At 39.1% G+C, this 288,358-nt stretch overlaps 1 protein-coding gene across 22 annotated transcripts; it reads right to left on the reverse strand.

The window, feature by feature from the left end:
- Positions 1-64,523: 64,523 nt before the first annotated feature.
- ARPP21 (cAMP regulated phosphoprotein 21) lies at positions 64,524-218,555 on the reverse strand. 22 transcript variants are annotated; one of them, XM_047741205.1, is made up of 21 exons: positions 218,306-218,555; positions 176,691-176,864; positions 174,764-174,930; positions 173,694-173,735; positions 172,836-172,922; positions 168,694-168,838; positions 167,130-167,208; positions 166,420-166,479; positions 165,552-165,692; positions 150,541-150,649; positions 148,547-148,648; positions 142,334-142,371; positions 140,447-140,506; positions 136,176-136,408; positions 128,907-129,137; positions 121,101-121,282; positions 120,112-120,216; positions 118,921-119,181; positions 114,462-114,588; positions 66,519-66,667; positions 64,524-65,337 (listed from the first exon to the last, which is right to left on the reverse strand). In XM_047741205.1, the coding sequence occupies exons 3-21, from the start codon at positions 174,890-174,892 to the stop codon at positions 65,080-65,082; spliced, it is 2,538 nt and encodes an 845-aa protein (XP_047597161.1). In that variant the 5' UTR covers positions 174,893-174,930; positions 176,691-176,864; positions 218,306-218,555; the 3' UTR covers positions 64,524-65,079. The 22 variants fall into 22 exon arrangements, with proteins under 22 accessions (XP_047597161.1, XP_047597221.1, XP_047597257.1 ...); XM_047741265.1 differs by lacking the exon at positions 218,306-218,555 and adding an exon at positions 217,020-217,887 and having other exon boundaries at positions 140,447-140,503; XM_047741301.1 differs by lacking the exon at positions 218,306-218,555 and adding an exon at positions 217,020-217,887 and having other exon boundaries at positions 120,112-120,150.
- Between the last annotated feature and the right edge of the window lie 69,803 nt (positions 218,556-288,358).

Raw genomic sequence — 288,358 nt, forward strand, 5'->3', positions numbered from 1 at the left:
ATTGTCTAAAGAGAAACAAGAAATCTGCTTTCTCACCTTCAAAAATAGAACTCAAACATTAAGTCAGTAATACCATAAAAGTGTTGAAAGAATCTAAAGTTGCTTCAAGAGGACAAAATAAAGATGTGTCAGAGAAAACAAATGGGTTTTTAGTCCAGAGAATGTCATTGACAGGATTTCAGAATAAAGGAAAATAATTCTAAACTTATCCTGTGATGTATCAATAATGGCGAGCAAAGAAAAACATGGGTTAAATGTTAGCAATCATTGACAATATCAAAAACTGTTTTTAGTGTCTGAATTAAAGGGTCACAAAAATACATTAAAGGGTCACAAAAATACATATTCTTAATGTCTAATTAATAGGTAACCAAAAATAACACAAAATAAAAAATGGAAGGCAGTGTTTGCAGCTAAAACTGCCTAAGGTTCTTGTATCATTTAAGAGGAAAATAAGTATACTGATTTGATTTTTTTTTAGTTATGTATGTTAAAATTTTCAAACTAACTATTAAGGAAATGTAACATGAATTTAAAATTTTCAAACCAATGAAAAGAAAAGGTGGAAAAAGAACTAAAACCTCAACAAATTAAAGGGAGAGAAACATATAAAAAATTGAAGGGAGGGAGGAGTCAAGATGGCGGAGAAGTAGCAGGCTGAGACTACTTCGGGTAGCGGGAGATCAGCTAAATAGCTTATCTAAAGATTGCAAACACCTACAAATCCAACGGGAGATTGAAGAGAAGAAGAACAGCAATTCCAGAAACAGAAAATCAACCACTTTCTGCAAGGTAGGACTGGCGGAGAAGTGAATCCAAAGCGACGGGAAGATAGACCGCGGGGGGAGGGGCCGGCTCCCGGCTCCCGGCAGAGCAACGGAGCAAAATCAGGACTTTTAAAAGTCTGTTCCGCTGAGGGACATCGCTCCAGAGGCTTAACTGGGGTGAAGCCCAGGCGGGGTCAGCGCGGCCTCAGGTCCCGCAGGGTCGCAGAAGGATCGGGGGTGTCTCAGTGTCGCAGAGCTTACCGGTATTAGAACGGGGAAGCCGGCTGCAGAGACAGAGCCGAGGAGTGACTCTCAGCTCGGGGTTGCCTTGAGCCGGTCGCGGGCTCGGTCGGCTCAGAGCGCGGCCGGAGTCCAGGGTGACGGGAGTCATTTGGCGCTGTTCTCTGAGGGCGCACTGAGGAGTGGGGCCCCGGGCTCTCAGCTCCTCCGGGCCGGAGACCGGGAGGCCGCCATCTTCATTCCCGTCCTCCGGACTCTACGGAAAGCGCTCAGGGAACAAAAGCTCCCGAAAGCGAACCCGAGCGGATGACTCAGCGCGGCCCCGGGTAAGGGCGGTGCAACTCCGCCTGGGGCAAAGACGCTTGAGAATCACTACAACGGGCCCCTCCCCCAGAAGATCTATGGGAAACCCAGCCAAGACCAAGTTCACCTACCAAGGAGAACGGCGGAATTCCAGAGGAGAAGAAAGCAAAGCACGGAACTCATGGCTTTCTCCCCATGATTTTTTAGCCTTGCAGTTAATTTAATTTTTTTTCTTTTTCAATTTTTTTTTCTTTTTCTCTTCTTCTGCTAAATTTTTTTAACTTTTACCGTTTTCTTTTTTTAACGTTTTTTAAATAGTTTATCTAATATATATATATATTTTTTTCCTCTTTTTATATTTTTTCTTTATTGGCTTTCTTTTTTTTAATAGTTTTTTTTTTCTTTCTTTCTTTCTCAACCCCTTTTTATCCCCTTTCTCCCCCCTCACAATTCAAGATCTCTTCTGATTTGGTTAAAGCATATTTTCCTGGGGTTGTTGCCACCCTTTTAGATTTTACTTGCTCCTTCATAAACTCTTATCTGGACAAAATGACAAGGCGGAAAAATTCACAACAAAAAAAAGAACAAGAGGCAATACCAAAGGCTAGGGACCTAATCAATACAGACATTGGTAATATGTCAGATATAGAGTTCAGAATGATGATTCTCAAGGTTCTAGCCGGGCTTGAAAAAGGCATGGAAGATATTAAAGCAACCCTCTCGGGAGATATAAAAGCCCTTTCTGGAGAAATAAAAGAACTAAAATCTAACCAAGTTGAAATCAAAAAAGCTATTAATGAGGTGCAATCAAAAATGGAGGCTCTCACTGCTAGGATAAATGAGGCAGAAGAAAGAATTAGCGATATAGAAGACCAAATGACCGAGAATAAAGAAGCTGAGCAGAAGAGGGACAAACAGCTACTGGACCACGAGGGGAGAATTCGAGAGATAAGTGACACCATAAGACGAAACAACATTAGAATAATTGGGATTCCAGAAGAAGAGGAAACAGAGAGGGGAGCAGAAGGTATATTGGAGAGAATTATTGGAGAGAATTTCCCCAATATGGCAAAGGGAACAAGCATCAAAATCCAGGAGGTTCAGAGAACCCCCCTCAAAATCAATAAGAATAGGTCCAAACCCCGTCACCTAATAGTAAAATTTACAAGTCTTAGTGACAAAGAAAAGATCCTGAAAGCAGCCCGGGAAAAGAAGTCTGTAACGTACAATGGTAAAAATATTAGATTGGCAGCAGACTTATCCACAGAGACCTGGCAGGCCAGAAAGAGCTGGCATGATATATTCAGAGTACTAAATGAGAAAAACATGCAGCCAAGAATACTATATCCAGCTAGGTTATCATTGAAAATAGACGGAGAGATTAAAAGCTTCCAGGACAAACAAAAACTGAAAGAATTTGCAAATACCAAACCAGCTCTACAGGAAATATTGAAAGGGGTCCTCTAAGCAAAGAGAGACCCTCAAAGTAGTAGATCAGAAAGAAACAGAGACAATATACAATAACAGTCACCTTACAGGCAATACAATGGCACTAAATTCATAGCTCTCAATACTTACCCTGAATCTTAATGGGCTAAATGCCCCAATCAAAAGACACAGGGTATCAGAATGGATAAAAAAACAAAACCCATCTATATGTTGCCTACAAGAAACTCATCTTAAACCCGAAGACACCTCCAGGTTTAAAGTGAGGGGGTGGAAAAGAATTTACCATGCTAATGGACATCAGAAGAAAGCAGGAGTGGCAATCCTTATATCAGATCAATTAGATTTTAAGCCAAAGACTATAATAAGAGATGAGGAGGGACACTATATCATACTCAAAGGAACTGTCCAACAAGAAGATCTAACAATTTTAAATATCTATGCCCCTAACGTGGGAGCAGCCAACTATATAAACCAATTAATAACAAAATCAAAGAAACACATCGACAAGAATACAATAATAGTAGGGGATTTTAACACTCCCCTCACTGAAATGGACAGATCATCCAAGCAAAAGATCAACAAGGAAATCAAGGCCTTAAATGACACACTGGAGCAGATGGACATCACAGATATATTCAGAACATTTCATCCCAAAGCAACAGAATACACATTCTTCTCTAGTGCACATGGAACATTCTCCAGAATAGATCACATTCTTGGTCCTAAATCAAGTCTCAACCGGTATCAAAAGATTGGGATCATTCCCTGCATATTTTCAGACCACAATGCTCTAAAGCTAGAACTCAATAACAAGAGGAAATTTGGAAAGAACCCAAATACATGGAGACTAAACAGCATCCTTCTAAAGAATGAATGGGTCAACCAGGAAATCAAAGAAGAATTGAAAAAATTCATGGAAACAAATGATAATGAAAACACAACAGTTCAGAATCTGTGGGACACAACAAAGGCAGTCCTGAGAGGAAAATATATAGCGGTACAAGCCTCTCTCAAGAAACAAGAAAGGTCTCAGGTACACAACCTAACCCTACACCTAAAGGAGCTGGAGAAAGAGCAAGAAAGAAACCCTAAATCCAGCAGGAGAAGAGAAATCATAAAGATCAGAGCAGAAATCAATGAAATAGAAACCAAAAAAACAATAGAACAAATCAACGAAACTAGGAGCTGGTTCTTTGAAAGAATTAATAAGATTGATAAACCCCTGGCCAGACTTATCAAAAAGAAAAGAGAGAGGACCCAAATAAATAAAATCATGAATGAAAGAGGAGAGATCACAACGAACACCAAAGAAATACAGACAATTATAAGAACATACTATGAGAAACTCTACACCAACAAATTTGACAATCTGGAAGAAATGGATGCATTCCTAGAGACATATAAACTACCACAACTGAACCAGGAAGAAATAGAAAGCCTGAACAGACCCATAACCAGTAAGGAGATTGAAACAGTCATCAAAAATCTCCAAACAAACAAAAGCCCAGGGCCAGACGGCTTCCCGGGGGAATTCTACCAAACATTTAAAGAAGAACTAATTCCTATTCTCCTGAAACTGTTCCAAAAAATAGCAATAGAAGGAAAACTTCCAAAGTCATTTTATGAGGCCAGCATCACCTTGATCCCAAAACCAGACAAGGATCCCAACAAAAAAGAGAACTACAGACCAATATCCTTGATGAACACAGATGCAAAAATTCTCGCCAAAATACTAGCCAATAGGATCCAACAGTACATTAAAAGGATTATTCACCACGACCAAGTGGGATTTATTCCAGGGCTGCAAGGCTGGTTCAACATCCGCAAATCAATCCATGTGATACAACACATTAATAAAAGAAAGAACAAGAACCATATGATACTCTCCATAGATGCTGAAAAAGCATTTGACAAAGTACAGCATCCCTTCCTGATCAAAACTCTTCAAAGTGTAGGGATAGACGGCACATACCTCAATATTATCAAAGCCATCTATGAAAAACCCACCGCGAATATCATTCTCAATGGAGAAAAACTGAAAGCTTTTCCGCTAAGGTCAGGAACACGGCAGGGATGTCCGTTATCACCACTGCTATTCAACATAGTACTAGAAGTCCTAGCCTCAGCAATCAGACAACAAAAGGAAATTAAAGGCATCCAAATCGGCAAAGAAGAAGTCAAACTATCACTCTTCGCAGATGATATGATACTCTATGTGGAAAACCCAAAAGACTCCACTCCAAAACTGCTAGAACTTGTACAGGAATTCAGTAAAGTGTCAGGATATAAAATCAATGCACAGAAATCAGTTGCACTTCTCTACACCAACAACAAGACAGAAGAAAGAGAAATTAAGGAGTCCATCCCATTTACAATTGCACCCAAAACTATAAGATACCTAGGAATAAACCTAACCAAAGAGACTAAGAATCTATACTCAGAAAACTATAAAGTACTCATGAAAGAAATTGAGGAAGACACAAAGAAATGGAAAAATGTTCCATGCTCCTGGATTGGAAGAATAAATATTGTGCAAATGTCTATGCTACCTAAAGCAATCTACACATTTAATGCAATTCCTATCAAAGTACCATCCATTTTTTTCAAAGAAATGGAACAAATAATCCTAAAATTTATATGGAACCAGAAAAGACCTCGAATAGCCAAAGGAATATTGAAAAAGAAAGCCAAAGTTGGTGGCATCACAATTCCGGACCTCAAGCTCTATTACAAAGCTGTCATCATCAAGACAGCATGGTACTGGCACAAAAACAGACACATAGATCAATGGAACAGAATAGAGAGCCCAGAAATAGACCCTCGACTCTATGGTCAACTCATCTTCAACAAAGCAGGAAAGAATGTCCAATGGAAGAAAGACAGCCTCTTCAATAAATGGTGTTGGGAAAATTGGACAGCCACATTCAGAAAAATGAAATTGGATCATTTCCTTACACCACACACGAAAATAGACTCAAAATGGATGAAGGATCTCAATGTGAGAAAGGAATCCATTAAAATCCTCGAGGAGAACACAGGCAGCAACCTCTTCGACCTCAGCCGCAGCAACATCTTCCTAGGAACATCACCAAAGGCAAGGGAAGCAAGGGCAAAAATGAACTTTTGGGATTTTATCAAGATCAAAAGCTTTTGCACAGAAAGGAAACAGTGAACAAAACCAAAAGACAACTGACAGAATGGGAGAAGATATTTGCAAATGACATATCAGATAAAGGGCTAGTTTCCAAAATCTATAAAGAACTTAGCAAACTCAACACCCAAAGAACAAATAATCCAATCAAGAAATGGGCAGAGGACATGAACAGACATTTCTGCAAAGAAGACATCCAGATGGCCAACAGACACATGAAAAAGTGCTCCATATCACTCGGCATCAGGGAAATACAAATCAAAACCACCATGAGATATCACCTCACACCAGTCAGAATGGCTAAAATGAACAAGTCAGGAAATGACAGATGCTGGCGAGGATGCGGAGAAAGGGGAACCCTCCTACACTGTTGGTGGGAATGCAAGCTGGTGCAACCACTCTGGAAAACAGCATGGAGGTTCCTCAAAATGTTGAAAATAGAACTACCCTATGACCCTGCAATTGCACTGCTGGGCATTTACCCTAAAGATACAAACATAGTGATCCGAAGGGGCACGTGCACCCGAATGTTTATAGCAGCAATGTCTACAATAGCCAAACTATGGAAAGAACCTAGATGTCCATCTACAGACGAATGGATAAAGAAGATGTGGTATATATACACAATGGAATACTATGCAGCCATCAAAAGAAATGAAATCTTGCCATTTGCGACGACGTGGATGGAACTAGAGGGTATCATGCTTAGCGAAATAAGTCAATCGGAGAAAGACAACTATCATATGATCTCCCTGATATGAGGGAGAGGAGATGCAACATGGGGGGTTGAGGGGGTAGGAGAAGAGTAAATGAAACAAGATGGGATTGGGAGGGAGACAAACCATAAGTGACTCTTAATCTCACAAAACAAACTGAGGGTTGATGGGGGGAGGGGGTTGGGAGAGGGGGTGGGGTTATGGATATCGGGGAGGGTATGTGCTATGGTGAGTGTTGTGAAGTGTGTAAACCTGGCGATTCGCAGACCTGTTCCCCTGGGGATAAAAATATATGTTTATAAAGCTGTAAAAAAAAAAAAAAAAGAAAGAAAGTAAGGATGAATCCCCAAGTTTTGTAGCAACATGGACGGGACTGGAAGAGATTATGCTGAGTGAAATAAGTCAAGCAGAGAGAGTCAATTATCATATGGTTTCACTTATTTGTGGAGCATAACAAATAGCATGGAGGACAAGGGGAGATGGAGAGGAGAAGGGAGTTGAGGGAAATTGGAAGGGGAGGTGAACCATGAGAGACTATGGACTCTGAAAAACGATCTGAGAATTTTGAAGGGGTGGGGGGTGGGAGGTTGGGGGCACCAGGTGGTGGGTATTGTAGAGGGCACGGATTGCATGGAGCACTGGGTGTGGTGCAAAAATAATGAATACTGTTATGCTGAAAAAAATTAAAAAAAAAAATTAAAAAAATAAATGAACCAGAAAAAGTCAAAAAAAAAAAATTGAAGGGAATAGGAAAATTATAGAAGGAAATGTAAATATTGTAACATTAATTAAAAATCATTAAAATATGGAGCACTGGGTGTGGTACATAAACAATGAATTTTGGAACACTGAAAAAAATTTTAAAAATTATTAAAATATCCAATCAAAAGCATAGATTCTCAGAGTAGGTACCAAAACAGATGTTTGATATGGTAGACACATGCATGACATAAGGACAAAGAAAGAACTATACTAAAAGGGAAAAAGAGGTATAGAGGTGGTAATGGGCTATCCATCAATGAAAGGATGATTGAAAAAGCTTGGAAGAACTCTGACTTCTCGCATGATGGAGTGAGAAGCCTGAAAAGTCACTTCCCCAGAATGCACCTAAAATCTGGAGAAAGTGGTCCAAAACAACCATTATAGTACTCTGATATTTAACCAAAAGTATACAGCAAACTAATGTTTATTAAAAACTACTGAAGTTGGATACAAATAATATGAGTCTGTGTTACTCTTTTATAGAGTTGCCTTCAAGGCTCAATCAGGATGGTTTTTCAGCCAGGGCAGTGCAGGCTATGTAACAATAAACGTCATTGTCACTACCAAATGGGGTACATTTGAATCAAAGCACTGTCTATAGAAGTGACAATCCAAGCAGCAAGTGGACAGGAGGGCCAGATACTGGTCTTTTGGGAGCAAACAACTAAGCTGACCAAATTTTGAGCACTAAGGTATGAGGCCACAGGGACAATGATTAGAAAGCCAGGCTTAAACATGAAGACAGGAAATTTTTAAAAATGAGCAAATACATTAGGAGCCACACATTGTGAGGTAGACAGACATCACAAATTCTATCCAGGCAAGTTACTATACAATCAAAACAACAAACACCCTCAGGCAGGGGAAGAACCCAGAACTGTTATAATATGTTATCTCAAATGCCTAATATTTAAGAAAATATTGTAAGATATTCAAAGATATAAATCTGACTCATGCTTAGGAAAAAAACAAGAGTTGATAGGAAATATATCTGAGTGTTCTCAGATGTTGGCCTTTACAAATAACGAAGATAAAAATATATTAATGAGGCAAAATAAACCACTTTTAAAATAAAGTGTAATCACACTAAATCAGCAAATAGAAAATCTCAAAAAGAGATAAGTTCTAGAAACCCAAATTAGAAGGTTGGAATATAATTACTGAGATGAAAAATGTACTAGAGGAGCTCACCAGTAGATTGGAAATGTCAAGAGAATGAGTGAATTTTAAGATAGACTTAACAGAAATCACCTAATCTGACAAATTCATAGGAAAAGGATTGAAGTCTGGACAGATCCCTAAAGGCAGGTGGGACAAAATCTAGCATGCCAACATATGGGAAATGGAAGTCCTACCTAGGAAGATAGGAGGGAGGAAAACAGACAAATAAATCTTTAAAAACAAATAAAAAGTTTTCAAATTTATGATAAATATTTGTCCATAAGGCTAAGAACCTCAATGAACCCCAAGCAGAATAAAATTTAAAAAATATTTATATCTAGACAGATTAAACTGTTGAAAACCAAAGATGAGATCATTTTGAAGGCAGCAAGAGATAAATGACTTACCAGATAGAAAAACAGATGATTAATGGCTGACTTTTAATCAGAGACAATGGAGTTCATAAGATCATGTAAAAAGTTATTCAAAATTTTGAAAGAAAACACTGTACTTCAATAACGAAGACAAAATAAAGACAAATTTAAAAAATGGAAATAATTGTTGCTAGAAGAACTGTACTCCACCCTACCCTCCAAAAAAGAAGAAATCATCCTTTAGTCCCTTCACTATAACCCTAGATGGTGACTTGTATCTATAGCAAGTAATGAAGAAAGCTGGAAAAAATGAATATATGTGAATAATTATAATGCTACATATTTTCTTACAATTTTTCTATTTAAAAGATGTAAGCTGGTAAAAAGCAATAATTATAATATTGCATTGTTGTTGTATAACTTAATGGATTTAAAACACATGGCAGTGAAGGGACAAAATGTGGGCAAGAAAAGATGCCTTGGGTAAAATTCCTAATATTTACCTGGATTGTTACTATTAATTGTCAAATGAAGGCAATTGTAATAAATTAAAATGTACATTTTTACCTAGAACAACAATTAGGAAAATAATAAGATAAAACTCAACATAAGAATAAGTGTGGTGCATGCTAAAAAAATTCATGAAAAAAGGATTTTAAGAGAGGAGCACGAAAGACATGAGACCAATAGAAAACAAACAGCAAGATGGCAAGATGGTAAATCCAACCACCTTAACAAATACGTTCAAGGTCAATGTTGTAAACATCCTCTGCAAAAGGGATTGTTATAGAGGATGAAAAAGTAAGTTGCAACTGTATGCTGTCCAAAAGAGACACACCTTAGATTTATAAAACATGAGTAGGTTGTAAGAAAAGGGATGGAAGAAGATACATCATGAAAAGTACTAACTATTGTAGAGCTGGAGTGGCTATGCTATCATCTTTCCAACAAACATAAACAGCAGAAATGCATGCGTTATCTTCATGCATATACCAAATGTTCACAGGAACGTCATTTGTAATAGAAAAAAAAAAGGAACTAATGAAAACAGAAAGGGAAGGAAGACAGACATCTATCAACAAAGAATGGGTGACCGATTATAGAATGGTCAATCAGATACTATATAATCTTAAAGTAAATTAACCACAGCTACTTGCTACAGCACTAATAATCCTATAAACATAATCTCAGTTAAAAAAAAGGTAATGGGGCGCCTGGGTGGCTCAGTGGGTTAAGCTGCTGCCTTCGGCTCAGGTCATGATCTCAGAGTCCTGGGATCGAGCCCCACATCAGGCTCTCTGCTCAGCAGGGAGCCTGCTTCCTCCTTTCTCTCTGCCTGCCTCTCTGCCTGCTTGTGCTCTCTCTGTCACATAAATAAATAAATTCTTTAAAAAAAAAAAAAAAAAAAAGGAAATGGACATAAAAGATTATATATCTGATGATTCCATTTATGAAATTTCAGGAAACACAAAATTAAGTTACTGTTTAATCTTGATAGTGTTAATCCTTCGATATGAGTGGAGAAGAATGATGAAAATATGGAAGACTGGAAATACTCTATTTCTTGATCTGGATGGTGCTTGGTGTGTGTGTGTTGTATGTGTGTTTTATGATTATGATTACCTACTCAATTATATAATATATGGTGTATACTTTTATGTATATAGACTATACTATAAAAATACATAGTAACAACATTTTTGATTTTTTTTAAAACCTAGGAGGCTGTATGGTTTGCTCTTTTTTTACTTCCATAAGTATTATAAGTACACTTGTTCAAACATGTATACAATTATACATTATACATGTAATTATATATCTCACAATTGTAAATCTTTACAAAACAGAGTCCACAGGGACTGTAGGGATGCTGATTCCTACTGTGGGGATTTCAAATCTTATTCTTTGTAGAGATGTTACCTCTCCCCTCATTTCAGGTGTTCTTACCTAAATTATCTTCCTGTGTGAAGGAGTTCAACAGAAAGTGTGTACCAAATTCATAATGAATATACAATTGACCTCTCTGTTCCCCAGCCCAATCCCAATACAAATTAGTGCGGAGTATCATGTCTTCCTACAAAATCTTATAAGCAAGTTGTAGGTGTTGTGTCAAGGCTCTTTGTGGTTCAGAATACAGAAAACCAATTTTAATTTAACTTAAGCAAAAAAAGGTGGGGGGTTGCTGTGCAAGTGTGATATGTAAAAAAAAAAAAAAGAATGGTCAAATATTTTTGCTGTGTTAAGGGCAGGAGTGCAGATGGGGCTCAGGAACAACTGTTAGTGGGTTACTATATTAGGCCCATCTGGGTCAGGTGGATTAATAGAGTTTGTCTAAGTGGAGTGTCATGTTCCTACTGGAGTCATGAAGGAATGTGGTAGGAGTGAGGATTTCCCTAAAGAATGTGGAAATGGGAGGGGTCTGAAAATTGTGGATGTCCACAAGAAGCAGCCTTATTGAGCTATAACTGATAAATAAAATTATGATATATTTAAAGTGTAAAATGTGATAATCCAATATATGTATAATTATAAAATGATTACCATCCATCTCAGATAGTTACTTTTTTGTGTGTGTGAACATTTAAGATCTCTCTTAGCAAATTTCAAGTAAACAATAAAATTAACTGTAATCAGTTACCATGATTACACAATTAACTATAGTTGCCATGCTGTATATTACATTCTCAGAACATAACTCATAGTTGAAAGTTGGGACTATGTTTGGCCCAACAGGTCCCTATTTCTCCCATCCCTCCTCTGGCCCCTGACAACCATTATTGTACCCTTTTTTACTATGAGTTTGAATTTTTTTTTGATTCCACATCTAAGTGAAATCATATGGTAATTTTTTTTTCTCTGTTTGGCTTATTTCAATGAGCATAGTGTTCACGCATGTGGTCACAAATTGTAGGAATTCCTTTTCATGATGCATAATATTTCAATACATATTTCACATTTTCTTTACTCATTTATCTCTCAGTAGATGCATCATTGTTTCTATATCTTTGTTATTCTGAATAATGCTATGATGAACAAAGGAGTGAAGATAACCTCTTTGAGATACTGATTTCACTTCCTTTGGAGATATATCCAGAAGTGCTGGATCATATAGTACTTTTAACTTTTAATTTTGTGATGATACTCCATTCCGCTTTCCAAAATCGCTGCACCAATTTATATTCCCACCAGCAGTGCTTAAGAATTCCATTTGTCCACATGTATGCCAGCATTTGTTATCTTTGGTCTTTTTGACAATAGCCATTCTAACAGGGATTATAGTTTTGATTTATATTTCCCTGATGATTAGTGATGTAGAGCATTTTTTACATACTGTTAGCTGGCTGTATGTTGTCTTTAAAAAGTATCTATTCAGGTCCTTTGCCCATTTTTAAGTTTTTTTTTTTAAATTGAATTGTACAAGTTCTTTGTATTTTTTATATTAAACCTTTATCTGATACATGGTTTGCAAATACTTCCTCCCATTTTATAAGCTGGTTTCCATTTTGTTGATTGTTTCCTTTCTGTGCAGAAACTTTTTAGTCTGATGTAGTTTCACTTGCACATTTTTGCTTTTTTTGCCTACACTTTTGGTGCCAGATCCAAAAAAATCATTGCCAAAACTAATATCAAGATTTTCTTCCCTATGTTTTCTTCTAGGAACTTCATGATTTCTGGTATTACATTTAACTTCTTTAATTGGTACCAAGTTGATTTTTCTCTTTGATGTGAGATAAGGGTCCTGTTCATTCCTTTTGTATGTGGATATCTAATTTTCCCAGCACCGTTTATTGAGAAGACTATTACATCCCCATTGTGTATTCTTGGTACCTTTGCTGGAAATTAGATGACCAAATATGTATGTACTATTGATCTGTTCTATTGATCTATATGTCTGTTATTATGCCAGTACCACACTGTTTTGATTACTATAGCGTTACAATATAGTTTGAAATCAGGAAGTGTAATACCTCCAGATGTGCTCTTCTTGCTCAAGATTACTTTAGCTAGTTAGGGTCTTTTTGAATTTTAGGATTGTTTTTTCTATTTCTGTGAAAAAATGTCATTGGAATTTTGATGGGAATGCATTTGTATCTGTAGATAACTTTATTTATTTATTTTTTAAAGATTTTATTTATTTATTTGACAGAGAGAGATCACAAGTAGATGGAGAGGCAGGCAGAGAGAGAGAGAGGGAAGCAGGCTCCCTGCGGAGCAGAGAGCCCGATGCGGGCCTCGATCCCAGGACCCTGAGATCATGACCTGAGCCGAAGGCAGCGGCTTAACCCACTGAGTCACCCAGGTGCCCTGTAGATAACTTTAAATAGTATAAACATTTTAACAATATCCCTGTAATTCATGGGTACAGTCTATCCATTTATTGGTGTCTTTTTCAATTTCTTTTATCAATCTTTTAATAGTTTACAGTGATTAAATTTGTTCTTAAGTATTATTTTTAATGTTACTATAATTGGGATTATTTTCTTAAATCATTTTTTTAAAGATTTTATTTATTTATTTGACAGAGAGAGATCACAAGTAGAGGGAGAGGCAGGCAGAAACAGAGAGAGAGAGAGAGAGGGAAGCAGGCTCCCTGCTGAGCAGAGAGCCCAATACGGGACTTGATCCCAGGACCCTGAGATCATGACCTGAGCCGAAGGCAGCGGCTTAACCCACTGAACCACCCAGGCGCCCCTTAAATCATTTTTTGATTAGAAAAGTACACAAGGACCATTGGAATCATGGAAGGGCATAAGGAAAATATGATCTATATTTTTCAAGCATGCTTAGTGGAGGAGTGGAAACTTAAACCAAGCTTAAAATGAAGACCAGAATTAAATCAGAGTTGGGAGATAGTTGTGTTTGGCTAGGAAGGGAGCACATTTCTTTTGGTAAGAGTTCCCTAAGTAAAGAGAATAGAATAAAAACATTTGCATGACTGTGGCAAGAGCTTCATTTTGAGAAGGAATGTAAGGCGAGGTCAAATGTCCAAATTAAAATATTATTATACCAATTCAAAGCATTCATTTCTTCATAGTGATTCTTAGAGGGAAGGAAGAAGTACATATCAGAAGGAACTTCCCACCAACTGGAGACTTCTGGAAACTTGTTTATGCTTCACAACCTGTAGAAGCATCAGCAGATCTGAGATTCTTCCTTCTACATCCAGAGTCACTGGAGGGAATTCAATGAATTTGTCTTCTAGTGAAAAGCTATGTAAGTTGTGATTGGAAGAGTGGAAAATGGTTGTACCCAGGGCACTGAGCCTCCTGGACCCAGCTTGTTGGGTTAGAAGGGTTTCTTGTAGATGCTTTTACACTAGTTAAACAAAGAAACTAATGCAAAAACTTGACAAATATCTCCCCGTGGAAAAGACTTCAGTTGAATATCAATATTTTTCTTGCCAAGTTAACATTACAAGAGAAGAGCTTCAGCTTGGAATCCAAGGAGACAACTTTTCGTTTTATGTTTACATTTTTTAAAGTTTTAAAATTTAAGTTTAAAGAATTGAGTTAAACATATGCCTCAGTTCAGAAAAAAATACTATAATCAGTGATCTGTGCAGAGCTCTTATCCTTTAAAAAAAATTTTTCCTATATTCTATCACTCCTGGTATCCTCCCCTCACAGGTGACCCATTGCAATATATCCTTACATAAACATGCATTTTTGTTTAATAGGTTGCATTTTGCCATAAGTTTTAACTTACAAAAACTCTATTCTATAGACTGCATTCTGTTATTTTTTTACTCAATGTGCATTTAATTTCTATCTGTATATAGAATACAAATTTATCCACTGCATTTTAATTGATTTTTTATCTTAATGAGGGACTCCTAGTTTGCTTCCATTTCTAAGGAGGGCACTTGTGATGAATACTTGTTGTGATGTTGTATATAAGTGGTGAGTCACTAAATTCTACTCCTGAAACTAATATTACACTACATGTTAATTAACTAGAATTTACATAATAATGTGAAGCATTAATTAATTAATCAAAATAACAATGGGAAGGACAAATGTTTACTTTTTTACATACCTTCATTCTTATATACTTGGGTCACAAAGGGTGACAAATATGCTGGACTGATTTTTGTTTTAAAGATTTTATTTATTCATTTGAGAGAGAGAGATAGAACATGAGTAGGGAGGGGAGGGACAAAGAAAGAGGAAGGGAAAAGCAGAATCCCTGCTGAGCAGGGAGCTCAATATGGGGCTAGTTCCCAGGACCCTGAGATCATGACCTAAGCTGATGGAAGACACTTAATGATCTGAACCACCCAAGCACCTTGGACTGATTTTTGATAAAGGTGAAAAAGAAATTTAATGGAGGAAATATAATCTTTTCAACAAATGATGCTAGCACAATAGGAAAAAAGAAAAGCACCTTGACCTACACCTCATACCTTATACAAAAATTTACTAAAAATGGATCACAGAGTGAATGTAAAATGCAATTTTACACTAACATTAAATCTTTTAGAAAAATGCACAGGAAAAAGCTTCAGATGAGTTCTTATACTGGAAGTGAAAGTCAAGTTTGGTAAGAGGAGAATCTGATTCATTATACCATATCAACTGTTAAAATGTTTCTCTGAGAAAGACTCCATGAGGAGAACAGAAAAACAAACATTAGATTGGGAAAAAAAAAAAATACTAGGGATATATCCCTAACAGAGGACTAATATCTAGAATATATAAAGAGCCCTAAAAATTTGACAGCAAAAGTAACAAGTATTTCAATTAGAAATGGGTAAAAGACATGAACAGATATCTCACTGAAGAGCCTGTCTTTTCCCTAATGAGAAATAAGCACCTGAAATGATGCTAAATATTATTAGCCTTTAGACGAAGGCAAATAGAAACTATAAGGAGGTATTACTGCCTGCTTATCAAAATTAGAAAATTAAGGACCAAAATGTTGGTCCATTTATGGAGAAACTGGATCACTCAGACATTGCTGGTAGGAATGTATAATGGTACAATTGCTCTGGAAATGATATGGCAATTTCTTACTAAAATTAATGAAACATGCTTCTTAAAGCCAAACATGTGCTTGCCACAAACTCAGCAATTACACTATTGGGTGTTTATCCCAGAGAAATAAAAATTTATACTTACACAAAGACATGCACAAGTGTTCATAGTAACTTTATTTGTAATAGTCTTAAGCAGTAAACAACATAGTATCCTTCAACAGCTGGTTAGAAAAATACAACAAACAAAAAAGGAACAGACTACTGATGCATAAAACGACTTGGATGGATCTCAATGTCACTATGTTACACAAAAAAGTCAAAATATTACTGTTATGGACTGAATTATTTCCTCAAAATTCATGTATTAAAGTCTCAACTCTCTACTTTGGAATTTAGCTGTATTTGGAAATAAGGTCTTTAAAGATACGATTAATTTAAATGAGGCTATGAATGTGAGGCTCTCATTCAACATGACTGGTGTCCTTACAAGAATTGGAAGGGAGAACAAGAGTGTGTGGGCATAGAGGGATGACAAGATGAGGACACAGTGAGAAATTGGTATCTATAAGCCAATGAGAGAGGCCTCAGGAAGAACCAAACCTCCCCACACTGTGGTCTTGAATTTCCAGCCTCCAGAAGTGTGATCAAATACATTTCTGTTGTTTTAGTCACTCAGTCTACAGTGTTGTTATGGCAGCACTAGCATACTCATATAATTATGTGCTGTATGATTCCACTCAAAATTTATTTCAAAGACATAACATTTTTGAAATGACAAAATTGTAGAACTGAGAACATATTAGTGGTTTCCAGAGATGAAGGAGGGGTGAGGGAGTGAGGTGGTTTTGCCCACAAAAGGCTAACCTGAGGGATACTTGTGATGGAACTTTCCTGTGTCTTGATTACAGTGGTGGTCATATGTGTCCACACATGTGATAAAATTGCAGTGAGCTAAATACACACAGGCACAAGGAGTGCATGTAAACCTGACAAAATATCAATAAGATGAGTGGATTCTACTAATTTCACTTCTCCTGGGTGTGATATTTATTGTACTCTAATGTGCAAGATGTTACTGAGGGGAGACCTGTAAACAGAATCTATTATTTCTTACACTATACATGAATATACAACTATTTCAATATAGAATGTTTAAAACATTATAGAAATATACTAAAGCTCTGCATGGTGTTATCTTTCCCTAGAGAAAGGTTTTGTGTCTGGCAGTTGCCTAGGATCACAGCAATCCATGATTACCTTAGTCTAAATGTAGGAATTGATCTCAGTTGAGGTGGAGATGCAACCCACATGAAAACTCTTCTATTTCTAGTTCACCCTTCCTAGGATATAGCCCTTTGCTCTGGTAATCAGGGGTTGGCAAGCAGCCCCATGGCCTGGTTTTGTGATGAGGTTTTACCGAGACACAGGCACACTCATTTAAGAATTGTCTACAGCCAGTCTAATGCTACACAACAAAGCTGAGTGCTTACGACACAAATTGGTCTGGCCTGCAAAGGCAAAAATCTTTGTTCACCATCCCTTTGCTGAATAAGTTTGCCTCCTCCTATTCTAACAATCTTTCTCTGTCTCTTCTGAATTCAACAGAGGACTAAGGAGGAAAAGCAGCTTCAAATGACAGTCTTACCTCTCTGTTTCTATTTTTTCCCCTAGATTTCTTTTCCTGGTAATTCTTCACAACCTTGTTATCAATCCAATGTCTTCAAGCAGGCTCTATTTGCAGTGATTCTAATTGTTCCCTGCAGGAGGGTGGTCTACTTTGCCTAGTCTGCCATCACCAGAAGCCAAAGTCACGAATGCCCCCAGCTACAGTTTTCAGAACACCTGATCAAAGTGAAACTTCTCTATTAACCACACAAGTATGACTTTTCAAGATCAGAACATTTAGGTCATATCCATCTGAAGCATCCAATTTGTGAGCTTCACCATTTACTCAGGGTTTCAGTCATCTTCACGATGAGTCCCTAGTGAATCCATAAGACTGCCTGGCCATGTGAATAATTTGAGAATCATTAAACTAGAAATAGTTATTGGAATATCCATTATCTACAGGCACCACTTTAGAGTAACTAGAAAGAGTAAGGTCAGGGACCTTCAGCTTTGGAGGCTATTTAAGGGGGTAAAATTTAAAAGACTATGAAAGAAGCAGCTTTGATAAGCTTCAAAGAGGCACTTGAAAGAAATGGAAGCATGCTGAATAGTGGGTGAACAGAGGTGTTATGGTCACGAAGGGCAGTGATGAGAAATTCAGGAATATGTAACTCCAGCAGAGAGACATGAGTAAAAGGAGCAAAGGTATCCGATTGGATGCATAGAATTTGTTTGCTATATATATTTTTCCTCCCATTGACTGGTGGCCAAACACAGACCCTTTGTAAAGCACCTTCAGATGTTTTGCACTGTTTTGGTACAGGTTTCATCTCAGAATGTGTTGCCATGAGAACATGAATTCAGACTGACTTTTTTTGGTTTGTTTTTACAATGAGATGAAAGTATTTTCCATTCAGAACATGGGATAAAACCCTCAAAATCCCCCCACTGTGAAGTTCCAACCCCCGATTCATTTTTAGTTTGAAAACAGTAGCAAAGATTTTGTAGGTACACAGAGAACAGGCATAACAGTGTGACATTGCTGTTTATAATTAGGAATGTGATGGCATCTACAGTAAAAAGCATCACTCTGCCCACTGATATTCATGCAGACTTACCCATTGTAAGTTGTGCCCCCAAAACCTTATAAACCTCCAAAAAACAAATTATTTAGAAATAATTCTAATCATATTCTAAAATCATTATATTTGAAAATGTATTTTTATTTTTACCTAGAATGTTACTTTCAAAAAGCTAATCTCAGGTAGTCTGCAGTACTGATTATACTTTATTCAGGAACTGCAGACAGTGGTCCACTGTGGGTCATCCAAACCAGCGGTGGTTGCCACTTGCCCACTTGGCACCTCTGTGAGAGTTTGAAATAACACTCTTTCCCCTTAGGGAGACACAGCCACATTGATGTATGGCTTGGATGAGTGGACAGGCGATGTTTGTAGATTTGAAAAAGGAACTGTGGTTGGTAAGGGGAGATTGGACTAGATTTCATCTGTTCCTCACCCTCTTGGCCAGATGTCCTTGTGAAGTGAATTAAGTCTCTGATGTCCCTGAAGGTAATCTTATATAAATTTTAAGAGTCGTGCATGTCATTGACCTGGCATCTGGCTAGAGCAAAGTCATTTATCTTTGCTGGTACCAAATTTCATTTTGAAGTCCAATTATGGGCTAAATGATTACATTTCAGAATTTTGTAATTTCCACTATGTATGTGGAATTTTAAACATGTGTATGAATATACTAGTGTTTGAGTGTCTACTATTAATACAACTACCACTGTCACTACTAATGATAATAGCTAATATGTATTTATTGTAATAATTGCTCAGGCCAGAATGGAAAGCACATAATGCATTGATACTCTAGGCAAAATATAATAAAAGAAACTTGTCTTCCGTAGTTGAAATACTCTGAACAAAAGGCCTTACCAAAATATATGTTTTCAGTAATTATTGCTGCCTGAGTGAATGAGTGAGCAGGACAAGTATTTCTGCCACATGGCCATCATAATACTCACTGTCTTTGGCCAAATTACAAAAGTCAGAATTGCTTTGATTTGGCCAAACAAAAATCAGAATTGCTTTGATTGATTCCGGGTTTGAATTCACAATGTATTCACTAGATGGCTTCAGAATTGTTGATCAGTCTTGCTAAGCTCTAGTTTCTTTCCCTATAAAATTAGAAATAAACCACACTTCACAAGGTAGTTCAAGGATTAAATAAAAGTAGGTATGTAAAATGCTTCACATATTATCTGGTACCCAATACTCTTTGATATATGGTAGCTTTTATTTACAGCTTTAAAAAAAAAACAAATCATCCCTCTTTATTCGTGGTATAATCATGCATCCACTGGTGAAGGCCAGAAATCTAGAATTCATTATCATGTTTCTCTCCTTATCAAACCCAAATCAAGCCCTCAAAAATGTTACATAGACCAACACAATCATCTTCCTGACTTCTACCCTAACCATACTACCCTTTTGTTTGTGTCTTCAAGCTACCTCCTCCCCCAATCCATTTCCTATAAAACAAATTGCAGACTTTTTAAACTAGCATTCAAGTCCATTTCAACTTAGTCTTGCCTATTTTTTAAACTAATTTTTTGCCTTTTGCTCTCCCCTGTACCAACCTTAAGCCTAAAGACTGTCCAGCTTAAAAGTCTATAGACATCATTATGAAAACAATGGCTGTACTAAATGAACCTTTTTGAGACTACTTCTGTCTGCATCTCTCATCTCCAAGAGGCGTTGAGATGATACCCTGTACAGCTCTATTTGATGGAAATTCACTTCCATTTGGTTTTGATTTTCCATTATGCTTTCCCCACATGTAGAACTTCTCCCAACTGTTCACTCAAACTAAGAGACTGATCCAATCTGCACCTAAAGTCACAGGTTTCAAATTTATTTTATTTCTCCCTTAAGGAGGATTTTGAACTCTCTCTCCCTTTCTCTCCATCTCCCTCTCCCCTTCTCAATCACATTATCTCTTTTAGTGTTTTTGCTTGATATCATCTCACTTTATTAATGCTGAGATTATCAGTGCACTTTGAATGCAGTGGAGGGATGACATTAAAATATGGATGTCTTCTTGTCCATCATGGACCTAGGCAGAATTCATCAAAACAAAAAACAAACAAACAAACAAAAAACCCTGACAGGAACTGACAAAGTAGTTGTTACCAGCAATGTGTAATTCTCATGTGCTGTCACTTGCTCCCTGGAGCCCAGGCTCTTCCTAAGTGCAGCTGATGCTAGAGAGCAGTGAATTAGAACAGCATAAAGCCCACCCGATACTATTACAGGATGTTACCCTGGTCTGTACACTCTGTATAGAATCTGGATGCTAAGGAGCCAGAAGATATGTGAACTGGCAATCCAGAAGATTGCCCATCTTTAGGCAACACTGTGCTTATGAGAGCAAGGTTCCTGTCCTCTCTACATATGGGCTAAATCTGAGCATTGCTAAATCTTGCACCATTTACAGTGAATGAGAGAGCTATCCAAGACTGCAATGGGCTTTTCCAGTCTTTCCAGACATTCCACAGCTATATCTGTGTCTTTGCACTTTTAGCAAAGAGTTTTTCAAGAGAGTAGATAGTTTTACCTTTCAGATGATGTGAATTTGATATGTTTAAAAAGCCAGGTCTGGGATCTCTCAGTCTACCATTCTGGCATCCTAGAGATATAAAAACAAAACAATAACAACAAAAAAAACCCATTAGGATTCTGAGGTGCTTTATTTAAATCTGTGCATGTCTTCCTCAATGTGTTAATTCTAATATTTTTCTGCCTTCTAGACAAGATGGTTTCTGTTGGGTACAATGCCAAGTTGGAGATGAAGGCTGGGGGTACGTCACTTCTAGGATCTCAGCAAGAACATATTTCAGGGTAATGTTCATCAGCCTGCAATTCCTTTATAGGAGAAATCTCTGGAAGAACAATAGTGGCACACATTGCTGTGGATTATGCTAATTAATGAATATGTTTCTTTTCTCACATCCTTATTTGAACTCTCTCACCTCATCCACACAGCCCACAAATTGAGAAAACTGCTTGTTCTCATTGATCAAAATATAACTATCCATTTACAGCTTCTCTCATCCACCTGGAATTTCTGTATAGGATTTTGTCAGGTGGTGAACAAATATGCTTGCATTATTTTTTCTGAGCAAAACCCAGAGATCCAGAGTCAGTGGAATCAAGAAGGACTCCATTGAAAATGGTGGATTGGTCATTTGTATTTATCTCCTCTCCATACCAAGATCCAACTAAAATGACAGTGAAAGATTACATCCACTATGCAAGAAAAGATGGAGACTCAAAGTTTGGTTCAGATGTTGACACTGATGATGTCACACATGCACACACATACACACACACATACGCCAAGAGGAGATGAAAAGATTTTTTTTTTTACTCACATAATGATACATCTGAGGAGATCAAGGTAGCTCCCAAGTGATTTGAAAATGGCTTGAGAGGCAGGAAAAGGAGACAGCCTTTGAGTTTTTATTATGGTGTAGGGGTGGGGCTGAGTCAAGGTTTCTGCACATGATTTGAACTTCACCCCAGTGGCAAAGAAAAGAGCACCCAGGCTTTCTCACCAAATTGCCCAGATTAGGGCAGAAGGGAAAGAGGGAAGATTGAGACTTACAAGCTTTCAGGAAAAACTTAAAAATTGAGTCTTTATTACATAAATGAATTTAAAAGGTATAGCATGTACATCTAAAAATAACCTGAATGGGAACATCAGTGGGTGAAAAATTTCAATAAGATATTGAAAAATGAAAGTGATGTAGGGTTTGGCTAGAAAGATAAAGACACAGGCTAAAAGTATGTACAGAAGTGGGCAAGGATGTAGAGAAAGCCAGTTTACCTTAAAAACTCCCAGTGTGCTATATTTCTAAGTCTTCTGATGCCAGGGATGGCAGATAAGGTTCAAGGATGGAAATAGACATTGGTTGAATCTTTAAATGCTGATGTTTCTTAGGTAAACTGCTCTTCTCAGTAGACCTTTTATGTCTGAACCACCTGAGGGCATTCTCATGACTTCAGGTATCAACTGCATGTTGACAACTCACAGTTTATAGCTTCAATTCTGACTTCCAGCATAGACATCCTCCAGCCTGCTGAAGACCTTTACCTGTATGATCTACAGGCAATGCCCAGAATAAAATTCAGCATCCTCTTTTTTTTTTTTTTTTCTTGAGCTGGTTCCAGCTTTGTATTCCATATTTCCATGAGTGACTGTGCTATCCATCTAGTCACTCAAGTCAGAAAATGACTCCTCCCATCTCCCACACACATTCTGACAGTGCCTAGTCCTGCTGCTTCCATGGAGCTCTCCCTCTGTCTTACTGTCAATGCTTTGCTTCAGGCTCTCATCATGTATTACCTCAACTATTGCTGCTATCCAAATTCCCATTTCTGAACTCATCAAATTTGATCTTCCTAAATTTAAATTCTGATCACTTCTAGGCTTGAAATCTTAAATAACTCCCCATGTATTCTAGATATTTTAGTATAGCACTCAAGTTTATTTATATTTGCTATTTATTTCTCCCTTTCAATCCTCCTGATCCACTCAGGCCATTAGAACATAGACAATGCAAAGGTAGTATTTTATTCATATATCTGAATCCTCAGCACCTAATATTTGATGGTTTAACATGAAAGTTATTAAGAAACTATGTGGTATGAATAAATGCATTCCACAAGTATTAGTGCTGTCTTAAAACCTTGACTTGATTCTCTCTGAGTTCGTTGTTCCTCCCAAACAATGCAATTCTTTCAACCCTGGTTTTTTGAGAAAGACCATGAAGGTAGGAGAATTCAACAGTGCTCAGAGGAGAGATCCAACAGGTATTGATTTAAATGTTAAAAACTCATAATTTATAGCTTTTGTAAATTTAGTAGATCGGTGTCTAAAGTTGGTTTTAAGTAGCATTCTCTAATTCCAAGCTTCCTATATGCCTAAATTTTACTGAAAATACTGGAATATTTTTTTCTCATGAATAGGATTGCTTTACTGAAGCATAATTCAGATGTGAACTTAGGTCTCCCCACGATTAAGCTGCAACAAGACCCAATCCTAGGATCTGAGAGTGTCCAAAGCCTCTTGAAGATTGCTGGTCATGCCATCTCTTATCTTAACCCCTCTATGTCTGGGCTCTTAAGTCCTAAATATGTACATACAAAAACCTATACATACACACTCTGCCATATAAGTCAAGATACCAAAACCTTTATACAACACACACGCAACTTTAAAACTTGGGCCTTTCACCAATATCCTCAAGAAATCCAATTATATCCTCTTATTTTCTCAATGATTCCTTCTCTCCTCTTTCCCTCTTACTTCTTACATCCCCTCATTCTTGTTTCCTTAAAATTCTTCTCTTCTTATGATGCTGAGTGAAATAAGTCAAGCAGAGAGAGTCAATTATCATACGGTTTCACTTATTTGTGGAGCATAACAAATAGCATGGAGGACAAGGGGAGATGGAGAGGAGAAGGGAGTTGAGGGAAATTGGAAGGGGAGGTGAACCATGAGAGACTATGGACTCTGAAAAACGATCTGAGAATTTTGAAGGGGTGGGGGGTGGGAGGTTGGGGGCACCAGGTGGTGGGTATGGTAGAGGGCACGGATTGCATGGAGCACTGGGTGTGGTGCAAAAATAATGAATACTGTTATGCTGAAAAAATAAAAATAAATTAAAAAAAATAAAAAAAAATAAAATAAAAATTCTTCTCTTCTTATTTAACTGAGGAATTATCTTCCCCTCTGACCACAAAACACTTACATAAGCATATTGTTGAAGTACTCAGGAGAAAAAAAAACAAAAAACAAACAAACAAAAACCCTGACCATGTGACTGAAACACCCCCTTCCTTTGGAAAACAGTCATTAAAAGTAACATTTTATTTCTTAATGTATTGGGAACAGTATATGCTTTTAAAAAGGAAATTTTATTTCTCATACAAACTTCTTTGGGATATTTTTAGAAAAAGTCCTTAATTAAAAATTGCCTTGGGATGCCTGAGTGGCTCAGTGGGTTAAGCCTCTGCCTTCAGCTCGGGTCATGGTCTCAGGGTTCTGGGATCGAGCCCCACATCAGTCTCTCTGCTCAGCATGGAGCCTGCTTCCCCCTGCCTTTCTGCTGGCTTGTAATCTCTCTCTTTGTCAATAAATAAATAAATAAAATATTTTTAAAATTACCTTATCAAAAATATATAAACTGTGTTGGTTCTGAGTATATGGTCTTCCAGCAGAAAAACTTCCTTTATGATATTCTCCTATCCCAATCTCATGATTGTATGAATCTGGATTCATACATCATTCTGCATACTAGGTCTCTCCACCCAGATGACCTACAGACTCCTCAAAATCAACAGGTCAGTAACCAGACCCATTATCTTGGCCATAACTCCACTCCTGTGTTTCATATTTCAACCATCAAGGTGGGACACTTGAACCCTCTTCTCCTCCTTTTAAGCAATAAGTATTTATCAAATTTGTACTTTTGTCACACAAGATGCCAGGTTCTAGCAACAGAGCTGTGAATATGACTGAGTTGTACCATTTCTCTGCCATACTGAATTTACCTCCCAGATTTCCCACATTCATTCCTACCTCTCCATTTAGTTTAGGTCCTTGCCAATCCTCATCTGGACTTCTGAAATTTTCTCTAATCTTACCTCTCTTCCTCCACCCACCTTTTCTCACAGCGTTTTTCCACTTGCAGAGCTTATCATGTTGCTTTGCTGCCTGAAAACACAGAGTCGATAATATTTCGTGCTACTGATTTTATGCAATAACTTTTTATGGTGACCATTGATAACAGGATACATTATCATCATTTTCTAATTTATAAGAATTGAATCACTCTGTTGTATTCCTGAAACTAATATAATATTGTATGCCAATTATATTTGCTTCTATTCTATTATATTTTATTATAATATATTCTACTATATTCTATAATTGAATCCTATATTCAATTATAGAAAAAGGAAAAAAACTGCACATGAATCCTGTGGTTACCAAAAATAGCAGATTCTGTGGGGAAGGAGAAAGATGGTGGAGGAGTAGGGGACCTATATATAGGTCCCAGGAGTTCAGCTAGATAGTTATCAAACCATTCTGAACATCTAAAACTCAATAGGAGATAGAAGGGAAGAAGAGCAGCATTTCTAGGAACAGAAAAGCAAACACTTTCTGGAAGGTAGGATGTGCGGAGAAGTGAATCTGAGGCAATATATGGGAAAATAAACCATGGGGGGAGGTCCTGGTTCCTGGCAAGTAGTAGAGCAGCAGAGCACAAAATTCAAACTTTTAGAAGTCTGTTCCACTGAGGGACATTGCTCCAGAGGCTAAGCAGGGAGTGGAGCTCTTGCAGGGACAGTGTGGTCTCAGGATGCTCGGGGTCACAGAAAGACCAGGGGTGTCTGAGTGTGGTAGAGCTACCAGGTATCAGAGCAGGGAAACCAGCTACAGAGATGGACCCAAGGAGTGGGCTTTTAGCTCGGGGTCACCTTAAACCATGATCCGAGATAGTCAGGCCACTACTCTTCAAGCAGGGATTCCACAAGTGGCAGATCTGGGGAGAAGCCCCTCCTTCCTCCTCTGAGAGGAGCAGTGCTGGAGCACACTGCCAGAATCTGCTGGGTTTGGAAACTCCAAACGGGGCCATGCACCAGACATAGAAACCCTGGTCACAGGCTGAGTGAGCACGGAGTGCAGCCAGAGACCAGGGAGGTGGGAGTGATTGGCTGCTTTTCTCTGAGGGCTCACTGAGGAGTGGGGCCCTGAGCTCTCAGTTCCTCCAGGTCTGAGATTTGTAGGCCTCCATTTTCATTCTCATCCTCTAAATTTGTACAGAAAGTGTTCAGGGAACAAAAGCTCCTGAGAGCAAAACCTAGGAGATTACTTAGCCCGGCACCTGGCAAGGGCAGCACAATTCTACCTCCAGCAAAGACATTTGAGAATCATAGCAACAGGCCCCTCCCCCAGAAGATTAGCAAGAACATGCCACCAAGACCAAGTTTATCAGTCAATGAGAATTGCAGAACTCCAGAGCTAGAGGAATATAGCACATAGAATTCATGGCTTTTTCCCCAGGATTATTTAGTGTTTCAAAGTTAAATTTTTTTAATTTTTATTTGTCTCTTTCTATTTTCTTAAAAATTTTTTCTCTTTCCTGTTTTAACCCTTTTTAACTATTTTATCTTATCAATACCTTTTTTAAAATATTTTTAAATTTTCATCGTTATAGTCATATTCTATTTCTTCTTTGTATTTAACCTTATTTTTTGTATATATATAGGTTTTTCTTTCTTTAAAATTTTGGGATACAGTTTCTTCTAACAGATCAAAATATATCCTAACTCACCTCAAAAAACAAAAAAACAAACAAAAAACCCAAGAGTCAGTATTGATGGCTAGGGACCTAATCAATACGGACATTAGTAAGATGTCAGATCTAGAGTTCAGAACTGTGATTATCAAGGTGCTAGCTGGGCTCAAAAAAAGCATGGAGGATACTAGAGAATCGCTTTCTGGAGAAATAAAATCCTTTTCTGGAGAAATAAAAGGACTAAAATCTAACCAAGTTGAAATTTTTTTAAAAAGTATTAATGGGGTGCAATAAAAAATGGAGGTTCTTACTGCTGGGATAAATGAGGGAGAAGAGAGAATTAGTGATATAGAGGACCAAATGATGGAAAATAAAGAAGCTGAGAAAAAGAGATAAACAACTACTGGGTCACATGGAATGTTCTCCAGAATAGAGCACATTATGGGTCACAAATCAGGTCCCAACTTGTACCAAAAGATTGAGATCATTCCCTGCATATTTTCAGACCACAATGCTTTGAAACTAGAACTCAACCACAAGAGGAAAGTTGGAAAGAACTCAAATACATGGAGGCTAATGGACATCCTACTAAAGAATGAATGGGTTAACCAGGAAATTAAAGAATTCAAAAATTCATGGAAACAAATGAAAATGAAAACATAACTGCTCAAAATCTCTAGGACACAGAAAAGGCAGTCCTGAGAGGAAAGAATATAGCAATACAAGCCTTTCTCAAGAAACAAGAAAGGTCTTGAGTCCACAACCTAATCCTACACTTAAAGGAGCTGGAGAAAGAACAGCAAAGAAAGCCTAAACCTAGCAGGTGAAGAAAAATAATAAAGATCAGAGCAGAAATCAATGAAATAGAAACCAAAAGAACAGTAGCTCATTCTTTGAAAGAATTAGTAAGATTGATAAACCCCTGGCCAGACTTATCAAAAAGAAAGAGAAAGGACCCAAATTAATAAAACCCTGAATGAAAGAGGAGAGACCACAACCAACACCAAGGAAATACAAACAATTATAAGAACATATTATAAGCAAGTATACACCATCAAATTTGACAATCTGTAAGAAATGTATGCATTTCTAGAGACATATAAACTACCAAAACTGAACCAGGAAGAAATTGAAAATGTGAACAGACCCATAACCATAAGGAGATTGAAGCGTCATCAAAAATCTCCCAAGAAACAAAAGCCCAGAGCCAAATGGCTTCCCAGGGGAATTTTACCAAACATTTAAAGAATTAATACCCATTCTCCTGAAACTGTTCTGAAAAATAGAAATGGAAGGAAAACTTCCAAACATATTTTATGAGCCCAGAATCACCTTGATCCCAAAATCAGACAAAGGCCCCATCCAAAAGGAGAATTTTACAGACCAATATCCTTGATGAACACAGATGCAAAAATTCTCATCAAAATATTAGCCAATAGGATCCAACAGTACATTAAAAGGATTATTCACCATAACAAAGTGGGATTTATTCCTGGGCTGCAAGGTTGGTTCAACATCTGCAAATCAATCAATATGTTATAGTACATTAATAAAAGAAAGAACAAGAACCATATAATACTATCAATAAATGCTGAAAAGCATTTGACAACATACATCATGCTTTCTTGATCAAAACTCTTCACAGTATAGGGATAGAGGGCACATTCCTCAATATCACCAAAGCCATCTATGAAAAATGCACAGCGAATATCATTCTCAATGGGGAAAAACTGAGAGCTTTTCTGCTAAAGTCAGGAACATGGCAGGGATGTCCATTATTACCACTGCTATTTAACATAGTACTAGAAGTCCTAGCTTCAGCAGTCAGACAGAAAAAAGAAATAAAAGACATCCAAATCAGCAAAGAAGAAGTCAAACTCTCACTCTTTGCAGATGATATGATACTGATGATAGATGTGGAAAACCCAAAGACTCCACTCCAAAACTGCTAAAACTCATACAGGAATTCAGTAAAGTATCAGGATATAAAATCAATGCACAGAAATCAGTTGCATTTTTATATACCAACAGCAAGACAGAAGAAAGAGAAATTAAGGAGTTGATCCCATTTACAATTGCACCCAAAACCATAAGATACCTAGGAATAAACCTATCCAAAGAGGCAAAGAATCTGTACGCAGAAAACTAGAAAGTACTCATGAAAGAAATTGAGGAAGACACAAAGAAATGGAAAAATGTTCCATGCTCATGGATTGGAAGGAAAAATAATGTGAAAAATGTCTATGCTACCTAAAGCAATCTACACATTTAATGCAATCCCTATCAAAATACCATCAATTTTTTTCAAAAGTAGGGAGAGTATGTGCTATGGTGAGTGCTGTGTATTGTGTAAGACTGATGACTCACAGACCTGTATTGAAGCAAATAATACATCATATGTTAATAAAATAAAAAATAATTAATAAATTACAAAAAAACATAGCAGATTCCTCTTAGCTGATAAGACCTTTCACGATCTGGTTCCTGCTCTCCCCACTAGTTTTATTTAAATTCCAAAAATCTACACATGATTCATGATGTGCATTGACAATGTTTGTGTCTTATGTAGAATAGCATTCTGCTTATTTTCCATTGATAAAGATCTTACTCGTCATTAAATTTCTCATGTTATTTCACTTAAGAAATGTTCCCTTCCTACTTGTCTCCAGCTTATTTCATTGCTCTTTGGATTGGCCACTGTTTTATTAGTGACCAAATAACCCAACGTTGAAATTGATGATTCATTTCCCAGTATATTGGAAGGTCCTCTACTGAAAGACAGCATCTAATTGATAGCTTTATAGATCTGCCTGAATGCAAAATAAATGCTGTAACTCTCAAAAATTTTATCCCCAAATCTCAGGTGTGAAAATGTCATATTCCTTCCTCTTCTTAAATCATATACAGCAGTTCTAAAGTCCCTATATGACTTGGCTGGTGGCAAATTCAATCTCAGTCATGAGTTGTGGCAGCTCTTTCTCTATTCAGAAATATACTCATGTACTCTTTGCACTCCAGAATGTCTGACAAAGGAATTTCATTCCATGCTTGACATCACTGGCAAGCTCAAAATTCTAGTCTTTACGGATTCATTCAGGAAGGAAGTTCAGCTTTTTTAAACTAATGTCAGCCATAGGAGATTTTGACTCCAGATTCCAGGGGCTTAGTCATTTCTTTCATATGACTCCCGTTCTCAACCTTTTGGTTCTCTCACCCTCTAAATAGCCCTATCCCTTGAAGGAGCTCTGCAGCAGAGCTGGTTGGATGTTTCCCTTCACAGAAAAAGCATTAAATTATTTCTTTTCCCAATCTTTAAGAGAAGTCATCAAGATTATTTGTTTGCTGCATTTGACCTTCCTTTTGCTCCCCACCTGAAGATTTCATTTCTTTCCCCAACCAAACAAAAGCCTTCAAATGTTTTTATTTTGGGGTCTGAAACTGACTTCTTCCATTCCTAAAATATTGTTTTAAGGAGTGAAAATCTCTTCTACAAAGTTTGGAGGAATTTGATGGGGGTTGAGTCTTCTTATTATGCTCAACCTACTATAATAATGAAAATAAAACATAAACACCTTAATTGATTATCCTTTTGTTTATGGAATAAGTGGTGAGCTCTAGTTATGATCCATAAAATGAAATCTCATTTGAATTAACAAAACATTTAGTAATGTTATCTTTACATTGTTCACAGATTTGTATTATCTGAGAAAAGTCAAGTGTCTTTCAAGTCTTTGTATCAAGTGCCCTAAGGCTGACCTGCTTAGCTCAATGACCATTAGGGGGCAGCCAAGAACCTAATCCTTTTGTTACATCACAATCAGGGAACATTTTCAAATAGATGTCTTTCTTGGGCCTTACACTAGGCAGATATACCTTCAAAAAAAGAGAAAAATCTATGTACTATCATAATGTGAAATACTCTTTCATATCATCAGTCTCGTATCTTGTCCTTCCTACATCTCTCTCACTGGTGTGGCCGCACAGACCCTTCACAACCACACACCACAGCTACCACTAGGGCTGTTTTGTTTTGTTTTTTCCAAAATTACATCCTCTCCATGTTTTCCCCCTTTCATTAAATAGCTGAATTTTTAAAAAGAGAGAGAGATAGGAATTTGACAGCATTTGGAAAAGAGCAAAAGGTGACATTAATTCATGAAACACAACTGTACTGAACAAAGATCAAATGGGCAACTGTTTATGTAATGTATTCAGATAAGCCTAATTCTAGCTTCCATGCAATGCTCACATTTAAACAAACAAAACAGCAGTGTGGTTGGATTACATTTCCTGTGTTTTATCCTGTACCCCATAAAGGCAAAGGAAAATATTGTTTTCAAGGATATTTTCCTGTCATGTTGGTACAATCGCAACCAGTTTTATTGCACAGTTAAATTATATATGTGTGTGTATGTTTATGTGTATATGTATCTATTCATCCTAATCCTTTCACTTGCATATTATTTATTTTCCTCTTCTATCCTTGAATCTGTTCCTCTCTTTCTCCATGGACACCAATACACACACATGCATGCACACAGATGTAAATGAATATACGTACATATGTGACAACGTGATTAGAGTGAGGTCGACATAGAATTCTTTGCTTTCCAAATTCTGCTAAACTAATGTCCAACTAGAATACTGTTACCCCGATTTTCTGAAGAGAGAAATGAAGCTCAAAAAGAGTTACCCATAATGACCTAAGAGGTCATAATGACTCAAAATGACTTATGAGATCGCAACACCCACTGCATTCCATTATATGCCATGGAGGGGAAAACTGCAAATAATAAGAATTCTTGACTGTCAAAATAGTGGATAAGATATCAAACTATAATAAATGTCAGACAAATTAGGGCAAAATGTTACCTTCTCTTTATCAAGAGGATGGTGAAATTCATCATTAGTTGACCTTATAAAAAGTATTGAATCTGGAACACCACAGTTTTTGCTTTCTTTCATTGTTTTTTCTAGCCTGTAACTCATTATCTGTCTTTTGTTCACCCTCAGAAGCAATGATCCTTTCCTCTTTGATCTTTCTTGACAAATCAGTTTGGGACTTCTAAAACAGAGAAGAGGAGGATCTGTATGAGAAAGTTAAAACTCTATTTGATTTTTATCACCAAGACTACAACATTTAAAACTATTCATCCTGGTTTTTTCAAGCTCTTAAGCAGACTTAAGTATCTTCTTTGGACTAACTTATTTTAGTTACAATCAAACACCAGTATTAGAAGAAGAAGGAGGAGAAAAATGGAGAAGGAGAAGAGGGAGGAGGAGGAAGGAGGAAGAGGATCAAAAGGAAGCCATCTACTCTTGAAGTATTTTTTTTTTTAATAGTATAATCCAGAGTCCTCGCTTCATTAGGACAGTGCTGCATTATTATTATTTTTTTTGAAGATTTTATTTATTTGACAGAGAGAGACACAGAAAGAGAGGGAACACAAGCAGGGGGGATGGAAGAGGGAGAAGCAGGCTTCTCGGTGAGCAGGGAGCCTGACTCTGGGTTCCATCCCAAGACCCCGGGATCATGACCTGAGCCAAAGGCAGATGCTTAATGACTGAGCTACCAAGGTGCCCCTAAGAATTTGTTTTTAATAAGATGCCCAGGCTGATTTTCCTACTAGAATACACCATGCTGGGACTTGTTATTCTTATTAGCAAAATAGAATGGAGTAGGAAGGTACAGTAATACTACAAGAATGTGAACAGAATGGCAATCCCACTGCTTTTGTCTGTGAAATCTCACATGAAAAATGGGTGAGAAGGGGATGAAGAGCCCTCAATGTTTGTAACTTAGGAAACTGCTACTGTTTGGGTTCTAAAACCATCCTTTGAGACAGACAAATTTACTACAGTTAAGAAATAAAATGGAAAGATAAGCACTAAAAAGCTCATTGATCTGAGTCTCAGTTTTTAAGATTGTAAATTTGTTCTATTCAGGTTTACTCAGAATATTGAATGTTTGCTAATTTACCAAAAGAGTAAAACAAAGAAGTCTGATTTAATTTCATCATCTATGCATAAGAGAACAGTCCTTAAATTTGAAAGAAAAAAATAAAGTGTGTGTGTTTTCATCACTTACTAAACTCTAATTGATTTTAAAAGTTTCAAGTTCTAGTATTCTTCATTATAATCTCTACTTCCAAAACTTTGTTTTAGACTACAGAGAAGAAAGACAATGTTCGAAAGCAAGTCCTAGAAAATCCTACATATCAGGAGATCAAACCAGGGAGAATATACTCCTTCATTGCTTCTTAAAATGGAAAAAAAAAAAAAAAGGAAAAATGAAATTTTTTCTCAAAATGGAAAAAAAAAAGTCTAATATTGGGACAACATTTTCACTCAACCAGCAGAACTGGGGACATGAAAACACATTCTGAAATAGCCACTTACTGTATAAAACTAACCTTTCCAGTCAGGTTACTGTTTTAGAGATTTAAAGTTAACAGTCCTGAGGAGAAAGGAAGCAGCAAGCAAGGAAGGATTGACAAGGGTCAGTGGGCGGTCAGTCAGAGACCTCACTGTGGTCCTTTGTCAGGTATAAAGTTCTTTATGAAGAAGATGTTTGTATTTTGGCTTTACAGAAAACCATTGAAGGCTTCTTTCTTTCCACTTGGGAAATGGGATTTTCCTAATTTTCGTATGTTGCCATGGCTGAAAGATGAGCCCCTGGCTCCAAATCCTATAAGGGATAATAATGTTCACTCCAGAATAGCCTTTGTTATCTTGCTTTTCTGGTTCAGCTTAAATCTGATGTGAAATTCATGAGGAGTCAGTCTCTGCCTGATTCCACAGAAGGTATCCCCAAACTCTCACCACATTTGTGAATGTTTCACTAGCCAATGAGCTTGAAAGTTCCCCACAAATGAGTCCGTCTCAGTGTGCAAAGTGGAGAGAACTGTTCTCCCCAGAATTCAACTTCTCTTTTGTCTGCTCTTGGCTTCTGATTCTAATCTCAAAGAATGTTTGAGAATTCCAGAGTGAAGATATAGATTCTTCAGTTAAACATGCTAATGTACACAAATGGTTGACCTTACTTCCTCTTCAACTCCACTACAACGGAAGTAAAAGAAGGAAAGTATGCATTATGAGAATCAATGAGGAGACAACTACCCATTTAAAAGGTTACCACCATTAATTTTGGGAAACAGAAAGTACATGGATAAGTGACTTATCCTGACTCCATATACCTGACAGAGCTGAAAGTGTGTAATGGGGGAGTCTTCAGGAAGCAAATCGATTCATGTCACAGGACTCCAGAAAGAAAGGTGGTGGGATCTGAGGTGGGTGCTTTGGGTGGAGGGGCAGAAAGAAGAATGGACAGTTTGTTCAAGGAACAGTTAGACCCATTACATCATTCTCCAAATCCTTACTCCCAGGAACAGCCCTCCATAACCCCAGGACATATTAGGTTTACTTTCTGGGAAGCTGGAATTATGGATTGTGTGGTCATTAGACATAGTAAATGACTGAAGTTCCCATCTGAAAATAGGTGAATGATGAGGACTTCTGGTCTCTTTCACTGTTTAGGCTACCAGGCTTACTTACCTCAGACAGGAGATTAGGTTAGAGTAGTCCCTTGAGAATGATAGTAGGGGTATCTTAATAAAAACCCAATTTTACTCCTAATCACTTTATATTCAAAACCATGCAACTATTGGGCTTCCTCCTGTACTGTCAGTTCCAGGCAGATTTTTACTAACTCACTTGCAAACTTGGACAGCCAAGAATCAGAGGAAAGCTTAAGACAGAAAGCATATTCGTGACTTAATGGCAGGTACATAGAAAATGAAGCAAAAACAACAAAAGAGCTGTAAAGTTTACCTCTTTGAAAAGAAACAGTGCAGAATATAATCAGATATAAAAATATTTAGATGGTTATAGTAATAGGAACACTAAATATTGATTAAATGAAAATTTGTGATACTATAATAGCAGGGAGAAAGAAGACAGACTGCCTTTATAATCCCTATAAGGTAAGCAGCATCTTCTATGGTATATATACACCATATATATATATACCATATGTATATACCATATGGTGTGTGTGTGTGTGTGTATATATATATATACACCATATATATATAGATATAGATGATATGTATAGGAATCATATAGGAACCAATTGTGCTTGACACAGTTCTCTGTTTTCAATGTCAAGCTAATTTTAAATCTAAATAGAACTTGTTCATGTGTATTTCTGATAGGGATTTCCACTGTCTTCATTATTCTACATTTATATGAAAATAACAATTTTCTCCTAATTATAAATATAATTTATTTAGTAGTTACTATGTACCATTCCCTATAGCATATGTCTTTGAAGAACCAGTGACAAAGCTATTATTGCTATCTTATTTTGTAGATAGTAAGCCTGGGTCTCAGAAAGTGTGTATAACTTCCTTTAATGGGTATTGAGATAACATTTGCTAGAAATATGGAAGTAATTTCCAGAAGAAATAGCAAAACAAGTTTTAAATAGCTGGCTTTAAGAGCAGGAATTAGGAATGGAGAAGTTTGGGAATGTATAAGTAATCATTTGCTGTACAAGAAACCACCCTATAACTTAAAGACTTAAAAAAAAAAACCCACTTGATTTTTTTTTTTTTTAATTTTCTCTTAGGTTTTTAGTTTGGGCAGGGCTTGATGGGAACAGCTCTGCTCTTTATAACATCAGCTGTGTGGCTTAAATGAGGTTGAATAATCTATTGTTGTGGCAAATTTTAGAAAATATTGGAAGGTAGAAATACTGGAAAGTATGAAAATTTTTAGAAAGCCCACTTATGTGTGTGCTTTTTTTTTTTTTTTTTTTTTTTGCATTTAGGAGCAATATTTGCTTTTCATCCAAATTTTCATCTGATTCAGAGTGGGACGGCATGGCCAGAATCGTCCACCACATTCCAGGGCTAAGATCAGCCTAGACGATCCCAGCCTTGAATTCCTGTGATGTTAGAATTCACAACTATAAAAGGTTTGCAACTGTTGTAGATAAATAAAGAACACATGTGAAATTGAACATCAGAGCCAAATGCAGCAGTGTTACATGTTCATCTTTAATGTTACATCCAAACAGGTGCTGGCCGAGCTGAGACTATGAACATCACTCAGCAGGACTCAGAGCTGAGCCTCCAGGATCCCTGACACCAGCATGACTATAGACAAGAGTCTGCAGCTGTCAGAATATCGGTGCTTAGAGCTGCATTCCATGGCTTTTCCCTGACAGGTCTCTTCAAGATGCCTTGGGATTTTGTTACCATCTGGCAGTGCTCCATACCCCTTATCTTCTCAGTGTTTTATGATGCTTAACTGGTTCAACTACAGAAAAATAGCATAAAGTAGACAGGAGCGAGGAGCAATGACTTCCTTTCAGCTAGAGATCAAGAAGTACTGAAGCATTGAAGAAGTTAGGTGACTCATACAAGATCATAATGTCATAGATTCGGATGCCAGATCATATGCTCATTCATTTCATATTATCGAACAATTGTATGAGCTGGGAACCAACTTAAATACTGAGTTTATGTGAGCAAACAGGACAAAACATTGCTCCCTTATAGAGCAATCAGACTTATACACTTACAGTGGAGGACAGAGGCATGTAAGCCAGGTAGTGAGGATACATGGGGGCTTGCAAGATGGGATTCAGAAAGCAACATCTGCCTTTAGTTCTAAAGCATGAGTGTGAATTTGCCCAAATGGTGACCGTGTACATTAGTGTAGGATGGGAAGGAGAGGAAGAAAAGCAGGATCTAGTGTCTAAAATGTTCAGAAAGCTTGTGCAAGAAAGCACAGGGTCGTGACATAGCACTTGCTCATGTCTGTACATTCTTTGGACCACAAAGTGGGCTGTATAACTGGGCATTATGTCAATTATAATTTGCATTATCTGAGCTACATGGGCTAGATGAGAGTCTTAAAGCATTTAAGCAATGAGAGCACCAAATAAATAGGACAATTGATTAAACGTGGATATGTCACCTTTGAAATACATGATACACTTTTGGCTGAAAACAAAAACAAAAACAAAACAAACAAAAAAACAAACAAAAAACCTTATCCTGAATAAGATAAGAAGAGCATTCTTATTCTATAAGAATAAGAATTGGGAAAACTCAATGCTAAGAGGTACAGAACTAGAGTATTTAGTGATGGACCTCTGGACTTTGGGCTTCTGCCCTTTTGGCAAAACTGTGAAGGTAAGTCCTTTAAAAAGCTTCAAGTTAAATTTGGTAATAACCAAGTATTCCTCACCCAATGGCTCCTTTCTATAAGTATGCAACTTAACTCTGGTCTGGAAATAATCGAACCTGCAAACCCAATCTATTCCTTGTTATTAGCAGGTAAACTGCATTTTCACTGCTAAATTCCTTGCCTTCTTCCTCCACTCATTTCTGTCTAATCCATCATAATCTAGCCCACTGCCCTCCTCTCTATGTCTGTCCCCAGCCCCTCAGCCCCCAACACTCATACACCAATACATACATTGTATCAATGCTCCATTGTCATGTTATAAGAAGTCCACAACTTGGTAAAATAAAACAAAAACTATAATTTACCACAATTCTGTAGGTCAGGAATTGGGGCAAGGCTCAGTTAGGTAGTTATTCTGTTCTTTGCAATGCTGACTGGGATCGCTTGAGAGACTGCAATCAGCTAGATTGTTCAGCTAGAACTGGAACATCGAGATGAACTGTCCTCATTTATGGCCTCCCCTCAGACGTTCTGTAATCATTCAGTAGTTTAGCTTGCAGTGTGGAGCCTGGGCTCCTAATAAGAAGCAACCAGAAAATGTCGTCCCCTTAAGGCCTGGGTTTGAAAGGCCCAGAATGCCAACCTCTTCTGTATTCTATCGATCAAAGAAAGGCAACACTGTAGTCTCTCCCCGTTTGCCATTAGGAATATTGTTCGCTTTATAAGGCTGACAGGAACTGTGGCAACTCTCTGGAGACAATCTACTGAACACATATACACATACACTCTGCTAAAACTACTCTCAAGGACCACAAATGGCACACTTCCAAGTAAATTACAAACCTCTTTTCCTACTGTGTACCCGAGGTTAATTTTTTTATAGCACATTAGTTTTCTCAGGATGCCATAATAAAGCACCACAAACTGGGTGACTTAAAGCAACATACATTTATTCTCTCACAGGCCTCAAAGCTAGAAGTCCAAAGTCGTGGTGTTGGTAGCCTTGGCTCCTTCTGAGGGTTCTGAGGGAGAATGTGTTCCATGCCTCTCTCCTAGCTTCTGGTAGTTGCTACAATCCTTGACATTGCTTGATCGGTGGGTGCATCACCCAAACTCTGTTTCTGTTTTCACATGGCATTTTCCCTATGTCTCTGTTCAAATCTCTCTCTTCTTAGAAATAGACCAGTCATATTGGATTAGTGCTCCCCCTGGGCCCTCCATGACCTCATCTTAACTTGATTACATTTGCAAAGACCCTATTTCCAAATAAGGTCATATTTTGAGATACCGGGAGTTAGGACTCCAACAGATCTTTTTGGGGACACGATCCAACCCATCACACCCATCCCCAAGAGAAGTGGGCCTGGGTTGTTAACATCATTGGCAACTGAAACTGTTTAACAGTGGCTGCTACCACCATGTGCAACATTCTGAGTTTTTCTTTTTAAACTTACTCTTGAGAATCTTGATCATGGTGTCTCAATGTGGGTTTCACAGCTCCTAGCTTAGTGCTGAGCATTGCAAACATCTCTGAATTTTACTCGATAGTTGGTAATGCATGATCCTGTTGTCTATATAATATCTTGATGGGTGTAAGGGAAGAGGGAGCATTAATATTTACGTTAAAAAGTTACTGAGTAAGCACTTTGCAGACATTTGTTCTATAATCTTAACAACCTTATTAGGCAAGAATTATCTTATTGTTACATTTGGGGAAATGGAGTTTCATGGTGATTACACAATTTGCATAAACTCACATTCTCCTATACTTAGACATTTTGCTTTCCTGGTTTTTCAGGAAGACAATGAGGATCATGACTTCCCGCATCTGTAATTCATTTCTATGACCTCAATATCCAGAAGTGAAGTTGTGTCAAATTTCTTAGTTAATACTGCCAAATTCTTTTTCAAGGGGACATGTAAAGTCATTTTAGTATTGATCTAATTACTTTCACAATAATAACAGTTATTTTATAAAATGCACACACACACATCATATAGCATACCTGAGTTATTACTATGAATCTCTTGAACAAAACCTGAGAATCAGAGAAGTTTAACATATTTTTCCAGCTAATGGTGTTGATCAGTGACCATTAGTATTTGAGGAATCCTGTTTTTGTTCGAGCAAATCTGACATTTGAATAGCCTGGCATTTAGAAATTCAAACCATTAATCTGCCAATAGAACAGATAAGGAAGAGTCTGCATTTTAAAATGTGTGCAGCTTACAATAATGTAGCTATTTCCTGATGGTCTCCTTGAAAACATTTCCCTCTAATACAATGTATTGAAATAAGCGTAAAGCCAGCCTCTTAGTTTGGATGAACAGCTATATTCAGAGCAGACATTATATCTCAAAAGGCTCAATAAAATAAATGATAACTGAATACAATTCAATCCCAATGACCTTAGCAAAACTTCCTCTTATTTCTCATTGTGAAAAAAATTCTATTAGTTTTAAATTTTTTATTTGTATGTAAAATTGGGTATGTTTGTTAAAAGTAGAAAGGAGAGAAATGACAGGTTCATATTTTGAGGTTTTTAGGTCCCAGCCCTAATGTAGTGGTGGTGGACAGACTGTACTGGGAGGTCAGGGAAAACCATAGTCCAGAAGAACAGCGTAGAATCAGGATAATGTTCTTGGCTCACTGCTGGAACTAGCTCTCTAAAATTAACTGAGATCATTTTGCAATGGTCCCTAGCTCAATGCACAGCATAGGGTGCCCTCCATGAAAGGTGGGAAAATGAGGTGGCTGGAAAGAGGACGGACTTTGGTCTGATTCTCTTACTAACTTGGATTGGAGCTACTTCAACAAAGGTTGTAGTGGGTAAGGTTAAGTTACAGCTCCTCAAACATGGCAAGGAATGACAAAATGGAACATATTCTTTTGAGCAGGAGTGGCATTCAAGTGGAAAATGCAGGACAGCTCAGTGAAAGTTCTACGTGTTACCTTATGGTAGACATGGCATTTCAAGATTTCAAGAAGTGACACATCTTTCCACCTGGTTCACAGGTACTTTTTTTCACACCAGAGTGAACCTTCCTCTCACTTCCAATGCCCCAGGCCCACTGAAAGGAAATACTTTCCCTGGGACATTTTCCCCGGCCTGGCTTACGTGACTCCTTCATCCTGGTATCTCAGCCAGATGTCTTGTCCTGATCTTCTATGTCTCCCAGTGCTGACCCAAATCGTATTTCATTATTTGTAGTTAGAACTGCAATCAATGCCTGGAATTCCAAAAGTCATCAACATAACCAGTAGTGGAATGCTAGTATGTGAGGCAGTAAACATAAATATTGCCTTTATTTTGACTCTTTTGGACATTCTCATCGCCCCGGCCCCTCACCCATCCCTTTTGTACCCACTTCATCCCTCTGAAGCTGTTTATTATTCACACCTGAGAGCTCTTTCCTGGCTAGCAGAGAACATTCAGTGTCTGCAGTGTTAATGCTGGTGGAGGTAGCCCCCTCTGCCAACAATGGATAAGAACGATGTGGGAAAGTACTCTGGATCTGGGTGGGATCGTGCTGAGGCCTGTTCTGCACAGTCTCTCAGAATCCCCCAGTAGGGCCGAGGTCCAGTGTCCATAGTAGCCCCTGCTTAATAACACATCCACTATCACATTCCTTCTCTTTTTGCCTCATTTCCCCACTCTCTTAACTGTGTCTCCTAGGATCATGTCCAGCTTAAATGTTTGCCCTTGAATCTTTGTCTCAGGGTCTGATTTTGAAGAGAACTCAAGCCAGGACAGAAGCTCCCCAGCAAAGTTGGACAGCTGATCTGCATTCTCTCACAGGACCCACTGATTTCTCTTCTAGCCAGACTCCATTCTGCTGCTGTCTTTGGTTCTTGCTTCTGTTACCTCTCTTGAGGCCATTTTCCCTAAGCATGCAATGGCTGCCCAACTGATATTTATTGAATGAATATTAATATCATTTCTAGAAATAATTATAGTAGTAGATGTCATTGACTGAGATGTTCTCTTGTGCCAGATAATGTGCTCAGTACTTTATTCCTATTGATTCATTAATCATTCCATAAGCTTTGAATAACATCCTATTATTATTTATTATCCTTGTTTTGGAGGATGAGAATACTGGTTTGGTTGAGGTAAGTGATGGCACAAAATGGGCCTGGCCTCAGTCACGCTCTCAACCGCCATACCCTTCAGTCCAGCACAACTCAGTAACTAGCAATTATTGTTTAAGAGGAAGAGATACAGCAGGCTTAAGTGTCTCAACTGATTTTTCCCTTCCCATTGGCTGGGGGTATTTGGAATTTTTTTTATAGTTGACAGAATATAGAATAGTTTGGGAGCTTTTCCTCATATATTGACATCTGACTATCCTGTCCTCTGAGAGTTGCCCAAGAGATAATGAAGAAGGCCCATCTCTCAGTGCCTCCCCTGTTTGGAAGGCCACCAGCCTGTGTGGTAACCCTATATGGCAGTGACTCAAGAAAACACCTCTCCCTAAGAACCCAAAAATAGTAGCCTGGATACTTGGGGTCTAGTTCTGACAGCACTACCAAGCAGCTGTTTGATATTGAATAAATCATGTGATCTCTCAGGGGTTTTCATTTTTGTCAATTGAGGGAGTTGAAGGAGTTGGTCCTTCACAATTTGGTAAATCTACAAACCCACAACCATTCCTCCTCATGAGTCAAGAAGAGAATCATTACTTTCACACCTATTTCTTAGGCTATTAAAGACACATTTGTGATTTTTTTTTTCTTCTCTCCAGGCTTTGCTATCCCCTTGACATGGTTTCACATAATTGTCAATCTGTAATGTCCTAGAATATTACTGTTCAAAATACGGTGTTCCAACTATTGCAAATGGTCTGTGGTTCCTTGACCGCTGTGTTTGCTTTTATATGTCTTTGTTACAGTACTTTTTAACAATGTGACCTTGTTATGTGTAGGAGATTTTTTTTTTTTTTTGTCCTAACTACCCTTGAACTTGAGGATTGGATATAATGCATCACCCTTCATTTAGTGCTTATACATACTTTGTGTTTAGTGGAAATCAATGTATATTCATTGAATTCCATTTAGTAGCCAATATGTCCTTTCTTTACCATATTACAAGTCTTCACTCTCTGCTATTCATTGTAGAAAATGTTTGGCTGTGGTAACTTCTAAAACAAGCCCCACCCTCACCACCACCTCACCTTACCTGCAAAAAAATTATTAATATATTCTAGTCTCAGACTTAAAGTCTTCTCCTTAAGGTTCTGAGTGGTGATATGACTGGTAGGGGGATTAAGATGAAAACTTTAGTAGAGCTGGCACTGAATTCAGGCTCTGATACTTATAAGTTGTTTGCCCTGAGACTCACTGAGCCTGAACTCCCTCATTGCCAGCATGGGAATTGCTATTGCAGAGGATGACTTGAATGGGCTAAATTAGATACTGTATGTTGAGTGCTTAGAGCCAAGCTTGGTACACAGTAAGTGCCAAACGTGACATATATATTATTATTATTTCTACTGCTACTACCACTACTGCTGCTGCTACTACTATAAACTACTCGGTCCCATTCTATTTTTTTTTTTTAAGATTTTATTTATTTATTTGACACAGAGAGAGAGAGACAGCAAGAGAGGGAACACAAGCAGGGGGAGTGGGAGAGGAAGAAACAGTCTTCCCGGTGAGCAGGGAGCTTGACATGGGACTTGAGCCCAGGACCCTGGGACCATGACCTGAACCAAAGGCAGAGGGTTAACGACTGAGCCACCCAGGTGCCCCCTGAGTCCCATTCCAAATAGAGAATCTTGACCTACACTTGCTGCCTCAGGGGCTGAAAGTACATTAGAGGATGATCTGACCCAGAAATGAAGTCTAAATGCCCATAGAAACAAGAATGACAATGCACATTTCAGATTAGCTCAAGGAACAAAGAAGGAATCATATTTTTACAAAGGTAAAGTTAATCCCTGCTCCCAAAGACCCCTAATATTATCTTTTTCACTTGAAGAAATGCAATTAGCTTGCCAAGGAAGATTTTATTATCACTGTTTATTTTGGTTTAGATGAAGAAATTGAGGAGGGAGGTGAAGGGAAGTGAGAAAGAGAGAGAGAGAACTAGGGAACTGTCCTGAAACTTGTGGCACGCAGGATACAGGTTTACAAAAGCAACAACAGCTACATCACCAGCACTTTGTACCAAATACAGCAGGATTGTTGTAGGCATTTGATAATCTCTCTCTCTCTCTCTCTCACACACACACACACACACGCAGACACACACAGTATATCTCATTTGACACAAGGGAAGAAAAAGAACTCTCTAGAGCTTCAGAGACATGGATAGCTTCATCGAAGAGCTCAGGGATAGAATGGAAATTTCAATTTTGGGTGAGTTACTTGTTTGTTCAACCTCACAAAGTCCATTTTTCTCCCTGACTGATCCCATTTTCAGATAGAATCATCACATGTCCAAATGCAATTGCCTAAATTGAATACATGTGACTCACAGCCATGTTTACATAGTATTCTTCCAACCTAGAGGGCAAGCTAGTGATTTTGTCATCATCACAGGGACTCAGTCACCCTCTGTCAAACATCCAGAACTCATTTGTTCTCATTAAGAAATAAAATTACTGGCCCGCTTGTGTCACTGACACATTTGACTAGGGAAAATGTGCAAAAACTGCAGAGATTGGGAAAGGTAGGGCTCACAGACCTTCAAAAATAACGGTTGCTGAGTCTTACCAACCTGAACTCTCCCTTTTCTCTCTTTATCTTGCAGTTATTCTGCACTCCAATGGCAGAGTAATTTCCCCAAAGCCAAAAGTCATTTCTAGAATTTTGACTTTCAGGAAGTGATTTGTAGAGAAGATAGCACTGGAACTGGTACCTAAAGGATTGGCAGGATTTCTATGGGGGAGGGGCATGGTGGAGATAATCCAGGAGAAGAGAAACACTGTGAACAAGCAGAAAAGGCAGAAGGAGTTTGGGGAATAGGAGATAATTCTACCTTGTTAAAATACAAATTCTCTCTAATCTCTCTAGCATTGCTTACCTTTGGAGGTCCTTGAATTAGATCAGATTTGAGATGATAGATAGATACATAGACAGACAGACAACAGGACTCAGTTTAAAGAGGGGGAAGCAGAGAGGGAGGACAGAAGGAAGGAGGAAGTGAGAGAGAAACAGAAGGTAGAGGAGAGATAATTAAAGAATAGTAATAAATTTAACAGGAGACTGTACACAAGTCCAAGATCATGAAGAACATCCCAGATTACATGGACACTTAGTGCTTACATTTTAATCTATCTTCTACATGTGAGACAGGTATATATGGTTATTAGAAATTTTGTTTCATCTTAGAAAGTACAGATCTCTGAATTATTTCTTTTCAGGTTTTCTAGCCAGCCTTTATAACTGCTACAAAGGTACAAAAGAATGGCCAAATTTTTGAACACGGTGCAAGGAATTATCTGTTGAATGTGAATTTCAACCCAAGGTGCCTCCCTGGGTTCTGTCAAACAACTGTGCCTGTTCTTCCCTAAAACTCTGTCTATAATTGCCCATCAGCACCTACATGTTCTAATCCCTTCGTAGGGATTCCTAGTTCCAATTTCATTCCACTGCATCTCTTAGAGCTTTCCCCCAGCTTGCTAGGCAGCAACCACACTGGAGCTGCTAAAACAACACAAATGGAACCTTACTCACAGCCCTTCCCCACTCCTCAGTCTCTTCCCTGAAGATCAGTGTTCTTGAATTTGACAACACTTGCTCTTTCCCTTCATTCAGTTATCTCAAATGACAGTCCCCGAGGAGCTCTTCCTTAATCACACTGGCAAAATTAGCCCCCCAGTCACTACCTTACGCATACCACTACCACTTACATCCACAACGTTAAATGATCTTCTTTGTTCTCCAGTCTACATGTCTATTATCTATTTTGTAGGTAATGATCATGAATTGTCAAGCTTAGTGGAACAGCAAAAGATCTTGAATAAACATCAAAATACTGAAGAAGAACAGAGGTGGAAGTCAGCACTGATATCAAGATTTACTATAAAACTACAGTGATCAGGATGTCATGGGATTATTGATAGAACTCTGTTCTATCTACATAGGTCTCTGGAACATAGTAGATGCACACAAATACAGTCAACTGTAGATGCTCTGCTCTTGAGGAGGTGCAACACAGCTCCTCACTTCTGAAGGGTTGGCTAAGTGTCTCCACTTCCTTCAAAGACTGTGGAAACAGGGGAAAAATTAAGCAACTTTACTGTGGAGAAACCTGACAAACATGACCTCAGCCAGAGGACCAAAGTCAACATCAGTAGCGATAAGCCACGTTGATACTATGCACACTTGATGTGGTATGATGAATATGGCATTTTACCTTGTGGTCACCTCCCAAAACCCATAACCCCAATCTAATTATGGGGAAAGTATCAGACAAATCTCATTTGAGGGACATTCTACAAACTACCTGAGCATCAATCTTCAAAACTGTTAAGGTCATCAGAAGCAAGAAATGTCTGAGAGACTGGCACAGCCAAGAGGAGCCTCAGGAGACAAAACTACTAAATTTAGTTTGGTTTCCTTAATGGGATCCTGGAACAGAAAATGGTAGTTGAAAAGTAAGGAAATCTGAATAAAATATGGGCTTTAGTTATTAACAATAAAAAATAAGATAATGTAAATATATATCATTATAATACCATAATAATAATACATCAATATACTTTGTTAATTATGCAAAATGTACCATATTAATGTAACACACTAACAACAGGGAAACTGAGTGTAGTATACACAAGTACTTTCTGTATCATTTTTGCAATAATTTTGTAAACCTAAAACTGTTTCAAAATTAAATTTTACTGAAGAAATAATGAACTCTTCAATGTCTTCCTTTTGAGAATCAGTGTGAACATAAGAATACTAAGAGCTTTAAAAATCCTCCAAAAATAAACACACAAAACAACCATAAAGTGACAGTGGAAAGCATTAGCGCCCCCTGAGGAATCAAACCTTTTTCTCTCTCTACTGCAGGTCCTCACTCCATGATGTGTTTCAGAACCACACATTCTAGCACACTCAGATGCTCATTTTCCCTAAAAATTTTCATATATGCCTACTCTCCACTGCCTCCATCTTTATAGGATGCTTCTTGTACATGAAATGGCCTTCCCCATTCATGGTAAGCAAACAGAGTGTTTTAAGACCCAAGAAGAAGGTTACATCATCTTCTGTCCATTTGTCCCTAATCCATCCAGTCTTCCCAACTAGGAATAAAGCTCTTGGATTCACAATAACCTTAAGCATTTTCCATAGTAGTTTTCACATGGCGTGACTTTTTATCTTTTTTTTTCCCCCCACTGTGGCTCATCTATCTCTGCAAAGTATCATCTTGATTGCCAGACCCAAGACTAACTCATCTCTGTATTCACACAGACCCTTGCATAAAGCAGAATGTTGCTCACATGGTGGGTATTTGATAGATTACTTGCTCAATTTATAAAGGAAAAATCACAGTTCAGTTCTATTAGATTAAACAGACATTCTCAATTGAGTCTTAATTTCTAACCATACAGGATAGATGGACCCTGTGAGATTAATTTTACATGAGCAAGGCGATTGATGTCAAAGGAGAAAAAAATCAACATGGGCTTCACTTCTGATTTTGACACATGTATTTTCTGGGGCCTCTGGGCATCAAAGTCTCCCCTGCAAGCTTTGATGCATCACTTCATCACTAATGAAGATCTTCCTCAAACTCCTCTTGTTCACAAATCCAGCTTCCCTTGAAAGATCTGAGCAAATGTCAATTGCTTCCTGTTCCAGTTCATCACTCAAGATGCCTGACAGCATCCGATTTTAATGAATGCCACCAGAGCACCCAGTCCCCGTAACACCACCCTCTCCCTTTCTTGGCTCACGGCCACAATAGCACTGCTTTGATGATGTGGATACAACAGAGTCTGTCGAACAGATGTAATCACAAGCTACCCTCCATTTAACAGTCAATCAATTTAGCTGACATGATGTCCTTTTGGCTAGGTGTTTATGTACTTATAACTGTTCTTGACTGCCTGTAAAATTCCTGATCAGATTGAGCTGTTTTTCTAAACATGTGCAATGGTAATGTTCTTGTTAAACCATCCAAGATTTTAAAAATGCTTCGTTATCTATCTAAATCAAATTAAATTTATTCTGAGCTTGTACTCCTCCGGGTGACTAGAAATTCAAGCTCAGTCATGTTCGAGGACTCCCTTTTTTCTGGGGCTGCAAACATTTTCTGAGTCTTCTGTAGCTGCAAACATTTTCTGAGTCTTCTGTAGCATTCAGATGAAAAAGGGGGAATGGGACAGATGGGCTTAGGGAGAAGTTCATTGTGATTGTCTCTTAAACGCTCCTTACCTGAACTCAGGAGTTAATCTCAAAGAAGAGTGGCTCACTTTGCTTCTTGTTAAATGGGCATCTTTTGAAGCAATTCTCACCATTACTCAGAAATAGCTATTTAAGATGTGAGATTCACTGGGAAGAAAAAGAAAAATCAGAGACTTTCATTCAAATTCATTAAGAATTTCAAGATGGTGGGGCACCAGTTGTTAAGCATCTGTCTTCAGCTCTGGTCATGATCCCATGGTCCTGGGATCGAGCCCCACATCGGGTTCCCTGCTTGGCAGGAAGCTTGCTTTCCTTCTCCCACTCACTGTTTGTGTTCCTGCTCTTGCTGTCTGTCTCAAATAAATAAATAAAAATAAAAATAAAAGAAGAAGAATTTCAAGATGGTGAGAGCAGAGCTTTAAACCAAAAGCAAGTCTTTCTAAGCACCGGCCTTTGGAACTACAAAGATCCTATGTCCATGAAGCCTGGTCTGCTACTCTGTTCTTTATGTCATGGGTCACCCAGAGTCACCTTATCAGAGTTCTGGTGAGGCTGGCTCTCTAAGGAAAAAGGTGCTTGTTAATTACAGGAGCTACAAAACCTTATACTCACTCTTCCCTTCATTCTGGACAGACCCTGCACCCCACTCTTTAAAGAGCAATCTGTTCTCCTTCTGGACCGAGCAGCTCTTTGTCCTCTTGGACTTTAGGTCATGAAAACCAAGCCCCTTAGACCCTGCCCTAAAGGGTCATGAAAACCAAGCCCCTTAGACCCCTCCTAAGTGGAGGGGCACTTCCCTGCACTTCCCTGCCATATGGCTGTTCAAAGTGAGGCCCAGCAGCATCCCTTGGGAGCTTGTTTTGCAATGCAGAATCTCAGATCACAAGCAGGTCTCCTGCATGCCAATCAACATTTTTACAGAATCCACAACTCTAGGACTCAGTGTGTTGCTAATTCTTCTTGGGTTTGAGGGCAAGGAGGGGAAACTCAAGTACTTCTCATGTTTCACTCTTCTACACTAAGAAAAATGTACAAACCAATTATCCTTCCCAATAATTGGTAGCTAATAAATTAACTAACAACCGAATTGAGCTCCCGGCATAGAGAAGGGAGTTACAAACTCAAATGCATCTGAAGGCCAGGAAGGTAACCGCAATGGGGAAGCTGTTCTGGGTGAGGTGGTGGTGGGGATGGATGCTGGAGCTGGGGCAGAGTGGGTGGGAGTGGGAATATTCTCTTACAGAGTTGTTGTAGCGGAGCAGCATGGGTCCGCTGCCTGCATCTTCTGATCTTGACTCAAGAAAAAGTTGGAATTTAGACTTTATTTGAAATCTTCAGCAACTAGTGAAAACACTTTAACTGACCAAATAAAGCACATTTTAAGACATGTTTAGTTGGCAGGGTGATCACTCCTATAATGCTTTGAATAAGCATTTGGGAGGTAGCATATGATACAAGAGTGAATGACATCTCTACCACTCCTTGTAACCTTAACCAGATTATGTGACATCCTTTTTCTTTGATTTTTCTCATTCACAAAACCTAACTCAAACTGTGGTCGTCAATTACGAGAAGTGGTATGTGACCGTAAGAGCTCTGGGTTTCCAGGATAAGCATCAGTAGATTGTTTCAAAATTGTCTGCAGACTTCCCCATCTGTAACCACACTCCATATGATGTGACTTTGCATCTCATCCACCAAGAAGTGGAGACTATTTCTCCTGTCCTCGAGTCTAGTCCGGCCTTGTATTTTGCTTTGGCTCATAGAATGTGGTGGAAGCGCCACGTGTCAGTTCTGGGCCTTACTTCTTCCTCTTTGCAAGCCCCTTACTACCTTGAGCAGAAGCAGGCTGACCTCCTGGAGGATGAGAGACTGCATGGAACCCGTGCAGTCCATCCTAGATAGGGCTCTCCGGCATCCAGTCCCAGGAAAACCAGCCGCTGACCATGCAGATCCATGAGCTCGGCCAAAATCACCCATAATATTGTGTAATTTTCTTTGTATTAATCTTGTTTAGGTTTTGCTGAGGTTCTTAAATCTGTGTGTCGATCATTTTCAGCATGTTAGGGACCATCTTGGTAATTCACTCTCCTTACTGCATCTCCCTGTCCTCTTCTCCTTAGGACTACATCCTAAGTTTGTTAGACCATCTGTGTCCTACACATTTCCTGTGCCATTCTGCCCTTTCCATCATTCCTGTGCCTTTTCGTTTTAATTTTAATACATTCTATCTGTCTTTGAGTGCACAAATTCTGGCTTCTGCCTAATGCTCCATTCCTCCCACCTGGTAGTTCTCAGTTAAGCATTATACTTTTTTTCCAGAATGCTCATTTGATTCTCTTTTTGTAAATCCCTAATCTCAAATGAAATTCATTTTAAAAAATCTATTTTCTCTAACTTATTTCTGGTAGCCATTTTAAACTTCCCCAGTTACTCTTACATCTTATTTACCTTTGGATTTGCTTCTATTATCTGATTATTTTCTTTTTATTTTCCTTACAATGTCTTTTGATTTTTTTATTTAAGTTAGGCATTGTGAATAAAAAATGTTGAGACTGATGATGAAGTGATGTTACTTCTTTTCTCACAGAGGGAAAATAATGAAGTGAATTCATTTTAGAATGAATAAATACTAAGATAGAAACTAGAACATCTGGGTTGTAGTTCTGACACTCACTATGAGCTATCAAAATTCACCCTGAGGGGCCTCTGTTAGCATTAAATGCTCTCTGCAGTCTTGTTATGTGCAAGAGTTTACAATTCAATGATTTCCTACTGCTACAGTGATGTAGAAAATCTCGTGAAAAGGAGAAGAATAAACAGTGTTTAAGTTTAATGATACCTTTCTGAGATGAGGAAACTCAAGCCCAAAACATTAGTTAACTTGCCTGTAGTTGTAGAAATTGCTTAGGACTTCTGAATCAGCTTCGCTCGTGGATATGTGGGTGTATCAAGAAAAGTAATCAGGACCTTGAAGAAGCATATTTATTTTAAGACTATTTTAAATATGGTTAATTCAATTTTCAGTTCGTCTTTCGTGTCGGTATTCAATGAGTGACTAGTAAATGCTATTTATTTATTTTATAATAGAAATAGAGATGATGTTATTGGAATTTAACTGAGCACAAAAGTACCAACAATATCCAAATTCCCAAAAAGTTCTGGGATATCGAATTCTACTTATTCTAGCATAGACGCCACACAACTTGAGGTCACATGTGTGAGCAAGAATGCATGTGCTCACGCACGCTCACACACACACGCATTCTTTTCTTCCATTACCATAGTGTTAGTTCTGTTTCTTTGCAGAGAATGACACCATATCCAAATGGGCAGCCAGTATCCAGATGACCGTGCGAAGCAGCACTTCTCCTGACACAGGCAAAAGACAAAACGCTGGTAGTACTCATAGGTGAGCTATCAAACCTCCAGAATGTATTCTCTTACACACCATAGGGTTTATAAGAAGCAATGCAGGTTATTTCTCAGTAGTGAACACTCACCAAACTCAGCGATAAAATAAAACGCATGACAACAATAAAACCCCTTCACCTGTGTGTCTTGAAATAATTTTTATTTTTAAAAATGTCAAACTTTCAGGAAAGTATAGAGAATGGATTTTGCAAACAATCAGATGTTTAACCATCTATTTTTTTGTGAAATTACTGCTTTTATGTTTATTTCATGTTTTATATTTCAGATCTGGTTGAAACTTCTTAGCTAAGTATACCCTTTCCATTCTTCCCTCTCTTTTCCCCAGAATTAACAACTAGCCTGAATTTAATATTATTCAATGCAGTTTTATTGTATATTTTAAATTATACTTTATCCATAATCATAAACATACATAGATTTATTGTGAATATTTTTACATTTATTTAAGTATTGTGTTTTAAATATTTCTCTATTTATATGATTATCAGAAATTTCTATTTAGGGGATTTTTCCATGCTGATAGATGCAACTTCAGTCATTCATTATTGCTGCTGCATTGTATTTCATTGCATGAGTATATTAATTTATATGTTCTCATAATTATAGGCATTTAGGTTGATTTTAATTTTTCTCTTTTAGAAACACTGTTATTAATCATTCTTGTAAGCATGTTCTTATCTCCCTGTTCAAAGGATACTCTGGTGCATTTCCCTACAAGTGGAATTGTTGGATGCTGGATCTGCTTATTTTCAGTGTTACTAGATAATGTTACTTTCTTTTCCAAAGTGATTGTCCAATTTATACCCTGTACCCCTTTTTGTGGCTAAGAGTTCCCATTGCTTCACAGAAAAAAAAAGAGAGAGAGAGAGAGAGGAAGAGAGAGAGAGAGAGAGCTTCCATTGCTTCACATTCTCACCTAATAATTTTTTGTTGTCAAATTCATTAATGTTTGCTAATGTGATTGAGAGTGGGATGGTATACTAAATTTTTCATTTCCCTGATTACTAGTGATATTGAACCTTTAAGATTTAAATATGTTTACTCTTCTGTGAATTGATTGCTCTATTTTTTTATTGAGTTTTATCTTTTTTATTGGTCTATAAGTGTTTGTTATATATTTTGAATATATTTAATATCTTCTAACTAATAGCTTTTCTCTTCACCTTGCCATGATGACATTTCTTCAGAAAAGTTTTAATTTTTATAGTAAACAAAATTTAGTAATATTTTTTCTTTATGTGATTTTTGTGTCTTCTATAAAAAAATCAATACATAACTTGAGGGAATGAAGATATTCTTTTATGGTTTCTCTTCATGTATTATGTATGCTTTTGCATTTCATATTTAGTATTTTTTTTCTTTTTTTGACTCTTTTGAGATATAAATGACAAATAAAATTGTAAGGTGCATAAGTACACACTATAATGATTTGATATAGGTACACATTGTGAAAGGATTTCCTTTTGAGTCAACACATCCATCACCTCACTTATTTAGGATTTTTGTCCACTTCTATATTATTTCTGTGGATTTTGTGTGATACAGCATCTAACTTCATTTTTTCATAAAGATTACAAATTACTGGATAAAGATTCCCATTATTGGTTAAAGTACCATTTTCCCACAGTTTACATTTCATAATTCTCATGTTTGGATGTGTCTGTTTCTGGATTCTTTATCTTATTGTTATGGATATATTATATCCATATAATTTATGGATATGCAACTTTAACTTACCTTTATAAAATGTCTTGACATTTGATAAAGCAATGCCATCATCTTGTGTCTCAATATTCATACAATGTTCTTAGCTATTGTCTATGCCATAGGAAGTTTATGATACAATTTCTAAGTTCCTTAAAAATATGTAGAGACTTTGTTTGGAATTGATTTCAATTCACAGTGTAACATGTGGAAAACTGATTTATTATTTTACAGAGCTTCCATAACACGATACCAAAGAATGGGTGGCTTAAACAACAGAAATTTATTTCTTGCAGTTCTGGAAGCTTAAAGTCCAAGATCAACATGTTGGTAGGTTTTGTGTCTTCTTATGTGATCACAGATACATATAGACATCAGTTGGGTTTCATTTGATATTTTATTCCAAATTTTTGCATCTATTTTCCATGAATGAGTTTGGCCTATAATTTGACTCTCTTATTCTTCCCTTGTTTGATTTTGATTCAAGGCTAGCAGACTCATACATTTTTTTTTTTTTTAGGGATGGCCTTAAAAAAAAAAAAGCCCTCTGAAGAATACGTATGAGATTGTTTAGTGCAAGCCAATGTAAACATTTCTGAGACCGGTGTTCGGGGATTGGAATATCTTTAAGTATACATTATTTTTTATCTGTTATCATGGATTATTCAGCTTTTGCATTTATTTTTCATTTTTGCTAATTAATATTTTACAAATATTTTATCTGTTTGTCTAATTTACTGGCATACAGTTGTTCAGAGCAGTCACACTATTTTTTTTTTATACCGTGTTTATGGTGATGCCCCATTTTCCCTTTCTAATATTATTTTTTTTTTCTTTTTTCATTATCAAGCTCATTAGAATAATGACAGTATTATTGATCTTTCACTCACTTTTGTTTATTCTAAGTAACAGGGAGGACCTCATCCAACAAAGGTTTGCATTTCTTTTTCATATCATAGACTTCTTGCTACTAAGTGGCCTCCTGACTAGGAACACATTTCCCAAGCTCTCCTTTCCATGAAGTGCATCCACGTGATTGGCCTTCACCAATGAGAACAGAGGGCTGTGTGTCACTTCTCACCCTTCCTATGCACGGGCTGACGGCAGAGGACTTTAAAACTATAAAGAAGGTTAAATCCTCAAGATGGAATGACTCTGGGTCCCTGTCCATGGCAGCCATGGGAATAGTTCTCTCAAACCTCTGACGGCAGAGAGATTGAGTAAGGGGCCCCAGCCACTGTGCTCTGAAAACCATCTCTGTGTTCACAGTAGTATCAGTTACCACAGAACTGCCCAAAGACAGCAACGGAGCTCAACAGAAATGCTAAGGTAGACTCATTCCTGAGGCAGGTAGGTCTCCTCTGACACAGTTGCTTTGACTTGAAGACTCCCCATTGATCTTGATGAAATTTTCTTGAACTTCACTACATTCTAAGACTTATCCTACCCAGACGTTTTCTCCTTTTCTCCCTCCTCCATAGGGGTCAGACTTGTATCAGGGTCAGATGACTCCACTGGCCTCCTCCAGCTCCCTCCCCACTTTCCCTTCCTCCTTAATCTCTAAAAAGTCTAATCCCATCTTGGCATCTGCTTTTCAGAGGACCCAAACTAACACAAGTGGTGATGAGTGTGGTATAAATAATGAGCAGGAAGATGGAGCTCAGGACTGGGAAAGAAGATACCACACATGGTTCCCTGGCAATGGTGGGGTGGAGGAAAGCACGCCTGTGGAGAAAAATTACCTTGTAGATAAAATGATACAAGCATGTAAGAGGTATGAGGGGAACAATGCCCAAAAAGGGTAGCAGAGTGGTGGTTAAAGTTATTGCTAAGTGGTGTTGATACTCCGTAGAAGGCTAATGAAGAACCAAAGACCATCAACAAATAGTTGCAGTCTTAAGGGCTAGAGCCAGAGTTGCTCTTTGGGAGCTTACAAACTGCTTCTACTTCTGCAGTGGAAGACAGGACAGAACTGAGCTACAAACAACAAACATAAAATCTAATAGAATTTCAGAGCTATAGAGACTTCAAATGCTCAGCTGGGAAGATCTGAATGCTAAATCAGGCCCATAGTTGAAGAAACTTGGGACCCTGAAACACAGAATGGGGGCCCATTTTTTTAAAGACTATTTATTTATTTGACAGAAAGAAAGCACAAGTAGGCATAGTGGCAGGCAGAGGGAGAAGGAGAAGCAGGCCCCCCACTGAGCAGAGGACCCCCCCGACCCCACAAAAGCAGGGCCGGATCCCAGGAACCCTGGGATGATGACTGAGCTGAAGTCGGATGCTTAACCAACTGAGCCACCCAGGCACTCCTGGAATGGGGACATCTTGATTGATGTCCCGGGGGATGTTGGTTCTGCAGATCCCTCTGAAACTTCTGAGTTCCCAGAAGTGGCACCTCCCCGGGGTTGTATGGAAGACAGCGTGGAAGCCCTGTTCCCCCTCAGCAGATAGCCTTTCTTTCTCTCCTGGCTTCCAGGCTGGTAACTAGTGTTAATTCTTTGTGTAAATTGACCGGACAATTGTGGGCCTAGTAAGGGAGGAAAGAGGTGAATAAAGGAAGAAACAGCAGTAATTAGAGAACATGTACCAGCAGGACCCAGAAGAATATTTTAAAGGTTAAATTCTGAGGGTGCTTGATCATAGGAGCTAAAATACAAGACTTTCTCAAGACATGGGTTTAATATTCTGTTAAGGACCCTGGGGGATAGCTCGCAGCATCCTGAAGAAAGTGATGCCAGTCCTGAGAGAGGTAGAAAAGTCTAAGATTTACTGACAGATGATGTAGAGAGAAATGACTAGGGTGGAGGAGGTGGGCTTGCTGGGTGGCTAATGTTTTGAAAAGTCAGAAGATCTGCTAGAAATTTATTTTAGGAGAGCTGGAGAACACATGACTCATCAAGATCATCATAAATGTGCTGGTAAGAACACCACCAGCACCACTAAGATTAGCAGTGGCCTGCTTGGAAGGCCAGGCTGATGGTAGGAGATGTGGTCACAGAGCTAGGCACACTAATGTCATAGGAATTATGACATCCCCAAATTACAGTATTAGGAGGTTATCATAAGCTAAGGGTCAGTTACTACGATGGCAGATAAGTTTGGGGAGGCATTTTGGTATGAAATAGACAGACAGACAATATCCACAACCAAAAAGGCAAGAGAGGAGAAGCAGAAAGCTGAAGGTGGTTGTTCCAATAAAACTTATTTCAGTAATATCATTTTTAAAAGATAAATTATAAAGGGAGACTAGGCTTTTGCAACCTCCACCCCCACCAAATTCTATCCTTGCTTTCCATCCATGGCCACCCAAGTCTCCTTTTTAACACTCAGAGAATTACCCTAAATACTCTCATACTTCTGAGTAATTTAGATAGAATTATGTCTTAAGATCATGACCTAGACTTTTTATGTAGGTTTTATGTGTCCCTTAGAAAGGTCAGGGATTTCAGTCTTCTAGTTCAAATCTTACTGATCAACAGAGCCACTGTCAGATCTTTCCAAAAAGATGAGATCCTGAAATCCTATTCTTCACCACCCATCCCACTTATTGGCCATGAGTCTCTAAAACTTCACAAGCAGTCAGACTACCCAAGGACTATGGCACCATAATAGACGTTGCAGTGATGAGCCTATGGACAGTGCTTCCAGAAGTGCCTGAGGCTTGGGTAAACTTCTTATCTGAAGTCTTCCCTTGTCCTTCAAGTTGTCAAGTGAAGCAGAAGTCATATGTCTCTGTTTTGGAGACTGGTAAAAAATAAAGATTCAGTGATTGAATAATTTACCTAAGGAGAGAAGATGGACCCCACAGTCAGGAAGAGGGAGTTTCAATGCAGTTATATTAAAATTAATGAAGATAGCATGGAGAGAGGGAACTCTACTGGGTCTTACTAAAGGATCAGGAAGCTAAAAGAAAAGTGTCCACAAGAAGAAATGTTTGAGAAAATGAAGACTTGTCCAATGTCACCTATGCAATAAACATAAGGACTTTAAATCTGATTTTCTTTATCCAAAGCCTGATTGTGCTCTATGAAACACAACCAACCATTGCAGGCCAATGATGGACCACACCAGACAACATAGACTGACGTTTGGCTATAGTTTGAGACCTGTAGGCTTTGGGTATGTTATGGGTTACACTGTGTCCCCCAAAAAGATACATTCAAGTCTTAATTCCCAGAACCTGTGAATGTGACCTTATTTGGAAATAGAGTCTCCTATGGATGTAATCTAATTAAGATGAGGTCACTGAGTGGGCCTTAACCCACTTTGATGGGTGTCCTTAGGAAGGAGAAAAGTCAGAGACACTGAGACAGAGAGACAAATGACAGATAGCCATGTGAAGTCAGAGGCAGAGATTGGGGCCATGCTGCCACATGCCAAGGGACACCTGGAGATATCAGAACCTGAAAGAAGTGAGGAAGCATTCTTCCTAAAAAGCTTTGGAAGGAACATGATCTTACCAGCACCTTGGTTTTGAACTTCTATCTTCTAAAACAGTGCAGGAATATATTTTTTATTATTTGAAGCTACCCATTTTGTGGTATTTTTTTATGGTGATCATAAGAAACTGATACAGGGTTTGAGAACAAGGAAATTAATATAAAAAGAAAAGAAATGTGCATATTCTCAAAGCCTGGAGGCATTCGGGGTCCTCTGCCTTTATGACTTGATCATTCCATATGAAGATGAGCCCACACTCAGGCAGCCACAGTGCATGTCCGTCCCTCCTGGTAGTGTGGTGTTTGCACACAGACGTAGTAAATAAGACTGGATACAAGCACTATTTTGGGATTGTCCCAAGATAGGACCCAATATAAACAAGGACCAGGCATGGTCTCAGTGTAGGGTACACTGATGGTGACCAAATAAGGGTGTGATATACCCCTTTTCCTGAATGAGTGGGGGAAGCAAGATCAGAAAATGAGACTCCAGTGACAGATTCTTCCAGGAGGGCATCTCAGAAAGCATAAGAGAAAATTTTAAATATCCACAAAAATGTGTAGTTTTCCAGAAAGTACCTTAGTAGTGAGAATTTCCAGGAATTTTCCAGGTGAATGTGGCAGAATCTTACTCATTTAGAATTATATACAAAGGTACGCTAAAAACTTGGCTTAATCTCTATACATGAACACCATTCAGGCAATATGGCATTTTGCATTTTACAAATGTAGAGTATGAAGCTATGAGAGAGGCTAAGGGGTTGCACAAATTCCAGTAAGTGCATGTGTGTTGCAGTGGCGGGGGTGGGGGGAAGGTAGGCATTGCTGGATTCAAACTCAAGATGTCTGACATCAAGTAAAAGATGCTTTTTATATCTAACACCACAGGTATGGCAATAATTTGGTGTAAAGGAGAAATCGGGTCATGTGTCCTCATGCCCAGTAACACCAACTGATGAACAGTTACCAATTTGAATAAATCAATTAGTTGGTTGAAGATTTGCATAAGATTTGATACATACGTAGACAGACAGATGGATGATAGATATATCATGGATGTAGATATGTGTGGAGGGGTGTGGGTGTGTGTCAAAAAATATCCTAGGACACTGTTGGACACAGATTAGATTTTGAACAACTTGAAGCTGCCATATTTCCCATGCTTCTTGTACTAGTATTCCATAGAGCTCTACATTTTTACATAAAGAAAAACAGAATACAGACATCATCTTCTGGTACAGTGCGGATCCCTCCCTGATGGAAAGGAAGGTAACCGAGCCTGGTAATCTCCAGTGAGGATGACATACAAGCAAAGTGAAGCAATAAATCATCAAATGATCTGCCAGCAGACTCAGCTGCAACTGTGTTTATCTACTCTCTTTTAAACAAGTCTTTTAATGGCATCTCACTGTTTCTCCCTTAGGAAATTATTTCATTGTATAATTGCCCTGGCTTCGAGTGAAATTTTCTTAATGTCCAATTTAAATTGCTGCTTTTTTTTCCGTCTCAAGCCATTGCTCTCTATTACATTACTATTAAGCGTCATAAGTAACTCCTCTGTCTTTTGAAAAGGATGAAATTGGCTTGTACATTTCATTTAGAAATGTGACCTCATTCTTGTACATCAAAATTTGAAACACCTGAAAAAGACAGGTGAGCATCCTGTTCCTTGGAAAAACATGGGATTTTCCTGCTTCTGAGTTTTTCCACCAGCTTAGAAACAATTCATGGGTTTGATACAATGACCCAGACGGTACTATACAGGTGGTATTTCTTGCAGCATCCCTGTAATGGAAAGGTAAACACTCGTTTCTTCAAAGAAATGTGAACCTCATATTAGCTGAAGCATTTTACACAAAGGGAAAGAACATATTTGCACGGAGGTGCCTACTGACGTACTCGCTCAAGAACCCAGGAGAATCAGCTGAGACTCCATGTGCCAAAGAGCTAGAACCACAAGAAAGTGGGGAGTCTTATGGTAGCACTCTGGCAAGCTAAATATCGATAGTTTCAAATCTACTAGAATGGCAAAAACTTTTAGGGTACAGAGGGAACAATGTGGCCCTTATTTGTGCTCAGAACCATCTATTTTCTTGGGCCGATTCTTATGGGGGTGCTGGACGTTTAGCTAAGAAACATGATTCAAAAATTCATAAAAAATAACTCCCCTATTTTGAATTTGCATTCTAGGACTTATATCTCCAGGTTTCACCCTCTCCCTCCCCACCCCTGCACGAACCCCCATCCCCTGTGTCCCTCTGACACTGAAAGAATGAGGCCTAGAGCATTCAGAAAATGACTCCCTTCCAAACAGGATTCTCTCCCGATGCTCCGGTCGTCTGCGCCGGTCGTCTGGCCTGCGCGTCATTTGCACGCTCAGCGAGCGTCAGGACGGCCTGCTGAGTTTGTTTCTTGATTGTCCATCAAATCCAGTTTCAGGGTTCACCCCTATTCAGATCTATGTCTCCTCCTGTTTGCTCAATATCAGACCTCTCCTGACTCCTCCTATGCCAACACTGGGAGCAAAATGGAATAAAGCAGTAAAACAAAACCAATCAAATCATGAACACAAACATTAGTGTTCCCTGAGCTTTCGCAGTCAGGGAGTTGGTTAATATTGTCTTAGAGGATGCAGCCTCATGCCCAGTAGAGGAATCAGTCCTTTGAGGAATCAATCGGGAAATGATTTTCCTCCACACAAGAGTATCAGACGCCTGCCACCCCCACTGTGTCCGCAAAGCCGCAGCAGCGAACACAGCTCAGGGTGAGAGCTCTTGCCCCTAGTGGCATCTAATAGTGGCAAATCTTTCTGTAGAGAAGACTGGAGACGGCAAAACCCCACAGAAAGTGGATGGTAAAGATTTGAGCTTGAAACGAGCACGAAAGCTGAGAACCACAGGAAAATAATCTCAAAGACCTAACGAGAACAACTTCCGTAGAAAAGACGGTTTGGGGTAAAACAATATGGAAAGAAGACGATGTCTGGTCTTGTGTAGAAGTGTCACGCATAAGGGTACAGAAAACTTTTTTTTTTTTCTCCCGAGCTCTAATGGAAAAGGATTCTCAGCATTTATTGAAAGAAGGGGGTATCAGATTTCACTGTGTATCCCATACCCATACTGAATACTTAGTAGCCCTCCGCATGCTAGTTCCAAACTCAACTCAGACTTCATTTCTTTCACCCGGACAGGGTATAAGGACTGTGCCATATGATACAACTTAGGGCACTTGCACGTACAAGTTTCTGTCCAAGAGGGAAGAACAAGACCTCCATCGCTATAAAGCTTGGCTGTGCCGGCAACACAGTTGCTAAGGGCTGAGAGCCAGGACCCATTTCTGACTTCTCCCAACTAGGCTTCTGGTCCCTGTAGCTCACCGACAAACCTTAACTATAATTGCATTCATCTCCACTTTCTGAATGAAGAGCCTTTTCAAGTCTAACCCATCCTATTTTCCAGACCCTTGCTTCTTTGGGAACCATGGCTGGATCATTATGACCTTTGATTGAAAACACTTCAGAAGTCCCTGGGGGCCAGTTAACACTGCCTGGCTATGGAGGTCCTGCCAACCAGGTCCATGGGGAAACTCAAAGTACTCCATCTCTCCTCTTCCTCTGTTTAGCTACCTCCCACTTCAACCAACCTGAATAGGAATGTCCCTGGGTTCCTGGGTATCTTTCTTTTGCTTTTAGATGTTTCTCTAGGCTGGGATTGTGACACCCACATCATGTCTGCATGCCCAAATTCCATCCAACCAGCATAGCCCAGGTCAAAAGCCTCATAAAACCACAGCTCCTTCTCTAAAATCCTGTTTTTATGTGTATTTTTCATGTGAGGCCTATGACTAATTTCCTATATTTTTAGTCATTTGTACCCTGGTATAATTTATTCTGAAAACTCAAAACTTCATAATTGCAGGGGCTCCAGAGACTGGCATGACCTATGGAAATTAGTGAGTACACAATAAAAGGTGGTTGAATAAAAAAATGCATAAATCATTCTTCTCTTTTATACTCATAGAGAGGTATGCAGGATCATTAGAGATAACTTCAAACAAAAAACTACTATAATAATTTTAGGTGTAAAATCTTTCAACATTAAGAATTAAAAAAAAAAAAAAGCCCAGAATAAGAATTAAAAAAAAAAAAAAAAGTCCAGGCTCATATACTCATGGAGGAAAGTGTGTGCACTAGGGTAGTTACCAAAAGATGTCACAGTTGGAAGGAGTGTTGTGATATTACACGTTGACATACAATGTAGTTCCTATACAGATAAAAGAACAGTATTTGTATTCTTTTCTTAGGAGTCTCTGATGTAATGTTATATTTATTTTTTTAAAGATTTTATTTATTTATTTGACAGAGAGAGAGAGAGATCACAAGTAGGCAGAGAAGCAGGCAGAGAGGAGGGGGAAGCAGGCTCCCTGCTGAGCAGAGAGCCAGATGCAGGGCTTGATCCCAGGACCCTGAGGTCATGACCTGAACTGAAGGCAGAGGCTTAACCCACTGAGCCATCCAGGTGCCCCTAATGCAATGGTTTAAAATATAAGTTCCTCATAATATTAGTCTTTTGATATAGTCTGTGAAGGTACTATGCTTGACTAAGTTTGAGAAGCTGCAAAATCTGCCACCCACTTGGAAACTCATAGTCTAAAGTAATATTGTAAAGCTTTCCAGAAATCAGAATCTTTAAAAAGATTGCTTAACCTTCATTAACCTTGTTTCCCAACCATTATTATCCTTGGAATAGTCTTTCTCAGATTACAGCTATCCGTAGCCCAAGGGAAGGGTCGACCATGGAAAATATTTTAGAAACTACTGTTCTAAGGTATTAGTTGGGAACAAAACCTGAGCTATTTGTTTTAACTCTGCCCTTAGGGTGAGATATTTATAATGCTTTCTTTCTGGTCTGTAAGTGATCAAGTCACCTGTGATGACAAGTGCCAGGCTAGCAGTGAGGGGTGGGCCCGTAGTGAACGGTGCAGACTGTGTGCACAGAATACAGGTAGCAGATGATGGAGGTTGAAGACATCCCACCACACACTAGCTTCTGGCTAAACTGGAAGCAGAGTCGAAAAGTGCATTTGTTAGACCTCAAAGCCATTTCTGTTGCAATGTTCTTCCTTCCCCGATTGTTTTTGCTTTGTACTTTGAATCTCTCTTATAAAACAACTCTGGCTCATGCGTACCCTACTTATTTTTGTTATAATGATTTATAGCTTTATTTTAAATCCTCCAACCATACTTATAATTAATTGCATAATTCCATTTCCGTAATGTTATATAACATGCTCTCCTATCCCACTTGACATCCTGTGAAACTATATTAAAACAATAAAATAATTATGACTGAAATTCATTGGCATTCTGGTTAGAACATTTAGTTCCAACTATTGCAGAATAACTAAGTGTATGATAAAACTTAACAAGAATAAATCTAAGTGCTTTAAATTTATTTGTACTCATTTGGAATGGTGCCACATAATTAGGATATAATCAAGTATGCAATAAAAGTTTGCCAAATAAATGAATGCATAAGTCACTCGTGTTCTCATTTACATTCACAGAGAGGATCATAAGGGATGACTGTATCTATATATTTATATAGTTACATATATATGTATCCATGTCTCTCTATATAAGCTTATGAACTGAATAATATGTAATTGCAAAATGTGATTGTGAAAAAATTATTAGCCAACATGAAAAAAACGAATGTTCTGATGATAAATTAAATCCTGGAAATGCATCACTGATAAAGCCATCTCTCTATGCAGCCATCTCAAATATTCTAATGTAAAAGCATAACATAAGATTTGGGATAACATAATGTTAGGAATCAATACTTATTGGAAGGTGGACAAGGCTCGGCCTGAAACAGTATCTAAAGGGCTTTATGAAGGAAAAGTCAAATATCTCAGTGGGAAAGAGTGTGGCATATTTGTAGGAAAGGGACCAAAGATAGGGAAGGCCTGTCTTTTCCACAAGGATGATGTATGTTTCAGATAAAGAGGGCTCAGTCATGCTAAGAATCATTAGAGAAAAGATAAAAAAATTCTCAGAATTCTGTGAAGAGAAGATAAACATTCAGACTCATATTAGGATCTTTGCGTTTGGGATCAACCAATGTGAGAGAGCTAAATGGAGGCTGTGTTTCAAAAGAATATCTCTGTTGGTCAGCTCCCTCCTTCCATTAGGGGAAGGTCTTAATTAGGCAAACAGATTGCTCCTTCTCAGAGCAGCTATTGTTTTAATAGCTCCTCAACCTATTGGTTTAAAGGCTCAACAACAACAACAAAACCAAATCCTCTTTTTATAATCTTTTTTTTTTTTTTTTCCCCATGGGTAGGGCTTATTTACGATGAAGAATTCAGGAGACTGAGATTTGGGTCAATAGGACAGATGTCACAAGGAATGAAGTTAATGAGAGTATGTGTAGAATTTCTCTTTTAAAGGAAAAAGAAAATGAGAGTATAAAATTAAGAAATGGTAATCCTAGGTAGAGTTTTTAACTAGAAGTTTCATGCTATCTCCAACTAAGCAACATGAAAATGGAATGATCTAATGTGGGGAAATGTGATAATATGAAGAAAAGTGGGAAATATCCAGATATACTCTCCAAACCCCTCTCATTGGTAATAATGCTTTTTAGACAGAAAGTAGAAAAGAGAAAACTACTAGTCATTGCACAGTGATAGCAAATTGGAAGCTGTGGGGTTCTATTCTCCCCATTAAATACCTCCCAGAGGGGCCAACGCTGACATTTGGAGTTATGTTATTATTTTTCAAAGGTTGTCATAAACCAATCTTACCTTCAGAATCTACAGGGGATTAGATAAACATTTTAGGATTAGATAGGATTGGCTTCTTCTAAATGGTTTTTTTTTTAGTGTTTTTTTAAAAATGTTTTAAAAAGAAGTTCCATTTTTTCCTAAATGTTCTGAATCTTTGTGACTAAATTATTGTTATGTTTTACCTTCCTTTCAGTTGCCAGGATAAACATTAGCACCTTTGAGTTACTGACCCCAAACTAGTGGCACTTTACATTGTATGACCCAATATATTCAATAGAATTAGACCACACCTCTTCCAATTACCCTCTAAATGAAGAAATCTTGTTTTTCAGGTAGATGGTGGAAGTTCAAAGAAGACAGAACAGGGTTTGGTCTAGGGCTGCTATTACAAGTCACTCAAGTTTTCTGATTTGGGGAAGTATAGCTACACATATTCAGTACCCCCAGAGCTAAAATCAAGATACACATTTCAGAAATGTGAAGTCAATGAATGTTGGAAATGGAAGTCATCTTATTCCAGGGCCCCTGTAGTATTAGGACAAGAAACTATAGTTGGCTAAGTGTTTGCCTACCACCTCTCCCAACGTGATGCCAGATTTACAAATATCTGGAACACCTTTATTGTGCATTACTCATAAAATAGTGTTTGAAGGGGATAACAGTGACACAGAAGCAAACAAACACATACTGGAAGAGAGAGTGAACCAAACTGGTGGTAAAAACATGACCTTCCTCCATAAGGTCAAATAGTTTTATTTTGATTAAACACTACAATACAGTATATATCCATTAAAAAAGAAAACTCTATAATGTATATAAATTATTCCTTCCATTCATCAATTCTTTTCTTTTCCATTACAGCTTTGGTACAATGTGATTTCAGTATATAATTTTTAAATACTTTTAGCATCACAAACTCAACACAAAGTACAAAACTAATAATCCAAATTAGGGATATTATAATCTACACAGTGGTATTCAGTGGTAGGAGAAAATCTTACCTTGATGAATTCATGTCACTAGCTAAGCTATAAAGGCATACCTAGCAGACATGACAGAAATATGCACCATTAACCAGCTAATGTGTGTATTAGTCTTTGTTTTTTTTGTTTGTTTGTCTGTTTGTTTTTGTTTTTTTACAGAATACCAGCAGCAATTATTTGAGTGTTGAGTGAATACTTAAGTCCTCAGCCAGTCTCCCACCTTGCTCCTCTTCCCTTAAAGGCCATGAGGAGGATCACAAGAAATGTACCACAGCCAGAGCACTCAGAATTTGACCTGCCACCCGGTGTTGCTCATAGTTGCACAGTTTGTCCTGCAGCTAGCCGACATCACGGGGACAGTGCTGGAGGGGCAGTGTGGACCAATCAGCCTAAGGTTGTTCTGAGGGGTCGGCGGTGTGACATTACAGTAAACAGGCATTCCAGTGGCTGGGAGTGACCCTTGACCTGCCTGGTTAGGTAGCATGATTGGCTGTTGGTATGACTGCTGGGGCAGTCCTTGAGAACCCTGGGTCATTGGCACCTGCAGAAGACACAAGAGAGAGCCCTTCATGAAGAGGTTTTGTGTGCCTGTCCTGTGAGCTACTGTGTGGTCAGGAAAAATACTCAAGCATTTGGGTCAGACCTAACTGGTCACCTATCCCAGTGTTCCCTTGTATCAGCTATTTTACCTTGGGCAAGTCACTCAACCTCTGATTGCCTAGACCATCCGTGTAATGACACCTATGCCAAGAGCCACTGAAAAGACTGTAAGCCTGATGTACAGTGCTGGGACACATGTGGTGATGGTTCACAAGGTGTTAGTCCTGAGCTTCCTTCCTTCCTTTCCCCTTACACGTTGGGGACTGCAGTCTGGACTGTTGGCTCAGAATTTCTGTTTGGAAAGCGATACTCCCATTCTGGTTCCATGCACACTAAGCAGCGGGAGCCATACAGCAAAGGGAGCTTTTGTCCCAGGCACCTGGCTCAGTCTCAACCTGCAGCTTTAAAGAACATCTAACATGGACCTGGAGGTAGAAATTGAGGCAATGGGTGCAAAGACCATCAGAGGAGGAGGGCAAAGGATCAGGATTTTATTTTGTGCTATTTTGTTTGTTTCTTTGTTTGAGGGCCAGAAGTAGCTGGTACAGCTAAATTTAATGGTCAAAGCTTTTCACTAACACTTCACTTCCACTTCCAGTGTATCTCAGAATGTAAATCACAAAGGATGCATGGCATTTTTTAAGTACCCAGTATGGGTTGAGTCTAGAAAATCAGGTTGGTATAGGACCTATCCATGCCCTTTGAACAAATCTGAGATGCCATTTAAACATCTCTTTTAACTTAAAATTGTGGTAAAATGAAGTTATGCAGGCTGCGTACAAAAAAGAGTGGAAATTTGTCATGAGGGCTTCTTCCTGATGAACAAAATTCCATTGGAAGAGCCAAAGGTCTTCATGAATAAAACGTGACAGGCTACAGATTCTTCTTCCATAAAGAAGTTTATATAGAGCCACATTTAGCAGACATTCAAAAGCCACAGTAGTTAGAGAGGCATACCTGTCCCATTTTCTACTTATAATCTTAATTCAAAGTCAACCATCAACAGGGGCTGGGCATAGCACCCACCACCCTGCTAACCACCCAACACGGGACATACTCACAGCCTCCACTTTGGCCAGTGCTACTTTCTAAACCACAATTTTCCAAGCTGCTGATGTGCACCTGATAAGAAGACATTGCTGGGTAGGAGACCATCACACTTTGCACCGGAGCTCCTGGCTGGTTGCTCATCACGCTCTGACTCTGGGGCGGCTGCTGCACTCCTATGAGGCCTTGGAACCCCTGTTGACCAGACAAGACTGGCTGGTAACCTGCAAAGAAAAAAACACCTTTTGAACTGGTTGCACCAGGAAGAGCACAGGTGATATTTCATGGGGTAAGAGCACTTGTTCCCTAGTCAACCTTCAGACATCTCGCTCTCCCTATCGGCAATGTGTTATCCAAATGATTATTTCCTAAGAATGCGTTTTTTTTGCTCTAAGAGTGGACAAAATTAGGAAGTCACAAAATTGCTGGTATTTGCATCTTTATGCAGAATGGCCCAATGAGCACGTTGTGACAATGGTAGATTGTTTTATGGCACAAACACCATAACCTCTATTCGTATTTTATAGCTATCAATTATGTTTCTCACGATTTATTGTGTGCTTTGTTTCAATGATATTTGGAGTATTCACAAATTATCAAGTTTTTTTCTAATTAAATTGACTCATTCTTTTACTATCTCACCTTTCTGCACAAACTCATTTTACCCGCAGATCATCAAACTCCCTAATAACTTTTTATTTTCCATGTTTTAGTGAATAAAATGATTCACTACCCTGACTAATTCAATGTCCATGGTCTTGGACAAAATGCAGCAATAAGAGAAAAATATGGCATGCTTCTATTCTGCTCCAACACCAGCTCCCAGGAGAACATTCTGGTAAAACACTCTAATAAGTGATCATGTACATACAATAAATAATACAGAATATAGCACTCAAAAAATTTTATCCATCATATCCTTCTGAGTAGGTCAGTTGCTCTGGTTTCTTTTCTTTCTTTCTTTCTTTCTTTCTTTCTTTCTTTCTTTTTTTTTTTTTTTGAAGTGGATCATGATTTATCTGTTGTAATTATTTTAATCCCCGCCCCAAGTGGTTTCAAATGCATTCTTAAAGGAAGTGAACTATTGTTATAAATTCTGGGAAGAAAGTTATGATTTAGGTGAAAATGATGTGGTGGTAGGAAAATGAAACAGATTCACTTTATGATATAAAATAAAGTCGTTCCAGAGCTCATATTATTAACAGTACTGACTACTTCAAAGAAAGTAGAACTGCTGTGTTAATACAATTCTCTGAGAGAAAATTTTAAAATCCTAGATTTTAAAAAAAGATTTTATTTATTTATTTGAGTGAGAGAGAGTGCGTGATCCCAGGACCCTGGGATTATGACCGACCTGAGCCAAAGGCAGACACTAAACTGACTAAGTCATCCAGGTGCCCCTTTTCTTTAACACAAACACTAACCTATGTTTTACAACCAGATTTTAAAAATTGAAACCCAGTGTAAAAAATTCCTAATCAATATGTGTGGTTTTTTTTTTTAAGATTTTTATTTATTTGAGAGAGAGAAAATGTGAGCAAGAGAGAGAGGACAGGGAAGAGAGAATCTGAAGCAGACTATGCTGAGCAAAGAGCCCAACACAGGGCTCGATCTCACCACTGTGAGATCATGACCGGATTGGGAGCCAAGAGTCAGACGCTTAACGGACTAAGCCACTCAGGCACCCCCCAATTCTTAATAAATTACTTGTATTTTGAGTGCATGTAAGAGTTTTAACTTTAGATTGAAGACAGGTAAAATTATAGTCTTTGCAGAGGAAAATATCTTACTCTCCTTTGGCATACATAAAACCACCTTTACTCATCTGAAGAATGTCGTGGAGACAATGGCTTGCAAAGAGTCACTGAGTTAGGAGATCATCTCCGTTGACCAAACTAGATAGAAATAAGGTGCAATCCTTTGGAACACCTAAGAGAGGAGGCTGGGGAAAAGCCAAACTGGGAGTCCTAACCTGTGCCTGCCACTGGGTGGGACAAATGTGGAATTTAGAAAATCACCCTTTGATCTTCTTTACATATCTCATTATTTTGTGTTCACAGTAGTCACCCTACTTCAGTTCCATAGTGGTTTTAACTTATTGAGAGAATATAATCAAGAGTAATGACCACCTCCCCTCCATCTACTTTGTGCCCATGGTACACAATCAAAGCCCTCCCTGGACGTGCTCTGTAGGCCCATGTATGACTAAGAGTATTAGCTCAGGGGGCTGCATACCTAGAAGGTTTACAGTTACATAATCAGGAAAACCCACCAGACAGGAACAAGAAATTGGGACAAAGGCCATGTCATGGTCCACACTATCTTCCAGAATGCTTCATATACAGAGGCACTTGGCAGAAAATTATTTTAACATTGCAGATATACCTCATTTTATTGAGCTTTGCTTTAACAGGCTTTGCAGATACTGAATTTTTTTACAAATTGAAAGTTTGCAGCAACCCTGCTTCAAACGAGTCTATCAGCACCATTTTTCAATGGCATTTTCTCACTTCAGGTCTCTGTGTCACATTTTGTAATTCTCACAGCATTTCGAATGTTTTCATTATTTGTTATGGTGATCTGTGAACAGTGTAAGTTGCAGAAAGCTCAGATGTTGGCTAGTATATTTTAGCGCACGCTCTCTCTCTCTCTCTATATATATATATAATTTATCTTAAGTAGACTCCATGCCCGGCATGGAGCCCAATATGGTCCTCAGTCTCATGACCCTGATATTGAGATGTGAGGTGAGGTCAAGAGTCAGATGCTCAACTGACTGAGCAACTCAGGCACCCCATCAATAAGTATTTTTTAATTAAAGTACACAATTGCATTTTCAGACATGATTTAGACATAATTCTATGCTATACTTAATAGACTACAGTATAGTGTAAACATAACTTTTATATGTACTGAAAAGCCAAAAAATTCATTTGACTCGCTTTATTGTGATAGTCACTTTATTGCAGTGGTCTGGAAATGAACCCGCAGCATCTCCGAGGTTATGCTTGTCACTGCAAACAATCGTTTTCTATTATTTCCATTATCTAGAGATTCCACTCTAATTCATGTGTTTATTGGCCCTGAAAAATTTCTGTTGCTATTATGCTTTTATTATGACATGATTCCTAGCCCTGTCAAATTTATGCTGGCAAGAATTATTACACACGCAAAAAAATAACTTGGTACGAATGTAGAAATTTCATCAGCAACAGACTTTCCTACCATCTAATTCCACAGCAAAGAATCGGCAATGTGTGAACACACTTTGTAGTCCATGTAATGGTAAATACAATAGAGCCTTATTTCTGGCTGAAGATTCAAAGCACAGGTTCAAAAATGAGGAATGTCTTTTAAAATTCTGACTTATATCTGGTCATAGAGTGAAAGCCCCATTGGTCTCAAGGGACCTTTTGCAGGACACACATAACTAAGATGGGAACAAAAAGAGGGAAGTCATGGGCGGGGGTGGGGGGGTGGTGGCATAGAGAGGGGCAGAGTTCTTGCTTCTGGAGATTCTATATGTATTTGCTTACTGAATCCTTCCATCCTCTCACAGAGTCATAGTCAAAATGTTCAAAACTAAACTGAGGTGGCCTATGAGAGATTCATTTATTACACCGGCTCTAAACAAAAACTGGGGGGGGGGGGTGTGGGGGATAGGTCTTCTGATAATGGAGCTGTTTAGACATACAGAAATGGGCTGTTTTGATAGGACAAGGAAGCACAAGTCAAATAATATTCAAGGGGAGGAAAACGCCTAAGGAGGCTGTGTGGCCTCATCCCACTACAGGCTCAGACCTGAAGGTGTGAGGCAACTTTGCGGAGAGCGCTAATGTAAGCAAGACATTGCAGTGGCTCCCTCCCAGGGCCCCTCCTCTGCCCCAGGACTGGTGAATGTAAATACTGGCTAACAGCCCAGCAAAGAGCTACCAGCTGTCTGCATTGGGGTTCCCGAGGCAAATGCACTTAGAGCACATAAAGATTTCTGTGGGAAGTGAATAATGCTCTACAATCTCAAAAGGAAAACTTAGGTGAAAAGAACGCCCAATTTATATTCATGAATTTCATTCATTTCTCAATTCGCTCCCCAGGCAAGAAATTTACACCTGGAAGGGTTTAATTGGAGGTGCCCATTTCTTTAAACTAAGGTGGGTAGCAGGATGGTCTTTAAGACAGGAGGCTTTTTGGAATATGCATCTGAGCCCTGGTCCCAAAATAGACAAATGGAAAAGTGATAGCGGTGACCTGAGAATGAACTAGCAGCGTCTGCCCAGGACACAGCACACCCGAAGGCAGAAATGGCAGAGCCGGTGGCAACCTGCTTATCTCGTCTATTCAAATGAGAAATGTGTTCCAGTTAGTCAATTCTAAGCTGCGAAATGATCGGTTTTTCATATTTATTGAGGATTAGCAAGACAGAATGCATCTTACAAAACAGAAACAGCAACACTGTCTGCCCTGTAGGCTTGCTACGGAAATCATAAAGACATTAGCTATTTTTATTTCTTTTTCAGTAAGGATTAATTCAATTTTCAAGTCACATGCATCGTTTGTTTTCTGAAGGTAAAAGGGTTAGGAATGGACAAATGTCTCCTTGCAAATAAAAGAACGCACTCTCCTAAAATTGAGGGGTTATAAGATTTAAAATGTCTGAAAAATAAAATGAAATAAAATGTCTGGATCTTATCAATCTGAAAATTCAATAGTATTTCTACTAAAATACAATAGTTATCGAATACTCTTTGTAGTTTGAGGTTTATTCATTAATATTCTGTCAAGGAAAGGGTTCTCTTGATATACCACAATTATGAAAAATCAAAATGTAAATTGATTAGGGAATATAAATTGACATGATTGTGAATGACCTTATTTCAGCCAGTGTTTGAATACTTTGTTACAGATCCAACCTTTCGAAATGAATGAAATGACAAAGTAACAAACTATATTTTCAAGTTTTTGTTGCCTCAGCTATTGGTTACAGAGGTAAAGATGGAGAAATGACTAGTTAAGAGAGCAAATATCTCTAGAACAAATTAATGAGAAGCTAGCCAGTTCTCACTGCCTCCCTCAGCCCAGCCAAGTGGTGTAATTTACATGTTGTGTTTATTAAGCAAAATATCCTTAATGTGCTGGGATGTCTTTACAAATATTAAAATTAATTTTATTTATTAATACAAAAATTGCTTATCTTGGCTGAACCAAGATACAAATATTTCTCTAAGTTCCTAGGGAACACACTAGCTGTCCATGAATCCAAATTCTGCTCTTTGCACATAGTTTTGACATGGAGTTACAGTAGCTCAGCTGTGGCATGGCTGGTGAAGAATATGAAGAAAAATGCTTAATTCAGAACTGGCCTCTCCCACTGCTGAACTCTTAGCTTGTGTGTTGGGCCATTTCCCAGTATCTTCCCAGTTTGGTTCCTCAGTTTCCTATCAATTCCTTTACACTTTCATTTTCTTTGAAGACCTTCCATTATAAACTAGCTAACTAGCTCTTTCTGTTGATCACTTAGCCTATTCCAAACAGTGAATTAAAAACTTTGATCTTTTATCACAACAGTCCTGGAAAAGAGTCACTATTATTAAATTACTTTTACAAAAGAGAAAGCTGACACAGAGAGGTGTAGGGTTTTGTCAAGATCACACCGCTCCTGGGAGGGAAAGCTTGAATTTTAGTTGTGGCTTTCTGACATCAGCAACCCTGCCTATTGCTATGTAGAAGGCATTCTTGTAATTCTTACACCCTAACAATTCCTTTAGTGTGGCAGATACTCACTCAATGGTCGTTGATTGCATTCATTGTTTCTCAATAATTGAAACAATTAAGAGGACAAGACTTTTGATCCACAGTTTGCTGAAGAAGATCTTGTTGGTATAAAAGAAAGAAAATCAAAGTCTTCCCTGTCAAAACAAATCATACCACTCAATAACAGCTTTAAAGTCTTGTTACTCAGATTAGGGGATACTAGACAGGCAGATGGCTTGGAATAGGGTTGGGGTGAGTCAAATAGACTCTAGTCCCATCATTTACTTTACTTTCTAATAAACTGACACTCTAGCTTTAAATTACTAAGACCATTTCCAATAATGGCTTTCTTCACAATCTTTGAAGACCTGTATACTTACTCTGGACTATTCCCTCAAAAATGATTTTAAGATATAAGGTAAAAGAAACTTGTGCCTACATTAAGTATAAGGTTAATCATTGGACTGTTTTAGGCAGCTGGTTGCCTCTAGGAAAGTCACTTGGCCTTTGAAAACAAAACTAGTATTCTGTTTTGAGAGACAGAAATACGTAAGAGAAAGGAAATACAGAGACTCTGCAAAATGACCTAGGATGTCAGATGAAGGCTTGGAGAAACCAAGATCTCCCAGGCCACCTGGAGATGGCTATACTTCTTGGAATTTAAAGATGGCAGTCACGCTTTCTAGTTCTGGGAAGCTATGACTTTCCTCCCAAGTGTTACTTGTAACTAGGTCATTGCCTCTAAGGGAATTCTTTTCAGCTTCGTCTACCTATATAGTACCTCAGTGTTCAAGCTGGCTTTGGGAAGAGAGTTTGGACATGCAGCATGGTACTGCTGTGGTTTCCTGAAAGAAGAACATTGTCTTCTGCTTTAACGAGATGGATTCAGGGTAATAGATACCTCTTGTCTACCACCCCACCCTCATGTGACAGGGAAGATCACCTTAACATCTTACCTTCAGGTCTCCTAGAACCAGAGGGTCCTCAGATACTAAGGAAGAAACCTGATTCTGGCCTGTGCAGATGCTGGCCTGTTCTAATCCAACACCCAAGTGACAAATTCCAGGGGAGACAGTGTCACTAAGTGGGCTCAACTTCGACAAACAATGTGCTCACCTTTTGAAGCACTTGCCTCTATGCCACACACTCTCCATTTGTGTGACCTAAGCCCTAAGTAAGACCTTTTTTTTTTTTTTTAAGATTTTGTTTATCTATTTGCAAGAGAGAGAGAGAAAGTATGAGTGAGAGTGAGGGTGGGGAGAGCAGAGGGAGAAGCAGGCTCTCTGCTGAGCAGGGATCCTGATACAGGGCACAATCCCAGGACCCTGGGATTATGACCCAAGCCAGAGGGAGGCGCCTAATGACTAAGCCACCCAGGTGCCCCATAAGTAAGACTTGTAAAACAGGAGAGCAGTATAGACTAGATTGGAAGACTTTTTTTTTTATCCTTAAACATGTAGAAAAATTAAGATACAGGATAAAAACACCTAGTCTAGAAATCATCATCAGATACTCTTCTGTTCTTGTATATAAAGTGAAATAGCACAAAACGGTCCTAAGTCTTCAAAAAAAGGAGTGTAAGGAACTGCTTTTTTTTTTTTTCCCATTAAAGCCCATGACGACTTCTTTGATCTTTGTGTAAATGTATGCCTCCACCTTATTTGCTGGCTGTTTCTGCAACTATCCTCTTCCTTTCCTTGTCATTTATTATTCTGGGGTGTTAATTTCATAGGCACATGATGCAGAATGACCTGCAGGGAATCTGCACAGGAGCAGAGCTAACATAGAACGTGTCCTGGCAAAGACCAGTCCATCCTAATGAATTTGAGGAAGGCTGTGACAGGCTCTAAGTGGAACTATGCTTCCCGAAGCAGTAGATTTTCTTCACACTTGTTCTTTTGCTCATTAGCTTTCACACTGCACAGAGTGTAATTCTTAAAAGCCTCTTTCCCGTCCCCTGAGAACATCCACGCATGGGTCATTTTCTAATAGCAGTACACATCAGATGGACCAGCCTATTACTGGCAGCTCGGGGGCCTCATCACTGCAATGATACCATCCTGATCCACGTTATCGCAACTACAAAGCTGGTTTTCTCTCTCTCTGTTTCTTTTCTTTCTTCCTTTTCTTTTCTTTCTTTTTTTTTTTTTTTAAATCAGGACAAACATGAGAGACATTGTTGAATGACTAGAGGAATGAATCATGCATGGACTTTGAATGAACGCCTCCGAGAGAAGCTGCCCTGAATCCCATTTTAAATGGAAGAGTCTGTCATATTCCTGAAGTGATTCTCTGAACTTTCTCAGCCCAGAGTGCTTGCTGACAGCCAGAGAGCTTCAACAACCCGGAGGGAGAAAAGCTGCATAAAAGACCCACAAACGTTCTACTTTCCTAGCAACGATGCTGCATAGCTCAGAAGATAAAGTAGCGTTCCTGGATCCCCACACCTTTGCCAGAATTAACGGTGGCCGTAAGACAGCCAGGCTGGGTGACAGCCAACTGCTGCTGAGGCTACGTGAGGACCTCTTTCCCTAGAGTAGGCAGAGGCAAAGTCAAGGTTAGAAAGGTCTCTAATCGCTGTCTGCATAATATGATCACCCCTGGTGGGTATCTTCACTGATGAAATGCTGTTGACTGGCTGGCTCAAACAGGATAATTGTGAGGTCAAATGCCATGAGGTTAACATCACTGTGATCAAATGACCATCACTGTCATTGGGCTACAGGGTATAACTTGGCCCTGGCTGAGAATTGTGAAACTAAATGCTAGGAACATAGATTCCATCTGTAGAAACCTACCCATCACTACAACTAGAACAACTAGTTCAAGGCAACCAATGGTGAATCAAAAGTGTTCCCTTTATATGTGATTTTTCCTAAGTCGCCAAAAATAATTGTCTTCTTTTTTCAATCCCAGACTGCAGGATTCTTATCTGAACCTTATTCTAGTGGTACATTTGACCATAATATTGTTTTAAGTAGCAGTCTTCTGGGAGTTAAGAGCTCTGATCTAGGGCAGAGACAATGAAGACCTGAACTAAAGCAGAAGAGGTAGGAATTGAGCAAAGGGACAGATACTGAGAGATACTTGGGTTGTGAATTGTCAGAGAGTGGTGTCGAGGAGTTTTAGTGGTCTCACATGCTTGATGGACATGAACATGGATTTACTGACTCTACCACCATCATGAATACCAGTCATCCACTGGAAAACTGACTCTCTGAGAAACAAAAGCCCCAATTTGTAGTTCTTCCTGATTTCCCAGGTGTAAATATTCTCTCTCGTGGCCCATTTTAAGCTACAAACACCTCAACAATTAGCTGGGAAGGTTCCTGATTTTTAAACAATTTTTCTTATGGGCCAAAATGAGACAACTCAACAAAGTGGTACACCACTGACCTAAATTCAATGTCAAGCAATGAAATTTTCAGTTCAGTTCAGTTTCATCTTTTTTATCCTTCCTTCTAAAATCTTATTTACTATTTGCTCTTTGACATTTGGCATAAGAATGATTATAAGAGCCATTCACAAAGCTTGGGTAAATGGTGGAGACCAGCCATGGACAGAAACTTGCTGTACACTAGAATGTCTCTAGGATGGAAGCAGGTCTCAGATTCTAGCATTACTGACAGGGAGATTTACTTGTAGTGTAAGTGATGAAATGGTGAGCATGTGATAGATGGCTTCCAGAAGAACATTTTGAACCTAATATGAGAAGATGAGTAGGTGTTTGCTAATGGGGTGGGGTGAAGTGGGAAAAATCAGGATAAAGGAGGTAAAACATATGGAAGCAACATGTGAAAAGCCCAATGATGTGGGGAATATGATCAAGGATTTTAAGTACGTAGAGGTTAGAAATGGGGAGTCAGTACAAGGGGAGAGAAGGGGGCTGTGTTCAAATCCTAGGGTCTTAAGTATTATTTTTAAAACTAGAACTTAACCTTGAAAGATTTAGGGTGTCATGTAAGTTGAATGATGAAATGATGGATGGCCATTTCATGATGATTCTTCAAGAGTCACTTGGGGGTTACATACGTGGAGATAGGGAATCTCCTCCTGGGAGGCCATGGCAATCATCTATGGCAGAGACAATGAAGACATGCATTGGATTGGTAAGAGCAGAGAGAATGGACACCTCAGAGAAATACTTAGCATGTAAACCATCAAACACAGGCATCTAGTTGCTGCAGGGGGGAGTGACAGAAAGGAAAAACCCAACTATCAATCTCAAGTCCTGGTTTGGTTAGGGGAGTTGACTGTAATGCCTTAATAGTCAATAAAAGAGGGACAAGTAAATGGAGATGAGCAGGGAACACATGAGCGAAAGGGGTCTAGAGCTCAGGCGATCAGCCTGTCTTAGGAGTGCATATTCAAGAAATCATCAGGACATAGTTGCTCTTAAAGACAGTATATTTATGAGTGAGTGCAGGCTGGGAAGACAAACAAGATGGAGCCTTAAGGAAGAATATCATTCAAATACTGATCTGAGAATCCAACACCTGAACAGAAGAGTGAGGAATGATGTGGAAATTAGAAGAACCAGAAGGGAATGGTGTCAGCAAAAAAAGAGAGGAGTATTTCAAGAAAGAGAAATATGCCAATGATTGCAGCTGTAGAATTTCTGAGAAAGAGAAGAAATAAGACCTTCAGTTTAAAAATATGTTGGTGTTCTTGACAAAAGCTAAGGCAGTGATGGGCAAAGCAGCTGAATAGGAAGGAAAAGGAAGAAAGGAGAGTCCTCTGAGAAGTCTGACAGTGAGACCAAGTTGTGGGCAGAAAACAGCAAAAAGCTAGAAGGGGACATAGGGTTAAAAGGATTTTGTGGGTTTGTGTTTGCTGTTTTAACATGGGATGAATGTAAGGATTTTTAATCTTTTGGAAAATGAAGTAAAGAGAAAAAGATTAAAAATCTGAGAGTGAATAAGAAAAATCTATGAAGTTGTAATGATTCATAGCACATTAAACATCAAGGGAGGTACACAACCAAGAAGGCTGAGACCTGAGTGACAGAGAGTCTGCATTTTCTTTCCCACCCATCTGATAATTCTCAGTGTCACCTCCACTATTATATACCTCCTTTGACCCAGCTGTAAAATATCCTGGGTTTTTCTCTCTGCCAAATTGGTTAAAAACACAAGACAGCTTGGAGAGCTTATAAGGAGACATGACTAAACGCTGAACATAATTTTGAGAAGGCAACAGAAGATACCCTACATAACTTCTAACAAGAACTGAAGGAAAGAGGTCCTTCTTCATTTTATGAATCTTATTAGTGTTTGATTCACGTGGGATTGCAGGAAGGAAATCTTGATTAGAGGTGAATGAGAAGCCCATGGTCCCACAAACTCTCCATTCAAAATCCGTCAACAGGATCCATTGATGTGATGACATGCCCTATATTATATGCCCTATATTATCTATTGAAGTAGAAAATCAAGCAAAATTTCCATCAACACAAAGCTGAAACATACTATATGTATGTTTATCAGTAGGATGTTTTCTGTTACACGTTGGACACATTCTTTGAGCATATGTGCAAAAGTGCCAAGGGCTAATGTTTTCAAGGTCTAGTTTCTTTTCTGATTTTTCCATAAAGTCTGAATAGATACAATCAGTCAGGTTTGAACTTCAGGATGCCTAAAAAGTTAAAAGTTCAATTTATTTACATTTAATTACAACCCAAGAGTGATTGACTGATGCTTGATCATGCAATGCACAGTTAAAATAACACAAAAGAAAACCCACCACAGAGTTTGATATAAATGTATGCAATCTACTTATACCTGACGTTTTCCAAGAACAATCTGGAGATAAACATTTGTACTGGTTTCTTTATAAATAGAGTTTGAAGAACATGACTTCTGATTCCCTAATACTCCATCTCTTTGTCATTTTTCAACAGATGACCCCAAAATAAAGTCTCTGGTATCAATGATGTCACAACTCTGAGCAACAATAAAGAGACACTTTCTGCTCATCTCTGTAATCAGTGTGGTAATCCTGTGACAGCAATAAGAAATATCTTTAATCTCACCATGTAGGGAACTGTTATTTAAAAGTGTTGTTTTATCTGTATTGAGACAGTAATCAGAAGTCTTCAGCCTTGTCCACACCAATACAAATGGGCTTATCTTTTCAGCTGACTGGAATTGGAGGCTACGGTCAACACTTAAATCCGATTTCACAATAATTAAAGTGAAAATGAAATCGTAGGACAAATGGTCTGTCCTGAAGCCTCTTTCAATCATCCCTCTAGGGCAGGCTGTCTCCCCCATGACAGAGCAGTTTCATTTTTTAGTGGCCTGCTCCAGGGTAAAAAGAGAAATGATTCAGATCATTCACTTGTGAATTTTTTCCTTCAATCCAAGACATTCAAGGGTGATATTCACATCTCACATGGTTAAATGCTTTACAAGCACCCAAATGGAGCATGAGCATTTTAAAATAGCCCCAACCTTTCTTGCCTGAAGTTCCCTTCTAGGCCTCAGAGGAACTCCCCTCCTGGAACAGCCAGCTCTCCAAACCTGAGGCAGAGGGAATCCTCCAGGCCAAACGCACCACTGCTCTCTTCAGTGCGATGAGATGATGTAAACACACCAGGCTATGCTAGAGATTCCTCTGTGAAGGTGCTATACAAGGCCCATCCTTACCCAGCAAGGCTGGTATGGTGGCATCTCAGAGCTTTGGGTTCTCACTGTTTCATTCAATCCTGCCTCATCATCCTGTCTCCATTTCTGATTGTCTGCTTCCCCACCCAGCTGGAACTCTCCCCTGGGTTCACAGTTCTCATTGTGTTGGTTTGTCTCCGAATAACACGGGGCGTCAGTTAAAACATAAATCACTGGTCTCCCATTCAGTGGGTTTGGGTTGGGACTTGAGAATTTGCATTGCTGACAAGTTCTCTGGTGATGCTAATACTGCTGGTCTGGGGACCACACTTTGAGAACCACTGCTGGGTCTGGGCTCTCAAAAAATATCTTAGCCTTGAATTCCCATTGTTTAACCCACTCATTATTTTCCCCCGTATAGAGTGAATGATGGGATCTGGCAAATCACACTCTGTGGGAAGCCATCTCCCCTCTTTGATATCATTCCCTTGTATCTATAAAAATGGGACAATCCTCCTCTCATCGGGTGTTAGGATGGATTCAGAGCCCTCTTGGACGACAGACCACAGTATCTGGGCACCTGGCAATGACCAGCGCGTGTGACTCCCTTCCCCTGCTCTTTGCATTTTCCATCTTGTATGGACTTGAATTGTATCACATACTCATTTAGATCTTGCTTCCCAGGGAGACTACAATCCTCAGGAAGAGAAAGTCTGTATTGTGCATTTCTTCCTAGCCCAGTATTCTACATTCGGCGCTCAAAGAGGATTTATTGACAGTGCTGATGAAGAAACTGCCCTTACACTCACCCTACAAGAATCCTGCAATGTGACATAATGGAAAATCAGCCAACAAACCAAAATTTGAAAGAAAAGAATGAAGAAGTGATGTACTCAGAAGAGAGAACCCAAAGCCCTGGCCAAGCACAAGGGTTGGCAGGAGGCAAAGGACTTGTCAACTCCACAGCAGAATTTCTTTAAGAAGCCGATAAGATGTCAACTACTTGCTCTTATCCCCTTTGCCTCTGGAAAAAAAAAAAAAAAAGAAGTTACTTCCACCGGGAAATCAAGAGGGCACATTCCTGTTTTCTAAATTCATCTCTTGCTGTTGAAATGGAGGCAGAGATAGGTCCAGAAAAGGAAACGGGGAGAAAATCTGGGAAGGAGCTAACAAAGGGAGTAGATGAGAGAAGGAAAAGTACATCTGAAATGAATTATGTTTGTCACTCTCAAATCTATCTGTTAGCATTCGGCAAGGCATCTGAGAAACCAGACGGGATGTCTGAAGCCTCCTGTTTCTTTGGATGTAACTATGAGTTTGCTAAGCAATGGTCATGTGCCTTGTGGCTGTGCCTCAAATTTTCTTTGTCCTAAGAGAAAAGCAAACAAGAATCCTAGAGCTCACTAACTTTCCTTGATATAGTTCAAGCTAATTTTCCTTGTTTTTCCAATACTCTTGTTGGCCCCCACTAAGCCTGTGGGCATTCAATTTGACTGTGGGCCATGGGTCTGGGATTACCTGGTCCAACTAGCTCCGAGGGATGAGGCTGAGGTTAACAGGTGAAGAAAGCACTTGCACAAGATCACAGACAGAATTTCTTATAAACTGGGGACAAAATCTCATTTTTCTGTTAGTTACTGCATGAGCATACACGCTATCATGCTTCCTCCAAGCAGGACAGACTGGACTGCTCAGAATGTTTTTGTTTCCTAAATGTTCATGCTAAGGATATGTGTTGTGTCATATTGGAAATAATCCATATGTGTTTCATAATTGAACAAGAATGCCATTTCCTTTCTTCATGTGAAAACTCTACTGCTGTCATCATCTTATTATTAAGAGCTTGGAGAAAGCATCTCATGTGCCTGACCTAAAGCTCACCTAGTCTGTCTGCAATAGCTACCAACAGACTTTTCAAAGATAACACATAGTATGGCCTTAAGGAGAAAGAAATTAAGAGTTTTGGAGATTCAGGGAACTTACCAGTTGCAAAAACCAGAATCAATCCATCTCTTTTGGAACTGAACCACTCAACTGTATCCCAATGTTTAGATACAGATGTTAGCAGTTATTTTCCGACAGGCAACATTCCCAGGAGGTCATATCATGGATTATTAGTCTACCTTGGCACTAACTCAACCCAGAAAAAGCAAGCATTCTCCTTACCTCATCAAAGATGGTACTAATACTTACAGATGAACCTTTCTGTACTCATTGAGCTAAGCACTTGTAAGTGGGTACAATTATTATTCTCATTTTACAGAGGATGAAATGAAGCTCAAAGAATTGGGTAGATAGGTTAGGGGCACTTAGCCCTGAGGTACTGGACTGAAGCTTTCTCTCCTATCCCCCACCTCAGGGCCTGGCAGCCAACAGAATTCCACTCAAACGATCCATCTGAGGAGATATTAATAAGGAGAACAAGTTAAGGGACCGACACATGAGGGAGGCACCCAAACCCTAAGAACACAAGGGGCACTGTCTTCACTCTTCGGCATGAAGGTCTTAGCGGGGAGGAGCAGGCGTTACCAGAAGCCCTAAGAGCTGGAGGGGCCATCTGGAGAACCAACCACATCCTGCATCCCAGGGCAGGCAGGGAGGAACTGATCTCTCTCTCTAGGTCCTCTCTGCTCTCTTACTGCTAATGCCTTCTATTACCAGAACCCATCTGGAAGGCCCAGGGCAAAGGAATCTGAGAGATGTAGTCTGCCGGGTCGGAGGAAAAGGAAAGAGAACAACTACACGATGGGGGGGAGGCAAACAGAAAATAACCCCATCCCTTTCCTCCAAAGATTACAAGGAGTACATGCCTCTGTCAGGCACCATTTCCCAAGCTACCACACCAACCTGCTCAAATAAAGATTTTAAAGAGAGTGGGTAATGATTTTAGCAGAATACTGTCTTGCTGTTTTATAGATCTTTTTTTTTTCCTTTCAGAAATTATCCTAACACCTGATAATATGTCAGACTATGCACTTAGCATGACTGCTCTGGCAATTAAGTAAATGTTAACTCTCAAAGTTATATGTCATTAGATATTAGGGCAGAATATTTGACTCCTTGCCCTAATGCTTGCCTTTCCATTTTGAGGAAATGGCAATGTTTGTAGGGAATTAATAATAACTTAGGATGTACTATTAAGTAATGTTACTGTTTAAATATCCTGTAGGGCAAAGGAGAAAAAAAAAAAGTTAAATTATGATTCAACCCAGGCAGTACTACTCATTTTGTTGAATCTGACATTTTCCTTCACTGGCAGCAGAGCCAGATGGCTCAGATCAAATGGATAACCATGGGCAGAGAATATTTCAGGGGGAATGAGAAAGGAAAAAGGAGGATCTAGTTTATTTCTACAGTGACCCGAACTGACCCATGCATTCCCTAAGCATATTTGGTTTAGAATGTGCTCTGTTATAAATTGGTCTCAAATTTATCACATGAAGCCATAATTTTTTTTCAAATATTTAAATGAACTATTGTCAAGATGAAATAGTATGAGGGAATACTTACATGAGACTTTACATATGGTTTCTAGTGTTAAATCTAAGGAGTTTCTGTTTCCTAATGGAAAAATCACAGGCTCTGTAATCACAGACAAGGAGCTAACGTCTACTTTTTCCACTCACTGGCTCTCTGACCAGGGGAAGTTATCTAATGTCATTGAGCTGTGTTTTACTTGCCTTTTAACTGGGGGCTGATAATTCCCAACTTCCTAGGGCTTTTGTGAAAGTCAAGTAGCTATCAGATGATGTGACTAACATGTTCTTCAGCACATGGCATTTACTCATGGTAGCTGACATTTGTTTCCACCAAAAGATGCTATGTAAATGAAACTATTCTCACTCCCTCCAGAATTATATCTTAGATGAAAAACAAACCGGGTGTTGATAGTACCAGGATGGTCTCCACCTGCCAAAAACCCAAAACAAAACAGAAATCTGAACCTACTCCTTCTAACTGACAGTGGGGAGGCCTTGGTACCCCAAGGTTCCTTAGGAGCCAAGGCACGATGATTAAGTGCAATTTACATGGAGGTAACCATGGAGAATGCAATGCCTCTGCTCTTTGCCCTTGGATTATGGAACATGTCCTCTCTAGTAGCAAAAAACAGCAGAAGCAGTTCCGAATATGAATGTGGGCTCCATACCCCATAGAGCAGGGGATGGAAAGGGCAAGCTGGCCATACACCAGGGAGCAGATGTCCGGTACGGAATTGTTTGGAAAGGCATTTGGGCCCAGGCTCCAAGCACCGGTAGAACACCCATTTCTCAATTGTAACTTTAGCGTGGCCTGGGTCCTATATCCTTTCAGGCCAGGCTCTAACAGACTCAGCAGAATGTGAGGACTCCATTTGCTCCCACATGAGAAACAAACCCAGTTCTCCTCTGCCTCTTGTTTCCTAATGAAAGCTATGCTTGTCCCTCCCATAGGGTTTGTGTGTTCCTCCTGGTCAGAGTACTCAGAAAACGGAGCGCACTCCTTCATCTAAAGCTGTCTTGGAACAAAAGGGTGCTGAGGGTACCCTGGGCTCTGGCAGGCGCCTTTCAATCTTTTTCTGGTGACTTGAATAAGCCCATTTAATAATGGAGACCCTGTCATCGCATCAAAGGTAAGACACAAAGCAGCAGCCCCCTCCTCCACTTCCCAGGCCAGGGGCTCTTGCTAAAGGCCATCTCCAAACTTGTTAGCCTATTACAATGCTTCCCCACATCAAGAACCCCTGCAATGTTTGCAGAGCAACAAAGAATCTTCCACTTCACAAATTATTTCTAACCCAACCATTTTGTATTATTTTTTTGTGCTAGATGATTAAGCAAGTGATTTTTCTGAGAAAAAAACTGTCTTTTCCATGAATATATTATTGATTCTATTATGGTATTCTTTCAAATGCAATATTTAATAATATTCATGATATATAAGGGACAGTTTTACTTCTTCCCATTGAACAAGTGACATGATGTTTCATTTGTTTTCTATTTAATTATGTAAGGCAAAAACTCATGATTTGTGAACAAATATCTTTTGAAATTTGGGGCCTGGGAACCAATGAATAATGAAATGAGGACTTCAATTAAAGACATGTTCAAGTCCCAAAATGGTCTTGAAGCACGCTTTTTAACTTGACGTTTGGAAATTGTTATACTTTATACATTAAAAATCAACTGTCTGGTTTTGATGATTTTTGTTTTGTTTCTAACTGATAAGACAAAAGGATTCATGCTGCTCACTGAAAGCACTTATCCATAAAAAAACACATGGTAGAAATTCCTTCTAAACAAAAAGCCGAATTGGATATAAATGTCAATCTTTTAAAGTTTTTTTAAACTTTGGAATGTATTTATTTATTTACTTTTAATCACTAGTTTTTTATTTAATATATGTTGTCTAAAGGAGCACAAAATGAAGATTAAAACTGACCTCTCTCACTTCTAACATCTTTTTTTTTTAAATCATGGAGGCAAATTTTGCAGTTATTTCTAGGAGGCCATAAGTATCTATTAATGCCTGTTGCTCTAGTACAATTATTAACAGCCTTCCTTTTCACTCTCAAAGGTGTAAGGGTTCAGATGATAAAGAGTACTGTTACTCTTTATGTGTGTGTACATAGTAACTGCATGATATATATACGTACGGATTTACACACATGCATACCGATAAATACACATATGTACTTTTACATACAGATACATACATGTGTGTTTTGCGTGTGCATGCATATGTATATACAGCTTTGTACACATAAATATACTTCTTTATGAAGATAGTGTTGACTTGATTTAAATGAAGTTAGAGGAAGGTTACTCTGTATGCCGCTCACAAATCCCATTGCAACATTTGTTGTCCTTTCTCGTCCTGTTCTTCACCAATGAGCTATTATGCATATAAGTTAAACAATGTATAACTTAGAATTAAAACTATTTGAAAGAGTTTGGCACATAATTGGGTTCAGAACAGTGCCCAAGGCACCAGTGACTGCTCTCTATTCTCATCTACTAATGGCCTCCCACTCAGAGTACATCTTCAGAGTTATTTTTCTCAGGGGTGGGGAGTAGTTATATTAATTTGATGTATTAATCTTGTTTAAATTTGGCATATTTACTGTTTTTGACAGCAAGGACTCCCAGAAGCCTTTAAGTCCAGCTTTGGAATTGCTGTTTTATTTCCTTGCTAAGCTCTGCTAATCTTTGAAAGGAGAACATGGCGCTATACCAGTAGACACCACTGACTGTTCATTGGTCAAGGACACAGGCATTTAACAATCTCAGAGAAGTATGGATCACACTGAGAACGCAATGGAAGTTTTGAACCCTTTTTCTAGTCAACTGTATCCAGACACGTACCAAAACAAGACAAAACAAAACAAAACTTGCAGAAAACTCCCTGATTTTAGGAACTCCAGAAACCCCATCATAATATCCAGAATTTAAAACTCTTGATTTAGCCAGAGAGATGAGCAATTCCCATTCTTTGCTATTCAAATAGAACACAATTCAAATGGAGTCCACTTCTCACTCCTCCAGCAAGACTCTAAGTATTAAAAAGCAGTGGAAGACAGAGAGGCAGGGCTTGAGGAATACACAGGAATGCATTTGCATTGAAGAAGAGCAATTTAGTGCCACTTAAACAAGTTCAGGAGTCTATGATCCAAGAGAGACTACCAATGAAAGTACCACCCTCCTCTGAGTGGTCTTTGTGAACTGAACAGAGAAGGGAATTTGTCTGATACAGACCTCCTGGAGTATAAAGTGTATCACTTAAATGCCTCTCATTCAGTTACACTTACAGCCATTTTCTTTTAATTGCTTGTCACATGGGCAAGATTTTTAATCTGTTATTAATTGATAAGTACGTTTTAGGGGGACGTTGTCCACCGTACCTCCTCTATACTCACAAAGAACACTTAACTGTGAGGCTCTTGGACCTGGCCATCAGTATGACAACAGCAAAGACAGGACACAGAGCCCGTCTTACCGAAGTGAGTAAAACGGAGTCAGCACAACCTCCCTATACAAACATCAGCCAAGCTGACACCATGGTCCCAGCCTGCTGTCGGGGAGCACAGAGCTACAGATGCCCATATTTACAGAGATGTAGCCAAAGATGCCGGGCTGCACAGTAATTAGTTCCCTTATTAACTTACTGAAAAACACATAGAGCTGTTTCTTTTGAGAATACAATTTTAATTAAGGAAAGTTGTATTTCAGCAGGGGAAGGTCCTAGGAAAGCTTCTAGGATGAAATCTCATGACCGTCAGGTCCTAAGCGGCCTGGCATTATTAACAAGGTCATGATGAAGGACATAGATGAGCGTTCTAAAAATAGATGATTACAACTGTTTTACTTATGTGTGGAAAGTGCTGCTATTTGATACCTAATACCCGTAGCCACACATCTAATGATGTCTCAGTGGACGCACCACCTTTCATCCTAGGATCAGTAAAAACATTTCTCTGGGAGGAAGCAAGGATGGTTACTGTTTTCTTTCTTTCTTTTTTTTTGTTTTTTTTGTAGGCACAGATTGTCAAGTCACAAGAGGCGGTATATTATAGTAAAGACCCAGCTTTGGGAGACAAGTTCCCCTTGCCAAACCTCCATCTCCATCATCTGTAATGAGGAAGGAGATACAATGATGATATCTATCTCACCGGACTGGGTGAGGATTAAGTAGCATAACACCTCTAAGCACACTGCCTGGTATTTCAGGAGTTGCTTTTATTTAGAACCTTAAAAAATGATTTGAAGTTAGAAATTCACTTGCTGCTAAGAGCACACCACCCCCAGGGTGCCCCCAAAGGCATCACACTCTAATAATATGCTTTATCCTCAAGATGATGTACTTTTTATTCACCTTTCAAGACACGGTTTTGAGTCTTATGAATAGTAAGGAACTCAATGCTTAGGCTGAAGCCATGGCTAAGAAACCCAGTTCTTAAAGTACAAAATCCTTTTGATCTCACTTCAATAAAAAATAAAATATCTAGGAGGAACAGCCTGCTGTAGGCAAAAATAATTGCAATCTAATAATGCCAGGCTTGGTTACAGAAGTGGGGTTCTGCAAGAACAGCTGATCCAGGTTCCGGCCCACACCCTCCACTGGGAGGCTGACATCAATACATCAACCTGGGTAAAGCCAGGCAGCTGTTCTCCGGCATCCCAAGCCCTTTAATTCATCTGCAGCTAAGAAATCTGTGATGATCGCCACACAGATGATTGCCCAAAATAAAGTGGAATAAAAAAAGAGGAGGATTACACCCCGCAGGAGTAAATTCACTGGACCAGAAAGAGACCAGGTTGGCTTTGAAAAGTCATAATGGAGATGAGGCGGGAGAGTCTGAGACCATGAGGACTGCCCAGGAGGAAGGGACCTCAGCTCTGAATGTAGAAAACCTGCCCAATCTGAAAGGAGGATGGCCTTACTGATCCCTCAATGACAGCTCAGCAATCCCAACATCGGCTCACAACCTGACTCTGCTGTCTGGCTCTGAACAAGTGGCGTTCTTCCATCAGTCTCTGTGCAGTATGACGGTAAAGCTGGGGTCCTGAGCTCCACTGGGTCTGTTTAAGATCTCTTCCTCCGAGTCTGACATTCTAAAAATTACATAGGATTGTCTCACTGAGGACAATTAAGTAAATGATTTTCTGACGCCAAGTTTGTAAGCTCTGGAAGATGTTTCTCATTTAAATATCCTTTCTTTTGAGCCCCTTCCAAGAAGAGCTGATACTAATACCACTTCAACAGATGCCCCCAAATGCTTCAATCTTAAACCTGTCCGAATCGTCAAAGGTCACATTTCTGACTGGGCACAAAAACCAGCTGCAACCAAAATTAGAACTAAAATGGCTTCAAAGAACAGCTACATTTGCCACTTGAAAAGATAATGTTGAACCTGAACCAAATCTGATATGAAGTTTGTTTAAGGAAAAAGAAAAAAAAAAAAAAAAGATCTTGCCTGATGTGAATTGGATTTTTATGGTGTCTGTTAAGGTCAGTCTAATCTATATCTTCAGGAGAAAACAAACAATGCAACCAAAAAAATCCTCTTGATCTGAAGAAAGGATAGTTCAAAGGCCTCTAAAAATATTTTGTTCACGTATATGACTATGCAATGATTTTAAGTCACTTTTCTTCTTCCTCTTGACTGTAATCCCCTAAGAGACGGCTTTGTATTATTTATCTTTGTCTCATTTTTCCCACTTCATTTTCCCCACACCCTCCAGGTAGTTGCAAAGCCTGCATACACAGCAGGTACTCAATAAATGCATTGTTACTATTGAATAAATGTCCGTTGATTTCTTAAAAAAGGCTTTGTCACCTGATGTTATGTAGCATTTCACCTAAACATCTTGTTTCCAAGGAGGAACCTAGAGGCGAACAAGCAAAATAGGCAAAGTAGAGCAACGGGCACCTGGGCCGAGGGGACTGATCTAGAGTCTAGTGGGGAGGAACTCTAATGGTCAACTCTACTGACTTCCCGTCCTGCAGGTGTGACTCTAACCGCCAACGAGAGACATTTCCAACAACATTAAAAGAAAGAGAATTTTCTTCCAGTGGAGCCTCAGGTTACACACAGAGGAATGCTGTGGCATTGCATGAATGCAATGTAGGCATGCAGGAATGCATGTAACTCACTATACCTGTTTCTCAGGTGAAAAATGAGGAAACTGGATGACCCCTCCTGCGCCAACAATTCATGTCCTTAATGTTTCACCCATATTGACAGGCATTTTTCAGCTCTACTTAAAAACCCTGGGTCTTCATTGACAATTAATTCATTTTATTTGTCACACCAAATAACTATCTCCTGACCCAAATAATAAACAATCATCTCTCATATGTCCTCCCCATTGTTTCATAAATCACATAAGTGACACAAAACATCTGTTAGGGCATACAGAATCGTGGCATGGAGGTAGAGTCAGCAAGCTACTGTTCCCAGTTTCAACACTTTATGTTTAATTCTTTTTTTAAGATTTTATTTATTTGACATAGAGCAAGCAAGGGCAGAGAGAGAAAGCAGGCTCCCTGCAAAGCAGGGAGCCTGATGCAGGGCTTGATCCCAGGACCCTGGAACAATGACCTGAGCAGAAGACCGATGCTCAATGGACTTAGCCACCCAGGTGTCCCACTTTATGTTTAATTCTGCTGCAGGGTATCTGCCAGGCTCAAAAATGATGCCCAGGAAATGTGGCACCCACACAAGTTGGCAGAGTCACTGCCCGCCGGTGAAAACTCATACTCAAATGTGTTCACTTTTCTGAAAGCTGGGTGTAGTCCAGACCACTCTTCAAGACTCTTCAAAAACATGGCAGTGACTCTTTCAGCACAAACAGTAAATGAGTTTGTGATAAAAAAGAATCATATTCTATTTCAGATTATTCGGTCCCCAGATCTGCAAGATAAACAGCTGCAATTCCAAGAGGTAGCCTGAGCTCCCCGAGCCTCAAATGGCTCTTAAGACCAAGGATGATGAGCCATGTTTCCAACCTTACTAACACATACCCTTAAAGAAACTCTCATTGGAAAATCCCAGCTATTCGTTCCTTGGCCAAGCTGGTGAAAAGAAAAGAAATGAACCAGAGGAATAATTTTAGACATCCAAAACACCAAAGTGCCTTCTTTAAGAGAATTTAGAAGCCCAGTTGGGGCTCTGCTGGGAAGAAGGGTATCATATAAAACAGGTTTGGTTTTAATCCCAGAGATGATGAAAAAGCAGCAATATTTCAGATGAGTATTTTGCTCATAACTGCTGTGGTTGAGAAACTTCCTAGCTGCCTTCAGATTTTCACTGATGCAATGGTTTCTTTTAATTGTGACACACACAACAAATCATAGTGAATCACCTGAATTGTGAAATCTCTCTTCTGTGAGCTACATACCCCACACTCCCACAGACTTGAACACTTTTTATTTTTGTCATTACAGATAAGCTTTTGTGAATTTTTAAGCCAAAGGACTAGATGCCTTTCTAAACAAGGCCTTGACTCACACACTATGTTTCCCTATCAAATTGCCTTTTCTGTTTCTTGGTGAGGAATTCATGCTTCGGCTATAGGAATGTATACTTTCCCAGGCAGGTAGCAAAGAAAGTTTGCCCTAATTTACTGTCAAAGGCGCTGGATAACTAGACAAAGATTGTCCTAGGGCAGTCCGCCTGACTACCAAGAATAAAACCATGATCTGACGAATTATTACTCATTGCAGTGAGGAAGGCCAAAGAGCAGAGGGATGACAGGGAGTCTCACCAACAAAGGATAGAAGAAAATAGAGTGATCATAGGGAGTTTAACAGAAGCAAAGCAGGACTGGGTCAAGGAGTCAATATCCTGTCTGGGCTGCAGGACCCAGGGTCCTATCTCCTTGGGAACCACACAGTAGAGGGAGATTCTGGAACATCATACCCAAAACCTCTTTTCTGAAACCCTGCATGTGGGATGTGAATCGAGGCTGTTCTTTGTGTTACAGTGACTGAGGTCTTCCAAGCAAGAGTGAGAATTATTATTCTCAACGGATATAACTTCAAAGAACAAAATTTTTAGGGGACAAGATTTCTCAGCGAATGAGAGGACAGTAGTCATTATTGAGATAAAGGGGTTATTGCGACTACAGCTCATACAACAGGTCCTTGGGAGAGCTGTTTCCCATGAACGTTGCACCTGCTGCTGTCTGTATCTGATGTTCCAGCCTGATGAATGGCTGCACAGATTTCTACTTTCTCAGTCTGAGCTAATTTTCACTTTCTCAAGATAGAGATACATATTCATGGAGAAAGAGATGGAGAAATAGGAGGAGGGAGAGAGAGAGAAAGTGTAATTTCTTCAAGGATTCTCAATCTCCATTTCCCTTTTACCTTCTTTCAAGGCTTCGCACAGGTGGACACCCTGCAGGCAAAATTCCTTCCTTCGAACCCTTTCTCACTTCCGTCATATTTCTTATTCTATAGTAAACTGGGCCTTTAAAATGAACTTAGGATACTGAAAAATATCATGCCAGTATTTAAGGAACACAATGATAATATGACAATAAATAGCAAGCATTTATGATAAAATGATTATAATAATAATATTGTCATATTGTAATAATTTGGAAAAGAATGCAGGTGGCCTTTCAGTGAAAAGACAAGTAAATGAGAATGAGTCATTCTCAGTTAAGCACTTGAAAAAATGTAAAACTCAACAGGCTATAGAGCAAATTCCACATAGAAATGTCAATTAAGTGTTTTTGTTTTATTTGTTGTTTGATTTGTTGGTTGTTGTTTTATTATTATATAGCTCTTTTCTTTAAAAATACACTTATATTAAAATTAATGTTACCATACACTATCAGTTGCTTTTCTTTTTTGAATGGGTCTTTATACTATAGAGGTAGTCCCATAAATAATTGGTTTTCTAAAAAAGGAATCGCTAGTATGTGTTAGGCAATGTCTCATATTTTGGGAAAAAGAGGAGATCTTCCAAAAATAAATGGTAATCTTTTACTTAAACTGTTTAGAGTGGAATTTGCCATCTGGATCCATTTTGGGGAGCAGGAAACCAGCTCTTTTCCATAGTGTCAAAGAGAGAAGGGAATGAGGTGAGGACCTGGGAAAAAGAAATGGGAAGGAAAGGGGCAGAATTCTACCGCTTAAAATTTGAGTGGAGAATCTGAGTGCCCATCTCCATCTCCAGGCTTTCCATCCTTCACCGTCATCGCACACCCATACACACATATACGCACATCAGACACAGGCACAGACACACACACACATTCACACACACCCGACATAGTCACACACACACATACACAGCATATACACAAACATACACATGCACACATTCAGAGGAACGCACGGCATCGAGGAGGGCATGAGCCTGGAACTGGGGTGGATTTACCTGTGCTTGACATTAGAGAGGCACGGAGGTGGCTGGTGGAGCCAGAAACCAGAAAAGGAGGGATAATGAGGAGAGGCAAATCCTGGGGTCTGTTCTGATTCCCCTGGCCTGATGGGAGAGATGTGGTGCTTGATGTGGACATTGATGTCCAAGTACTGTCTCATGGGCAGGATGGGACCACCACCCAGAGGGTGTGGAACACTGGGCTGAAGTCATCAGGCATGAAGGAGGGGTTTCGGAAGTTCTCCACGCAGCAAGTGGGTACTTTGAAATAAAGATGAAGAACATGGCAACGTGTGAGAGAAGGTGGAAAAATCTGAAATTCCATGGCAGGACATGGAAGTCCCCTCTTGATAATAAAGACAGAAAGAATGAAGGCATATTCAAATGTTGCAGTGCACATGGGAAAACACTTGGCTTTGAAACAAATAAATTAGTTTCTAATTATAAAACCTGGCTCCTTCATAGACACTGTTTTCTCTACTTGGAATCAACTATTGAGGCGATTGCAGACAAAAGTATTTTCCTATCACGTAAGAAGTGATGGCAAATTAGTTTGTAAATATTTAGCAGCTTCTCAGTCAAGCCAATAAAAGAAGAACACACTTTATTGTCCATCATGCTGAATAGAGTCCTGAAATACTATTAAAATTAGATTACGTTTTCCTCATTGGGAACTGCAGACATAATATCATTATATGATACATTTTCCCTCTCAGGAGTCTGAAGGGTTCCAGTCAGGTTTGAATTTGGGTTTGGTCATAGTGAAATAAAGGGAAAATTGGAAGTCAATCCCAGAGATCACTATGGGCAAAAATGCAATTCTGCGGCCTGATTAATTGGAATGGCTGTCTTTAGAATTGTCAGTAGAGATAGATACTTGCTATCGGGTTTCTTCACCTCTAGGGTAGCAGACCTAACAGGAACCATTTGTGCTGAGTCCTATTTCTTTGCGGACTGGTTTCACGGAGACACTGGAGCAGTAAAGAGCTAAATGAAGTTTAACCCCAACTGCCAGCATTTAATGCCCACATTATTACAGTAATCATAAAGGAATAAAGTGCTACTAAATAATAAGCCGGATAAAAATGGCTGCAGTTCTCTGTGAGCTTACATGATTTCCTTGGAATATTTCCTTGCATCTTAAAAAATATATTATGAGCTTCCTAATTTCATCTTAGGAAATGGGTTATGATGCATTACAATTTACACAAATAAAAGTCTTGGAGAGCATTGCGTCTATGAAGCATGGAGATAACTTATTGTTCTGGCAAATGATAAAACTGCTTACAGTGGCAGCTGTGATTTATTGAAGCAATTCAAATACACTTGGAAAGTATATTAGCTTTGCTTCTACCCACAAAGGGCGCGTTTGAGCAGGGTAGGACACACCAATGATAAATTACAGACCAGATCCAAGTGAAGGCAATTGGCACATCAAATACCTAAAGGCTCCAAATTATAGCAAGAATGTGTTTTCCATGATAATCCCTCATAGGCAGTGGCATCTATGGTGGGCAAAGAAACAAATTAGCACCCGATTGTTTTATTTTGCAACAGTGTTTTTATTATTTGTTTAATAACAAAGCTTCTCTTGTTTTCATCAATAAAGAGTTTGGCATCTCCATACTGTGTTCAATACCACCTCAAGCATGGGTGCCATCAACGCTGTAACTGGTGGAGATTTACAAATAGGTTCCAGAACAAAGCCTGGCTGAGCCCTGTGCCTATATTTTGCCAAAGAATCCAAAATGCCTAGTTTCCTCTTAAAGGAATAAAATATGACTCTAACTATGGGACAAGAATGCAAAACCCAGAAAGTTTAATTTCTAACAGAAGATCACTGAACTGAACATTTTACTGCAGTAGCTATTGGATATCCCCCTTAAGCAGAAGAAAAAAAGACACCTTAGAAGAGAAAGTCTTCAGCATCAGTGCTCATGTCCTCTGCAGGCTATGTGAGGTGACCAAAGCGACATCAATAGGCAGTCACTGCTATCTACGCATCAAGAACTTACTAAGGGCCAACAATCAAAACAATCCACTCTCATCACGGCATTGGTGGCTGATGAGTTAGTCCTAGGATTACTTTCATTTTACAGGTCAGAACTCCAAAGTCAAACACCTATACTTGGCAGGGATCTAAAGCCAGGTAATCTAACTTTGTAGTTCTTTCTAACCATTCCATTATACAGGACAAATTATTTACATGTAATAATTAATGAAGCCTATCTATTTAAAAAGACCAATTCTTATCTTTTCCATCTTACTCAGTTTTGATCTCAGTAGGAGGAAACTACTTATGTTCAATTAATTTAATAAGCATTCAAAATATTCTCCTCATTACACTTTCATGTCACTTCTTTGTTTCTTGGGATGGCTGAGCTTTGTTCCTTGGCAAGAAAGCATGCAAAATTGTATCCCAGCTATGCCTGGTTGACTAGAAGGATTGCTGACTGATGTTCTGTACACTGATGCTTCACTTATGTAATAAGCTAAAAGACTCAGGGCGAAAGAGATGACCCAGTTAACTACATGTCAGTATCTCTGTACTAAACCCCATGCTTTTCATTCTTACCTAAGAAGCTTAGCTATCACTCAGAATCAATCTCAGACATGTTTCTAACAAGTTTTGTTATCACACTCTCAATCCTAATCAGAACAGAAGAAAAAAAATGGGGGTCAAGGCAATTCTGCTTAGAATTTGCCATTTTGATAGAAGTAAATCAGGAAAAACAAGTATGGGCTTGGGATATTTAGCGTAAGAACAAACAAGGTTATGTTCAGTGTATACACTCTGTTTAGTAAGGTGGAAAAGTGCACGTCTACATTTAAGTCAATTCCTTAAAAGGATAATTTTTTAAATTCACCTAAGCAGAGTTTTCCCTATCCTTTAGCAACAGTACATACATGAAAAAAAAATGTATTTCTCATAATTTTAATTCTGACGTTGTGACTTTGTATTTAATCAACAGAACAGAAGATTTACTTCAGGTCTTTAATAATGAAGAGGTTTTGAAAATAATGTGTGTTAAACTCCTTCCCGTAACCCAAATAGTTAAAAATCCTGCACACTCTGTATATCTGTGTGTCTGTGTGTGAATAATGAGTATTTCTATCTTTCATATATAAGCAGCAGAACTATAATTTTTGGGTAAATGTGGCAGACTTATATTTGCCTCTCCTCAACGATTTAGAAAAGCAAAAGGCATATATAAGCAAACAGAAAACCAAAACTCCTATGAAACATTATTCAGGGTTCCCTCTTTTGCCTAGTAATTCTCTATTCTCGTCGACCTCTTTTGTTACCAAAGAGAACTGTACTTGAGTTGGTCACCTGGAGTTAGGGATGTCGGTGTGACAATGAGGTCAATTCCTGTCTTCCACCCATTATGTCCTAAGCTGCTATCCCCATAGCCCTAATGAAGGAAAGCACATAACAATCCAGATTTAGTCTTGAAGATCAGGGTCATACACCAGCCCTTGGAGAGAAAAAGCTAAAAAGAGTTCACAGAAGAAAAAACAAACCCTGGAATCTGTTGCCACACCACTTTATGTTGGTCAAGTGTTCTTTCTAGTGCAAGCTGTCAGGTTTGAAAATTAAAGGCAGAGTATTAAAACTAAATATTTCTAAAAATGCTATTACATATCATTCAAAAGTACGCATATGATACAGTGTAATTTTTCTTGACAAGTATCTTTCTAAGAGCCTTCACAAGAACTAAAACCATTATTTCCATCAACCTTCCTTTTTTTTTTTTTTTTTTACCTTACCAACAAAAGTTAAAACTGTCACCATACTCTCCTATGGGACAAGAAGAGACACTAACACTTAATTGCCAAAAACAAGTAAAAATCTTTTTGAACTTTTGTCAGCCTTAGTAACTCAACCCCATCTGAAAATCATATTTGGAATACAAAATAGTCACTAGTAAAATTTTGCTATTGATAAACAATTTCTGAATATCTCTACAAATATTAAAAAGTGATGGAAAATTTAGAGATGATACCACTTAACACTTGATCTTTATACTGGAACCATGGGATAACATACCTAGGGCTCTAATTTGTCATTAAAGTCGGTTGTGACTTCAGACTCAAGATTAAAGCACTATATTCACTTTCTATAAAATTTACTAGATTGTACAGTGATCCCTAAAAGATTTTGGTTGCCAAAAAGAGAACCGCTGGGGTGCCATTTTGGGGACTGTCCAAGATCCATGTGGTTTCATGGGATTAAAGCTCTTTTCCCTACTGGGTGTAACTGCAGGGTGAGGAGCAAGGCGGAACAGGTGCCACCGCCTGACTGCTTGCCCTTCATGAGGCGTGTCAGTGAAAGATGGAGTTACATATAGGCCAAGACTTAAAAAACATTATCAATGCATAAGCCAACGTTCTAGGCTGTCCTCCACAGATGTCAGCCCATGAGGCAGGGTTGACGCTCCTAAGAGTTGTCCTGAGGTTGCATTAGAATCCCACTTTTTCTACCAAGAACAAGGCTGGAAGAGATATATCCAAGCAGGGCAGAAATGAAACAACTGAGGAGACTCTTAATCAGAAACATTGGGAGCTTAGGGGCACCTGGGTGGCTCAGTTGATTAAGCATCTGCCTTCAACTCAGGTCATGATCCCAGGGTCTTGGATCGAGTCCTGCACTGGGTTTCCTGCTCTGCAGGGAGCCTGCTTCTCCCTCTACCTTTCTTGCTCTCTGTTTCACATGAATAAATAAATAAAATCTTAAAAAGAGAGAGAGAGAGAGAAGCATAGGGAATTAATGAACCCAAAGTATGTCATTTAATTTTATTAGAGAACTTTTTTTTTTTAAGATTTTATTTATTTTATTTATTTGACAGAGAGAGAGAGAGAAATCACAAGTAGGCAGAGAGGCAGGCAGAGAGAGGAGGAAGCAGGCTCACTGCTGAGCAGAGAGCCCGATGCGGGGCTCGATCCCAGGACCCTGAGATCATGACCTGAGCCGAAGGCAGAGGCTTAACCCACTGAGCCACCCAGGAGCCCCTAATTTTATTAGAGAACTTTTGATAGGTTTCCTCAACCCTAGTTGTGTAATCAATCACATTCTTTTTTTTTTTTTTTTTTTTTTTTTTTGTTTGACAGATTACAAGTAGGCAGAGAGGCAGGCAGAGAGAGAGAGAGGAGGAAGCAGGCTCCCTGCAGGGAGCCCGATGCGGGGTTCGATCCCAGTACCCCGGGACCATGACCTGAGCCGAAGGCAGAGGCCCCAACCCACTGAGCCACCCAGGTGCCCCAATCAATCACATTCTTAAAAAGACACACAGAATCACTAATCTTGGCCCTAGGTCCAAGGGGCTTTCCTTTACTGGGTCTAATTGTTTGGTCTTATGCTTATGTCCCCTACAGAGGTCCCCTGATTCAATTCTCCTGTGGTTATTTCAAAAGTTTGAAGTATTTCAGAGAACCCAGTCTGCCCGAGCATTAGAATCAGTAACATTTAGTAAAAGGAATCACTGAGGGACAGTGAATAGGAGACCCCTCCCCAGTAGGACTGAACAATTTTGGGAATGACGGGTGCTTTACAGTTGACTTGGCTCCAAAGGCCCCATCTGGTTTTCAACTTCTGGCGGCCAATATGATGCTAAATGAAATCTTAACAAAACCCTAGCATACTCAAGTCTTTGAATTAGGATTCAATCATACGCCTAGAAGCTTCTTTTCCAGCGTTTGGTCTTACTATTTTAGGAAATTGTGGCATCTGCCATTTGTTCATTCAAGAAATCCTGCCTGTGTGCCAGCTACATGAAGTTTATATTGACACAGTTGGTATCAACTTGTCGTCAGTAGTCAAGGATGTTTTCCTTTCCCTGTCTTTTAGCTCCTGTGATTCCAACACACACAAGAAATAAGGAGACATTTTAAGAAAAAATACATGAGGATCTGCAAGTCTCAGGTTGAAGTCAAATATACTAGTGACTTGAACAGTATCACACCTGTTGCCAACATTATTGATTGTATATAGAGAAGCAAATACATAAAAACTGAGAAATAATATCAGTGTTCCCCTTATAGCATCACAAATATCATTTTTAAGTTGTCAATGTAAAGTATAGTCTACTTGTTTACCAACACAAAATAAGAATATTTTCTATGACAGAAGATCTCTGTAATTTTGGTTTAAAAATATATGAAGAAATATCAACTAACTTCTGGGGAAACATTTTTTTTTTAATGTGTAAGAATAATGATATATATTCCATATGTGTGTGAGAGTGTGTTTGTGGTTACTACAAAAGTTTTTGACTTTGGTGTTGAGGGCTCTGTGTTTGGAAAAAGCTCTTTGTTATTTAAATATGTTGTAAAATCACAACAGATTTGAGAGGACTTGTGATGAATAGTGCAAATGTCTTCAGCATGAGATGACACCAGGTCCATGTCTCCAGATACCACTGCATTTCTGCCTGGTCATCTATTAGGGACTCAATAAACACTTGCTGAACAAGTGTCTGGATACAAAATTGATGTTTGCCTTTCACTTGGAAATTCAACCTGTAGAAACAGAACTCACAATATAGCCTGATGAAACCTTTTGCTCATGGCATTAAAATCACTGGTAGCTATAGTTACCTTTCCAGTCTCTACCTTCTGGAAATCCATGATATCCTAGCTCTCCATTTCTACCATTTAATAATAAAGAATCACATTGGTTACACTCAGATTATTTTTCCCTCAGAGAAGATTAAAATATTCCTTTTAAAAACAGAGGAGAACACCAACCTTGTGGACAGTCACAATGGGACACCTCCATGGGCATCAAAGCACAGAGGAGGAGAAGGTAGCACAGGAAGGCTATTCTCAACAGAACGTTCCTGTCTCCACCCTATTACTCTATAATGTCATCATGTTACTATATGAAGAAGAAACACTTATGAAGACACACAAAAGGGAACTTTGCCTTATAAGTCGTCATACTTGCTGGCCAGATGCCACTTTTTTCATGTACCTTTCCTCCATCAAAACATTCAGCCACCTTCTACTCAGAATCTTCTTAGAACACATCCCTAAATCCAGAGGAAACAAACATTTGCCTTATCAGACAGTATTCCTGGCAACATACACACCTTGGAAAATGTGGAAGGAAATTTGCACCCAGTTTCAACCTGATAGTATCCCGCCCATGAATTCTTTAGAACATAGGGAAGGAAAAAAAAAAAAATCAGGAGAACTCTCAAAGTAGATTTGTTTGGACTGAGAAATGAAATCACCCTTATCCACCTGAATATTAATGGCATGTTAATTCCTTGAGAATGTATTTTGGAAAAGCTGATCTGTCTGAGCATTAGAATTAGTTACATTAGTATCCCCCCCCCCCCCCAAAAAAAAAGGTTTTACAGAGGCTGGAGAAATATAGCCTACCCATAAAAACTGAGTAATTCCTGAGGAGAGGTGGTGCCCAACCCTCAGCTATTCAGGAAGATCCAGTTATCTGATTTTTTTTTATAAGTTCCTCTCCTCATCCTAATATGGGTGGAACATCTCTTAGAAAACAATGACTTAGGAGCTCTGCAAATGCATTTTTCCCATGGCTGATTTCTATCACATTGCCACCTTTTCTGAAGAAAAGTCTACCATCTACTCTTCCGTGATAGGGTCTATAATTTTGAAATCTTTAAGGTTTCCATTTGGTTTCACAATGCCTCCAAATTCTTCCAGGTACATAATAAAGATCTAATAAATCAATGAAATTCATCTCAAGTCCCTTGAAGGCTAACAGACATGAAACTCCCAGTTGATTTATTTTCTACTTCCTACTTGTTCTTCCATGCCTGTTAGCTCCCCAAATAAAGCCATCTGTGGTGATTTCACAGAGGTTCTGGCTTCCCTGGAGACTCTCACATTCCCCAAACCCAGCAGAGACTTCTGCTGCAAATCTAACAGAAAGAGCCAGATGGCAGTTGTCCTACAAGTGCTGGCTGTCACCACCAGGCAAATGTACAGAATCGCATAGCCAGTCTTCGCGACAATACTGCAGACCCTGAGGGCCACCAGTGTGAGCTGGAACAGGAAGAGAGCTCCTGGGGTGCTGAGAGCTGGCATTACTGATTCACATAATTTATAGTCAGTTACTGTCACCACAAACCAACAACAAAGACAACAACCACAAAGGGAAGAAAAAAAGAATAAGAAAGAAAGCTTTTGGTGTCTTTTTACTCTGTGTTTTACTCTGTGTATTCAGCCTCTTGAATAAACGCCAGCATGCCCTTTTTAGGTTTTTAATCTCCATTTATAAACACACACAGACACAATGTGAGGTTTAATGTATGCCATCTAGCTCCTAAAGGTATAATGTAATTCCTGCAACATTAGAGTGGCTCAAATGAGAAGGAACACAGAAATGCCGTTTCTGTTCTGGTTAATTCCAGCTGATGGTAAAACAATACAACGTGTTCGTGTTACTTACTGACAACACTGTTAAGAACGCTTTGGCAAAGCACATAGGTTTCCCACCTTAATATCTCTCCTCAATTCTTCACTTTGGAAAAAATGGGCAGATTTCTGTAAGGCGAGGAAAGAGGACTCAGAAGAAACCAAAGCTGCCTGACAACTTGACCCTGGACTTCTAGACCCCTTAAGTGTCAGAAAAAAAAGTCAGCTGTTTACACCACAATGCCTCCCCTCTTCCAAACCCTTACACACAAACAAAGCAGATTCTAATTCTCTAAGCTTTGTTAACTTGGTGCTTGAATAAGAGGCTAAACTATAGGCAAACTCTTAAATTCCTAGAGTTCCAAGCAGAAGCGGTGGCTCAATTACCCAGAAAAGTAAGTGAAGCCTACAGTCCCTTAATATCTCTGAATAACTGACCAGCTCAGCAGCAGAATAACTTAGAAATCAACAACTGTACAGTATTCAGAGTCTCTTTCATTGTTCTGAGAAGGAAAAAAATACAAAGAAGAGGGATAAAGTGGAAATGGGAAGAGGTAGAGCTTTGGCTCCTGAGATGGTTTTATCGATAACCTGGCACACAGTGAGAACTCAGAACTAAAAATCACATTAGTTAATCCCCATGCGTACTGAATGATGTCTCTGAAATTAAGCTTCATAGATTACCTATCTATAGATTCACAGGTCTCTCTTTGCCTTACTGTTTTCAATAGCAGGGAGAAAGGCATGTTGGGTTTATGGGAGCTAATTTAGAAGTATACTCAATAAGTATGTCATGAGTATTGCCAAATTAATACATTAATTTTCACAGCAGTCACCAAACATGCCATTATGTCCTGCCAGAGATTTAAAAACACCTTTGATGCAAATTTCAGGGACTGAAAATAAATGTAAAAGTAAGTGCTACCAGTCATTTAAATTCAGTTCATTACGACAATCACATTTTCTCTCTCTCTCTCTCTCTCTCTCTCTCTCTCTCTCTCTCTCACACACACACACACACACACGGATATCTTAAAACCCAGTTTCCCCTTTCACTATTTTTAAATGTCTAAAAAAGACCAGCTAAAGGCAATCATGAGAAAAGGCCCATTTTACAGCTGAACCGTTTTCCTGATGGGGAAACAGAGCCAGGGGCTGGCAGTGGTACCTTGCGGTCAGTGGTTAGCTGATCAAGAGCTGACACTCGGTTGTAGTTTCTGTGCCTGGCAAACAGCAGTGCTGAGGGGCACTAGGGAAGGAGGTAGGAAGCAAAGGTTTCCACTGATTTTTTTTTCTTGCCACAGTCCTGTTGCCAAGGAAACCATCTCCTTTGTGTGGCACATTCCTAGAGCCACTTGAGGTAGACTCCAACTCAAAGAGTATGAGCTCCTTGAATTGGATCAGTTTTAACAATGGAACATTAAAAAGACAAAAGCTCTTGGAAGAAGGTGGAAAAATACCTTGAAACTGCTGTGGAGTCCTCCCTGCTTGGGGAGAGCAGCGGCAAGCCAATAACAACACTTTATTATGAAATATTTGTTGGGTACAGAAGTTAAATAAGATAGATAAATGAGAGATTTGAAAGCTTTAGTCCCCTCCCCACCCCTTCATTCCTTATATACTTTTTCTCTGAAGGAGAAATCAGGAATGCAAGGACTGTTTTGAGGAACATTTCATGTTATAATTGCTATTACTCTAGAAGACTCTGTGGGGTGTTTGGGGCTCACCAGGAACACTTCCCAGTGACTGAGGGAATGCCGTGGACCCCTTGGGCCTGCAAAGTTGGAGGAGAGTGTTTGCCATCACTGCTATTCAAATTATGTCACACACTATTCCAAATTGAATTTTTAAATCTTCCATTTGTTTTCTGCCAGTATATAACAATATTGTATATTAAATATTGATTCACGTATATTGTCCTTATATTCTGCAATACAGTTAAATTCCCTAATGAATTCTAGTAGTTGTCTTGTACACTATTTAGAATTTTTTATGTAAATATGTGTGTCATCTGCACATACAATTTTACTTCTAAAAATGTCCATGTCACAGAGACATGGGAAGAATCAGTTTACGTGCAAGTGTAAAGTGAGTTTTGAATGAATAAGAATGCTATATTTATAAGGAAGTGGCGTGATCGATGATTGCAGTACATCTATGTGTGGATCATGTGTACATACATAAGCTCAATGGCAGAAAAAGAGGAGGCAAAAATTACCTATTATTGTGTTGGCATGGAGTTTTTGTGTCTTTTTTAAAAACATCCTTTACTGCAAGTACTGTGTTGTTTGGACAGTTTGTAAAAGTTACATGTGCAGAAGAAAACAACAAAAATTACCCATTAAAGCAATCTTCTCTTCCTCCTAATTCTTAGCACAATTTTCAGCAAGGCAGGAGCTCTTGTCTCTGATTCACACTTTGGATTGTTCTTTTTGAGTCACCTCCGCAGTAGGAGCTGAGCCTTTCTGACCAGATAGATCTAGTTAGTCTCAATTGGGGAAACCAAGGCATCCATCAAGAGGCACTGAAGAGCGCCTCCTGCTTTCTGATCTCCGTAGTGCAATACCACATAGTCTCCTTCACACCCTCTGCGCACAGGTGAGTAGTTAGAGTGATACTGGCAAGTTGTTATCCTTGGAAAACGGTGCACGCAATGCCGGCTTGGAGCTGGCAGGCAAATTCCACAGCACGCTCTTACAATAGCTTAGAACATGTGCTCCACTCCACTACCTTGCAAAGTGCATTTGGGGCTCTATTCTGGCCCCTCATTCTACCACTAATTTCTTATTCTCAAAACAATTATGACCCACATGGCTCATGAGAAGTGCAATGGTGCTGGACCTAATACAAAAATAAAAATAAAACACAAGAGTAAGAGCATCTGGGAGAACATTAAAAATTCAATTTTAATGAGTCTCTAGGTGCCTTCAAAGAAGCAGGGAGGGAATCAGGAAGAAGAGGTCAGTAGGCAATTAGGGATTGGTAGCAATCCTTAAGGGCATCAAAACCAGCACAGTGGCCAGGGACAGTAGAAGGCAACTGGGAATAGCACCTGGGAGAGACCACAGAGGCAAGCCCGGGGCAGCTTCAGGGATTTGGACAAGAGCTGAAGTGTGAAGGCTGGAGCATAGCTGACATGCTCTTCCAATGTACAGATGTGCAGAAATGCCTGCACCATGGAATCATGCTGTAACAGCTGAATCAATTAGTGACCCTACTTGTAAGCATGTGACCCCTCCCCCACGACCTGGCACTAAGAGGGTATGTGAGACATGGTGTTTCTTCTAGAATGTTACTAGTTCTCCTAGGCTCATAAAATCCTATAGCCTTCCTGGGTTATAGAGATTGCTGCTCTGAACTATGATGTTTATGAACCATTCCCATGGACTCCGAAGGCCCATGGCATTTCAGGGCTGGAGTGGGTAATTAGAGTCTGTTCTTTTGCTGATGATCTAAAGGAGCAAATTTAAATACCGTCGAGAAGCCTGACAATTTTCCTGTGGGCACCACCACATCACTGAATTTGGGAAACAAAAAATAAAAATAACATTCTTCAAGATGCTCTTCACTTTTTTATCACTACGAATTTCCAAGTTTGAAGTCACCAATGCTGAGTGTAACTTTATGCTGGCTCTAAGGACAGCAATGTGGAGAGGAGACGGTTTAGAGCTCTGGGTGCTCTCTTTTCAGAAGGATGCGGGAAACCCAGCATATTCTTCTCAATCATTGGATCATGAATATCTCCAGAGGGATGAGGTGTTCTATCTTGTAATGGAAAAGAGTGTGTGGAATGGAAAGAAATAAGCTTAATAAATTAAAATGAGAAGAAATGAAGACAACTAAAGCATGGTATGAAGATCACCCAGAGTTTAGAGTGAAAAGCATGTTTATTATAAGGAGGAAGAACGAAAGAAGGAAAGAAAGAAAGAAAGGAAGGAAGGAAGGAAGGAAGGAAGGAAGAAAGGAAGGAAGGAAGGAAGGAAGGAAGAAAGAAAGAAAGAAAGAAAGAAGAGAAAAGAAAAGAAAAGAAGGAAGGAAAGAAGGAAGGAAGGAAAGAAGGAAGGAAGGAAAGAAGGAAGAAAACCGAGGGAGAGAGAGAGAGAGAGAGAGAGATCCAGAGAATTAAAGATAGAAAGTAAATAAATGAGAAGACAGATTTGGAAATGGGGGAAGAAATGAATACCATGAAGAACTAAAACAACAAAGTGCTTCCAAAGAAAGGAGGGGCTAAAAAATAAAGCAATTTGTAGGTGAAGGCAAAGCTCACTGCAGAAATTAACAAGAAACTGGCAACAAATTAACAAGAAAGTAAAGGAGGAGAAAATTGAAAGGATAGACCAAGATTGCATGCGCTACAAAATATCCTAACTTCTCTTCCTTTAGTTCAGTGAAACTATCAGGTAAACCTGACCAGTTGAAACTAGTAGTTTGGGTTCTTAACATTTTTCTAGAGTTCAGTCTTCTTAGGAAAGCTGTATAGGAATGTTAGAATTTGGGGGGGAAAAAACACACAATTTGTGTGCTTTTTTTTTTTGCCACCTTTCTTTCCTTGTCATCTCTAAACCAAAAATTTATTTTTTTCTAACAAACTACTGCTTCTTTTGGCTGCATAATACAAAAAAATATAAAAGATAATTTTATGATCTTACTCCCTGTCTTTGTAGAAAAGCAGAAATCCTAAGCACACCAGTAGTGCTTAACTGCATAACAAATGAGTACGTAAACACCAAAAGGTACATAAAATGCAAAGTGCCAAAGCAGTTCTTAGAAACATGCTGAATAAATCCCTTTTACTATAACCTCCTAGGGGACAGAGGGAACCTGGTCATCTATACTGTTTTGGTTACCTATGCCGCTTTCAAACCTAAAAATAGCATGATTCCTATTATTGCTCCTAATAATGTTAACCTTTCTCATAACCTCAGCTTAATACTTCTCATTCCCATTTCTGTAAATGGAATAATTAGAACAATTAATGAAAGAAACACATGAACATTTCCATAGAAACCTTTTCCAGACTCATTTTTTTCAGAACAGCATGTTCCGCAAGGATTTATCCATGTGATTTCCACTGATGTTAACAGAAATCAGACAATTAAGTCCTCATGCAACTCTTTGATAATCGACCCCCTTTGCTTTTAGTAACATAATAATGCAGACACCCAGGGTACGAATGGCTTCCTCAAGTGGTCAAGTGTAACAATTTCTGCATTGCTTCTATGAGTGGTTATTGGTTATACATTTTTAAAAATGTATTTAAAAATATATAGAGAGATTAATAAGGCTTTAAGCATTAAAATATATGTAAATTATACATAGGATAACTAGACAAATAAATATTTTTTAAAACCATTAAGTTTGGAGAAGGCCATTTGAGATTAAAAAGGAAAATCCCACTGTCTAGAAATTAATGTGTCTTATTGGTCACACTGGTATCCCAAATTCTTTCTTTAGCTCTGATGGTCCTTCTTCCCATCTTCACCCATACCCAAGGGGAAGAAAGTCAAGGGGAGGAATACCATAAGAACAAAGAAAGAGAAGTGCTTTTTCAGAGATAAAACTCTCAGTTGCATTGACACTGCTTAATAAGTCAAGCTAAAAATGCAGGATTCACTGTCAACTTTACACAAGTGCTCTGGTTAAATAAATTTATAGATTCCATTAAGGTACATTTTGCCCCATCCCAAATGTGTTTCAGAACAACATTAAAGAGACAATAATCTTTTTTCCTACTAGGAGATGTTATTATGAACAATATTCTATCACAACAAAAATAGTACTACTACAAGAAGCAAAAAGCTAAACATATCACTGTTTATTGAACTTCCATGCAGGCCTATCAGGAAAGGAGCTGTGGTTCTGGTCTATTTTCAAATATACATGTGTCACAGATAATGACATCTTTCTGCCAGAGACGCCTCCGAGTCCATTCCTTTGTTAAACACTCAAAAAGGAGCTAAGTGATTGAAGGAAAGAGCTGCCTTGAACAGAGGGTCCTATGAACAATTTTCAGGGACTGGGTCTTCCCTGCCATCTGAACACTTTTAAAACTAATCAGTTGAAATGAGTGTTGATGGGAACATTATTCCTTTAAATTTATAAAAACTCCTAAATTGCTAAGCATACACAAATCCAAACATACTATCCCCCTGAATGCAGCCCAAAGGGTCTCTGACCTATTCCTTGGGCAAATGTCTGATCTTTGAAAAATGTGTGTATTTGTTTGTTGCTATGGATTGGTTTGTTGGGCTGTCTCTCTATCTGATTTTAAAACATTTAACTACAGTTTGGTTCTTATTCACGTTTGAGATGAACAACTGAGAGGTTTCCATTTAGCCTTCTCAATCTTCACACATTCTCTTCTCTCTCTTTCTCTCTCTCTCAAATTCACACACCACAACACATACACACAGCCACCTAACCCTCCACATTCATGCTAACTTGAAAAGAAGTACACACATTATTCATTCTTTGAACACTTCTGAGTGCCTTCTGTGTTGTGCAATCATGTTATATTTATTTTCTATCTCAAAATTTGGATCTGTAAACATTAATGCACTAATCCTAAATACTAGCGTAAGAGTCATATGCTAACTATGAAGTATAAATTCTTGCCTAAAGTATAAATAATGTCAAATCAAAGAGTGAATGTGGGTAGGTTCTTTCCCTTTGCAACAGCTTACATACAGCCCAGCCATGATTAAAAATTTGCTATCTATGACATTGCTCTCCAGATGGCAGGCCATTAGCGTCGGCATCCCCTGGGAGTGTGCTCGGAATGCAGAATCTCGGGACTCACTCCAAAACTACTGAGGTCAAAATATGCATTTGATCAAGATCCTCTTTGGTATATATGCTCATTAAAGTTTAGGGAGCACTAACCACAGTAACGCTCCCTTAAACACCCTCAACGGGGAGGGGCTGAGAATGGCATTTACAAGCTCTTCTCAGGAATCCAGAGAGGCATGGAAAAATCCAATGGCCTGTTATATAGCTAGTATTTCTGACAGGCTGAACCCTGCAATTCTATAAGCCTTCAGTGAAGAACTCCCTGCACACCAAAGGTTTTCTGCCTATGTAGAAAGGAGGTTTGAATCAATGCAATCTATATCCTAAAGGTCAGACTGTCCCTAAAGATTCTTGGAAAGGTTGTTATCCTATTATCAGTTAGCAAAATAAAACCAACAAGATCTACATTCCCTGACCTGGTTTTCTCCTCCCTCAGTGTACTTCTCTATGCTCTTTGTTTACGTATATTTTTAATTTATTGCAGACGTTCTTTATCTGTATCCGTCATTCTTCTCTCTCATCAACTGGACAATAGGAAGGTTGTTGCAGAGCTTGTTTCCTGATTCTCTAACAGGACAGAGAAAAAATGATACTCTGAGAGGTGTGGAAGCTCCAATTTCCGCCTTAGGAAGGGGGAGGGGTGATAACATGTTTCCGAAGTTTTCTGGATATTATTTTACTCTCGTTTGCATGCTCTCCATATAATGTGCCTGTGGTACTAAGTTCAAATATCCAAAGGCAGAATCTCACAAGTCAGAATTGGTCACACTGAGCAAGCCTGCTGGGTTTCTGAAACGGATGTTTGTCACTGAATCTGTAAAGACTGAGGTACTAGAAGCCCCCTCCCCCCACCCTTTCTGGCTGGAGAAGAAAGAAAGCCACACCAGGCAGGAGGCTGACCTTCCTCGGTTTCCTCATTTAACCAAACTAAGCATTTAAATTCTGTCTCTACTATTCATACCTCAGGATGGCTGTTCAGCAGAGTGTAAGAGAGAATCCAAGTGAGGCTGATGTTAAATAAAAGTGAAAGAGTGAATCAAGTGACTCAAACCATTTTCAAGACCTCTGTCACTGTCTCCAGAAAGGATTCCAACTCTGCTTTGACAGGTGGTTTGGCTCGTCATTTACCCAACCCAGAGTCCTGACAGGACTGGAGCAGAAGTAAAATAAGTAGGCTTAAGGAATCCCCCCAAAGCTGCCTGGGCTTTTGCAATATGATGCATTATTTAAGATTTCTTTTTCATGGTTTCTTTCTGAGCTGTAATTTGAAAAGCAAAACATTTTTATGAAAATTGCTCTATGAAACTGGTTTTTACCCAAAATGAAGCACTCAGCAGATGGTTGGGAGTGGGGAGGGGGACAGGAAAAGGATTTAAAAAGCAGAGGTAAGCGGCATCTCCAGAGTTTTCAGAATCTACACCAAAGGATGTTCTCCAGTTATAAATGCAGTATAAACAAAGCATTGTCCCCCCCACCCCCTTTCCTGCTCTGCTCTGCCACCTTCTATCTTTCTATTGTTCTACTTCAATGACATTTAAGAATTGAGGTTCTCCTGCAGCACTGTTGGGCTGCCTGTTTTAAACAGCAATCTACATTATTCTTCTACCTTAACCTAAAGAGATATCACTGTCATTAAGCAAAGTACTGGAAGCCTGGCAAGTAAGGGATGTAGGCAACAGTGTCTGGGAACAGCTGACCAAAACCTCCTTGGTCATAGGGCCTTACCTTCCAGACTATTTTTAGGAATACTGTCTCCTTTTTCTAGGGAATCAAACATATATTAAGTATTTGAGGGGAAAAAAAAAGAAAAACAACAAATGATAACATGCTTTGAATAACTTCAAAGGCTCCCTCGCATCCTTGGACTTCAGGGAAATTGAGGGTAACCTTGGCCTTAAGATTCAGGTCAGGACTGTAGGAAGTCTTATAATTGGAGTTGTGAATATCACCTCTCAGCCACAGATAGAACTAGTAAGCAGAAGATCAGCAAAAATGTAGAAGATCTGAACAACAAAATAAACTGACAGGATTTTAATTGACATGTCTAGAACATTTCCATCAAATAACAGCAGAGTACCCAACTGTTTTCAAGAGCTTATGGAGCATTCAGCAAGTTAGACCATATCCTGGTTCATAAAACCAACCTCAACAATCTTCTAAGAGTTGAAATCATACAGAGTATGTTCTTTGACTGCAACGGAATCAGTCCAAAATCAATCACAGAAATACAACAGGGAAACCTCCAAACACTTGGGTATTAAACAAAACACCTCTAACTAATCCATAGATCAAGGAGGAAATCTCACAAAAAATTACACACACACACACACACACACACACACACACACACACACGGATGAAAATGGAAATGGAAATAAAACACATAAAATAGGTGGCACCTTGTTAAAGAAAGGCTATGGAGAAAACCTATAGCTCCATGTATGTTCTCATTAGAAAAGAGAAAAAGTCCTACATCAATAATCTCACTTCCTACCTCAAGAAACTACATAGAGTAGAACAAAATAAAGCTAATGTGTGCAGAAGGAAGAAAATAAAAAAGAAAAGAACAGAAATTGATGAAATCAAAACAATAAAACAATAGAGAAAATAAATGAGACAAAGTGGTAGTTCCTTGAAAAGGTCAATAAAACGGATAAACCTAGCAAGACTTACAAAACTGAGAAGGGAGAACTTAAAAATCACCAATAGTAAAGAAAAAAACAGGATATCCCAACATATCCTGCAGCCATTCAAAGGATAATAAAGAAATACCACTGATAACTTTTTATTCACAAGTCCAACAACTTAGAAGAAATGAGCCAATTCCTCAATGACCACAAAGGACCAAAACTCAGCAAAGATGGGACCCATCATCTGAATACTTTTTTAACTATAACAATGTCATAATAAAGGGCTCTAGGAATTATATTCATGTAAAAAGTAAAAAATAATGCTTCTGAAAATCCCTAGGCCAGACAGGGTCACTGGAGGTTTCTATCAAACATTTAATTCAGCACCATTTTTACAGAATTCCTTCCAAAAAACAGAAGAGGAGGGAACACTCTCCAACTGATTTTATGAGGCCATCAGTATTCTGATACCAAAACCAGGATTTATTCATCCCCACATGCCCACTTATGAAAGCATAAAGGACTTTACAAGCCCATTTTTGTGGCTTTTAGAACATGTGCAAGATTGTGGAGAGTGGAGAATAAAGCTACATATATTTCTTTTTTAGTTAAACTGAAAAGGGAATTTGGAGTTGGATATAAGATTCAAGACAAATTCTTTTATTTTTTTTTCTTTCTTTCTCTCTTTTCAATATGTGATCCGCACATAAATGTCTCAGCTGAACTCTTGTCATTTGCTGTTCGTGACAAGCTCTGCAAAGGAATATGAAAGTCTGTGGGGGGTCAGGAGCCCGAGTCCAGAGTCCCCCATTTGTTCTGCTATTAGTCAACGTGCATACTTAGATAATTAACTAGATGCTATCAGCCTCTGTGACATGGGCCTGCGGGCATAGTTTCCACGTGCTCGTTTCTCTAGATCAACCATGACAGTAAAGAAAGGCCACATTAGTAACTAGGTTTATGTGATTATGAGAAACTGATTAAGTGTGCAGGTTTAAAACCAGGCAAGTCTGGGTGCTCCTCCCAGTCTGATCAGCCCTGGCACACTGAGGGACTTATTTCTGAACAGGAGTACTCACAGCTACTATTTCCCATATAAATTTGTGGTAGGGATGAAATAATGCAATGTTTGAGAACACTTAACATAGCAACCAACCCCTTAGAGACCTAACTGATGGTGGCTATAATTACTACTAACAAGTTTGTGGCCTTAAAAATGTCTTTCGAGGCGCCCGGGTGGCTCAGTCTGTTAAGCGTCTGTCTGTGGCTCAGGTCATGCTGTCAAGGCCCTGGATGGAGCCCCATGTTGGACTCCCTGCTCAGCGGGGAGTCTGCTTCTCCCTCTCCTTCTGTCCTGCTCATGCTCACTCTCTCAAATAAATAAATAAAATCTTTAAAAACAAACAAACAGAAAAAAGTTCTTTAAACCAGAATAAAAAACCATAGCAACATAGGTATTAACTAAACACAATATGGTAACTGACTGCTAAGTAAACTGAAAAGATGATGAAAGGAAAGGCTTGCTCATGGCACTCCATTTCAGTATTTGACCCCGGGGAAAAACCCATTCCCATTGCAAGTGAGGTGGGACAACCTCACTTGTAATTCTTCCACGGCTGGAAGGATTTCAACACCACAGTCTTTTTAGCTCGAACCTGGTAACTACCTTTCTGTACAGCTTCAGGTCCTCAACAACTCTCTCATAAAGAAAATTATCTTCCTTCACTACTGGGGTTACCTGATGATGTTAAATTGACAACATATTTTTCCCCATTAGAGACACTTCTGTATTGACGGCTTTTACTTCCCTTGGATATGCAGCTTCAAAATTCAAATACCATGTTCAAATCTACCACTTAAGTCTTCCAACGTTCCTGAACATTAACGACCCTTGTTTATAATCCCCACCAGTGACGCTTCCTTCTAGAGGCTTAGCACCTCTATCACCTGTTGGCAGTGTCGAATACAAAAAATCACCAGGAGGAAGAATTTACATCCCCCTATTGGGCCTCAGGGTAATTCAAGTGGCCTATTTAGCCAATTGCAGACTATCCAATTTCCTTTATAAAAACCCAGTGTGTGTAGTTTTCAGGCCTAGGAAAGATGTCGTGACTTACAGAGGTTTCAATTTGGTCAAGAATGTGGGACAAAGAAGAAATATTTTCATGACCATTAAATAAAGATTAAGAACAATGCCAAGAAGCAAACTAGGATTAAACTTTCATTTGGTTATAACTGAGGCAAATTTGCTCCACACTAATGTCTAGCCCCGTGATGCAGGCCAGGAGAAGGTGGGAGAAGGTCTGGTCCCAGAGAGTCAGGATGTCACTGTGGGATGGGGCCGCCCACCCCTGGTCCTGAGGTCGCTTTACAGATAGAGAGGGCCTATCTTCCAGCTCCTCCAGGAACTGCAGCTCCCCTAAAGAACCACTGTGTCCCTTTGGGAAGTCCCTCTTAGTGTCACTAAACTCAGCAAATGCCCTCCTAGCTGTAGTTACATACTGTCATGGAGCCTTGGCATGAGCTGGATGGCCTGGATTTTGTTAGCCGAGGTGATTCTTAGTGAGGTCAGGGGACACTGTCTTCCCAAACCTTCAGTAAATTCAACACCATGGTGGAAACTGCATTGAGATTTTTCAGCTCATATTGGGTGTGGTGGTCTCAAAAGCTTAAAGGTCTCATGTATATGTCTATGCTGTCACTTCCAGGGGGATATCATTCACACATCATTTCCTTTTTCTCTTCTCCCCAGTCCCCACAGACCACCTCAACTCCACTCATCTCTTTGATACCTGAAGCACTTCTATTTTGGATATAATACTACTTTAAAATGTACCCTTCTAATGATGGTGTCATTACCTTGCCTTGGGGGTGGCATATCCATGGTGATGTGGGAGCATGAGACAAGTCAATGTCTGCAGGCTGCCATGGGATATAGTTGGGGCCAGTTAGGTCTCTGTGAGATGGGGAGAGGTTCTGCATCCCTAAATTCTCCCAAAATGTTTTTAAAAAGATGAAAAATATCACAGCGTTCTTGCTAATATTGAAATGCATCAATGAAGACAGTGGAGAGGGGTTATGGGGGAGACTGGGGCTTGTCCTAAGTCTCCATCTGTTGCCCAGTGAACGTATATATCCAACTGTCTCAGCCCTCACACAGATCTGGAGTTTTCAGGTTTTAGTAGGTTCCAGAATGTTTGTAACCACATGCCTTGCATAGGAACTATATACTCCAACACAGGTCTGAAATAACTCTTTAGGAAACTGTCAAATAATGGCAGTAAACTAAAATTTGGTCAATCAGTATCATTCGATAGCTGCATATTTCCTCTACAGGCATTGGTAACCAAAAGGGAAACTTCACAGTAGCCTCTGGACCAGTAGCTAGGAAATCATAAATTAACTCTCTGACAAACATTAGCAGGAGGAATGCAAGCAGTCCTTTAGTATATATCTAAACTGACAGCATAGCTACCACCACATGATAGAGATAATAACATTTTCCAACAATCAGAGAAAATATTATCAAACTCTTTAGTTAAAATAACTGATCACTTAAAACCCTTCTGTGTTGGGACCGCTGGGGGCTCAGTCAGGTAAGTGCCTGCCTTTGGATCAGGTCATGGTCTCAGGGTCCTGGGATCAGTTCTGCATCAGGCTGTCTGCTCAACAGGGAGTCTGCTTTTCCCTCTTCCCCCTTTTTTTTTTCCTCTTTCTCTCCCTCTCTCCAATAAAGAAATGAAATCTTTAAGAAAATAAAAAAATCAACTTTTCGTGTTTTTATTACTATAAAAATGTAAAATCAGTTCAGAGGTCAATGTGTATTTTCCCCCAAAACTATTACAGTGTTGAAACAAAAGAAGGTTTGGCTGGCAGTTATATATTTCTCTAATTTTTCTGCCACAGACTTTAAATAGGCCATGAGATGAACCAAAGGCCACATACCCATCTGCAGTACAGAGGAATTGAATCATTTCTCCAATCTGACACCCTAGTCTCAGGGTGTCCGTTCTTCGTGTAAACCCTTGGCCAGGACTTTTTGTCCACTAATAAAAATTGCACATCTCCCGTATATACCACATATCACGTACATATCACATATGCATATACATAGAATCAGCGTAGAACTCAGATCGCGGAACAGCCAATCAGGAGGCAGTGGGAGCACCGCTGTCACACACAACCTACTTACGGAAGGTGGGGTCCCCCAGGCGGGCAGTCTTCAGCATGGCAATGAGCCGTTTCCCCTGCAGAGTGGTCAGCAGGAAGGACACAAGCCTCTCCCTAGCACAAGTCACTCAGCCCTGCTGGGTTCCTGCTGCTCTCTGGGCACTGGCATGCCATTAGGAGTGTGACACAGTAGGGAAAGAGACCGGTTCACTGTGAGACCTGCTACTCACTCTCGTACAGTGTATCGGCCCCCCTTCCCACTGCACAGTGGCTGCCAAGCTCTGGGCGGGAGGCGTGTGGCCCTTGAGAAAGCGAGCCATGGAGTCAGAGTTGCACCGGGGACACGGGCTGCAGTGTCCGGGACCTTCTTCTAAAGACAGTACTTTTTAGGATGGTATGGAAACAACCTAATTTGGTCCCTTAGCCTTGGGAACAGGGGGAGGATTTTCTTCAGGTTGAAACAGGGTTGGGGGGGGGGAGGAAAAAAAGGGAAAGGTATGAACTAGGAAGATAAGGATGTGGTTGGCCCTCTGCTTTAAAAGAAATTAAGAAGATCCAAAAATAATTCATGGAGTCTGTATTGAGCATGCGTGTCTGGGGTGCTGGAGTGATGTGGGCTTCATCTTCTTGCACCTGTTACTTTTCCACACAGAGTTAATCCAACGCTCCATTATCTTGTGTGGGTAAGGGAAATGTGGCGATTGAAATAGCCAAGCTTGGATATTCATCCAAAGAGGACAGCAGAGAGATTTACATGCCAAAGTCCCTGGGTTAGAGGAGGACATGGGAAATAGACCACAAGTACCTGCTTGCTGTGCTGCCTGGGACATCTGTTGAGCCCTCTGAGCACTGTACTGAACGGAGGCCAGGGGCCGGTACTGCTGTGTGGTTGAGGTAGGGTACTGACCAGATGGATAGTAATACACGGACATCTGCGGAAGAAAGAGAAAAGCCACAGGGAGTGAGAAATGTATACGAAGCAACCTTTTTTTAAAATCCAAAATATGTATGGTCATCTCATGATGTACTGTGATCGTAGTAGACTGTAAAGTTGGCCAGCAAATGCTTCAACTGGGCCTATGTATGTGTTCATGCTACCTTTTTCATGGAGATGTGAAATCTATTCCCCAAGCCCTTGAATCTGGGCTGGTTCTGTGCCTCGCTTTGACCAATGCCATGGCCAAGCCAGATCCCTAAGACTTGCACATCCGCTCACACAGGAGGAACAGCCAGCTGCTGTCCAGCTGCAGAAAGAGGCCATGTGGAGAAGACAGGCACCCTGGGGGGCAGGCCATGCTGACATTCTAGGCATGGGAGTGAGGCCATCTTGGATTTCCAGCTCCAATCAAGCTGTCTGAGCCATAACCGTCTGAGGCAGAGCTGAACCACCCCAGCTGAGGCCTGCGTTAGTTGCTGACCTAGCCCTGAGCAACACAACGGTTGTTGTCTTAAAACACCGGATTTTGTGTCTTCAAAATGAAACAAGAGTGAATGAAACAGGGGTGCCTCGGAGGCTCAGGTGGTTAAGCATCTGACTTCAGCTCAAGTCATGATCAAGCGTCCTGGGATCAAGAGTCCCACATCCCTCAGCAGGGAACCAGCTTCTCCTTCTGCCTCTCCACCTCGCCCCCTTGTGCTCTCACTCCCTCTCTCGCTCTCTCTCAAAGAAACAAATAAATAAAATCTTTTAAAAAGGGGGGGGGGGGCGCCTGGGTGGCTCAGTGGATTAAAGACTCTGCCTTCGGTTCTGGTCATGATCTCAGGGTCCTGGGATCGAGCCCCACATCGGGCTCTCTGCTCAGCGGGGAGCCTGCTTCCCCCTCTCTATCTCTGCCTGCCTCTCTGCCTACTTGTGATCTCTGTCTGTCAAGTAAATAAATAAAAATCTTTAAAAAAAAAGGGGGGGCATGTAATAGTCATCTATAACAACAAAAAGTTTATGGTAGTTTAAAATATTACATATAACTTGAATTGTTCTTCTAATGGAAACACAAGTGAGATGTGAAAGCTGCTAATCGCTAACCTATAAGAAGCAGGGGTTGGAATTTCAAAATATCGTCAAGTCTATCAAAGCACTTGGCAGAGTGATTAGCACAGTGCCAGTATCCAAAAGAATTTATGTTCCATCTGACAGAAGGAAATATGTTTAAAATAATGTTTATGCCACCTACTGTCACTTTCTAATGACTAGGAATGATTGAAAATACTCTAATTACTTCCAACAAGATTCCAATCAAATGTCTTTTGATTTGAAAAGTCTTCCTTGCCTGCCTCAGTTCATTTATATTAAGGCTGCTCTCTTACTGATCTTGAATAATTTTTCATCTCCAGCCTTCTGACCATTCTTCTATCATCTTCTTGAAAGTGTAAATGGAGGTACACTAGGACCAGCCTACAAGTGCTATTCTCAAATACACAGAATAAAGTTACAAGCCACCTGTATTTGAGAACAGTGATTTTCATGAGTATTTCACTTTCTGATTTGATTATGTCAAATAAGAAACACTTTTTTATTTCAATCTTGCTATTGAAACACTTCTATCATGCTTTTCTGCGTTAGCATAACATAGGAACAAAAGATAACTTAGAGTGTGTTGAGCTACAATTTTGCAATTCCCTGAATTATTATGAATTCTACTTCTGACTGGCAATATATATATCCAAGGATAAGGTACTGAATGAGTCTTGAGAGAACACAGGTCAGTATTTGGCAACTAACTGATTGCACATTTTGTTTATGGTTATTTTTTTCTTCCTGTTTCTCCCTTTCTTTGTAAGGGAGTTTATAACAACAAAAACCCAAAGAATCCTAGTGTAATAATGGGTTTTAGTTACACTCTGGCAAATCATGAAGCTATTAAAGATTACTACCATTATACATTAGATGCTTCCTAAAATTAAGAACAACTATTTTATGGAATTTATTCATGAGCCTTTTATTTATTTCTATGTTCTTTAGGAAGAATAACAGTTTGTTCCTTTTGGAAAATCTGTGACTTGATTCAGTGAAAGCTCAGAAATATGTTACCCAGTCCTTGGTCTCTTCTCTCACATTCAATATGAAACACGAAATACCTTCAGGGATGAGGGACAGAGTTCAAACACTTCAAAATTTCCTGATGAACACTAATGGTTTGGATGAAAGCATAACCTCTTAAAGGAGAGTCTCAATTTTTAGCACTCAGTGGTCCTGTTTTGTTCTTGTTTTTTTCCCCCACTCTAACTTCTTTGACACCCTGCCAGGCTGTGCTAGAGGTTTGATAACCTTCATCCAGTACCTCTCGCAGGCAGAGCACTGGCCATCTCTTAGCAATTCCAGCTTCCAATCATGAAGCAAATGAGACATGGGCACTGGGCTCATCATCATCCTCCCCCAGAGAGGAAGGTGCTGAGTGGGGCTAGGAGGAGTCTTCAAAGGATCCAAATGCAAGGTTGGAAGGGAGAAAAGAGTAAGCATAACTCCCAAAAGGAGAAAATGTATACTTCCAAGTATGTATATTTTAAAACACAGAGAACCAAAATATGAGTGAGTAGGTTAGGAGAGGCAAGAAATAAATGAGAAAAAGAAGAAGCCATATTAAAAAATCTCTTTTCCCACCACTTTCTACAAGTCCATCTTTGCCTCATCCATGTTTCTTACTTCACCTTCTAGGGGGTGTTCAGAAGGCATACATGACATGGCAGACAAAATTGGCTTCACAGTTATTAAATAGGTTGACATTCTGCGTACATTTCATGCATTTCCATATGCCCATGGACTGTACCTCAAGTTCTTTTCCTTGTCCCATAGTTGAGTAATCAAGTTTTAAAATGTTTACTAAATTGAAACTCACAATGACTTTTATATATATGATATATCTTGTACCTAAGAAGTTCATGCATGGCCAGACTGACCATGAACCATGAATATCTGTTTGGTTTGGTTTTGTTTTTCTACTCTCCTTCCCTTCTATTTCTAAGTCTTTTGAAGAAGGGATGAAAGTGTTTCTGTTGCAGACACGCCAGGGGTTCTGAGTTGTCTTTGCTCCTGCAGCGCATTAATACTGAAATTCATTAATCAAGGAAGATTTTTTTTTAATTCCTTTAAAAAAACTTCTTCAATTAAATATTCTGCCAACTCTTTTCCTTGATAGCAGAAACGGGTAAGAATTCTGAGATGCAGTTTAGGACAAAAGAGCTACACTTTAATTAAACTTAAAGTATTTAATTTATTAACAAAATAATTAATATATTAATGAGGCCCTTTCTTCTGGAACTTAAAATTATTTTTTCACATCTCCTTAAATCCTACTGGTGAAGTGAGGCTGCAGAGAAGACAACTGAAGATGAACAATTAATTAATCATTCAAAGCAAAATGAACAACTGAATGAAAATCATTTCATGGTGAAGGGTTTTGCATGGCTTGAAAAGAAAATAATTTATTCAAGATGTTAAGGCAGTGAAACAAATAATACAGAGGTGACACCGTACTTTAAACAGCTCATCCAATGCAATATTTCTTAATTAGGATGGAATTTGCTTGGGATATGTGTGCCTTGAAAATGGACCAGAAAACGCCTCTGTGCATTTTACATCTTGACAGTAATCACTTGCAATATTCTGCAAGGGATACCCAGGAGAGCACCAGAGATGTTTGGTGGTGAACAGTAACAGATAATCAGTCTTTGAGAAGACAGTAAAAATCAGTGATCTGTGGTGTCTTACATGCTCAAGTCAATTAAATATGATTAATGACTACCTGTGAGAGCACGCAGGAGCTCTGCTTCCCCCTGGGGAGAGGAAAGGACAGTGGACGTCCACTTTAGCTTCTTCCTTTATATTCATAGAGGAGCTCCTGCCTGGGGCACCAGATTAGCTCCAGAAAATGCTTAAGGAAAGAATACACTTCCAGAGCAGTAGCAGAGGAGAGCTGAAAGTCCCCCAGGGGCCAGCTCTCTTCTTCCTTCCTACTTTCCCTTTCTAGGGCTTCCAGTGAGGGAGGGAGTGCTCTCCTGTGTGGCTCCCATACCAGGAGCCTGGAAAATGGGACCTCCCCCACTGTATCATGGGAAGCTGGGTCTGCTTCATTACACGTCCTTTCTGAGCCCCCATGGCTTTTCACAATGGCTGAGTAGGACAGATCAGGTTCTGTAGGTGGGGGATATCAGTATGGACCAGAAAGAGCCACCCAGGTTGACCTGGTGATAACTCGGTGGAAATGTTGATGTCAGGATGCCCAACGAATAAGCTATAGGTCACAGATGTGAGGACAAAGCACACTCACCTGAGCAGGTGGAGGCTGTTGAACAAATCCCTGTGGAGAGGGAGGGGGCTGGAGGACTTGCTGGGAGATGGGAGGTCCAGAGCCTGAGAACCCCCCTGTAGGGAGCTGCTGGCCTGTAGAGGCAATGACGTAGCTCGGCTGTTGGGTTGGCTGTGCCATGAGGGACGGCGGGTAGACGGGACCAGGTGGGGGCTCCGGAGTCTCTCCTGAGGACTGCCGGCTCAGATTCATCTGGGTGAACTGTGTCGTCACGTCGTCTCTCTACACAGAAACAAAGAGGAAATTGGCAAGAGCAGCCTAGTCATGGGAGAGACACACAGGGGCAGGCACAGGCCACATGCTCATCACTGTGGGCAAAGGAGGGCATACAGATTGCAAACAATAACAGAAAGGAATTCTCTGTCCAGAACAATAAGAGAACATAACAAGGGAAACAGATTTTAATCCTCAGGAGGATGGGAGCTGGTAAACAACTTGACCAAATCTCCCTCTTTCAATAGAAACAAATAATTATATTTTTCACTAAGGGTTCGAGCTCCTCGGGAGGGTGCTGAGGCAAGGAAGGCTTGGTGCCCTTGGTCCTGAAAGGTCAGTGGGACTTCCCAGAAGTCTCTGCCTTCTGGAGAGAGGCAGAAGGGTTGTATCACCATCACCCATGGCTGTGGCAGTGAGGGAACCATCATGGTGTCATACATATTGGAGAGTATTTTTCACTGGCCTGGCCTGAAATTTAGGGACAATGTTCCTTCTCGTTGTCCAACAGGGCCTAATACATTAAGGGAAGAGGAAGGGAGAGTGGGGGCTTGTGGAGCTTGGGGAACCCCCCCCACCTCAGTAGCACAGAGTGACAACCACCTCAACTGACTTCCAGCTGTTTCCCAAGCCATCACACCAAGTTCATGTGTCTCTCTGTTTCTAACTTCTAACTCCCAGGGCATTCAATCCCTGTTCAGTCAGTAAATTCTTAAAATGGTACCCGATTGCAGAAGCAGCAAACATGGGACAGATGACAGAATGGAAACCATTATTTTGGAGAGGGGTTGCAGTGTTCTGGAATGAGACCCTCACTCAACGCCCCTTTACAGTCAGCCCAGGGCACCCATCCAGCATCACAAAGCTCTGCACGGGAAGGTAATAAAACTGGTGGACATGCTCTCCCAGGGGAAAGGTCGCACACATGAAATACGGTACCATGGGGAACTGCTGCGTTGCAGACACAGGCAGGAGATGCTGGGGAGGAAAAGAGACCGCTGGGTATTGCACGGACTGGGAGGAAGCTTGCAGCCCCTGCACCGACTGGAGGAAAGAAAAAGCTGGTCAAGTAACAGGGAAGCACTGGGAGCAGAAATCCCACAGGAAGTCCAGCTTATCAGAAGCAGACTACCTACACCACCCTACAGGTTGCCTCGGCTCAGTGCACTCCAGAGCCACCAACGGAAAGTCAATGCCAAGCAAAGCACAGCCAGCCAGCCTTGCAGGAGGCATGTTTGCTCAGAGTCAACACTGCCTTCAGAAGTCACTGCAATAATTTTGATGTCATTATTGTTAGTCAAATCCACTGGATCTAAAGATATTGACCAGGGACTGAAGGTAAGGGAAAAAATTACAAACGAGGTTCAGTCTGGCAACCTACTCGGAACACTACAGCTTTCTGTGGCTATTTCCGTGTGTTGCTCTAGGAAGGGAAGATCATTCTACATCTCTTGAAGAAGAGGCAGGCCACCTCGGAAGGAACTGAATTCTGTCCATCCGATTGATAAAGCATTCAGTACTACCCCTTTGTGGACAGGAGCACTCGGTCTGTGTTGGGAATGAGTGATCAAGATGAAAGGAACGCCTCGCTGAGGTTATGGGTTCGGTCTCCAAGACAGGCTCCGTGATGCCTAAGAATAGCATCTAGACCTAAGAGAAAACTTGGCATTCATTTTCCCCAGAGCAGTGTGCTCACCACGCAAGTTGCTGGGTGGGGTCTTCGTGTCTATCTAAACTGAAGGATCCAGATGAAATCTTACCAACCTGCTCTCAAGGGCTCTGGGGCTGCCAGGTCTTATTTATGAGTGGGTAGAAGTGGCCCCAATGAAAAAATGTCACCTTTTGCTTAGGCGCCACTTTCCGTTCTGAGGACTTTGCAGCCCCTGTCTTGGAACACCTCCCCTCCCCGCCTTCCCACCAGCTCCTACCTGAGTGACCAGAGGGCCTGCGATATGAGGCTGCGGTGGCTGCACCTGCTGCTGGGGCTGAGGAGAAGGCTGTTGTGGCGGTGGTTGCTGGGACGGCGCCATCATCGCCCCTCGCAGGGGCTGCTGGCTGGTGGGGGGGTTGTATATTGCAGGGGTTCCGTCGGGATTCACAAAGGGCTGGCCTGCAATGGAATCGCAGCTGGGTTCAAGTGAGCTTCTCAGTCTCTGCTTTAGCAGAAAAAACCACACTGATAGATACGCAATAAGTAACCTGAGGTAAAGGGGCAGGGTGGTGGAGATCTAGGACACCAGAACCTTCGCTGTCATGAAGGCTTTCCCGTTGATGACCTATCCGGCTAAGCTAGCTAACGGTGTGAGCCCAGAGCAGTTTAAGAAGCAACAAATAAACCCACTGCCTTCAGAGAGATTTGCTAAAGCCAAGCGCATCTGTGTACAGTGATGACCAGTGGAGAAGCCTGTGGAGAAGCAATCTTCGCGAAGCCGCGTGTTTGCTGCTCGCACCTCACTGTTATCAGCAAGCTAGCATACACTGGGAGATAGGGCTGCTTCCCCTTTACAGAATTCCGGCTACACTGGGTTACACGTTATTTACCAATACATTTGCTTTGCTTCCACCAGCCTTGTCATCAGCTCAGAATGGTGATCAGTTCAACCGATAGATACACAACAGAACCGATCACATCCACACCCTCGCTTCTCTAGACAGACACGGCAAGGAGCACGCAGGGGTTCTGGTTTTAAAGATGATGCATAATAAAAGCTTCACAGCATCATCTCCTGATGGTGAAGCAAATATACAGTGTTTTGCCTTTTGAAATAATGGCACGGCTCACTACTATTATTACTATTATTTGAGGAGTATTTTATGGTTTGCAAAATGGTATCATTGGATCCCCAGCATGACTCTGGCAGGAAGGACGGTATCATCTTCCTGTGTTGTAGGGGAAACAATGAAGGCCCACCAGAAAGGTTACAGGAAAAAAGGAGCAGAAGGAGGCCCAGAGGGAAGAGAGGGAAAGAGGAGGGAAAAGTAGGGAGAACCAATCAAGGTCCGGTGTGGCAAGCAGGGGGACAGGCGCCTTACACACACTTTCTCTGCTCTTCCAATGACCCCACAAACAAGTAATCTCATTCCACTTTAGAGACAAAAGGATTAGGGCCCTCATGGACCAATCAACTCACTCAGAAAGGCCAAAGCAGCATGCGAGAGTCAGGGAATGGCCCTGGTCAGAATGAGTCCCTTCATTTCCCATCACACCAAGTAACTTCAGTGCAGTACCCAAATTTACATAATGTGTGCATGCTAAATGAGGGGATGATGACAAAAATCCAATCATAATCACAAATCATTAACACGTGAGAAGTCAGGAGGGGTGGGGGCCATGATTTAAGGTGGAATCACACCCAGGCCTGGCAGGTAAAGCACACAAAAAATCAGAATGTTCTGATTCGCATTCAGGGGATGTCAGAGGCGGCTTGCTAAATTCCTCTCAAGCACATAGTTGAAAGCCTCCCCTTACATAGTTTGGGTATTTGGGGGTCGCAAGAACACTGTTATCCAGCATAGGCAGCATGGGATGGCTGAGGAATGCAGCCCTTTTCATTAATAATATATATGAAAAATAACAGAAGACCATCAGTGATGTGAGGAAAATTAGCAACAAAACAGAACAAGTCAGAGAGTGAAAAAAAAAAAAAAACTGACCCAAGTGAAACAGCATTCTAGTGGGAAAGAAATATGTGCTATCCAACAAGAACAGACTGCTATAAAACGGGGGATAATTAGCTAATATACACCGAGTGAAAGAAACCAGTCCCCAAAGGGGGCTATTAGGGAAATGTGCAACTGCATTTCTAATACGTTCAAGGTCAGGCAGAACTTAATGGTAATGGAAGTCAGAGGAGTGGGACCACTCAGAGGGGCAAGAGGGAGAGTCCCGGGAGACTAGTCATGCCCTGTGTCTCCTTCCAGGTAGTTTTTGCACAGGTGTTCACACATTCAAATACCTGCCAAGGCTATAGGCCGAGCACGTGGGTTTTACAAAATAGGGTGAGAAAATATTTTAGAGTCAGTTTGGAAGGCAAACAGTGGGGTTGTGGCTCCCAGGACTTGATTTCAGCCCCATCAGGAACTGAAATGGGAGCTTAGTGTGCCTATATACACAAATACACTTGTATGTGTGCAACGTGAAACCCTTAAATGCTTCATATTCATGAACTAAGGAAGTTCTGACAACAGTTTCATAACCAATCACAATGGGCCATGATGGAAAAAGTAAATGTGCCAGAATTATAGTCACAGAACAATGACTAAATTTAGAGGTATTTAAAAAAAAAATGTTAATGTTCTTCATAGGCACTTGTTTTCCTATCACTGTCATTTAATTTTAGCTACATTTGTTTTAAATACTTTTTTATTTTTTCCCAAAAATAACTTTCTTCTGGATTTAAAATCTGCAACCTATTTTTTTTTTCTCCCCAAAGCCTCAATTTGGGAAAGAATGAAAAGAAATGGATCAATTTCCAAAACTCTATCAGCCCATTTAATGTTCTAATTCTTAGCCCCGCTCCCCCCACTTTTTTTTTGTATTACAAAAAGAGGAAAATTTTAGATACCTAGCATTTAAAAAAATCTTCACAGCAACTTCATAAGAAATCATTTCAAAATCAGTCTCATTCTGTGTTCACACACACACACACACACACACACACACACAGATGGAAAAAATAAAATGATCTTTACTATATTTTCTATGACTTCCAATTTACCCCAGTGAGAAGTAAGGTAGCATGAAAAACGAACCATAAATAAGGTAAAAAACATAACCACAAATTATTCAGATGTCCTTTTTGATAAATTTGAGATCCTCTGTGTGAAATATTACTAATGTGCTATGAACAAGGCAAAAGAAACGTTTCCGAATAATCGCATATGAAAAGTACTCAGAAGTCCCTTGAGTAGAAAGAGATGGCAGGTTCTTCTGGAAGAGAAGAGAGAGAAGAGAAGACTGCTTTTAAGCTCACAAATGAGAAGCGGAAAGACGCGAGAGAATGAAACAAGTAAGATGGCCGCCAGGGAAGGGAAGAGACACCATTTCCTAAGAGAGTTAGGACAGGCAACTGTTGGTTTTCAAGTCAGGCAACAATGGCCTCTCTGGATGCTGCCATTTCTGCCAATCCAGATGCAATTACAACTGGATACAGGCAATTAGTTTGAATGACAGCTGCTGAAGACCGAAGGGGAAAGAAAGACTGTTGGCCCCTAGGACCATCCAGCTTAGAACAGGTTTTTGTGTCCAGAACTGTGAGAGCCTGCCCAGCAGGCGCTGCATGTGTGTTGGCACCTGTAAAGGGTGCAGACAAGCAGGGCTGCCACGAACTGGCCAAGTGCTCATTCCCCTCACTACATGGCTTTAGGTGGAATACTTCCCCACTCTCCACATCAGCATGAATAATGTGCACTCGATATTATTTTCTAAAGGCTTTATTTGTTTGAGAGAGAGAGAGAGCAAGCAGGAGGAGCAGAGGGAGGGGGGAGTCTTAAGTAGACTCCCCGCTGAGGGCAGAGCTCAATGTGTGGTTTGATCTTAGGACCCTGAGATCACAACCTGAGCAGAAACCAAGAGTTGGATGCTTAAGGTACTGTACCACCCAGGCATCTCATGCAGTGGATATTTCTGCACTATTATATAATTACTGAGCCCTGCAAGAGGACTAAGACTTGGTTATCCATTCTGAGGATGCAAAACAAAAACAAACCCGAAAAACCTGAGTCTGATCCCTCCCCACAAAGAGCTTATGAATACGCCTGTAATGAGGAAATGAACCCAAGGGTAATTCAAATTAAAAGCAAAGTAATCAAATGCTCTTGGTCTCTAACACCAAAACATTTCTGCCATGAATTTGGCAGAAGGGAATTTATTTAAAGAGATAGAGCAAGAAGAAAAAGAGGTTTTCCTTTCCTTGTGCTCAGAAGATGATCAGTGAAATCATAAGGGTGCTGCTGATTATGGGCAGACAAAGGTTAATTCAGATCTCACAAAGACACGTTGACAGATACGTCACACACAAAAACTTTATGGCACATTTAAGAAGGAGGTGGAAGCGGTTTGGATAAATAGGTGCTGGCAAGCCCATGAGAAATACCAAGTGCAGTGTTAGGAGAACCCATCAGCAACATTTGAAAGAGATGAGCCCTAAAAAAGCTGCTCAGACCAAAGTCCCAGCCGATGGCATGCCTTTACATCACACACTCGTGAATTTGCACCAGATGAAGGCAAAGCAAAATGGCAAAACAACAGATAGGGGGATTAATGAGTACTTGGGGGATGTTCATGCCTATTGGCATCTCTGGATAGCTCTGAATTGAAAGAAAATAGCCAAACAAAGATGAGCTTTCTGCTAAAAATTTCCAAAAGGAGACCAAGTCCAAGACAGCAGGAAGAAGATCAAACTCAAGTGTCAAACCCAGGCTTGCCTTGTGAGGATGAGTACATTATACGGGGATAACGTTGAGCCCTCTGCAGTGGCTCACTCCTCCAGATGCCTGAAAAGCAAAGAAAGGATAGGCCAGAGGTCCTGAGTTAGAAACAGACTGGCTGAGAGCTGAGTCTAAGGCTAGACAAAGTAAAAGGTTGTGATTGCATTTGGGGAACTGGGGGAATATATGTGGATGGGTTGGTTTCAGGACACCAAACATTCGGTACTTAGGGAGAGCCAAGTCAATTGTGCTGACAAAGGAAGTTTCATTTTGTTTCATTTGGTAGATAGACATGACTGGCAGGCACCTTGGTGTTCTCAACTTATTGCTTGTCTTCTGCCTGCTTAAGACAGATACTTTATGAAAAAACAGAAAAAAACCCAAAATCAGACCTATAAATACAGAGAACAAACTGGTGATTGCCAGAGGGAAGGGGGATGAAGAGATGGGCAAAATGGGAGAAGAAGAATGGGAGGCACAGGCTTCCAGCTACAGAATGAATAAGTCATGGGAATAAAAGACACAGCAAAGGGAATATAGTCAATGACACTGTACTAGCGCTGTATGGTGACAGATGGCAGCTACACTGTGGTGAGCAGAGCGTAACACACAGAGAAGTTGAATCACTACGTTGCACACCTAAAACTAATGTAACATTGTGTATCAACTATACTCAAATTAAAAAAAAAATTAAAAGGCAGGTATTTTATCATAGTTTCAGACCTGGACCACATTCTCAAATATGTTAGATTAAAAAACAAAAACAAAAACAAAAACAAAAAACCCTGTTCTATTATGCGCATCAACATATAATGAGTAGTAGATACCATTTCAGTACTCTGTAATTACTGAGCACAGTGTCTAAGACTACTTTGTTATCCACTCGAGTGAAATTAGCCAAGGATGGCTCCTTCCCACAATGAACTCATAAATGAGCTGGTAACAGGGAAATGAATCCAAGGGCTATTCACACAAGAAGGAGAGTAGTCATATGCTGTTGGCTCCTAACACCGAAGAATTTCTGCCACATATTTAGGGAAGGGGAGATGTGGATTTCAGGAGTTCATAACCATGACAGAGAAAGATGAGTTCCAGTCCAAAGGTGGCAAATTTCTGGTTTCAGTAGCAGAGTCATAAGAGATTAGATAGATAGATGGATGGATAGATAGACAGACAGACATGCACACATGCACCCCATAGATAGACACATACACATATATGTATACATGATACATGATGGGATCTGTACACACATACACCCACATGCGTATTTTCATTTTACAAAAATAAACATATTCTAGGAAAGAAGAAACATCATTCACCTTCCATCCCACCACTCAACCACGGTATAAAATATATCAATATATTTTCCTTTTGGTCTTGGGATATTTTAATGGCAGGCATTTGTCAGATCACAGAAGTGTGTACAGAGAAGCTGCCCAACAGTGTTATTAGACCCATTCCCTCAGTTAGGATCCTTTTTCAAAGGAGATATTTTGATAACAGCTCTAAATGACTGGATCCAATGAATAAGAATTGGGACTTGGCACCAGAAAGCACTTTTTTTCTTTTTCTACAAGTGAGATTACACATGATAATATACACATAACACATGCACAACCATTATATCATTACAAATAATATTTCTTCATTATACCCTAAAAAATACTCTGTTGAGCTTTTTTGAAACACAGCAATTTTGCTTAAAACAAATGACTCAAAACTAATGCCTGTGTGTGCTCTTGTCTGCAAGCTCTCCGTCTCAATTAAAAATGAAGGGATTTAAGCCAACAGCATCAGACCATACTTCGATCAGTGCCCAGAGTAATGACTATAATCCTGGTTTTCTTTTAATTTCCTTTTAGTGCTTACAATGATCCAAATAAAATAAAAGCAATCTGATATTCTCCTTAGAAGTATCTATTCTGAAAGCTTTCAAATGGTTTTCAATAAAATGATTATGCCTTCTTTTCCCTCAAGCTTATGGCATTTTCAAAATGTCTCAATCAAACACCATGCCTTGAGATTGTGCCATATGTTTTCATGAAAATGTGGCAATTATTCAAGTAACTATTTTACTATCATTCTCATGTTTCTCTGAATTTCCTAATTACTAGTAGTGCTATATACGTGAAAAGATTGAGTCAGATTGCTTTTATGAGATTCTCATTCACTTTTCCTTTCTAAGTTTAGCTAATCACGGAAATACTCTGGAATCATCGAAACCAAACTCAGACATATTCAGAGACAATTCAATTTTTTTTTTTCCAATTACTTATAAAGGCTTCCAAAGAGGCGACTAGTCAATGTCAAGCTTTCTAACCCAGGGTTTCCCAGCCATGGCACTACTGATATTTTAGGCTAGATAATTCTCTGTTGGAAGGGGCTGTCCCACACATTGTTAAATGTTTAGCTGCATCTCTGACCTCTAACTTCTTAAATGCCAGTAGCAGCCCCTTTCTCCCTCAGTCATAATAATCAAAATGTTGGTAGATATTGAGAAATGGCCTTGAAGGCTTGGGCATAATTGCCCCTGGTGGAAAAGTTTCCCCCAAGAGGCACATGCTTGTTAGTCTATTTGCCCAATGCTCTTCGGAATCGGTGTGGAAATTCACTGACCACTAGAGAAGTTAAAAAATAAAGAACCATTGATCATGGGGGGAAAAAAATGATCATCATGAAGTTACCAATTTTCCAAACCTCACCAAAACCAGTCTAGTTGTAGGGTCACTAACATACATAAGAATTAGCTCCCTGTGTCCTATTTTTCACTGCTATTCCTTATTCCCCAGGGGTAGAACTGGGTGAAGTTCTAACACAAGAGCACAACTTCTAGAGGTAAGACTCTGCTATGTGTCCCAACTGATATCTCAAGTTCATGAAGTATTTTGGATGCAAAAACACTTTTGACATAATAAGAAGCTATCCTGATATTTAGTCTGTGAAACGCAATATTCTGCCAAATACAACACAGTATTTCCCAGATCATCATTTTATGGTTACTGATCTTAGCTCCCAGGTATACCTGAGACACACTATGGTCAACACAAAAAGGATAGAGGGAAAAGTGGACATTTCTGGGAAGAATCCGTATTTACAACCACATATCAATATTGATATCAATATACAGAAAAGATTACAACTATAGATCTGTTCTTCCTAAACTAAGACCCTACCCAATGGTTCATGCACATAGCTCTTCTGCTCAGGAATTTTAAGAAAACTTTCTGACGAGTTTATAAGCGCAAACACAAAAACATTACTCTGATCTTGAGTCCTTGCCATAGCAGCGGTAAGGAACTAACCTGTGTGCGGATTGAGAAGGATGCTTCCGGGCGGGATGCCTGTCGCAGCTTCGAGGGGAAGGAGGATGTAGCTGGTGCTGGGGGCTGGCTGGCCCCCTGCTCCACTCTCAGGATAGGGCACACAGCTGGGAGAGCCAGCGGCCACGCCCGCAGCCAGGGGCGCACTCTGCAGGGGTGCGTGGGTGCGGGGCAGAGACCCCGAGGAGCCTGTGCTGCTGTTAGACTCGGAGCCTGACACAGAGAAAAGGATCAGAAAATCATCCAACACAGACAGCTCCGGATCTAAATGCTTAGTTTACATAATCCATCCTTAAAGCATGCAGTGAGTGCCTCAGGACTAGAGCAACATTTGGGGCTCACATTTTATTGAGATATCTGCTACATGTTTTTCAGATGTGTCGATTTCCTAGGAAAAGAGAAGTTAAGAATGAGCACTTTCTTTCATCCTCTCACAAGTCCCTAGGGTAGCACATCCGTAAAGGGTTCCCTAAAGCTGTGGACTCCATGCCCGGAGACGCCCATCACCCTGAGTCATTAAAGCCAGAGGGCTGTCTTACTGGAGTTAGGAGAAAATGCCAGGTGGATATTAAAATGATGGCAGTTTAAGAAGGAGTCCTAGAATGTGCTGATCATGCCCTTGGGTCTAAGGAACATCCATAAAGCTGCATTTTGAAGGGGGATGGCCAGAAATAATCTTTCCCCCCTAGATGTGAATAGAAGAACTGGATCACTCCTACGGAGAGTCCTTAAGGTGAGTATGTCACTTAGTGACAGAAATCTTACTAATATGCCCAAGGGGCAGGCCAAGAAGGGCTTGGCCTTCATGAGAACACCGGATCATCCTTTAGATGGCACAGAAGGGTAAAATCATGGAGAGATTTGTGGACTCTGTGTTTTGCAAATGTGTAGGTAACTGGATTCCAAGGTGGACTCTATCCCAAACATCTCCCTTCCTCTCCACTGCGATATCCCACATCCATTAGGCACAACCTGCCCTTCACCACAGCCAGAGCCAAGGAGCTCTAGTTCCCTTGACCAGCACTGAATATTAACCAGAACACTGGAGACAAAATGCACCAAGCCCCATTTCTATATCAGTGAATTCTAACTAGCAGATGATTTGAATGACATCATAGGTTGTGAGAGCATAGTACAGGGAATTTAAAAAATTACTTATTAGCCCACAACTATCAATTTATGTCCTTAAAGATGAATTCCTCTGGGTGGTTAAAGAGAAACCTTATATAAGGAAGAGTTAACATTGTTTCAAGATTTTAAAATGTGCCCTTGAGTTAAACTGGAAACCTCTAAAAATAAGTGGTAGGCATACAGCATGTAATTGGGGAGAAGAAGGGCCATCAGAGAGAGTTTGGAGGAGGACATTGTTTTCAAAAGGGAAGGCAGTGATATTTATTGAGCACTTAGTATGTGTGAGCACCTGGGCACACTGGAATAATAAGTACTATTACTGGCTGTGTAGATAGGGAAGCTGAAGGATAGAGAAGTTCAATGCCTAAAGTCGACTCATAAAGCTAATGATAGAGCAGAGTGTGATCTAGGCACACTGATCTAGCTTTACTTGTGACTCAACACTACCTCCTAAAAGCAAGCGTATGCATATGTCAGGGACTACCACCAGTCATTTGGGAATCTTCTCTTCTTCCCCCCATGACTTGATTATTAATAATAATAAAGTTATAGGTTAATTCAGGATGCACCATCTAACTGGTTTCGAATGCTGATGGATTCTGAGTAATGTATGGGGAAAAATAAAGACCCTAAAAGATCTGAAAATGCCAAGACTAGTTTTGAGAGGGCATCACTGGCATGGTACCTGGGACATCACAGCCCCAGAGCAATCCATGGGGTGTGTTTGTGAACTTACCCCATGGGATCTCATGCTACAGTCCAAGTTTGACACTACTGCAGAGGGAACAACAGCAAGGGTAATAAGCAGTAACAAAACCTCCTGCCCCCAGACACTGAAGCTCATACAAAATAGGTTCAGCCCACCTCCAGGCAGAAGGGTAAGACAGCGGGAAAGGGTTGGGGTGAAGGAGACATGTCCTAAGGAACCTGAGGTGTAGCTGGGGCTGGCAAGAGGAGGGGGGTCAGGAGAGGGGATGGGTGCACACAGCTTCTGTGCTACAAGAAAATCCAGAGTGCTCTTCCTTTTTGGCTTTCAGAAGATGGCTATTAGTTACTGATGTGCAATATCGTGTTCTTCTAGAAACAGGAGAAAAGCAGCACCTTCAACAGGAACAATGAGAGGGAGGGGCAAAGACAACATAAAGGATTAGAACTGTTCAAAAATTTAAAAAAAAATGAAATTGATATTTGAGAACTTTACTGCTTTGGGTGCTGAGAGTTAAAGTGTGTCCAGTCTCCTTTTCTCAGGGACTTGAATGCTAACAATGGCAAATATTTAAACAGTATGTCTACATGACAAGCGCTGTGCTAATCACTATGTGAATTACCTAGTCTCATTTTCACAGCAACCTCATTTTGAAAATTAGAACTGATCCTCAGAGATGTTAAGTAAATTTCCCGAGCATAATTCATGTGTGGCAGAGTCTGCGTTCAGGACCACGTGGACCATGCCTCACTCCCAGTCACTTGAGTGACATATACATAGAGCCTGGGCCCCAAGCAGGACAGTGCCTAGGTTCTAAGAGATACAGCACAGGAAGTCAATGCTGCCCACAATGAGATGCTCAGAAATGGAAGCTGGACCCTAAGGGGCAGTCGGCGGAAGGTGTAGGGACAAGACATCAAGGTGACTGATGGGGGACTTTGGTGAACACTCGAGAGAGAGACAGGAAAAAGGAAGAGAGAAAAATGGAGGGGGGGGGGATGTTGTATAAAACATCATATGACAAAGTAAAATGGAAAACTGACAGCAGAAAGGAAGGGTGTGGGAAGACGCCACTGACTAGCTGTGTTTACTTCATGAAGTGATTACTTCATCATCTTCCTCTTCTTCTTCTTCTTCTTTAGATTTCTTTATTTATTTGAGAGAGAGAGAGAGATTGTGGAGAGGAGAAGCAGAGGGAGAGAGAAACTCAAGCAGACTGCATTGAGCCCAGAGCCCAACGTGGGGCTCAATCTCATGACCCTGAGATCACAATCTGAACCCAAACCAAGAACTAGTTGCTTAATCGGCTGCACCACACAGACACCCCTGAAATGACTACTTTTTTAGACCTTAGTATCCTCTTTTGTAAAATATAAGTCACCAGAATGGTGAGTAGCTATGAGGATGGTGGCCTTAAACTTCCTCTCAACTTGAACAACCTTTAGACTGGTTTCTTCCAGAGGATCATTCCTCTACCTCCTTTTCCTTAGAGCATTTCTGCCCCTTTATGGTGTCAACCTTTTCATTAGCCTAGTAACTCTTTTACAGCCCAGGTATGTCTTTGTTGAGGACTCAGGAGTATCTCTTTGAAATGTAATAATCAAGAGAACTAGTGCCCTTGTCTGCCAGTTTCTGTGGGAGGGGAGAAAGAAGATTGACTGTGATAAGCACCAATCAGCAAAGACGACTTAGTTGGATTCACCAACCACTTGTCTACTTTTCCCCAGTGCTTTTCCAGTAGTTCACGGAGGCCCTTTAAACTCCCCTGCAGTTCCTTAGCTCAGGGTTGAGTTCAGTCTTTCTCCCCTATTATAATAGTCTTGACCCTTATTGCAATAGTTATGAATAGAATCTTCCTTGTCTGTTTATCTTGTCTGATGCAATTCTTCTTTTATAAGGACCATGAACCATAAGTATTTTTCCCTGAATTAATAATTCAACAAAATATTTCCAGATCCAGGGGTCAGAAAATTCAGTAGAATGACCTAAAGCTTCTGAAATTACAAGGAGAGAGAGAACATCCAGGCTGCATTAGTGCTGTAATGAAAATAAACACCAAGAAGAGGAAGTGGTAGAGAGATGAGGTGGCTTGCATTGGCTCCAAAAACACTCTGGATGGAAGGTAGACAAGAAGGTGACAACAACAAGAACGTGCTTGGATCCTGAAAACAAAATACCACACCAGGTAAATTACTAAAACAAAACATAAGTATATCTTATTTCTCCAGAGCAGTTGTTCTCAAAGCATGGTTTGAAAACAAGCAACCCACGCTGCTTCCTATGCCGCTGCTGTCGAGAACCCCTGCTCTGGAGATCAAGAGAGAGGATGGCAGTAAAGCAATGTCCTTTGAGCAGGGTGGAAAGAAATAGATGTCATACTCATTTCCCAACCTCATAGCTACCACCAAGAAGCAGCAGAGGTTACGGTACAAGCACTGTTCCTGTCCTTCCACGAGGAGAATGTCAATACAAAATGATGTCATCTACCTCTAGAGCTGTGTGTTGGACATCTGGTAGGTGACCATCCCTAAGCTCGGTGTCAGGGATACGTCAAGAGAAAGACAGCCCAGGCCTTCAGAGCAAGTTTGAAGAGGCTCAGACTTCAGAAATAAGCTTCTTCCAAAATGTAGGAAAGCATGTTCCCACCTGGAGAAAGTCTCATCATTATCTATTTAAAGCTCAAACCTATGTAATTAGAGGAGGAGAAGAGTAACTTAAATGTCACAACTCCAGGCTTGGTTTCTGAAAGGTCAAAAAAAAAAAAAAAAAAAAAAGTTTGCAATTCCACTGCGAATAATGAGGTAAAAAATTGAAAACTTGTGCTGTTCTGAAGATCCATGACAGCAAAACTGACAGCTTTGCTTCATAAAACCATCTTGGGAAATTGTAAGCTTGTTTTGACATTCTATCTTGATCGCCTTTAATTTTTTTTTTCCTTTCCGTTCCTGCACCTTGACAAGCTTTCAAAAGGAGACACTTAGATTAAAAGGGGAAAAAATGTCTGAAGCACTTACAATTTCTAATCATTCTTCAAAGAACATGGCATTTTAGCATTCTTGAAGTGTTTTAAATGTTTCCAAAGAGCTTTTCTTCGGAAGTGATTGGGGGGTTGGTGTATGGAGGATGACGATTAATTTAAAAATCTTAAGTGCTCTTTTGGTGTGCTGGAATTTTTAAGTACACCATTTAAGGTCCTTGGTTTCTGCATTTTAAGGAGATTTAAAACTATTTAACCTTTCTTAGTTTACAAGAGCTCAAGTGCACCACAGTGGGTTTTCTTGACTTCAGTTGCTGCAATAGTGGGATAGAAGAGCAATTAATTAGAGTAAGACATCAAGAATTCACCAATTGGTGATACAACAGAAGGCAGAAGGCAGTGTGAGCCCACCTGAATCTTTCCAAGGAGCAGGAAGTGTGTATATATGTAGCAGTGGTTGTGACTAAATGCTATTAATTTTCTGCCTGTGTAGGAAAACACGAGATAATTTCTTAGGAGCATTTTCAACAACATAATTACGTTAAACCATTAGCATAATGAGTCTAGATTTCACAAAGAGTGCCCCCTTGCGTGAGTGTGAAGCTTGGATAGGAAAGTATTCACACTAAGGACAACCCATGTCTATTCTCTGGTTGGTGTTGGCCATACGCCATCCCTCTCCCTCCCTGCCCTGTATCCCCAGGTCTGTGAATGCACCCCCATTGTGTCTGACACCCAGGGCGTGTCACTGAATCGCAGCTCTCAACACCCACACTAACTCCAAACTTCTGAGGCAAAATCAAAATCAAACTGAAACATTACAAACTATCACCCCAAAATGAAGCTCATGGAGAACTACTGAATGGTCATCTGCCACCTTCTGGGGATTCTAAGGGATATTTTGATTGAGAACATCTGAAAATAATTTAAAAACAAGGGTGAGGGAGCTGGAGACAGAGGAGCTAGGGATGCAAGACCATGATGGAGAATTTTTGGACTCATATGAACCCACGGTATTGATGCCTCCATCAGTCTAAAGTTGTTTCCACGTCATGGTTCTCATTAGCTCTCACCTCCCAAAGACTATCCATGCAAACCTGAACTACTTATCTCAAAAGATCACTATTCATTTAGAAGAAAACACAAGATTAAAAAAAGAGATGCCTGCACCTGGCTACTTGGAACTCTACATCTTCCTGAGGCTCACTTTCCTTATCTGCAAAGCAGGGATGGCAGCATTAAATGGCAGTAATAAAAAGAAACATGAACTTGTGTTTATTGAGGGCTTTTAACTGCCAGGTATTATTCTAATTGCTTTGTGTGTATTAACTCTTTAATTCTTCAAATAACCTTGCAATATTCCCATTTCTCAGAGGAGGAAACCAAGACTGGCAAACAGGTTAGATAACTTGCCCACAATCATATTAACAGCACCCCAAAGTAGCAGCCCAAACTATTAACATTATAATTACCTTAGAGTGTGGTTTTAAGAAACTGATCAAAGTCATAAATCAAAAAACAATAGCTAGGTTTGTTAACTAGTTACCATGTGCAGGTGCCTTGGTAACCATTTTTATACAAATAATTGAACCTTAACATACAATAGTTATGTTAGTTAGAGGGTGTGGGGGTAGCATCATATTCTATTATAACCTATGTTTCATGGTGTGAAAGCTGAAATGACATGGGGTCACTTATGTCAAGAGGTTTTCAAATGGAGTCAGGAGACCATTAAGGAGATGGGTATTTGACACATCCTCACCTGCAGAACCATGAACTTTTGAACTGGGCCAAACTGCAAATATGGCAAGGACTGAGCTCAAACACCTGCAACCTGCTACAGTTAAGAGAAGCCTTAGTGATAGCCTTTGAAACCAGTTATAGTCAATCAAGATCAGCATTGTGCCACCAACACCAATCAAAAATCCTTCGTAAACGATGTATACAAGCATACCCTTTTTGCTTTAAAGACCCATGACTTTTTTTTTTTTTTAATGTTCAATTAGCCACTGCATAGTATATCATTCGTTTTTGGTATAGTGTTCAACGCTTCATTAGTTATGTATAAAACCCAGTGCTCATCACAACACGTGTCCTCCTTCATACCTGACTTTTGTTCCCAAGTGGGACACTATTTGGGTTGCTATCCATATCTGTGTATCCCGAATCACAATGCTTTGATCCCGAATAAATTCTCTTGCTCAATTATTGACTCCTGACAATTTTAGGTTGACAACAGGTAAGGAAAGTGAAGATTCGAGAGGTTGGTAATTTGAATAGACAGGGTTGATATTTTCATTGCACCTTCTGACTTCCCAGGTATCCCAGCAATTAATATCATCATCATTAATTTACTGGAAGCCAGAGGGAATAATGACTGTATGGGTTGGGTGGAACCTAGGAAACACAACAGGACATAAACCCATTCAGTACTAACTACCTGCTTTGGACAGCTTCCCGGTACTCCTGGTACTGGATGTGCTGTCACCCCGGGTCAGCACCGTGATGCCCCCAAAACTGGCCGTCTTGGTCATGGTGGGCTTGAGATTGCGGTTGGAGCTATCTGAGTCTGTGCTGCTCCAGGCCCTCTGGTGGTCCGACCACTTGAGCTCATTCTCTGAGCTGCTCTGTCGACTCCCGGATGTTCTCCCCGAGCCATCCCTGTTGCCCCTGGAGCACAGCCATAGGAAAGATGCACAGGGACAGTGTTACATTCCACAAGTGGTGTGGACACAGAATGGGACCTTTCTCAGAAGAGCCGTCTACACAAGACCCTTCTTGCAACCCTTTCCGTTAAGCCTGTTGCCTCACAAACAGTGTCACAGATAGCTCGTTGATGGGCAGACAGATAACATACCACACATAATGCGCATGTTTACAAACAGAAAAACCAAACCTAGAAATGTCACACTACCCCTCTGCCAGTGAAGGAGAAACAAGTAGAAAAAACATGGCATAAAATATAGTTGTTAACTTCTCTTGTGGAGGAGAAAAGAGAATAGATTCTCCCAGCCCAAGTCAACAGTGAATCAAGGTTTGGGAACCATTATGATCTTGAATGATTCTGAAGTGACTCCCACTGAAGACAGGTTTTGTCTGTCCCTTTAGCATTAAATAACGGACCATGGGAAAATGCACAAAGAGGCAGCGAAACCATTTATTATTTTCTAACTTGATGAGATGTCTATCTGAATCCATTAAGGTTTTGACAGCACAGAAATCACAGAAATTACTCTGTTGACCTAGGGTGAGAGTTTTGCCTGGTGAGTTTAACCTTCATGGGCAGAGGAAAGCATCTTTTAGTGCTTTTCACATAGAAAAACTTGTGATAATAACAATACCAGTGTAAACACTACACTGACATGAAACTTTCCAAGGGGATCAATGGAAATAACAAAACTCCATAGGTGAAAGAACCTGTTGGTTCTAAATACAAATTGAAAAAGTGAATGTATGGGAAGAGATCCAATAGGCAGACGTGATTTCTGAATACTCCAGAATATCTCTAAGTAGGACACAAAATCACATGTGTTTTATAAAGAAAGTTGATGAAATTTGCATTTTCATTGGTTTCCAATCTGCTTAAAGAGGAACTTAGTGAATATTTTCAAAGCTTTTCCTGCAAGTTGGAAATAAGACATGATTAAAATACTCTAAGATTCTCATGGATTATCAGTAAGTAAAGGGGATGTAAATAGTTGGCAATAGATACAACCTCTAATTTCATTATCACAAAGCAACATGACATGTTCAAGTGTTGATCCTAATCTCACAGATGTGGTCAGTGGCTTTGTTAATAGATATTCTTCTAAAGACAATGATAGGACCGCAAAGATGTGAGGAGTGTGTGCATCTGATTGAAACTCACCAACCGAATTGTGCAGAAGGCACACAAAATTTTTTGTGTTTGTTTCCATTTTACCTAATAAATTTCTCTTTTGTTCTATGAGAACTTGAGAAGCTAAACAGATTCAAGAGATAATAAAAATGAAATGGCTCCTCTGTGAAGGAACTTTGTAAAAATGAAGGGGGGACAGAAAACTCACAAAACAAAAGGCACTCAGCGCCCTGCTGTCTTGCATCAATGTTTTTTTATTTGTTTGTTTATTTGTTTTTTGTTTTTTACATTCTCTCTGTTAGCACCTCAGGGATGGCTAGAATTAGAAGGAGGATCTAAAAAAAGATCAGACTGTGAGTAGAAAGTATCACACACTCACCGATGGTCAGGTAGCTTGAGTTCTTAAAACCCTTTGAAATTCAAGAAAGCCAGAGGAGATGGGGTGGATGGGAAAAAACCAGCTTCTTTGAGGGTGCTCCTGCTCCATTCCTGATTGTTTTCAAGTTTCAAATTCAACTTTATTCACATTTAATTCTGATTAATTTGACCTGTCTTTGCCAAAGCCTGGCAATATCATTATTTAGCAACTGTGAATGCACCAGGGGGATGTGACAAAATCTCACTTGGAACTAATCTGGAATACTGCATATAGGAAAAAATTTAGGGTAGTCCTTAACCTCGATATACAAGATGCCTCAGAAGGAAGCTCTCCATATGCGGGTGATGATCATGAGCTCTGCTTGGGTTTCCCTCTCCCTAGCACCTCCATGAAAGGAAAGGCCAGTGTGGCTGAGCCCATCTGCAAAGGAGTGTCCGCCACTTTTCCTGGGTGCAAACTAGTGTCTTGGAGTTTGCAGGCTTCACTCTGGCATTGGGTAACTCCTCTAGACTTGTGCCACACCCTTGGCCAATAAGGTAATCTAAGGTTTCCTTAACTTCTTCTACCTCTACTTTCTACCATTTCAAATCAACATCCCAAAGTCAAGAGCTGTCAAAATCCGCAAAAGAGGGAACTTAAGTCGCTGCTTTAGTCTTAGCATTAATGAGATTCATAATAATGCATCTAATACTGATTTATGGATCTCTATTTATACACTGAAACAATATTTCATAACTCTAGCTAGTGATTAGTTGCCTTAGCACTGGCAAAGTGAGGTTCAGAATCGAATTTCGTATCTATTTGGGTGGAGAATCATAGACCTCATAGACAAACATAACCACAAGTGCCTTCCTGTCCATCCTAAGCCCAGTCTTGGTCCCTTCCTCCTGGAATCCAGGAAGACAATGGAAATGAGGTGTCTGGTCATCAAGAGGAGTTGGTCCTTGTGTATATAATGAGAATTTGATTCCAGAATAGTCATAAAGCACATACTTTAGGGTCTGTTTCGGTGCTGATTAATATAACTAACAACATTTATTTTCCTTCATGTCTGCACTTTTTTTTTTTTTTTTGCCAAGTTATATATGATGTATACTTTGAGTTGCTTTAAGTATTGTATGGATGTCCTTTGTGCTAAGTCATCTTCCCGAGTTTCTGTGCCTGATGACTTGGTGGGTGATGGCACTCATATTTGGAGTGACTGATCTGAGCAGATCCTAGCTCTGGCTAGGGACCAGATTTGGGGCTATGTAAAACCAATTGGCCTAAAGGGGAAGAACCCACATTTCATACATTTATTGGCTTAAACAAACCAGATTATGGTGTGAGTACATGAGTACTGGTAAATTCTTCTTGTTCTTTTCTCAATTTTCAAGGGGACAATGCAGAGTTACTTTTTTTAATGTAAAGTGTAATAATAAATGGTCTATCGATACAAGGGGAAAGCATTAGACTATGTAGTTCAACCTAGAAAAGTGAAAGACATTTTTAAAAAAACCTTTTTAGTTCTGCCAAAGTGTAAAGGGAATAATTAATCCAACTGTTCTAATTATGAGGTCTTAAGTTCACATTTACTACAAAAAGATACTTTATGAGCAACAATCCATTTACTTTCCTTGGTCTTTTCTTAATTCTAGGTGGGCAAAATGTTTTGTTTGTTTGTAAATGAGTAAGTTTTCTCTCTCCTACAACAGAGATGAATCCTAATATTCATAAAAGCAATAACATATTAAATATATCCATTACATATTGAATACCTTTATAGTGCTGTGTATCCTTTTTGCCCTATAATGAATATTAGAGGTATATTTAATAGGGTAGTGACATGGTTATGGTCCCTCTGCTTTCAAGGATCTTCCAGCTTAGTATGGAACTTAACATATACAATATTAATATATAATAAACACATATATATCCATTCCCCTTATCTTACACAGATCTTGATTTAAGTAATTCATTATAATTGGAAGCAATTGGCCTATAGGGGCCTGTACCTTCCCTTTGAAATAAAATCTATGCTTGAAAAACATAATTGAAGTATTATGATGGCCAGTAGTGGCTAAAAAAATCAACTACTCAAATACAGTTATCATTGGTGTCTTTTCCAATATCAGTCATGTATATATAATTGCAAACTATTAGAGGAATTTTAACTTGATGTAATTCACCAAAGTTGACTTGGGAATGTTAAATCAGTATGCTGTCAAAGTTAACCTTTGAGGAGAAAACAAAAATAAAAGCAAAAAAAACCTACCCAAAACAGAAAATCAGAGGAGGAACCTGAAAGGATTATGTACCAAGCAGTAATTCCCTGGTCCCATATCTCACATTATCTAACATGGCTTCAGCACCAACTCTGTAACCAGCTTTACAGGTATAACCAAACATATTTATTTCAAGAACAGATATTTTACACTAGTACACTTATATTTAACATTGATTCTGCCACGTAATCTGAAAACACAGTTTTAAAAAAGTAAACCATACCAACCGAAAGAGCTGTCTTTTCTTATAGGTCTCATTGCATATGTTACTGTCTTCCAAGAGCCTACTGGAAATGAAAAACATGGTTTTTATGATATAAAACCTAATGACATTAAATGCTCTATGCTAAATGGATGTGTACTCTTCTGCAACAGTCCCGCTCTTGCAAATCAACCCCGTGTACTATGTTTTATGTCCGTGATGTTGCATTTTGCAATAATAAATGAATGACAGCATTATTTTTCCCCTATCCTAGGATTAAGGCACTGATACTAGATAAAAAGGAAAGGAAGAGGAAATAGAAAGAAGGGAAGAGGAGAAGAAGATAAATCATTTAATAGACAATTAATTAAATATATTAGCTGTGATTTTCTTTCCTTTGGGCAATATTAAAGTTATCTCTTTTGTAGGGAGGGGCAGAATGAAATACTGACATTCCAGAAACAGGTATCCAAGAAATGTATTTATTTTTAATGGGAATCGATTCAGTTAGATTTCTGCTTTTTGGAAATATCAAGACTTGTTCATATATGCAATGCATGTTTATCACCAATTATGGTAAATATGAATATAATTCAATTTGAATCTAAGGGACACTTAAAGTGCATTAGCAGTCTTTTTATGCAAAATCCAAGTAAATGAATAAAATTTGGGCATAAGGCAGGGGAAAATTATTGACTGGATGACTAGGGAATAAGGCTTCCTACTAAACTGAATTATAAACACTCACTTCATCTTTTTAGTTAGAATATGGATCTTTGGAATGCTTCAGCATTATCCCTAGGATGTTAGTGCTCATGGATTCTTAAACTGTAAATAGGGAATATTCACTTAAATCTGTGTGGATTTTTGAGGATGTTTTTGAATGTCTTCTTTAGACACATTTTCTACTTTCATCTATTCTTCTAGAACAGGCTGTTCAGTGAGAGGGTTAGCTACTCAAAGATTTCTAACTGCTAATATTAAAGATAGCTTTTTTTCCCCCCAATCATCTCTAATGCCTGGTTAAAATTTTCTTTAAGTACTGGAATTTAATCAAACAGCCTCCATTTTAATCAGTTTTACAGGGGCACCCATTAAGCTGACACCTGAAATAAGGTTAAGCACCACTTTCTGAAGGGATACCATATTTCCATTCCAACTTGCCCACTCTGATGCACCTTAAATGTGATTAATACAGCTAATGTAGAATTCTTTAATTCCTCTTGAAAAGCTGCAATTAAATCAAGGGAGCATTTGAATATCTATGTCAGTTTAGGACTATTTCTTTAAGGTATATGTTAAATTTGAAAATCTTTGGCTCATACGCTCAAGACTTTGTATAAGTTGCATAACCCATTCATCACACAACAACTACCCCCCTACTAACTCCCAAGTTAGTAAATTTAGATCAGTTTAGATAGATCTCCAAGTTAGACTAATGGGTTGTTTAGAGTGAGAAACTTAAAACAACGTTATTCCAATTATTGTTTGGATAGCTATATAAAATTGTGGGGCATAAGAAGTGGCTAATGATACCCAATATACAAATACAATGAACAGCCTCATCCATAAGCCAATGAAATTGCAAGTTCATTTATGCTTTGTAATGCCTGGTAAAGGTAGCAGGAATTAGACCTCTGGATGGGCCAGAAGTCAAGACTTTTAATAAGGAAAATGTACAAAAATTATGTTTGGAAGTAACAGAGAAGTATTTCCCCAAATTAAATAGTTTTTAGGCATGCTAAATAACACATATGTGTATGCATATAAGTGTGTGCACATAGATATATGTATTTATTTATACATATATTCAAGCACACACTTATATATGGGATATATACCTATGAGTATACAGGACACACATGACAGACTTTGTTCCTCTACAGACATGAAAAAGCAAATTGCATTTTACCTGTTATCCACAAAAAGGCTTTCCTGGGAGCAAACTGACTGAAAAATAAAAAAAAAAGGCATTGTATCAGATGTTCTGGATGTGCTGAGGGATCCCAAATCCTTGCCTGCTTTTAAAACTACTTTTCCCCTCCAAGAGGAAAAGAATTAAGAAAAAAATTCACTATGTTTTGAAAAATGGAAATAAAAAGGGAAAAAAAAATGGTTAGAGTTAGACATGTACGCTATTCTCTTTCTCTTTCAGCACACAAGTACTTTTCCAGCAGGACATCTCCAGGTTACGGCTAGATTTAGCCGGTTCAGCATCAAGGTCAGAAGGAGAGAGACGTGAATGAAACTGTCTGAGAATCAGAGAAGTGTGTGACCATCGGATCCTGAGCTAGCTGTTTCTTCTGGAGCTGCAGAGATACAGTTCCCAATAACAGCCAGAGGACTGGTTCAAATCAAGGCAGAGCATGTGCTCTTAGCATGATCCACCTAAGGACGGGTGAGTCATAGAACCACAACCCTACAGTTATTACCTGGCAATGATAGACTCTCTTTACATAAACAGATTGACTGCAAGACTCTTAAAATTAAAGAGATGCCATCAATCAATTTGCAGAGGGCAGGCACACAGAAGTCAAGTGAGAACAAAATGAAGCTAATCAGAAAAAAAAGTAAAACCTATCTAATGTTTTGTTTTGTTTTTCACACAGAAAAACAATGACTCTTCTTAGCTTCCATTCCCCTAGCTATTAATTCCCCACTATCCTGTGTTTAGAACACATGTAGGGAAGAGAAAATTCCATTACTATTACAAGCTGGGGAAAGGCAAATCAAATTAAGTTTTAACAAGGAGAAAAAGCGATGTCTAAACAAAATATGGTGAGATGGCCCTCTAACATAGTGACTGTGTTTGGGAATTAACAAAAACCATTTTCAAAGTACTGAGTTTCTAACCATAAATATACATGCCATATTATATGTGTAGATTTTGTAAATGATGAATAAATGACCTGCTAAATGGTAAATTGAGACCTAACAGGTCCATTTTAAGAGAAAATAAAACCAAAGTAAATAAGGACCTTTCAAGATTGAATTTTTAAAAGATTAGCTAATGTAACCATTACCCAGAGAGGCAAGCAGGATATTGGTTTCTCCATACATTTTGTCGGAGAAATCATTTCCTTCCACTAAACCAAAGGGTTAGCTTTGGGCATAATGTGTTTTCCTCAGTGATCTGAACGTTTCAGAGGGCATCTCTAGAACCATTTCTATTTTAACCTTTGTGAATTTAATATGCATCCTGAGTATTAAGTGGACAAACATCTTATTTAACAACAGTAAAAACAAAAAGCCAGTTAAGAAACACCCTTTTCAGGAAGTATCTTCTTTTGACATTTGTATTTATCAATAAATACACTTTATGTACCACTGATATTATTCCTGTGAAGACATCTTTATAGTAAGTGAAATATCCCACTATCTTCATTTCCTTTAGTTTGGTTTTACTCTTGATTTGAGTCAAGCCATGGAATTAATTGTCTCAGGTGTATGTTATGAGCTCGATACTTTGTTACTGCTCAGCTCTTGTAGGTGGAAAGAAGTCAATTATGCTTATAATGTTCTGGCTGGGTTGTGGAATTACTGAAACTCTACTACTTGTTTGGAAGAGTTGATCAAAAACGGACCTCTTCAGACTCATTAATCCAACAGTATTTTGGGGAAAGCTAAGCTGCCATAACTCTCTGAATGAAAAATAAGGGACCTGCAAGTCAAAGATAACTTTCCCAAAAACATATCTCAAGAGTATTTTTCAATTTTTGTGCAAAGGTCTTAAAGATTTATCTCATGGTCCTTCCAACACAGTTTCATAAATAAGGCAGATATGGTTATGGGTTATGATTCAGTAGTTGATGAAAATAAACTTTAAAGAAGTTATTAATATAACTTGCAAAATTTAATAGCAGTGAAAGATAAAAGTGTCACAGTAATTAAGTGCAGTATTCAAAGCTGTCAGGTATATGCATTCTCAGATATAAAGGACTTTTTTTTTCTTTCTTTTAAGGAGAAAATGGTTTTGCCTAATGGGTTACAGAATTCTCTCCCACACCCCACCCCCAATCCAGGTGACATCACATGCCCCTCTCAAGGGTTGTCATGGAAGATGGATCCCAGTGCATGCTGGGAGACCACGGATGAACTCCTCCCAGAATCCCTATTTACACATAAATATCTTTCAGAAACGATACTCCAGGCAAAACATATCTTTCTCAAATATATTGCTTGAGCAATGTAACCTTGCCAAAGCCAGCAACATTGCATTGAATTAATCATAAAATAAGCCGAAATTCTTGCTAAAGGAAACAAGTTATAGTTCAAATATTTCTGACTACAAAAATACACTCATTTTTTATTTGAGAACTAAATTGTTGTGTGCCTTGACTTAATGACAACTTCATTCTCAAATAATAAATGTGCCTTATCTCAGGCTACTGTATTGAGATTATTTTTCTAGAAAATCCCCCCAAAATCTGCATATTTTGATTGTGGACCTAAGTAAAAAAACCACACATGCACACGCACACACACACATAAATTAGACACCAAGATATGTGAGTAAAATATCCAAGAGCACCACTAATTTTAAAATAAATTTTGATTTTGCTGATATGTAAGTACTGGGAATTATTTCTCTTTAACTATTGTAACTTCAAGTATAATAATAAAAAAAAACCCTCTACATAAATATGTCACTATTTGAACCTTTTTGAATGACTCCACTCCTTAAATAATAATTGGCAAGGGAAGCTGCTTTTACTTCCTCGGTTTTTAAATTACGAAGACACTAAATTAAAGGCCAGCTAAAAATGACATTAGATGCCTGTAACTTAGTTTCCTTATGCTGGATTCTTTGCATCAGTTTTATAATTGACTTACTATACTTGATTTCTTACTGTATGTACCTTAACAATGTGGGAAGTCCTATTGGTCATTTGGGAATCTGGAATTGTACAGATGAAGAATCCCTAAAGTGTTTTCTCTTTATGTGAGTGGAAAGCAAGGTGTGCTGCTCTATGTACTCAAGGAAGTTCACATTGCTATGTTATGTCCCTGCATTTGCATTAACAGAAGATTCAGTAATATCCTGCTAACACATCATGGCCCCCAATGATTCCTCCCTCTCAGTATCTACAACCAAGGTGTTTTGTAGTACCTCCCCCAGTGTACTCTGTGTGTCCAAACGAACACAGCGGGAGGGAAGGTATGTCAGCTCCAAGATGAGGTTACAAAAGCCTGTAGCTTCCATCTTGGGCTCTCTTCCTTTCTCTTGGGTCACTTGCTCTGGGAAAGCTAGTTACCAGGTGACAAAGATGCTTAGGAGCCTCGAGAGAGACCCACATAGTGGGAACTGAGATCTCCCATAGCCCGCTAGGAACCGAGGCCTGCCAAAACCCATGCAGGTGAGTTTGGAAGCAGACAACCGCTCTACTGAAACTTCAGACAACCGAAGCCCCAGCTGATGGCTTGACCGTAACCTCAGGAAAGACTGTGAGCCAGAACTGGCCAGCTAAGCCACCCTCTGCTTCCTGATCCCCAGAAACTGTGAGGTAACAAGCATTTTGTGTTATCTGTTTTAAGTTGTCAAATCTGGAGATCCGGAATTAATAACAAAACCCAGGGAACACCAGCCTAATGACTGCATTGTTCCTGCAGAGAGGCAGTGCTTTGGACTGGACATCTTTTTTCCCCTCTGAGAAGGTGGCTTTTAGCCTTGTAAAAGCGACAAAAACTTGTAAAACTATGATAAAAAATCAAGATCTTTACCTTAAAAAATGTACCTACACTCATGTACATAATATTTTGTAGATGATGTTGAGGAATTTGTTTAATCTCTGAAGACTTTCAATGAGTGTACTCTGGGTACAGGATGCCAATTAAAAAAACCCAGCCCCGGGAGATCAGGGGGAAAAGTAGGGCCAGAAACAGGCAGGTGTCTCACTTGAATTAATAACCCCAGAAGTCTTGGCCACCAAAGAGCTCATCACAGCAGCTCACACTATTCTACTCCTTCAGGGGGAAGAAGCCACAGCCTTCCGAAGAAGGTTGCCAAATGATGCCATCAATTGGAAAGGCCATGATAATAGCTTGGCATTTAAGCTCTCCCACGCTTCAGTCAGCTTTTTCTTTTCTTTCTTTTTTTTTTTTAAAGTAAGCTCCACACCCAGCATGGAACTGCATTAAGGGCTCAAATTCAGGGCCCTGAGATCAAGACCTGAGTTGAGATCAAGAGCCAAATGCTCAACCAACTGAGCCACCCAGGCACCCCTCGTCTGCTTTCACTGTCTTAAAAAATGTTAATTCAGCAGTTAGCTATGGATGCTTGAAACAGCAACTTGCCTCTAATCTTTATTCTGGGACCCAGGTTCCTTGCTGTTGCTCTCCTTAATAGGGCTGTCAGGAAATGCGATGTGTACAGGGAGTCATGCCGACTCCTCCTTGTCTGGGATGACCTCTCTGTGCACATTAAGGGCACAGGAAGAGCAGCACAGAAAGCCTCCTCCTCACAGGCAAGCATCAAGGATGCTTTTCCTGCCATCTAGTCCTTGAGTGTCTGAAAATGTGGCCCTGCTTTGCAGGGGTGGGGGGTGGGGGGGAGGAAGCATAATGTTTGTCTATTATCTAAGTGATTAGTATTTGCTTTTCAATACAACTCATTTATATATTTTATAACTTGCCAGAATGAAAATCAGAGGGAAATTGTGTGTGTGTATGTGTGTGTGTAAGGCAGGGGGAGGGATAGATGGGAAGAGAGAAAGAAAGAAAAAGCATGACAAATAAACTGACCTTCAGAAAACTCTCTCTCCCATGAAGCTCATCGGACAGTAACATGCGGTCTCCCAGTCCACTCAGGACACCCCTAAACTATCATGGTACAACAGAGCCTCTCTTTACTTCATCCTTTTATCCAGGAAACACAATTAAAGCCTACCAGGTGTCAGACTATGCTTTGCACCACCAATAACTCTGACCATAAGAAAAGCCTAAGTAGCCCACACATCCATAGAATTTTCTAGAACTGCATGTGGACAGTATCCTTCAACAGCTTACTCTCTCAGACTCTGCCAACTCCAGAGCTCTGAGCCAGATCCTTCAATCATTAAAGTTCTATTTCATTGTATCCAAGAAAGGCAATGAGAATCTAGAAGAGATAACAGAAACCTGTATCAACATGAAAGAAACACACTATTGGTGGAATTTTAATTTCCTCTGCAGCTTTATACTGAAGGATCCAGCAGGAGCTGGAGGACCTGGGAAACTGTCTTGGGCCTGAAACCTCCAAGGTCAGAAGGCCTTGTCCATGCTAAGCAGTGGAGTCTAGGTCTCTAGTCTGGCCTGGAAATGGCCTCCAGACCAAATCATGATGGGAGGAAGGAGAGCCCACCTAACCCAGCAAAGCCACAGAAGATCTGCACAAAGGAGCTCCCACCTCTACTTTTGCAAAGGGAAGGCTGCCAAATGATTTCATGGAATGGAGAAGCTGTGCACTGGCTTGCCCTTTTCGCTTTCTTGCATTTAAATTCAGCTGTTTTAAATCACTTTTTCATTCTTATTTAGTTTAATAGCATTTTATTTTGGACACAGTGGGTAAGAGGACAGAAAAATCCCCCACCACATTTTCTTCGCTGGGATTTGAACAAAAGAAATCATTTCATGATTATCTCCTTGTGATAAACTGCTCACAGACCTAATTTGATCTGAAGCTGAGGGGGAAGATGAGTATTATCATTTAACTTTGATATAATAAAATGCTTGTGCTTGCTAAGAATGCAGAAAATTCCATGTTTATGTATGTGATTAACAGAGTCTCTTTCTTCTTTATGTGTCTTTCTTAGAAGCACAACGTTAGTGTTACAAAGACAACACTTGGCTGTCTGCGGACTAATATGGATGTGAAAGCATTTTTTTCAAATCAGGCGACCTTGCTGAGGACTTAGGGTCTGTTTTACCAGGCCCTGATGGATCACACCTCTATTCGCCCTGAGGTCATATCCTAGGAAGGCACACAACCCTTGGCCCCTTTTCCATCACTTCCCTGAACCAGGTCCTCTTCCAGAAACACCTCTGGTGTGCTCAGTTCGATTTGTCCCTGGCTCCAGCTTCCTGAGTCCTGCCAGCTTGCTGTCTGGGGAAGGTCGGCACTAAAGAGGCAATTAAAACAACTACTCACATCGTGTGCAAATATTCTCTCCCTCACTCTCTGATATTCCTCTTCTCTCTCTTCAATTGATTTACTTCGTCTGTCATCTCTAAATGGATGCATTCTGTTTTGCTGAACAGAAAAAAGAAATCAGTACGGTTATCCAAGTTGAGCTGTTGGAAATCTGCAGTTAAGCAACTGTCAGCTGAGAATAATAAATGTTCACTTAAATAAATGGAGCATGAAGAGTCTCATTCCCTCTGGTCCCTAAGGAGGCTGTGCGGGTGTGTGTGGTGTGCAGTGTCTGTGTCTGACACGCAATGGCACGTGTGTGCTGCTCCCTCTACCTTCCCCACTGGATGCCGGCAGTACAGCTGTTTCCAGAACAAAAGCACCTGGATGTGCCTCAGGTGTTCCGCCAGTTCAAAGCTATGATGTGGGTCACAGTGATGGACTCTGTCTCCTTTGCTAACCCGTGTGCTTTGGAGTCCTTAGACAAAGGCAGAATGTTGAGGAAGTGGCTAATTCAAAGTGGCTAAGGGAAGACATGGCTATGAAAACCTGGGCACTAGAGACACAGAACAAGGGAACAGAGAAAATAATGGGCAGAAAGGAAATGGTGGACATGACGTCTCCACGTCCTAATTTGTGTTTCTTCTTTACTCCATGACTGACTTGATCCTGTGCTCTGCATTTTTGCATGGAAAGTAGAAACTAAGTTTGAAAAGCCTGTTGGTTGAGTCGGGTCAATGCCAAGGGACCTAAAGTAACAATCCAAAGAACCCAGCATGAGGACTGTTCTTTAGCCTCGCATCTGCACCGCTGCCTGCATCTCAATGACCCTCCCACCGTCTTCTTGCCGTTCCTCACAAAATTCTCTGCATTAACCACGTTCATCCATCCATTCAACAAACGTCCACTAAGTACACAACACAGGCATGTGGCTCGAAGTCAACGGGAGCTACTTGTCGCTTAATGGTGGTGGCAGTGGGGGTAGGAAGAAACGAGATACAGATGATGAACAGGTTTTAAAGAAAAAAGTACATCAGAGATGCATGTACTGGCTTCCAGTGACTCACTGAGAGTCATTAAAATAATAACTTGAGCAAGATGCCTATTGTCTTACCTTTAAGAATTCTAAAGCAAAGTCTATTTTCAAAAAAATCTATTTTGATTGTCAGAGACACAAAGTGTAATTGTAATGGCATTGTATAACTCCCTGCTGTACTAATTATTGTTGAACCTTTGTTTCTTTTGCCATTCATTAAGTTTTCTTCCTCATCACCCTGGATCCCGCTCCCCGCCCCCAATCTGGAGAAGAGGTTGAGCAGGGTCTCTCTACCCTTGCCCAGGAACCATGAATAAGGCTACTCTAGGACAACGTAAATGTTTTGTCACAAGCATAATACACAAAAAGGAGAAAGTTCCACTACAGTTCATGCAAAACAAGCACACAGTTTACATGGACAGTAGAACATGGGAAGGAGGAGGGGGAAGACTACAACATGAACTCGATTCTTTTCTGTGAAGACTTATTTTAGGAGAGTTGCAAAATCCACCTGTCCTCACCATAACAAGGTTTGTTCTTTACAGCTACACCAGTTGGTCATCGGTCCGTATTGAGAATCCAGCTCAATTTGTGCACAACTGAAGGACAAAGCTGTAGGAGTGGAAGGACTGCCATAGTTACACAGACATCTGGAAATGCGATGACAAAGCTTTTCCCGACAGCTCCGGCCGGTGGCATCCCAACCCGCCCAACACATGCAGCAGGAACTGTGCCAAGCACTACCCATGCAGCCCAACACAGAGCCATGGCTGAAGCAATCAGGACACGTTCTCTTGGCTACCCACTGAATGCCAAAGGGGGAGGCGAGGGGGCAAGGAGGTTGGAAAGAGGACAGTCAGTATCAGAAGCCGGGGGGAGCTGGGGGAAGGAGAAGGGGACAACAGAACGACAAGAACATAAGTCAGCCCACCTTCAAAAACAACAATGTCAGCCACTCTCAAACTTGAGAACCAACCTGATTGTCTTCTTTATCAATACTAGAGTTATCTCGCTTCAAGATAAACCGCTTCTGGGATTCTTCACCTTTTTCATCTTTTAAATGTTCACAAAACCTTTGCTCTGGTCTGCCAGCAAAGTAAAACATATCAATAAAAAAGTTTTCGCTCCTGTTTAAAGTTATTTTCTTAGTGCTGTTTTTTCCCCCACAGTGGCATTCAACTTAAAAACAAAACAAAAACAAAAACAAAAAAAAAGTTACATGTGGTTTTGATGCTAGAATTGCCGGCATTATACAGGTAGGTAATAATATGTCACTTCACAGGTCTTGTTAGCATGAATACCTTTTGTTGTTTGGAATTCAGAGTCTTGTTTGCTGAATGCTTCTCACCATGGGTGAAGTTTAAAAAACATTTTAACGGCCTGAACATAAATAGCATATAGATGTTTTCTTTCATTATTTTGAACTCCATCACTCCTGAATTCAATCAGGTTCACAGCCACATGTCAAACAAATGCACATGTGTAGAACTTGGGCAGACCATATTAATTCACCAATGTCTGCGGACTAGGAGGATGGCTCCTGTCATATTGTGCCTCTCAAGAGCCATTAGAATCCATAGTGAGAGACGGTCATCTATAAATTCCTTCCATCTTTCTCAGTGACAAGTGCTCTGGAATCTGGCTCCAGTAGACTCTGATCCTTGACCACATCTTGTAAATCAGCTCAGTAATTGGGGAAACTGGACACATTTAGTTTAAACAACTTAATGGCTGATTAGCATGGGGAAAATGCTCCAAGCAGTTACACACTATTGATTAGTCAATTGATTTTTTTAGGTCCTCTTAATCATTTTGTATTATTACTGGAAAGAGCTCCATGTTCTTGTTAATTTCCCACACTCGTCACTGCATGCCACAGAACTCAATGAATGGCTTGGGCATGGGTTCATCCCCAGAGGAAGTGCTAAAATGTTTGTCCCAGGTTTAGAAGAAGTTGTAATTAATGACTCTCATTAAAGCGTCTCTGTCATGTCTGATGTATTACTTCTGAAGCCCAGTGGGTTTTCTATCTCTACTGGGTTCATTATGCATTCTGTTATCGGAAAGCTACTCCACAGCGTCTGTTGTTTAATATGGGTGACCAATAATTAAGGGAATCTCATTGTTTCCTTCGAGCTCCCAAATAAGCAAACAGCATGTTGAAAACAAAGGAGTCCTTTAAGTGTATAGCTCAAATCCTGATGCGTCGCATCCTTTTCTCAAATACATGTACACAGATTATACTGATATTGGTGAGCAGACACTAACAGGAAATTGGAATAATACCAGTTACTGCTTCCAGAACTGTGTATAATTTTTGCAAAATGGTATCATTGTCTTACTCAATCCTTAACAACAGAACGCTGATGTAGGAGGAGCAAATATTTCATGCCTCTTTTATAGATCAAGAAACCATCCCTCCATGAACCTTTTGACTCCCAAGTTTATAGATTTTCCCAGCAAGCCACAGGCATCAGACAGCCTATTCACATCCTTGCAGAGACATGATTTGGTCTCTCTGCTTCCAAAGCACACAGCAGGCCAGAGGCCCTCCAGCCTCACAATGAAGAACAAAACCCTGCATGACATCATCCGAAAGATCAATGGAGATGTTTTCCACCAAAATTAAAATGTAAAATATGATACAACAAACAATCCGCAAGTGCAAATATGACATTTGAAAATCAGAACACTACAGGAACAAAGTAAACTCGCACTTTACAGCGAAAAGGCCATTTCCAGTGGAGAAACTAAAGGTGTTTCATGTGTCACATGCTCACGGCATACTTCTTATTCCACTGCATAGTCTTATAACGTTAGTGAGTGCTGGCAGGCCACTATAAAAGATAACAATTCTCCAGGAATTTTTTTAAAACCTCCTGACGTTTTCAACCAATACTTAGATGTTACTTTTTTTTTTTTTAATGTAGTGGGTGAAATGGGGATATCAGCTTAAATACAAATGGTAATTGCATCAATGCTAAGTAAGGCTCTTGGAATGTACTGAAACTCCATAGTCTGGTGAATTCTAGTAGATAAAATGCTTTGCTTGCTGATAAGTCTACAGATCTATTTCTTGTAATTGTTGCTAATTATCTCTAACTGTTCATTTAGACATAAAGTGGTCTGGAAATCTGAACTTTTTGATTCACGAGCAGAAGGTGAATTTGCTTTACACTAACTTCTTTAAGAAGAAAACTGCTTTGAGATTTCAACATACTAAACAGGGTGAGAATGTGAGCTCCATATTGATAGAGATGTTGGTTTTTAAATACTTAATTCTTAGTGCCTAGAATGGTGCCTGGAATTGGGAAGCATTTGGTTGAATAAATAAATTAATCAATGTATGAATGAATGAAATTTTAATAGAGCTGTTTAGGAATCACTGTATTTTAGGGATGGGTCAAAGAGTCACTGAATAAGATATGCAGTCATAAATATTTAAATTATAAAACAACAAGAAAGAGTTTGGTTAATAGAATCAGAAATTCAAATTTAGAACATGAGGAAGGTCTTTAAAAATCAAATTAATGCTTTGGTTCAAGTTGACAAAAAAGATTCATGTTACTTTAAAAAAGTTTTTAAAATTTGAGAGCATTTTGGGAAAAGAGGTAGAAATGAGAATCTCAGGGGTTTTTTTTTTGTTTTTTTTTGTTTTGTTTTTTTAGTTTTGGAACTTCTCAGTTTAAAGTGTTATAGCTACAAGAGCTGTTCAAACATTATTTTTGAAATTTCATTTGCATTTCTTCATTGCGCTGGCTTATTTGTTTTTCATAGCAGGACATATTTAGGAAAAATACATCTATCTCATAAGAAAAGAACAGTCAAAGGAGCTTGTCCTAATCAATAATGTAAATGTGATTCAGAGCAAAAGTATTTTTTGTTCTGATACATATTATGCAAAGTGCATTCTCCATAACAGCTTTTCAAAAATATCTTGTTTAAATTTTTTTTCAGACTTTGGAACCTAAGAGTTGAAAGTAATAGCCCCTTCATGATTTCCCGAAAATATTTTAAATGAATGCAAAAATAACCATTTGAAGTTTGTGTAAAAGGGGAAAACAACAACAACAAAAACTAGTAAGATTTTTCCAGGTTGATTTTATCGAGAATTATCTATTACTCTAGACCTAAAGGGCAATTTGCAGTTTAACTCATGCAAACTAAAGTATACAAATGAAGTATTGCATGTGATTGAACTACAAATTACTGGTAATGCACCATTATATTAGAGCTTTTAAAAAGCCTTTTCACCAGGAATTTAACATCATAGCAATGTTATTTCTTAGCTATAAAATGAATGGAGCTGAAGTAATATATTATGGACCTTTATTTAAAATGGGAATGAATAACTTTCAGTGTATCAAAATGAGGATGTAACTCTAAGACAAACTCCTTCAAGGTGCAAAATGTCATGGTATTTATTCAATTAATGATAACTAGAGTTGACTACATACACATCTCATAGTCATGCATGACATGTCTGATTGCTTTTTCCTGATGGACTTTATTCCATGAGGTAGTATTTCTAGCTTTCTCTCTATCAGCATCAAGAAGCAGAGAAAAGAGATTTAATGTTTCTTCTTGATGAAAGATAGTTTCTTCTTCTGAAGGCACAATTTGTAGTAGGTATTTATTGTAAAACTCATCGTTCGTGTGTGGTGAACAGTACTGGCATTTCCAGTCAGTGTCTTGGTATCTCCAATCAAACCTCTGAAAAATCGGAATTAAGTCCTCATTGTTCCTCATTAGACACAGCTCAAGGAACTGAGAGGCAGTGTGGCTCAGTGAAACCCTGAGTAATGCATTCAAACTCTCTCTCATAGTTAATCTGTTACAATCTTAGGGGTTTTTTGCCCACTTGAAGCTTAAAATAAATGAACACTCCTTATTATTATAAAAATCTTTTTTCATCTAGAAATATTATCACCACCAAGTTCTTGAGACCAAATTTATTAGTTTTCTTCCAAATAGTTAAGCCTAATCCCCCCTCTCCCAATATATACACAGATGAAAATTCAATTCTACTAAATATGGACAGGCTCAAATGGAAGCCTTTGAATTTCATGTTGAATAACTGAAAGACAGTCATCAATATGCATAAGCATCTTAAAGAAAGGTTTCTGTGCACAACAGGATAAAGTATTTTGATGGTGTAAGACATCTATCAAAAATATTTTAATAGTCAAACATATTAGGCTATCCTAAGAAGCACTGTTCCCTTAGCACTTTTAAGTTTTCAATTAAAATATTTATAACTGATGTCTTTTATTTAAAAAAAAAATAAAGTCCTACATTCTTCTTCAAGTATTTTGTAACTTCCCCTACAATTTGGTCATTTTATATCATTTCATTGTCTCTTAAATGAGACCACATCTTACAAACCCCATATATGCAGAGCTGTGTATCCAACTTCCTTTATTAGCATCTTTCAAACTCACATTCTTAATTTTCCAACATTTGACAAATTCATCTTATTCTTCTCTATCTCGATTGTACCATGTACATAACAGAGACAATGCAAGCTAACATGGGACTTGACCTTGACCTTCCTTTAACATAAGGCTATTCATGAGCAACAACAAAATTAAGCATAATACTCAAAGACAACAAAGTTCTATAAGGCATCTCCTCTTATTGGTGCCAGCACCCTGGAAAGCAGGTTATGTGCAGTAAGAGCCTTGAAAGGGTCAGTCTACTTTGACAAAGAGATTCCATTTCCAAGAATGAAGCCAAAGAAAATAGTAACAAAAGGATATATGGTGTCATCTTTCAAGACAGCAAAATAGTGGAAACCCATGGTGGTCTGATTAAGTAGCTTAAAATAGCTCCATATATAATATGCAGCTTTGTAAAATGATATCCAAGGCTACTGACTAACATAGAAAAGTGAGGTCTAAAAGGATATACTATAATCACATTTATGTTGAAAGTATCATGTTTAATAAGAAAAATGACAGTAGTTTTCTCTAGATAGTGAAGTAATGGGCAACTTTAACTTCTAGCTTCTTAGATATTTTGATTATTATAATAAATAGCATCTTATAACAACAGATAATAAATGCTATTGATTTAGAAATATATGAAACCAATTCAACAACCTACAAGGGGCTTGTATATAATCATTGAATTGTGGACAATTAAAATATTCTTATCTTTTGAATTTTTTTTCATGTTCTTTATTATTTTATGATCTAAAGTGGATATTTGGTTGTTTCATTTTGTCAAAAAAATTATGCTTTTTATTGATATGTCCTTGTAGATCAAAATGTATACAGACTTGCATTCTTGCATTTACTAATGATACTCTAATGATAATAACTAAGTGATAGTGTTTAATTTCAAGACTTTTTTGTCCTCTTTAAAGGAAGATTCCAGGGGTACCTGGGTAGCTCAGTGGGTTAGAGCCTCTGCCTTCGGCTCAGGTCATGATCCCAGCGTCCTGGGATCGAGCCCTGTATCGGGCTCTCCGCTTAGCGGGGATCCTGCTTCCTCCTCTCCCTCCTGCCTGCCTCTCTGACTACTTGTGATCTCTGTCTATCTGTCTATCAAATTTTAAAAAAAAAAGGAAGATTCCAAATAATAATGATACAGAAAAAAGATAAGAAGGATGAGGGGAAAAAAAAGGATAAATTATGAAATTTGAAAAAGAGAAAGAAATCCTATGCATTCAGACCTAGAAGGTTATATTCTGTGTTTGTGAATTTGGCTATTTTTGAACAGTACTGAGCATGATATTGCCAACGATACCAAAGAGGTACACACATCAGATGGATCCACAGCCTGACAAAACCAACATGTTTCTACAAGTTTACTTATAAATCGAGAATTTCTACAAATGAAAAAAAAAAAGTTTTTTTTAAAAAGGGTTAGATTTAAAAAAGGGGGGGGCTAGATTATCACTGAACTTTTCTTTCTTTAAATTCTCCATCCTTCCATTTCAATATTACATGAACAGTAAAAGGCAGTAGCATTAATATACGCAATGACCAAAGTTCCATTCCCCCCAAAGCACAATGCATTTGAATAATCCAATAGCTTTATATAAAATGGATGTGAACTAGCATACTAAATTTAACATAGCAGTAGTTTTAATAATTAAACAAAGTTTTAAACAATTCCCATATAAACGCTGGTAAGGGAGCCTTAAAAAGTTTGTCTTTTCAAAACATGCATTGTGGTGTCTTCTCAGCTCTGCACTTTACTAAATGTGTACTTTTTGCAACAAAGGTGTTGTTTGGTTGTTTCGTTGTAAAACTGGAAGGCAATAATAATTCTTACCTTAGAGTGCTTGGGAGGATCAAGGAGATACAAGATAATGCAAGCTGAGCGTCAAGCCCAAAGCCAGTGAAGCACTCCACAGATATTACAAGCCATCATTACCATTGTTCCCATCTTTCTGAGTGTTCACGATCTAACAGTAACCCCAACGAATATTGAACCAACATTTACATTAGTGTTGAGTTGAATTAGGATAAATCCAATCTGCACTATAATATTCAAATAATGGTTTGATTCATGAGTTCCAAATGAAGCAGTAACAATTGTCTGAAAGTAATGTTTTCTTTGGAAACTGCTGAATGTGATTATTGTTTCTTGGCATGAAAAGCTTTTTGCTCACACGTTACAACACTGTGTATAAAAACATTCCGTTTATGCTCATATGCAAATATAGTATCTTTTTTTTTTTTTAAGATTTTATTTATTTATTTGACAGACAGAGATCACAGGTAGGCAGAGAGGCAGGCAGAGAGAGGAAGGGAAGCAGGCTCCCTGCTGAGCAGAGAGCCTGATGTGGGGCTCGATCCCAGGACCCTGGGATCATGACCTGAGCCGAAGGCAGAGGCTTTAACCCGCTGAGCCACCCAGGCGCCCCGCAAATATAGTATCTTACTTGCTGAGAAGGTCCAGAGTGATCCGTGTGCTTTAACTGAGAGAGAATGACTAAATCTTTTTTGTATGTGTACAGAAATGCTGTTTTGTTTTGTTTGTTCATTTTCCTGGTTTAGAGAGCAGGCGGGTGGTGGGAAGCAAGGGCTGTGTTCCCCTGGGAGCGCTGCGTTAGCCAGAAAGCCTGGGAGGTTGAAAGGAGTACAGCTATGGGGTAAAATGCAGCAGGAGCACATGCACTTCTTGAGGTTGCTTCCAGTTTATTGTTTGAAGATTGGTACCAATCATTAAAATCTAGAATTTAAATATGTGATTCAGTGGAAACCAGACACCTTCGACCAGTACACCACAACTTCTCTTTCTACTGTATGACCAACTCTATCTTCCCTAAAGCTGTGATAACATGCCCACAGCCTCTCTAGTCTCAGAAGTCTCAGACCAACAAGACACAAGAACTACATCAAGAAGACCAGTTCTCTAGGACACCTGGGTAGCTCAGTGGGTTAAGCCTCTACCTTTGGCTCAGATCATGGTCTCAGGGTCCTGGGATCAAGCCCTGCATCTGGTCTCTGCTCAGCGGAGAGCCTGCTTCCCCCTCCCTCTCTCTGTCTGCTTCTCTGCCTACTTGCGATCTCTTGTCTGTCAAATAAATACATAAAATCTTAAAAAAAAAAAAAAAAAAAAAAGAAGACCAGCTCTTCATTAGATACAGCCAGACCCACATCTTCAAGTACACCTGAAGAGGGCCAAAGGGGCTGAAGTGACTGACACCCCTAAAGGTGGATTTAGAAGCAAGAAAGGGAGAACTCTGCATCTTGGTCTCACTCTGCTGCTTACAACAAGCAGAGCTACAGGGGAAGCAACCAAGTTCTAGCAACATTGCCTCCTCCCAAACCATTGCACATTTGGGATAATACTATATGTGGTATATGTGTGTACAGTGAACCCTCCTCCAACTGTCCTGACCCGTACGACAGATCATATATTTACACACACGCACACTCAAGTGTGTGAGCACACACATACATACACACAGTCCTGAGAAAAAAATACCTTAGTTCCTTAAGTAAACAATAAACAGAAGATGGACATGTTCTGTAGCCTACAGTTCTTTTGTTCAAAGCACAACGCTGACCATCAAAGATACCCTTTTCACTTGGCACTGTCTGAGAACTGGATTTTGTCTTACTTCTACATATGCTAGGACAGTTTTTAATCTAGTGTGTTCTGGAGTTTTGTTCACACCACAGTTTTAACCTCTACCCTGATATTACCATCGTTTCATTGAGTTCCCTGTTCAACTTTAAAAAAATAATGAAATGCAAATTAGGATTTTGTGAGGAAACCAAGGGATAGTGTTTGGTTTTTTTCTTGCTGTTTCATCCTCGTGAAGTAGTGATTCTGTTCATGTTAGTGCTTGTTTCCCTGACCTTAGGAGAGGAGTCATGGCTGAGGCAGGAGCAGCAAATTATAGTCTTGGATCTTCTGTGGGAGTGGACTGAGTAAGATCAAGACACGAATCCCAGTTTTTGCTCCTGTGAAATGGTCTAGCTTTATCTACTTCAAACATTGTGAGCTACATAGAGTATTAGTTACTTAAAAGAATCATCACTCCATGGGCAAGCTCTTTTAAGAAAAAGTTACATGAAAGATTCTAATGTTCTGGAAAGACCATGCATGTTTGATTTCCAAAATTAGGGGGGAAATCATCCATGCAACACTCCATGGCCATAAATAACTTCAAGTAGGGAAAGGAAAACAGCAAACTTCTTTTCTCTCCTCATGATATATTTTTGAGACTCACCTATCTCATCTACAGGGTGCATCTTTTGAGGTATTTGAGAATAATTATATGAGAAAATACAACATTTGTGAGAAATGATACAGAGTTCGACCAATGTTAACAAATCAGTCTTACTTTGAGCCTGAGTATTGATTAAAGGACTAGGTTGTCTGTTCAGTAAATAAAGCTTCACAGTTTTGCTGAGAACAATGTGATTCTTAGGTTTCTGATCTTTGGCTTCGAGTCAGATGCTTTTCAAGTCTATTCCTACAAAATGTGCAGAGTAAATTTACCATGTTTAGAAATAACAAGATGCCAACCAACCACTCATAGATTTCCAAGAGGCACTTAAATGAACTGATGCCTGATCTTCTTCAGAGGGTCGTTAAGCAAGAAGCAGTATCGGGATGCTGCTGGGTTTACTTACGGTGCCATTCACACGCCCCACCAAAGGAAAAGAAATAGAATCCTTGTGGGAGGGAAAACTTGGGGTTTTAGTTAGATAGTTCGTTAGTTAGTTTTGTTCTCAATACCCTGGATCATCTGCAGGGAGTGAAATGCTCATGAGTCAAAAATGCATGATTCCCATTTTAAACCTTAGGCTCTTCAGCAAACTGAGCAGAACAGGCGTCCATTGTGGCTCTAATCCCCCTCTCCGTGTCTGCTGCTGGGCAGCTGGAAGGTCCCACAGTCCTACCTCTTAGTGCAAAACTTATCCGTCACTCCAGGGATTCCCAACAAAGTCAACTAGGTTCAACTGCCTTCACCAAAGAGAAACTTACCATTCTTGTGATTTACCAAATAGCTAGCTCAGTTAATGATCCTTTCTGGAACAAAGAAACAAGCAAACTATGGTCATCACTACTGAGGTCCACACTGCTCAGGAATCCAAGCACTGTGGTCTCTTAAGGTATAGGCCCAAATATCCACCTTTGGGTCACTATTCTTGTTTCATGGTTTCTGAGGCCTGGGAGCTCTCTCTCCCAGGGGAGATGTCATTTCCTTCTTTGCTCTGCACTCCACCAAGAGTAGGGGATTTGAGGCAATGACAGTGGGCGGATGCCAAAGTCAAAAGAAAAATTATTCAAAAGATGACAACCTTCTAACATGACAATTATCTGGGACTAGTTAAACAGTTACTCTGACACATGCAAAGATATTCAGATACACATGGGACTCTATTTGCCTATGACTGATCTTGGCCCTTTGGAAAACACTAATGCAAAGAGATGGTTTCAAGCCTCTAGATGATACAACCTGAGCATATATCCTTTCTCTAAGACAGAGAAAGGCAGACAAAGGTGGAAAGAAAAATCATCTAATAAAAGAATAATGGGCTGTTTTGGGCTAAACACCTAGGAAAATAAGCAAAAGACAAAGTGGAGATCAGAAAGACAGACAAAGAGAAGGGCAAAGCTTCTTATATAAAAATAGATTCATATATTTGTAATATTTAAATATTTTTTATAAAATCATTGCTCATATTTTTAGCCTCAGTCCTTTAAAAAAAAAAAAAGACAACAGTCTAGAGGGTAAGTACATTTTAAATATCCCTTGCAGTACCAAATAACACAACCCCTTCCCGGATTCCCAAGGGGCTCATTTGGCACTACCAACTAATCGGACAGTTCACAAAGAATTCCAACAGAAGAAAACTTAAAGGTGTTACAGAGTGAAATATATTTCTGGCAACACTGGGGGGAAGGAGGGAAAAACTAAAGGTGATAGAACATAACAGGGTAGGTGTCAGCTCAAAAACTGCCTTTTGTCATTTCAGCAAAAGGCAGTGATTCTAATGAGGGGTGTCCCCAGCTATTCGGACCCAATTTGTGGACCAATAGGTGTGCTGGGAGGCTCCAGCTGACACAGAGTGTTCTTACCCGGGCTAGCTCGGAGAACCAGCAAGGTTGTGGTGCCTGAGGATCAGGTGACTTCCTTGTCAACTCTCTACAGTACCCAGGTTTGCTCAGAGGAAGCCTCCTTCCTGGAATGTCTCCCACAGGAGCAGAGCTGGCATTTCCTACTCCCTCTGGACCACTGTATCCTTTAGCCCCACCCAATGTGCTTGTAGCTCTGGCATGAAACTACGGATTTGGACCCCTGGCTTGCCTGTAGCAGTAATTTCCTAATAACACAATAGGTAGGTTTACATCCTACACTGACATTATTGATAAATGTAGCTTTTTCATTTTTAGGGGAAAAAAGATTGGAGTAGAGTAAAGCAAGGCAGAAATTGAATTGAAATCCTCCCCCTACCAAAGATCACATCTTGGGGTAGTGATAAACACAGAGAATGCAGGAAGATCTATCAAATTGTGGGAAGTATACATTATTTACCAATACCATGAAGTTCATCTTCAAAAATATCTCCCCTTCCCCACTGGGCCCACTCGTTGCTCCTTATCAGACAGCAAAAGACTTCAAAGAGGTGGAATTCCCAACCAATCCAGGGAACCTTGTTGAGGAGCTTGCTCAAGATGTTTTGGGTATTTTTGCTCTTAGAGAGTTAGGTTATTTAAGAAAATTGTTCTTGGCATTTAACAAACTGACTTGGATCCCAGCCATGCTAATCATTGCTTCTCTCTAAACCCAAAATGGAACCTGAGTATGTGCCTCATTCTCTGCTTTTGTAAAATCAGGCTCTAATTACTTAGGTTGTAAATATGTTTTCAGGAGTAAATGAAATAATATACATGAAATAAGAGGTAAAGTATCCAGTGCAATGAATAATAAGTAGGTAACATTCTTGTATCACTTAAGTAATTGAAAAGTCAGTCCTTGAACAAATTTTTTTCCATCATGAAGGACACATATATTTTATCTAAGGATATTAGAGAAGATACTAGAGGAAAGTAAATTATACACACACAAATACCATCCTCACAGGGTATTGTCATGAGTAAATGTTTGAACCTCATGTGAAACTATTCTCTCTCAGGCCAGAACTTAATATTCTCAAGTCACATTGTATAATTACTTGAACTGTTTATAATCTAGAAAAGCAAGGATTCTGGGAAATAAATTCCGGCCATTTTGTTGCTGAGAGACATCCACATCAGAGAATGAATGTCACTGAAGAAGAAAACTTAAAAATTATATTAAAACAGGCTTTCTCTCTGTCAGCCCTTCAGTTCATTTTTGTGAAGGACAGTTCATTTTGTGGAGGACACTCCAGCTGCATTTTTCCGCATTTCTCACAGCTATGGTGCCATTTAAGATATGCACCTTCATGCCTTTGCACTAAAGTAGCATCAAACTCTATCCCCCGCAAAGGTAGTTCCAAAACACAAAAGCTATGAGGAGCCATCTGAGGACTTCCCACCTCCGCCTCCCTCCTTCATATAAATGGAAACATTTCCATGTAATAATATATCTATTATAATATATCTATTACTGTTGTCCCCATGGCCATCACATGCCAACTGCTGAGAGCGCAACTCTTGAAATTTTCGGAGAGCCATTGAGAATGAAGACACCCAAGACCTAAACAACATGTTCTGAACAGAATGTTCCATTTCAAACTTCAAATCCAAAAGGACATGGTCACAAACTTTTAACTTGTAAAATGCTCTTAAACGTACAACTTTCTACTGAACAACCATGCTCCTTTGCTAAGACTGCCAACAGTGATTCATGTTCTGAGAGTGTTAACAGCCACTCCAATGGTCAGAAAGGTGGCTGGGACAGAACAGCAGGGCTTGACAGCTCTGGGTTGAACATTAGTAAGCTCAACTCTTCCGGAAATGCCTCAAAAGTCTATGATCTATAGTCATTTGCCTCTTTGTTTAGGCGTGGCCTCACTCACGGAGCAGGGCAGAGGGTGTGTGCAAGGACAGGCATGAGGAAGAGACTGAGCCAGTCCAGGCCCTCCCATTGTAGCAACTACACTGGAAGTGTTCTCTGCACGTGCCCTCTCTAGCTCTTCCGGAAGGCATAAACAGGAAGCGTCTATTTATTTATTTATTTATTTGAAGATTTTATTTATTTATTTATTTGACAGAGAGATCACAAGCAGGCAGAGAGGCAGGCAGAGAGAGGAGGAAGCAGGCTCCCTGCTGAGCAGAGAGCCCGATGTGGGACTCGATCCCAGGACTCTGAGATCATGACCTGAGCCGAAGGCAGTGGCTTAACCCACTGAGCCACCCAGGCGCCCAGGAAGCGTCTATTTAAAACTGGTTATTTGGAAACGAAAAACAAAAAAACAAAAAAAGCTAGTGTTCTCCTGGAAGTGAAGTCTAATAACAGGATAATATGATACCTGTTAGCCAGAAAATGAAAATTTTAAGGGATAGATTATATCCTTCAGCAGTATTTGGAAACTTGCAAGAATCCCACAAGTTCAAACAAGAGCTGCTCAATAGAACTTTCTGGAACAATGGCAATATTCTATGTATGTTCTGTCTCATATGAGCACTTGAAATGTGGCTCACCTGACCAAGGAACTGAATTTTGAAGCTTAAATCTTATTTAAATTTAATTAATTTAAGCCAAAATGTAAATAGTAATACACGGCTAGTGGCTACTATCCTGGACATTGAAAATTTAGAACCATCACTCAAAGTTTCCCGAGCATCTTTACACGGTGCTTGATTTTCTCAAAAACCGCTCTACCCAGAAACAGGTATCAAACATGTGCGCGAATACTGTGACCATGTGATCGCAAAATTAATGTGAATTAAAAATCAATGCACTATCTCTACCAGTTGAGCCTATATCAAACAACATGGTTGATCTATGCGCTTTTTGATGTCTGTTATGGCCTAAAGAGTAAAAGAGGAGAAAAACAAATGAGAAAAGAAATTGTCCATTGCTGGTCTATTTTGCAATCAGTGTGTCCCTGCACTTACAGTATCTGTAAGTCATAAGAGAAACCAGAATGCAAAATGAAAACCAACAATAGCAACAGGGAGGAATGCTTGATGGAGAGGGGACATAGAAAGGATTAAAAGACAGTGACCTTTCATTCCTGTGACAGTTGAAAATAGGAAGTACATGTGCCAGCAATCAGATAAAGTGGAATGCTGATAAATTTTAAAACGTATTTTTGCCAGCACAGTAGAATGCATCCATGGAACCCAATAATTCCGAAGCTTCGAGGGCCCTTAAATATCATCCACTTCAAACTCTCCTGCAGATAAATAAATAATTGGAAGCCCAGAGAAGCGGAGAGCTCAGTGTCCCTGAGATGATAGCCCAGCTCCATGCCAGATATCTCAGTCTGTGTTCTCTCCACTACAACCTTCGCTGTGGTTTTGGTGAACACAGACTGAGCCTTGAATAGAGAAAGGGCTTCATCTCTAGCCCTACTTGTCCAGCCTCAACTGCAAGCTGGTGAGCAGAAAATAAAGGGTTTGAAACACACTGCTCTGCTAGACACCAATGTTCCATTCACTAGCATAGCAGTCCTAAAACCCATGCAATTTACACAACTGACCAAGACCACTATGGAAAAAGAAATTACAATGCACAAATGTTTTAAAGGAATGCTTTGCATTGGGACAGTTTTTCAGTTTAGCATGTATTTGCTATAAAAGTGGTTTGCACTATGATCAAGGCATATGTGCCTTTAAAAGAGCCAGGTCCAAATTTCCAAAGCAAATGACCTCTCATTTGCTTTTGGTGACTCATCAGGACGTGAAAAGATACTAAGATAGAAGCAAACAATCATTTTAAGGAGCAAAAACAAATAAACATCTTCTTTTTAGAGCTAGAACTTAGATATCTAACTCAAAATTCTCCTTTTACAGGTAAAACAACAACAACAAAACAAAACCGAAAAAGCAGATTTTAACTGACTTGTTTCAAGTCACACAGAGATTAAGTAAAAGAATTGGGACTTAAGGACCAGGATTTCTGTCTCTGGGTGCAGAGCTCTTTGTTATTCTAGAAACCACAGTAAGACAGAGCTCTACAAATCAGAAAAAGAAAAGAAAAGGATAATTATCCTGTATATGTCATTGCTGTTTTCAGATGTCTGTTTTTTTAATTTGAGTTATACTTTGACATAAAATGTCCCATGCTTTTTTCTGTAATCACCTACAGTATTGATGGAGGAAAGAAAATTATGTAGCTAGAAAATTAAGGAGCTATGTAAGAGATCCAGGAATAAACCCACTTTACGGCCCAGATTTTATAAACTTTCCCGGTCTTCAGATAATCTTCTGCAGATAAATGCCACACACAGCTGATAAGTGCAAGAGATAAATAACACTGCACATTTTAAATGTCATGTACTTTGAATTTTATAACATGCTCTCATAAATGAATCCATAAGAGAAAAAGAAAATGCTAAAGAAATACGGTGATGGGCTTACATTCTTGTGTTGCTGGTCTTGTTGATGATAACAGATTTCCCTGTTTGATCCACATTGTGATCCAGCCCAAAGTAAGCCGCCACCCGATGGACAAGCATCCTCTGATAGGATGACATCTGAGGGAACTTTTTATAATGATTACTGGAAAGGAATACAAGAAACAGTGCAATCAGCATTTGCGTTTCTGGCCTGTAGGACCGTCTATAGGTATGTACACAAACCCATTCCTTTGTCATCCAAACCATGAAGCTTATCTCATCTGTGCCATCACAAGTCATGTCCTCATTTCTAGACAATTTTCCACTTATGATGGATTTATCGATTAAGCTACACTAAGTATCTTTGTTTCCCAGTTGCACATTTCTCACAGCAAAGAGAACTTAATGTCTGTTGGAGAATATCCTGTTGTAGTCCATGATACCTTATCAACGGAGCTAGGCTCGGGACAAATGATATGACATAGTATGTGACTGCAGATGTCTATCTAGAGATATGTCATTATACGGTTTACACTGAAAGCAGCATAATTATGACCAGGCATAACTGACTGCAGCCAGCTGGAGCCCATTAAAAAACTATAATAAAAATGAAAAGGGTTGCTTCTTGTCACAGCTACTCTATGCTAATCAGCGGCCCCCTGTTTATAGCCATTTTGTCAGGAATTTAACAAGCAGGAGCACACATGGTCCAAGCAACAATTCCCATCAATATATAGCTTCTAATCCTAATAGCGTCTCCATTTAACAAATTGGCAAACATATTAAATAATGTTTTATCTATCCCTAAATCTTTCCAGAATGAATAATTAAACCCAAATACCAAACTAAGTCACATCGTATAAATTAATCAGCACTGCAGTATAACATACTTGTTGTCACCAATGAAATCAATAATTTCCTGCTCCATTTTCAAGAGTATCATCCTGTCCCTGCAAAATAAATGTTAAAATGAAAAGGGTTGAGGCACTTGCCACCCCCAAAGACCTAAAGAGTTCATTTGCACGCCTGAAAAAGATTGATTAAGTGTATGTGATGAAACATCTTTACCTAACTCTTCTTTAGAGGATGCTGTCCATATGCACGTGGTTTCTTTCTACTGAAGATTACTTCTCATCTCATTTATTAAGTATTTTGTAACGTTGAAATTTCTGCAGTTTTAATGTTAATTAAGATACATAGGTGTCAAGCTCATCAGAAATATCGAATGCATTGTTTATTTTAAATTAATAGGAAACTGGAGCAAAGTCAAGCCCCAGTAAATAGAGAACTGCAGTAGAGAATGATCGGTTTATTTGACATTGACTCTCATTCTCTATCTTTCTCCCCTTAATCAGTATCTCTTTGTGACCAGGAAACCAAGCCCTGCAAACTGTAATTTATTCATCGGGTGACTACCCAGGAACTAAGACTATCTATACACAGTAAACATGCAAACTACTATATATACGTAAGAGATAGTTTAAGATATTAGAAAAGGTGCCTTCAATGTACAACTCTATACTTAGACGTGCTTGGACTCATGACTTTGCAATATTCTACTTGACTCTTCTAAAAATACGAGGTTTATTTAATAATTTACCTGGAATTATTCTTTAAAGTGTTAATCAGAAACTCATGCAAGTCTATGCCAGTAGAATCCGTGTACTCTTGGCTGCAATCTGAAACAGATAGCAGGAGGGGATGGTCAGGAATGCAGGTGGGGAAGTAGGGTGGAAAAGGTTTCCCGCTTGCTGGGTAAATTTTAGGTGAAGCTATTGGCATGAAGGTACACGTTTCAAAAATAGCAAATTGGCAGTGTAACACCAGAATGAAAACCAGATTCGAGATGGAGGAACCCAGTAGATCCTGAATGTGGAAAGATCCAGCTGTCACAGAAGGGGATGTGGGCATGGTCGGGTAGGAGGTGGGTGGGGTGGAATGTCACGTGTCCATGCCCTGCTGTCAATCAGCAAGGCCGGGCCTCCACATGACAGGTCCTACCAACCCACAGAGAGAGCTCTCAAGAGTTTGAGATTCCAGGAAACCCTTTTTCTCTTAAAACAGAGAAGGCAAAAAATGAAAGTTCTGTGACAAGACTGTCTAAATATTCATCAGTACAAAACACAGGAGGGCACTAAACATTTCCGAGTCTTTCACATCTTCTGATGCTGGCTAAAGCTTAATTTCTAAAGCCATCTTAGGAATCTGTACTTCTTTACTCCCGTCACACCTTGGGTTTTAGACATTCAGTAGCAGAGATAATCATTATAAGCAGATAACATGGTTACAGAGCATAATATAAGCAGTCATCATTCCCCAGCTGATCGGATGCCCTGTTCTTTCTCAAATATTTAAAAAAAAATGTCTACTGCAATGCTATTTATTCATAGTATTCCTCCTTTCAACTTAACTTAGTTTTGTTTTAACACTTGTTACCTTTTTTTTTTCTTTTGGTTTTATTTTTGTACAACTGTACAATTGTACAATTGTATGTATGGCCACAAGTGGAAAAGTCTGGACTACGGGCTTCGGGTTTTAGAAGATATAGCTTCTTTTTTTCCCCTTGGAAAAATTTTATTGGAGTAGAAGTGTATATTTTTCAGGTGAGACATGATGTGGTGGTTCTGTGGGTTGTGGAGACCAAATCCGTTTGTGGCAGATACAATGTTAATCACATACTCCATTGACACTGATGTATATACATCTGGGCTTTGAGGACGACATCACTTATCAGCTGTGAATTGCTAATCTACTGTCTGTCTTTTAAGAGAAACATGGAAGTTAAGATATAAAACTGGGTATCATTACTGTTCATCAGCCCAAGTTAATGGGACTAATAAACCTGAATTAAAAGCAGATTTATACTCAGTCGTTTGTACAAATTTATCATTGAAAACTGAAGACCCGAATGAAAATCCAAAGAGACTAGTGATCCTAAAATTAACCTTTCTGGATACACAAATAATGACAGCATGAACAGAAAGGAAATAGAGTTAACATCATTTACACACACACACACACACACACACACACACACACACATACACATATAGAAGTATATGCAGAGTTTGGTGTCAGGTGAATATGTGTGTAAATCTAGGATGTACTGTGTGACTATTTATCTGTCCAAATTCAGTAAGTTAAGGAAACATGTTTACATTCACCTTTTGATAACATTCTGATCTTGGGTTTTTCAGAGGTTTTATCTTTGTTTTTATCCTTTTCTTTTTCTCTTTCTGAGTCATCTTTCCTAGATTTATCATCCTCTTGCAGGCTGGGAAAACTGGAAAGCTGTAAATGAATTGATTCCTGTTGGGGAAAAAATATAATAATTTAGGGCCAGATTTAAGAATCTCTGTCTGGTTTCCATTTTGCATAGAGGTTATTAAGTACAGGAAAATGAAAGCCAGGAGCAGATTTTTTTTTTCTTAAATGGTTAAAAAAAAAAAAAATTAAACCTGTCAGAAAAATAATTGCCCTTTAAGGTGAATTAAACCTCAGAAGTCAATGGGAGGTCATGAGAAACATCTAGTACTAAAACTTGGCTTCATGAATATTAACATTAAGTAAGTTACTTTCCACTAGATCATACCTCTTATTTTCTCTACAGGTTTATTTTTAAACACTTAGGAAACATTTCCTTATCAGTAAGTTTGCGTCACAGCCACTGCCATGTCTCAAAAAAAGAAAAAAAAAAAGCCTTCTGAGTTCTTTTCTATAATTCCTTATAAGGAGAAATCTGCACAAACATAGACAGACAGGTATTACGAATCATAATTACAGATAGAACAGACATAAAGGCCTTAATAGCCAGTTTACAATAAAAAGTCTGTTTTAGAACCACATCAACAATAATTTCTATTATTAAGAGAAACCAAGCTATCTAAATGCAGGAATCCCAGGTATGGATGATTATCACACCTTGTTCACAAACTCCATCAGTAAGTCATCATAATGTATGGTTAGAATCAGCACTGTCTTTCAGAAAGCAAAACTATATTTCCGATCAATTCCATATAAATATTTAATATTATTTTAATTTTTTATCAGGCAATTCTTTCCAAAATGTAAAATTGTCTTGAACTGATGCTTTGGTTCGCTACTGACTATTTACAGTATTGGCACTGGATCCATTTTTGTATTTATTTATGTTGCACTGGAGATAGATTATTTTGTTTTAATTCACATATCAGCCATGTGGTTGACAGTATGTTCACTGTTTTGAAGAAGAATGAACCAAATCGTATTTTTAAAGAAGTTTTATGAAAAAAACCTATGCTATGATTAAAAACTATGACAAATGAACCGACGTTAAGCCATTAAGACTGCTTTCTCTTATGTAAGAGATCATTTGATGGGAAAGCTTTTTTCTACTAGTGACATTAAAATTTATGATGTTAAAAAAAATTCCCAATGACTAATAGTGTTTCTCACTAAAAACTCAACTAAGTCTCCTATACATGTGACTAAAGCAATGCCTGAACATCCCTCCTCAAATATGGCCATCCTAGGATTTTTAGGGTTCTTGGTAAACATGGCTAATCTAACAAGCATCACACAGGTCCCCAGAAACCAAGTTCGTTTTTTAGGAGGGGCTCCGTTGTGAACTCCAGGCTGGAATAAAAAGGCACCAGGGCTGGAAAGACATATGATAGAAAGGACAAGATAAAGCATGTTCTCATGACAAATATTTATCCTTGCCAGATTTCCTGACATCCACGTGTTTATGCTGGGGACGCACTTACGCAAAATATGTAAAACGGTGTAACTTGACTATAGGTTCTTTGGTCATGTGATTTGGGACAGAAATGTCTTTAGTCTGCAAAGGTTCGGGCAGACTCTAAGGTTTTGATTTTTTTCTGCTTTTGCTAAGGAGACCGCTGCAGCATTTCTGGTTCAGAGAATACAGTTGGGGGGGGGGGTGGGTAGGAGAATCAATTCAGCAGTTGATGAGGAGGGGAAACTGAGGGCACCAGCCCATCGGAGTGGTCTCATTGCTTCTTCAAAACCTCTTGCATCACCCAGCCTCTGTCAGTTTGAATCTACAATCAAAGAGGCTTGCAGCAGAAATATAAGAGCAGAGGCTAAAAGACATCTTCCACCAGAAAAAAAAAAAAAAAAGTACAAACTCACGCCGTGTGTGGACATTTACTATTCTCAGAAAAATACCTATCTTTTCTATACATAAATATACATTATGGTGCTGAAAGAACACACAAAAGTGCTATAGAGTTGGTAAAAAACAATCTGTTATTTTTTAATTTTTTTATTGATATGCTCAATAATAAAATACAAGTGTTAATAAATACATTGGTACAGGATAAGTTTATACCCAACAACAATAAAAGAATGATTCAAGTCACAGTAGTACACTGGTAGGTAAATAGTATAACATTAGAAAAGCAAAACTCCTTTAACTGAAGGACAGACTGAACCATCACCTATGGGTCTGAGATCAAGTAATACAGGTAGCAAGAGTTTTTCCCACACAGGAAAATGAAGGCAGTTTTCAAATACTGTGAATATACAAATATTACGGAAGCAATACAATCCATATACTGTATCCTTCTGCCAGGGTTCTCTGGGATTCAGTTCCCACATTTGTAAGTGCCCGTGGTACCTAATGAAGGCATTGCATATATGCTCAAAGGTCTGCTTCTTTATTCTCTAACAAGTCGCATGCCCACTCGCTAATACGTGTGCCTGGGTATTTTCTATCGGCCGCCTGGTCCCACCACCCCTCAGCCAGTCCAAAGAGAGGAGCGCAAGTTCTAATCCTCTCCTACACAGCTAGTCTTGGTCACTGAGCGTGAAAGCAGCAGGAACAAAGCACCAACTGCATCTTATTTCTCTGCACCAATTGTATGGAGAAACTACTTAGGTCCAGGACGGGCACTATGATACAGATGACCTCTTAAAAAATTTCCTCCTGGTACCTTGTCAAATGGGATGAAAAGCAGATTAAGTCTATAAAGGCTGTCCTCCTCTGCCTGGTATTAGGAGTGGGGGACACCTGGGGCATGACTTCTCCCAGAGTCTGTCATTCCGCAGAGTTAACATATATCCTGTATAGTACATTATAAGCCATCAATCAACATTTAATAATACAAGCCATGAGAGTCGCATTAGTCCCCCTTTTCCATCTCCATTAAAAATAGAAGCACAAATAAAATGCTGAAGAAAAGCCACACATTTCTCAGAGCCCAAGGAAAATAAAGCTTGTGTATGAAACATAGTGATGGATAGAGAAAGATAGCCTGTCCATGCCTTACGACATGAGTGGCACGATAAGAAAATGAAGCTAGGGAAAAAAAAATACTCATAGGACAAAATCTATAAGGTATTTATTTTTGGTCCTTTTAAAGAAAGTGCTCTCAATGCTCTCTGCCTCCATGAGGAGAATTTAGAGTATTTCAATTAAAGTAAAAAGAGGAAAGCAAACAAGCCCAAACAAAATAATATCTTGATCAATTTTCTCTCCCCTGGGCTCAGATAAATCATTTTACTTTTGTCTTGACTTCTCTCAGCCTCTGATAAAATAAGGAAAATTTCAGCGGCTAGACTATTTTTATAAAAGTGAATACAATGCCTAAAAGGCAAACAAAAATAAATATGATATGAAGTCCCCAGTTGGTCACGGGAGGATTTTGTCAGAATTTGGATTTTTCAGACCCTAGTAGTCTTGCTGAGAGCAAAAATAAGTGGAAGGATCCACAGCGATATATAATAATATTAAATTCATATAAATTGAATAATATGAAATTCACCATCACCTCAGATTCATTTCTGGACAATTTTTCAGTATTCAGAATCTCGACCAAAGGCCATAAAGATAAGTCTGCAAAGCTCAATGCACCTTATTCACTACTTCCAAAGTTTCGTTAAGAGCCAAGAGTTGTGTTTCTTATAGGCAAGTGCATTTTGGGGAAGTGAGAGCTAAGAATCTCCAATAAGGAAGGAGACGGGGTACTTAGAACTATATTTGGTTCAGTCTTAGCAAGAGAGAGCCTTTGAGGAAATGCAGCACTACTGTGCTCACTTTTTAAGTTTTTTATCTAAATTCTTTTGAATTCCTTTCCATTTGCAGTTTTCAGAGAGTCTGGAAAAAAACAAACGTAATACTCTGTGACAAACTGTTAAGCTAGTTTAGGACGTCTCGTAAGCAGGGGATGAAGCCAAAAAACTACGTCTTTCTTTGCTTATTTTTTTTTCTCCCCCAAAACACTGTATAATGCCGGATTTCTACTCATGCACACAAAGACAGATCCCATTCATGCAGTTAAGGAAAATGACAGGGGGTATATACCTGATCCTGAAGACTTTCACCTCCTGGTCTGGCGGATTCTTCACAGACAGCAAGACTGCGAGTCAGTTTACCTTTTCCTGCTCCTGACTGGGGAGGGGAAAGAAAAGGCAATGCAAGGAAAATAAAGACAACAAACAGAAAACATTCTCTGGCTGTCAACTCCTCTCCACCTGCCCAGGACATTCCCAAACCCGGATCCCTCCTAGAAGAGAACTTCACATTGGCTGTTCAGTGCTGTCTCTCTACACTGGCTCCAAGATTCAGAGCCCTGCGTGGGTGGGGATGCAGGCAGAGGAGAGTGTGAATGCGTGGACTTAAGGGGCACTTTGAGCAAACTCTGCCCATCCCGTCAGAAACGTACAAAGAAGGAATTGCTGCCATTTTCTGAAAATGTAAGGAGAAAAAGATGACACAAATTAATTTCTACCAAAACTGAGTTTGGGAGGGATCTGATTGAAAAGATGTTTAGGATGAGGAAAGGGACCTAAACACCAGCATCTGTTTACTTCAAGGGAGAAATCAACTGGCGAGACTAACACATCTACCCCAGATTTTATTTAAAATGAAAGCAAGACAAGCGGCTACTCATTTTGTAAAGCACCGTCAAATCTGCAGTTCTGAAAACAGGATCAGGTACATAAATTTGCGGCTATGTGAACCCTAACTGCTCTAGCCGAAAAACATACAGAGCGAGAAAGACAAGACGTGTCAACAAGACCCCATTAAAAGGGGACAGGGCCAGTAGAGCCAAGATCCACACGGGACCCTTTGAATTGGTGACAAACCTTTTAACCCCAATGGGAAGTATGCTACTGATATCCATGTTAGCAGATCAATGTGGAATCTCCAGAACCCTACCTTGGATTTTCTTCTTTCTTGATTCTGAGCTGCCAGCCGCCTCTGTATGTTAGAAAGAAAGCAAAACAAACAAACAAACAAACAAACAAACAAACAGTAAACCAACAACCAGGAGGGAGAGGGTGAAAGAGAGAGAGAGGAAGTGTCACTAGAGTCCAGAAATCAATAGAAACAAGAAGGTATTACAACCACTGGGGAAAAGTTCCCCTTCCCTCGCTCCCCCAAACTTTTGACCTTCTAACTCTTAGCTCCTTTTCCTTATAGCAGCTATGGGGGAAGGGGGGAGGCAGGGAAGTTGACCTTGAAGGCTTTCGGCCATTATGTGGTTATCTGCCTTTGTTCACTGGAATATAAAAAGAGTTAACGCTTTTGTAGTTTGGTTCAAAGAAAATCAATACAGGCTATTTGCAAGTACAGTTTGTTTTCCCTCTCCCAAATCTCTTGCTCTCATAAATCATGGTGTATTTAATCATATCACCTTTTTGGTACCATCAATCTCCCCCAATTCCCTCCCTTGCCCTTCTCTGGGGTTTTCTCTGTCTCTGTCTCTCTTTCTCTCTCTCTTTCTGGCTGTGAATTCTAGGGCTTAGGTCTGTTCTAATATGAATTGAACCTTTGCCTGCCCTCAGAGGTCCACAGAGCTCAGGTCTTTGATTTTTCTTTGTCTGTCCTGAGCTGGGTCTTCAGCTTTCCCTGGAATAGCAAATCCATTTTTAAAACTCAGCTAGCCTAAAGCTGCCTCTGGGAGAAAACCTTCACAAGCTCCTTGAGGTGGTCTGGAAATCACTCTGGAGATGCTGTGCACAAATTCAGTCATTAAACATGATCTCTGGTGATTTTGTTCATCTCCAAGGGATTTTAGAGCCTCTTTTGGTCAGGAAAAAAAGTGATTAAGAATTAGAAAAGGAGAGGAGTGGCTTTATGGATTTCCTATTCATTTACTAGTCAAACTCTTAAATGGGGGGAAAAAAGAAAGAAAGAAAACCAACGTTCAAAGTATTCTGCATATGAAAGAGAGGAACAGTGCCCACGGTGCAAGCTAGGGCAGCGGACAAGCTTTCCAAGCTCACCTGCAGTTCCAGCTTCTCCTCTTCATCCAGACTCTCCGATTTCACAATCCCGTTCTCTGGAGTGGCCGATTCTTGCTCCGTCCCGCCCTCCTCCACTACTGCCTGACTCAGGTCTCCTGGCTCAGACATTCTCCCAGACGCAAATTAAAATAACAAGGTGTGATGCCCTGCAAGGTTAAGAAGTCAGAACGTAAAGTCAGTGCACGGTGAAGCACTTCCAATTATTCTCACGGTATTTCATTTCTCCCTTTGTATTCAAATTCAAACGAGCAACTCTGGCATCTCTGCCAATTTTACAGGAAAGGCGAATAAGAAAGCCAGATCAAATCCCGAACGGGAGGCAAACGCATGAGGCAGAATCAGTTGCCTCATCCACACCCCCTCCGCACCCATACACGCACTCTCGCCAATACACCTTGCCATCGAAATGGATCCACAGATCTTAAACGGAGACACAGAACTCCCACGTGTCCACCAGTCCCTAAGCCCCGGCATAAAGGGGAAGAAGAAGAAAAAGAGAGCACTGCTCCAACTCCTGGAGAGATGACCCTCCACTGCTGAGGCAAGAGGGGGGACTGGTGTTCTGCAGTGTGTCTGAGATGATTCAAAAATTACCTGCAAGTTTCAACCCACAGACATGCTCTCCTAAGGCATAAGGAGTACCATGTACTCTACAAGTAGGGGCAAAAATCAATTTAAGAACTAATAATTCAGTATAAATATAAGATCTAAATTTGGCAATAAACCTTTCAGGGCCCACATTTCCAGGCTTCAAACTGACAGCTACATTATTAAAAGCAAGAGTGATCTCCAGAGCTCCTGGCAGTTGCTGGTGTTACACAGACCCTGGGAAGGCAGTCTCTGGCAGGCAGCTCTAATGAAGCTATAGCCACCGAAACCCGCTGCTCCAGACCCACACAGGACACTACGACACAGACGCTGGAAATGGCTTTTCAAAGTTAAAGCCTGTTATTATTTTTTTTTTCTCCCTACCTCCGTATAACCCCTGACACTTCCCCTTCTGATATGCTGTCAAATGAGGTTCATGAATAATTTAGCATTTACTTCCTCCTCAGTTTTTGTTTTTTTTTTAAGATGTGAGGGGGGAAAAGGGGGGGGGAGAAAGGAAAGAAATACAGAAAGAATGAAAGAAGGAAGAAGAAAAAGAAACACAGTGTGACCTAGAAAGTCAGTTCTTCCACAGAAAATTCCCAACCGATGACTGCCCTCTTCCCAGTCATTCAAATGGTAATGATTACTGGACAAGTCAGGGATAAGTTTCTTTGGGAGTGTTTAATTACCATTTACTAATTCAGTAACTTTATTTCCAACTGGATATGGGGAGGCATGAGAAAAATCTAAACCACGGCGATTTCTGTTGCAAATTTGCTAAGATCTACCATGACAGAACAGATGGTATCTAATGGTATCTTTAAAAAACACAGGCTTACTTGGCAAAGGATTATGGGAATGTAAAAGGAAGAGTTTTCTAAAGAATGGTGCATTGAGTCTGTGAGTTACTGGTGAGCACTACTTTTAAGTTTGGGGAGATTTGAGGATATCCATCCAGTGTATTCAGATAGGTTCCTCATATTTCAGTGACCCTGGGAGGGTTATGTGTGTCCTTAACAACGGTTCCGTTTCTCATGGCAAACAGCTTGTTTCTCGATACTGGGCAGGGGGAGGAGATGGACTTCTGTTACCCTAACTCCGTCTTCAAAGCATTTCAATAGAAAAGCAGATTGTGACTAGATTTAAAATGGAATGAACAAATTGAGCTCTAATTTTATAAACTGCAAGCCAATTGAGTCCCTGCTCTAGATCCTGTCTTTTTTGGTTACACTGAATGACCTCTTCTATGCGAACAGGCACATTTATAGGATAACAAAATATAGACGAGATGACAGCTGGACAACAAGGCCTTTACCTTTCGTGCAGAATTCCTGCCGTAGGTCTTGGCGACTTACTAGCGGCTTCTGTCGTTCTACACCAGGAAAATCCACACAAGTGATCAGAGACAACTGGAGTCCCATGTCCCCATTAACAGTTCGGAATGCCCATCTCCATGCGATTCCCTTACACGGTTTGACACATCGTCAACCTGAAAAAAGATGAAAAGTCAATAATAATAATTGAATAGTCATGGTAGGGTGAAGGACCAAATAAATAAGACCAGATTTCTAACACTAATGACCAGCTTCCAGCAAATCACGTTCACAGTTTGATCCAGCCCCACCTGTCTCGGGCTGCCTGCTTCTTCTCTAATGAAGGCTACAGCCCGGCTGTTCAAGTCAGAGCGGCACCCACGCAGGGAGCTAAAATTAACAATTGCATTATGCACCGAAGATTACTCACTTCAATTTTAACCTTTTTTAGTGAAATCTTGCACTTTATATTAAAAAAAAGGAAGAAAAAAAAAAAAAAGAAGAACCAAGCCTGTGTGTTTGCCTCCGTGAGAATCCAGATCACCTATGAGCTAAAAGTCTTGCCTCCTTTTTAACCAAAGACTTTGTTTTAATTATAGGTTAATATAATATACTTTAATGCTGTTTCCGAGACTCCTTTCTTTAGGAAAGTTATCCTAATGAAGCGTATTTAAAAATTTTGATTTAATAGGCATTATCTATGAAAGTGGAAAAAGAAAAAGGGAAAAAGGAAACTTTCACAACGGCATGGCTGAAAGAGCTCTCTCCTCCCCGCTTACAGTTTGGAAAGAATTCCTAATATTCTCCTTGGGCAGTGAACACGGTCTCCCCATTCCTCTCCTTCCCCATCAGGATTGCCTCCACCAGCTGGGCATTCTGCTTGACAGCACAGAAAGACTGTCAGAGGGATTCAACAGATTTGCAAACTTTGAGCCGGTTGAAAACAATCCATGCTATAATGTGCACTTTCGTTTTCTCACAACTCCTACAGGAGCAGCGGCAAAGACAGCTTGAATGCAAACACAGAGACGGATTCCTAATAATATTTGCCAAAACCAAGCGGTGTCTCTCCCTTCTGCTGCAACTCTGGGGCACACCTGCTAAATCCAGCAGCATGCACACCTCTCCCAGCACACACCCATCTTTGCAAACGCTAAATGCATCTCAGTTATTTTGTCTGAAGTTGAAAAACACTCCCTGCCTCACCCTCGCTGCCCCCCTCCCAAGTTTAAATGAGCACAGCCGGCTCCTCGACGGATTTTGCTGTGGCTATATTAACAACATATTGGATTACAACACCATTTGTTGTGCAAGGGAGAAACAACTGTTGAAAATGCGATCACGAAGACAGTCGATAATTTCTAGCCTTATTCATGTGTCATCAGAATGGCCAATTTGGCTTTACAACACGTTTCTTTGGTTGTTAGACATTATATAGCTATCTACGAGAGCCAAGCGAACATGCATTGAGGACAAAAATGGATCGTTAATCAACAGTCATTTTAATTTTCCAATTTTGACCAGTTTCACCATGGCTACTACGACTAATACTCGATATTAACCAGAAGTCAGCATGTCTTAAAATTAGGATCTATTTAAGTAACCAGCCCATCATCTAATACGTCTCAGAATAGGCACCAGTGATGGATGGAATTACCACATGCTTTTTGGGTTCTGTTTTCCTTTTCCCAAAGAAAATGAAGTTATCAAGGATCACCGCAATCTTTTTGTCTTCTGTGCTCTGTTCCTCATACTTGTACAGTGGCATTTAATCCAGCAGGTGAAGAGCAAATGCAGTTTTCGAATCTAAGCCTTCGATGTGTTATTCCAGCCCCAGTAGGTGGATGCAAGATATAATTCTTTCCATGAAGAAAAAGGAAGAACAAACTGATATTCACGTAACCAACCCAAAGCGTGAACAGCCTAGATACATGTGTGTGCGTAATTACCGGGACACGTTTTGAAATAGCACTGAGCTCTAAAGTCAGCGAGGTATTTTATTCTTGCATGCCTGAATCATAAAGTCATCTTCCACCGAGATAAAAGGGAATACGGGCATATGGGAATGAGCAGAGAGGAACATATGGATCACAAATATTTTTGTAACTGATTAAAATTGTTCTCTTTGCTAAGAATGCTGTGCCAGGGAATCAACACTACTCTAGCTTTCTGTCCGCCAAACTACCCGACTCTTGCACTGCTATTTAATCTTTATCTGTTCAATTTTTTTCCCATTTTCATAAAAAAAGCAAAACTATTTTTGACAAATATCTTTTGTCTAGCATTTGATTAATGGAGATGCTGGCCAACTTTCAACTGTTAGAGTGGGAAGGGTGGAAGGAGCAAAAGGAGACCCTATACAAAGGAACAAAATAAAATTCCTATAGTTCTTTCAGTGGTAACAATATTGTAACCATAACTTAAGGGATAGTGTGTAGCAAAGGCAGTCAGTTGCTTGCAAAACAAGCTATAGGAAATTGATCAACAGGGCTGTCAACTGTTTTCCATGAGGAAAATCACTACGACTTCTCATTATATTTAGGTTGTGTCTTCTTGAGCTTACTTCACAGTTGAAAACAGTAGCAATTGTGGGGTGGTGGGATGAGAAAGCCAGGGAAAGGGGAGCAAGGCGCAACCACTGGGCGGGCACTTGGAGAAAGCTCAGGATTAGATTCAAATTCCAGGAGTGATTTAGCTCTCAGGGGATATCTCAAATGGGAAATTAAAGTTGAATTCTATTAGCAAATCGGAAAGGTAGCTTTATTAGTCACTTTCCTCATAACCCTTTTACTAAAAACTAACACAGAATGATAAGATTACTTATCCCAAATCAATACAGGTAACGTATGATGAAATGACCCAATCAACATTTATTTGAACGATTGAAATGTTTCTCCCCTAATGTATTGCTCACTCTTTCTTTCTTTCTTTCTTTCTTTCTTTCTTTCTTTCTTTCTTCCTTTCTAACTAGTCAAAGTTCTGCAAATGTATGCCACTTACAAATTGTAGGAATATTATTGATTTGTCAATGGACTGGGTGGGTTTTTGAAAACTGTGACAACTTAGAAACTAAAGGCACATCCTATTATCAAAACAGTTATTCTGTTAATGCTTAAAAATACTCTGAATATGTAAAATTAAGTTTAAAGAGTAAAAAATAATGTAATTGGAGTATGATCCTTTCAGGAATGAGATCAATTATGAGATGAACAGACTGTACAGACTAGCATCTTCCCAGGGCAACAAAACATCACATTTTCACATAAGTTTAATTTCCCAAAGAAAATTTTCTTCCTCAATACAAGAAAAGTTCAACCAGGTGCTGTACCCTCTAATTAAGCTCTTTGGTCAACCCAATGTACAGGCATTTTGTAAGATTCTTGAGTTACCCTAGCAAATGCCAAAATAACTAGACAACTGTTTTGAAAGAAGAACCTAGGGGGATATTTAAGAAAAGGAATTTTCATACTAGGGGCAGAAACATTTTGCATGAATATTCTTATTTGAGTTTTAGGAGCTAGGTAGCTTATAAACATGTAGCATATCATATGTAGAATATCACTTTTTCTTCTTTAGCAAGTGTAATAAACTAGACACAAACATAATTTAGATCAACATTTAGCAGAATCCCAGTAATGGAAATAACTGATGTCACAGTTTTGTTCATAAAAACAGCCCCACAATAATCACAAGCACCTTTAAAACAAGAGAATTCTGAGCTCAGTGAAAACAGCCAACAGAAAAAAGCCAAGTTTCCATTCCTCATTTTTATAGCAAGTCTTTTAGAACCTCTCTGCTCTGTGAAAGGATGTTCTACCTTGTGACATGATATTCAAGTCAACTAATATAATGTCAACAAAACACTTCTTTTTCTAATTATACAAAATAAAAGTTGAATACCTCTAATGGATCCACATGAGAAATTTTAAAGATGGATTATGTAATTTTATCTTCACCATCCCCTTTGTGATTTTTCATGAAGTGGAAAAGGAAGATGACTTTTGCTTTTTTAATTCTTAGATGTTTTCTCAGTGTATCTCAGAGTTAGGAAACATAAACTTGGGAAAAGTGTCTAATACACTGGATCCCAGAATAAGCTATTTGGATATCCCCATAGCATGAAGTAATTGATGAAAGTAATGACATTAAATGTTGCTGGGTTTGAGAGAAGATCTTACATTTAGGTTCTAAAAAAACAGGTTACATCACTTGGAATTTTTAGCTTAGACAAGAGGACACTTAGAAAGGACATCATAGCTATTTTCAAATGCTTAAATGAATAAAAATTCAGAGAAAGAGAAATTAGCCTTGGTCTTTCTCCAAAATTTAGAACTAAGGAAAAAAAAAAAAAAGAACCTCTCTTTTTAAACATAGAACCACCATATGATCCAGTACAGTACTTCCAACTCCTAGATGTATATCCAAAAGGATTGAAAGCAGGGACTTGAACAGATATTTGTATACCTGTTTTCATGGCAAAACTATACATAACAGCCAAAAGGTTGAAAACAACCCAAGTGTCTATCAACAGGTGAATGGATGAACAGAATGCACTACACACATGGGGGATAGAGGGAGATATTACTCAGCCTAAGAAAGGAACAGAATCCAGATACATGCTACAACATGGGTGGACTATGAAAATATTATGAGACAAATGAAGAACAAATATTGTATGCTTCTACTTATTTGAAGTACCTAGAATAGGGCAGGCCATAAAAACCAAGTAGATGTTTCCAGGGGTTGTAGGTAAGGAAGAAAGAAGTTGTTATTTAATTGGTACAGAGGTTTTTTTGGGAATGATGAAAAAGTTATGGGTATAGATGTGATGATGGTTATGCAACACTGTAAATGTATTTAATGCCACTGAATTGTACATTAAGGAAAGACTAAAGTGAGAAATAGCATATTATGTATATTTTATCACAATAAAAAAGAACCTACAAAAACTTTTTCTCCCTGAATATGATATAAATCACAAGGAAACAAATTAATATACATACCAAAGAGATTAAAGGCAGAAAATGGTAGTACAAGAGGAGGGACTGTCATTCTATTTTACAAATTTCCTCTGATATATCAGTAACATGTACATGTAAAGACAAGTTCTGTGGAAATAACTTTCCCAGGTTTGTACTGGACTCATACAGATACCCCGTAAATGGAACCATCATCATTCTTATCATCATGTTACCAGTCTTGTCTTTGGCAAGATAAGCTTTGATATTCAATTTATTTTATCCAATGTGGACGTATTCAAGAATAGAGAAGTTAGGGTGTGTCATTCAGAGAACTTACCACTACACCTCTACCAGAATCAATGTGTGTGTGGTCAAAGTGCTCTCCCCCACACAAGTAACAGACACTGTTTCTAACTGAAAAAGACAATTCCAGACATATTCTTAGCTCAGTGTAAACACAAGGGCGTCGATAATCTGGATGAGAGAGCTGGAAGGAACAAAGCAGCTAGCTGGTCAGCAAGAGCTTGTCATGTCACTGGCTCATCTGACCAAAATCAATGCCACAGAGAACAGGGCTAATATACCTGCTACCAAAATTGAAAATAAGCCAAGACTCTAAGAAAGTATTGAGGATGATATGGGTTTGATGGTGTGACTCCTAGGACTGGGACTATTCTTGGAAATTTTAAATAGTCTCAACTTTCATGAACCATACCAGCTAATCACCACCTTTATGACCTGTCTCATCTTAGAGTCTAAGAAGAATTTATCCATTACAAGGTAGTATCATCTGCCTCCAGCCAGGTATGATTTTAAAGAAAAAAAATATTCAAGTACCAGAGAGCCACAGCATTCCAAAGACCCTTGGCATGAGCCAATCTAGCTGACATTACATCCAGTAAACTGGATGAAATTCACAAACATATAGTGACAGAGTGGGGTCAAAAACATTGTCATTTTGATTGGGGATCAGAGCTTCTTTTAATACCCTGTGTTCCTCTAATGATGACTCTCTTAGAAATCTAGACCAGGCTCACCTAATCTATGCAATTAATTTCCAGGATAGTACAAGAGGGATCAACACATTGTTTTCCCCTAGACCACTGTCTTCCCTCCTCTCACAGGAACCATAAATACTGCACAGAAATTGCACAAATGTATTGTCTGATGATGTATGTGTTTCTTCTCAAATTTTATTCTTAATGTCACATGGATCTATGTGGTTTTCTAGACATTTTTCTCAGCCTTTCTCTTTTAAAATCCTAAAAGCCCATAAACCATAATTATCAGAATGACCTAAAGTTATCTGCTAGCTATCTGCCCAATTTCCTCCTTCTACTTGTAGAACTCACAGTACCCATCTTTCCAGAAGCCATACAGGAAATCACACGCCTGCAGGATTCCCAGAAAAAGTGTGCCGGGGGTTTGGAGGAAGGCATTATACATTTTTAATGTGGAACAATTAATTAGAATTTATACTGATGCCAGAACACATGTAACCTTTAGAAATGAATGTCTCCCTGATCTTCAGGCAAAAAATTCAGGATCTCAGAGTTGGGGAGTTGCCTTGTAATTCCAAGTATAACTAAAACAATTCTTTTTTTTTTTTTTTTTTTTTTCAAACTTAAATAACACTGATGGGATCTTGTTGATAATGATACCATATAACTTTGCCAAAACCAAAATGTTCCTAAGTAATTAGAACTTCCAGGAATCCCACTGACTTACACACTCACCCTAAACATTTCTTTCAACATCACTGTACTGTGATCAACAATGGACAATATTATTTCAGGGACTGGGGGGTGACCAACAGAAATGTTACTTTTGCTTGGGTGTTATTATACTCACAGGTATTCAAACTTCCAGATCCTAAATTCAGTTCAATACAGTGTTTAAAAATGTCCTCTTTTGGAGGATCTCGATACTAATAACCCATTATCTGTTTTCAGTTATTGTATTGGAGACAACTTGTAATGGAGCAAGGAGTTGTCACAAAACACATATTTTCAACTCTGGCTTAAAAGATTCAAAATGATAAAAATTTATCATGAGGAGAACAGGCATTTCAAAAAAAGGGAGGAGAGAAATATTAATTTTATTCAGCACATCTGACATGAACTCTTATTCATTCCTACAAAAAGTGAAAGAAGCATCTGTCACTTCAAAAACAATGAAACTTAACAAATGTGACGCAGTAATAGGTGGCAGAGTGGGAGCTAAATGTTTGAGTTATTAAAACCTTTCTTGCAGGAGAGAAGAAAGGAAGAGACATGTAGATAAAATGAATAAAAGCAAAGATAAATTGATTAATTGTTACTCTGTTGGGTGTTTGAAATGACCATAAAATTCATGTTTTTCCCAAACGCAAATTAGGAAAAATAAGAGGTTTTCATCACAATGATATCTTTATTTTCCCTTATATCAGTGTGTAGTATCTGGTGCCATAGATTATGGATATTTCACGCCTAATGTTGCCTTTTTCAGAATTATCATTAGCTAACATCATTACCAACCCTAATCAAAAGAATTAACATAGGAGTTTAAATTACCCGCCCATGACCTCAGCTCTGCCTCCCCCGCACCCCACCTCTCCCAGCCCACAACAGAAGAATGAAAATGTTTTCCAAGGGAGAAAAGAAATCAAAGGGTTCTTCCCCAAAATAAAACACCAAAATGTCCTAAGGGTCTTAAGGGTCTCTGACTGCAGGGGGCGTGCTCTATTCCCAAAAGGCAGGGAGAGACGCAGGAGGGAGAGATGTTAGCAGAAACGGATGTATGCTGCCATCCCAAGTACAGCATGGGGAATTTCAGGAGACACAGGCACAAAGGGAATTTCTGCTTATGGGGAGGGTAGCTCTCCGGGCTTTGATTGTGCATTAGCATAGTGACAGCAAGCTCTTTCAACAGGACTCAACCACCACACCACCAAATGCTTTTCTTTTTTTTTTCTTTTTTTTTTTTTAAGATTTTATTTATTTGACAGAGAGAGAGAGAGAGATCACAAGTAGGCAGAGAGGCAGGCAGAGAGAGAGAGGGGAGGAAGCAGGCTCCCTGTTGAGCAGAGAGCCCGATGCGGGGGCTCGATCCCAGGACCTGGGATCATGACCTGAGCTGAAGGCAGAGGCCTTAACCCACTGAGCCACCCAGGCGCCCCCAAATGCTTTTCTTGAGGGTTCACTTCAACATGGATAATTTTGGACTATTTTCCATGGCTTATGATATTTCATCCTCCTATCAACGGCACCATTCATTGCTCGCCTATAGTGGCGAGGACAGCAAGCTGCCTTCTTGTCCTCTTAAGTGTGTCGTCAGTTGGCTATTGACTCCTTCAACCACTGAATCCACAGGGTCTTCAAAATGCAAATGAGTCATTCCTTGAGGAGGCCCTGTATTTGAATCAAGTCCTTAAAAATCCCTCTTCCCCCGCTATTCCCTAAGTCGCACCATGGCAGGGATTTCTGCCGGTGTCAGTCTAGCTCTGTATTAACTTCAGAACTGAGAAGGATGCCTGGCGCTCGGTGAAGCAAAGGAAGTGCCCAACCTCTCTCTGCAGTCTCATCAGTGGTGGCCGGGGGACTGTTCTGGTTTCTGCTTCCTCCACCTGAAAGCCAAGACCTGCAAATGCATGTGGTAAGGGCTAAGGGAAAACCCCCAAAAGCCACTAAAAGGTCAAAAGGCAAAACCATGACATTTCTGAATACATGGGTCTCGAGAAGGCTCTGATAGTGGGCTTTTGCATCTGAGAGAGAGGGGGAGCTTACTTAAGGAGCATGTACTGCATGGAACATTCCATGACCTTCTGGATAGGATACTAGAGAAAGGAAAGACATGGTGCTGGCCCTGAGAGAGCTGCCAATCGAACCAGAGAATTCAACAGACCAGGAGATTTAAGAGCAAAGCAATCTAGCCGCTTAAGCATATGACACAAACAACATAGGGCACTGCTAACCAGAGACTTGAGGTTTTCTCAAGGTCTTCTGTTCTCAAAGGATAATTTTGACTACAGTCTTAAGGAAACTGGTAGATACAAGGAACGGCGCTCTATGAAGCCCCCCCTCACCTGTCACTGCCCCTCTCAGATGGCAGTGGCACTGACGTCAGGTGCAGTGGTGCTCACACCACCAAGAGGAAGGGGTTCTCCCTCCATGGCATGTGCCAGCTCTGCCCCTTCTTGAATGCTAGAGTCTTTTGATTTCTCCTGCTGTGTTTTTCTTTCCTCTATACTGCCGAACATAGTGCTACACAAAATGACATGGTGAAAGCCCTGAAAACCCCACCATGGAAATGAAAAAGCCACCGTGCCGAGATCAACACACCTGCTAGAGAAGAATTTAAGCATCTGATAGGTCAGTCCTGCTATCCTCAGACTTCCCGGAAGAAGATGTCCCTGAACAGCTGCATAAATGAATGCCTTCGATATGTTTTTGGGTACCCACTGCTACTAGTGGGTAGCAGCATGGTGCTGGAATTCTGCCTCCCCACAATGAAATCTCTCAAAAGCCTATTTCAAAGGTAGATGTAGGAGAGTAACAGCAAAACCATCACAGAGCCTGTGTGCATTCAGGATCGCAAGCGCTGAAGAAAAGGCAGTCAAGTGCTTCTCAGGGTGCCTCCTTTCCTGGGAGACAGGCTAGCAGTCAGCAAGCGGAAGGAGCTATTTATCTACACAGAAAGGACTCCCAGAGACTCAGGTAGAACAAACGTACAGGAAACGAAAGCCAATGTGCAAAACAATGTCTCCATGTTTTTATTTTTAAGCTACCAAGAATTTGGCTTGATTTGGGTCCTGCTCTAAATATAAGCATTCGGAAGCAGATGACTAACAGAGCCACTGGAGAGTGAGTCCCCAGACAGATGACCTGTGTATCTCGGACTGTTGGATGGTACTTAACATGCAGCAGACCCCAGTCCGCACCACTTCGCTTAAAGGAGAAGTGGGTATTTTCCTGGGAGGGAAATGTTGTCAGGAAACTTCCAGCCCAGAGTCCATGTTTTTGCAGTGCCCAGGGCTTAGCCAGGAGACATACAGACTGATGTGTGCCTGCTTGTGGTGGGCAGCCCTCCAGCCCCAGAGCCATCTGTGGCAACGCTGATTGGACCCCAGATGCTGCACTTGGAAAGGGATCTAAAGGGAGCCTGTGGTTGGTCATTTGAAGGAGAGAGGCTACAGTTCAAAGTTGGCCTGCCTGAACGTCAATCACATGACTGCTCCCTTCCTCAAAAGGCTGGCCAGACAGGATGACGTTGCAGCCTTCTCCCTGTCCCAATCTCATGTAAAGTTTTTGTTATTTTTTTTAAACAAAATGTTTTCGCTTAAAGGGACGGTTGGTTAAATGTTAAAAGAATTGGTTGCTTTCAAGATGACAGGCCTTTGCTGGTGAAGGCCTTCTCCTTTGATGGACTCTCCCACCTTGGGTGTTCCCTGGAAAACCTTCTGACAGCACCCTTCCACCCAGAGAAACCCACATGGAGGGAAATAGTTTTTTTGTATTTTTAAAGTCTCTATATTCTTAAATGCCTAATACAGTTGGATAATCTTATAAAAATACGAGCTGGTGTAAGCTCTGTGTGTTATTACAGCCTGCCAGAGTTAGCTGTTGAAGAAGAAAGAGAAAAAGCAGGTTCTGAGACAACTCTATGTAAAAGAGCTGGCAGAAATGATTAATGCAAGTCAAGGGACACACGGACAGTGTCAACATGAAGTGTTGAGAGAGATTAGCGTGTGGTTCCAGTGCTGAAGGTTCCTGTGACTCTTGAAGGAAAAGGGTCAAGTTGTTTGTAGGACTTCCCAAGGCTTCCTGATGGTGAAGTTGAAGATTAGGGCTCATTTTATTCATGGATTCTCTATTCTGCCTAGGCTAAGGGCCTGGAGGAGGTTATCCGCGTTATCCATGTGTGTTGTTAAAATGAAATAGTCTTGAGGCTTAACCTGCTTTCTAGGCCCTTCGATGGAAGAAAACTCTGATGCAAGCTGACATTTCTATAAGGCATAAGGCTGTCCCGGCCATGTCAGGGTCTCCGATATGCAAACTTGCGTTTAAAAATCAAATGGATATAGCATTCCTACAACAAAGTAGGGCAGCCTGATCCCTGGAATGAAGCTGGAAATTGGTATTGCACCAAAGAATGAAAACATACATGAATGCAGTTTTTAAAAGTTTGCAAGAATGTACATCCAGGCTACAGATTGGAAATGCCAGGCTGAAATTGTCTGGGAAAGAATTGAATTTGTGATTTGGTGCATCACAGAAATAAAAGATCTGCCAGTCGTATATATGCAACACTCAGCTTTTGAGCTACAGCTTATTTGTGATAACTTCAAGGTTTTAAACATAAATAAAAAAGAAGTCAGTCATTGTATTCATAATACATAGCAAGACACGCTCAGAAGTAGAATCTATTTTTGCTGGATATGGTCTCCTAAATAAAAAGTCCAAGTCCAAGAAAAGGAGAAAAGGTCTCAACATGGGGCAACACTATACAGTGGGGGAAAAATCGTAACTTTTCTTTACTCATAATGGTAAATTAGAAAGAAAGGGGAAGGAGGCAGGGATGGAGAGAAGAGAAGAAGGCAGGCAGGCTGGCCCACACAAAATTAATCTGTGACAGTGGCACATGGGCTGTTTGAAGGAATTCATGATGAAGCCTGCAAAATAAATTAATTTTCACAAATCGATTTAAAACTAAAAAGACAAAAAGAGCCAATCGCCCATTATTACTGACATTTAAACAGAGACAAGATTGTTCATTAGATAAATAATATGTTAGGGAGAGCATTGCCCTGTATTTGCTAACGCACGGTATACAGGAAAATGTTCTCTGCACCTCCAATGATTATGTATTTTCACTGAAAAAAAAAAAAAAAAGAGGAAGATATAAGGAAAGTAAAGAGCATAATAGGATCTTGTTACCTTTCAAAAGTGATCTACACGATGACAAGAAAAGTAATTTGAATGTATAAGTGCCAATGAATTCTAATCATATTAACATGCCTCACAAGGTTTACATACTAAGTAAGGATGAAGGTCTATGTATGTATGTATGTATGTATGTATGTATCTATCTATCTATCTATTTATCCATCTATCTTCTATCTATCTATTGTTTATCTATCGAGAGGGAGGGAGGGAGGGAGACAGAGACAGAAAGCCTGTGTGCTTGTGCATATATAATTTGTACCTAGGTCTTTGAAACAATCCTCTGGGGTCTAAAGTTATTCTTATAACCTGGCAGGTTCCATTGCAATTCTGGAAATACTGGCTCTCTGTTGGAAATTCTGTCTATTCCTATGAGGCTTGTGCAGAGATGCCAGTTTCAGGTCAGGCCATGATTATTCCAATTATCAAAGACCCCAGCCTGAGCAAGGGGACAGTAACTCATGAGCTGAACATGCACGCTATTCCCTCTACTGGTAATCCACTGGGCTCACCAAGATGACAAAGTTAAGGTGACTCTGCAAACCTCAAAAGTACTGCGTATCTGGATACTCCCTGCGGGCTGTAGCATTTATACATGAATTCGGTGAGACATATTTTAAAAGATTTTTGTCCTTAAAAAAGGGCTCTGGTTATCAGTAAAACCTACCTCATCACCTGGCTTTCTCTGGGTACAACCTAGGCTCTGTTGCCAATTATGTGCCCTAGTCTCATTACTAAAAACTGGTTAGAAAATCTAGGAATATTTACTTTTAAAAGGTGTTATGATGCAGCATTTTCACACATTTTATTTTTTCAAAAGTTGTATATACAAATTAGGAGTAAATTTATTCTGTTGTTTTTTTCTTTTCTTCTTAAAGCACTACAGCTGAATTATTTGGGCAGTTCTCTTAGTGAATTTTGGCAGATAACTGCAGGCTTTTCTTGAAATAAATACTGGGGCAAAATTTATTTTCTGACTGACAATAATAAGTTACTGATATTATACTCACCATGGTCTATTTAAAGTGTACCCTCTAACTTTTTTTTTTTAAGATTTTATTTATTTATTCATGAGAGACAAAGGCAGAGGGAGAAGCAGGCTCCCTGCAGAGCAAGGAGCCCTATGAAGGACTTGATCGCACAACCCTGGCATCATGACCTGAACGGAAGGCAGATGCTTAACAGAGTGAGCCACCCAGGTGCCCCCTCTAACCTTCTTAATACAAACTCTCTCTAAACACACACACACACACACACACACACACACACACACACACACACATCTGGGATATATGTATATATAGGATGCAATAAATACAAAATTTCTTAGAAATAACATATATAGCTTTCCCCCAAAAGGTTTGTGGCTCCTATTTTTTTCTATCCTTATTTTAGTAGTTTCCACAAAAATGAATACTTCCTTATTTAGGATGACTCCTCCCCCCAAAATAAATAAAAACAAAGTCAGAGCTGATACAGGGATGTTCTAGTCCGCATTTCTGATACACAATGCTTTAAACCCGGCCTATAAAAATCTGCCTTTTTAAAGTCTGTGTCTGTTCAAGGATGTATATGGTGGCAAAATGCCTGCTCCATTGCTGGCTTCCAGAGTGCGTTACTTCGGAGTACTGGTAGATCGATATCATTCAAAATTTCCTTGCAAGTTAGGCTATTGTGCCCTCTAACTCCCCATTTCAGACTAGATTGTATTTCCCTTTAATCAACTCTAAGAATCTTTCAGTGCTTCTCTCCTCTTCTTTTCTTTTAATGCAGCGCCTCTCCAACATGCATTAAGAAGTAAGCTGAGCTGCCGATGCCGCTGGGCTTTCAGCGAACACTGCAAAAAATACCTGCTTCTTCAGGGAGACTCCGTCTCTTACTTATCTCTCTCTCACCAAAGTTCTTTAAAAACAGTGATTATCCTGAAACACCTGGCATTCAGTAATGGCTTGATGAAGCACTCATTTAAGAAATTAATACATAATTTTAACAAGTCATGAGATTACGGTGCCTTGTCATAATGTAAAACTGTGGCGGTCTCCCTTTCAAATTAGCAGTTATTTCCCCATCATCATTATCATTGCCATAAATCACATTGGTAAATAAAACTACTTTTACTGTGATATAATTTAAGATTTATATAAAAATAAAGGGGCACCTGGATGGCTCAGTCTGTTAAGCATCTGCCTTTGGCTCAGGTCATGATCTCTGGGTCCTGGGATCGAGTCCTGCATCGGGCTCCCTGCTCAGCGGGAAGCCTGTTTCTCCCGCTCCCCCTGCTTATGCTCCCTCTCTCCCTATGTCTCTCTCTGTCAAATAAATAGGGGGCATCTTAAAAAAAAAAGAAGCTTCAAAATATATAAAAATAAATATATATGCTAATATGAACAGTGTCAACTTGAAACAATTCCAATACTCTGTGCCTGACATTATTTTGATTAAAAATTTTAGTATAAATAGGTTAACCCTTCAATGTCTCATTTTGGAGTGGAGAAAACTGAGTCACAGAGACATGAAGTACCCTAGCCAAGATTTTACTCTAGGAAAGGGTGGGACTAGAGCTCAAATCCTGACAAGACAGGTCACAAAGCTTCAACTTTAACCACAATACTTTGAGATGAATGGTGATTCACAGGATAGAGTGTGTACACATGCTTACAGCTTTCTAAGTGTTCTCAAGCGACACTATTTTACTCTTATATTCAAAAAAGTAAACATTGAAATTGAGAAGAAACCAAAAAATAATGAGTGAATTCAAATTGGCTATTTGCAGTGTTAATTGAACCATGAAACGTGTTTGTGGTTACAATGTAATTACCCATTTAGTCAGAAAACATGGAAGTAAAGACAATGCAGAGAATTCTTAATAAAATCAAAAGTACAGAATAATTACATCTAATCCAGTGTGCAATAAAAGGAACTAAGTCTATGAAAACATGTTTTAAATGGATGCCAAAAATAAACCGAAGAAAATGACCCTGCACACAAACCAATGTAACAAAATTTTTCAATCCAATTTAAAAATGCCAAAGGAGGGGGGCCTGGGTGGCTCAGTGGGTTAGGCCTCTGCCTCCGGCTCAGGTCATGATCCCAGGGTCCTGGGATCAAGCCCCGCATCAGGCTCTCTGCTCAGCGGGGAGCCTGCTTCCTCCTCCCTCTCTCTCTCTGCCTACCTCTCTGCCTACTTGTGATCTCTCTGTGTCAAATAAATAAATAAAAATCTTTATTAAAAAAAAAAGCCAAAGGAATCTCAAAACTAGTTATATAAACACTGTGATATAAATTAAGACAAAATATGTTTTGTGCTTGGAATAAATATGAAAATCAATACAACTCAGTTGCATTAAACAACCCAAGTCAGTAAAAATTGCAAGTCAGACTGGCCTCAAATTTCTTAAGAATTCAAGGATGTTTTAAATGGAGCCACTGACTTGAATATTGTGTTCTAAACGGACCTCCCTCTACAAGAAATCAACAAAAAGATGTCAAGAAAATTTAACAGTATGTGGACAGACCCTATAACTTCACTGAAAGAAATGTGATTCCCTTCTCCTTTGTCACTTTGGATTCAGAGAAAGGTAATGGGTGACGTCTATAATCATCTATAGCTTTATCCACATATGCTCCTCTATTAGACCCTTTCACGGAGCAGTCCCCATATAGGTTTGTCACTTTCAAACAACTCCCGCCTGCAGTCACTGGTCTTTGAGGACAAGGAACAAGGCTGGAGCTAATGTCTGAGAATTTGGAGAAAGACCAGTTGAACCCATATACCGTCAGCAATGATCTAGGTATTTTTAACACCACGACAACACACATCACGTTTTCCTTCCAAAACCATAACGAACAGAATGAATTGAACATCTTTTCATTTAATCTAATAGTCTAAGTAAGTTCCTGGGTAGGAACGAGAGGAAGAGAGACAACTAGAACAGAACCCCCCTCTTTAGGAGGACCTGGACACGAGGCTTCGGAATTGTATTAATTGTTTACAAAATTCGGAGGAGTTCATTAAGCAGCTCTTCAAAAACAGGGGTACTTCTAAACAGGAGGATAATGTCATGAACTTATGTGATGTTTACCCAGAAATTTTTTTCTCGTTTCCCAAATGTAAGAAATAACAGATCCTCAAGATTTGATATGATGTTTCAACCTCCAAATGGATGTATTAACATTAGATAAAACAACTCTACAGTAAGCCATTTTAAAGGACTTACAATGATGGCTCTGTAGAAATAGATACATAGATGTGTGTGGGAACTAAGTCCAGGTTTGATTCTGTAGTTTCTTTAGAGTGTCCACGAACAGAACTTTGCTCAAAACTTTCCAGTTACTTTAGCTTCTTTACTTCCCCCCAAAAAACAAGTTCTCATCCTCTGATCTGGGAGATTATCTTCAATCAATATATTAAACAAACAAACAAAGAAAAAGCTCAGGCCAAGGGCAATGATGATACCCCAAATCACATGTCTATCTTTGTAAAGGCCACACAACCGCTAGGAACTCAGTTCTAGTGATGCTCCTAGTTCACTAACCTTCCCAAGCTGCTTCTGTGCATATGTAGAGAGACATAAATATGAACCAAAACATGCTTATATTAAACACATGCATTCTGACTTAGGATGATGGTACCTTCAACTTTATCTTTTAAAATAATTCCTCGAAGTTCTGCAAATCCACTGACCTCAAAAGGGTAAAATTTTTGCTTTCTTCACCAAGCTAAGATTTTTCATATAATGTGAATGTCAGAGATTCGTCCCCTAAATTAGACCACGTGCACACACACACACACACACACACACACACACAGCAGGTGGGTTAAACCACTCAGAATGTGCAAGTGACACTTCTCTCAGGCCCCTCCCCGAATGCCAGATCAGGCCACATTGCAGCCTGGGGTTGGTTCCAGCTCAGAGAACAGAGTAGCAGCTGCTGGGAGCTGGCAGCAGCTCAAGTCTCAGCTGTATTCTTGGCCCCCTGCCTCCTCCAAGCACTTACTAGGGGCGCGTGACCAAGGAAACAGCTGAGCCCCCACCTCCAAGAGGAAATGCAACCGCCACAACCCCCACCACCACCTGCTCTGGGGCCAAACAACCTCCACGTTCCTGCTGGCTCTTGCAGGGGTAAGATGGACTGCTGAATCACTCCCGAGCATACCAGAGCTGAGCTGCTCTGCCCCTGCCCGGGACAGGCGAGCAAAGGCATGGTCTGACAGGCTGAGGCATTAGCCTGACCGCCTGGGGACCTGAACTTGCAAGGGAATCAGATCTGGTCCGGATGTTCAAATCACAGGGTCCTAATCGGACACCGGACATTGCTTTGGACATTCTCTGTAGAATTGCACTCAGATACCCCTTTCTTAAACAGAAATTTTGATTTTGACTTTGAAAATCAAAAATAGTGGGCTGAAAAATTGCGGAGAGCACAGGAGGCTGGCAAGTCATTTCCAAGTTCACCGATTTCCAGGAGTCCTCTCAACACAACAGAATTATGAAAATGAAGTAAATGCATTAAATGTCCTGCTCCTCTCTTGGCCTGTGACTCACGGTGTGGCCCTCTTAGGTGCCCCGAGTGCAGACATGAAGGTCCATGGGGTGGGTATGCCTCTTCCCAGAACAAGGCTCTGACAGCTTCAACTGCACTCACGTCAGCACTATTAAGAGACATCCATGACTTCAAACATTGTGAAATCTCACCCTCCTCTGAGGAAACGCCTGTCCAGATCGGTCTCAGATCGACACAGGAGGTTACGCTTTATGCTATTAAAAATTCTTCTGGAGAAGGACAAAATGTTGACACTCTGTGATGCCCGTGTGGGGGTCTCTCATTTGATTACTTCTGTTTGTTGTATGTTTTAAAATCTTCATAATACAAAGCTTGAACTGTAAGTTTCTTTGGGATTAAATGATCTTTGGGTACAAATACTATGCCCCCAAAGTGGGCTTCAGTCCAGAAGAGAGAGATTCTGATTTCTGGGAGCTATTCTTTCTAGGGAGATCTGGTTCGGATGTTTGGAGATCTATTACAGACTGTGGCTTCTTTGAAAAACTGACCCATGTCTGGTTAAGGTTTTTCTCCCTAGGAGTGACCATTTTTCTTCAACCCTGGTGTATGGTTTGAAACATACTAGCTCTAGGGCATCCTGGTGCTAATTTTTTACCTTTCTGGTCAACCTCAGGGGTGGACACAGATCACTCTTCAAGGAAGGACCTCTTGGGGGATTATTTCAGCTGCAGACTGCTGAGTAGCCAATGCCACACTTTTTTTCTAGAATAATTTATATCCAATAACTGATGGAGGTGGGAGCACATGACCTGGCTATCTCCACCGTCGCAACACAACCTGAAGATCATTCTAGCTGGAGAACATCCCATGGAGTTGGGAGTTGTTCTCAACTTGCCTTCTCCCTCCCTGCCTCTCCATAGCATTGGTCCCAAGAACTCTCCATAGTAAACCTCCCACATACCACACTCCATCTCAGAGTCAGCCTTCCAGAAGCATACCTGGTACACCTCAGGACATCCCTTTGGAAGGTGGAAATCACACTGTGGCCATAATAGAATCCAGCTTCTGACTTCCTGGTTGGCTTAAAACCCTTGTTAGCTTCTCCAACACCAGACACTTCACTGCTGCTAATTCAAATCTTTCAATATTGTATAAAGGTATTAAAACATGTACATACAATTTGCATTTATATGCCAAACCATACTTCTGAGTTAGCAGTTCTTAACATGACCACATATTATATACTTCTGGTCAATTGAAAAAAAATCTGTGACTCCCCCCCAAAGTTATAAATTCTCACTTACACATGAAATGGGATCCTATTTTTTACCTCCAATTCTCAGAGGCCACTACGAACTTACATAATCCTCCAACATCAAATCTAACATATGTCTATGTTGTTGGCACCTCAAAAGTTACTATCCTAAATGTAATTCCAAAACCACCAGCAACTCACATGATGCTGATACATAGTGTACACGAAGGATATCATGTTAACACAGGAGTTAACACCTATACAATGTTAAGCAGTTTATATAAATTATTTCATTTGCTTCCCCACAATCACAAATAATTAGCTATCATTGTTTCCACTCTACGGATGGGATAACCGAGACTCAGTCGGGCCAAGAAATTTGCCCAAGATTATACAAATTAAAAGACACCGACCTACCCTCACTTCAACCTCAAGAGATATTTACTATTATTGTCTATCAAAGGATTCTTTTAGGGAATAGGTAGGACATAATAGGGTTAGAACTGACTGTGCTGATTTTTTAAAAATTTTATAGCCAGCTCTAAGAAATCTGTAAGTGTTCTGGCTTCTCTGTGCTTAAATTCTAATAACAGAGCATCCTGAACAATTATAATAACAGCTAACATTTGCATCGTGTTCCTAGATGTTGGGTGGTATTCTATGAAATTCGCCAGTAAGGACTCACAGAGTCCCTTTATCTCTGTCTGTCTTTATGTTCCATCATTTACCACTTCTTCTGGATAGGCATTGGGGAGGTGAAGTTTTAACAGCATGAATCATTATTCTCATGAGCACAGCTCAATAACTGATTTTCATATGAGGACAATGAATCAATAAGAGAATATTAAGTTGTATTAGGTATTTGATGTTTTACAAGGCTGAGGAAATTTGTATTTAAATTGGTCAAAGTGAAACATGTGGTCTCTTGGAGGACCCAGCTCTCATCGCACAGACAATCCATGTGTGTGTGGTCATGTGTGTAATCAGGCCTGTTTACATAGCGGAGTCAATAAACAATTTTTTACCCAGCTCCAACTAGGGACATGGCAATCTGCTAGGAATCGTGAGAGGTACAACGATTTTTATGGTCCAGCATCTGCCTTGAAGAAATGTATAGTGTGCTGAAAATGACGACTCACTCAACTCAGCTTTTCAAAGACTCATCTTCTCTTTTTCTCCATTAAGTATGTAAACAGTGAATTCCAAAGGAATCCTTATCAAATATTTCACTAATTTTCAAGGGAAAAGGTTAGATTAGACTAATTCATGATTTGAAGAAAACTCCTTTTCTTCCAATAGGATGAAGATAGTGGTGTCCTACAAGTAAGCAGGGAAATATTTACTCAAAGTCCTCAGTGAAGAATTACGAATCCGAGTCTGACAATTACTCATCAAGAAGTGAACTTTAGGACTGTAGTTCCTCATTATCTCAATCTGTTATTACACACACTGAAGAGGTGGGAGTGACCTCCCTCTATCCCTCCCAAGCACGGATCTCTTTTTCCAGACCTTTCTCCAGGAATGGGATGTAGAAATCGGAAAGGAGGGCACAGGCTACAGCCAGTGGCAAGAATGGTTTAAGGGGTAGAGGACTGAGGTGAAGCAGTGATGAGTGTTTGGGGCAAGTGTGCAGGAAAAGGGGCTGGCAGAGTTTGACTGCTCACGTCTGGAAAGATCAAATCAGAATAAGTAGCTGAAGTCAAGAGCAAGCACAATGAGTGGTCCTCTCCTGGTGAGGCCCACCCTTTATAGATGTCATTTTGCTCATTACTCAGTGTGGGGACAGACCAACCCCTTGGGCCCCCCTGGAGAAACTGAAAAGAACAATTCAAATGTAAACATTGAAAAGAATTTTCAGTAATTTAGAAACAAGACCTTATGATTGTTTATGAAACCACTTTTTGCAGGGAACCAGGTCAAAAAGAGAAAAAAGTCAAGGTCGGTAACCCGGGAATCCCTGAGAAGGATGCCAGGAAGGCTTGCTGGGGCTAGAGCATGGATCTGGCCCTTGGCAGGGTGTCTCATGCTCTCCCTGTGCCAGCAGATGGTGCAATGCACACCTGCGACACTTGTCACAAAACAGCTCTCTGCAGTTTTTATTACGAGCATTTACGTGAATATTTGCACATCTGGGGGCCAGTGTACCTCTGTGTCTCCTGATTTAGTTGCTGCTGACCAGTAGAGTGCTTTTGGTAGAAAACAGGAAGCCTCTACACCAGTTGGGGCCACAGCCCAACCCCTCCATCCTTCAAAGTTTTCCTTCTTTAGACAAAATTATTTTTATAACACGTGAGAGATTATGACTCAAAACCTATATATTAACCAAGATGAGATTAAGGAGTCACCTCGTCTTTTATCAAATCTCTGTCTCCTCACTGCCACTGCCCGCAGTCTAGTCTTCCTCTGTGTGCACACTGAGCGCCATTCAGGGCAAACACCTCCATTTCAGCGCTCTTCACACAGGGTCCTAAATTTGTCGGAAGCTCAGGCTATATGTTCGTCAAGGACAGGGACGGTGCCTTGCTTATTTTTGGATCCCTAGGAACCACTAAGGTATCTGGAACATAATAGGAAATTAGCAAATGGTTCTCAAAAGATCAATGTCTTTGATCTGTGAATGCCTTCTGATCATCTGAACCAGGAGAGATGGATTACTTTTGCAATTGTTTAAAATATTAACTGCTGATAGTATATCAATAGTATTATAAAACATTTAAGGCATATGTGTTGGAAAAAACTGGCCTTGTATGCTATGGTTTAGTAAGAACACAACTCAGATTGTAGGCATTTTCTAGAAATATATTGGGCCACCTTATTCAAGAAGTCCACATCTTCTGGGAAAACTGGGCATAGTTTAATAATGACTCACAGTGATGATTTCTGAAATACTTTATCTGATTCATCCATAAGTACTTATTGAGTGACTAGATGATTATTGACTTCAAGGGGTACTAACTGGCATTTATTTACTCAGTAGATCGATATATTAAGATTACACATAGCTGAAGATCAAAAAGACACAATAATGCCACATGCACTCCTTTCTATGAATTCTGGGACAGAAGATAGAATCATAAGTGAATTTAGGGACGTCTTGGTGGCTCCGTCAGTTAAGTGTCTGTCTTTGGCTCAGGTCATGATCCCAGAGTCCTACAGTGGAGTCCCTGCTCAGCGGGGAGGCTGGACTGCTTGCTTCTCCCTCTGCCTGTCACTCCCTGTGCTTGTGCTCTCTCTCGCTCTCGCTCTCTCTCGCTCTCTCCCCAAATAAATAAATAAACAAATAAACAAATAAAAATATTTTAAAAAAACAAAGAATCATAAGTGAGTTGACATGTAGATCAATGTTTTTCAAACTTTAGGTTATGACCTGTGAGGAAATCACGAAGTCAAAATCATTGGTTTAACTTCAATTTTTGAAATGAAATAAACAGAACACAGGAGAGAGTGGAATGAAATGAACTAGACTAGAATGGGTAAGAATTAGAGAACCTTATGGCCCTTGGTAAGGCTAGGATTACCTTTGTAAAATCTTCTCCCACACACACACATGGGTGTGTGTTCTGTACACAGGTACCTATGTCTCTGTACTGGGAGTTCATATAAAAGTATTTTAAAAAATAAGTCTGCCAGAAAAATCGCTGGAAGAGACCACATAATGTTTTCCTAAATGAAGAATAATTTGAAATGTATATGTAACTCGTGTCTTGATTACCAAAGTCAACGAGAGAAAATACTGGCTGTGACAGGGTTCCTGCTGTGAAATCCAAACATTATTTGTGAGATGCAAAGACCTTATCATTTAAATATGAGGATTGATGCCTCTGATAAAGATAGAGCATCTTCGTTAAAACAAACAAATGATTATCTTGGACAACAGCGTAAACAAGTCCCTAATTCATGAAGCTGCTAATTGCTCTTCCCAGCTGCAGAAGACTGGCCTGGACTCCACGTCTCAGCACGTGTAAGTGTGCATAACATTTGCACACTCCCTCTTAAAATTCAGCCTCGCACAAGCCCAGCCACACACCCCAGGGCCTGGGGGCCAACGAGGGCCAGTTCCGAAAACATCTGTTTATAAGACAGCTAGTTAAGCCATCAAGTGTTCATTTCATAGACATAGATTTTCCTCTGTGGTTTTGATGGGATTGAACTCATATTTAAATTACTTTATTTCCTCACAAGACCTACTGAGGTGTCACCAGGCGGAGAGCTTTGGAAGCAGATTTTTGTAGCCAAAGGAAAATGATCCTTTCTATCACTTTTTTTTTTTTTATGTGAAACACAAAATTGGTATCCAAATCATGATAATCACAAATTCCCCTATTTGTTCATTGTTCATATTGGACTCACTTAAACACAGTTGCATTAACTCTTACTATAAACAGTAATAGTTAACATGTTTTTGTATATTATATTATTTGCCAAATGCTGCAAGGATCCCTTTACACATAGTGCTTTTATCCTCGCTGCCACTAATCTCATTCACACACATTTAAGGAAGGGAGGAAGGGAGGGAGACAGGGAAGGACGAAACCTGAAGTTTTAGAAAAGATGAGTTCCTGACTAAGGTCAAATGACACTGATATTATTCAAACGTAAGTCTCAGATACCCATGCCCTGTCCACGCCTCCCTTCACCTTGTTCCATCTGTGTGCTTGGTATGTGCTCACTGAGAAGTGAAAGCAACACCCACATATACAATCATGAGTGATTATTCAAGAAAGTTGCCAAACCATGTAATAAGTATATTCTTTATCATAACAAAGTATCATTTCTGCTATCCTTAGCCAGAAAGATGCAATTATTCTTTATTAGTAAATTTGACTTGGATATCCCACTGGAACACAAGAAAAAGCATACTTAGTACTTGATACTTCTACTAATCTTAAAACTGAGAAGTAAATGAGCTACAAAAGACTTTGATACCATAAAGTGGGGTGCATGACCTCCGGTCCGAGCCAGAATGTTACCCTGTCTGGAGAAGGGCTGGTTCTAAGGTCCATGAAATCACATCTTGACCACCATGCTAGGATTCAGGTATGGAGATTTCTCTGAGGAATGTGCCAGACCCCAAGGTGGTGCAGCCTCTATCTACAGTGACCCTCTGGAACTGAGCTGAATCCAGTCACACAGGATCTCGCAGCATCCTGATGAACCGGGTTCAAACTAGAATCTAAACATCCTGTCCAGTGGGTGTAAGAAGGTCAAGTCCATACAAGAGTATGAATAACCTCAGGGTTGGTGGGTCACATGGAAACTGAAATGTGCCATGGACAAAAATATCAGTCTGCCCTAGAAGGAAAAAAATAGACCCAAGAAAACCCCGCAAGAACCACAGTGCTGTATAGCTGTGAACTGCTTGGACTCTGAAGCTAGATTTCCAGTGGGGAAGCCAGCTTCCTCTACAGACTAAGCCAGTTACTAAGGGTCTCCATGCCTCAGTTTCCTTATCTGAAAATGGAAATAGGAAGAGCCCCTACCTCACAGATAATGGGAAGCATTAAATAAGTGAATTTATGTAAAGCACTCAGAAAAGTACCTCGCACATAGTTAGCATTATAGATGTATAAGCAACTGACTACCTCTTACTGGGACAGGCACACGCATCCATTCAACAGAGATTTATGGATATTACCCGATTAGAGCTCTGGCTGGAATTCAGCTGCCAACACTTCTAGAGACCCAGACCTTCTAGACTCTTCTTTAAAGTCCTCAGTGTCTCTAAAAATTATAGCTACTTCAAAATGATATTGGCTTTCATCCAAGACTCCGAAGGAGCCATCATTGGGCTGTTTAAGCTGTGGGAGGATAGCAATTCCTGAGGCTTCACGCACATATGTAGGAGGTAACTGGATGACGGTTCTAGCATTATCTGTCTTTTCCAGCTAGTATAAATGATAAGAACAAACCTGCCCCTGAAATTCGCATTGAAAGTGACAAAACTTGTAGGAAAAGATTCCAAGGAAAAGAACAAAGGAGGAAATGGCATGACGGTGCTAGAGGTGACCAGATAAAGATTACATGAGGCAGATTTTTCCAAATCCCAAATTTTTCCTAAGATCACTCCCTGCATCAAATGGCCTTAGGAACATATTTATAAAGAATCCTTCTTATAGAGATCATTTTTTTTCCTTTTGCTCAAGATAAAGCATTTTCATTTATTTAAATAAGTTGATACTCTCACCTCATATAATGGTGCAAATCCAGCTATTGGTATAACTGAAAGATAGTATTATTCTGAGTTTTATTTTTTTAATTGTTAAATCATTTTTGTGTGATCATAAAATTATCATATAGTAAACTTGGCTTGTCACAGGTGGGAGCTGTATAGTTCTATGGATTTTGACATGTGTATAAGTTTGTGTAACAACCACCAGAATCAGGCTACCGAAGAGGTCCAGCACCCTCAAAATCTCCTCATGCCCTCCCTTTCCAATCACACCTCCCCTTGGACATACCTCCTGGCATTCACTAATCCATCCTTCTCTGTGGCTATATTTTTGCCATTTTGAGACATTCTATAAATGGGATCATGCAGTCTGCGACATTTTGGGATTGGCTTCTCTCACTCAATGTGATGTCCTTGAGACCCATCCAAATTGTTGTGTGGATTCGTAATCTGCTCCTTTTTCTTTTTCTTTTTTTTTTTTTTTAAGATTTTATTTATTTATTTGACAGAGAGAGATCACAAGTAGGCAGTGAGGCAGGCAGAGAGAGAGGAGGAAGCAGGCTCCCTGTTGAGCAGAGAGCCCGATGCGGGGCTCAATCCCAGGACCCTGAGATCATGACCTGAGCCGAAGGCAGTGGCTTAACCCACTGAGCCACCCAGGCGCCCCAATCTGCTCCTTTTTATCACTGAGTAATATTCCACTATATAGAGGCACCACAGTTTGCCCTTTGGAAGGGCATTTGGGTTGTTTCCAGTTTAAGGCAATTATGAATAAGGCAATTAGAAACTGCTGCCCACACAATCTTTGTGTTCATAACTTTCACCTCTAGTGCTAACTTTTATTGAAAAGATTTTCTTGATGCTCAGAATAGTCAGTTTTGTGGATTAGGGATTATGTCATCTCCATTGATTTTAGAGGCCCATACTGGAGACCCTTAGAATACAACCTCAGGGGAAACTAGCATCTCCCTATAATCATCCAAGCATCTCCCTATAATCATCCAGGCTCCTACCTGTTTATCTAGTGGAATTTGCAATCCTTACTTCTTTTCTTAAGATGCTATGTTTTTAAAATAATAATAATTTTTTTAAAGATTTTATTTATTTATTTGACAGAGAGAGATCACAAGTAGATGGAGAGGCAGGCAGAGAGAGAGAGAGGGAAGCAGGCACCCTGCTGAGCAGAGAGCCCGATGCGGGACTCGATCCCAGGACCTGAGATCATGACCTGAGCCGAAGGCAGTGGCTTAATCCACTGAGCCACCCAGGCGCCCCTTAAAATAATAATAATTTTAAAGTCAAAGTCAACTGAAATTAATTTTTTTAAAATTTGTTTTGAAATTTTAAAGTATTTCTTTAATATTTCAGGTTATGAATCTGAATTTAATATTTCAGATCAATCACGCAAAATCTATATTCCAACAAGAAGTTTTGTGTTTTAGATCAGTAGTTCTCATGTTATGGTCCATAGACTAGCACATTAGCACCATCTGGAAATCTGCTAGAAATGCAAATACTTGGGCCTCACCCCAGGTCCACTGAATCAGAAACTTGCTGCTGGGTCCAATGAACTGTATCTGAATAGAGCCCCAACTAATTCTGATGCATGCATAGGTGAGAGAACCACTACTTCAGGGATGCTCTTCCCATGTGGTACAGAAGGAAGAAGGCCATCATCTGAGACTTCCCCTTGAGAGCACTTACTTGGTACTCATTCACACTCCCTTCCTTCCATAATAGGACTGGCCTAAGGAATAGGATGCCTCATTTGTGTTAAGATGTGGGTCCTAGATCACCAACAGACATTTATAAAACAGATGGTGTAGTTCATTTTGGTCACTGGGGAAGAGTTATGGAATCAAAACCAAAAGTCTAGAGAAATCTCTAACTCTTCATTTGAAAGGATAAATTGATCACACTACCTTCTAGTTCCATCTTGCCATTTTATCGGTGCAGATGGGCAGAGAACAGGAGCAAATGCAAGTTTCCTCTCTTTGTTGACACTGTTCTATAACCCTATCCTTAATGGGATATTGTTCTTTATCAGTTAAAATAAGAATTCAAAAAGAAAATAAAGTAGAAAAGAAGCTTAGGTCATGCCATCACTGATCTCCCAAGAAGAGTACTCTTTATAATATAACTGGAGTAAATATACAAATTATGGCATATGTAACATATAGTCCATAACATATGTTTGTATGTATTTATGTATTTTTAACATATACACACACATATGTACAAAAGAGTATGCATATATATTCATTTTCTATTATTCTGTTCTCTATTCATAAAAAAATTCCCCAAAATAAAATTACGGGTAACCCCCTAGGCCTAGGTCAATATTTATCCAAGTAAACCTAGCTAATGGATATGATAAATTATACAGATTAAGAAATTTGGAGCAATCCTTTCTGTATGTAAAATAACATATATTGCTTATCAAATAAATCCTTATATTACCTATAGATAGTATTTCTAAGATTTTCCATTTCTTCAGGTTAGCTAAATGGGAATATAAATAAGATAATTCTGGTGGTTAGTTTCCTTCAGACCACAAAATACAGTATAAATATTCACTTACTAAAAAGTACACACTGTCCCTAAATTTCTCTGTCCAGTAATTTAACAAAGCCATTGCCCTTGACAATTAATAAATAGGATTCTCATACATACTGCACTTTACTATTATTTCAGTATAAGCTGAAATTTCTGTTAACCTCACCACTTCCTTTATCTGAGAAACTGACTCCCTGAGGGTAGAAGGATAAAAGGGCCACTTTGATCCTGTACATCTGCCAAAAGCAACCGTCACCCTCTGTGCCAAACACACGGGATAAACAGGCAAAGACCAAGTGTGTGGCGCTCCAGGTGTCTGGGGTTGACGTGGTAGAAAACAAATTGAGGACAAACAGTCTATGAGAAAAGCTCACATTGGCTAATTCTAACTCAAGTTTTCCAGAAGATAATTTCAAGGAGAACATATTAGTACAAGTGGATAATTCCATCCTCGATATCAGTAATTGCATAAATATGTGTTGGGAGGTGGACTGACAAAAGGTTTATGCACCTGGTATTGGCTCTTCCTCACGTGACAGAAGGCAGTTTATAAAGAAACAGTGTGGCACTTTTCTCTACCTTGACAGAGGGATAGTGTAGAACACTCACATGCAGAGCAAGGTGAGATGTCTTCACTACAAAGAATAGCAAAATAGTACCAGCAATGTACATTTAAAAGCCCAAACCATGTGAATCCATTAAGGGGGGGGGGAGAGGGAAAAAAAGAAAGATAATTCTTCTTTCAACTCTGTCTATAACTTAATAAGTATCTTCAAAATCATTTTTTCATTTATATACTCAAAAAGTTTTTAATTACTGGGGTGCCTGGGTGGCTCAGTGGGTTAAAGCCTCTGCCTTCGGCTCAGGTCACGAACCCAAAGTCCTGGGATTGAGCCCTGCATCAGGGTCTCTGCTCAGCGGGGAGCCTGCTCCCCCCCCAACCCCCCCACCTCTCTGCCTACTTGCGATCTCTGTCAAATAACTAAATAAAATCTTTAAAAAAAATTTTTAAATTACTATTTTCACTTAGTCACTTATCCCTGGGTATCTATTTTTATGTAAGCGTGGACCACTTGGGCCCTTAAATCAATAGCATTGTATCAGACTATTGGGCAGTGGGTAAAGATACGTGTTTGGATGTGCTGTTGTGTTTTTTGTTTAATTATTTTCCTTAACTACGTGATATGTATTGTTAACATCTTACAAAAGCTAATGCAAAAGAATCCCACCACCCCCCAAAATCATCCTCTCTCTCTCTGTTCTTTTTTTTTTTTTCAGAATCTCTCTGATTCTGTTTTTTTTCCAGTAATCCATGGACAGATAAAATACTTAATGACTCCAACTAAAACTCTCTATTTTTTTTAAAAAATTTGATATAAAATTTCATTACACATGTTCTTGTAGGTTTCCATGTTCTAATGGATAAACAGTCCTTGTAGGAGAAAGCAGGAAGGAGATAACATTTCCATTTTGAGGCAAATATTTTGCATATGATAACTCATGAAGGGAGCATTGCTGCCCACAATATTGTCATAAGAAAATTGAAGATAACTTGGCCAGGCCAGTAAGAGGCAGAAATGAGATTCAAAGTTAGGTCACCTTGACCTCAAGCCTACTGCCTTTTAAGCCTGTACCAAGTCAAAGTGTTTCCCAAGCAGAGGTGAAATCAGAAGCTGAGAATCCATTCTTGTCTCAAATGACAACCACAAGTACAGATTAGAGATGCAGACAGACAGATTTCTAGTCACTCTGTACCAGCTTTACAAGTTAATTTTCATGTCCTTCCAGGCTATGGCCTGGCCACATATCCTTTCATTCCCCCCCGGTTCTCAGTTGCTAATCTCTAGGTTAGCTCTAAATCTCTGGGTTTCCCATGGCTATTACATATGACAGTGTAAACTAGGTTACAAATAAAGAAACAAAATAAGGATGAAACGTACGTCTTTCTTTTTCCTTAGACAAGAATTTCCAAGTATGTTATGACAGAAACTTTGCCACAGCTGTGATCACAACCGAGAGTGGACTGGTGTGGACAGCACATGATCACACAAGTCCCTTTCACACAAGAGGTGGTTTGTAAATATCAGGTAACATTTACACTGTAAAACAATTGAGAGAATAAGTTTTCAAAAAAAAAAAAAACCCACAAGTCGTTTTCGATCAAAAATAGATCCAAAGGTAAAGTCAGAATCAATAGAGGAACATTGATTTTTCTTATCACTGTCCCTGGGCAAATGACACAGGTTGAACTACAGAAATCTTGGATCGCTCTGTTGATAAGAGTTTTTGCCTGGAGAAGTGAGGTAGCTCAGAGAGCAGAAGGAGCAAGCCAAGTTAAATAATTCCCATAGAGAGAATAAATGGGACTAATGACCTAATCAATACAGAAATAAGTACAGATTTCCTCCACAAATGGCCACTCAGTAGCTTCCCTAAAAAGTACAGAAAGATATCACATTCCTTTCATTTAGATCTCCTGAATGCTTACAATGTCCTTCATCCAGAATACACCAAACTTGGCTTTCTATCAGTTCAGTACCTTAGATAAGTTCACCAAGACTTGGGGTAAAATAGATGAGTTCTTTCAAGTTGCAGGTCTGGGTTCTTCTCACTGCTATGAATTCCTTGACGACCAGTGCAACCCATCTGATTCTTGCCTGAGCCCCAGGATCTAATCTATAAATGATAAAACAAGTGATATTCCCTCAGCCTTTCTTAAAACATCAAAATCAATCTATTTTCACAGCTAGGTCGAAACAATGAGGTAATGTTCTCTAGTGATTTTAGAAAAATTGATTTTAGAGCTCTCTTGCTAGATCCGTACCTATTGGTTTTATCTGCGAAGTGTACAAATCACAAGTCTTAGCACAATTGTATGTGAAATCATTTTTAGTTCTTAGATAAAGTCCCAAATTGCTCCTGGAAGGGTGCTAAGAGTAAACTCTCCTGAAGGAGACCTTGTTAACTTTCTTTGTGAATAGCACTGGGGCCATAATCTTATCCTAGGAGAGTCAGTGATGGCAAATAATAAAATACTGCATGGAATTTGGGCACACATTGAAATCTAAATCCTCTGTGCGCCAAATTCCTTTTCCCATACAGCAGGGAGAGAAGGCAGCCCCTCCTATCATTTGGTAAGAGCTGCTCTGCTTTCAGGAGGAAGTGGGGACTGGAGGTCCCCAATTTGCCGGGTTCCCTTCACCCACCCTCCCTCACGCCGGCCTTCTAATCCAGCACTGCCTGGTCCCTCAGCCTTTAGAGGAGTGAATTCTCTCCTCACATCCTGGATCACCTTCACTATGGTTAATCTCTCCACAGGCACCTGTCCAACAAACATGAGTTGTCACTAACTCTGTGTACCAGTGATTTGGAAATTTCTTGTGAACCTGCCTTTGCCTCATCCCTTCCCCCAAGACCATATTATCGGAGTGTTGACCTTAATTCCCTTCCACGCAGATGGAAAGGTGATCTATGTATTCTGTTCAAGTGGACTAAAGTTTTAGAGGCCTGGTATTCCTGTAGAAGCCCAAGTCCCAGCCTGAGATCTGAAGAAGGGCCTCCTTTGTGAGAGCCCAGGCAATCCCGAGCGTCATTACAATGCCACATACAAGGGCACACCCTTGTTCTCTTTTTCAGAAAGATGAATGTCAAGTCCACTAAGCTGAAACTTTTGGGGAAAATACAATTAAAACCCTACTGGGGAATGATTTTAAGTCCTGAATATTAGATGCCTTCAACAATATAAAGATCAATTTTTAATTCAACAAATTTTGATTAAACATCTGCCACGTGCAAGCAAGGACTGCTAAGGACAGTGGAAAAATGTATTAGGAAATATGCTTTTGGGCCAACTTGCTTTTTTGCTTAATGTGAGTTAGATGACTTTAAGTATGAATATCATGCAGATTCTTGCTATAGGTATAGATGCAGATATATGCCAATTGTAGATATATATCACATATCTGATAGACAGGATCTGTAAGATACATCTTATAATAAGATACATATGATGGATATTATATATATATGTAAATAAAATACATAAAATCTGTCTACTCTTTCCTTGTTTTTAGTTTGTTTCCCAGCAAATATCAGAATACCAAAGGATTGTAAATTTATTCTCAGATGCCTTCTGAGAGTTTTCATTATATAACTTTCTGAATGTGTTCTCCTTCAGAAGAATGGCTGATATTCAAATTATAATAGAAAATAAAGCTCATTATTTAACAACCTTATTGTTTTGCACAGCTCACCTTCTCCTGCACTGAACATTCCTCATGGTTCCCATTTCCTGATGAGGGAACCAACTGATTAAATCCCAGTTATGAGGAGAGTTTCTCCCCTCCTCTGGCCACTTTCACAAGAGCGCAGAAATGATTCATTTCAGCAACAGTAAGAAGGAATGCCTCAGGGTCAGAGGTTAGATCAGCCTCTCAGCCCCGAGCAGCTCACTCAGTGCTTAGAAACCAAGCCTTCTGTGGGGGATCAGGGAGCCCACCAGCAAGCCCAAGGCGTCACTTGCTTTTACGTCTCAGATACAGTCCAAATCTACCACTTAAAAGCTTTCATCCATTAACATAGGATTGAAGTTTATTCCTTCACAGATCCCTTCCAAGCCTTTCTCGTTCAATGATTCCATTTTTTAGCCACCTCTTTTAGACGGTAACAATGATACAACTGAACTGCTTCAGAGAAACAATGTCTATATGTTCATTTTGTAGATAAACCTGAACTGGGCCACCCCTTCCCTTAAAGACTGACACAAGGTGCCAGCCTTGTGATACATCAGGATTCTTCTGCAGTGCACACTCCTGGAGTCATGCTGACCTTCGCTTGGCTCTCCATATTTCACAGACACAGAAAAAGAGTAAAACTAGTCTCCAGTGTTAACCACCAAAAATGTTACAGGGTAGGAAAAAAGAGCTATCCTCTAAATTACTCACCACCACCACCACCAGATCTTAAAGTTTGTCTTGTCTATGCTGTCAGGCTAACTCTCTAAAGGTTTTCATATGAAAAGAGGACAGCTTCTTTTTAGTGCATGATACCTATGTGCCTGTACTCAGCTCTTCGGTTCTGCTTCAACCCTTCAAGGCAGGCCCGATCCAGACTTTACAAATGAGAAAATTGAAGCAATGAGGAATTCACTCAATGGCTAAAGCTCCCTAACTAGTCATTTGTTCATACCGGATGGGCATCACTCACAATTTTACCTGCAGAAACTGTGACGTATGGCGAGGTTTAGAGTCATGGCCATTGTCACACTGTTCCTTATGCAGACCCGGAAGCCAGACACTAGGACTGGATGTTCAGGGGCTGAATTGTGTATTTACAGAGGGAAGTGGGGGAGGAGTCAGACGTGGATACGATACCATATTTAGGCCTTGTTTCACAAGACCTTTTACTTCAGTCCAAGTTTTGTACATATCTGTAACCTGCAGACCCCCTTGGAGGCTCGGCGGTAAAGCCTGCCTTCACTGCACACAGCAAGTCACCTGCTGCCTCCCGGAGAAGCTCCGAGCGGACGTCTGCTCTACATACCCTCAGTTACTTTGAACCCCACTTTCCATTGGAAGCTCCACTGAATTCAAAACATCTCTCAGTCTAGAGTTCGTGACATTGTACCTGACAAACAAAAAAACAAAAATACAACAACAAAAAACTCAGACATTATGATCCTTTGTGGAATAAAATAATCTCTCTTGGAGGGATATTGACATCCTTGTTCTAGAATATGTGCAATCGTTTTAATATATAAACTCTAACATTTAACTATGTATATAGATGCCCCTATCTTGTGATGCTGAAAAAAAACAAAAACAAACAAACAAAAAAAACAACAACAACCTAAAAACTGGGTCATCTATTGCTGTGGATGAAGACAATAATTACTATAAAGATGAAGGTGTCCAGTTAGAGTGTCTAACTGCACTTAAGCAGAGAGCAACACGTGTACATGCAACATGATCGCTCGCTCTATTATTTTATCTTTCCAGGACTCTGTGAGTGATTATATGGAAATTTCAGGGTTGGAGAAAGGTTTTAATCTTCACAAAGGAATTAGCTGCCATGACCAAAGTTAAATCATCACCTAAGTTGGAAAAAAAAAAAAAAGGAGAAGAAGAAGAAGAAGAATCTTTAGTACCACTGGCTACCTGTAGTGGGATTTATGAATTCATCTTAGTGCTTATGCCTGTTATTTGGCAGTTTCCTAAAATTCCAATAATACCAACATAGCTAAGCAAGTTTAAAATAAACAAATATGAAACTATGTAATTTAAAAGTGTTACCTGATCATTCCCGTAAGCCAGATAAATGAAAAGGTTCATAGATATGGTGGCAAGTTCATGACAATTAATTAATTTGGCAGAATTCAATAGAAATTTTAACTCAACTGTCTGTTACGTTGGCTTAAAGAGTCATCATCTAACCATAAACCTTAATCTTCTTTCTTTAAAATAAAGAAGAAAAGAAAGTGCCATATTTCTAATTGAAGGTTCTTCTTCTTCTTCTCTTTCTTCTTCTTCTTCTTCTTCTTCTTCTTCTTCTTCTTCTTCTTCTTCTTCTTCTTCTTCTTCTTCTTCTCCTTCTTCTTCTTCTTCTTCTTTTTTAACACACACACTTTCTCTTTTTTAAAAATCGTTTTGTGAAGAACCAGTGAATATTTGAAGCTTGCAAATGCTGCAGAATTCTCTGTCACATACTCACATGGTGTCTACTCATTTTCTGTCCAAAAGCTCTTTGGTGATTAAATTGAGTCAAATGCTAGCAATGCTGGGATTTCCACCAAACTCACATTTTAACAAACAAAATGCTGAGAAAAATAGGTCAATGCAGAGGATAGATATTTTCGTATCAAAAAATATTAGAATTTTATGTGAGGATTTTAGCTTGTGTTTCTAGAAGCATTTTAATCTATACTTTTTTTTTAATAAAAGCTACAAAAGCAATTTAATAGCTCCTTATTTTTCCTATTGAGTTCATGAACAAATAACAACAAAATAATTGTGCATAGCCCTGAATTCCAGGGAGTCTCCATGTCCTTCTTTCATCCTCTTTTGACCCATAGCTTGATTCTTCCAGGCTTCTGCAACAGTGATGAGATCACCTGAAAGCAACTCAAGTTATGGAATGGAGAATGCTAGGCCTTCTTATTTACAGGTCAAGGGATAGTATTTTTGTACTGCTAGGACCTTAAAACTTTTTGAAATTGTTGTCCCATTTTGTTCTCTAAATATGTTGAAACATTTACCTCAATTATTGGTGTTGCTTCTTAATTGCAACTAGATCAAAATATATCAACATGATTTTTTTTTCCCCTGTAAGTATGATTCTAGGGACAACAATGTTCCAAAGTGAATACTGTATCTTGGCGATTAGAAGAAAAGCTGCTCATCTGGTTTCCACTTCCCTAGAGAAGGTCCTCATTCTTATCTCAAGTATTTCCTGCGTGATAGAGAATCAACGTAGGATCATACAAATGTAAGGGAATGCTCATTCATTATTAAGCATTCCTGCTCTAAGTCTAGTTAAGAATGCACGGAGTTCTTCTTTTGGATGTCCCTATCACAAGGACTTATTTCCTAGCTTGTGTGGGTATCAGGAAGAGATTACTGGTTTATCTTGGTAGATAAGCTTTGTGAATATGTCTCAGCCCTGCAGAAAAAAAGATTACACATTACACAACGTGATTCTGGGTGGAAACATCAACCACAATATGCCAGATAAATCTCAAACTTGGCCAAAATATTTGAAATAAAAAGTGACGTAATTGTTTTCTTATTAAAAATCTGAAATTTTCCTCTCAATTAAAATCATATTTCTTTTCAGTTATCTTAAAACCAATGTTATTATTTACAGAAGGGATTTTGTTAGTGAGATCTCAATACTTTGTGTGTTCTCCATGGTGGATTTCTAATTTACGAACTGTTGTGTCATTTTGAAGTAATGTGAAATGTTAGAATGTGATTAAGAGGCCTGTTTTTAAAAGGGATGATTACCAGCAGGTCCCATCTCCCCTCCACCTGGAGAAAATGACATTATTTTCTGGTGCTAGACAGAAGAAGCAATTATAAAGTATGTTACTTTAAAAATGCATCCATTTATTAAGAATATGTGCCGGGGCGCCTGGGTGGCTCAGTGGGTTAAAGCCTCTGCCTTCGGCTCAGGTCATGATCCCAGGGTCCTGGGATCGAGCCCCGCATCGGGCTCTCTGCTCGGCAGGGAGCTTGCTTCCCTTCCTCTCTCTCTGCCTGCCTGTCTACTTGTAACCTCTGTCTGTCAAATAAAAAAAAAAAAAAAAAGAATATGTGCCATGAGTGAGACAATTTGGGGCAAATTTTTCAGTATTTTAGTAAGTCAAATCTGCGATTTTGTCCTAATAGGCATCATCTGATTATAAAATTCAGAAAAATCTTATATAACATTTGGCATGGACCTGTACATTAAGCGGAGGTATAAAAACTGCCAGAAGAAATCTCCTTGGGAAAAGTGTGTGAAGGAATTCAAAATATTGATCTACTGTGGCCATAGATAGTTATTAACACTCGTTCCACCTGGCAACACTCAGCTCTATGCCGACAGCTAATAAAGAAGAACATAACATAATACTAAGGATTCAGTCTGAAAGTAGAGAGTCAATTTGGTGTATTCAAACCAGTCCTTTTGTTTTTTTTCAAAATGCTCTCCATTTTCCTAGTATAATGATTTCAATTCACTTTTTGGTTTACCTGTGCAGCTATTTCTGGGGCTGCAGAAATGTCCCAGTAATATTAGAGAAAGGTATATGCAAAATGTTACATGGGCATAAGAAAAGATCACCAGACCGCAGAGGATTTTGAGACCAAAAGGCAGCAAGATTACTGAACATTAAACACTGCTGAATGAACTTGAAACTCCAGCCCAAGCAGTTTATTTTTTTATCAAGAATATTATACTTATGTATACAATTTAAATACTTTATATCTCAGCTTATATCTGATCCTCAGGGCCATGAAATGGTTGTGATGTAAATACAAGTAATAAATCCTGTGAACATGTAGGGCCACGTTTAATCCAAAATGAGCAAAATTAATTTAGATAAGGCACTTAAATAAGCAATTTATTAGAACTTGACATAAATGTACCTTAAAGGAAACTAACACTCAGAAGCAAAGATAGCCTGAGAAAAACTAATGTAGTCACAGATACATCTTGCTAATATTCTTTACCTTTAATAGTCCTTCAGCACTTACTTATAGCACTGCTTGTAATTATTTATATTTAACTTTAAATGTTAGGATGAAAAACAAAAGAAAGCAAAGTCAGCAGAAACATAGAGCCTCTGGAACCACAGATTCCCTAAAAAATAAAGATCCTTTGTCTAAAGAGAGGAAGCCTGTATTTTATAAGTTCATCACTGACTTAAAATGTGTCCAGAACTTTCCAGGTGACATAATGCATTTCTAAGGAAGCCAATAATTTTTCTGATTAGAAATTCACAAATTTCTAAACACGCTACCACCGTGTGGTACCAGTTAGAATGATGTTAGTACTTACCATTTGAAGAAATGATTTTCACTGTCCACATCATTTTTAAGCCCCACATTCTCTCCTAACCTTGTTGCAAAGCAGATCTGAATTACATTAACTTATATGTAAACGGTTGGCTTGCAATTTCCAACCTTATGGACTTCAAACTGTCTCCCAATCCTAATGAGAATATTCAGTCATATTCACTTCTGTCTATGCTGTACATTGTGTCTTCAGGGGCCGACTCATTCTACACTCTACTCATGTAAGTTATCATTATCTGGTCCATGGACAAAATTTACATTTAATTCAGATGAGAATGCTCACTGACTTGAGAATCTTGAGAAAGCTATCAGCATTGTGGTCAAACAGCATGACCACTAAGGGCAATATTACAGCCAGTGTGTAATTATTATCCCCCTCTAGAAGTATAAAGTAGAAAACACAACAACAACAAATTAGAGTAACTCTTACAATGCATTTCTCTTAGTAGTTTATTTTCGGGGGCTTATTCTTCATAGAAATGGGCAAAACCTAGAAAAACTCTGCACATTGCTTTAATGGCTTTATTTAACAATAATTATATAACTCACTTCCCCACTTAATAAAAATTTCTCACTTTCTCTTATGTTTATTAATTTTTAAACTATTTAGGCATTTGTCTAATTAGCTTTGCTTTGAACAAAGATATAGCCTGATTATAGCATCTTGTTAATATGAAAATGAATAACAGAGACCTTTCTGATTGAACGTTTTCACTGTCTACCTCAAGACAGGTGTTCTGCATTATACAAACATTGCAGGCAGATGGCTTCTTATATTTTACATGCTATAACATTAAGATAATTCCCCACTCATTATATTGTTCCAAAAATTATTAGTGCTGACTCTACTACCTATATTTTAAAAATACTTAAACTTCGATAAGATAAATGTATTGTGCTTATCTCAAAATAAGGAGAGAAAACAACTCAAATTTTCTACCAAGTTCAACCAAAACTTCCTGCTTCACTTAGTTGCCACAATTCTGGAACCAGACTCCAAGTTTATAAAAGAAAAACCCAAATTCACAAGGCAGAGCTTTAGGTTATAATATCTTAGAAGGATGTTAGTCATTTTATGCCCAGAACATTTTACAAGCTCCAGACCGTCCGCTAGAACAGTATTTTAGGAATCTGAAATTATTTCTGCACTTCTCACCATCCAAGAATCTGACAGCTCGTATAAAAAATAGTATGTGTGCAGCAACTCCTTGGTTAGTATCTCCTTTAAGTTTTAAGGCATTCTAATGATTGAGTCTTCTTTCTAAGAATTACTGAAGAGGTTTATGAAAACACATCGCAGACTATTCATGTGTAATTATCTCACGAAAATCAACTGATTTGTTAGTACAATACATTAGGACTAATTAAATTACCACATCCAACAGCCAGTCTGTACCTTTTCATATATCCTTCTCCAGTATCCAAAACCATGCACTGCTCTGTCTTCCATCATGCTTCTTTTATTGCGGAGTGAGGCGCTTGCTCCTTCATTAAATAGCATTAAAAATAGACAGCAGAGAACTCCCCAGTGGAGCATGCTCTAACAGGGCTAATGCCACAGTTCTCAAGGTAACCATACTCAGCTGGGATCTAAGAGGGAAAGTCACTGGGAGATCAGCAATTTGCAAATCTAACCGCTCACACAAACCTGTCTCCGTCTGAGTTGAATACCGTAAAAGAGAAATCAGTGTGTAGTGGAATTAAGTCACTGAGAAGCTCAAAGTCAATTTCTGAAGCTGTAGAAGTTTCTTTAAATATGCCTTACTTCAATCAAGTGTTCTGTTAAGTAGGCGTTCACCTACAGCAATTGATTTATATTATTATTTATCAAATAACATAAATCATGTCAAGAGAAATGGAGCCATATATGCATAACATCTAAATGTCTTTAGAACTGCCTATAATCCAAATTATTTAAAGCAAACAAAGAGTATTGAAGCAAGGACAGTAAGAGGTTCGCCTTCTGCATCTTTTCTGATGAAGTGTATTCCTTCAAGAATATCCTAAACTCATTCTCCAGAAAATTTAAAAATATTCTGTTGGTTGAAACGAGCAAAAGAAGTAAAGGCATGTGATAAGAGAGGAAATACAAGATCAAACACAAATACATACCATACAAATCCATATAAATCTGAAATGAGCGCATATATAATTTTTCACATGTGATCCACGTTAGGAAGGCTGCAGAAGCAATTACCACCAAAACAGTAGATCACTTGGCTATTTGAACAGAACATAGCTAGAGCTCTTGGCTTCCAAATGGCTGTCTTTTGTGAAAATGATATTAACTAAAATCTTATTAAGACATACAAGTCCCATGGTGACACAAATACAGAGGATCAAAGGAGTAGGTGCATTTATTTTAAAGTGTAAGTCAAAGGTTTGCTAACTTTTACCAAAAGAAAAATGATTTCCTGTCATCTCCATTTCTGTTTTCTTAAAACAATCATAGTGATTTTCATCTCCAAAGTAAGTGAGGAGGAGGTGGGAATCATTTGGAATTATTCAGCCTTTGAACGAAATCTTGTACAGATTCATTCAACTTTGGGAAATGTCATTCTTTTTTGGAGAGTCTGAAGTGTCATACCAATAGCCTTTAAAAATCAAAAATCAAAGTGGATATCTGCACTCTAAACACATTCTCAAGAAATGATTTCTACCAGCCTTGCATTGTGCTCACTAGCTTCCCATCCCTTTGAAACTTTCAATGCCCCCTTTGCTTTTCCTTGTAGGCTTGGATTCTGTCCTTATCTTGGATCTTAAGGAGGTGATCAAATACTAAGTCTGAGCAGCTGTCAGCAACCACATCCACTCCGCTCTATTTCTATCCATAAACATTAACTGAGTCCATTTCTCTTCCTAAGAAACTTTCTAAATACATGATCAATTCAACTCAATTTCATCACCATATCGACAACCCCAGACATAAGACATTAAGTTTAGAATTTGCAATGAAACACAGATTTCAAACATGTAAAAAGAAAAGGTAACATCTTTTCCCCCAAAAGCCCTTGGGAGCCAGACCCTGAGTCCTGCAAGAACAACAAACTGATGACAACTTTTTTTGCCTCTTGCATAGTTCTCTTTCAAATGAAATAACAGGGTCGCAAACTTTCTACCATGAAACCTGCATAAATCACTGTAGACTTCTCTGATGAAAAGAACTGCCCTTCTCAGCTCTCTTCCAGCTTTCTTGGTCTGCCTCATCTGGGGGAGGGGAGTCTACCCCTCCTTTGACGAAACATAAAAACACAATACATGTATAACATCAACAGTTTTCTACAAACATGAAGGAGAAATACAGACGAGAAACAAATCTAAAGAAAAACACAGATATACGGCAGAAAGGAGGAGGAAAAAAAAAATCACAAAAGACGTGCAATGTTCACGTCGGAAGACCTTGATTATTACCTTGACCGAACAGTGGGTATCCCCCCAGCGTCTTGGTGCCTTGATTAATTTGGTTTAGTTTTTGGTTTTTATTAATATTGTTTCTCAATGATTAAATTGGCTGGATTTGTTTGGTTTGGCTTGGCTTTTTTGTTTTGTTTTGGTTTTTGGTCGATTTATTTAACTGCTAGTAAAAGGAGCTTTCTGCAGAGTCGGCGGCTGGGATCCACGCGCAGCTGCGGCGACCGTGGTGGCTTTGGCTGGCGACCCCGCTACCCCCGCTGCTTGTCGCTGCTCCGGACGAGCTCAGGGGGCGCCGCCGCCGCCTTCTCTGCTCGGCTGGCTTCGGGAAGTGAATGAGCCCCCGCCTCCTGTCTGCCAGTCTGTCCCTCTGCACGTCTGTCTGCCTGCCTGTCGCTCAGCCGGGCAGCTCAGCGCTGGATTCTCGCTCTCCTGCGCTCTGCTCTCGGAGCTGCCACTCTCGCCGGCTGACAGTCCGTGCGTGTGTCGGTCTGTCCGTCCCTCGGCGTGTCTCGCTCCCACTAGCAATGCAGGGTCCCTGTTCCCGTCTTCTGTGCCCGCATCGCTCTCCAGCTCCCACTCAGTGCCCCGGCCGCTTCCTTCGGACAGCGGAGGGCGTCTGGAGGGGAGGGTGCACGCGAGTGTTGCTCGCTCGCTCTCTCTTCCTCTCTCTCTCTGCCTTTCGCGCCCTCTTCCTCTCTCCCCGTCTCTCCCTGTCTCTCTCTCCTTCTGCTTCTCCTTCTCCTTCTCAGCGTTCTGCTCTCTCCGACTCAAGCTGTCTAACTGCTCCCACCTGTCCGTTGCTCTGTCACTCTGTCGTCCCACCCCGAGCCAGTCAGCCTCCGTCCGTCCCTCTGTCCCGCGCCCCTGCCTCCCCGCCTCCGCCGCCTGCCCCTCCGCCAGTCCCTGCCCTCCCACGCGCCCGGCTCCTCCCCGCAGCCCCGGCCGCATCAGTCCCCGCCCGGGCTGCAGCCTCCAGCCCCCCGGACAGCCACACCCGGAAGCCTGCCGGGGCTGGGCGCCTGCGGGGAGCCAGGGCCTCTGCCACTGGGCGCGGCCGGAGTTGGCAGAGTCGGAGAGCGGGCACCTGCCCGGTGCGCCCCGCGCGCAGTGCCATCCATTCCCCCCGCAGTTCTCTCCGCCAGCCCCGAGGCTGGAGACAAAGCGCCGAAGCCACGCGCGGCAGCGTGAGCGTCATTAATCAGAGGGAAAACTGGCACGCTGTCCCCTGCCCCTCTCCACCGCCCCCCCGCTCCCCGCCCCCATGCCCGAGCCCTCCGGCGTACCTCTCCCGGGTGCACCTCCGACTCCTGCGGACACTTGCCCAAGCCCAGCTCACTCCCTTCCTCCGCTGCTCACTCTCCCGGCCAACTCTGCAGAGAATATCCCACAATAATAACACCTCACTCCACCCAAATGAATCCGTAGCCTCCGAGCTCTCAGAGATTCTCGGCTTCGAGCAAGACCAAAAGTCCGGGCGTGCAGCGCCAAGTGCACTCCCTGCGGGCGACTGCCCAGACCGCTGCCCACCCGAGCGCAGATTTAGAATCACAGCGGTGCGGCAGAAACCCGGGAAGGGTAGGGCGTGGGGCAGGGAACAGAGTTGACATCCGAAGAAATTAAAGCTCTGCATTTCCCGTTTGTTCTGGAGATGTGCTATTTTTATTATCTGTAATTCTTTTTTTTTTTTTTTTTCATTGTCTCGGGGCACACACTACAAAAAGGGAAAAAAAAAAAAAAAAAGGAATCCTGGAGGAGCGGGGATACATTTCCGGAATACCGCCCACCCTTCCTGAGTGAATGTAGAGCCTACTTTTCCAACATTATAGGTCACCAGCCAAGATATATCACTCTGGCTTTCTGCCCCCAGCTGAGAGCAAGGCATTTGATTCTGGGATTCTTTGCTAGGTTGTTATTAATGTGAAGCAAAATTATAGTTGTACACGCCTGCATGGAATTGCCAAAGCCCATTTTGACAGTATCCAGCATTTCAGTTTCTAAAACGTAGACGCTGAATAACTATGGATCTGGTGCAATGAACGCCCCATCCCACAATAAATTGAAGAGGAGAAAATCAACTTTCACCAGCTGCAATTAGTTGCCCCGTGAATAGACAACAAATAAATAACTGGCATAAACCATGCCATGAAAATTTCCATGTCCTTTTAGTTTCATTTATTGGCATCCATTCCTAATGACAGACATTATAAACAGATTTATTAAGGGATATGCCTTCTACTTTTTATAGGAATGTAATTTCAACAGCTGTATCCGTGTTCACATATACTAAGATATTGATCAAAAATATCACACAGATGATATGTGTAGTTCTAGAAAATGCTATAAAAACAGGATAATATTGTACTGGTCCTTCATGAACAGATAATTATTTTCCAAATATTAGATATTCTCTCCCTTAGGGATCAGCTCTTGCTGGAATAAAAACGAATCTGCTGCATAAGGTTTCAGCAAATGAGGCTGGAAGAATTTAAGATACTTATGTTGATCTATTTTCTGAGGATTTCTACTCATCATTGCCCTCCAAAAGCATTTTGACAGGCATTTCCCACCCTCCTCCTGCCAACCATATGAATCCAAGGGAAAGTTAATAAAAAGGTACTCTATTCTCTTTCCTTTCTTTCATCTTAAGTCATGTTCTTAAAAAACCTACTTTTCTTTTGAGAGAAATTGTTGTGCCAAGTTGTTATGTGTCATAAGTTTACACAGTTGAGACTGCATGGGAAGAGGGTCAACGTACTTGATTTTCCTTCTGGCAGAGCTACACTTAAGCATCTCTTGAATGGATGGATGCATAATCTACTAACAAGAAACCTTAACAGCTTGCTTTTAACAGAGTTTTCCTAGAACAAATTAGATCTCATTCTGAGTGTTGACCAAAAAAAAAAAAAAAAAAAAAAAAAAAGAAGGAAAGAAAGAAAGAAAAAGAAAAAAGAAAGAAACTCTATTCTAGACTGAATATAGAAATTGTACAAATTGAGAAGGGTGAGGGGGGACTCAATCAGTACCATTAGCAATGATTATGTAAAAGAACAAGACGGAATATTTCAAGAACTTTAGTGTGTTAAGCATATGACTCTTGATGTCGGCTTGGGTCATGATCTCAGGGTCCTAGGATGGAGTGCCATGTCAGGCTCCCTGCTCAGTGGGGAGTCTGCTTGAGGATTCTCTCCCTCTCCTTCTGCCTCTGCCCCCTCTCATGCTCATGCATGCACTTGTAAGCTCTCTCCCTCTTCAAATAACTAAAATAAATATTTAAAAGAAAGGAAGGGGGACGCCTGGGTGGCTCAGTGGGTTAAGCCTCTGCCTTCGGCTCAGGTCATGATCTCAGGGTCCTGGGATCGAGCCCCGCATCCGGCTCTCTGCTCAGCAGGGAGCCTGCTTCCCCCTCTCTCTCTGCCTGCCTCTCTGCCTACTTGTGATCTCTGTCTGTCAAATAAATAAATAAAATCTTTAAAAAAAATAAAAGAAAGGAAGGAAGGAAGAAAAGAAAGAAGGAAAGGAAGGAAAAGAAAGAAGAAAAGGAAGGAAGGACAGGAAGGAAGAGAAAGAAAGAAAGCCCAAGAAGAAGAATGTTAACTTGCTTCAACTAAAATTTTCTACTGGGGCACCTGGGTGTCTCAGTCAGTTAGGTGCTAGACTCTTGATTTCGGCTCAGGTCATGATCTCAGGATTGGAGGATGGGCCCTACTATGGGTTCTGCAATCATCATGGAGTCTACTTGAGGTTCTTTCTCTCTCTCTCTCTCTCTCTCATTCTCTGCCCCTCCCCCCACTTGCACTCACTCTCTTTCTCTAAAAAATACATAAATAAAACTTTTAAAAAATTTCTACCTGTTCTCATAATATTTTGTCAAAAATTAAGAACTGGAGAAAGTTCAAGTTTATCCAAGGCCAGGCAGATAATCAGCATTTGGCTGTCCAATTTTAAATTTTGTGTCCCACTGTGGGACTGAAACATACTTCTGGGAATTATAGGGCAGGCAGTTAGCAATAGGTGATTCTTCTAGATATTCAGACAGCATATTTCCCTTTGCTCTTTGAAACAGTCGTTCCTTCTAGTCCTTGGCCTGTCACGTATTAGCTACTACTAAACTCACAGAACTGCTGTGTACCTTATTGGGTCTCTGGGTGACAGATTCACAATGCCAGTTGTCAAAGTGTTTATGCACTGAAAGCATCCCAACTTTAAGGATAAGAAGTAGTGGTAGTAAGGACAGAGAAGGTTGTACTGTGACTGCCTTCAATAGATGCTTTTGAATTTATTTTGTATCAGATTGAAATGAAAAAGCATACATGTAACCAGGTAACCCCAGCTTGGGGAGTTGAGCTCACCTACACACTGGCAAACATCTAAGATTGTCGACAAGCTCCTTTAAACACATATTCCCCTAAGACACTAAATTAGTGCCCTTTAATGAAGCTTCCAAATTGGATTTTCAAAAGAAGGCAAATTGCTAAAATAGCCCAGCTACCTTTATAAGCACCTTTTCAGCTGAAGCGAGAAGTGGAATTTCCATGCTATTGAACTTCCATCATTCCTCCACAATTAGGCTGGGAGGAACGCCCCTTTAGGGCATTCTCCCCACCACAGTAAAGGCCCACAAATCCCCTGGAGAGACTTCTCATTTGCCCTGTTTTCAACAAAACCATCTAGGATCTATTAAATACCAGCCTTGGGTTTAAAGCCGTACAAATATGTGTGGTGCAGAAAAGCAGGGGAATAAGAAGGGGAGGGGGAGATTTGCATTTCGACCAGAAAAGTTTAGTTCCCCATTCTTATTTTGTGCAAAGCCAAAATAACTCTAAAACACATTTCAGAACATCAACAAAGAATGTTACATCACGTATGCATCTGAGCATGAAGAAATGTCACGATCAAAAACAAAGAGGAATTGGGAGACTGGAAACCAAATGTTCTGATGGCACAGATCCCTTGACGGGCAGCCATGTTTCCTCCGTAGTCTGCTGTGCGCTGTATAAGAAAATTATCTCCATGAACCCTCGGTGTTTTCCCAGGCAGACCATAAATGAACACTGTCCTGCACACACACACAATGAGGCTTTGCAGTGAAGGCAAAACAAGAAATTTCCTCAAAAATGAATGCGTGTAGTATTTTCAAGTCAATGCGTCTAAATCAGGAGGGACAAGAAGAAGAAAAGGAGGAAACAAGTCAAGAGATGTTTAGAAAACCTGTCACTAAAAAATCTGAGCACCAAAAGACTAGAAAGGCTGTTGCCTAAACCACGTTATTTCTTTTCCACATCTCTTGGGATGGAAATGCCAGCATTAGGACACATCCCTTAGTATTTGGGGGTTTTGTCCCCCTGGCCCCCAGAACACTCTGTGTCTTCCTTCTCTGCACTCTTTGCTCTGAGGCACCCAGGGCTTTGGCGGGGTTGAGGCATATGCAGCAGGCAGCAGGGCTCAGGATGCAGGAGGTCTTTCTGACTGCAAAGCAGGTGTGTGCAGGCAGGATGACTAGCAGGCCCCGGGTACCTGGCCAGTGTTCGCACTCCCCTCCAGGACCCGCTTCAGCATGCAGTGCTCTCAGCCTCCTATGGAACTGACACAAAATGGTTTAGATTTTTAAAAACTGAGCCCAGAAATGAAGCAGAAGCAATGGTAGTATATAGGAGGAGAACAGAGGTAAATGTTAGCCTGCTGAAAGGCGCGGAATGATTACCGAGAGTATAACCTCACATTTGCCAAAACTCCGTGTATCATCCTGCCTCTGTTCTCACATTCCTGTTCCTGAGATACAGCATTTTCTTCCATAATGAACATTGTTCTCCTTTTCACTCAAAGGAAGACAAAGGTTACCAAGTTATTCAGAACTTGGAATAATATAGTTGGCTTCTCGACAGTGAGATAATATTAAAAGGTCTATGAATTAGCCACTAGAATAAAGCAGCTACAACCCATCTCTAATGAAACACAGAATATTTGCATTTTAAAACTGTGCTTTGTAACTTAAAATAGTGTGTGTGTGTGTGTGTGTGTGTAAAAGGTGAAATATATCCACCATGTTCATATTTCAACAGAGTACTAAGATCTTACTGGAAACCAGATTGGAGGCCAATACCTGGCATCTGAAGAAAACATTATGGAGATTTGTAATTCTGCATGAATGTACAGCTTGTTCTCCAAAGCTACTCTTTGAAGAAAATTTCTCTGTCTCTTTTTAAAAATAAATGTACATTTGCAAAATCTATAGAGTCTTTAGTATAAAAAAAAAAGTTGAGGGTCAAAATTTAAAAGGAAGAAAATAAAAATATCTCAGAATACCACCACCCAAACAGCTATCACTTTGGTGCTTAGCCAATCTCTGTGCATATATATCCACAAATATAAAGCAGTGGTTTACATAAATGTTGCATTGCAAAATGATTTACTTTATAATCTGCGCCCTGCTTTTTCTTTACTTTAGAATAAGTCATGAGAGTTCTTTCCATGACATTGACTATCCCAAACATATTAATGAGAGCATAGCAGCCTATTAAATACAAAATATGTGTGCATTATACATAAGTGAAAACTAATGGTGGGCGTGGTTTCCAGATTGGAGTATTATCCCTTTTGGGGAAATCTTGAACATTTGGATTGCTCATCAAAGGTACCTATATTTTGCATTTTGGCATAACACTAGATATAAAGCTGATATATCAGTTTCAAAATATCTTTTGATAATTGATCTTTATTAAAGATATTTCCTTCCTGGTATAAACTTTATAGATTTAAAAATAAATCTAACATTAAAGACATATAAAACAGTTTTCTGTGCATATTTTGAATTAAATTGTATTAAATTAAGGCAAAAATATTTGGTATGGAAAGAGAATTAAATAAAAATTCTGTAAGCTTACTAATTATCTTTTGGGTTCAGACTTTTCTCTTAACACAGATACCACTTTTTTTTTCCCTATAAAAAAGATAAATATTTGAGGAAGTTGTGTGAACCTCTACAGACCAAGAAGCTATAATTTGGTGGACTGCAGATCTGTCTTCTTTTGCTCCAGAAATAAAGCCAATCCTTAGGAACCATGGGCAAACCTCCAAACCATTATTTTGATCCTCTTTCCTTGCTTATCATTTTAATCACTTGGACTCCACGGAGTCAAAAATCACTAATTTGACTAACATTACCATATATTTATCCTTCCACTCTCAGGAGAGGGACACAGACACAGATATAGAAGAATACATTTAAAAACTGGAAGCCTCAGTGGGAGAGAAAATAATCAGATAGAACTCATCAGCCTAACTATTCAAAGTTACTTTCCTGTTACTCCACATCATTATAATCCATGATTTGCCATATCCAGTTCTTTCCTTCCTAGACATGAAGGATACATCACTCTTCAACCTTCTTGTGGTCGGGCAAGGCATGGTGACATGTTCTCACCATGATATGTGAATGGAAGTGATACATACCACCTCTGGGCTGATGCAATGTAAAGTCTCCAAAATTCTCCAGGTCCTCCTTGACCCCCAAACGTCCAGACATTCTAGCTACATGATGATGGAGCCTCCATCTGCCTGGGTCCCTGAGTGACTATGTGGAGTAGACTTCCACACTGATATATAATCAGACATATAAACCAAACAAGAAAAAAATACCATATTTTGAGCCACTGAGTTTTGGGGATTGTTTGTTACTACACCACAACCTAGAGTCCCTGATTTATAAACTCTGTGCTTAACAACCTGTGAGAGAGTAAAATTTATTGTAGGGAACAGAGGCGGGGCTGGGATTCAGGAGAAAAGAATTTTGGTCTTACATCAGCCACGAAATCACCATTAGACTTGAATAAATCATTTCTATCTTAAGGCCTCAGTTACTTTTCATTTCTGAATTTCTAAGATGAGATGATAACACTAAGTGCCGATCTAACCAATATCATACTGTTCTAATCATGGTGTTATATTAAGGCTTGATATCTTCCAGGCAAGACCCTATTCTTCTCTCTCTCTTTTTTTTTTCCAGACTTACTGAGGTATAAGTGACAAAATTGTAAGATATTTAAAGTGTACATCATAGTAATTCGATATATGTATACACTGAAAAAGGATTCCCACCATCTAGTTAATTAACATATCCATTACCTTACATATTTATCCCTTTCTTTGAGAATTCTTATTTTTTTTAAGATTTTATTTATTTTAGAGAGAGAGCAGGGGGAGATTGGGAGAGAGAATGGGAGCAAGCGTGGGGAGGGGCAGAGGGAGAGTGAGTCTGGAGCAGACCACACACTAAGTGGGGAGCCCTATCCCACAACCACGAGACCATGGCCTGAGCCAAAATCAGTCAGATGCTCAAACGACAGATCCACCCAGGCGCCCTGAGAATTCTTCTTTTTGATAATTATGCTGGCTATATATTTTAACTTTACTCTGTGTCTTTCATTTGAATTCTAGAAATAGCCTAGAAAATTTTATAACACATTTTCCCAGTATTTTTTTTGCATTGATTTTATAGATTGGTTAGAGGAAAACTGGCATCTTTGCTTTGTCTTCCCAAGTGTGAATATGATCCATATATTTCATTTTTCAGTTGTTTTTTTAGTATCCCTTGGTATTTATCCATATTATTTTGTTATGGCCCCATTAATTTCTAAAGTTGTTTCATTGTACCATCTCTTACCTAATTGTTGTTAATATTGTCAGAAAGTTTGTAGTACCTCATCCAAAAAACCAGCTTTAAAAAAAATTTACAAGTTTTATATATATTTATACATATATACATATGTATATAAATAAAGATTGATTTATTTGATAGAGCATAAGCAGGCAGAGTGGTGGGCAGAGGGAATGGGAGAGGGAGAAACAGGCTCCTCTCTGAGCAAACAGCTCGATGCACGGCTTGATCATGTGGTCATGTTGGTCATGTGGGGCATAACCCTGGGATTATGACTTGAGCTGAAGGTAGATGCTTAAACAACTGAGCCACCTAGGCATCCAAAGAATATATTTCTTCCATGAGATAAATATCTTATCTCTATTTCATCAAGTCCTTCATATGTACTTTTCTTTTTATTACTTGGGGGTTTGTTCAATTATTATTATTTGATAGCCTCGTAAGGAATAAGCTTAGCTCATTAAATTGTAATATTTCTTATTTCCTATTACACATACATAATAAATATTTTTTATCTGAGTAGATTTTAACTGCATAAGAAAAGGTTTACCATTGTACCTTTTTATCATTTGACTGTGTTTTGTAATTCCCATTATAAGTCATTTTCATCCTGCAGATCATATGAAGGACTTTATTCTCTTTAATTTTAATTTATAAAGGTATTATTTTTTAGGGCAGGTTCACTTTTTATTATTGGGCTTTAATTTTGTTTCATTTTAGTCAATGACTTTGAATTTGTTGAACTCTTAAGATCTTGGATATGAACAATTTTTGTTACTACTATGTTTCTTGAAAACAATGCATGCTCTCTATTTAGTACAGGGTTCTATATAAATCTATTTATTTGGATTTGTAAAATTAAGCTGTTTTGTATTTTAAAAATTATCTATTGTCTGTTTGATTCTGATGGCTTGATTTATCTGTTTCTGAGAGAACTGTGCTAACATATTTGTTTTTTATTTTATTTTATTTATTTATTTTTTTTAAGATTTTATTTATTTATTTGACAGAGAGATCACAAGCAGGCAGAGAGGCAGACAGAGAGAGAGGAGAAAGCAGGCTCCCTGCTGAGCAGAGAGCCCGATGCGGGGCTCTATCCCAGGACTCTGAGACCATGACCTGAGCCGAAGGCAGTGGCTTAACCCACTGAGCCACCCAGGTGCCCCAACATATTTGAATAGTCTTATGGATTTGTTAATTTTTTTTGATCATTTCAATTTTGCTTTATGCATTTTTATTTCATTTTGTTAGATGGATACAAATTTACAAATAATATGTTTTCTTGACAGATCGTTTTTTCAATATCAACTATGCTTTTTATATCTCTTAATTATTTTACATTAGATTCTATTTTGTCTACCATTAATAGACATTAGAAGTTTTAGCTAGAATATGCTAATATATACTTCATTCACTTCAAATTTTCTGTATTCTAAATGTGTATTTTCTATGTTGTAGTCATGTACCATTTAAAAACATAAAATTGGGTCCCTGGGTGGTTCAGTGGGTTAAGCCTCTGCTTTCAGCTTGGATCATGAACTCAGGGTCCTGGGATCGAGTCCTGCATCGGGCTCTCTGCTCAGCAGGGAGCCTGCTTCCTCCCTCTCTCTCTGCCTGCCTCTCTGTCTACTTGTGATCTCTCTGTCAAATAAATAAATTAAATCTTCAAAAAAAAAATAAAAACATAAAACTGATGTCTTCTACAAAATACAATCTCAGGGTTTGTTTTATAGTTTGTTTTCATTTATTTTACTAGGGACTTCATATATATATTCATATATACAGTATAGTCATGTATCTGTTCATATATATGTGTATGTATATACACATACACATATTTAATCTGAAGACTCTTCCTTTATTAGTTCGGGAAAATTTCCCAGATTTATTATTTTTTTTTAATTTTTTTATTTTTTCAGCATAACAATATTCATTATTTTTGCACCACACCCAGTGCTCCATGCAATCCATGGCCTCTACAATACCCACCACCTGGTGCCCCCAACCTCCCCCCCCCCTTCAAAATTCTCAGATCGTTTTTCAGAGTCCATAGTCTCTCATGGTTCACCTCCCCTTCCAATTTCCCTCAACTCCCTTCTCCTCTCCATCTCCCCTTGTCCTCCATGCTATTTGTTATGCTCCACAAATAAGTGAAACCATATGATAATTGACTCTCTCTGCTTGACTTATTTCACTCAGCATAATCTCTTCCAGTCCCGTCCATGTTGCTACAAAACTTGGGGATTCATCCTTTCTTTTTTTTTTTTTTTTTAACAGCTTTATAAACATATATTTTTATCCCCAGGGGTACAGGTCTGTGAATCGCCAGGTTTACACACTTCACAACACTCACCATAGCACATACCCTCCCCAATATCCATAACCCAACCCCCTCTCCCAACCCCCTCCCCCCATCAACCCTCAGTTTGTTTTGTGAGATTAAGAATCACTTATGGTTTGTCTCCCTCCCAATCCCATCTTGTTTCATTTACTCTTCTCCTACCCCCTCAACCCCCCATGTTGCATCTCCTCTCCCTCATATTAGGGAGATCATATGATAGTTGTCTTTCTCCGATTGACTTATTTCGCTAAGCATGATACCCTCTAGTTCCATCCACGTCATCGCAAATGGAAAGATTTCATTTCTTTTGATGGCTGCATAGTATTCCATTGTGTATATATACCACATCTTCTTTATCCATTCGTCTGTAGATGGACATCTAGGTTCTTTCCATAGTTTGGCTATTGTAGACATTGCTGCTATAAACATTCGGGTGCACGTGCCCCTTCGGATCACCACGTTTGTATCTTTAGGGTAAATACCCAGCAGTGCAATTGCAGGGTCATAGGGTAGTTCTATTTTCAACATTTTGAGGAACCTCCATGCTGTTTTCCAGAGTGGTTGCACCAGCTTGCATTCCCACCAACAGTGTAGGAGGGTTCCCCTTTCTCCGCATCCTCGCCAGCATCTGTCATTTCTTGACTAGTTAATTTTAGCCATTCTGACTGGTGTGAGGTGATATCTCATGGTGGTTTTGATTTGTATTTCCCTGATGCCGAGTGATATGGAGCACTTTTTCATGTGTCTGCTGGCCATCTGGATGTCTTCTTTGCAGAAATGTCTGTTCATGTCCTCTGCCCATTTCTTGATTGGATTATTTGTTCTTTGGGTGTTGAGTTTGCTAAGTTCTTTATAGATTTTGGACACTAGCCCTTTATCTGATATGTCATTTGCAAATATCTTCTCCCATTCTGTCAGTTGTCTTTTGGTTTTGTTCACTGTTTCCTTTCTGTGCAAAAGCTTTTGATCTTGATAAAATCCCAAAAGTTCATTTTTGCCCTTGCTTCCCTTGCCTTTGGTGATGTTCCTAGGAAGATGTTGCTGCGGCTGAGGTCGAAGAGGTTGCTGCCTGTGTTCTCCTCGAGGATTTTGATGGATTCCTTTCTCACATTGAGATCCTTCATCCATTTTGAGTCTATTTTCGTGTGTGGTGTAAGGAAATGATCCAATTTCATTTTTCTGCATGTGGCTGTCCAATTTTCCCAACACCATTTATTGAAGAGGCTGTCTTTCTTCCATTGGACATTCTTTCCTGCTTTGTTGAAGATGAGTTGACCATAGAGTTGAGGGTCCATTTCTGGGCTCTCTATTCTGTTCCATTGATCTATGTGTCTGTTTTTGTGCGAGTACCATGCTGTCTTGATGATGACAGCTTTGTAATAGAGCTTGAAGTCCGGAATTGTGATGCCACCAACTTTGGCTTTCTTTTTCAATATTCCTTTGGCTATTCGAGGTCTTTTCTGGTTCCATATAAATTTTAGGATTATTTGTTCCATTTCTTTGAAAAAAATGGATGGTACTTTGATGGGAATTGCATTAAATGTGTAGATTGCTTTAGGTAGCATAGACATTTTCACAATATTTATTCTTCCAATCCAGGAGCATGGAACATTTTTCCATTTCTTTGTGTCTTCCTCAATTTCTTTCATGAGTACTTTATAGTTTTCTGAGTATAGATTCTTAGTCTCTTTGGTTAGGTTTATTCCTAGGTATCTTATAGTTTTGGGTGCAATTGTAAATGGGATGGACTCTTTAATTTCTCTTTCTTCTGTCTTGTTGTTGGTGTAGAGAAATGCAACTGATTTCTGTGCATTGATTTTATATCCTGACACTTTACTGAATTCCTGTACAAGTTCTAGCAGTTTTGGAGTGGAGTCTTTTGGGTTTTCCACATAGAGTATCATATCATCTGCGAAGAGTGATAGTTTGACTTCTTCTTTGCCGATTTGGATGCCTTTAATTTCCTTTTGTTGTCTGATTGCTGAGGCTAGGACTTCTAGTACTATGTTGAATAGCAGTGGTGATAACGGACATCCCTGCCGTGTTCCTGACCTTAGCGGAAAAGCTTTCAGTTTTTCTCCATTGAGAATGATATTTGCGGTGGGTTTTTCATAGATGGCTTTGATAATATTGAGGTATGTGCCGTCTATCCCTACACTTTGAAGAGTTTTGATCAGGAAGGGATGCTGTACTTTGTCAAATGCCTTTTCAGCATCTATGGAGAGTATCATATGGTTCTTGTTCTTTCTTTTATTAATGTGTTGTATCACATTGATTGATTTGCGGATGTTGAACCAAACTTGCAGCCCTGGAATAAATCCCCCTTGGCCGTGGTGAATAATCCTTTTAATGTACTGTTGAATCCTATTGGCTGGTATTTTGGCGAGAATTTTTGCATCTGTGTTCATCAAAGATATTGGTCTGTAGTTCTCTTTTTTGATGGGATCCTTGTCTGGTTTTGGGATCAAGGTGATGCTGGCCTCATAAAATGAGTTTGGAAGTTTTCCTTCTATTTCTATTTTTTGGAACAGTTTCAGGAGAATAGGAATTAGTTCCTCTTTAAATGTTTGGTAGTATTCCCCCAGGAAGCCGTCTGGCCCTGGGCTTTTGTTTGTTTGGAGATTTCTGACGACTGTTTCAATCTCCTTACTGGTTATGGGTCTGTTCAAGCTTTCTATTTCTTCCTGGTTCAGTTGTGGTAGTTTATATGTCTCTAGGAATGCATCCATTTCTTCCAGATTGTCAAATTTGTTGGCGTAGAGTTGCTCATAGTATGTTCTTATAATTGTCTGTATTTCTTTGGTGTTCTTTGTGATCTCTCCTCTTTCATTCATGATTTTATTTATTTGGGTCCTTTCTCTTTTCTTTTTGATAAGTCTGGCCAGGGGTTTATCAATCTTATTAATTCTTTCAAAGAACCAGCTCCTAGTTTCGTTGATTTGTTCTATTGTTTTTTTGGTTTCTATTTCATTGATTTCTGCTCTGATCTTTATGATTTCTCTTCTCCTGCTGGGTTTAGGGTTTCTTTCTTGTTCTTTCTCCAGCTCCTTTAGGTGTAGGGTTAGGTTGTGTACCTGAGACCTTTCTTGTTTCTTGAGAAAGGCTTGTACCGCTATATATTTTCCTCTCAGGACTGCCTTTGTTGTGTCCCACAGATTCTGAACCGTTGTGTTTTCATTATCATTTGTTTCCATGAATTTTTTCAATTCTTCTTTAATTTCCTGGTTGACCCATTCATTCTTTAGAAGGATGCTGTTTAGTCTCCATGTATTTGGGTTCTTTCCAAATTTCCTCTTGTGATTGAGTTCTAGCTTTAGAGCATTGTGGTCTGAAAATATGCAGGGAATGATCCCAATCTTTTGATACCGGTTGAGACATGATTTAGGACCAAGAATGTGATCTATTCTGGAGAATGTTCCATGTGCACTAGAGAAGAATGTGTATTCTGTTGCTTTGGGATGAAATGTTCTGAATATATCTGTGATGTCCATCTGGTCCACTGTGTCATTTAAGGCCTTGATTTCCTTGTTGACCTTTTGCTTGGATGATCTGTCCATTTCAGTGAGGGGAGTGTTAAAATCCCCTACTATTATTGTATTATTGTCGATGTGTTTCTTTGATTTTGTTATTAATTGGTTTATATAGTTGGCTGCTCCCACGGTAGGGGCATAGATATTTAAAATTGTTAGATCTTCTTGTTGGACAGTTCCTTTGAGTATGATATAGTGTCCTTCCTCATCTCTTATTATAGTCTTTGGCTTAAAATCTAATTGATCTGATATAAGGATTGCCACTCCTGCTTTCTTCTGATGTCCATTAGCATGGTAAATTCTTTTCCACCCCCTCACTTTAATCCTGGAGGTGTCTTCGGGTTTAAGATGAGTTTCTTGTAGGCAACATAGAGATGGGTTTTGTTTTTTTATCCATTCTGATACCCTGTGTCTTTTGATTGGGGCATTTAGCCCATTAACATTCAGGGTAAGTATTGATAGATATGAATTTAGTGCCATTGTATTGCCTGTAACGTGACTGTTATTGTATATTGTCTCTGTTTCTTTCTGATCTACTACTTTTAGGGTCTCTCTTTGCTTAGAGGACCCCTTTCAATATTTCCTGTAGATCTGGTTTGCTATTTGCAAATTCTTTCAGTTTTTGTTTGTCCTGGAAGCTTTTAATCTCTCCTTCTATTTTCAATGATAGCCTAGCTGGATATAGTATTCTTGGCTGCATGTTTTTCTCATTTAGTACTCTTAATATATCATGCCAGCTTTTTCTGGCCTGCCAGGTCTCTGTGGATAAGTCTGCTGCCAATCTAATATTTTTACCATTGTATGTTACAGACTTCTTTTCCCGGGCTGCCTTCAGGATCTTTTCTTTGTCACTAAGACTTGTAAATTTTACTATTAGGTGACGGGGTGTGGACCTATTCTTATTGATTTTGAGGGGGGTTCTCTGAACCTCCTGAATTTTGATGCTTGTTCCCTTTGCCATATTGGGGAAATTCTCTCCAATAATTCTCTCCAATATACCTTCTGCTCCCCTCTCTCTTTCCTCTTCTTCTGGAATCCCAATTATTCTAATGTTGTTTCGTCTTATGGTGTCACTTATCTCTCGAATTCTCCCCTCGTGGTCCAGTAGCTGTTTGTCCCTCTTCTGCTCAGCTTCTTTATTCTCTGTCATTTGGTCTTCTATATCGCTAATTCTTTCTTCTGCCTCATTTATCCTAGCAGTGAGAGCCTCCATTTTTGATTGCACCTCATTAATAGCTTTTTTGATTTCAACTTGGTTAGATTTTAGTTGTTTTATTTCTCCAGAAAGGGCTTTTATATCTCCCGAGAGGGTTGCTTTAATATCTTCCATGCCTTTTTCAAGCCCGGCTAGATCCTTGAGAATTGTCATTCTGAACTCTATATCTGACATATTACCAATGTCTGTATTGATTAGGTCCCTAGCCTTTGGTATTGCCTCTTGTTCTTTTTTTTGTTGTGAATTTTTCCGCCTTGTCATTTTGTCCAGATAAGAGTTTATGAAGGAGCAAGTAAAATACTAAAAGGGTGGCAACAACCCCAGGAAAATATGCTTTAGCCAAATCAGAAGAGATCCCGAATTGTGAGGGGGGAGAAAGGGGATAAAAAGGGGTTCAGAAAGAAAGAAAAAAAAAAAAGAAACTATTAAAAAAAAGAAAGCCGATAAAGAAAAAATATAAAAAGAGGAAAAAATATATATATATTAGATAAACTATTTAAAAAACGTTAAAAAAAGAAAACGGTAAAGTTAAAAAAAATTTAGCAGAAGAAGAGAAAAAGAAAAAAAAAATTGAAAAAGAGAAAAAAATTAAATTAACTGCAAGGCTAAAAAATCATGGGGAGAGAGCCATGAGTTCTGTGCTTTGCTTTCTTCTCCTCTGGAATTCCGCCGCTCTCCTTGGTAGGTGAACTTGGTCCTGGCTGGGTTTCCCGTTGATCTTCTGGGGGAGGGGCCTGTTGTAGTGATTCTCAAGTGTCTTTGCCCCAGGCGGAGTTGCACCGCCCTTACCTGGGGCCACGCTGAGTAATCTGCTCGGGTTTGCTGGGTTTGCTTCCGGGAGCTTTTGTTCCCTGAGCGCTTTCCATAGAGTTCCAGAAGACGGGAATGAAGATGGCGGCCTCCCGGTCTCCGGCCCGGAGGAGCCAAGAGCTCGGGGCCCCACTCCTCAGTGCGCCCTCAGAGAACAGCGCCCAATGACTCCCGTCACCCTGGCCTCTGGCCGCGCTCCGAGCTGACCGAGCCTGCGACCGGTTCAAGGCAACCCCGAGCTGAGAGTCACTCCTCGGCTCTGTCTCTGTAGCCGGCTTCCCCGTTCTAATACCGGTAAGCTCTGCGACACTCAGACACCCCCGATCCTTCTGCGACCCTGTGGGAGCTGAGTCCGCACTGACCCCGCCTGGGCTTCACCCCAGTTAAGCCTCTGGAGCGATGTCCCTCAGCAGAACAGACTTTTAAAAGTCCTGATTTTGCTCCGTTGCTCCGCCGCTCGCCGGGAGCCGGCCCCTCCCCCCGCGGTCTATCTTCCTGTCGCTTTGGATTCACTTCTCCACCAGTCCTACCTCTCAGATAGTGGTTGATTTTCTGTTTCTGGAATTGCTGTTCTTCTTCTCTTCAATCTCCCGTTGGATTTGTAGGTGTTTGCAATCTTTAGATAAGCTATTTAGCTGATCTCCCGCTACCCGAAGTAGTCTCAGCCTGCTACTTCTCCGCCATCTTGACTCCTCCTCCTCCCAGATTTATTATTGCCTCTTCTTTATTCTCTCTTTTTCTGAGACTCATATATGATATGAGCTGTAGTTTTCCTCTCTATGAAATTTCATTATCTTATCTTATCCTTATGCACAGATTTCTGAATGATTTCCTCATATCTAACTTTGCTATTTTCTTTTACAGTGTGTTTAGTATTCTTCTTTAACCATCTATTGATTTTTAATATTTTATTCTAAAATTTCTATTTTGTTTATTTCCAATAGTACATTACATGTGCCTAAATTAGGTAGATCTATAGTTTTTCCTTAAGTTTTCATTATCTATTGCAAGTATTAGAGCAATAATTAGAATCATATAGTTAATGTACTAACTGACTTTCCATGATTTTCTGTAACTATCTGACAGTAAGAATATGCTCAAGTAAGAATTTAGCCTCCAAGATAGAGTTTCCCAAACAAACAAAAACTAAAGGAGTTCATGACCACTAAACCAGTTATGCAAGAAGTATTGAAAGGAGCTCTTTGAGTGGAAAGGAGAGACCATAAATGAAAGTAGAGATGTAGGAAACACAAAAACAGTAAAAGTGAATTTTGCTGTAAAAGATCAGTCAAGAAATTTACACACACACACACACACACACACAGGATACAAAATAAAATAGCAAGGGCCTAAAATATGAATACAAAGAATTATCTGTATTAAAGTCTATGTTTGATGGCTTGATGGAAAGTTGAATTTAAGGCTACATTTCAATTTCAAGTATGACTGCTGGCATGTCCTGCTTTTCTAGTTTTTCTTGTGCTAAAATTCTAACTTCATATTTTTCAAGAAAAATTTCACTTTTTTCCCCACATTTTCATGATTGTTGGTATATAGTTGTACATTTTATTCTTCCACACATTAAAAAAATTACCCACTGCTCTAGTCATGCACTTTTTCTTTCCTCATACAACCTTGTCAAAACAAGGTGTGCATGCATGGATGAATGGATATGCTGCCATCAAACCGAGGACACCAGCTGTGGTTCTGTGAACTGCCATCTCTGCAACTGTCACTGAGCTTTGTTACTTTTAAAAAGCTATCACCTTTGGGAATGAAACCCCTTCAAAGCTTCTTACTTTTGCAGTAAAGGTTTTGGATTACATCCTCGATTTAATCCCTCTTCCATCTAAAGTTCCTTTTCCACAATTGTTAATGCACTAATGACACCCCCTTTGTAATTTCCCTATGCAATTTGGTCCGTTTTATGGTTTTTGGCCAGAGAGAAGAAGCTTCAATGTACAGCTAGCATGCCATGGTAAAATTAACTGCACATTTTTTTTTTTTTTTTAGGTTTTTATTAGCAAGGAGAGCAGCTCGTAAGTCACTCTTTCCCAAAAAGATTTATGACCATATAACCTAGATTTACATTAAAAAACACATCACTTTTTTGATAATTTATCCCTGGCAAACATATTTGCTTGGTTGGTCTATGTCAAACAGGTCAAAGATAAACATTTATATAAATATATATTTACACATACACACATATATAACAGCATATATTATAGCACATATATTATATATACAAGCTCCCAGCATGTTTTTTGATAGTTGTATAGCTTTGGATCTAGCTTCAAGATTTTTCCTTTTAGTTGTGCTAGTCTGCTTCTTAAAATATGCATTGGTATGTGTATGTATATTTGGGTATATCACATGACGTATGTATAACATATATAATATACACTATGTATCATATTATATATTACATATACTGTGTGTTTTATATTATATATGTGCATATAAATATTTGTATACATATACACATTTATGTATTCACACAATGAATGTTTTAAATATATAACATTGTAAGACATGGAATATACATTATATAAATATGAAATATTATAAATTATGTATAATTAACACACACATATAGATACACAAAAATATACATTAATATTTTTGACAAGTTTCTCTGATGTTTGTTTGTGTAGCTTATTTTATCTGTTAAGGTAGTGTTCAAGCTTACTCCTTACATAGCCTTAAACCCACCAGAAACCAAATATATTCTCTTTGGCCTAATTAAGAGCAAATTTTATCCAGTAATTTAAAAAAAATCAGGGGTGCCTGGGTGGCTCAGTGCGTTAAGCCTCTACCTTCGGCTCAGGTTATGATCTCAGGGTCCTGGGGTTGAGCCCTGCATTGGGCTCTCTGCTCAGTGGGGAGCCTGCTTCCCCTTCCCCCGACCTCTGCCTACTCTCTCTCTCTCTGTCAAATTAAAAAAAAAAAAAATCTTAAAAAAAATCAGATACTGTGATTTTCAGCTCTAGAGTTTCCATTTTATTCTTTTACAGTTTGTATTTCTTTGCTGAGGTTTCTTATCTATTTATTCATTACATGTATATTTTCCCTTAGCTCATTTAGCTTGGTTATGATCACTGCTTTAATGTTATTTACTAATTCCAAAATCAGGACTATTTGGAAGTCAGCCTTCATTGATTTTTTTTTTTCTCTTGAAAATGAGTAACATTGACTATATATTTGAATACCAAACAATTTTGGATTGTATCATGTATCACATGAATGTTACATCATGGAGATGCTGTGTTGTATTATGGCCCAATAAGGAGTGTAGATATTTTGCTTTAGCAGGTAATTAACTTGGGCTCCAAATGCCCACTCAATTGTTAAGTAAGCAGCTGAAATCTCAGTTTTTTGTTTTTTGTTTTTTTGTTTTCTTTAATTGGACTTCTTATAAGCTGCTTACTTAGTGCAAGAGTAGCTCAGGGATCAGCTAGAGATTTTAGAAGAGTTTACAGACAGAATTTGGAGCTCCTTCTCTGAATTTGTCCTTTCCAGAAATCTCCCTTTAACATTCCAATGGTCCCTCAGATTATAATACCTATGGGTTTTTTTCAAATCATAGTTTTGGTCAGTATACAGTGGTGAGTTTTGGTTCCCTCAGTCTGCAAGCCATAAAAAATGTTTAACTTAACCATACTAGTCCTTTAATTTAAGGATTAGTTCCCTTCCAAAATTTGCTTTCTTTTATTCCCCAGAGTTTATTATTGTCATCTTAGGGACATTTGGTCTGTTAGGAGTTTTTTCAGCCATCCAGAAAGCAGACCTGAATATTCCCCTGAGTTCTATGAGCCTTTTTTTTTTTTTTAATATAGTCATCTGGAAGACAGCAAGAGGAATTAAAATTTATATAGGTCATTCTAGTAAAATAAACTTGAAAGAAAAAAGTTAGTAAGAAAACTAATTAAGTGGTGAGATTCTTCATGGCTTAAGAAAGAAAAAAGGGAAATTGGAAGACAAGGAAAATACAATTCACAAAACTTTGCTTCCAAGCATGGGGAAAAGATATCATACCCAGGTTCTCTTGCTTGTGTCCCATTGTCAAAAGCTATGTCTCATTATCACGTCTAGATGCAAGGGAGCCTACACATTCCCATGGCTCCCTTGTCATCCTCTGTAGTGGAGGAAGACCAGGAAAAGGAAGGTGAAATTACTGTTAAGTAGCCTGAAGTACATTACCAGCCACTGTTTCCACTTTGGTTTCTAAACTTATCCCATGCATCATCTTCCTTATAAAGTTTGAAGGCTGGATCTTCCTCTCTCAAACACAAGCATACTTGTTTCAACCAATCTAGTTTGGATAGAGTTTATGGAATAGAGTTCACCAAGAATAGGAAAGAAGCATCTTATTTCATCAGCTCTCAGTCTTTGATGACAGTAGACACTTAAATCCTCTCCCTATAAACAGGGAAACTATTTCTCAGATGTGTTTTGCACATCTTCCTGCTGGATATATTCACCATTATGGTGTGGATAAAATCTAAGAAGGTCTCTCTGGTTAAGGTAAAATGTTTAAGAAAGTTTCCTTTTGCTCTTCTTTTTTTGTGGTTATTGGTTATTAACTTTAGTGTAACACAGTGGAATATTTCAATAAGTTGTGAAGTGTATCTCAATTTGCTGCTAATAATGCTTAAATACCAAGTTTTGCCAGTTACTTTAAAACTACATTAAATTCAGTGTTATTTCTCTAGCAGTGTCATTCAAACCTCTTGCATTCTAATGGGCTTTCTTAAACAGAAAGTAAAGAGGGAAATCTTAATATTTTAAAATTTTACTTGGGGATGTTTCACCCATATGAGAAATTTCTGACCTGTCACAGGAAAGAAAAAAAAAAATCATTCAGAACGATCTGTCTTGGTTATTAGAGAACACAAGAAGTTCCTATCCTAAATGGAGAAGTTGTTAAGTAAAATGGAGCTCAGAACAAGAGGTTCTGAGTGGATGGAAGATATTGGCACCAATGTCAATGAGGACAAAAATGGATGAACACTAATAATGAACAAGAATACTGCATAAGTAAATATGCTGTCCCATGTGGCACTTAGCTATGCCAGGAAAAAAATAAAGGTCATGACAAGAAAAAAAAAAAAAAAAAAAGTAAGTATGAAACTTGTCCAGAATCTACAGGTCTATTGTGAGAGGGGAAAATAGTGTTATGAGTAGGAAAGATATATACACCTGCCAAGTGGATTTTTGAACCAAGCTAGAGAACATTTAGGTTAAAATAAAGAGAGAGGGCAGCACAGTGGGATCACTGAGGGGAGGACTACTCAGGCAGATGGAGGCTGGGTTTTGGGATGTTGATCATAAAACTGACACAAGGGGAAGATATTGCAGTGATGAGGGACCTCAAACACCTTTTCAATTGCTTGAAATTCTCATTTTCCTAAAAGCAGTGCCACTGATAATTCTTGATGTGCCTTCTCCCAACTTCATCCCTTAGGTAGCAGAAAAAAAACTATTTTAGGCCCAGATCTATGCACTAGAGGGGAATGAATAGACCCGAAGGAAGTTACAGTTATCTTGGGATACAGTGTATGGGGCACGGTCAGAAGTATCACCTGGACTTCAAAGAGAAAGACCTGTAAAAATTCAGAAATATAGAGGGTACAATCTCTGTGGCTCAAGTCTCTTAAAGAAATATTGTTAAAGAAGTATGGGCTCATCCATAGGAAAAAACACTCAGTTATTCCACTGATAAATAAAATTTGGTACAGATTAATGTGGCCACACAGGCAGCTCTCTAATAGGGTCAAATTCTAAAAGACCATGAATTAGAAATGAAACAGAACAGGACCTGAGGCTCATGGACAGTGGCAGCAAGCACAGAGGGTTTTTGTTTGTTTTTGTATTTGTTTTGCTTGTTTTTAGGCAGCATATTGAAAGCCTGTCACTGCTGCTGTGTGGGATATACTGTTTGCAGGGTACTCAGCTTGGTGTGGTCTTGACCCAACATCCTCTGGGGTTAGTCATAAGGTGGTACTAGAATAATATTCATCAGTGATTATTTTGCTCTCATTGTCATTGCTTTGCAGGGTGCTCAGGGTTCATTTCAGATACCCAGTCTCTAGAAATTGATTGCTCTGCAAGTTTGCTCCCTCAAATATATGGCGAAATGTATTCCAGTATTTTCTACGTACCAAGAAAAGGCTGCTCTCCATATTTGAACTGAGGGCTCTGAAACTGTGGCTCTTCTTCCAGGCTCTGCTCTCCTGATGTGGGCAAATAAGAGGATCTTGTTTAGTTTCCTAACTGAAAAACTTGCGTTAGAAAAATGGACACCTTCAAATTTTCTATGTAAGGTCACTTTGCATATCCCTCCTTGTTGGCCTTAGCACCTCCATGATGTTTTGTGTGTGATGATTGTTTAATGTTTCCCATGACATTAGTGCAAAGACATAGTTGTGTTTCCACTGAATCAGGCCCAATATGGCACTGGCAAAATTAAATTATCTTTTTAATGGAGTTCTTTTTCTTTCCTTCCTTAGTATTTGTAAGTTCTTGGGGTTTTGTTGTTGTTGTTGTTTCTTTGTTTACATGGAGGTCAGGAACAATTATCTATCAGTAAATAATGAACTATGATTTTTATCAAAGGACAAACAGTTGATTTGTCGAAAAAATCTTTTTCATTATACTTTAATTTCTAAAAAATTAAAAATTTGATACATGCTAAAGAACCTTGAAATAAGGATGACATTTTAAAGCATGATAACCAAACAGCTCTAAATCCATGAACTGGATATTATCTAGAATGTTATCTAGAATATTTTCAGTATTGTGGAAACCTTTCCATGAGCTCCTCCAAAGTACTATCCCATAGCTTCACTGCTAAATATCATTACTACTTTGGTTTTTGTCTTGTCATGTCTCTTTTTAAAAGGCTTGACACCATATATATATATATTTCAAATCGATATGTTCATAATTCCTTTTTTTGGGATTTTTATGAAGAAAATTTAAAAATAGCCATATATTGTCTATACTTTCTTGAACATGCTCTTTTGAACTCAATACTATTTTTCTAAGTTTGGTTATGTTTTAGATATAGCAGTAGTTCATTTCTTTGCACTCCTATAAAATGTTTCATTGCATGATTAACCATTTTTCTATGACAAACATTTGCACTGTTTATGGTTTTCAAGTACTTTAGGCAATGATGTTTTGAGCATATTGGTGCATATTTCAGTGTACTAATTGTGCAGGAGTTTCTCAAGGATACATACTTCTGAGTTGATTGGTCAGATCACAGAATATGTTCATGTGTAACTTTTGAAGAGTAAAGTCTACTAGGTAGCCCAAAACATAAATATATTTTAATTAATACTACATGTAACTCCATGATTATGAATAAATGCACTTATTTACATATTTGAATTCCAAATCAAGACATTATGCTAAACATTTTAAAAATATTTTATTTAAATACTTTATAGCATTAATGGTTCTATACACTCATGGATTAAAACAAACAAACAAACAAACAAGAAATCTGATTTTGTTCAGGCTGGCCAGGCTCCAGGTGATAAGGCAAACTTAATGAAGTCAATCATAACAATCTTTTTAACCTTTTGTCAGGCATTTCTGGATAAACATAGAGAAGAAATAGTGAAGAGAGAAAAATTATCAAACACATGAAAAGTTTCATTGATTTTGAAGAAACGTACAAAAAATGATTCTAAGAATCAGAGGTAAATAATATGTGCATGATCCTTCAATTACATATTAATTTTGTATCTTGTTCTAGTATTTGTAAGTCTTAGATGTTTAACTTCAGTGAAATATGTGACTAGTCCAGTAAGAATGAACTGATGTCAAAATAATTCAAATTCCTTGTTTATCTTTATTGACAAAATAGATAATCATTAACAACACTACTTAAAATCTTTTCTCCTCAAACCAACTTCTATCATTCCTGAACAGCTACTCATTACTTGGTCCCTCTCAGATCTTCCTCCAAATTTCTTTTCTTCCCCAACCGATTTTTATTTTTGTCTTTATTACTTTATTTTCATCATTCTCTCTATATATTCTTAGGTAAAAAGGCACTTCTAGGGTTTGGTCAGCACTGTCCTAGAATATAAAGGGAGGAAGTCTTTTCATATTTATTGAGACATGTTTTATGACCCAGAATATTGTCTGTCTCAGTCAATCTTCCATGTGTGCTTGGAAAGAATGTGTATTTTGCCATTGTTGGGTGCAATGTTTTATAAATGCCAATAAGGTTGAGTGCCTTGATATTGTTCAAGTTTTCCATATCCTTACTGATATTCCTCCACTTGTTCTATCAATTATTAAGAATGGAGAATTGAAATTTTGTTGTAATTGGGGATTTATTTCTTATATAGTCCATTGGTTTTTAAATTCATGTTGATAAAGCTGTTTTTTAGGCACAGATGTGTTTGGAATTTTTATGTCCTCTTGAATTGATTCCTTTTTATTATGAAGTAACATTATTTTTTCCTTGTCTTCATCTTTTTTTTTTTTTTTTGAGTTTGAATCTATTTGGTACAAACTTAATATAGCCATTCCAGGTTTCTAAATCTAATGGTAGATGGGCATACCTTTTTTTTTCTTTCATTTTTAATCTATTTGTGTCTTTATATTTATTTTTTTTATTTTTATTTTTTTAAATGAGAAAGTCTTTTTTTTTTTTAAGATTTTATTTATTTATTTGACAGAGAGAGATCACAAGTAGACGGAGAGGCAGGCAGAGAGAGAGAGAGAGGGAAGCAGGCTTCCTGCTGAGCAGAGAGCCCGATGTAGGACTCGATCCCAGGACCCTGAGATCATGACCTGAGCCGAAGGCAGTGGCTTAACCCACTGAGCCACCCAGGCACCCTATTTGTGTCTTTATATTTAAAATGCATGTGTTTCTTATAATCCGTGTTATTACTTCTTGCTTTTTCATTCAATCTTAAAACCTCTAGCTATTGAATGGAGTACTTAGACCATTTATATTCAATGTGGCTATTGACATGGCTGTGTTTAAGTCTGTCATCTTCCTAATTTTTTCTGTTTATCTTTTCTTTTTTCTCTGCATTTCTGCTTAATTTCTGTAGTAATCGAATATTTTCTTGATATAAAATTTTATCTTTTATGGATGTATTTCCTAAAACTCTTTTTTAAAAATTTAAGAACTTGCTTTAGTGTGTATAGTACACATGTTTAAATTATCATAGTCTAGCTACAAGTGATATCATATCCCTTTATGTATAGGCTAAGAAATTTATAACATTATACTTTCTTTTTTTGATTTCCACTTTTAATTTTACACTTTTATCAATTATTTAAATATGTAGGTAAGTAGAATCTAGCTTGATAGATAAAATACATAGATGCTCATTGTAGCATTATTTAAGAGTGAAAGTAAGACAATTTCATTTCTAACACTTTAGCAATGTGTAACAGTGTACAGAGCTAATCATGTGATACGATATAAATTGACATGTGAAGATAAACAGACACAAAATGTGAACAGATAAAAGTATATTAAACATTAATGTGCATACATGATTCTTTTTTGCAGTTTTGTAAAAAAAAATTAGAGACACACTCAAACATATGATTAGAGCCACATGAATTTCATGTGTGAAACAAGTGCATAAATCTGTAGGCAGATAAATTATAAAAGACTAAAGTATGATGCAACATCTTAATTAAAAGAAAGACAAGGGGCGCCCTGGTGGCTCAGTGGGTTAAGCCGCTGCCTTAGGCTCGGGTCATGATCTCAGGGTCCTGGGATCGAGCCCCGCATTGGGCTCTCTGCTCAGCAGGGAGCCTGCTTCCTCCTCTCTCTCTGCCTGCCTCTCTGCCTGCTTGTGATCTCTCTCTGTCAAATAAATAAATAAAATCTTTAAAAAAAAAAGAATATTAAAATGAAGAGATCATTCTGGATTATCTGATCGAGTTCTAAATCTAATGAGAGTGTCCTTGTAAGAGAAAGGCACAAGGAGATTACACAGGCAGAGGAGAAGGCAGTGTGAAGAAAGGCACGGATAGGTGTGATGGAGACACAAAGCAGCCACCAAAACATTTAGGAAGTAAGGAACAGATTCTCCCCCTAGTGCCTGTGAAGGGAGCAAGGCCTTGATTTCAGCCCATTGATACTTATTCTAGATCTCTGGCCTCCAGAACGGTGAGAGAATAAATTTCAGTTTTTTATGTCACCACGTTTGTGGTAATTTGTTACAGTCGCCATAGGAAGCTAACACTCTAGAAAATAGGTATAAGTACTGGAAACAAGAAGACAGACAGAAATGAAAATTATTTGCAAATGATCTTGATATAGATATCCTCCCAATGCAATTAATAAAACAGTTCACTAAGACAGTTCATGTACAAATAAAAAGACAAAATTAAATAAGTTCTATGCACAGAAGTGATTAGTCATTAAACAAATATAATAAAAAAAAGAAGTATAAAGATATAATGACAATAGCACTACAAATATATCAATAAAATAATACCTTAAGATCAAACAATACATATTGAAGATTTATATGATTACAATTATTAAAAAATTTTAGGAAAATTAAGAAGATTTTGATTAACAGTATTCTCTAAGTCAGTCTATATGTATGTGAAACTCTAGTTAATATCTCAGCTGGATTCCTTTGACTGAAAAAAAAAGAAGATTCTAATTTTAATCTAGAAGAAAAATGTTTAAGATTTACCACAGCAGGGGCGCCTGGGTGGCTCAGTGGGCTAAAGCCTCTGCCTTCAGCTCAGGTCGCGGTCCCAGGGTCCTGGGATTGAGCCCCACATGGGGCTCTCTGCTCAGAAGGGAGCCTGCTTCCCCCCCTCTCTCTCTGCCTACTTGTGATCTCTATCTGTCAAATAAATAAATAAAATCTTTAAAAAAAAGATTTAGCACAGCAATTTAATAAATGGAATATGTTAATAAAATAAATTTTCGTGACTATAAAATAATACATCCTTTCAATTTTAAATCTTCATATCATCATTGCACTGAGACAAGAAAACAATGGAAAAAACTAAGAAGTCTAGAGATAATACATTTTAATCATCTTCTATTCACTCCATTGGTGATGGAGGAATTTCTATGGGGTTGTGGTGTAGTTGAACACAGGATATTTAGCACCGGACAAATATGTCATTGATAGGTTACATATGCTCACATATTTCTTCAGGAGAGAAAAACACTGCACCATACAGGGCCACATGGGGGTTGCACTAAAAAAAGAGTGAACAGCCAAAAGCTATAGGAGGTAGATGGTATAGTATTCAGTGGGTGCAGTACTCCTTAGTTTATACAGGAAGACATGTTTGGTATGTTTGAATAATTCCACTGCTGTTTCATGAAACACATTATTACTCAGGTATAAGTGGGAACTCTGCCTGTCACCCTTGATAAGGTAGGGTTGATAAGTAGGGTTGTTGGGCATGGGGACTCAGGGAGCACCATGGGGAAGGGATCTTATGGTTTGGTTAGGTCACTTGAGCCTCTCCTGTTTTACCAGATGTCAAGAAAGCATCTAATATGTAATATGGCTGTTTATTTATTTATTTATTTATTTATTTATTTATTTATGCTTTTGCTACATGTCTAATGTTGTTGGGGGAAGGCTTTTTTTTTTTTTTTTTCATTTGGTCAAAAATGGAAGCTCTATAGTCTTGCTGTGCTGCTCTCTCAGCACAGTCACTGTATTTGAGGACAGTTGAAGGATGCCACACCAGTTCTGAAATGGCACAAATATGACACACAGTTCTGCTCACAGTCCTTGTCCAGAACTAGACTCGTGGCCTAAAGGGGGACTACAAAGGAGACTTAGAAGTTGTTGGAACATAGATACTTGGGAAAGAACTATAGCTGAAGTTTAATTTATTCGTGTTCACACCTGGGTATGAAGGTTGTCTATTCTGGGTCCTGTACCTTCAGGAGCCTAGGATTTCATGAGAACACACACACACACTGAAGAATATAATGGACCCCAATGTCATTGGAAATGAAGGGCTTTGTGCTTTAGAGCACGACTCATAACTCTTAACCTCCACTCTCATGACTTAACACAATTTCAGGTTTCAGGTTGGGAGAGGCAGGAGTGGAACTCTACTCCAGGAATTCTGCCCTTGGACTAGAGACAAGAGGCAACTGTGTTCAACTACCATGAAAATGTTTTGCATTGATAAGTATGAAGATGGGTACTGCTTCAGATTGCAGGTGGAATTTGAGCAGTGGAAGCACCTAGGTAAGAAAAAAGACAAATTAATTAACATGTCAAATCTTTTCTCTGGGTGTGAATTTAATGCTGTGTATATATACTAATATATATGTATCTAATATATATATTATAGTTGTAACAGGTTCCCAGTATTGCCAAGTGTCTGCTTTGTTGCTACTTGAGGTTTTCAACTAACCCCTCCTAAGGTACCTACTTATGTATCGTAACACTGTTTATCTATCTGCAACAATTATACCTAATGGCTCTACAACATGTTGCAATATTAAGCAACTTCTGTTATTCTTAATTTTATATATACATCAGGATTGCCAGATAAAATATAGGACAGCCAGTTAAATTTGAATTTTAAATTTAAAAAATGGGGAACTTTTTAAGAATAAGTACATCTTATATAGTATTTGGGACATACTTGTACTAAAAACTATGGCTGTTTATCTGAAATTCAAATTTAATGGAGTGTCTTATATTTTTATTTGATAAAATTGGCAATATGCCTGAAGGACAATATTGATTGTTTACATTGAAAACTAGATGGATATTTAAGGCTAGAATTGTGAATAGTGTTTTGTCTAAAAACATACTGAGTATGATTTACAAAAATTTCAAAATATAAATGCAAATAAATTTCATTACATTTTTGTCCAAATTTGTGATTTTTAAATTTTTAATAGGAAATGATGAATACTTTAGAAGAAAAATAGCATTCCTGAAAACATATACTGTTTTTTGATTATTTACATTTGTTTCATATTCAAATTGTCTATGCTTTGAATATATACCTACTTTATATTTTAATCTTTTATATCTATCACTGTTGTTACTTGAACATAAATTAGGGGACAAATTTTGCATAACAACATAAGAAGGCAAAAAAAAAGCAAATTTTTTTAAAAGATTTTATTTATTTGACAGACAGAGAGATCACAAGTAGTCAGAGAGAGAGGAGGAAGCAGGCTCCCTGCTGAGCAGAGAGCCCAATGCGGGGTTTGATCCCAGGACCCTGGGACCATGACCTGAGCCGAAGGAAGAGGCTTTAACCCACTGAGCCACCCAGGTGCCCCCCAAAAAGCAAATTTTATAGAATAAATATACATTGATTTATATAGTATATATATATATATATATCTTCATATTATTAGTCATTCAAACACTGTTGAGCCATCTGTAGAACACCTAGACATGAACAGTAATTATTAAATTCAGCTGTCTTTGATATTTTTTATTTTCAGTCATATAAGTATATAAAAACCATAACTTTCCATACTAATGGACAACATATATTCCTTTGTTACCTGCTTCCCACATATTAAAAAAAACACTCATTTGTCATGGGAGACAATCACAAATACCAAGTAAACCAACACGTTTTTTTCCAAATCTAGGACCTCTCAGTGATACGTAGTAATTATTATATCAGGTCCAAAGGAGCTCCATTCAATATTCCGGAAATTCATGAATTTAAAGAAGCTACCTGCTGCCCCTTCCTCCATCCCACCCCAATATGCAGAGGTTGGACAAGGAGAAGATAACCACAATAAACATCCCCATTTGGAAGGTATAAAAATGAGAGACACCAGTCACAGGTTTGTAACAATTTTGAAATCCTTCTGGGTAAACATTCTTAGAGACCTTTTACTCTCTGGGTACAGAGAATTCTTTGTCTTGATTCTGCTCTTGGGGAGAAGCAACATTGTCTTTCCTCCTTAAGTCTCCAGGTGATGCCCTCTGGGATGTTCTTCACCTTCTTCTTCCTCCCCCTCCTCTTCCCCTTCCTCCCTCTCCTCCCCCTCCACATCCTACTTCTCCCCTTTCCCTTCCCCCTCCTCTCCCCCTCCCCTTCCCCCTCCCTCCCTCCTCCCGTTCCTCCTCCTCCACCTCCTCCTCCTTCTTCTTCTTCTTCTACACTTCTGGAAGGTCATGCAGCTTTCTTGTTGTGACTCCTGCCAGCAAAAATTTGGGAGTAAGAGGGTCATTTTGAGTCTCAAGCTCTTGATGGTTTCTTTGGTAGTAACTATTTGAAAGCTTAGTAGGCTTCTTATATTTTGACTTCAGTAAATTTCACATGCTAACAACTATACTGTCTATTCTCTTCCTTCTCATCATCCTCTTCCTTGTCATCATCATCTTCTTCTTCTCTTTCTTCTTCTTCTCCTACTCCTTCTCTTTTGACCCCTTCTTCTCCTCTCTCCTGCTTCCAACAGGTTATCTACAATCATAGGTATGACGGTTACACCTTTCGTCTAACCTTTGCCCTGAAGCATGTCAAACTACTGAGAAATTTTAACAATGGGTCTATAGGCTGCACTCTTGTTTTGATTTTTGTTTACATCATTTAAACTGAGTGGACAGCTTTATTGGGTATTTTTCCATTCAAAACCTCTTAACTCGACTCTAAAAGCAGTCTGCTTTTTCAACATCAGAACCTCTGCTTACTTTCATTTCTGCTCACCATCTGATATCTAATTGCCAAGCCATGTCTTCCTCAGCTAGGTTTTGATTATAGTCATTTCTCTCTTCTGGTACAAATTTATTATTAGTATGGCAACACCACTTTATGCTTTAGATTCCTGTATCCAAGAAGTATTAGGTAATGTGATTTAACTCTATCTTCTATCTGATGAAGAAAATTAAAACCCAGAGATTTTATGTCACTTCACAAATTCATATCATTTACGATGTTAAGTGTAAAGGTCAGGATTGGAACCCACATCTCTCCATATGTTGGCTAGTGTTCTTTCAATTTTATTATGGGGCTGCCTTAGAAACTGTGGTTCTCCTTCCTGATTGCGTTAGTCAGGTGTGATACTGTATTTGTTCTCCAGTCAAGGAGTTATTTTTAATAATGGAATATCAAAGTCTTCAAACTTCCATATATATGATGAAGTAGATACCTTCATTGGTACACTGGCTTCTCTTCATGGGAGCCTTTCTCAGCTGCCCCAGGCAGTTACTGCCACCACCATCCAACTTCCCAGAGCACTCCACACAGGGCTTGTTCCCATTAACAAAGCATCACGCTTACTTTTACATTGGACTATAAGCTCCTCGAGGGAAAATCCTCTATCTTCTTACTTTTTATCAGCCCTTGAAATAGTTCTTGGGACATAGTAAGGACATACACATATAGAAAAAGTAGAGGTAGCATTAAACAATCTAAAAATATGTATGAAGCAACAGATGGGAGATAAAATGTTAGAATGGGAATTCTGGGTACCACATTTTAATTCTCTTCTCTCCCATCCTCTTGTGTTTCCAAAGGATTTTTTTTCCCTAAAGGATCTAAAATTACATTGATCCCTACTAAGGATCTGGCTAGTAATTTTTGTTAACTAATAAACCACTTATCATTTTACCTATTATAAAGAATTCAACATTAATTAATCTTCCTAATGTGTGTGTTCCCCTTAAAATATATATATAGGTAGGTAGGCAGGTAGACAGAAGTTTTTTAGAGGAATTTATTCGTATTATGATTTTTTAAAGATTGTATTTATTTATTTGACAGAGAGAGAGAGAGAGAGAGAGAGGGAATACAAGCAGGGGGAGTGGGAGAAAAAGAAGCAGGCTTCCTGCCGAGCAGGGAGCCCAATGCTGGGCTCAGTCCCAGGACCCTGGGATCATAACCTGAGCTGAAGGCAGGTGCTTAACTGACTAAGCCACCCAGGCACCCCTGGTATTATGATTTTTAAGAGGAATTTATGGGATTATGGTAAAGCTAATTTTGATAATAATGATAATGATGATGATGATGATGATAATAATAATAAATTACTGGATATAGAATGAGAAGCAAAAAGAGCAAAACAAAATGATTTGTTAAATCTTTGGTAAAACTTTTCACACTTTAAAAGATGGAATTTTCTATAAATATCCTCATAAGTATATAAAATACTATGAAAAACATTAAAAGGTTGAGATTAAAATATTTTATTAGCCTCATGTTTTAATTTTGAGCAGTATTGCTAAACTCTATGCTACGAAAGAAGAAGAAATAGGCATTTTTGTATTTCTGCCTATATGTACATCTCCCCATTTTTTGTTATTCAGCAAAAGAAAAGAATTGGCTATCCAAAATGAATCATACAAATCAGTGGTCTTACTTAATATTAAGCTTTACTAAAATTTAAATATGCAAGAATTAAAATGTCCAAGCAATGCAAAGAGAAGCCCCAGAGGCCATGGTTCCTCAGCTTCTTTCTTCCTTTATGGGACAAAATGTCTTTGGACCAGAGTAATATTTAAGGCCTCTTATTGAAATTTGCCAGAACTTTACACAATGGAAAATGTTTTAGTTGTAAAATGTTTCCATTTGATATTCCAGTCATATAGCTCATATGATATTCTTCAGGAACCATGTTTCATAAATCCATGTACACTAGCCTTGTCCATCATAAGCAAACTGAAGCAGGAATATTCTGGCAAGAGTATTTCATAGATAAGAACTCTTTCTTCTAACAAATACCATTAGTCTCTTTACCAAGGGGTTTAGTTACCAATATGTTTAAAAGAATATTAGATAGGATTAACAGCTTTTTTCCTTCTCCAACAACATCTTCCCAATAATCATGGGTCAGCTGTTCTAACTTACTGCTTCTCAATACATTTTTTCATTTCGATGGTCGACATATAAATTAGTACATTCTGCCCTAAAAGTATAATTAGTTAATCTTATTCCAATCATCATAGTTTCTTTAATAAGGATTGTTTATTTTAATTCATCTCTTGATTGTCTGAATTTTGTCAAATAATTATTTCAAGAAATTCTCATAGATGCTTTTTACCTTGAGATTTCCCACGTTTAACAGTGTTGGTCAATTGCCTTGAATAATATCTTGACAGATAGAGTATTAATTCAATGCTCCCCTCCAAACCTAGTAGACACTGGTCAACTTCCTTTCTTATCTTGACTGATAATGTTTTAAGCAGGGAGGGCAAATAGGTTTTAACTGAAGGGCAAACTCTAGTCAGTTGGTAGCAACTGACTCCAGCAATATACTCCAAGGTAGCATCTGGACTCTGCAGGAAGAAAGACCTTGATCAATTAGCCAAGTCTGGGCAAGGCCCAGGAGTGAAGAAAGATGGCATAAATACCTTGTGATTGCCAGGCCAGCTGGAAGTATCACCTTTTCCAAGGCTGATGGCATTTTATTAGAACATTTTTTAAAATAAAAATCTATTTGGATACAGAGGAATCCATTTCTAATGATAAAATTCTGAAAATGCAAAGAGAGGTTTTGTAATAGCTTCAAAAAATATATAGAGCTAAAATGGGAGAATTCAAGGGACAAAATGACAAATAAAAAAGAAGAGAAAAATAGCAAAAGTATCAGAGTTAAATGACACAATAAATATGATAAAATAGCTCTCTAGAATAGCTCATACTTTCAAAGAAAAAATACACATTCTTCACAAACATATGAAACATTATAAATACAGATTATGTTCTAGGCAAGAAGGAATGGCCTCTCATTAAAAAAACAAAACAAAACAAAACCAAAAACCACACACACACACACACACACACACACACACCCCTCCAAAACAAAACAAAATAAAAACAAAACAAAACAAAACAGACAACATATTTTCTAACCCTGATGAAATGAAATTAGAAAGCAATAATAGATTCATGGCTAATGCCCTCCAAAAGATGTTGGGAATTTAAATTTCACACTTTTGAATGATAAACTGGTTAAAAATGTGATAACAGAATATAGAAACAACTTAAAATGAATAACTTTTCTTCAAGCCAGTGAGAAGTATCTAAAGCTGTTCTCAGAGGGTATTTCATAGCCCTACATATAATAGATATGGATCGATAGAATAATTGAATAGTGATTATAGAAATATCCAACTGAAAACGAAAAACAAGTACAACCAAAATTTAAAATAATATAAAAGGATAAGATTGACCTAGTGCAATTGTACTATAACCAAAACAAATTTTTTTCAGAATAGTTTATTCTTTGAAAATCAGATAATTCTTTTTTTTTTTTTTTAATTTATTTATTTGAGAGACAGAGAGCATGAGAGGGGAAGTCAGAGGGAGAAGCAGGCTCCCCATGGAGCTGGGAGCCCGATGTGGGACTCGATCCCAGGACTCTGGGATCATGACCTGAGCTGAAGGCAGTTGCTTAACCAACTGAGCCACCCAGGCGCCCCGAAAATCAGATAATTCTTGAAGAAAATAAGAAAGAATATATAAATAAACACTCTTAGGAAGTAAAAAGGTAATAGTGTTACAAATACAAGGTTCCTTTTGTTTAATTTTAAAGTAAGCTACAAACAATAAATAACTTTTAGAAATTTAAAGAAAAGAATATCTTAAAGTATAAGGGAAAAAAAATACAGAAAGTAACTGAAAAATCCCCTCCACCTCAAAAGCAAGTAAATTGTTCACTAATAGAGAAGAAGTCTAGCCCCCAAATCTCTATTACCAAAAGGAAACCCATAGCGTGAGTAGGACATTTAGCATTAGAACTTTTAAAGGCTAACAAATTTTTTATTTATATCCATATATTACTCATTCAATTTAAAGTGGAAAAAAATGTAATTTAAAAATAAGTAAGGAACAAACTCCTAACTATAGAGAACAAACTGATGGTTACCAGAGGGGAGGTGGGTGGGAGATGGTTGGCAAAGGTATTGGGGATTAAGGAATGCACTTGCAGTGATGAACCCTTGTACATCTAATACTAATATTACACTGCAATAGTACAGTAATATTATCTAACTGGAATTAAAAAGTTAAAAAATATGAAAACAATTAAGCAAATAAGCAAAAGGAAGCCATTCTCTAGCTTTTGCCTACTCCTTCTCAGTTTCATTCTCATACTGCCCATGTCGAGGTCTTTTTCATTTAGACTCAGAAGTCAGACTCTGTAAATCAAACACAAACCTATTCTCTATATCTCTTCTCTATGACTCTTTTCTCTTCTTCTCTGTTGCCTTAGAATTATTTTTTTTAAAGATTTTGTTTGTTTGTTTGTTTAGAGAGAGAGTGTACGAAAAGGGGGAGGGACAGAGGGAGAGAGAGAATCCCTAGCTGACTCCCTGCTGAGTGAAAAGTCTCACTTGGAGCTTGATCTCACCACACTGACATCATCGCCTCAGCCAAAATCAAGAGTCAGACGCTTAACCAACTGAGCCAGCCAGGCATCCCTTGTCTGATGCCTTTGATGCCCATTTTAAATAGATTTCTTCTACATCAGAGCACATATGTGGAGGAAGTTCAGCAAGACATTGTTGCTGGCACAGTGTCGTTTGCCTGACGACCACTCTAGGGATGAACTTGGATGAAGAATGACCTCTTCTTGGGGTGGGGTGGAGATGTTACCTGAAATTCTACTCTGAATGACACTGCTCAGTGCTGATGTTAAGATCTTTCTTCAATCCATTCAGCTTTAGATTCAGTAATGGTTTCTGAAACTCCTTATGTGCTCAGAACTGTGCTCTTGGCTGAATAGGCTGATCTTCACAGAAATCTTTCATTTAACCTCCATACTGCCTCCTTTTACAAACCTCAAGCTGTCTCCACTTGGGTTCCCCAGAAAGCAGATTCTAAGCTAGAATTTCCTCTGCAGAATAATTGGGATCTGCTTCTGTGAAGGAGATGGAAAGGACAGGGGGTTGGAGAGAGAAATCCAGGGGCCATGCAGTGCTGCTGACAGCCTCAGCCAAATTTCATGGACACATACCCATGAGGAGCCCTAACTACAACAGCCTCTCCGAGCTGCTCCTGCTGAGTGGAATTGCTACACTCTTACACTCCCACAGCCCTAAGTCATCAAGCATGGACTGTCTCAGGAAGGGCCATGACTTTGTACAAGGTGAATCCTGACAACCGAAGCAATCCCTGAAGAGCTACAAGACTGTCTGCTAATAGTCCTACCAGCGACAGGGGCAGCTATCCCCTTTTGAAGGCAACTCTGTGCACCATGTCTACATGCGCACTCTATAGGCCCTACTGTATACATCCAAGGGACGATAGCAGACATTGCAACCCAAGTTTCTGCTTCCAGGATTGGAAGACTTTCTATTATATCCCAGCTTTCTCTATGGTCTTCTCACTACAGAACATTCATCTGTGGGGGTGAGGGAGGGCTATTCCAAGTGAGTCAGGTGAGAGGCAGTTTGGTGCAAGTGAAATTAGAGAGAAAGGTTTAAATCTCAACTCATCAGTGGTTAGCTGTGTGACTCAGAGCATAGCAATCATAAGAGTGAACATTTTTTGGATCATTATTATATACCGTGACTGTGTTACATGTATTAATCTACGTGATCCTTTGTATTCTTGATTATAGGCAGTGATATCTGAACAGATTTACAATGGGAATTAAATGAGCTAACATATTATCTAAATCTCTCCCTCGAATGGGCTTATCACAGATGTCAGTTTATTCCTCTCTCTTCACCATAATGAATGAATGATCTAGATCCCCCATATATGGATTGCTTTACCAGCCTTGACATACCACAACATTTATAATGATGGTTACTATACCTGCCTTTTATGGAGAGTTTACTATTTTCCAGTCAGTGTGCTAAGCCTTTCACATAGACTCGTTGAGGCTTCATACCTTTCTCTGACAGGGATTTGATCTCCTTGAGTCTGTAAGAAAAGAAACCCTGAAAAGAAACCCCAGAGAAGAACATTCGTCTTCCCAAACCACCACCACCATCGTTCATCATTCCCTCCATTTGAACACACACACACACACACACACACACACACACACTTCATTTTAATTCTCTTTTTTTAACTGCCTTCTTCCTGCTTCTCTTTGCCTCCATCTCTAGACATATTTTAATTTTTTTCTTTTGTTTTATATTCTGAATTATTTCATGCTCAAAAATTACAGTCTCAGAGAGAAAGAAAAGAATCCTCCCCTTTGCAAAGCTCAGCACGAGTGGGAATCCTGCCATTGAACAGTCTGTCCGTGTTCAATTTTAGCATCATATAATTTCCTGCATAATTGTTTAAATGTCCTCATTCTCATCCCTGTCGCTCTCCCCACACTTTGCTATTTTTTAAAGAAAGCATTCGAACTGCATGTCTGATTCAACAGGGAATTTCACAGAGGACAAATGCCAGGCTGCATCATATGCCTCAACTTACCACAGCAGCTAGGAGAACAGTCATGCATCCAGAACAGCAGTCGTCCAGCCGCTGCTGCCTTGGGTGACCTTTCTTCTCTGCCAGCCTCTTCAAGGCCAGGCATGTGAAAATTCCTCATGTGTTTGTGTCATTCGATTCCCAAATATCACATAACCAAAAATATTAAAATAAAACTGCTCATAACATTTTCCTGAATGCCATCTGGGCCCCACTGGAAGCTGACACTATCTGTCAAACTCAAGATAACCACATTTTTCCCTCCTTTGTATGTGTTAATGTTTGTCATAATGGATTTCACTTTAATGCCCCAATTACATTTATGACATTCTTTCAACCGAGTGGCACTAATGACTTTCATTATTATTTATGCTCCTCCTTAATTATAAGACTCTCACCTCTTTCATTACACACACTCCTTCATAACCCCCTCACTTGCATACATGCTCTCTGGTATGAGGCTAATGTGCCTTGGCTTCCAATTTCAGAAAACACAATGATTAATTACTCTTGTTAAATCACCCTACCCTAGGGTGATCAGATTGGCAAAATGAGAAGAAGGGCCAGATTGCTACTCCAGAAGGATTTCCCAGGACACCTGTCAAAAAGAAAAAAAAAAAAAAAGAGGAGGAGACCCCAACCCCCAAATAAATAAATGCATGGCATCCATGCTTGTCTTAGTTCTGGATGAATCACAAGGTTAAAATAAAATAACAAAGCTTTGGTACAAATGTGCTTTGTAGATGATGGTAGTAAGACTCAATGAAATCACTAGGAACTAAGCATTGTCATGCAGTGCCGTGCTCCTCCCATCAATTAAAATACTCTCCAGAACACCTGCTGTGGGAGAGTGCAAACATTGCACCAATTGTTTCAGCTTCTTCATCAAGGAAAGGAATTTCTTTTATGCCCTTTAAATCTAGACTGGTCTTGTGATTTGATTTTGCTGAAAGAATGTGGCAGAAGCAACATTGTATTTGTTGCTAGCCTGGGTCTCAAGAGGTTTTACAGATTCCACTCTGCTTTCTTGGTCCTTCCACTATTTCCATGGGAACAAACCCAGGCACTCCAAATAAAGGCCCATTGTTCCAGATAGCTCCAGTCGACTTGCAAGCTAAATGCAGATGCATAAACAAGATCAGCCAAGAAAAGCCAAATTCATAACACAGCATCCAGCTAAGTCCAGCCTAAACTGCCAATCTGCAGAACTTTGACCTCAGGAAATTATTGCTGTTTCAAATGTTTTGGAGTGGTTCATTACACAATGGAAGCTTACTGGTATACTTGTTAAAGAAGAGGCATCTGGCCATCAGATCTGTGATGAAGGTTGAAGAGTGTTGGGTCCCCCAATAATGGGTCCATGGTCAAAGGAGCGAGACTGATACAAAGCAAAGGTCAAGCAATGCTTTATTTTGCGCTGAGCATCAAGAATCAAACCAACCATCAAACAGACTGGTCGGGGCCGCCCCTTACAGAGAGGGTGACCCCTCCCTGCCTCACAGACTAATTTTTATAGAGCAAAGACCATGTGGTTGAGCCTGGCCACACACAGGTGGCCAATGAGATTGCAACACACAGAGAAAGCTGCACAGTCATGCTAGGTCACACATGGGTGTCCAATTGAACTACAATTCACCCCATAGTAGATATTTGAACTAGCCTATCACCTTGGTCAGAATTGGTGCCCAAAAGGTGGGGCCCCCACTCCTTGGTAGCTAGGGAGACAATATGCATACTCCATTGATTGGATGCCTCCACCTGACCTGACCCACCCTGTATTTGGGCTTTGTTACCTGGGACTGGTTTCCAGGACTTGCTTTTAAGTAAGTTCCCCTGGGGGGGGGCAGGGTCAATGTAAGTTTTTCTGCATAAACAACAAAATGGCTGTTCAACCAGGGTGGGGCCGCTCTGGCTGAATAGGCCCTTACAAAGAGAAGACTACTTGTTTTACAATAAGTACAGAAAAAAAAAAAAATGAACTCAGCTGATCTGAGAAGGATCTGCTGTTCTTATCTACCTCACAAGGAAGGACCTCGCAAAACTAAGACCTAAAGGTGGTACACCATTAGGCTGATGAAATAATTTGCTTGAGCTCTCAGATGAGAAAGCAAGGTTGAAACATAGGACTCTTTGGCTCCAAAGACGATATATGTCTAAGCACCACACTTCCTGGTACACAGATCCAGACCCCCTCACCTTAGGAAGCAGCATTTCCTGTGTTCCTGTGCTTTCCCTTTCCCTACTGCTCCAGCCAAGGCTGGCAAGGAGAGGTAGCTGGGGGCATGGAAGGCCGAGGGGACTGGTGGTGATGGTAGTGGACACAGCCTCCTGATTCTGTCCTCATTCTCATGAGGAGACCTACTTGGCCCCTTCTCATCTCTTTTATAAACTGATGGACTTGAGTTAGGGAGAGTACTTAAACCACAGTTGTTGACGCATGGAGGCCGAGCTGTAAATTTTATCAAATGCTGAATTTCAGGGAATAAAATGCATTTACTCAGAGGTATGAGTTATGGTTAAAGAGTGAATGACTGAGCACTTTTTAGGATAGCCCCCAGAATCACTGTTATTAGTATGCTGGTCATTTGTTCCTTCTTTGTAGAAAATTTTACATCTGAAATCACAGTGTCTTAAGAAATCAAGTCGGGGGGCGCCTGGGTGGCTCAGTGGGTTAAGCCGCTGCCTTTGGCTCAGGTCATGATCTCAGGGTCCTGGGATCGAGCCCCGCATCGGGCTCTCTGCTCGGCAGGGAGCCTGCTTCCTCCTCCTCTCTCTCTACCTGCTTCTCTGCCTGCTTGTGATCTCTCTCTGTCAAATAAATAAATAAAAATCTTTAAAAAAAAAAAAAAGAAATCAAGTCGGTCTCACTGAGACCCTTCCTGAGAAACTAAAAAAGATTGAATCCCTGATTTTTAAACTATTGTGTGTGTGTCTACATTTGATTTAAAGGAAATACAAGTTGAAAAAATAATAGTTTATTCACAATGTTCCCAAGTAATCTATATCCTAGTTTGAAATTAATTTCTTCCTTATCCATTTTGTTTTAATTTATTCTTATGTATTTCAAATTTCATGTATCTATAACTCTGAGGGAAACGTTATCTTGTACACTATTTAATAATTTATTCAAAAATATTTACTCACCTAAAAAAAAAAAACAAAAAAACTACTCACTTTTCTGGTATTTTACTCAAGGCTTAGCCCTGATCCCACCTACAAATAGGCCCCCTTGCCCTTAGCCCTAATCAATCTCTGTAAAAATGTAAACCAACTTCTGAGATCCCTCTGAAGTCTATAAAACTCATTATTTAAAAAAAAAGACATCTATACTTCACTTACATTAGAAGTATGCTACAAACATTAATGTAGAATATATTTGTAAATTGAGGTTTTTCAAGAGATTTAGTAGTTTTAATTTTGGAGGCTAAAGTTTTTTTTTTTTAATTCATTTAAAAAAATTTATTTGTTCATTTGAGAGAGAAAACGAGGTGGGGGAGGGACAGAAGGAGAGACTCCCCAGGTAGTAGGCAGCCTGACTCAGGGCTCAATCCCGGAACTCTGAGATCTGAGCCAAAGGCAAACATTTAAACAACTGAGCCACCCAGTGCCCCTTCAATTTTTAATTTTCATTCCAGTGAGTTAAGATACAGTGTTTATTAATTTCAGGTACACAATATAATCATTCAACACTTTCATATATCACCCTGTGCTCATCAGGACACGTGCACTCCTTAATCCCCATCACCTATTTCGGCCCAACCCTCCCCCGCCCCCACCCCTTCCCCCTGGTAACCACCACTTTGTTCTCTGTAATTAAGAGTCTGTTTCTTGCTTTCTCTCTCTTATTTTCTTCCCTTTGCATATATATTTTGTTTCTTAAATTCCACATATGAGTAAAATCATATGGTATTTGTCTTTCTCTGACTTACTTAGTTTAACATTATACTCTCTAGCTCCAACCATGTTGTTGCAAATGGCAAGATTTCATTCTTTTTTTTATGGCTGGGTACTATTCCATTTTGTATATATACCACTTCTTGACCTATTCTTCTATTGATAAACACTTGAGCTGCTTCCATATTTTGGTTATTATAAATAATACTGCTATAAACAAAGATGCATATATCCCTTTGAATTAATGTGTTTGTATTCTTTAGGTAAATACCAAGCAGTGTGATTGCTGGACCACAAAGTAGTTCTATTTTCAACTTTTTGAGGAACCCTCATACTGTTTTCCAGAGTGGCTGCACCAGTTTGCATTCCTACCAAGAGTGCACAAGGGTCCTCATTTTCTCCACATCCTCACCAACATCTGTTGTATCTGTTATAGTTGATTTCAATCATTCTGACGGGTGTGAGGTGATACCTTATTGTAGTTTGATAATAAGTGATGATGAGCATCTTTTCCTGTGTCTGTTGGCCATCTGTATGTGTTCTTTGGAGAAAAATGTCTATTTATATCTTCTGCCCATTTTTTTAATTGGATTATTCGTTTTTTGGGGTGTTGAGTTTTGTAAGTTCTTTATATATCTTAGATACTCGCACTTTATCACATAGGTCATTTGCAAAGATCTTGTCCCATTCTGTAGATTGCCTTTTAGTTTTGTTGATTGTTTTCTTTGGTGTGCAGAAGCTCTTTATTTTGATATAGCCCCAATAGTTTATTTTTGCTTTTAATTCCCTTGCCTCTGGAGAACATATCTAGAAAAATGTTGCTATGGCTGATGTCCAAGAAGATACTGCTTATGTTCTCTTCTAGGATTTTTTTTTTTTTTAAACAGATGCTAACTTTTCTTTTTTTTTTTTTTTTTAAAGATTTTATTTATTTATTTGACAGAGAGAGATCACAAGTAGACAGAGAGGCAGGCAGAGAGAGAGAGAGAGAGAGAGAGGGAAGCAGGCTCCCTGCTGAGCAGACAGCCCGATGCGGGACTCGATCCCAGGACCCTAAGATCATGACCTGAGCCGAAGGCAGTGGCTTAACCCACTGAGCCACCCAGGCGCCCGTCTCTTCTAGGATTTTTAATGGTTTCAGCTCTCATATTTAGGTTTTTAATCCATCTTGAATTTATATTTGTGTATAGTGTAAGAGAGTGATTCAGTTTCATTCTTTTTCATGTTGCTGTCCAGCTTTCCCAACACTGTTTGTTGAAAAGACTGTCTTTTTCCCATTGAATATTCATTCAAGCTTTGCTGAAGATTGACTATATAATTGTGGGTTTATTTATGGATTTTCTATTCTGTTCCATTGCTCTATAGTTTTTTTTTTTTTGTGCCAGTACCATGCTGTTCTGAACACTACAGCTTTGTAATATAACTTGAAGTCTGGAATTGTGATGCCTCCAGCTGCTTTTCTTTTTCAAGGTGGCTTTGAATTTGGGGTCTTTTGTGCTTCCATATATATTTTAGAATTGTTTGTTCTGGTTCTGTGAACAATATTGTTTGATTCTGATAGATATTGCATTAAATGTGTAGATTGCTTTGGATAGTATGGACATTTTAACACTATTTGTTCTTTTAATCCATGAGATAGAATTTCTTTCCATTGTTTTGTGTCTTTTTAAATTTCTTTCATCAGTGTTTTATAGTTTTCAGAGTACAAATCTTTTACTTCTTTGGTTAGGTTTATTCCTAGGTATCTTATTACTTTGGATGCAATTATAAATGGGATTGACTTCTTAATTTCTCTTTCTCTTGCTTCCTTATTGGTGTATAGAAATGTAACAGTGTCTGTGTATTGATTTCATATCCTGTGATACATTGATTTCATATTCTGTGACTTTACTGAATTCATTTATCAGTTTTAGGAGGTTTTTTTGGTGGAGCTTTTCAGGTTTTCTATATATAGTATTATGTTATCTGCAAATAGTGAATGTTTTACTTCTTCCTTACTGATTTGGATTCCTTTTATTTCTTTTTGTTGTCTTGCAACACAGGGATAAATCCCACTGGATTGTGGTGGATGAGTTTTTAAAAATGTACTATTGAATTCAGTTTGCTAGTATTTTACTGAGAATTTTTGCATCCATGTTCATGAGGGATATTGGCCTATACTTTTCTTTTTTTAGTGGTATCTTTATCTGGTTTTGTTATTGGTAAGGTTGGCTTCACAGAATGAATTTGGAAGTTTTCCTTCCATTTGTATATTTTGAAATAGTTTGAGAAGAATGGGTACGAACTTTTATTTAAATATTCTGTAGAATTTGTTCGTGAAGCTGTCTGGTCCTGGATTTTTGTTTGTTTAGATTTTTGTCTCTCTCTCTCTCTTTTTTTTTTTTTTTTTTTTTGATTTTTGTCTCTCTCTCTCTCTCTTTTTTTTAATGGACTCAGTTTCTTTGCTGATTATCAGACTTAAAATTTTCTATTTCTTCTTGTTTCAGTTTTGGTAGTTTACATGTTTCTAGAAACTTATTCATTTCTTGCAGTTTGTCCAATTTGTTGGCATATAATTTTACAAAATATTCTGCTATGATTGTATTTCTCTGGTGTTGGTTGTTATTTTTTTTCTCTCATTTGTGATTTATTTATTTGAGTCCTTCCTCTTTTATTCTTGATAAGTCTGGCTAGGGGTTTATCAATTTTATTGATGTTTTTGAAGAACCAGCCCTTGGTTTCATTGATGTTCTGGGTTTTTTTGTTCATTTGTTTTGTTTTGTTTTTAATTTCTTCATTATTTATTTATTATTTAAAAAATTTTTAATTTAAACATAAATCCCATTTTTATTTGCTATTATTTCCTTTCTTCTGCTGGTTTTAGGTTTTGTTTATTGTTCTTTTTCTAGCACCTTTAGGTGGAAAGTTAGGTTATTTCAGATTTTTCTTCTTGAGATAGGCCTGGTTGCTATAAACTTCCCTCTTAGAATCACTTTTGCTACATTCCAGAGGTTTTGGACCATTGTATTTTCATTTTCATTTCTTTCCACGTACTTTTTTCTTTTTCTTTTTATTTCCTTGTTGATTTCCATTGTTTAATAGCATGTTATTTTATCTCCACATATTTGTGGTCTTTCCATATTTTTTCCCATGGTTGACTTCTAGTTTCATAGTCTTGTGGTCAGAAAAGATGCATGGAATGATTTCAATCTTCTTGAATTTGTGAGGTTTGTGTGCTATACAGGATATATTCTGAAGAATATTCTGTGTGCACTTGAAAAGAAGGTGTAGTCTGTTGTTTCAGGATGGAATGTTCTGAATATATCTGTCAAGTCCATCTGTTCCAATGTGTCATTCATAGCCATTGTTTTCTTGTTTATTTTCTGTTTAGATGATGTGTCCGTTGTTGTAAGTGGGGTGTTAAGATCCCCTGTTATCACTGTATTATCAATCAGTTCCTCTCTGTTTGCTATTAACTTTTTAATGTACTTTTTTGTTCCTATGATGGGTGCACAAATATTTATAATTGTTATATCTTCTTGTCAGATTGTCCCTTTTATTATTATATAGTGTCCTTCTTTTCCCTTGTTACAGAGAAAAGAAGTTTTGTTTTAAAGTCTTTGTTTTAGTCTGTTTGGTCCAGTATAGGTATTGCACTCTGAGTTTCTTTTGCATGATAAATCTTACTCTGTCCTCTCACTTTCAATCCATAGGTGTCTTTAGGTCTAAAATGGGTCTCTTGTATCCATTCTGTTACCCTATGTCTTTTGATTGGAGCATTTAGTTCATTTACGTTCAAAGTAATTATTGATAGATACATATTTACTGTCATTTTATTACTTGTTTTGCTGTTGTTTCTGAAGGTTTTCTTTGATCCTTCCCTGTCTTTCTCTCATGTTTTGCTGATTTTCATTAATAATATATTTGGATTTCTTCTTTATTCTTTGCATGTTTATTGGTGGTTTTTGATATATGGTTACCATTAGGTTTGTATTTAAGTTCTGCATATGATAATCTATATTAAGTTGATGGTTGTTTAAGTTTGAACCATTGTTTTCTAGCTCTCCTCTCCACATTCTAGGTGTTAGGGTCCGTGATCAAAGAAACGAGACTGATATAAAGTGAAAAGCAAACAAAGCTTTATTTCATGCCAAACATCAAAAATCAAACTGACCGGTCAGGTCTGTCTCTTACAAAAAGACGACGATGATTCCGACAAGGTCACTCCCAAGAAGGCCGCTCCGGATGAGGCTGCTTCGCAGATGAGGCTGCTCCCTGGTTGGAGCTGCTCCCAAAAAGAGGCCACTCCCAAGAAGGCCGCTGCTGGTGAGGTCACTCCCCGGACAGGGCCGCTCCCAAGAAGAGGCCACTCTGGAGGAAGCCGCTCCCAGGACGAGGCTGCTCCCAACGACGAAGAGGCGATGACGACAGCGATGATGACAAGGAGAACAACACCGAAGACACAGACTCTGCTCCCCATGATGCCACTCTGACAAGGCTGCTCCCCAGAGGAGGCCACCGCTCCGGACGAGACCGCTCACCAACGAGGCCACTCCCCAGCCGAGGCCGCTGCTAATGAGGTCGCTCCCTGGACACGGCTGCTCCCCGGACAAGGCTACTCTGGTGAGGCCATTCCCCGGACAGGGCTGTTCCCTGGACAGGGGTTGCTCTGGGGAGGCTGCTCCCCGGACAAGGCTGCTCCAGCGAGGCTGCTCTGGAGGAAGCCTCTTCCCTGACAAAGCTGCTCCTGCAGGGCCGCTCACCGAGGAGGCCTCTTCCCAGACAAAGCCGCTCCCCGGAATGACACAGCTCCGGAGAGGCAGCAGCTCAGGGTTTGAGGCGAGGTTGCTGGCGTCTAGGCCGTTCCCTGCAGCGCCGCTGCCGAGGGTCACCGTGTGTGGGCGGGGCCGCTGGCGTTGGGGCCACTGGTGTCTCGTGACCGCTGGTGTCTGGACTGCTGGCGGCTCAACCGCTGGCAGCTCAGGGCCACTGGCAGCTTGGAGCTGCAGGCGGCGGGACCCCTGGCGGCGCTTATAGCTCTTACAAGAGCTGTTACAGCCCCTATAGCTCTTACAAGAGCTATTACAGCTCTTCTTCTGCTCCCACCGACTCTTCTGCTGCTGCTGCTCCCGCTGACTCTTTTTCTTCTGCTTCTTCTTCTTCCTTCTTCTTCCTCTGACAGCTCTCCTTCTTCTGCCCTCCACAGCCCCACAGACCAACCTTTATGGGGGTGGTTGAGCCCCACCCCTACACAGGTGGCCAATTAATCCCAATTCACCCCAGTGGATACACGCGCACCCCACCGATTGGACGTCTCCACCCGGCCTGCCCCGCCCCTACATCCGGGGTCCACAAGCCAGTTCCTCTGGGAGGGACAGGCCCTTACACTAGGCACTTGTTATTTTATATCCTTTTTTCGTGTGAATTCCTTGACTGATTTTTTACAGCACGATTCACTTTTACTGTTTTTGTGTTTCTTATGTCTCTACTTTTACTTATGGTCTCTCCTCTCCACACAAATAGTTCTTTTTAATACTTTTTGCATGGCTGTTTTAGTGGTCATGAACTCCTTTAGTTTTTGTTTGTCTGGGAAACTCTCTATCTTGGAGGCATATTCTTACTGTCACATAGTTACAGATAGAGAGATAACTGATGGAAAGTATTAATGCAGCTCCTGTAGCCTTCCCCATTGGACCTTGTGGTCATGTGATTATGTACAGGCCACATTAGTTTTCTGCACTTCTTTTATGTAGACATCTACATAATGAGATAGGTGGGAATGACCAATACTCACCCAAACTACAATTGCTGATGAACTCTATATAATTCTTCCATAGCTAAGGTTATCCTGTCCTGACATAAGTTAAACATCCTCACATATTCTTCTGTACTTGAACTTCTGAACTAAAGTTTTATAAGGCACAAGTTCCCTAGAATAATTAAGTCCAATGGCAAATCCTAAGACTATTGCCTGGCCAGCAACATCAGAAATCACCTGGATGGCCTTACAAAATATTTGATCTTGTGTTCTGACCTAGGAAATTTTAATTTATTCATTCCAGAATCTGGCCAAGAATTCAGCGTTCTTAACAAGGTTTTGGGATTCATTGTCTGTCGAATTGTTTCATGTGAGGAGATGAAAGAATGACATGAGTTTTATTCTAAGTGGCAAAAATGTTTTCCTTGTCTTTGTGCTCAACCCTTCATATTTGTTACCTAGAAAACCTGGGAAATTAACCATGGTAAAGTAGACGGTGACATGCATGTGGGGTTGTTATTACAAGTCTTTGTTGTGTGACCTCAAGTAATCACTTAACTTTTCTGGCTATCAATATCCTCCCCTATCAAAAACAAGGTTTTAGATAAGACAGCAATCACTACCTTTGATCAGGTGACAGGGAGTTTCTTTCAGGGTCCCTGCAGCTGTGAGTCTGAGCAGTAGTTGAATAGATCAGGCCATACAAGAGATCCTTAAACTGAGTACTCCTCTTTGATTTGTTTACAAATCAAATTGTTTGATTTGTTAAATGGGATTGTGTCCAGAGAAAGGGCTCCAATGATAAAAGTCTGGACAAGATGTCTCCAAGGGCCATTCTGGTTCTGTTGTTCCATACAAATAGCCATTAAAAGAATTACACCAAAACAGGATCACTTGAGAAATAAGGTTGAAAACAGACCCACAGTTATGGAGCAATTAGTAGCAGCTTTGTCTGAAAGACATACAGCAAAGCATGGTCTCTCATTGATTTCTACAGCTATTAGAAACTAACTCCCTAAGCTAAGGAAACAAGCCTGGTAATCATGATTAGAACTCAATAATTGTGACCCTTCACTTGTCATGCTGTGCCTCTGTTGTTCGACAAGGCAGAGAACTAACCACAGTTGCTACATAATAACCTCTCATAGTACATCTTCTGTGTTCAGAGAAGGTAGCTGGGCTTATTTTGCACACTCCTACTCATTCTTCAAGATCTTGCTCATATGCTACCCCATCAGTGAAACCACTTCTCATCCTGCACATCTCCACTCAGGGAAGAATTAGTCATTCCCAAACCTGAGTTTTCTCAGCATCTAATGTGGATAGTAAATAAAAATAACAATAATGAATATAATTTCTTTTCTTAACTAAGCTTTCTTATCTCAAGAATTGCCTATGTTTTACATAAATAATAATAATCATTTCACTTTAATCAGTCTTTCTCCACCATCAGACTGAGTACTAACTGTCTTTTTGGTTGATGAATGAATGAATGAATGAATGAATGCTTTCTTTATACCTTCTATGTTCTCATTCTCCCAATCCTCTTAAACTCTCTTGGCTCCATATCAAGGCTGCTGGTCCTGATTCCATGACTCAGCTAGACTGTGATCTACTGAAAAGAAAAAGCCCTGAGGTATGGCTGACCATTGGACTAACTCATCAGATCTTTATTTACCCCAAGAGAGACACATTAGCTTCCCTAATCTCCAACAAGTGTTAAGTATAGATGCAGTATTTTGGAATTGAGCTTTCTTGCTTCCTGGAACTACTGTAGGATCCTCTGTTCTCTAAAACCTAAAGCATAAAGCTTCAGTTTCACACTGTCCTTTTCTACATGTTCCAACTATTATGTTCCCAAGGAATTTGAGCCTTCATAGACTGTCAATTCTTTGGACCCTAGCTGTACAGAGCACCTCACAAAGTAAGCCTCCATCATATTCACTAGAAGACATGATTTACCTCTTGAAGATTACAGAACTGTGATTGGGGACAGGGAGACTGGGGAAGTATAGAGAAACGTTCTATTGGGCCCATCATCATTGAGGTTTCTGTGCTTTTGACTTAAGATGATATTACTTGTAAGTAGCAATTTAGTCCCTGTTTTGCTAATTCCTGTGGGACTCTGGACAAGTTCCTTCTAACATCTAAGACTTAGTTTCTTATCTGCGAATTATGTGATACTAGCATTGATCTCTTTGTATTTTTGTTACAATTTAAGTGAGTCAATGGATATAAACATGGTATTCAACATTGTATCAGGGATGACAAAGGAAGCTTTCTAAGTATAGAAAAATTTTAATTAGATATTAAATGTTATCCTTTATTATTACACTGAATTATAAATAGGGACTTTTAATGATAAAACATCTTATCATTTCTGGGGTAGATCCTGATTTTCAAAATTAAGTTGTGATTTGTCTTGGATTTGACATGTAGTGGCGAAGAACCCTAAAGGAAGTATCAGAAAACAATAAAGATGATAAAATGGATTGTTTGTAAAAATGACTGTAATAATTCGGCTTCAGGCATCAGAAATGTTTTGTAATATAATTTTGGTCTTCCTCCCATCTGGTGGTGGAGTTCTTGAATCTGGACTGGGCTTGTGATGTATTTTAAACAGTGGACTGCACCAAATATGAGTTAAGTGTCAGTTTCAAGTCTTTGTCTTAAAGTTTTCAATGCCAATGTTTGCTGTTTCAGAAGCCTGCCTCGTCACAATGAGAAAGTGTCATGGCAATACTGCCTGAGGATGAGCAGAGACACGTGACACAGTTGCCTCTGTATCGCCCTGCCAATAGCAGCAACTCTCAGACACACAGTTCTTCCGCAGAACTCAGGCTAACAACATACTTAAGGGCGAGCCCAGTTGAGACCAAAAGAATCCCACTGCTAAGTCCAGGCTAAACGGCCAACACACAGACTGGTGAGCTGCATAAATGGTTGCTGTTTTAAGCCCCTGGGTTCAAGAGTGCTTTATTATGTAGCAATAGATAACTAATACACAGGGACAGGGTATAGTTAACTAATACACAGGGTATGGGCTTTGAGATATGCCAGTCTGGTATTTAATAAGGGCTTCTATACCACATACATGTAACTAATGGCATGTTGTTTGGCACTGTCATATGTATATTGAGCTAGATTTCCCCCAACTGTAAGATAGTCACACTTTTCCTATGAGTAGGGAAATGCCAACAGGAATCAGATAGATTTGGCTTGAATAGCTACATAACTCAAGCTTTATTCCAACTTAAAAATGCAAACTCAAGCATGCAAATACACCTTCATGCTTGACTTTTCCATAAAGTCCTAGAGACCTGCGTTGCTAGATCCGTAAGGCTGCAAAGTGAGAATTTTTAATTATGATATGTAATAGTTGAACAACAGTTAGAGAGTAAGGAAAATATGATTTAAGTCTTCCTGTTATTCTGTGAATCACAATTCTATCCTATCCCAAACTTGTTCATTGTTCTCAGCTTATTGAATGCTATCAAGTTTAATCAGATAATGTCCACAAAACATAGTTTATTCCCTAGAGAAAGGCTCTCTTTTTAGAAGATGTTTCATACAAGGAGGGTTACATTCATGTTCTTCCATACCCATTATCTCCCTTCTTTCCTTCCCTTTTTCCTCCCTCCTTTCTTTCCTCCTTTTTAAAAAATAATTTATTTATTTATTTGAAATCAGGTAACATGATGCCGCCAGTTTTATTTTTGTTTTTCAACATTTCTTTAGCAATTCGGGTCTCTTCTGATTCCATACAAATTTTAGGATTATTTGCACCAGCTCTTTGAAAAATACTAGTGGAATTTTGATCGGAATGGCATTAAAAGTATAGATTGCTCTAGGCAGTATAGACATTTTAACACTGTTTATTCTTCTGATCCAAGAGCATGGAACGGTCTTCCATCTTTTTGTGTCTTCTTCAATTTCTTTCATGAGTGTTCTGTGGTTCCTCGAGTACAGATCCTTTACCTCTTTGGTTAGGTTTATTCCAGGTATCTTATGGTTCTTGGTGCTATAGTAAATGGAATCGATTCTCTAATTTCCCTTTCTACATTTTCGTTGTTGGTGTATAAGAAAGCCACTGATTTCTGTACATTGACTTTGTATCCCACCACGTTACTGAATTGCTGTATGAGTTCTAGTAGTTTGGGGGTGGAGGCTTTTGGGTTTTCCCTATAAAGAATCATGTCATCTGCGAAGAGAGAGAGTTTGACTTCTTCCTTGCCAATTTGGATACCTTTTATTTCTCTTTGTTGTCTGATTGCTGTTGCTAGGACTTCTAATACTATGTTGAACAAGAGTGGTGAGAGTGGGAAACCTTGTTGTGTTCCTGATCTCAACGGAAAGGCTGCAAGCTTTTTTGCATTGAGGATGATATTTGTTGTGGGTCTTTCATAGATAGATTTTATGAAGTTCAGTAATGTTCCCTCTATCCCTATACTTTGAAATGTTTTAATCAGGAATGGATGCTGGATTTTGTCAAATGCTTTTTCTGCATCAATTGAGAGGACCATGTGGTTCTTCTCTCTTCTCTTATTGATTTGTTCTATCACATTTGATTGATTTGTGAATGTTGAACCATCCTTGTAACCCAGGGATGAATCCCACCTGGTCATGGTGGATAATCTTTTTAATGTGCTGTTGGATCCTGTTTGCTAGGATCTTGTTGAGAATCTTAGCATCCATATTCATCAGTGATATTGGTCTGAAATTCTCCTTTTTGGTGTGGTCTTTGCCTGGTTTGGGGATCAGGGTAATGCTGGCTTCATTTGACAGACAAATCACAAGTAGGCAGAGAGAGAAGGGGAAGCAGGCTCCCTGCTGAGCAGAGAGCCCAATGTGGGGCTCCATCCCAGGACCCTGGGATCATGACCTGAGCTGAAGACAGAGGCTTTAACCCACTGAGCCACCTAGGCAACCCCCCCTTTTTTAAATTGTCTTCTTCAATGTAGATCGTCCAGGGTTGTAATGAACAGCTTTGTTGATCACCCATGCTACTTTGTTTTGAATAAATATCACTTCTGGTGATATTCAATTCTCTTAATTAGTGCATAATCAGAAAAGTAGAACATAAAAGTCATGGACAATATCTTCCCATCAGCAATTCTACTTGTAATCAAAGAAACATTGAGTAAGAGGAAGGTCAAAGAAAACAAAACAAAACAAAACAAAACAAAACAAAACCTCGAAAGATCAAAAGAATTAGAGGAAAATATATATTTAAAAAAAATCAAACCCACTTTCTGAAACAGTGAAAATCCCAAAGGATATCAAACTCATATGATATCAAAGATAATCCCAAATTATAAATGAGAAGAATCTGAGGACTATAGAAAGTTTAATAATGTTAAAATACATTTTATACTTGGTATTGAAAAAAGCTGTAAGGTTTTTTTGAACTTTGCTTTGAAAATCAGTGTAAAAGTAATATAGGCATTAAGTACTAATTTGATTAGTGCTAATGCAGTTATATAAAAATTAAAATTAAAATTTTGCCCCCATTGCCTCCAGACCTAGTTAACTCTCTGGGAATGAATGAAACCATTCAGATGATCAACATCTTAATTCAATATGGGAGCTCTTTCCAGTGCCTTTTGAGTCGGTCTAATGGATCCCTGAGTTGGATCTGTCATATTCCCTCCTCTCTCTTCTTTGTTTTACTTGGTTTTGTTTTATTTTGCCAGAGTTCACTTTTTTCCCATGAAAGTTAATAGAAATGAGATTTGTGAGTTCATTTCTGAGTTAGTATTTATTTTGCCTTTGCACTTTACTTTGTTCAGTACTTGCAACTGGGGTTTATCCTTGAGGAATATTCTCTCTGGGAAGTCAGTCACCATGTTATAGAGCATCTCAATGGAAATAATGAAACATAAGTCACCATTTTAAGTCACTATAATTTAGGTATATTTGCTCCAAGGCCAGTTGTCCACATTTACACCAGGAACCCTCATTTCCTCTAGGAAGATTATTTTATTTCTTCACAGAGGATCACTTTGTTTCATTCTGGAGGTTGAAGGAGCTGTATCAGTGACTCTTTATAAAGGACAGCAAAAAGAAAAGATGTGATTGACACATTTATTCCATAATTAGTTTTCAAATAGACAGTTTTTGTTTCTGTCCCTCATTCCCACTGTCTGAACCTCACTTCTTCAAGTCTGAATTTCTCCATTCAAAGAAGAGAATTTCTCGTCTTCTTCAGCCATTTCCAAAGGGCACTCATGGCTGTTTCTCTCTTGTTAAGTTTGTCCATCAATCCATTTCCGTTTACTTGTTATCATCCAGAAATTTGTCTAAATTTTCAGAGCTGACAAGGACATGGTCTTTCTCTCTTCTCAGTGTTGTTTTCACTCTTTTTTTTTTTTTAAAGATTTTATTTATTTGACAGAGAGAGATCACAAGTAGACAGGGAGGCAGGCAGAGAGAGAGAGGGAAGCAGGCTCCCTGCTGAGCAGAGAGCCCAATGCGGGACTTGAACCCAGGACCCTGAGATCATGACCTGAGCCGAAGGCAGCAGCTTAACCCACTGAGACACCCAGGCACCCTTCACTCTTTCATCTTAAGAAGACATAGTCTTTGACTACAAATATATAATCATTGTTATCATATCCTTAACATTGAAATTGCATAAGTGTATCAAAAAGACTACCTGATTATAGCACATTTTAATGTCCTAACCAGGCAGTTACATCCAGAGTAACAAATACATATCTGTGGTATCTTTTCTTTCTTCTTTTTCTTTTAATATTTAATTTTTTATTTATAAACATATATTTTTATCCTCAGGGGTACAGGTCTGCGAATCGCCAGGGTTACACACTTCACAGCACTCACCATAGCACATACCCTCCCCAATATCCATAACCCCACCCCCCCCTCCCAGCCCCCCTCCCCCCATCAACCCTCAGTTTGTTTTGTGAGATTAAGAGTCACTTATGGTTTCTCTCCCTCCCAATCAGATCTTGTTTCATTTACTCTTCTCCTACCCCCTCAACCCCCCATGTTGCATCTCCTCTCCCTCATATCAGGGAGATCATATGATAGTTGTCTTTCTCCGATTGACTTATTTCGCTAAGCATGATACCCTCTAGTTCCATCCACGTCGTTGCAAATGGCAAGATTTCATTTCTTTTGATGGCTGCATAGTATTCCATTGTGTATATATACCACATCTTCTTTATCCATTCATCTGTTGATGGACATCTAGGTTCTTTCCATAGTTTGGCTATTGTAGACATTGCTGCTATAAACATTCGGGTGCACGTGTCCCTTCGGATCACCACGTTTGTATCTTTAGGGTAAATACCCAGCAGTGCAATTGCTGGGTCATAGGGTAGTTCTATTTTCAACATTTTGAGGAACCTCCATGCTGTTTTCCAGAGTGGTTGCACCAGCTTGCATTCCCACCAACAGTGTAGGAGGGTTCCCCTTTCTCCGCATCCTCGCCAGCATCTGTCATTTCCTGACTTGTTAATTTTGGCCATTCTGACTGGTGTGAGGTGATATCTCATGGTGGTTTTGATTTGTATTTCCCTGATGCCGAGTGATATGGAGCACTTTTTCATGTGTCTGCTGGCCATCTGGATGTCTTCTTTGCAGAAATGTCTGTTCATGTCCTCTGCCCATTTCTTGATTGGATTATTTGTTCTTTGGGTGTTGAGTTTGCTAAGTTCTTTATAGATTTTGGACACTAGCCCTTTATCTGATATGTCATTTGCAATTATCTTCTCCCATTCTGTCAGTTGTCTTTTGGTTTTGTTCACTGTTTCCTTTGCTGTGCAAAAGCTTTTGATCTTGATAAAATCCCAATAGTTCATTTTTGCCCTTGCTTCCCTTGCCTTTGGTGATGTTCCTAGGAAGATGTTGCTGCGGCTGAGGTCGAAGAGGTTGCTGCCTGTGTTCTCCTCGAGGATTTTGATGGATTCCTTTCTCACATTGAGATCCTTCATCCATGTTGAGTCTATTTTTGTATGTGGTGTAAGGAAATGATCCAATTTCATTTTTCTGAATGTGGCTGTCCAATTTTCCCAACACCATTTATTGAAGAGGCTGTCTTTTTTCCATTGGACATTCTTTCCTGCTTTGTTGAAGATGAGTTGACCATAGAGTCAAGGGTCTATTTCTGGGCTCTCTATTCTGTTCCATTGATCTATGTGTCTGTTTTTGTGCGAGTACCATGCTGTCTTGATGATGACAGCTTTGTAATAGAGCTTGAAGTCCGGAATTGTGATGCCACCAACTTTGGCTTTCTTTTTCAATATTCCTTTGGCTATTCGAGGTCTTTTCTGGTTCCATATAAATTTTAGGATTATTTGTTCCATTTCTTTGAAAAAAATGGAGGGTACTTTGATAGGAATTGCATTAAATGTGTAGATTGCTTTAGGTAGCATAGACATTTTCACAAAATTTATTCTTCTAATCCAGGAGCATGGAACATTTTTCCATTTCTTTGTGTCTTCCTCAATTTCTTTCATGAGTACTTTATAGTTTTCTGTGTATAGATTCTTAGTCTCTTTGGTTAGGTTTATTCCTAGGTATCTTATAGTTTTGGGTGCAATTGTAAATGGGATGGACTCTTTAATTTCTCTTTCTTCTGTCTTGTTGTTGGTGTAGAGAAATGCAACTGATTTCTGTGCATTGATTTTATATCCTGACACTTTACTGAATTCCTGTACAAGTTCTAGCAGTTTTGGAGTGGAGTCTTTTGGGTTTTCCACATATAGTATCATATCATCTGTAAAGAGTGATAGTTTGACTTCTTCTTTGCCGATTTGGATGCCTTTAATTTCCTTTTGTTGTCTGATTGCTGAGGCTAGGACTTCTAGTACTATGTTGAATAGCAGTGGTGATAACGGACATCCCTGCCGTGTTCCTGACCTTAGCGGAAAAGCTTTCAGTTTTTTCCATTGAGAATGATATTTGCGGTGGGTTTTTCATAGATGGCTTTGATAATATTGAGGTATGTGCCGTCTTTCCCTACACTTTGAAGAGTTTTGATCAGGAAGGGATGCTGTACTTTGTCAAATGCTTTTTCAGCATCTATGGAGAGTATCATATGATTCTTGTTCTTTCTTTTATTAATGTGTTGTATCACATTGATTGATTTGCGGATGTTGAACCAACCTTGCAGCACTGGAATAAATCCCACTTGGTCGTGGTGAATAATCCTTTTAATGTACTGTTGAATCCTATTGGCTAGTATTTTGGCGAGAATTTTTGCATCTGTGTTCATCAAAGATATTGGTCTGTAGTTCTCTTTTTTGATGGGATCCTTGTCTGGTTTTGGGATCAAGGTGATGCTGGCCTCATAAAATGAGTTTGGAAGTTTTCCTTCTATTGCTATTTTTTGGAACAGTTTCAGGAGAATAGGAATTAGTTCTTCTTTAAATGTTTGGTAGAATTCCCCCAGGAAGCCGTCTGGCCCTGGGCTTTTGTTTGTTTGGAGATTTTTGATGACTGTTTCAATCTCCTTACTGGTTATGGGTCTGTTCAGGCTTTCTATTTCTTCCTGGTTCAGTTGTGGTCGTTTATATGTCTCTAAGAATGCATCCATTTCTTCCAGATTGTCAAATTTGTTGGCATAGAGTTGCTCATAGTATGTTCTTATAATTGTCTGTATTTCTTTGGTGTTCATTGTGATCTCTCCTCTTTCATTCATGATTTTATTTATTTGGGTCCTCTCTCTTTTCTTTTTGATAAGTCTGGCCAGGGGTTTATCAATCTTATTAATTCTTTCAAAGAACCAGCTCCTAGTTTCGTTGATTTGTTCTATTGTTTTTTTGGTTTCTATTTCATTGATTTCTGCTCTGATCTTTATGATTTCTCTTCTCCTGCTGGGTTTAGGGTTTCTTTCTTGTTCTTTCTCCAGCTCCTTTAGGTGTAGGGTTAGGTTGTGTACCTGAGACCTTTCTTGTTACTTGAGAAAGGTTTGTACCGCTATATATTTTCCTCTCAGGACTGCCTTTGTTGTGTCCCACAGATTCTGAACTGTTGTGTTTTCATTATCATTTGTTTCCATGAATTTTTTCAATTCTTCTTTAATTTCCTGGTTGACCCATTCATTCTTTAGAAGGATGCTGTTTAGTCTCCATGTATTTGGGTTCTTTCCAAATTTCCTCTTGTTATTGAGTTCTAGCTTCAGAGCATTGTGGTCTGAAAATATGCAGGGAATGATCCCAATCTTTTGATACCGGTTGAGACTTGATTTAGGACCAAGAATGTGATCTATTCTGGAGAATGTTCCATGTGCACTAGAGAAGAATGTGTATTCTGTTGCTTTGGGATGAAATGTTCTGAATATATCTGTGATGTCCATCTGGTCCACTGTGTCATATAAGGCCTTGATTTCCTTGTTGATCTTTTGCTTGGATGATCTGTCCATTTCAGTGAGGGGAGTGTTAAAATCCCCTACTATTATTGTATTCTTGTCGATGTGTTTCTTTGATTTTGTTATTAATTGGTTTATATAATTGGCTGCTCCCACGTTAGGGGCATAGATATTTAAAATTGTTAGATCTTCTTGTTGGACAGTTCCTTTGAGTATGATATAGTGTCCTTCCTCATCTCTTATTATAGTCTTTGCCTTAAAATCTAATTGATCTGATATAAGGATTGCCACTCCTGCTTTCTTCTGATGTCCATTAGCATGGTAAATTCTTTTCCACCCCTTCACTTTAAACCTGGAGGTGTCTTCGGGTTTAAGATGAGTTTCTTGTAGGCAACATATAGATGGGTTTTGTTTTTTATCCATTATGATACCCTGTGTCTTTTGATTGGGGCATTTAGCCCATTAACATTCAGGGTAAGTATTGAGAGATATGAATTTAGTGCCATTGTATTGCCTGTAAGGTGACTGTTATTGTATATTGTCTCTGTTTCTTTCTGATCTACTACTTTTAGGGTCTCTCTTTGCTTAGAGGACCCCTTTCAATATTTCCTGTAGATCTGGTTTGCTATTTGCAAATTCTTTCAGTTTTTGTTTGTCCTGGAAGCTTTTAATCTCTCCTTCTATTTTCAATGATAGCCTAGCTGGATATAGTATTCTTGGCTGCGTGTTTTTCTCATTTAGTACTCTGAATATATCATGCCAGCTCTTTCTGGTCTGCCAGGTCTCTGTGGATAAGTCTGCTGCCAATCTAATATTTTTACCATTGTACGTTACAGACTTCTTTTCCCGGGCTGCTTCCAGGATCTTCTCTTTGTCACTAAGACTTGTAAATTTTACTATTAGGTGACGGGGTGTGGACCTATTCTTATTGATTTTGAGGGGGGTTCTCTGAACCTCCTGGATTTTGATGCTTGTTCCCTTTGCCATATTGGGGAAATTCTCTCCAATAATTCTCTCCAACATACCTTCTGCTCCCCTCTCTTTTTCCTCTTCTTCTGGAATCCCAATTATTCTAATGTTGTTTAGTCTTATGGTGTCACTTATCTCTCGAATTCTCCCCTCGTGGTACAATAGCTGTTTGTCCCTCTTTTGCTCAGCTTCTTTATTCTCTGTCATTTGGTCTTCTATATCGCTAATTCTTTCTTCTGCCTCATTTATCCTAGCAGTGAGAGCCTCCATTTTTGATTGTACCTCATTAATAGCTTTTTTTATTTCAACTTGGTTAGATTTTAGTTCTTTTATTTCTCCAGAAAGTGCTTTTATATCTCCCGAGAGGGTTGCTTTAATATCTTCCATGCCTTTTTCAAGCCCGGCTAGAACCTTAAGAATCGTCATTCTGAACTCTATATCTGATATATTACCAATGTCTGTATTGATTAGGTCCCTAGCCTTTGGTACTGCTTCTTGTTCTTTTTTTTGTTGTGAATTTTTCTGCCTTGTCATTTTGTCCAGATAAGAGTATATGAAGGAGCAAGTAAAATACTAAAAGTGTGGCAACAACCCCAGGAAAATATGCTTTAGCCAAATCAGAAGAGATCCCAAATCGTGAGGGGGGAGAAAGGGGATAAAAAGGGGTTCAGAAAGAAAAAAGAAAAAAAAAACTATTAAAAAAAGAAAGCCGATAAAGAAAAATATAAAAAGAGGAAAAAAATATATATATATATTAGATAAACTATTTAAAAAACGTTAAAAAAGAAAACGGTAAAAGTTAAAAAAATTTAGCAGAAGAAGAGAAAAAGAAAAAATTGAAAAAGAAAAAAAAATTAAAATAACTGCAAGGCTATAAAATCATGGGGAGAAAGCCATGAATTCCGTGCTTTGCTTTCTTCTCCTCTGGAATTCTGCTGCTCTCCTTGGTATTGAAACTGCACTCCTTGGTAGGTGAACTTGGTCCTGGCTGGGTTTCCCGTTGATCTTCTGGGGGAGGGGCCTGTTGTGGTGATTCTCAAGCGTCTTTGCCCCAGGCAGAGTTGCATCACCCTTACCCGGGGCCGCGCTGAGTAATCCGCTCGGGTTTGCTTTCGGGAGCTTTTGTTCCCTGAGCGCTTTCCATAGAGTTCCGGAAGACGGGAATGAAGATGGCGGCCTCCCGGTCTCCAGCCCGGAGGAGCCGAGAGCCCGGGGCCCCACTCCTCAGTGCACCCTCAGAGAACAGCGCCCAATGACTCCCGTCACCCTGGCCTCTGGCCGCGCTCCGAGCTGACCGAGCCTGTGACCGGTTCAAGGCAACCCCGAGCGGAGAGTCACTCCTCGGCTCTGTCTCTGCAGCCTGCTTCCCCGCTCTAACACCGGTAAGCTCTGCGACACTCAGACACCCCGATCCTTCTATGACCCTGCGGGACCTGAGGCCGCGCTGACCCCGCCTGGGCTTCACCCCAGTTAAGCCTCTGGAGCGATGTCCCTCAGCGGAACAGACTTTTAAAAGTCCTGATTTTGTGCTCCGTTGCTCCACCGCTCGCCGGGAGCCGCCCCCTCCCCCCACGGTCTATCTTCCCGTCACTTTGGATTCACTTCTCCGCCTGTCCTACCTTTCAGATAGTGGTTGATTTTCTGTTTCTAGAATTGCTGTTCTTCTTCTCTTCAATCTCCTGTTGGATTTGTAGGTGTTTGCAATCTTTAGATAAGCTATTTAGCTGATCTCCCGCTACCCGAAGTAGTCTCAGCCTGCTACTTCTCCGCCATCTTCTGTGGTATCTTTTCAAACCTTGAGTTATGATTTATTCTCTTGTCCACTGCATGACTACATGAGTATGCTAAAGAATTTAAAATTCCTACCATGGGTATCTTTTGTCATCTCCTACCATGGTTTTGTAGATATACTTTAAGAGGATTCATGATCCAATGCTATTCGCAGTTATTTTTCTTTTTACACAGTAAATTGAGTTTTGCTTTTTTTTTTTTTTTTTTTCTGGCTTCTAGAAGATTATCCCCCAAGGTCTTTCTCTAGTCACCTGTGTAATTGGGTTAATAATCTTCCATATGACTAAGTTGTTAAGAGTTGGCTGGGTGACAAGTTGTATTTAATTTTAAATTGGAGAAGTAGTTAAGGCTAGGGGTAGGAAAAGTGGTGATAAGAATAATAATGTCCATTCAATCATTGCAGAGCTTAACATCTGAAATATATCACCAGTCTTATCCCCAACCCTCCCCCTCATATATCCAATTCACCAAATCAGACTAGTTTTCACTTACAACAGATAGCAAATGATTTCAGTCCCCCTGCCATTACTCAGGAGATTTTTCCCATCTGAAAGCCACTTCCAATCCTATCTTTGCTGTAAAAATCCTCCTAGGTCAATTTAAATGCTGCCACATTCAGAAAGTCTATGCCATTCCCTGAGCTGAATTTTCTTTCTCTTCTGAATAATCCATCATAACATAATGTCTATCACTTTTTGTAGTTTTCTGTTATTTGCAAATATTTTTAGGTTATCTTCTATGTATTAAAACGTGGGGTGATAATTCTAGTATATAAGGTCTTTGCTGGTCTGTTTCCCTTGCCTTAGTTCTTGCTCATGGTATCTTTTTACTTTGTTTGCTTAGTTTCCTTCACAGTGGGATGCTTGTTATATTTGTAAAACCATTCTTAGGAATATCAAGTCATGGATGAAGGTGTGCTGTTCTATAGAGGATATGTACTTGCTTTCTGCAAGTAGCTGAAGGCACTATTTGTCTTAGACCACCTTAAACCAAATTCAAATCATGAAGTGATTTGAACTACCTAGTCCATATGAATCAGGCTACAGAAATGCCCATGATAATTTGATTCTATCTTATCCCAAGGTTGTAATGCTTTAAGAGGCAAGATATTTGTGCGTTTATGTTTCCCACATTGTGTGAATTCTGATCATTAATTTCTTTTTTGTTAATCAGGGTAAGGTGTCAAAAGTAAAGTTCAAATGTTCAGGATCAATAAATGCCCTCAAAGAAAAGCTAAATTTTTACCTCTGTGTTCCCATTGTCCCTTCAAGTTTTCTGATAGCAATATGTTATTATTTTATTAGTTTTGGGATGTTTTCAAATTTTAGAATATTTTTATTTATCGTTTTATGTTTATCATCATTTGGTCTGAGAAAAACTTCTTGGGAAATCTATCTCTTATTATAGATTTGGGTCTGTCAATTAGTGTACTAGATTGCAAGCTCCTTCAAACCATACACAAATTTTAATCAGTTTTATATCCTTTCCTGACTTCTCTATTTCATAGACACTAGAATAAAGGATTGAAAATTGTATCAATTCTTACTTTTTCTATAATTTGACCATTCCATTCAATTTTCATGTATTATTGACATAAAGTTCTTCAGAATATCCTATTATTATTTGCTTATAAATGTAGGATCTGTAGTGGTGTGCTTTTTTTGTTTGTTTGTTTTGATTTGTTATTGAGTTTTGTCTTTTATTCCTCCCTGATTCTTTCTTTTTTTTTTTAAAGATTTTATTTATTTATTTGAGAGAGACAGTGAGAGAGAGCATGAGCAAGGAGAAGGTCAGAGGGAGAAGCACACTCCCCATGGAGCTGTGAGCCCGATGCGGGACTTGATCCCGGGACTCCGGGACCATGACCTGAGCCGAAGGCAGTCGTCCAACCAACTGAGCCACCCAGGTGTCCCCTCCCTGATTATTTCTGCCAAAGCTTGTAATTTTATTTTTTATGTATTTATTTTTTAAAGATATACTTGTTTATTTGAGAGAAAGAGAGAAAGACCATAAACAGAAGGGGCAGAGGGAGACAGAATCTTAAGCAGATTTGATGCAGAATGCAGAGCCTGACCTGGGGCTCGATCTCAGGACTCTGAAATCACTACCTGAGCCGAAACCAAGAGTCCAGTGCTTAACCAACTGCATCATGTAGGTGCCCCCAAACTTGTCAATTTTAATAGTCTTTTCAAAGAACTGACCTTTGACTTTGTCATTGACCTTTATTGTGTGTTTTTTCTATTTCACTGTATTCTGAACTTATCCTCATTATTTTCTTTCTTTTCTTTCCTGGAATTAAATTTATTCTTTTTCTAAATTCTTAGTATACATGCTAAGAATATTGATTTATGTTTGAGTGTTCCTCTTTCCTAATATATGCATCTTAGGCTTTAAATTCCAATCTAAACATGACCTTCATGACATCTCATTTCCATTAGGAGATCTTCTTCTTTTTTTTTTTTTTTAAAGATTTTATTTATTTATTTGACAGAGATCACAAGCAGGCAGAGAGGCAGGTAGAGAGAGAGGAGGAAGCAGGCTCCCTGCTGAGCAGAGAGCCCGATGCGGGGCTCGATCCCAGTACCCTGAGATCATGACCCGAGCCGAAGGCAGCGGCTTAACCCACTGAGCCACCCAGGCGCCCCCATTAGGATATCTTCTTTTTCCTATGGGTTATTTAGAAGTGTATTTAAAATCCCCAAATATAAGAAATAAGCCATATTTCCATCAATGCTAGAATGGATAGATTGTAGAATATTCAGAGGGTGAAATGCTACTGGTAAGTACATTGAAGGAACTTCTGTTATATAAGGTGACATGCAGTAATAATATCTGTAACATCAGAAAAAAAACAAAAAAAGACTCTTATCTATGAGTATGTATTAATACATAGAAAGATACACATAGTTAAAATGCAGGCACAACTAAAATACTATAGGGTGTTAAATATCAGGATAGTGATCATTAGTATGAGTGGTGGTAGATGTGATTCGCAGGCTGTGATAAGTGGCTTCCCGGGTACTGGTGATATACTAATAATATGGTATTTAACCTTAGCGGTGGTTTACATGGATATGTTCACTTTGAATCATTTCATCATCCTGTATAATTACAATTTGTGCAATTTAATGTTTATAAGTAAAATGCTTGAGTGTTGGGTTTATTCAATAAATAAATTGGAGTGATTACTATCAGCGAGATACTACACTGGACATCAGTGGGTATAAATGGTGAATAAGATCGGGCTTCAGCCTTTACATCATAACTTAAATAGAAAAAAATAAATTATGTTAACTATTTCTATGACACCTATTGAAATTGTTGTCATAAAAAGGACAAATATGGGACTTATACACAAATGGGAGAAGGAAAGAAAACTTCTATCAAGATAATTTAAAGTTTTGTGGACAAATACCAGTAGATTTGGGTGTTCAGGGTTGGGAAGTTGGAAGTAATAATTTTAACAAGAGACATTTACTGAACAATCACAAGGTAACAGGCATTAGCTCACTTCACCTTTACAAGAATCTTGAATAGGTCCTACTATCCTCATCTTGTAGTTAGGGAAGCCAAAGTTCTCAGAAATGGATTACTCGCACACAAGCAGCCTTTAAAAGGAGAGTCAGGAATCAAATCCAGGTATGTCTGGCTGTAGAGCTTGGGTTTGTAGACAGTCCTCTTTGCGGTGCCTTCTGAGGTGACATGTCGACGAGGCAGAAGGGTGAGCACAGAATTGCACAGGAAAGCAGATACAAAGCATAGTTCAAGGAAACAGAACATTTCAGCTTATTATTTTGTACTTATAAGGAAAAAGCAATCCTCTGAGCTCCTCTCTTCTGCCCATTCCATTCCATGCAGTGAAGCTTGATGAAGGACAAGCTATTTCAGAGGCTTGTGGTAAGTAAAAAGGGGAAATGAAACATTCATCTCTATGTTTTTGAGTTTTACTGTCTCAGGCTTAAGGAGCTGACAACTCACCAATTAAAATGGATTCTTGAATTTTTTATGTAAAATGCATCTGGAAATGGAAAAGTGTGAGCAGAACACAGAGAGAAGGCCCAAGCTCTGTGGGCATTATCACCCATTTCTTTTTTCTTAGTTGATGCAGGTGTTAATTGGAAATGACCCACTTATTTCTCAGGAGAAAAAAAAAAAAAGACTGGTTTTCTGGGTCTGACTTTTCTCAAAATCCTTGAACTTGATCCCTTCTTTAGGAGGCTTTCAACGGGCAATCTGTGCTGAATCTCTCTTTGGTAAAGTAAAATTGGTATAGTAAAATTTAAAAAAACAAAGCAGAGTGAATTAAAATAAAGAGGTTTTAAGGAATACACATAGGTTGTCTCTCCTCCACAGGCACCATCACTCCAGGTGTCTTACACTCACTTTGTATCACTTCACTTGCATCCAGTCCAGGCCTCACTGAGCAGTTGAATCTCCCATTTCTGTGTGAAAGGTAGCATTAATAGATCTAAACTTTGAGTCAGAGACATGCCATAGAATCCTTGCTCTCTGTGATCTTTGTAAGTTACGCATGCTACCTAATCTGTTTTCCCATCTGTAGAATGGGATAATAGATCTCCTTTGAGTTTCTGTGTATAAAGTTCTTAGCACAGTGCCACACATAAAGTAAGCTCCCCCAAACGGTTACTACACATTACTTTGGTTACTGCTCTCAATACACATAGTCTGGGCCCCGTTTATCAAAGCTTTTTCCCCTGTCAAGAAGCCACAATTCCCAAGGCCTTTCCACACTGCTTTCTTTTTCCTATATTTATTAGAGCTCAAATATCCAAGCAAAGTTAACTTTCTCTAACATTTGAGGACTGGCCCTTGAGAATTTATAGTGTGCTGAATTTGCTGCTGTAATAAACTCACTCTTGTTAACTAGGGAAAGATAGAGGCCATGTCATGGACCAACCACTCCCATTTTCCCACACAGTCTTCTGAAATCAAGTTTTTTTTTATTATTATTAGCTTACCCAAAGCAATGACTGATGTTTCAAAGTCCCATTTGTAATAACATTAATTCTGTAGTTAAAATATAATTACATGATTCCTAGCTTTCTAGAATATTGTGTAGCTTTTATTTTGGCTACTTAAATATCATACTAGCATAAATCAATTCTGATTTTTCTCAGTGTTTCAGAGAGATACACAATCCAGTGACAACTCCTATATTAAAATGCAGTAGAGAACTCTGAGGCCTTAAAAATTATGAGATTTTAAGCTGAAGATTTCTCTTGATGAAAAAAAAGACATAGAGGTCTTGAAGTCTTTCAGCTCTTTTATAAATATCTTAAAGTTTAATACCTCATTAAAAACATAATAATAAGCCTTATGATCAGGTCACTAGATTTACAGTATTTAATGTCACTTTCATGATGATGATCTTCAAAGGAAGTTTTCACTTATATTGTGCATAAAATCAAATGTTATGTGAAAAAACCTTTCATTTAATTCAACAGAGGGTAAAATTCAGTGAATTAACTTGTCATTGAATCTTTGCCCAGTTATGCGAGATTGCTAAATAAAATAAAAATAACTGAATCTTACCTAGAACTGACAAAATAATTCACAATTTTGTCTGATCATTATTCCCAGTAGCCAAGACATAGAAGCAACCTAAGTACCCATCAATGGATGAATGGTTAAAGAAAATGTGATATATATATATAGATAGATAGATATAGATATAGATATAGATATATATTTCCATTCAAATCTTTACCCATTTCCTTTCTGCTTTTATTAGGTGTATCTTGATCTCTTCTTCCAGTGGATTAGAGTAAAAGTTTAGATTATTGTCTTATGATCTTTTTTTAAAATATGGATGTTTCAAGCTATAAATTTTCCTCTAATCAATTGCTGTATACACACACATACACACACACACACACACACACACACACACACACTCTCACACACACATATGGGTTTTTAAAAAGTTTTTAAAAAGATGCAAATCCTACTATTTGCAAACACTTGGATAAAACTAAAGGGTATTTTGCTAAGTGAAATAAACCAGATAGAGAAAGACAAATCCTGCATGGTATCACTTGTATGTGGAATCTAAAAAAATAAAACACAACACAACACAAAACAAAACAAAACACACAAAGTCTAGATCCTACAGTAGAGTGGTTGCCTTGCCAGGGGTTGGGAGATGGGACCAATAAGGAGAAGTTGGTAAAAGGTACAGACTTTCAGTTATAAGTTGAATAAAGTCTGGGAAGATAATGGATTACAGGGTGACTATAGTTAATATCACTACATTGTATAATTGATATTTGCTGAAAAAGTAGATCTTAAGTGATCTCACCAAAACAAAAACAACATCAACAACAACAAAGGGAAGGTGAATATGTGAAGTGATAGATGTGTTAATTAACTTGATTGTGGGAATACATTTACATGTATACATATATCATCATGTTGTACACTTTAAATATACTGTAATTGTCAATTATATCTTAAACTAAAAATGTACATTTAATATACAGACTATATAGAATATGTATTCTTTGATATATAACATATATTCTTTCATATGTTATCTTTTATTTATAATGCATATTTTATATTATACATTGTTTTATATTTTATACTTTAAGAATGCATATTTTATGTATGAAAATATATGTATACTTTTATGTTTTATGGAATACATGATTGAAACCACCTCTTGCTGTATTTCCCCCATGAATATCTTTTTGATTGCTAATTTAATCTCTTATTATAGGTTTATTCATATTTCTATTTCCTACTGATTCACTTTATAGTTTGTCTTTCAAGAATTTTATACACTGTATCCATGCTATCTAATTTGTTGACACCTGATTGTTCATAATTTTCTCTTTAGGACCCTTTTCATTTCTATATTGACAATATTAATATCCCCTCTTTAATTCTTGCTTTCAGTAATTTGAATCTCCTCTTTTTTTTCTTGGCCAATAGCTAAAGTTTTGTCAATTTTGTTGACTTTTTCAAACAATCAAGTTTTGGTTTTTCATTTTGTTATTCACTATTTCATTACTTTCCTTTCTTCTGCTTTTATTAGGTGTATCTTGATCTCTTTTTCCAGTGGATTAGAGTAAAAGGTTAGATTATTGTCTTGTAATCTTTTTTAAAAAAAATGGATGTTTCAAGCTATAAATTTTCCTCTAATCAATTGCTGCATCCCATAAGTTTTGTTATATTTTGTCTTTGTTGTCATTCATCTCCACGTATTTTCTAATTCCCCTCTGATTCTTGAATCTATGGTTATACAGAGTCTACTATTTTATTTCCAATTTCTAACTTGGTTTTTGCTATTGATTTCTCATTTTATTTCATTATGGTTGAAGAAGATACATTGCATGCTTTCAAACTTTTTAAAATTATTGAAGTTTGTTTTGTAAAATATGATATATTCTGGAGAACATTCAATGTTCGCATGAGAAGAATGTGTGTTCTGGTTTTGGTGGGTAATGTGTTCTAAAGGTCAAGTTGACTTCTAGAGTTGTTCAAGTCTTCTATTTCCTTGTTGATTTTCTGTCAAGTTGTTCTGTTCATTATTGAGAGTGAGGTATTGAAGTATCCAACTATTATTTTTGAATTTCCTGTTTCACTTCAATTCTATCAGTTTTTGTTTCATGTATTTTGGGGCCTTTGTTATTAGGTGCATATATGTTTATAATTGTCATGTCTCCCTGGGCATTGACATTTTTTATCATTGTAAAATACTCTTTTTTATTTCTTGCAACATTTTTATTTTATTTTAGAGTCTATTTTGTCTGATATTACCATAGTTACTCCAGCTTTTCTATGGCTTCTATTTGCATTACGTAACTTTTTCCATTTATTTACGTTCAACCTATTAGTATCTTTGAATGTAAGGTGTGTGTCCTATAGTCCTCAAATAGCTAGATCTTCTTTTATAATCCATTTTTACAATCTTTGCATTTTGGCTGTTTAATTTAGTCACACTTAATGTTATTATTGACATAATTATATTTATGTTTGCCTTTTTAAATTTTGTTTCATGTTTTCTATATTTTTTTGTTTCTCTATTCCTCTTTTATTGTTTTCTTTTGCAATTAAGCAATTAATTCTAATATAACATTCAATTCCTTGAACAATTCTTTTCAGTATTATTTGGAGCTATTTAAAAATTTTTTTTCTAGGACTTATCCTATAACTACTTGAGAAAATTTTTAACTTCTTTTCTGTGATTCCTTAACTGCATCTTTGTGCTAACTCTTCTTATTATTAACAATGGAGCTGGTGCTGAAAGACAATGGAATATGGGTGCTTGCAAAGCCCTCACTATACATGTGTATGCCCATGTATCCAAGTGCTCATAAGCAAACATGCTAACATGGTAGGACCAGGTTGGTGCTGTAATAAGGAGGTATGCATTCAGAAGTCTTTTAATTAGTCCCCTTTTCCATGAATATTTGACAGAGACCTAGTTGAAAACTGCTATCATCTCTACTCATGTACGATTAATTCTTCTACAGCCAGTGGAAATTACCAGTTGCAGGAAGCAGTCTGTGAACAACACACTACCAGCAAACTATCATTGCTTTCTCTTGCTCTCCCTGCAAAGCATGGACAAATTAATGAAAAGTTTTATGTTTATCATAAAACAACAATCTCCACAGCACTGAGAATGCAAATAACAGAGGCATGCTGCAAAGATTAGTGGCAGAGAAAAGTAATGAATAATGTAACAAGATCTTAAACTAGATTATCACACCAAGGTAGCTTGTCAGAGCACTGGGTGGCTTATTTGACAATCCATCTTCCTCAGCAGTAGCTGAGTATGTGTTGGCCAGCCTCATTAGAACACTTCCGTGCAGCTCCTGTCCAGCATTTTTATATATTAAATTCATGCCAAAGACGAAGTGGTGATGTATCAAGGCTTGAAGCCACAAATCACATAGCACACTCTACCCATATCCACAGAAGCCAAGAGATACTAACTTGGGGTTATCAAAAATAAATAAACGTGTAACATAAAATGAAACAAAACTGTTTTTCCATTATAAGCATTTATTTCACCAGAGAAACATCTTAAGTACTCATAGAAATTTCCACTAAATATTCAAACAGCAGAAAACTGTTTTGGAGTAATTAAGACAGCATCTGTCTAGGCCCAGGCTAAATTAGTTGAAACAAATAAACAAAACTATTCAGTTCGACCAGCCATTACATTAGCTGGGTCTAAAACTCAAGGTATCACTATCATGGCATACAAATGTTTTCTGAAATATTTATATTCCCAGTAATACTTTGTCAGAATAAATACCACTTAGTTATGACAAAGTCCTCAGCTAAGCATGCTAAGTACTACACAGGAAAAGGAGTGGAGGGAAAAAAACTTCACATAGAAAGCTGTGATCTGAATAGAATTCAGTCCAAGGTCAGAGGCCCAAATTATATTTGGTTAGCTCTTTCCAAACCAGAATATCTAAGTCTGGTTCATGAAGCAAAAACTCATTCTAGCTGAGCATGGCTACATCATGCAATTCCATCCTGCTAATCTTTGTGTGATCCCTGGAGTAGATAGATACACACAGCCAAAAGACAGAGCCACAAAACAGTGGTTCATCCAGGATGTGCCGTTAAGTAAGTCTTCACTGAACTATGCTTGGGGGCCAAGTTCAAGCATTGTTTGCTTGTTCATTTAGAACAAATTCTCCAGAGTCTAAGAAAAATAAAGGCATTGTGTTTCCCAGGTGGTCCTTATACTTACTATACAGCATGAATCATATAGACAGATTAAGCATGCTCAGCTAAGAGAGCCTGTAGAAGCACAAAAATCTCTTAACGATTCAGTGGATGGTATCTCTTCTGTGGGTCAGCGACTGACCTGAGTTTTATAGAATCTAGAACACTTACCACCCTGAATCTATTAACACCATTCATTACAAAGTTTCTAAAGAATTATTTAAATCAAAATTTCTCTGAAGTTATATGCTTATAACTGTTGGCCTTTGCTAACAAATTTCTTATAACGGCCATCTTTGAGATGGACTCAAGTGAATTTTATCTCAGAACTTTTTATCAAATTATAGATATCTTAATTAACCGAATTTCCTTTTGAAACTCAACCTCAGCTGTTAAAGACTAGAGTTCTCAATGTAATCTCTTTCCTAAGCAGTGTACCCATCAAGGCTTAACCAGAGAAGAAGAACCAATAACACCTACATCTATATTTCTATCAATGTCTATATCAACGTGTCTTATCTCCCAAATAGGGGATCTGTTACAGAGATTTGACCTTACACAATTGGCTTCTGACCTGGTGCTAGGCCTGAAGTGAGCAAGGCAGGCAAATAACAATTATTGAATATTTAGGAATTTTGTTAAACCACTGTTAGCTGGTGCCACCACTCCACTGGGAATATGGACATGAAGTGGGTGAGAGCAAGAACAAACTGGAAGGAGTGAGGATGTGCTGACATCCGTGAGGACAAGCTGGAGCCCAGGTCAGTCTTTGCCTTGAAGTATCCAACTCTGATGATGCAGATGGCCTGCACTATGGAATTAAGCACACACCTGACGCAGGAGTGGAGATGCCAAAGGAGGAAAAATAATGATTGCTGGAAGACAGGGGGACCCCACTGTTGAGTCTCACTTGGCCAATAAAGGTGAGCCAGCAGGTGTACAGTACGTGCACAAATAGCAACAGTGCCAGACACCACACTGACGTGCCAGGTGTAAACATGGCTTCTGT

This window comes from Lutra lutra, chromosome 1 (assembly GCF_902655055.1).
Source record: "Lutra lutra chromosome 1, mLutLut1.2, whole genome shotgun sequence".
Taxonomy (NCBI): Eukaryota; Metazoa; Chordata; class Mammalia; order Carnivora; family Mustelidae; genus Lutra; species Lutra lutra.

Coding starts and splice junctions, on each gene's coding strand:
- ARPP21 (XM_047741205.1), bottom strand. CDS start 174,892: ATGTCTGAGCCAGGAGACCTGAGTCAGGCAGTAGTGGAGGAGGGCGGG. Junction 167,209..168,693: donor GATCAGAATGTTATCAAAAG/GTGAATGTAAAC, acceptor TATCTGTTTCAG/ATTGCAGCCAAGAGTACACG. Junction 140,507..142,333: donor AGCCTTTTTGTGGATAACAG/GTAAAATGCAAT, acceptor TTTCATTTCCAG/TAGGCTCTTGGAAGACAGTA.